Raw genomic sequence first — 247,259 nt, 5'->3', positions numbered from 1 at the left:
AGGGTTGGGGTGCAGGTTTGTTTGGGTGCAAATTGCTCTTGTACCCAGAACAGACAGGATACATTAGATGTTCCTAATTTGGTGTGTCAAAATAGGACACCTTGTTAGAAGTGTCACCAAAACAGTAGAAGCTCTGGAGCATTGACCATTATGGAGCAGGTTTTGGAAAGGGAATAAAAGTGGCAAAGTAAAGAGTTGATCAAAAGATATTAAATAACAAACTTTGGATTGAGGCCTGAATGTAAAAAATGATACTACTGTGTTCAACCCAGACAGGCTTAATTAAATAGCTGTTGTGCACAAATGAACGGAAACCCAAGGGAAGAGGAACTGTTCACACAAGGGAGCCCTGGAACGTTGGGAAAATGTGGATTGCACATGCCCCAAACCTGAAAAGACAGGGTTTCAGTTACAGGCACCACACAAACTGCTTTTACACAAAATATTTATGCCAGGGTTTTGCTAGGTGCAGGAGATGTTTCTGACTGAAATCTTTGTCCTGACCAGACCTATGGCTGCCCCTAACTCATAAAGCATTATTGAAAATTAGACAGTATGCTGGCAGACATTTTTAAGAGACGGTGAAAGGAGTTAATCAACCAACTATTTATCAAGCACCTCTTTGGAATCTGGAACCATGTTATATATGGTGGAGAATTAAAAATACACATAGGACCCCCTCCATGATCTCAAATTTACTACCTAATTGGTAAATTGAAACCAACTCAGGTTAGAACAACACCAAGAAGTTATTAAATGTTGACCTGAGGCTAAGGGCATGTGTAGTACTTTGAGGGTTAGGAGAGGAAGAATTCATTATGGGTTGAAGAAATTTGATTCTGGGGAATTTGAAGACAGGATTGAACAGATTGGAATCAGCCCTTACTTTTTTCAGGGCAAGAGGCTGGGAGTGAGGGAAAGAGATGTGAGGCAGCTGCTTTGTGTGGCTCCTTGAGGTTCCAGCAGGCATCTCAGGCCAGTGCAGAACCAAGCACACGTGGACATAAATGTTCCGATGACGGGTCCGTAAAGGTGTCTGGGACTTTTGAGGATTGCAGTTGCCTTCTTTAAGTACAAAGCAGGGATTTTCAGGGCATTCATCTCTCAACTGTAAAGAGTGTCATTCTCTTCTTAAGGATCCAAACTTTGGATCCTTAAGCACAGGAGAGTTTTAAAATTGACATATTATGCAGCACTGCCATCTGCTGGAATTAGCAAGAACACTTCCCAGGAGTAGGGGATCTCCAATTGTTCAACTCCCCAAGGCCTACCTTAAAGGCACAAACATTAAAGTTTGTTATTGTTTCCTCCTCTTCCAACTCCCCCTTGCTCGTTACCCATCCCACATTTATCCTGTTCCTCTTGCAAGTATAAACACGGGGATAAAGATGCTGTGTTGCAGTTTTCAGCTTTTGGTTACCTATATCAGTTCTGTAACATAGAGTATCAAAGTTAATATGAATGATGATTTTGACTGGCTTGACTAGGGATAGCCACTGGTAAAACATAACGTAAAAAAAATTTGAAGTCCTCTGCCTTTCTCTGGAACCCAGATTGTCAGCCTTCCATTCTTGTTCCCACTGTGACCCTTACTAATGTGTTAATTTATTTGATGTGAGTTGATGAAGGAGTTAAAGTGTGAGACACAGAATCTCAGTTATACCAGAAGCCAAATGTTAGAAAATGTTGAAACCAAATGATATAGAAGAATGGATTCCATGTCAATTTGAAAACATAAAATATCGGATTATACTGTACAGCAAACATGACAAAGTTAGTGATTAAATTTACTTTAAATGTGTAGTGCATGTGGAATCATGTGGGGATTCTATTTATTTATAACTGAAATTGCTTTCAAAGGAGAGTGGATCATGTTAAAATGAAAGTTCTTATGTAGAACTAAGAACTAAGCAACTCATAGTTGGGTTTGTGACTGAGTATGAGGATAAGAGTTAGAACTGAATTGCTCTGTTTAAGAAAAATGGAAGAACGGTTTTGAAGGGAGAAGAGACACAGGGAAACAGGCAAAGCTCAGAATCACAGAAAGAGGCAGGAATATCAATAAATGGTTGGGGATCTTTCCTTCTTTTCTTCTTTGCTCCCTCCATTCCTCTTTTTTGTTTCCTGTCTCCCCTCTCCCAATATCCCTCCCTCTTACTTCTCTCCCTTTTTCTTTCTGAAAAACAGAGATTACCTAATATTAACTTTAAAGTTGTAGATTCTTCTGTCTCCTAAGATCTTCTCAATAAAGGGTTTTTATATAGAAATGACCTGTAAGTGATTTTAGTTTTGGTGTTTTGGTTTTTATATTTGTTGTTGTTTGTTTGCTTTGGTGAGATTTGCTGGAGTTGATGTGGTATGGAAAGGAAAAGCATATGAAGAGAGATGAAGTTACTCTTGAACAAAATTAATATTTAATAGAATTAGGGACTCGCAGCCACATTCCAAAGTCCATGGCCTGGAGGCTCAAGGCAAACTCAGGGGATGTTAAAGCGCAGGTGACCCCAGCCCTAGTTGTTACATGTGTTCCAGCGCCCTCCACCCCTCCCCATCCCCTCCCCTCCCCTCCCCTTTCCTTTTTAAATTGACAAATAAAAATCATGTATATTTATCATGTACAACATGATGTTTTAAAATATGTATACATTGTGGAATGGCCATATCAAACTATCTCCTTGCCTTCTTATTTTGCTCTCCACACTGGGTGAGGGTCTGATGCTGGTTGGTGTGTGCACAAGGGATATATCCTTCCTTCCAAGGACAAAGGACTGGGTACGTGTTCTGGCTTCTAATTGTTTACTGGTTCTTCAGTCTTCCAAAATACGTGGCTTCCTTTTTTTGAGGAATTTATTCCAAATCTTTGAATTCCAAAATCCAATTCTGGAAACAAACCCTCACTTAGATGGAGTCCATCAGTTTCTTAGGTCATTCTCCCTGGGGTTTCAGAACAGCTTTTAATCCCAGCATCAAGAGGCAGCTAATGTACATAAATAGTTCCCTTTCCTAGTTCCTTCCAGGGAATTTCGGGGTTCTGTGTACAATAGTGTCTGGTGACCTATGATTGTAGAATGTGGGCTTGGTGTGATCCTCTAGAATCTCTCTCCTCTGGTCTGTAAAGATTTGGTCCTATCTTCCCATATCCTTCATTCCAAATTTTAAGACTATTTAGAAAGTATTATATAGTAGTTAAGTGCTAGATTCTAGAACCAGACACCCAGAGTTTGAATCCTTTTCCCACCTCTTATTAGGTATGCGACCTTGGGCTTGCTTAATATGTCTAAATCCTAATTACTCATGTGCGAAAGGAAAGAATAAAAATGCCTATTTTAGGGGGGTTTGTAAGGATTTTACAAGATTACTACATGCCCTGCACTTAGAACAGCACCCGGCAGATATTGTGTACTATGTAAGAGTTAGCTATAACTATCATTGCATCACCGGAGTCAAGAACACTAGTGTTCTATGTTAAGTGTTCAATCCAAGTGGCTTCAGTCTATGCTTGCCCTTCAGAGTTTGTTGTCTGTGAGGCACCTGTGTGCTCCCATTGAGGCATGGCTTTCCCAAAGCTTATTCATGTCACCTTCATTATTTCTTTAGTTACTCAGCTAGGTGCCATCATGAAAGGAGGTATTGAGAAATCCAGTTCATCACTTACAGAGGAACCCCTCAGTTCAGACAGTTTTGGGAATATATACATGGCATTTCTAGTACATTTCTAGTAATTAGATGCTGTTTTATTCCTCAAAGTGAAATACAAAATGTTGAATGAACAAATTCAACTTAGTAGATATGAAGTTTCCGAAGAAGGGGGTAGTTGTGGCTGGGGTGGGATCCAGTCTGTGTGGCTTGATCTTAGGAAAAGAGAAAGCTAAAGAAGAAGAAACCACATCCCAGTGAGGCAGGGAACTTTGGCTCAGAAGAGAAGTAGAGAGGAATGCGGAGGCTGGAGTCCTGGGAGAAAAGGGGATGTACAAGCAGAAAGAGAAGGGATGTATGAGCAGAAAGCTAAGTGATAAACTTGTTTTAAATATACACTTGCTATGTTGTTCTGAAGGGATAGAAAGAGGAAGAAAGTTAGTTTTGTGAGAAGGGGCTATCCCAATCTGTGATGGTATGTTTTATAATGTTATTTTTTGATCTGTTTAATATAGACTTTATCTATTGGTTTTCTGCTATGTTGTTAGGATTTAATTAACTGAATTTAAAGAACTCTTCTCATCCCACAACTCAATTTTTACTTAATTTGTTTTATAAGTTATACTAACATATTTAATTCTTACTCCATAAAACCTTAACTGTATCTTTTGAGTCTCTATTCTTCTGCTATGGTTTGAATGTTTTTGTCTCCTCCAAATTCATAGATTGGAAGCTTAATCTCCAATGCAACAGTATTGAGAGGTGAGGCCTAAGGAGAGATGTTCCTGAGGGCTCTGCCCACATGACTAGACTAATGGTCTTATGAAAAGGGCTTGCAGGAGTGAGTTCTTGCTCTCTTCTGCTCTTCTGCCATGTGAGGAACAGAGTTCCTCCCTTCCAGAGGGTGCAGCATTCAAGGTGACATCTTGGAAGCAGAGACCAGGCCCTCACCAGACACCAAACCTGCCAGCTCCTTGATCTTGAACTTCCGGTCTCCAGAACTGTGAGAAATAAATTTCTGCTTGTTAAAATTACTCAGTCTTAGGTATTCTATTATAGCAGCACACCAGAAACTAAGACAATTTCCCTTACCTATCTTCCCCATTCTCTTTTCCAAATCAAATATTATAACATTGGAAAGATTTATTTATTTATTTATTAGACAGAGTCTCACTCTTGTCGCCCAGGTTGGAGGAGTGCAATGATGTGATCTTGGCTCACTGCAACCTCTGCCTCTTGGGTTCAAGTGATTCATGTGCCTCAGCCTCCCAAGTAGCTGGGATTACAGGTATGTGCCACCATGCCTTCCTAAGTTTTGTAATTTTAGTAGAGATGGGGTTTTGCCATGTCGGCCAGACTGGTCTTGAACTCCTGCCTCAAGCAACCTGTCCGCCTTAGCCTCACAAAGTGCTGGGATTACAGGCATGAGTCACCACATCCAGCCATGTTTTGTTCTTTAATCATAATTACTCATCCAGAAAGTTGAAGAACAATAAATGACATTTATATTATGTAAACATTATTCACCTACTGCCAATTAGAGTCCTCTAATTAAATTTCTTTCACTAGATGTGTCAGTTTGATCCAAGATGGGATGTTGAACATGCAAGAAATGTAATGGAAACACCTCTGAGAAAAAACAGGAAGAGAGCAGACAGAGGCTGGGAGAGCCATCCAACTGTGACGCAGGTCTGACCCCATATGTAGGAGAGACAGAAGGAATAAAAGTTGGGTAAAAACATCTTAGATTACAGTATTGTTTTAAGGAATATTTGGCAAGGCTGGTGGGGAGTCCTTGAGTTTAAATTGCTCATCAGAGGAGTACTGCATCTCTCAGGAGAGGACATGACTTAGTAACCTTGCCACACTGGGAAGCATGGCCTCAGTGTAAATGTAGTGATAGATTTCAATGTGTAGAGATGGGACCTTCAGACAATTATAATCCTTGTAGCTAGAGATCTGAGAGGTGCTTCTCATTGCTACCACATTAGGGTTACAATGTTATTACACTTGAACTACTCAAAGGAGACTGTTCTAATTGTCAAGGCTAAATGGATTTTCATTTCTTGTAATTCACCAATTATATAAAAACATGCCACATTGTTTTATAGTTCTGTCATGTTCCTTAATCTCAGTAATGAACATATTCCATAAAAGGACTATCCTTGGGCCTGCCTGTGTTGTAGGTGATGTCACATAAGCATAGTCACATCATGGCCAGATAAACTCTGTCAATTGAGTTTGACAGACTCCAACAAATGGAGTCTGTTGCCTCCAACAAATGATTATCGGTAGAAACTGTAAAATGGGCATGAGTGCTACTGAACCAGCAGCCAGGAGAAAGAAATTATGGTCCACAAATTAGTTGTGAAACCTTAAGTCATATCACCAGTCCTGGTCTCAATCTTCATATCAATAAAGTTGGTTGGAGTAGGGATTTTCTCAAGGTCCTCCTGATTTTAAAGTTCTGTGTTGTCTACAAGGTTGTTCCTGAACTGAAGTAATCGGCATCGTTGACTCAATCTAGAAAGGAATAGTAACAGCTTATATTGCTTTTGAAACTGGCTGATAGCATGTGATCAACTGGTAAGACTATTTCTGCACCCAGAAAGGAAGCAAATATCTTTAAGAGCTCCATGACTGGGAAGCCAGTTTTTCTGCCAGCTGATTTATCATTTGTTGAAAGGGCTTTTCTCAGCTTTTGTGAGTCAGGGAGCGTACCTTTAGTGCTGAATGAAGTAGTTTCCAAGAGCACCTTCAAGATTTGGAGAGGCAGCACTTCTTTTCCGGAAGGGTCAAATTACCCTGAAGAGCAATCACAGCCACTTTTCTGGGCATATTTATGAGTTTGTCTAATAGGCAACAAAACAACTTGGGCCTGGCATCATAGGATTCTTATCAGGCTTGACAGGATGAGTTCATCTAACTAAGTACGATTTGGACCCATTTCAGAGACTTTGAGTCAGTTGGTAAGGGCAGTTTTCAGAGGTAGGTGCAGGACAATATACAATTCAACTCAGGCAGCTTTTATTAGAGTATTATATACCAAGTATATGATGAGGAGTCCAAATGCAAACTGGATATTCAAGGAACTTAGGATTTCCTGGGTTAAGCCTACTAGCCTAATTAATTTTATTCCATTTATACTTACTTTTCACATGTACATCAGTAGCTCCCAAACTTTGCTGCACAAGTTCCAACTGGGAAATCTAAAAATCATGATGCCTGGACTGCACCCCATGCCAATTAAGTCATTCTCTATGGGGCGGGACCCAGACATCCATGTTTTGTTTTAACTTTTTAGGTGATTCCAATATGTAGCCAAGTTTGAGGAACAATGCTGTAGACCTTACAACTCAAAATGTAATTAGAACAGCCACAGCATCCTCACCTAGGAGGAGCTTGTTTAAAGTGCAGAAATCTCAGGCCCCTTCTGTGTATGAACACAGCCCTGATTTATAAAAACAAGTTAACTGATGAAGCAAATAATCTTTTCTATGAACTGATGAAGCAAATAATCTTTTCTATGATTAACTGTCTGAGTAACCGCTTAATGTGAGTTTTTTAAATTATGTGGCAAGTGATAGAAGTTATGTACTTTCAGGTGGGAGAAATGGCCTGCTTTGCTAGAATATCCTAAAATATTTGAAAGGGACAAATGTGTCTACTGACAGGTCAGGACTTCAGTGCTGACTTTCTGAAATTCTTGAGTAAAGATCATTCCCTTCCTTGTTCTTCCTTAATAGATCAAACAAAATAATAATAATAATAAAAACAGAAGTAAAACAAAAGATTTTTAAAAATTAATACGTGAGATACACTGCAGTATATATGTATGTCTGATTACGTATAGAAAAAAGATCTGGAAGGATACATATCAAATTATAAGTTATAAGTTTACCTTGAGGGTGTGGAACTGTGGTAGGGTGAGGGGACTGCTCTCATTTTTAAATTCACATACTTTTGTAATTTTTTTTTGAAATTTACAGTGAGAATTCATTATTTTTATAATAATCAAACCATAATAGAAATTTTAAAGATGATAACAAAAAGTAAAACACACACACATACATAATAATTTTAAGAGTTACATTGGAGGAATGGAGAATTAAATCACATGGTACTTTTCCACTAATACTGTGATGGTACATAATTGTGTAGTCGGTAATCAAAGAAACAACATTAGAGAAGCCACATTAAGTAACATCCGAATTAAAAAGTCCCCTGGGATAAGAGCCCTCAAGCAGCGACCCCTCAAGGTGGATATTAAAACTGAAAGCAGTGCTTAACTCTTCCTGGAGTATCTACATGAAAAAAACAACATTCTGAAAATTTCACATTAAAAAAAAAGCTTCATAGAAGTCACTTTGAAATGCTAAAATAGCCAAAGGCCAGAAATTAAGGGTATAAAAACTCCATTCAGAACAGATTCAAAACTAGTACACTGAAACCTTGGTAATCTATGGGTGTAGGTTAGGGACATCTTCTTTTTCCATTTGTTTATCATTTCTCCCAATTTCCCAATGGCTGCTTTATATCTCAATAATTTTAACCTAAAAATATTGTAATTTTAGTTGGAAGGAATAAAATTAATTGCATCTAGATTCATTGCAGATTTGTTTTAGTTAAAAAAAAAAAGAGAACAATTTGAGACTCACTATTTTCCATTATTCATTTTTTTCCACATAATTATTTCTAGCTACTTAATAAACATCTGGAGATTGAATCCCTGAAGTTACATATTTAAAATTTGAGGAAATCCTTTTTCTCCTCTTCTAGTTTTTCTTTTATTGAAGTCACTAGAAATGACAAACTTTTTTATTATAAACTTTTTTCCAACAAAAAAGATATTTTAGGTGACTATTAGATTGATAGCTAAATATCCTCATCAAAGTCAAAACATCTGTAACTAAAAAGTGCTGTCTTTTGCAAGCTACACAATTAAGAGCTTAACTATCAATAATGTAATTTTGTACTCCTGGAAGAATATTCCTGATCTAGGTATCAAAGGTTTACGTAGGAATATATTTACTATATAATATGAGAAATTTAAAGAGCAGAGATAAAAAGCACAGATCTAATGGCCATACCATTTTTAGAAGTTACAATAGCTAGAATATTGCTATTTCTCAATGGATTATAGTATTTTAATTAAAAAGAAAAAAAGAAAGAAAACCGCACAAGATTCATCATAATGCATATAAAGTATTTAGCACAATGCTTGGTACACAATAACTATTCAATAAATATTAGCTCTATAATAAACAAGGGATTAAAACAATAAAAAAAAAAAAAACAGGAGAACCCAAAATGGAGGGAAAAACTTAGAGCTAATTTCCTAGAGTATGTATTTAAATGGAAAGTCGGAGCTCACAGAGAGCAGTCAGGAATTCTGCATTTTCTGGATCTATCTTTTGTGCCTTCTCATAGTACTCAGCAGCTTGCCTCTTTTCTCCTTCCAGCTTGTAAACAAACCCTAGGGCACTTAAACTCTGCACATCTAAAGCATTGTGACAAAGTCTCTTGGTAGACAATTTCTTCAGAGCACTTGTCAGTTTGGTGCGAAGGGGTGATCTGTCTTTGACCTTTAAGGCTTCTAAATAATGATGGATGGCAGTATTTTCTGATTTACGGTGAAATTCCTGAAAGCGGCCATAGTGGTAATGGATCTGATGTTTGTGATCATCGGTTATGTTCTCCAGACGAAGAGCTTTCCGGAAAATGTCCTCAGCATTGCTATACTGGCCTCCTTCAGCATACATGTTGGCCAGGTCTGTGTAGGCAAATGCAAACATAGAGTCTCGTTCCATGGCTGCTTTGAAATGAAATATAGCAGATGAAATCAGCTCATCAACCTTTAGTTTATCCTTTCCTTTAGGTCTGTTATGTGTGGCCTTCTTGATTTGGATCATTTGTGCCCTGTAGCAAAGTCCCATCTGGTGATGCAGGAAAGAAGAAGTTGGTGTCACCTCCAAGGCCTTTTTTAAAAGTTCGAGAGCTTTGTTCCAGGAATTTTTTCTCCTATAGAACTTGGCTGCATAACGAAGGACGTAAGGCTGGGATGATATTTGGTCCAGGATTTCTTCAATATACTTTTCCCCTTCAGCTTCTGCATGTACATCTTGAAGCTTCAGTGCCAGAAAAACCTTAATGTAGCTGTTATCTGGGTTCAGGGTAACAGCCTTTCTCAAAGGCCCCAGAGAAAAGCTCTTTACAGACCCTTCTCTATCAGAATCATCCAGCCGATACACTGTGATAGCATAGCCGATGTTAAATTCTGGATTGTCAGGCTCCACTTCCAGAGCCTTCTCAAAAGCCGCTTTAGCCTTTTGATAATACTTTCCTCCAAATTTCAAGAGTGCCCAGCCTTTCTCACAGTCAGTCTCAGGACACTCCAACTTGTAGTTAGAAGGACTGGACAATTTCTTACAGACATTCCCTATCTTACCTGTATATTTCTGAGCTTCTTCAAGCTGGTCCATGTGATAATACACCCAGGCATAGTTTCCCCAAGTGACCAGGCTTCGTACTTCTTCTTTGTCTGAGTGTTCTTGCTGGATTATTTCTTCTGCTTGTTCCAAGCACTCAAGGGCGTCTTTATTTTGGCCTTTTAGGTGTTTCACATAGGCCAATAGGTTATAAAGAGCAAGTCTAGATTTTGTGGTAAGAAATTCAAGCTGTTGCCCAATTGTATCTTCTACCTCAAACAGATCAATGTCTTCCTTAAGTAAATTCCACGTAAAATGACATTCTAACTCCAACAGAATGGCCTTCAAGGTGTCCTTAGGAATTTCACTGTCAAAAATAAAATACTTTTTAATTTTTGAAGAAATACAAGAAATAATTTTCTAAACCTTAAATATTGTTCTTTGCATAACAACTAATTTTATCCCTATTTGATCTTACAGTTAAAACATCAGGTTCCCATAACTTTATACTAGAGTTTCTTCTATATACAGTTATGTCCTAGAAATATTTCATTTAAATTCTCACTATTTATTGCAAAAACAGTTCTGGAGAGATGACAGAGCTTTCTGTATTACATGTATCTATTTCCTTTTGGCAATCACTAAACCATTGAAAATTAGGAATGAATATATACATATTCAATAATTAATATGAAAATTCCATTTTTGTATTATGAGTACTGATCCTGACTAGGAAACCTGGTAAAATTGCTCCTTGGTAATTGTTCCTTTCTCTAGTGTAATTGTACCAAAAATATGGGCAAGATATGCCATGTCCTTACAGCCTGCTTAAATCCACAACAACATGGCTTTACCAGCCCCCTGCCTAAAACAAACACCTGTTTTGAAGGTCTCTACCAGCCCAGCCCAAGGAGGATGAGGAGGGCTGCTCAGGTATTATGGATATGGTTGTAAGATCTCAAAGGGACATTCAATCAGGTACTGACGTGGTTTGTCCAGGCTCTGGAATTTATGCACAACTGGACACCATGAGAATTTTTATTGTTTAAACTTTGTCTACTTAATTTTGTAACTTTGTCTTTGGGAAGCTGATAAGAGAGAAGCTATTGCATCAGAAGAGGTAACACGTATCTTTCGGTAATTCTGTTCTTCTGCTAGGAAGAAGCAGTCTTTCATTGTCCTTGGGAGACAGTCCCCAATGGGGCTGAGCCCTTTTCCTCCCCATCCTGCATATATACGGTGCACGCCACCGTCTTTTTCTGTTTTTTTTTTGTTGTTGTTGTTGTTGTTTTTTATTGTTGTTGTTGTTTTCAAGCCCCTTCCTGATAGCACTCTCCTTTCTTACAAATGTTAGATGTGGCCAGGCGTTGTGGCTCACGCCTGTAATCCCAGCACTTTGGGAGGCTGAGGCGGGTGGACCACGAGGTCAGGAATTCGAGACCAGCCCGGTCAACATGGTGAAACCCGCGTCTCTACTAAAGATACAAAAAATTAGCCAGGCATGGTGGCACACGCCTGTAATCCCAGCTACACGGGAAGCTGAGGCAGGAGAATCGCTTGAACCCGGGAGGCGGAGGTTGCAGTGAGCCGAGATGGAGCCATTACACTACAGCCTGGGTGACAGGGCGAGACTCCGTATCAAAAATAAAGTTAGATGTGTGGGTGGCACTTAAACTTTTTTTTAAACTTATAATGGGAATAATTAACATTTATTGTGCAAGTATTATGTGCTAAGCAGTCAACTGATAGGATTTATTACTGTCCTTTTCCACAGTCCCAAGAGATGGCCACCATTAATTTTTACAAATAAGGAACAGACTCACAGAGTTTGAGAAACTTTGGGATCACTCAACTAGTAGGAGTTCAGTCAGGATTTAGAACAAGGGACTATCTGCTTTTAGAGCCCAAGACCTTAACATCTCATTCCTCAACTCATTAAATGCGGAAGGTTCACTAACCACGTGCAGGGCGGGGTGCTAGCCCCTGGGGATACAAAATGATCAAGAAAAGGACGCCATCATACTAAATCAGTAAAGGAGACAGATAAAGAAATCCTCATAAAACAGCGGATTGGGTGGGACGATAACAATCTGTGCTTGGTACAGAGGTAGCTCCCGGGAAGGGAAGAACTCAGACCCAGAAATCAGAAACGCAAACTGGCAGTGGCAGGCGAATGTGACGCCTGGAGGGCTGCGGCGAAACCGCGTATGCCACACCGAGGGAATGGCAGCTGGAAAGAGAGGCACGCGACAGGCCTAAGGAGACCCGTGGCACGTAGCAGCTGCCCCCGGAACAGCGCCTGGGGGCTCTGCAGGCGCTGACCAGTTTCCCGGAGGCGGCGGCCGCGGGCCCAGCACGGTCACCGTCGCCGCTGCCGAGAAGAGCCGTCGGGTCGCGATGGGTGGACAGGCCTCCCGGGGGAGCGTCGCCCGGCACATACCCTGACAGTCCCGACCGCAGACGCCAGGGATGGGACAGGCCCCCGAGGAGCATCTCCTGTTCCTCCTCCCTGACCGGCCTTCTTAGGCGCTCGGGAGGGACCGGACTCCGGAGAAGCGTCCACTCGGCCACCTTCCCCGACAGGCCCGACTCCAGACGCCGCGCGCCGGGACAGAGCGCCCGGGGAGGGTCCCCAACGCAGATGCCCGGTTGCTGGGCGCCAGGGGCTTGGCCCCTGAAAAGGCCGCAGAACTGCGCTGGAAATGAATAAAAGAAGCCCGGTTTGAAACAAAGGCCGACGCAGGGCTTGGGAGGAGAGGCAGAGGAAAACCCTTACCTCATGATGGCAGCGCTCTGCAGGCCGTCCGGACGGCGCAGTCCCTCCGCTCTCTCTCTCCTCAGCACGGGGGACCGCGGGAAGCCGCGCGGTGGGCGTGCGCGTGCGCGCGCGCGCGCCAGGCCTCTGCAGCCCTGGGACTGGGCCGCGCCGCGTGTCTTTGTTAAAAGAGAGACCCCAGCCCCAGCAAGAACAGGAAACTGGAAATTGAATCAGATGCCGAGCGCTCAGAAACCGAAACTTAAGAAATCGAAACTAAACGTAAGCTTCAGAAACCGAAACTTAATAGAAAAGCTCAAGAGCCGCGGCCAGACGTTTGCGGAGTCCAGGGTCTTTCGGAGTTGAATTTGCAGCTGTGCTCCCTCACTTTGGTCTCGGCTTTTATCTGCCTCTCTGAGTACGCTGAGTTCGCTTGCTGCCCGTTTAACTGTTTGTTTGTTTGTTTGTTTGAGATAGCGTCTCACTGTGTCACCCAGCCGTGATCTCAAGGGATGCGCCCGCCTCTGCCTCCCAAGGTGCTGGGATTACAGGCGGAAACTGAAGTCCCTGCTTCCACTCCAGTCTTTTGATTCAACAAGCAACACTGCAATGCTATACATCTATGCTGTTATTTCTGTTGGGTGTAAACTGAGAAATTTGGAGCTAAAATCTATATACATTTTAAGTTTTGACGGATATTGCCAAATAGCTTTAAAAATCCACTCTTACCCACAATTGTAGGAGACTGCTTCTCTTCCATACCTTCGCCAATGGTGCTTTGTGTAATAAAGACCCAATAAAGACAAGAGTGGTATTGGGGATCTAGGCAGAAAATGTCAAACACCCATACCTTAAACATTTTGTCCCCTTTGAATTCATTCAGCAAATATTAACAAACAACTGTAAGAGCCAGACTTTGTTCAAAGTACTGTCAATATAACAATAAAGAAAACAGACACGGGCCTTACCCTTATTGAGTTAATGTCTGTATTCAAAACCTCAATATCTGTCCATAATTCATCTTTTGCATTGATTTTGATTTTTTTTTTTTTTTTTTTTTTTTTTTGAGACAGGGTCTCACTCTGTCGCTCAGGTTGGAGTGCAGTGGTGAGATGACAGCTCACTGCAGCCTCAACCTTCAGGGCTCAAGCGATCCTCCCACCTCAGCCTCCTGAGTGGCTGGGACTATATGCATGCACCACCGTCGGGCTAATTAATTTTTTGTAGAGGCGGGGTTTTGCCATGTTGCCCAGGCTGGTCTCCAACACCTGGGCACAAATATTTTTCTAAACTTTAAATATTGTTCCGCCCATTGTGGCCTCCCAAAATGCTGGGATTACAGGCATGAGCCACTATGCTTGGCCTGATTTTGAATTTTTAAAAACATATTGCATTGAAATATTGTCTACCTTGATCACTGAGCTTCTGGCACCCCACCCCCCAAGACTTAGTGCCTGAAGCGAGTGTCTCATTTAAAGCAATCACTTCTAACAGTTGTACTGTCTTATACAGAAACTGCTGGTCACATGTGGCTATTAAGAACCTGATTTTTAATTTAATATAAATTTAAAAACTGATAATAGAAAACTTACATTTGGAAAAACTTAGGTATACGAATCTGCTTTTTTTAAGTTGCAAATTTTATGAAATCTAAATACAGAGCAAGTATTTCCAATGATTATCCTCAGCAAACTAATGCAGGAACAGAAACCAAACACTGCATGTTCTCACTTGTAAGTGGGAGCTGAATGATGAGAACACATGGACACAGTGGGGAACAACACACACTGGGGCTTGTTGGAGTTGGGGGTGGTGGGAGGGAGAGCATCAAGAAGTATAGCTAAGTGATGCTGAGCTTAATACCTAGGTGATGGTGTGTCCGGAATTGGTTCCTTCCAGTAGGTTCTTGGTCTTGCTGACTTCAAGAATGAAGCTGCGGACCCTCGCGGTGAGTGCTACAGTTCTTAAAAATGGCGTGTCCGGAGTTTGTTCCTTTCGATGTTCAGATGTGTCCGGAGTTTCTTCCTTCTGGTGAGTTTGTGGTCTTGCTGACTTCAGGAGTGCAGCCACAGACCTTCACAGTGAGTGTTACAGGTCTTCAAGGTGGCGCGTCCGGAGTTGTTCGTTCCTCCCGGTGGGTTCATGGTCTCACTGACTTCAGGAGTGTCTCACTGACTTCAGGAGTGAAGCCGTAGACCTTTGCGGTGAGTGTTACAGCTCATAAAGGCAGCATGGACCCAAAGAGTGAGCAGCAGCAAGATTTATTGCGAAGAGCGAAAGAACAAAACTTCCACAGCGTGGAAGGGGACCCGAGTGGGTTGCTGCTGCCAGCTGGGGTGGCCTGCTTTTATTCCCTTATTTGGCTCCACCCATATCCTGCTGATTGGTCCATTTTACAGAGAGCTGATTGGTCCACTTTACAAAGTGCTGATTGGTCCATTTTACAGAGTGCTGATTGGTCCATTTTACAGAGTGCTGATTGGTCCATTTTGACAGAGTGCTGATTGGTGCGTTTACAAACCTTTAGCTATACACAGAGTGCTGATTGGTGCATTTACAATCCTTTAGCTAGACAGAAAATTTCTCTAAGTCCCCACCTGACCCGGAAGCCCAGCCAGCTTCACCTCTCAATCCCCTCTCTAAACAGGACACCCCAATTGCTGATGGGAATTTGGCCAATGACTGCTCTAGCTACTTTCTGCTGGATAGGGGCGAAGAAGGGGCCCTGCAGGTGTATTGTCCTCCAGAGGGGAACTCTTTCGGCCAGTGGAAGGGCCAGCAGGTCAGTCCAGGGGTCCTCGGTAGAAGTTGTTAGTTGAACTCATTTGGGGTTCCATTTGTAAGACCATCTGTAGCTTGAGGGCCTCAATTCTAGAGGAAACAAATTTGACAAGAAGGTTAAAAACACAGGGCCCAAAGGCAAGTAACAGCAAGATGGCTGCCACAGGACTTAGAAAGGGGAGAAGCCATGTTGCCCAACTCTAGAGGTTGGTATAAGAGTTTGAAAGGTGTTGTCTGATTTCAGAAGCCTTTTCCTGTAAACACCAGGCGGCATCTCATGCTATCCCTGACTGGTTAGTGTAAAAACAACACTCTTCCCCTAAGAAGCTGCACAGTCCTCCTTTCTCAGCAGTGAGGAGATCTAGGCCTTGGCGATTTTGGAGAGTCACTGCTGCCAAAGAGTCTGTTTGGGATTGTAGAGTGAGGATAGATTTCGTTATTTCATGCGAACTGTCTGAGAAATCCTTTGAGAGTGTGTGGTGGTAGGATAATGCATGTTACACTGTTAACTTTTAGCAAACTTTACGTTAGTTGAAAACCTTGTAAGTTTGGGATTTCAATTATTCTTTGCTATTAATAAGACCTCGTTCAGTCCGTATTAACTTAGAATTGGTATAGATGGCTCCTTCCTCATTCTGTAAGTATTTTAAGGTTTGGCTGAGTGCAAACAGCTGGCACATTTGAGCAGACCAATTATTAGGCAATTTTCCTAACTCTGCTTCTACAAGAGTTTCCTTATTATTTACTGAATACCCATTGTTTTTTTTTTCCTTAATTGCCCAGGAGGAACCATCTATCCCTTCTGTCCTGAAGGGAGTTCCTCCTAGATCTGGTGGGACCTTTGTATGGGAATTAATTAAGATTTAGATCCCCTGTTAGGAAACCTGCTGGGTAAGGATTTTTGATAGGAAGGCTACTGGTTGTCAGTGGCCTCAGTGCTTTCGGGCTATGCCCTTGTTTACACTGACAGCAAGGTGGTATTGGAGTGTTATAGGGTTACTGAGAAGACCTTCAGTTATCAATTATAGGTTTTAAATTTACCCTGGCTTTTAAAGGAATAGGGTACACTGTTTTCTCTTTACTACTTCTATCTCTCTTTCTCTTTGACTTCTTCGTCTCTCTCTTCCTCTCTCTGTCTCTCTCTCTCTCTAACTTTCTGTCTCTTTCTCGCTTTCCTTTCTGCTGGTGTTTCCCTGCCTCTGCCAGTGGCTTATGCTGCTGTTCTCCCCTCTCCTTCACCTTTTGATGGCTTCGGCAGTGTAAGACTGCCACCTCCTTGGGTTTTTGCACTGCGTGCAATAACTCCATGGTTTCCTTGTGTTATTTAATGGGGGTTCCCCCAGAGGTTAGGAACTCCCTTTCTTTCCATATTGCAGCATGGGCATGTAGGATTAGATAAGCATGGTTGCTCTCTGTATACACATTTATTGCTTTTTCCTTTCCCAGTTCTAAGGCTTGGGTAAGTGCCACTAGTTCTCCTAACTGGGTGCTGGTCCCTGGGGGAAGAGGCTTACTTTCAAGTATGGTTACATCGCTAAATATGGCATAATCTGTCCTTTGTATCCCATTCTCCACAGATGAACTTCCATCGGTATATAGGTTAAGGTCAGGATTAGCTAAGGGGACTTCTAAGAGATCATCTCGGGCAGCATAAGTCTGGACTAATTTGTTGGCAGTCATGCTCAATTGGTTCCCCGTCCTCTGGGAGAAAAGTGGCAGGGTTGAGGGCCACACACATAGGTATTTGAAGCACCGGTCCCTCAAGGAGTAGCGCCTGGTATCTAAGTAGGCAGTTGTCTGATAGCCATAAACTTCCTTTGGCACTTAGTATGCCATTTACATCATGAGTATCCAGACAGTGAGACCCTTTCCTTATATTATTTTGATAGCCTCTGACACTAAGATGGCCACTGCCACAACTACCCTTAAACAGTGAGGCCAGCCTTTTGCTACTATATCAGTTTCCTTACTTAGGTATGCCACTGGTTGTGGGGTTGTCCCACGAGTCTGAGTAAGGACCCCAGGAGCTATTTCTGCTTTCTCTGTGATGTTTAAAGAAGAGTTTCATCCTTTGGGAAGGCTTAAGGCTAGAGCTTGAGTTTGTTTCTTCCAATGCCCAGATTTCAGGGTTGATTCCCCTCTCAAGTAGGGGACAACAAATGGGTAACTTATTCCTCATATTCATGTAGATAATAGCTCCAGCTTTGGCTAATATATCCCTCCCTAATAAGGGTGTGGGACTTTCAGGCATAACAAAAAAGACATGTGAAAAGAGCAAAGTCTCCCAATTACATCTGAGGAGGTGGGAGAAATACCTGGTTACAGGCTGTCCCAGGATTCCTTGGATGGTAATGGAACTTGAGGACAGCTGTCCAGGACAGGAGATTAACACTGAGAAACCTGCACCAGTGTCCAGGAGGAAGTCAATTTCCTGCCCCTCAATGGTTATACAAATACCTGGGGCTCAGTGAGAGTGATGACATGAGCTGGCGCTTGCCCCAGGCACCCTCAGTCCTGTTGTTGGATCATCTGGTTGGGGGCTTCTGTCCCAGAGAACCTTTGTCCTCTGGGGCAGTGTGCCTTCCAGTGATTGCTTTGGCGTAGTGGACATGGGTGAAGGGGCAGCTTGTTTCTCATAGGACAGTCTTTTTTAAAGCGTCCTTGTAAACCACACTGATAACAAGCCCTACTGGGTGATTGGCATGCTCCATTTTCTGTCCTCTCTGAACCACCAAGGTTTGTTTGTCTGAGGGCCATGACTAAGGCTGCGGTCTTTCTCTGATCTCACTTTTCCTTTTCGGCCTGTTCCTCTTGGTCCCTATTATAGAACACCAATGTTGCCAGGTTTAATAATGCCTCCAAATTTTGTTCAGGGCCCAGGGCTTGCTTATGGAGCTTTCTCCTGATATCTGTGGCTGATTGGGTAATAAACTTATATTTTAGAATCAATTGACCCTCTAGTGATTCAGATGACAGGGGAGCATATTTTCTTAAGGCCTCCCGTAGCCGCTCAAGGAAGGCAGAAGGATTTTCTTCCTTTCCCTTAGTTATGATGGACATCACTGAATAATTCGTGGGCTTTTTCCTAATTCTCCTTAGTCCTTCTAGAACACAGGTCAACAGATGTTTACGACTCCAGTCCCCATGATCTGAGTTGAGGTCCCAGTGGGGATCCATAATGGGGATGGCTTGCTGACCAGTAGGGAATTTGTCCCTTTCTTGGGCTGTCATTCTATCATTTACCTGACTAAGATACCAGGTATCTCCAAACTCTCAGGCTGCAGCTAAAGCCACATTCTTTTCATTAAAGGCCAGGGTTTGATCTACCACTAGCATGACATCTCTCTAAGCGAGATCGAAGGTTCCCCCTAGGCCCTATAGGACATCTGTGTACCTATCAGGATCATCTGAAAACTTCTCCAGGTCTGCCTTGATCTGCTTTAAATCAGAGAGGGAGCAGGGGACATGTACCCAGGTTGGGCCAAATTCCCCTCCCCCTACAGCTTGAAGGGTACCAAACCAATAGCCCTTGGGTTTTTGTGGTCCTTTGGAGATTTCTTTGCTTATTTCCTTCTGGGCAGGGAAGATTAGAGGAGGCTTATCATTAATAGGAAGGGGAGCTATAGGAAGGCTAGGATATGGGGATAAGCTGAAAGGTCCTCCTGTGGGATGTAAATTGCAAGCTTTGCATAGTTGTGTATTTTCCTTCAATGAAAAGAAAGCTTGGACATAAGGTATTTCACTCCATTTGCCTTCCCTCTTACAGAAAATGTCAAGCTGAAGGATAGAATTGTAATTTATACTTCCCTCAGGTGGCCATTTTTCCCCATCAGAGAGAGAATATTGGGGCCAGGCCATAGCGCAGAAAAAAATGAGCCACCTCTTTTTCAGGGTTTGCAGGTCAAATTGGTCCCAATGGCTTAGGATGCATTTCAAGGGTGAGCCTGTTGATACCTGAGTGTTTTCCATCTGAAAGACAAAACCGCCCATGGTTTTGGTTTGTTTGTTTCTCCCCCTGCCCAAGAACCCGCAATGGTCCCTGGACCCTGCTGATCAGAATAGTTGCACTCACTGATGCAGCAGCAGAAACACCTCTTGCCCAAGAACCCTCAATGGTCCCTGGACCCTGCTGATTGGAATAGTTGCACTCACCAATGCAGCATCAGAAACACTAGTTTTCCTCCTAGACCACAAGGAGGACTGAGGAAGTTTGGATTTAGTGGCCCTTACCTACACATTCTCGAAAACCTGCACCCTTGCCTGTCCTCCTAGACCACAAAGAGGACCAAGAAAAATCGGACTTAGCGGCCCTTACTGACGCATTCTCTAAAACCTGTTAGAGTCCTAAGCATTCTCTTGTTGGTATTGGGACCTTACCCGTGTCCTATAAAGATGTTATGCCCCAAAAATGAAGTAGAGGGCCATACCCTGAGGGAGGGAAGGGAGCTTCAGAGTTGGAAGCGTAATGCCTTTTGTCTTCATTTATATAAATAGGAAGGATACAATTTCTGAGGCTCCCCATATTCTAGCTTCAGGAATAGCTTTTGTTAGGCCTGCTTGTCTGAGGAGGCATCCTAAAATTCCAGATAGTCCCCCATACGATGGGGCTTTGGGCAAAAATTATGTCTTTCTCATTGGTGAGCCTAGGTGCCTAAAGATGGTAACAGAGTCCGGAAGTTTATACTAGAAATCATTCTTATAGGGGAAACTAGAAAAGCACCAGAGACAGGGAGTGGTTTTTAGAAGCGGGACTAGCCTCGGAGAAGAGAGGCAAAAGGAAGTTTGTCTGGCAGGCATTAGGACCCAGGAGGCAAGGGTTAGGGTAGATAGAATAGATGGGCGAGTCTCACTTGGGCGACATGACTTTGAGAGTTCCACTCATGGCCACAGGGTCAATGAACTTGTTGTCAGGACCCTGGAGCTGAATGGCTTTCCTCCCTGTCAACCCTTGGTTCAGCCTGGAAGTACAGGAATAATGGAAGCTGGTTCCAGGCAAACCAATGCTCCCAACTCCGAAGAGTCGGGGGTTGTTAGAGAGCCCTTTCCCAGAAAGCCTGACGCCCGTGTCTTTAGTCTGGCGGCCGCACTAGTCACTTTTAACTGGTCGACAGGTGCCCAGTATTTAGCCCCCAAATTCTAAGGAAAAATAGGATGAATAGCAAGTGAAAGGGGTCTGATGGTACTCACTGCTTGGCGATAGGCGATAGTCCCTTCGTGGTCACCAAAATTTGTCTGGAATTGGTTCCTTCCAGTGGGTTCTTGGTCTCGCTGACTTCAAGAATGAAGCTGCGGACCCTCACAGTGAGTGTTGCAGTTCTTAAAGATGGTGTGTCCAGAGTTTGTTCCTTTCAATGTTCAGATGCATCCAGAGTTTCTTCCTTCTGGTGGGTTCGTGGTCTTGCTGACTTCAGGAGCGAAACCGCAGACCTTTGCAGTGAGCGTTACAGGTCTTAAAGGTGGTGTGTCGGGGAGTTGTTTGTTCCTCCCGGTGGGTTTGTGGTCTCGCTGGCTTCAGGAGTGAAGCCATAGACCTTTGCGGTGAGTGTTACAGCTCATAAAAGCAGTGCGGACCCAAAGAGTGAGCAGCAGCAAGATTTATTGAAAGAGCGAAAGAACAAAACTTCCACAGCATGGAAGGGGACCCGAGCGGGTTGCCGCTGCCAGCTCGGGTGGCCTGCTTTTATTCCCTTACTTGGCCCCACCCACATCCTGCTGATTGGCCCATTTTACAGAGTGTTGATTGGTCCATTTTACAATCCTTTAGCTAGACAGAAAAGTTCTCCAAGTCCCCACCCAACCCAGAAGCCCAGCCAGCTTCACTTCTCAATGGGATGATCTGTTGGTGATGGGATGATCTGTTCAGCAAACCGCCACGGCACACGTTTACCTATGTAACAAACCTGAACATCCTGCACATGTACCCTTGAATTTAAAATAAAAGTTGAAGCAAAAAATGTATTTCCAATGAAAATATAGCATTTAATGTGAGAGGTGCCATAATCTCTGTCCTACCTTCTTAAGGGCAATGGATGAAATCAATATCTACTGGAAGGAGTAAAAATATTAAATAATTGAAGCAAAATGGATTGGAAGCCCAAAATTTGGAGATTTTTTGGGGTGCCCTGTGGTAAGAATAATGCCCCCCTCAATCGTATCCATGGCCAAGTCTCCAGAACCTGTGAACATGCTACTTTACATAGCAAAAGGGACTTTGCAGATGTTATTAAATTAAGGATTTGCGGATGGGGCAATTATTCTGGATTATGCAGGTGGACCTGGTGCGTCCTTAGAAGAAAGAGGCAAAAGAGTCAGAGGAGAGAAGGAGATGTGAAGAAGAAAGCAGAGAGAGAGATTTGAGGCTACTACACTGTTGGTTTTTAAGATGGATGAAAGAATTCAGGCAGCCTCTGGAAGCTGGAAAAGGCTATCTGCCTAGAGCCTCCGGAGGAGTGTAGCATCATCAATACCTTGACTTTGGCTCATTGAAACCCATTTCAGACTTCTGACCTCCAGAACTGTAAGAAAATAAATCTGTGAAATTTTAAGTCACCAAGTTTGTGGTAATTTGTTACAGCCACTAAAAGAAACTAGTATATTCTCCCCTAAAACATATACAAGAATGAAAGATCAATAACATTGCTTCTTTATTTTTTCCTTCTTATAATATTATTTGTTGTGCCTTGCCTTTCAATAAAATGTGATTATTCATAATCAAAGGTGATTGTTACCCATGATCTCTGATTTAGCAACATTTTCATGTAATATTTCTTGATTTAACTAGATTAATATCAGCAAATGACTTAGTAAGTAGTACTTCAAATAAAATGGCATAAAACAAGATAAACTCCTTGGAACCCTTTCACATTGAATTAAACTTAAAACATCTTCATGAAGAAAACTAACCTTTAATTGACTCCGTACTGCTATCTGTGTCTCTCACTAGATTGTAAACTGCATGAGGTTTGGGAAGAATATGTGCCTGTTTATTACAGTATTTTTGGTTTCTTGCGCTGAAAGCTATTTATTGATAGTGTTGACATAAAATCACAAGCTATATACAATTGGAGATAACTTTTTTTTTTTTGAGACGGGGTCTCGTTCTATCATCCAGAATGGAGTGCAGTGGCAAGATCTCGACACTGCAGCCTCGAACTCCCTGGCTCCAGCAGTCCACTCACCTCAGCCTCCTGAGTAACGAACTGAAGCTACAGGTGCATGCCACCACACCCAGCTAAGTTTTTGCATTTTTTGTAGAGACGGTTGGTTTTGCCATTGCCCAGGCTGCTCTTGAACTCCTGGGTTCAGGTGATCTGCCTGCCTCGTCCCATCGAAGTGCTGAGATTACAGGCGTGAGCCACTGCAGCCTCCTCTCCCGCAACCTGCAGCCTGGGAAGCAGAGCCTACCACAGCAACCAAAAGCAGGCTCTTGGAGGAAGGGAGGGTATTACAGAAGTTTTATGGTTGGTGGATTGGCTAGACACACATATTTAACAGGTTATGGGGGGCTATTAATATTCATGAGGGGCAGTCACACAATAGTGGTACGTAAACATGTATGTCACATGCATTCTGTGTTCACTTTGTGGTGGAGACTTAACATTAAAATACAGCAAAATTAGTCTTTCTATGTCAAAAGGTGAAACAAAGGACATAGAGGCACCCTGTGTGCAGCCTCCATGGACTGGCCAGAACCAGTCTGTGGGCAGTGGTCACTTATCAGGAGGGAAGGCTGATCAGTTGTCATGTGGAAACTGCAAGAGGGGAGGGGAGTCTGGCTGTGACGCTAGGTGGAGTGAGCTAGGTGAAGTCAGCCAAGGAGTGAGTCTTCTGTTCTTTGTTTTCCATGGGTTTCTGTTTAACTCAGTGGAAAAAGTCCAATGGCAGTTAGCAAGGGAGGGAATATAATGAGGTGTGAATGATCTCTCATCTTGTCATGGTTGGGAAACTTAGTTTTTAAGGTTTCTGGGGTCTCCTTGGCCTGTTCAGTTGGTGGAGGAGCTAAGGATTTTATTTTTATTTCACAATAAAATGAATGAATTAAACATTTAGTGTAAGTCCAATGTTTTATTTCCTACAAAGTTAACTAACATTTTTTCTCTACTACATAGCACTCATACAAATGATTTCTCTTTCTTACATGCACACGCACATTCTGTTTCACTAATTGTTGAACACAACTAATATTTTATCAGATTTGAGTAATTATTCAAGAATTACATCCTTACAGTGAATTATAATGTTTCTGAAAACAGTAAGCAGAAAAGATGATTAGTAAATGTTAGCATAAAATGAAATGAAATGTGAAAGTGGCTGATATCTGGGTGCCTAAGGACCTTGTCTCACAGAGTTCTTGAAGTCAGCAGCCAGTCTCAGGGCCCGCTCATAGTACTCCAGGGCTTCATTCATATTTCCTTCCAATTTGTAGACGAACCCAAGGAGGCTCAAGCTTTCCAGATCTAATGCCTTTCTCCGAAGTTTCCTTAAAACCAATTTCTTCAAAGAATTGATACTTTTATCCCTTGCTAATGATGCCTGTTCTATTTTTATAGCTTTTAAATAATGGATAATTGCATTGACGTCAGATTTCTTTTGAAATTCCTGAAACCGACCATAGTGGAAATGTATGTCTTGCATTGTTTCTTCTACCACTGGTTTCATGCATAACATTTTTTGAAAACTCTCTTCAGCTTTTCTGTGATTGCCTGCTTCTATATACATTCTTGCCAGGTCTAGATGAGCCACCTCAAATGTGGGCTTTTTTTCCACTGCAGATTCAAAATGAAATATGGCTGATCTTATCATTTTGTCTAGCTTTTCTCTGTTCTGCCCTCTAGGCTGCCCTTTTGTAGCCTCCTTGATTTGGATCATTTGTGCCTTGTAGCAAAGCCCTATCTGGTGATGCAGTAAGACAGAAGTGGGTGTTTCCTGCAAGGCCTTTTCTAATAACTCAAGAGCTTTATCCACAGAGCCTTTTCTTCGGTAAAACTTGGCTGCATATCGAAAGACATAGGTCTGTGAGGACATGTTGGCTAGAGCTTCTTCAATGTACTTTTCTCCTTCAGCTTCCTGTCCTTCATCCTGAAGCTTCAGGGCAAGGAGAACCTTCATATATCCATTGTCCGGATTTAAACGGACAGCCTGCCTTAGGGGAAGCAAAGAAAATGGTATGTGATTTTTTGTGGCTAATTTAAAGCCATCCAGGCGATAGGCAGAGATCGCATACCCAGCGCTGGATTCAGGGTTTTCAGGGTCCACTTCAAGCACCTTTTCAAAGCAGGCCTTGGCCCGTTCATAATTCTTTCCTCCACACTTCAGCAAGGCCCATCCTTCCTCACAGTCTATTTCTGGACACTCCATTCTATAGCGGAAGGGATTTGAAAGCTTCTTGCAAATGTTCTCCACCTTGTCCAGGTAAGTCTGGGCTTCTGCCAGTCTGCCCATGTGGTAATACATCCAGGCAAAGTTGCCCCAGGTCACCAGACTCCTCACATTTGCTTGGTTGTCATGTTCTTCCTGCATTAAGTTTTCAGCTTCTTTTAAGCTCTTCAGGGCTTCCTCATTCTGGCCTTTCAGGTGTTTCACATAGGCTAGTAGGTTGTGTATTCCCACATTGTATTTGGTGTCTAGGAATTCAATCTGATCCAAGACTCTGTTTTCTAAATCAGGCATTTCATCGTCATCAATGGATAACTCCCATGTAAAGTGACATCTCAATTGCTCCAGACTATCCTTGACCTGATGATCATCACCATTTGTACTGTAAAAACAAAAACAGATTTTCTTTGTTAGGTGAGGAACAGCTAAAAGAAAAAAGTCAGATAAAATACCTTGTATTTTAGTGCTTATCCTTGAAAGGATCAACTTACTTAGGTTTCATTAAAGTTAATGTATTTTTAAGTTATTCATGGACTGTTGATATTGTTTGCTTGGCTTCATATGCTGGCTAGAGCAATTTCCAGCCAAGTAACTATTCTGTACTTATGAGTCCTATTTGTAGAATGGAGATAATGATAGTATTTATCACACTGGGTTTGGTGAGGATTAATAAACTTATATGTGTCAAGCACTTAGAGCATATTATATGCTATATAAGAGTTTCTTATTTTAATATTAAGATAATTAGGACAGAGGTCAGTTAGAAATGCAGAACCTTAGGAAACATTGACTTTAGGACCTTACTCTGCATGTAATGCAACAAATTAAGACCACATGAAACAGATAATATTTGACCAGGGTTTTTTTTTTTTCATTTGTTTTTTACTTGGAAATAATTACAGATTCACGGAAAGTTGCAAAGACAGTACAGAGATCCAGTGTATCCTTCACCCACTTTCTCCAATGATTATATCTTACACAACTATAATACAGTAGTTCAAAACTAGAAAATTGACATTGGTACAACAATGCTTTTGTATAGTGCTATGTCATTTTTTTCACATGAGCCTATGAGACCACCACTTTGATAAAGAAACGAAACTCCTCTTCACTACCACATCTCCCTCATATTACCCCTTTATGGTCACATCTGTCACCTCCTCACCTGTACTCCCCTAACCCTTGGTAACCACTAATTTGTTCTTCATCTCTGTAATTTTGTCATTTCAAGAATGTCATATAGGCTGGGTGCGGTGGCTCACACCTGTAATCCCAGAACTTTGGGAGGCCGAGGCAGGTGGATCATTTGAGGTCAGGAGTTTGAGACCAGCTGACCAACATGGTGAAATCCTGTCTCTACTAAAAATACAAAAAAAAAAATTAGGTGGGCATGGTGGTGCATGCCTGTAGTCCCAGCTATTTGGGAGGCTGAGGCAGGAGAATCGCTTGAGTCTGAGAGGCAGAGGTTGCAGTGAGCTGAGATCGCACCACTGCACTCTGGCCTAGGTAGCAGAGAGAAACTCAGTCTCAAAAAAAAAAAAAAAGTCATCTAAATGGAGACCTTCATATAAAAGGATAGTTCAATATGCAAAAATTAATCAATGTAATATACCACATTAACAGAATGAAGGGAAAAAATACATGACCATCTCAATTGATGCAGGAAAAGCATTTGACAAAATTCAACACCCTTTATGAAAAAAACAACAGACTACAGACTACTAATACAGGGGAACTATCTCAGCACAATTAAAGCCATATATGAAAAACCTATAGCTAGTATCATATTCAATGGTGAAAAAGGGAAAGCTTTTCCTCCACGATCAGGAATGAGGTAAGATGCTCCTTTCACCAGTTCTATTCAACATGGTACTGGAAATTCTAGTCAGAGCAATTAGGAATGAAAAAGAAATACAAGACATCCAAGTTGGAAAGGAAGAAGTAAGATTATCTCTGTTCACAAATGGCATAATTTTATATGTAGAAAATTCTAAGGATTCTACACATTAACAAATACATTCAGCAAAATTGCAGGATACAAAATCTACATGAAAAATCAGTCATATTTCTATATAGTAACAATTTAAAAATCCCAAAAGGAAATTAAGAGAACAATCCCATTTACAATAGCATCAAAAAGAATATAATATTTAGCAATAAACTTAACCTAGGAGGCAAAAGACTTGTACACTGGAAACTGTAAGACTGCTGAAAGAAATTAAAGAAGCAATAAATAAATAGAAGGACATCCTTTGTTCGTGGATTAGAAGACATAATATTAAGATGTCAATACTACCCAAAGTGATCTACAAATTCAATGCAATCTTAATAAAAATCCCAATGACATTTTTTGCAGAAATAGAAAAATTCAACCTAAAATTCATATGAAATGTCAAGGGATCTCAAATAGCCAAAGCAATCTTGAAAAAGAAGAACAAAGTTGGATGTCTCACACTTTCTGATTTCAAAACTTACTACACAGCTACAGTAATCACAATATTACAGCATTGGTATAAAGACAGATGTATAGACCAGTGAAATAGAATAGAAAGCCCTGAAAAAAACCCTTACTTATCTGACTGTATTAGTTAGCTCAGACTGTCATAACTCAATATAACAGAGTGGGTGTCTTAAACAACAGAAATTTATTTTCTTACAGTTCTCGAGGCTAGAAGTCCTAGATGAAGGTGACAACCAATTTGGTTCCTGGCAAGGAATTTCTTCCAGGATTGCAGATGGCTCCTTCTTGCTGCATCCTTAAGTGGCCTTTCCTCAGTGGCACAGAGAGAGAGAGAGTGAGCTTTGGTGTCTAAGGACACCAGCTCTGTTGGATTAAGGCCTCACTCTTACGATTTTATTTAACCTTTATTACCTCTTTTTAGACTCTATCTCCAAACAACAGTTCACCATAAGAGGGTTAAGGCTTCAACTTAAGAATTTGGGGCAGGGGTGGGTGGGAAGTGCACAATTCAGTCCATAACAATGGTGGAATGATTTTCAATAAGAATGACAAGACCATCTAATGGGGAAAGGATGGTCTTTTCAACAAATGGTGTGGGAAAGCTGGATATATGATGAAAAAGGGTAAAGTTGGACCCTTATTTTATGCCATATACAAAAATTAACTCAAAATGGATGAAAGACCTAAATGTAAGACCTAAAATTATAAAACTCAGAAGAAAGGAAAAAGCTTTGTAACATTGGATTTGGCAATTGGCAGTGATTCATTAGATATGATACCAAAATCACAGGCAATAACAGTAAAAATAATTAAGCTGGACTCACCAAAATTAAAAACTTTTATGCATGGAAGGATACTATCAACAGAGTGATAAGACAAATCACAGAATGAAGGAAAATATTTGCAAATCTTGTACCTGATAGGGGATTAATATACAGAATAGATAAAGAACCTCTACAACTCAGCAATAAAAAACAAACAACTGATTAAGAAATGGGCAAAGGACTTAAATAGACATTTCCCAAAAGAAAATATACAAATGGCCAATAAACATATGCAAAGATGCTCAATATCACTAATCATTAGTGAAATGCAAATAAAAACCACAATGAGATACCACTTCATGTCTGTTAGGTTGGCTATTATTTTAAAAAAAAGCAGGATATAACAATTATTGGTGAGAATCTAGAGAAATGTGCACTGCTAGTAGGAATGTAAAAGGGGGCAAGTGCTGTGAAAAATGGTATGGTAATTCCTCAGAAAAATTAACCATAGAATTACCATTTGATCCAGCAATTCCACTGTTGGTTTTATACCCAAAAAGAAGTGAAAGCAGAGACTCAAGCAGATTATTTATTTGTCCATATTCATAGCAGCATTATTCACATAGCAAAAGGTAGGAGCAACTTAACTGTCCATTGATGGATGAATGGATAAACAAAATGTGGTATATACATACAATGGAATATTCAGCCTTAAAAAAGAAAAGACATTCTGATACATGTTACAACATGGATAAACTTTGAAGGTATTATGTTAAGTGAAATAAGCCAGTCACAAAAGGACAATATTGTATGATTCAATTTATATAAGCCACCTAGAGTAGGCACATTCATAAAGACAGAAAGTAAAATAGTGATTAACAGGGACTAGGGTGCCGGGTCTGTCCCACAGACCCTGGCTGATGGATAAAATGAGTACTCAGACACAGGTATGCAGTGTAAGAGCAGCTAGGTGACTGCCTGGCTCTAGCGGCCAGAGAACATCCCCGAGAAGCTGGAGCTGCTTACTTTTATTCAGTGCAGGCACAATGCCGAAAACCTGGAGCCAACACAACCTGTAGGGAATTAACATTTATTGTTCCCCTTCCAGGGAACATCACGCATGTGGATGATCAAAGGTCAGTTCCTGGTCAACATAAATAAACAAGCCTGTTTAAGATACATTCCCCCACACTCCCTTGTACCTACTCCTTGCCCTCTGCCTCAGAGTTATAGAACAGCTGCCTTCAGCTCTTCTCCCCCAGGGCTCTGCAGAACCTTCTGACCTTTCAGAAGGCTTGCATTCTTTCCCTATAGTTTTTCCCATCACTCTGACTGATCCTCCACACTGGGGGAGGAGGGAATAGGAAATTATTGTTTAATGAGTACAGAATTTCAGTTTAGGAAGATGAAAAATTTCTGGAGATGGATGGTGGTCATGGTTGCACAATAAAGTGAATGTATTTAATGTCATAGAACTGTACACTTAAAAATGGTTAAAATGGTGGATTTTATGTTATATATGTTTTACCATAATAAAACAATTTATGATTTATTTATGGCAAAGGTACTCCAAACAAAGTAAACAGAAAAATAACAAAAACGTGGAAAATGTTTGTAATACAGAGAAGATTCTCATCTGTAATATACAAAGTGTTTTTGTAAATTGGTATAGTTCAACAGACCACTGGAAATCTATGTGAATAGATAATTTGTAGAAGAGCAAATATAAATGGCCAATAAATATGAAAAAAAAATGCTCTGGATCAAGACAATGACTCATGCCTATAATCTTAGCACTTTGGGAGGCCAAGGCAGGAGATTTGCTTGAGGCCAGAAGTTTAAGATCAGTCTGGGCAACATAGTAAGACCCTGTCTCTATAAAAAGAAAAAAGATGCCCTAAGCCTCTAGCCATTAGAGAAATGCAAATTAAAGAAGCAATAATTTATAACTTTATTCCACTCAGATTGGCAAGAGTTTAAATGGATGAGGACACAATTTCTGAAGCCATGTATTATTATGGCCCAAGATCAATCTGATGACAGCCATGAAAATTGATAGTAATTAAAATTAAAATTTTAATTTTAAAATCGTAATTAAAATTAAAATTTTAATTTTAAAATCAAAATTAAAATTAATGGTAGTCATTAAAATTACATTTCCTTCAACAAAGTAATTCCACTCCTCAGAATCTATCTCCCAGAAAAAAATAGCCAGTACATAAGGATGTATACTCAAGAATATTCATTACCAACACTGTATATATTAGCAACAAACTGGAAATATTAATAGGGAATGGTTAAATAAAGGTAAATCTATACCATAGAATATTATGTAGCCACTAGACTACATGAATTAGATCAAAACTAGTTGAGTTTGATGGACTTTCATAATATGAGTTTGATGGACTTTCATATATATCAAGAAAAGTGAATTGTAAAGAAGTGTCCAAAACACGACCCTATTTTATAAAGAACCAAATCCTTATATATTTGTATGTATGTGATTACTCATGCATGGAGAAATATATGTAAGTATACTTACAGCTCATCAACAAAAAGATAAGCAACCCAATTTAAAAATGGGCAAAGGACTTGAGTAGACAATTCTCCAAAGAAGAATCACAAAGGACTAGCAAACAAATGAAAAGATGCTCAACATCATTAGCCACTAGAAAAATGCTAACCCAAACCATGAGCTATCACTTCTCACCCAGTAAGTTGGCTACAATAATAATTTTAGAAAAGGAGAATAGGTGAACAAGTATTGACAAGTGCTATGGTTTGGATACAGTTTGATTGTCCCCACCAAATCTCCTATGGAAATTTGATCTCTAGTGTCACAATTTTGGAGGTAGGGTCTAGTGGGATGTGTTTGCATCACAGAGGTAGGTCTCTCATGAATGACCTGGTGCCATTCTAGTAGTAGTGAGTGAATTCTCATTCTTGTGAGACTGGATTGGTTCTTGGGGGAATGGATTAATCCTTTGAGAATGGGTTGTTATAATGTGAGGATGCCCCCTGGGTTTAGACCCTCTTTGTATGTGCTTCCCCTTTGACCTTCTCCAGTGTGTTTTGACACAGCACCAAAGCCCTCACCAGAAGCTGAGAAGATGCCAGCACCATACTTCTTGTATGGGCTGCGGAACTGTGAGCTAAATAAACCTTTTTTCTTTAGAAATTGCCCAGCCTTAGAAATTGTTGCTTATTCTTCTATAGCAACACAAAAAGGACTAAGGCAATAAGGATGTGGAGAAATTGAAACCCTCATACATTGCTGGTGGGAATGTAAAATGATGCAGCTGCTGTGGAAAACAATGTGGTGGTTCCTCAATAAGTTAAACATAATATTACCATATGACACATTCCTGGGTATACATTCCTGGATGTTCCACATCTGGATATATACTTAAGATACTTAAAAACAGGTGTTCAAATAAAAACTTGCACACAGATGTTGATAGCAGCACTATTCATAATGGCCAAAAAATGGAAACAACCCAAATGTTCACCAACTGATAGATAAAAAAATGTAATATATCCATAAAGTGGAATATTATGTAGCCATAAAAAGGAATGAAGTACTGATACATGACACAACATGGATAAACCTTGACAACACTACACTAAATGAAAAAAACTGATCCAAAAGGTCACTGTTGTATTTTTTTTTTTTTCCTAATTTTGTCTTGAGGTCTCTCCTGTGAGAGTGGCTACAATCTACAGCCCTGCCTTGAAAGAGCTTCAGGGTATTTGGTCATGGATATTTACAATGTGCCTTTCTTGAGATACTTCTTTATTTTGATGAACAGCCTAATGCCTAAGCGTCTGATCTATGTCTAGGTGTCCCCTTTTATAGGAAACTTGTTTATATCGGGCAGATGCCCTTGTGGCTCTTGCCTGACCTGTGTTTAGTTTACTTCTACTGAGACAGCCACTCTCTCGGAAAGCCATGACCAGTAAAGAAGAGTTGGAGTGTGTTGGTCAGGTGAAATACAAAGGAGGCAATGAAAAAAATAGTATGTGAAATAACAGAAGCAGCTTATTACTTACAGATCCAGAGAGAAGAGGGTAATATGCCTTGCAGGGCCAATGGGAAAAGGGGAGCAATTGAGGACATGCCTGCTCAACCAGCGAGTGGGGAATGTGGGCCCAAGCCTTTATGGGAGGCCAGGGTGTTACCTAGGTGGGTTTCCTACAGAGAGTTCTATTTGGTGGGTTTAGAGCAAGCAGGTGCAAGTTTTGCCAAGGGGTCATGCTGTGACTGAGAGGTGGTCACTGCAGCACATCTGTCTGGTCCATGTGGGGTGGGGGTGGGGTCAGTGGGGGCAAGTCAAATAGGTCATACCCTGCTATGCTATAGGGAAGTGGTCACCAGGAGGTAGTTATATAAAGCAGATATCTGGATCAATCACATTGAGGAACTGGAAAAAGGTGGAGAACTAGAAATTGTCTCAAGGGTGACTGAGCCCTGCTTCTGGAATGAGAAAGTCCAACTTAATATTCAAAAAGGGATGCTTAGGAAATATAAAATTATAAAAATTCAATATAGCCACATAGTATGTGTTTCCATTTATATGAAATATCCACAATAGGCAAATCCATAGAGACAGAAAGCAGATTAACAGTTGCTGGGGCCTGGGGAAAGAGGCAAGTAGGGAGTGACTGCTTAATGGCTATGCAGTTTCTCCACATAGCGAGAAAAATGTTCTTGAACTAGATAGTGATGATGATTGCACAGTAGTATCATGAATATACTAAATACTACTAAATTGTATACTTTAATTAAAATGATAAATTTTATTTTACATGTATTTTATCACAATAAAAAATCACATTGCTAACCTGAATAAAATTCTACAAATTATATATGTATATATTTTTTTCCTGTAGTACATGTTGACATAAACATAAAAGCAGGAAAACATAAAAGCAAATGAGTTTGCCATCTGAAATAATCAGATGAGCCCCCACTGACACCCTTTGGGAAACATTGATTTAAAGGTTTAATGAAATATCATTGAATGTAGAGATCCTGATCCATATCTCAAAGCTACCACTTATTGTCTGTGTGATCTTAACATTTCTAAATCTAAGATTACTTATTGTAAAATCAGGATCATACAGCCATGCACTGCATAATGATATTTTAGTCTACAAAGGACCACTTATTTGGCGGTGGTCCTATAAGATTTTAATGCCACATTTTTGCTGTATTATTTCTATGTTTAAATATGTTTAGATAAACAAATACTTGCCATTGTATTGCAGTTGCCTACAGTATTCAGTACAGTAACATGCTGCACAGGTTTATAGCCTAGGTGTGTAGTAGGCTATACCGTCTAGGTTTGATGTTTGCATAATGATGAAATTGCCTAACAGCTACATTTCTCAGAGTGTATCCCCATTGTTACACGATGCATGACTGTGTAAGTACCTGCCTTATAAGTATCTTTTGAGAATTAAATGGAATAATTTACATAACACTTTTAGAAGCCAGGCTGTCACTTAATACGAATTCAGGAAGTGATAACTACCTTTATAACATTTAATATTATTATTATTTTAATTATCAGAACCAACTCCATCTGTTTACAGAGGAGGGTTCATCATAGGCCTGTAATGTGCATTTTCTGGAATTTTTCCCTCTTCAAAATTTTGCCAACTGGAGCACTGAGGGGAAAATTTACAAATCAGTATTAAGTAATGGATTTTTTGTTTGTTTGTTTGTTTGTTTTTGAGACGGAATCTCGCTCTGTTGCCCAGGCTGGAGTGCAGTGGTACAATCTCAGCTCACTGCAACTTACGCCTCCCAGGTTCAAGTGATTCTCCTGCCTCAGCCTCCCAAGTAGCTGGGACTACAGGCATGTGCCACCATGCCCAAATTTTTGTATTTTTAGTAGAGATGGGGTTTCACCATGTTGGCCAGGATGGTCTCCAACTCCTGACCTCAGGCGATCTGCTCACCTTGGCCTCCCAAAGTGCTGGGATTACAAGCATGAGCCCCCTTGCCCGGCCTAAGTAATGGTTTTTAAATCAGCTGAGAAATTCCCACATTAGGCCCTTTAGGTAAGGAAGACACGGATCTTCCCAAGCAGATGTGGATCATCTTCAGTCAAGGATGTACCAAGAGCCTGGATTTTCCAGGGAGGAGGCAATCTGTTTATCTTAAGCTCAGCCTGATTGCGAAAACCTGTTGTAAGAGGCCAGCAGTGCAGAAAGTGAGACCAGAAGCCTATGGAGGAAGGCTGTGAGCTTTTCCTACCACATCTCCACTGTATTACCCACAAGACATCAGAGAGGCTGCAAGACTGAGGCTTTCACATTCTTGTGGGTCCTGCTTTTTCTCTGTGGTAAAGAACCTGCAGAAAGCAATGCCTCTACTCAGACAAGCTGTCCATTCCTTCCCCAGATCAGACAGAAGTGAATCTGATGGGAAAGAATCTCTCAGATTGGGATCATTTTCTCCCTTCCTGCAAAACCCTTTTCCCATTTCCCTCCCCTTCTTTGGGCTATAGCATGAGGTAAGCTTCCTCAAGTTCATGCTAACAAACATAAAAATGCATTAAACAATTTATGTATGTGTGAACGTGCACACACATGCATGCACACATTCAGTCCATAAGCAGATACTCAAATTGAGGAATTAGAAAACCTGACCTCACTGAGATCTAACCTGTTGAAATAGTATTTAATTACCATTTTTTCAAAAACTTTAGACATTATGGCAGAGGAGCAAAGAAATCCTTACCTCATGGTTGCTGTAAATTAGGCAGCCGTTCTGCAGGGTTTTGCTTAGCCAGGCTCCTCTGAGATCTGGCTATTCTGTCTTGTGGATTTTCAGTTACGTTTAAACCCCAAGACAGTGTTATATAAGGGAGCTAAATAGCAGCCAATGGTGTAAGCTGTGGGTGTGTCCTTGCAAGTTGGAAACCTAGGGAAACCGAAAGGGGAAAGTGAAACTAAAGCTAGCTGAATTCCTGCTGACGGGGCGGGGCGGTGGGGGGGAAATGAAACTTTGTTTCTATTTTAAAACAGATAAACTGCAGACCTGCAACCATAGATGTTTCTAGTGCTGCAGAAACCCAATGACTGGCCAGCATTTGGAACGAGATTCGCGTCCTCCCTAAAGAACATCAGTCCATTGCTGCCTATTGTGGCAGTTGGTGGCTGGATTCTGGATGAATACACAGAAAACGGAGAATTGAAGGAGATAGCTCTATTTTCAGTTTCTATATTTAGAAGGAACCTACTATCAAATATAAAAATCTACTCTTAATTAATTAACAAGGCTTTTGTTTGCTTGTTGCTTTTTGGTTGCTTACTTTTGGTTTCAGCTTGACGGAAATAAGCAACCAATCTGGTTTAGGAATGAAGGAAAGAGGCCAATACCTAGAAAGCCTTCTAACCCCTGATGACTTAGGCAGGAGGTAAAAGCAAGGAGGTATGGTTTGAAATAGAGAGCCCTCTATTGCTCCATCATGGACACTGTCATTCTGAATCAAATTCCAGTACAACCTCCACTACAGTTCATGGAATTTGAGTTTAAATAGTTAGCAACTACCTGGCTCATAGAAGCATGCAAATAAGTGGTAACTATTATTATTATTATTTTCAGTCATCAAGTTAAAAATAATGATTCTTGGCTGGGTGCGGTGGCTCATGCCTGTAATCCCAGCACTTTGGGAGGCCAAGGTGGGCGGATGACAAGGTCAGGAGATGGAGACCATCGTGGCCAACGTGGTGAAACCCCCTCTCTACTAAAATACAAAAAATTAGCTGGGCGTGGTGGTGCGCACCTGTAGTCCCACCTACTCGAGAGGCTGAGGCAGGGGAATTGCTTGAACCTGGGAGGCAGAGGTTGCAGTGAGCCGAGATCGCACCACTGTACTCCAGTCTGGCGACAGAGCGAGACTCCGTCTAAAAAAATAAATAAATAAAAAATAAAAAATTGTTGTCCAGGTGCATTGGCTCAGGCCTGTAAGTCCCAGTATTTTGGAAGGCAAGGTGGGAGGATCACTTGAGCCCAGGAATTGTAGACCAGCCTGGACAACATAGGGAGACCCCAACTCTACAAAAAAAAACTGAAAAAAAAAAAAGCTGGGTGTGGTGGTGTATGCCTGTGGTCTCAGCTACTCAGGAGGCTGAGGTGGGAGGCTCACCTGAGCCCAGGAGGTAGAGGCTGCAGTGAGCCATGGTCACACCACTGCACTCCAGCCTGGGCAACAGAGTGAGCCCCTGTCTCAAATAATCATAACAATATATAAAAACAATACTTCCTTTAAAAAAAGCTACCTACTTTGTCTTTTAAAATAAGAAGCAGAAGAGGAGCAGGTGCAAGAGTATTTTCCTTTTGGAAACACTTAACTGGGCACACTGCCAGATCTAAACAGTTTCTGCTCAACTCCCTGCCAGACTCATCTCCCATGTCAGCTCTCACCAATACTATAAGCTTCCACAGAGAGTTCAACAACTAGTTAGAAAGTTCTACACAAATAAGAATTTCTGAATTAATAGGACAGGTTTTGTCTTGCACTAAGATACATGATCAGGCCATAAGCAAATGCTGAAACAGATGAGTTAGAAAACATCTCCTTTTGGGGAGCAAGATGTCTTTGGAATTCTTATGGGAAAAAAATGGGTTTTTAATTTGCCAATGCACTAGATAGCATGCAGAGATATGAACAAAAAGTTTATCTTGCCATTGCTGTGAATTTGGCAGCAGTTTTGGTTCTACGGGGCTATGGCCCAGGCTGATTAGGTATTCAGAATCTTGCTTAGTGTCTCTTTGGGATAAATGAACCCATGAGGGACACAGGATAGAACAGCATTAAGGAAAGAAAAGCCAATTGCGTGCGCGTGTGTGTGTGTTTACAGATAAAAAGAAAATGGGAACCAGAGAGGATCAAACATTTAGAAAATGAAATTTCAGCACTAGGTTGTGAGTTCATTCCCAGGAGTCTAAGCTGGGCTCTGCAAGGGACTGACCAGTTATGATAAACTGCTTCACCTCTATAAATCTCAATTTCCTCAGCTGAGAAGTCATTTGGAATAGGTTGGCAGATCTCAACCCTCACTGCACATTAGAATCAGCCAGGTAAATCTCAAAAATAATGCTAACTATGCCCATTCCAGAACAATTGAACATATCCTTAGGTACAGGCCTCTGGCTCAGTATTAAAAAGAAATCTTCAGCCTGGGCACAGTGGCTCACGCCTGTAATCCCAGCATTTTGGGAGGCCAAGACGGGCGGATCACCTGAGGTTGGGAGTTCGAGACCAGCCTGACTAACATGGAGAAACCCCGTCTCTACTAAAAATACATAATTAGCCGGGTGTGGTGGCACATGCCTGTAATCCCAGCTACTCGGGAGGCTGAGGCAGGAGAATCGCTTGAACCCGGGAGGCGGAGGTTGTGGTGAGCCGAGATCGTGCCATTTCATTGCACTCCAGCCTGGGCAACAAGAGTGAAACTCCATCTCAAAAAAAAAAAAAAGAAAAAAAGAAAGAAATCTTCAGGTGATTTTGATGTAGACCTGCGCCCTGCACCGGGAACCAGGGCCTCAATTATCCCTAATGTCTATTGTATGTCTGAAATTCTCTGACTGAGAGATATGGGACTCAATCCCTGGACCCACTTCCTGTTCTGTGAGGGCCAGATTCAGTATTTTACTACTCAGTGCCTTGTTTCCTCACCTACACAATGGGTAATGAATTCCTTAGTCTCTTCTTCATTCACAGGATGATATGGAAAAAGAATGTTATTCTGAGTGTATTTTTTAAAAATTATAATATGATAATATGGACAAATGCTAAGCCATTTCTGCTGAAGGGTCCCAAATATCCAATCACAACTTATTAAGGAATGGGCTCCATAGAAATTTCCCCTATCTTTTCCAGGGTCATCTCTTGTAGTCTAAAATCTCTTATCAGCTTGCTAATGGCCAGGTAGAATAGGATCTAGTGACCTGGTTACCTAATGAAAAGCTGATTTCTTGTTAGAAACAAATTCAGCCCCTAGGTGGTACTACTTCCTTGGGCTTCTCTGTCTCCTCAGCAGTCCTTTCCATCAGTTTGTACTGCAGAAGTTGCTACTGTACTTGTTTTTTGGTAATCATAGTTAAATGAAGGCATTGTAGTGACATGAAAGACACACAAGATGCTTTCATGCTAGAATCATAAAAACCAAAGGCTTAACTGAAGCGATCAATCCATTTCCATGTTCCTGCATCTTTGATTTTCCTCACGTTTTTCATTTAATTATAAAAGTCAGGTTTCTAGATATTTCTCTTTTTAATTTATAATTTAACATTTAACAATTGGAATATCTCTGCTAATTACATGTTATATACTCTTTCGAATGTATTCAATCACAAAGATATTTTTAGCTATAGCCTATTTTCTGAGGAATGTAATTCTCAGTGTTCTGACCACTGTATGAAAACTATTTTCTTGGCTTCTGAGATTTTTCCTAAACTACTTCCAGTCGCATCCATGGAGAGAGGACTTGGACTCCAGGAATTCTTCGTTGTAAATGATTTGGTGATTTACATATCTTCTCATGAAACTTCAAGAGACCTCTCAGCCCATGATATCACTCAGCCCACCTTGACCCACAGTTTGGTTTAGTGCAACCTATTCAAGTACTACTAGAATTTTTATTAGCTCATTTTTTTTTTTTTTTTTTTTTTTTTTTTTACATTTCAGGCATATTTTGAAACAACTATAGACACAAGAAATTTCAGAAAAGATCCTGTGTACTTTTCATCCAAATTCCCCAAATAGTGACATCTTATATAACTGTAGTACAATATTAAAACCAGGAAAATGACATGGATACTGTGTATATATTTTGAAGATAAAATATGACATGAATCTTACAAACCCAGGTACACTGGATTTTTTTACTTAACATAAAAAATCTTACGTACGTATTTTTCCTCCCAAACTAAACATTCCTTTTCTAAGTGATGCCAGTTTAATTATTCATGTGATCTATTATATAATACACCAACAACCGTCTCTGAATAACAAAATTAACAGAACACCTCCCGAATGGTGCTAAGTAGAGTTTAAGAATTTTTTTCGGCCAGGCGCGGTGATTCACACCTGTAATCCCAGCACTGGGAGGCCAAGATGGGCGGATCACCTGAGGTCAGGGGTTCGAGACCAGGCTGGCCAACATGGCAAAACCCTGTCTCTACTAAAAATACAAAAATTAGCTGGGTGTGGTGGCACCCACCTGTAATCCCAGCTACTCAGGAGGCGGAGGCAGGAGAATCACTTGAACCCAGGAGGCGGAGATTGCAGTGAGCTGAGATCATGCCACTGCACTCTAGCCTGGGTGACAGAGTGAGACACTGTCTCAAAAAAAAAAAAAAAAAAGATTTTTTTTCCATGTTAGTTTTGTTTATAAGCTATATCCTATTAAAAATGTAGAGTCAAATTACAGCGCATTTAAAAATCACTTGGAATCCTTCCTTCCTATGTGATTTTATCCACCATTCCCTACATATTTTGGATCATTTGTCTCAGTTTGCTGTACTTTTTAGATACTGCTATTTGCCCTTTTTATGCAAACATTTTATTATTATACATGGTCAAGCAGAGAGAAAAGTTGAGAGTATTTTACAATGAACACTTGTATAACTAGATTCTACAGTTAACATTTTACTATATTTACCTTATTACATATCTATTCATCCACTCATTTCTCTATCCACCCATCCATTTATTTTATATTTTCTTTTGCATAAAAGGGCCTTCAGTACAATTAATTGATAAAACATTTAGCATACATATGTGGATTACTTTTCTAAATATAAATTTGGTTTTATAATTAGGCAAAATATTGACATGGTTGCAAAAACAAACACAGAGAAGTCTGGCTCCTATTGCTGTCCCTTTCCTTTTTCCTCTCTTTCTTATTGGTAACCATTACAAAATTTCATTTATCCATCCACTGTTTTCATTTTAGTACAAGCAGGTAGATAAGTTTTATATACCCTCCAATTTTTTCTCTTTTCTTCGCTGGCCCATATTGCATGTAGAAGCCACTGATAAAAGCAGCACTTTAGATGATATTCAGCCAACGAATCCATAATTGTTTATTGATTCCCTCTTACATTCCCAGGGTATGGTGAATTGATGTTGTTAAAATAGATTTTTTTTTTTTTTTTTGAGACGGAGTCTTGCTCTGTCGCCCAGACTGGAGTACAGTGGCGGGATCTCTCGGCTCACTGCAAGCTCCACCTCCTGAGTTCACGCCATTGTCCTGCCTCAGCCTCCGGAGTAGCTGGGACTACAGGCGCCCGCCACCACGCCCGGCTAATTTTTTGTATTTTTAGTAGAGGCAGGGTTTCACTGTGTTAGCCAGGATGGTCTCGATCTCCTGACCTCATGATCTGCCCACCTCGGCCTCCCAAAGTGCTGGGATTACAGGCGTGAGCCACGGCGCCCAGCCTAAAATAGTTTTAAGACTTACTTGGTGCTCATCCAAACACATACACACACACACACACAAACACACACACACTCTCTCACACACACACACACACACACACACACACTCATATACCCACAGACTCATAAACTCTATTAAGTAGATGCAGTTGCAAAAGGTTTTGGTTCCAGTACCTGGAGTGGTGGGAAGGTTTCAATATTAATTAATGAGTGAATTTGATTCAATAAAACCTAATTTCCTGACAACTTACTAACTAGCTGAGTAATTTTATTTCATTTGTGATGAATTCAGCCAAGAGGACTGTAAATCTCTTGTTACTTCTTTTTGCCAAGAGTAACCAGTAGCTAAGGAGCAAATAGCTGTCAGTTTACTAACAATTATAGAACTGAGCCAAACCAAAAGCTTAGAGTTGTCCAGGTAGAAGAACATTGTCTCTGTGTTTTCTAATTAGTAGAGATATGTCCTCAGATGTCTCATTTAGATTAATTCCATGAATGGAGGCAAATCTCCCCTACAAGAAGCTCTGTGGCAGTTACAAGTAAGGAATTCGGAGGCCAGGTGAGCCTGAATCACACCTTGTTTACAGGGAAAAGTCAATAGTAGTTTCCTCTGGTTAAATTGAATAAGTACGTTCTTTGTTTAGTATCAACAAAGTTGAAAAAGGTGTTACTCCTGGGCTTTCCAGGTGTCATCTAAATGACTCCACCCCCCTGCCTCCCCACTCTCCCAAATCTCCATCACTGGTCACTCCCCGCTTTCAAGGATCCAAGTAACATAAGTCAATCTTAAAATTCCATGGCCTGTAGTAGTAAATGCCGCCCTAGTTTTTTGAAAAATTCTTGGTAGGAAGTGGTACATGGTGGCATGCACTTATGGTTTTGGCTACTCAGGTGGGTGAGGAGGGAAGATCTCTTGAGGCCAGGAGTTTAAGGCTACAGCGTGCTATGACTGTGCTTGTAAATAGCCACTGAACTCCAGCCTGAGCAACATCACAAGACCCTGCCTCTAATAAATAAATAAAAATTATAAAAATTCTTGGTCAGGTTTCTATTCCATCACTTCCTCTGCTTCAGGACTTCTAATGCTGTGTAAGTTGGTTCTACATTTTTCTATTTGAAATCAAACACAAAATACACTTGTTTTTGAATATCACTAATAAAATACACTCCAAGAATTTGTGATCTTAGCAAAGCTCTTAGGTGTAATCTTAGATGTGTGATTTTAGGTGTGATCTCAGGTGTGAATAAATGTCCAGCAGTGTGTTTGGGTCACGTAGATCCCTTGTGATTGCCAGCAGCTGGACACATGTAAACAAAAATTTGAATTTATTATAAGGTTATAGGCTTGGCTCACTGACCAGCAGGTCCCAGCTACAGTAGGGCCTTGGGAAATAGAACTCCAGCTAGAATGCTGTAGAACTCCTGAAATTCCCTCCTTTCTAACTCTTGTCTTTGCTCATTTATTTTACTCTTAGGTTTTGTTGCAGGTCAGTGACCCTGGCCACATGGAACAGAAACCTTCCCTGTTTAGGTCTCCTTTGTTTGGGAGACTGAGGATGAAAACTGTTCATTCCAAAGGCAAACTTTTAAGGAAAATGATTCTTATTGTCCCAGCAGATGTAGGTGCCTAAAACAGCATTAATAAGCCTTGGTCAATGAATGCAGGGATGTGTTGTGGAAGAATAGATGCTCCTGCCACAGCCACATGGATTGAAGAGGAAAAAATGAGGGGGGTGGCCAGGCAATAGAGTATGTGTTATACCAAAGTATTTTGTATTTCATCAGATTATACATTTTTGAAGGCAGCAATTGGGAAAGACTGTTGTCTCAATCTCAAATAATGGAATTCAGAAACTATGATTAAGTATAGAGTTTATTTGAGCACAAAGCTTGAGGGTAACCACTCAGGAAATACAGACACCTAATGATTGGAGTCAGCATTCCAAAATGGGGAAGTTAAGATTTCACTTACATAGGCAGTAAACAGGGTTGCAGCATTTTCCACATAAGGTCAGTACACACATTATAGCAATTTGATTGGTTACTACTTGCTATGTTCCAAGAAAGATTGCTTTACCATTCCATCAGGAGGGATGATACTTTCAGGGGGTCTTATGTCTGGTGCCACAAGGCCTTTCCTGATCACTTACAGGAAAAAGCAGAAGTTGCAGTTGCATGCTACATAACTCAGGCCACACAGCCACATTCCTCTCAAGGCTCAAAATAAGGTAAATTTCCAACAGCTTTAAGTTTGCATTATTTAATTTCATAGTCATTCTATTTAGTTATAAGACCATTAAATGGATAATGGTGACCTCTATGTTAAAATATAGGGTTCAGGTCAGCAGCCAGCCTCAGAGCCCTCTCATAGCACAGCAAAGCGTCACTTACTTCTCCTTTCAATTTGTGGATAAGCCCAAGAAGGCTGACACTTTCCACAACCCGTACATTCTGGTGAATACATCTTTTAGCCAATTTCTCTAAAGCATTGAGAAGTTTTTCCCTGGAATGGGACATTTTTTCTATTTTCAAACCTTTTAAATAATGGGTAATTGCTTTATCTTCAGATTTCCCATGATGTTCTTGGAAACAGCCGTAGCGGTAATGAATCTCTTGCTTTAGCTGATCTTCAAAGATCTTCATGCGTAACCCTTTCTGAAAATGTTCCTCAGCCTTTCTGTGGTGGCCTATTTCTGCATACGTTTCAGCCAGGTCAACATAGGCCATCTCAAATGTTTGCTTTAACATTATAGTCTTTTCAAATTTGCATATAGCCAATTGAACCAATCTGTCCACAGTTTCCCTATCTTGCCCTCTAGGCTGCCAGTTTGTAGCTTCCTTGATTTGGATCATTTGTGCCCTGTAGCAAAGCCCCATTTGGTGATGCAGGAAGGCAGAAGTGGGTGTTGTCTCCAAGGCCATTTTTAAGAGCTCAAGAGCTTTATCCACAGACCCTTTTCTTCGATAAAACTTGGCTGCATATTGAAAGACATAGGCCTGTGAAGATATACTGGTCAGAGCTTCTTCAATGTACTTTTCTCCTTCAGCTTCCTGTCCTTCATCCTGAAGCTTCAGGGCAAGGAGAACCCTAATATATACATCATCTGGATTTAGCCTGACAGCTCGTTTTAGGACGTGCAGAGAAAATGCCTTATTCCTCCCTGATGCTATGTTAAATTTATCCAGGCGATAGACGGTGATTGCGTACCCAGTATTGAATTCAGGGTTTTCAGGGTTCCCTTCCAGAGCCTTTTCAAAGCAGGTCTTGGCCCGTTCATAATTCTTTCCTCCACACTTCGCCAAGGCCCATCCTTCCTCACAGTCCACCTCTGGACACTCCATTCTATAGCGGGAAGGATTTGCAAACTTCTTGCAAGTGTTCTCCACCTTGTCCAGGTAAGTCTGGGCTTCTGCCAATCTGCCCATGTGGTAATACACCCAGGCAAAGTTGCCCCAGGTCACCAGACTTCTAATATCTGCTTGGTTGGCATGTTCTTTCTGAATTAAGTCTTCAGCCTTTTTCAAGCTGACCAGGGCTTCCTCATTCTGGCCTTTCAGGTGTTTCACATAGGCTAGTAGGTTGTGTATTCCCACATTGTATTTGGTGTCCAGGACTGAATCTCTTCCCAGATCCTGTTTTCTAAATCAGGAATTTCAGGAGCTTCAATTAACAACTTCCATGTAAAGTGACATCTCAGCTGAATCAGGCTGTCTTCAATAAGCTTTCCATCAGATTCTTCACTGTAAAAATAGGCAGCAATTAATTACATTTTGAGAAAGTATTCGGTCCACTGAAAATGAAGCCAGCACTTCAAATAGTCAAATATGCTCTATCCTAATTTCCCTGCCTCCATTATCTGGTGCCCCTCTGGGTTCTACAGTCATGTCATTAGGAAAGAGAACAGGTTGACATAAAAACCAAGGGGAAATGCTAATCATCTTGTAGTGCCAACAGATAGGTTACATGAAGTCTAAAAGTCAATTCAAAAGAGGTTAATTCTGCTAACATCAAAATAATCTCAGCACCACCCTCAACACTGCAAAACCTGTCTTCTTTCTGCTTCCTCCCGACTTTGCAGTCCATGACTAATGCTGTCAGAAGAAATGTGGAGAGAGGGTTCACAGGAAGGTGGGTTCCTTACTCATCTTTTTCATGTTCTCAACACGTAAACACATTTTGGTTTTCTCTCCTCCCATGAAGGGTTCTGAGTAAAATATGAGAGCCAAATACGGTTTCAAATGCAGGACTTCATGAATGCTCAAGCCAGGTTGGAGAATGTGGTAGGGTTTCTAACTCCTTTGCCTGTGTGAACTTACTCAACCAATCCTAAATGGAGGGGTTCCAAGTGGGTGGAACCACCTCACAAGGGCAGCCTTACTGATGGGGACAGAAGAAGAGGCATGAATGAACATTACATAGGTAAGATGTGTCTCTTTGAAGAAGTGGCAAGTCCCACTTTTGTAAGTCAGTGCTCCTGACATCAAGTAACCCTGAAGCCTAGTGGAGGACAGGCTATAAAATCTCAACAATTGTAGTAATCTCTCAGCCACTCATGAGGAAGAGAGAATAATATGAAGTCAGTGGGACCAGAAGGGTTTTTTTCCCCAATAGTTCACGCTCCTCTGAGGTGGAACTGAAGTCCTAGTCTCCCTATAAGAACATGAAGGAAGAAAAAGGAATTTGTCCTTAATAGTTGAAAAAGTGGTCCTCACATCCTATGTAAGTATATTTACCTCTGTGTTCTAAACTAATTACTTTACAGTCTATACTTGACATGTTTTCTATCCATTAGGCCCAAGGAATGATTTCAGAGAGGACCATTATGAAATTTTCTCTTACTCTCCATATGGCAATGTATAGCAAAAACAATTTTTATATAAATCCCGACTCAATATAACCATAATATAATATAATCATAATCTAATCACAAAAAATGGATGATGAAACATTCTTTTTTGAAAATAAAGGGAAAGAAAAAGTTCACGGCCAGGTGTGGTGGCTCACACCTGTAATCCTAGCATTTTGGGAGGCCGAGGTAGGCAGATTGCCTGAGCTCAGGAGTTCAAAACTAGCCTGGGCAACATGGTGAAACCCCATCTCTACTAAAAATACAAAAAATTAGCCAGCGTTGTCCCAGATACTCTGGAGGCTGAGGCACAAGAATCACTTGAGTCTGGAAAGTGGAGGTTGCCATGAGCCGAGATCATGCCACTGCACTCCAGGCTGGGCAACAGAGCCAGACTCTGTCTCAAAAAAATTAATAATAAAGAAAATAAAGGAAAGGAAAGAAAGGAAGAAAGGAAAGGATTCACAAGATAATGAATAGCACCACAAAGTTGGGCAGAGGATACTCAGGCTTATGACTGCTGCTTTGAGCACAGCTGGCAGCTCAACACAGCCCTCACTTTTCCCTCAGAGTCTCCATCTAAAAAACTCCCTACTATGCTTAGACCCTCCTTGAGTGCATTCCTGCCCACAATCCCAAGCCATATTCTCCATCCTTGAGTCTGTGGAATATGAGAGTCCTGGCATATTGCTTTAGGATAGGACTGTATAGTTGACTGCTGAGATGAGGAGTCCCAGAAATCTTCCTTCCAGCTGTGGCCCAGGAAGATTACCCAATGAAACCTGTGTGTGGGGGTGTGTGTGGGACATATGCTGGGTGGGTCAGGAGTAAGTAAAATCAATATTGTGCTGAAGAATGCTCACTGAAAATAGTCACCACCCCTACAGAAGATGGAATCAGGAAGAGTTTTTGACCCAAATCGTCCACTCATACCCAGTGGAGCTTGTGCTATGATGAGAACAGACACTACCCAGGGAAAATAATCCACACAGACTTCCATTACTCTAGAGCTGCTGGAATGTTTGAAGATAAGCCATTCCAAGCTTTCTAAATATGTACCCAATCTCAGCATCTCAGCTGCTAGCCCACCCAGCACATTTGTGAGCAGTAGAAAGAGATCAGTCTTCCTCTGAGTGATCTAATCATGGCCATGCATTGATAGGTGGAAAAAAGTATACTAGATTTTTGCTTTCACTGAGATTGTAGAATTTCAAGTGCACAATTTACACAATCTTACAAGGCTGCCCTGCCAAGTTCCAGAAGAGAATTATTGCTCTTTCTTATAGGTGGTTGTTCATCAACATGTATCTTCTTGACTTGGGCCCTGGGAAGACTACGGAGTAGAATATCACCCTAGAGGTGTCCTCACTCTCTAAAATGGAAATGCTGAGAGCCTATAGTCCTCCTTTTATCTGGTGAGCATACAGAAAGTGCTGTTATTAGTAGTATACATATTATCATTAAATTAGGCCCCAGCGTGGTGGCTAATGCCTGTAATCCCAACACTTTGAGAGTCCAAGGCAGGTGAATTGCTTGAGCCCAGGAGTTCACGACCAGCATGGGCAACATAGCGAAACCATGTCTCTCAAAAAATACAAAAATTAGCAGGGCCTGGTGATGCACACCAGTAGTCCCAGCGACTTGGGCTGAGGTGGGAGGATCACCTGAGCCCGGGCAGGTGGAGGCTGCAGTGAGCTGTGATCATGCCACTGCACTCCAGACTGGGTGACAGAGGGAGGCCCTGTCTGGAAAAAAAAAAAAAAAAGATGAGTTTGTGCATGTATGTAGTGACCTAATCCCTGTATGCCTGTGGCAGACAGGGACTCGTCACCATATTTTGTCAGGCATTTCCCTGGATCTTGTCCACTTAAGCTCCACTTAAGCTGTCTTGATCAATAAGCATGAATGGAAGGAGGAGCTCAATCTGCTCCTCTGTCCCTGAACCAGTGGGATCAGGAGGATTTTGATGTGGGCATTATTCAGTCTGGGATAGTCCAGATTCCCCTTAGGCCACCTCAGGTCAGTGGCTTCTAGAAACATACGCACAGGCCATTGCAAAACCTCTCACATAGACTAGCTACCAAGGCAGCAGGGAATGAAAGGCTTGCTTTCTGTCAACTCCACAGATGCAGACACAACTAATACCTTTTGTTTTTTGTTTTTTTTTTGAGATGGAGTCTCACTCTGTTGCCCAGGCTGGAGTGCAGTGGTGCAATCTCGGCTCACTTCAAGCTCCGCCTCCCAGGTTCACGCCATTCTCCTGCCTCAGCCTCCTGAGTAGCTAGGACTACAGGCGCCCGCCACCACTCCCGGCTAATTTTTTGTATTTTTTAGTAGAGGCGGGGTTTCACCTTGTTAGTCAGGATGGTCTTGATCCCCTGACCTCGTGATCTGCCCATCTCGGCCTCCCAAAGTGCTGGGATTACAGGCGTGAGCCACCATGCCCAGCCACAACTAACATCTTATGACCAGGAGCCCGTTATATTAAAAAGAAAGACTTGGGTACTCTCGTGGTGAATTTTTTTGCAATCCTTCATTTATAATTTCTTCTCAAGACAGGTCTACATGTTTGCTAGAAAGGGATCTCAAAAGAGCAGCCCTTTTTTCTGTAAAGTTCTTCCTCTCCCACTGACTGCAACATCAGATGGGAGAACTCTAGCAGGTCAGAATACTTTTGAGTGAAAGCATTTTCTGCAGGTCACCAGTTCTAACTACACCAGGAAAAAAAGAAATATATATTTTGTGGAACAAACATATCACAATGCCTACAAAATTTCTTATTTTCTAACATCTAGTATAGTGGTTTTTCAAATTTTAGCAGGCAACATGATCACCTGGAAAACTTATAGCACACAGATTGATGGGCCCCACCCTAGAGTTTCTGAGTCAGCAGGTTTAGGGTAGGGCCTGAGAATTTGCATTTCTGCTGCCTTCCCAAGTGATGCTGATGTTGCTAGTCAGGGGACCACACTTTGAGAACAGTTAATTCAGTGAAAAGCAAATTTCATAGTAATCACAATTTCATAGTTTCACAGTAATCGCAAAATTTGACTTGGTATCAAAAACAAACAAACAACAGAAAAACGGCCATCTCTGAAAGTAGCTTCTTTTTCCCACGTGAATTTAACCAAATTATCAAATAAAAATAGCTGCTTCTTCTCACCTGGATGCCTAAAAGAGTATTTTGTATATTAAAAGGATCTCAATGCTCTTGCCCTGACTGGTCCCCGTGCCAGTCTCCTGTCTAGGCTCAGGCCTCTGTTCCCTGGTGAACAGTCTTTAAGTGTTGCCTGGGTAATTGTCCCTCTATTAGAAAGTGCTACAGAAATGACATCTTTGGAAATAAGATTGCTTTCTCGTTTATTTCCTTAAGAGCATTGCTGCTTTTATTAAGCCAGCTACCCTTACTAAGCGAGCTCTGTAACAGGAGTTAGGAAACTTGCCTCTACATATATATCTCATCTTGCCCCTCTGGATCTACTTTCCTACATTCTTCACCATGCTCTGTGCTTGGAAGCTGACTCTATGGACTTTATTAACTCCAAAACTCTTTTATTTTTTACTTTCTTCTGGGGTTGGCCCACTGGGGAGCACCAGCCAGATATTAAATTGCAGGAGGAGGTGAAGGTCGTGGAATTAATTCCTAAGCTCCCACTGTGTTCTGCTTGAGGTTGTCAGTGATTTTTTCACCAAAGGCCTCTTGAGAAGCCCCTCCCCTACAGCTATAGCTTAGAGTCTCCTTGGGTCTGGTTCTCTCCTCTTGCTCCTGTAGGCCCAGGGTTATCATGTTACCACTGTTGTAAACCAACACGCCTCTTCCCGCTGCCCTGCAACCAACAAGCACCATTTCCTGTTGATTTCCCTAAACTTTGCCCATATCGTCTTAAATAGCCCCCTTATTAAACTCTTCTTGGTTATCATGTTGAGGGTGCCTATCAGGGTCAGAACCACCAGTGGGACAGCTCCCTTAGGAGAAGGCCTGTCAAAAAATTGGCCCTTAAGGAAAGTTTTAGAATTTCAAAGTGTGCAGAAATAAGGTCAGTGAAGCAGAGAAAGCCTTTACCTCATGGTGCTATGAAGATAGCAGGTGATCTGTAGGGCTTTGGTTCAGGCTTGGAGGCTCCTTCAAGGTTCGTCCACAGAGTTCTAGGGCTTCTCAGATAAGCATGGTGCTTATATATGGGAGGTATATCCAGGCAGTTTTTTACACCCTTGATGCCTAGTGAATTGGCAGGGTGAAAATGATACAGAGAAATAGGGCTGTCTCTGCTTTGATTACAAATACATGCTGAGTTTTGGCAGCTAAGAGGATGGGTGTGTGAGAGGCAGTTTTGATACGCAAATTCCCTTGCTGGAGTCAATGTGGTGTAGGAGATAGAGGATAACTGGACTTTATGATGACATTCAGTGTTGTGGAAAAACCAGTGGCAGACAGGAACGTATATTTTTGTGAATCATGTCAGACTCTGTTGTCAAACTTGTTACTATCACATGTATCCAGCCAGGTGGTTCCAGGGACGTCTACAGTGGAAGCTCCTTAGACCAGGGTCAGTGGTTTGTGCCTAAAAGAATACTGTAGAAAGTCATTGTCAATTTGTGGAAGAATGAGGTTGCAGATGGTTAGGTCTTCTTCTGTGGGGCTGTGTTAGGCAAAACAACTCCTCAATTTTGAGATATTGGTCTATAAGAAGGGTCCCATACTGGTTACATCCTCCAGCAGCATTTGCATTACTGCCAACCCTGGCTATAGTGGAGCCTATTCAAGCATATTGACTGTTTTGATGATCTTTACTGTTCACCATTAGTGGTTCAAACAACAATGTTTGAGCTGGTCAGTAGAGAAACATATGCAATGTAGTCAGAGAATGTGATGGGGTCATGGGGGTTAAAAATCTAAATCCAAATTCACATAGTTCTTCTGAGTTGTCCTTATGTTTCTTCTGTTTCTACTATTTTGAAGATTATCTGTTACAAAGCAACAACCATCAGAGAGTCAATCAAACAATGTTCACATATTTAATGAAAAATTTATATGATCCCAAGGCTGATGTAATTGCCCACACAATTAGCAGAGAAAAAGGAAAATTTGGAAAGCTGCTATTCTGAATTCCTCTTGTGAATTGTTACAATGTCATCCTGTACGTTTCTGGATCTTGGTTTTGTAGGGGTAGTGCACCAAGATAAGCAAAAGGGCAAAGACTGAGAGCGATTTCCCTCTGAGTGAGCATTTCAAGGTAGGGTTATTAACTTCATTACAGTCTTCTCATAATTACCAAATGAAACTGTAGCCTCGCTGTGCTATTTCTTCTTTGTCCTGGGCCTGTAACTAGACTATATTTCCCAGGCTCCCATGTGGTAAGGTGTGGTCATGGGCATGGGATGGGAGGCTGTCAGGAAGCAGAAATGATTCTATAATTGGGTATCTTAAATTGTGTCTGGAAAAAGAGAAGACTAGACCAAGGTGACAGATGTAATTTGAAAGGAAGCAGCAGTCATTCGTATTGGCCAGTTTAAGGGGCTGCTTGATTATTTTCGAATCCAGTTGGAAAATATTCGTATTTTTGTCTGCACTCAGACCTGATTACAGAGTGGCCTTGTATTTTGTCTTGACCCATCATGGTCACAGGTGTTAATGATGCTCTCAGATGTCTGGGGCAGCTCTTCTCTTTCTTTTCAGGGAACTTCTGAGTTACTGCTCCAGTTACTGCTCCTGACCTTTCTAAAGCCAAAAATTATATAGACAAGAAGGACTACCCAGAAAAGGAACGTCAAATAAGATCTTATGCATTCACAGTTGAAATGAGAGCAGATATCTTAGGAAAAGAATATGCTTAAGAAAGAGTATAGTATATAATCTCTCTCTCTATGTGAATTAAAAACCCATCTCCACGTCTATTCAAGGAAGGATTTAGGCAACTTGAGATAGACCACATCTCCCCATTCGCATGAGACAAGTTCCTAGAAGAATGTGCTGGACCTCTTGACTTCTTCTTTTTTTTTTTTTTAAGATAGAGTCTCGCTGTATCACCCAGGCTGGAGTACAGTGGCACTATCTCTGCTCACTGCAACCTCTGCCTCCCAGGTTCAAGTGATTCTCATGCCTCAGCCTCCAGAGTAGCTGGCACTACAGGTGTGCACCACCATACCCAGCTATTTTTTTGTATTTTTAGTAGAGATGGGGTTTCACCATGTTGGCCATCCTGGTTTCGAACTCCTGACCTCAGGTGATGCACCTGTGTTGGCCTCCTAAAGTGTGGGATTACAGGTGTGAGCCACTGCACCTGGCCCGTCTTGACATCTTACAAGCACAGGATATCATTTAGATCCATGTATTCTTCCATAAACCCACCAAATCTCAACATTACTTAAGTAATGAGAATCCCCATTTTATTCCTTGAGTATACTCTAATAATAAAAGTAGGCAGAAAAATTCTCTAAGCATAATGACAGCACAGAAATGGAGGTTAGAACCATTCAGGGGAATGAGGGAAAGGAAACTAGGCCCACGTAGCCCTGCTGTGGAAGACCAAGTTTGCTGAAAGGGAAGAATGATTGTTAGTCAAACATTGTTTCATCTGGGGTTGAGCAAACCAAGGCCATTAGAAAAAACCTTCTACACCTGTCAGGTGACAGAATCACCTGATGGAGGGGGTTCTGCACAGATATTTGCCATCTTGTTTATTTTGGGGCTGTGTACTCTGAGTATAAGACAATAGCACCCCATCATAGAACAACCATTATTCTATATTTGGGGCCAATGGGATGTTTTCTTCTGAGGTTTCCTTTCTTGCTCTGCAGCTTGGGCATAATGAGAACTATTAAAACCCTTTACCTTTACTTGTCTTTGTGCGCACAAGATGATGTTGCTCAGTAGTGAAGGCCACCTGGAATCAGACTACCTGGGGTCATTAATGGACTTTGCTGCTTACTGGACATGTGATCTTGGGATAGTTGGTTCACATTTCTAAGCCACATTTACTTACCCATGGAATCGGAATAGCACTAGGACGTTCGTCATGGGGTTATGTTGAGATGAAGTGGGATATTGCATGGAAAGCATGTCTCATTTAACAGCATTCAGTAATTGTGAGTGTTGCTTTCACAGTGTGGGACAAGTCCCCTTATCTGTGCAGTCTGTGCTGACCATTAGCTGGAGCCCTTCCCGACTACAATTTTTCCCAGTGGGCACTGAGAGAGAGGTGTTTCATGTCATATCTGACTGTGCAGCTGCTGAGATAGGGGTGTCCTGTTCTGAGCTTCAGGCCAGGGCAATCTACATATTCCCATCTCAGGCTCAGGTCAGGGAGCCCTGGCCATATCTACACATAGAGCCCAGCAGTACCTCTTGGGCAGCAGGCATTCAACCTCTCCCTAGTGAGGATGGACCTGTGTAGGGGGAGAAGAGATTTTGGAATGGGACTCATTTCCTCTCAGCTCTCTCTCTCCAGTTCTGTATCAGATGGGAAGCTTCTAGGAGACCAATTGTGTTTTCAGATACAAATATCTTCTGTAAGGCACTAGCCCTGACTCAACTCTAAAAGGGATAGAAACATAAGCAAATACTGAAATGAACATTAGGAGAGCTGCTTACACTAAGAGTAGTATGACTTTGGAATTTTCATGCATAAAATTATTGCTAGTAACAGCGTGTCAGAGAAACAGAGTGAGTGTTTGTCATGTGGTCACTGAATTTGGCAGCAGTCCTGGTTCTGTGAGGCTCTGGTTCAACTGATTAGATATTCAGGATCTGGCCCATTGTGTCCTTGGATAAATACAGCCATGAACCACACAGGACAGAGCAACAATAAGGAAACAGCCAACACATTGTGTAAGAGAGAGAGAGAGAGAGAGTGTGTGTGTGTGTGTGTGTGTGTGTGTGTCTACGAATAGGAAAAAAACAATGGAAACTAGAGAGGGAAACTCATTTCTAATGGGCAGGATGCCTACTTGTAGAAATGAAACTTAAGCATTGGAGAAATAAAACTTAACCACTATCAACATTCCAGAACCAGCTCTGTGTTCGACGAACTAGCAGAGTGAACTTGATTTCACTTAAACACTGAGTTTCCTCATCAGGTATAGAAAAAGGTTGGCCTTGAACAATGGTTTACAACCTTGGGCTGCAAGGTTGTAAAATTCCTTGGAAGTCTTTTAAAAATGCAGATGCCTGAGCCAATCTCCAGCCCAATCAATCAGAATCTCTGGAAGTGAAGCCCAGGCATGAGTATTATCAGTAAGTTTTCTGAAAAAAGTAATCCCAAAGCGACTTTTTTGTGCATGGTTTAAAACCACTAGACTAGATTTTTGCTACTCAGGATATGGTCTGTTACAGTGGCATCCTCATCTACTAAAAGCCCAGAAATTCAGAATATCAGGCCCCTCCACAGATCTCCTGAATGAGAACTTGCCTTTTAACATGTCCAGATGATTTGTTGGTACATTAAAGTTTCACAGATACTTTTCCAAATGATCCCTGGATCCCTTTCAGGTCCAAATGCTTTGGATCAGAGACTAATTCCTAATAAATACCTATCTTTCTATGAGGCTCTGAGTCTAGAACTTTATTTTTCTATGCTTTGGTTTCCCCTTGTGCACCTTAATAATCCATGCAATACCAGAAAGGATGTAGGTCAAAGTGCACTGATCTCTACAGAGAGTGTCTGATGTTTGCTTTTGAGACTACTCATGTTTGCAAACTCGCACCAATCATGTCCACAGAGAAAATACTCAGCTACTAGGAACTTCTCCGCTCTGAAAGTCCTGGTAATCTTCAGACCACCTCAGGGGGCCTTGATGGCTATCTTTGGGCTACTCTGATTTACTTTTCTGGCTGACTCCCACGTGTTCCAGTTTTTTGTTTTTTTGTTTTGTTTTGTTTTGTTTTTGAGAGGGAGTCTCGCTCTGTCGCCCAGGCTGGAGTGCAGTGGTGCAATCTTGGCTCACTGTAAGCTCTGCCTCCCGGGTTCACGCCATTCCCCTGCCTCAGCCTCCCGAGTAGCTGGGATTACAGGCACCCACCACCACGCCCGGCAAATGTTTTTTGTATTTTTAGTAGAGACGGGGTTTCACTGTGTTAGCCAGGATGGTCTCGATCTCCTGACCTCATGATCCGCCCACCTCTGCCTCCCAAAGTGCTGGGATTACAGGCGTGAGCCACCGCGTCCGGCCCCACGTGTTCCAATTCTAACTGAATTTCTGTGCTTTCATTGTTTTACATGTCAAATATTCATTCACCTGGAATTGTCTATATAAATTGTAGGAAACATTTACATCACTGAACTAGACTCAAGATATTTCATAGATCCTATAATGTCTATTGGAAAAGTCCTCAGGTTCCCGGAAACAAGTTGTTTTTAGACTGTCTGAAGTATCTTGGGACTTGAAAAGTCCATGTCTATAAAGGAAATGAGAAGAGGTGAAGATGTTTTCTAGATGCAATTGAAATTTAGGATTATAAATTGAGCTGAAAAAAGAAGTTCAATGCCATTCCCATGGTTCTGGGAAACCCACAGAGGTTTAAGGAACCTGCGATCCAAACATATTGTTAGCATGGCCAAGGCAGACTTCATTGCTCTAAGCTCCTTGTCCATTTCTATAATCAGCAAGCTATGAATTATCATTAGGTACAGGCCAGGTACTCTGTTGGGACACATAGGGCATGTTTCCTCTTCTCAAGTGACCTGTCATGTAGCAGGAGACAGATTGATAAGCGCTTAATTTGCTTTTAATAAAAACAGTACACATTGGTTGCTTTGAAATAACAGAGAATTGGATGTTTATCTCTTCCTGAGGTTCACGAAAAACTTCCTCAGTTAACTTTTGGTCTTTAACCTGAAGTGTTTGGCAAAATCATAATCCTGTTGTCTCCCCCACTGGAAGAATACTTCCAAGACTGTCTAGTCTGTGAGCAGGTCTGACCCCAAAGGGTCCCTGTGGCTACTCTTGCAGTGTGCAGTGATGCTGGCTGCACACACTAGGGGAAAGGCTTTGGTCTAGGACCATAAACCTGTTCTTGTATCTCAAGTCATGGTAATCCTGCAAAAGCAGATAAGACGGAATGTGCAACAGTGAAACTGCCAGCTGACTACCAAATTAGTACACCGGAGATGGGAAGTTTTCTGTGATAGGGGCCTCTATGAGGGGCTTCCTCCTACTCTCTACCCTCAAGTAGGTCCCATATTTGTGTTGTTCCCTTCTTTGTGTCCACATGTACTCAGTGTTTAGCTCCCACTGGTGAGTGAGAACATGCAGTATCTTGTTTTCTGTTTCCATGTTAGTTGACTTAGGATAATGGCCTCCAGCTCCATCCATGTTGCTGCAAAGGACACGATCTTGTCCTTTGGCTGCGTAGTATTCATGCAACCAAAATTTAGAATCTTAAATTAGATGGGCTAAAAAGAACATAGATCAACACCCATGTTATTCCTATAGCTCTGAGAATTCCAAGGATGTTTAAGGTTCCAACGGTAAAAATAACTGGTCAGATGGTAGGCGATCTTTACAAGTAGTACTCACAAGCTCCAAAGCAACATTCATTGTCAGGGGCTTCTCATCAGTTCAAACGTTCAGCAAACCAGTAATGCTTACCTGTGTTATGCCTGGCATTCTGAGAACACCAGTTGGTAAAACGATGGAGATGCCTCTTCTTCCCCTCCATCACTAGTGGTTTGCTGTCTCGTGGGAGACAGAGACAGATTAGAACATATTTGATTTTATTGTACTAAAACATGTACAGTTTAGATGCTGTGTAAGCACAGAGAAAAGAAATACTACTTTGTGAGGCTCATAGAAGACATTTTGGATCATGTTATTGATCTCCAGCCCTAAGATAAATAAAGAGTTGTAGTTCTGATGTGAACTAAAATGGAGAGTCATGGAATTATCAAGATTCCCCATCTGTAAGCAGGCCACAAGCTTAGCCTTGTTAACCCATATGTCTTAAGCCATATGCATTAAGATCATGAAGTGGCAATGGCACATGATGTAGGAGTGGCTGGTCTTTCATTAGATACTCTTACCCACCAACTTATCCAGGCTGTCTGTATGAGTTCTGTGATATCTCCTTTTGGTGGGATCTGGCCAGTGCCTACTTAGGCTGATTACTGCTTTAAACGAACAGTTCTCAAATGGGGGCAATTTTGCCCCTGGGGGCATCTGGCAATACTTGGAGAAAATTTTTTGTTTGTTTGTTTGTTTTTTTGAGACAGAGTCTCACTCTGTCACCCAGGCTGGAGTGCAGTGGTGCGATGTCGGGTCCCTGCAGTCTCTGCCTCCTGGGTTCAAGCAATTCTTCTGTCTCAGCCTCCCGAGTAGCTGGGAGTACAGGTGCCCACCAGCATGCCCAGCTAATTTTTGTACTTTTTCAGTAGAGATAGGGTTTTCCATGTTGGCCAGGCTGGTCTTGAACTCCTGACCTCAGGTGACCTGCCTGCCTCAGCCTCCCAAAGTGCTGGATTACAGGCATGAGCCACCACACTTGGCCCCTGGAGACACTTTGGATGATCACAACTGGAGATGTGGGTGCTACTGACATCCAGAGGTCATTGCTGATGCTAAACATCCTATAATGTACAGAACAGCCCCTCACAGCAAAGAGTTATCTGGCCCCAAATGGCAATAGTGCTTAGACTGAAAAACCCTACATTAGTTCCAAAAGGACTTTCTGCAATGTTCAAAATGTTCTAGGGTGGGTTGGGTGGCTCACACCTGTAATCCCAGCACTTTGCAAGGCCAATTGGGAAGATCACTTGAGCGTGGGAGTTTGAGACCAGCCTGGGCAACATGGAGAGACCCTGTCTCTACAAAAAATAAAATTAAAAAAAAAAACTTAGCCCGATGTGGTGGTGTGAGCCTCTAGTCCTAGTTAGTTGGAAGGCTGAGGCGGCAGGATTGCTTGAGCCCAGGTGTTTGAGGCTGCAGTAAGCCATGACTGTGTTGCAGCACTCCAGCCTGGGCAACAGAGACAGATCCTGTCTCAAAAACAAACAAACAAACAAACAAACAAAAAAAGAAAACATTCTAAATCTGTGCCACCGCTAGCTATATATTACTATTGAGCACTGCAAGTGTAACTAGTGCATCTGAAGAACTGAGTTTTAGATTGTATTTTAATTAATTTAAATATAAATTGAAATAGCTGCGTAGTGGCTTCATATCAGACCACTCAGCTCTACATAAAAGCCTGCAGTGTCAGATGCTGGGGGTTCCCCCACACACCTGATGGAAGTAGCACTTGCCTTCGGTAGCACATACCAGTTTCTTGAGCTGCAGCTTTTATAGCTTTAATATAGTTCATTAAGAAACTTCCTACATTTTCTGGGCACAGTGACCTTTGGCTGTATGTGGGGAATATAGTATGCATTCCTGCTCCAGAGGAGACTAGGAATGCCATTCTCTCTGCCTTTCCTTCCATCCATATATACTGATGAATCTCCTTTTTAAAAAACTCAAAAGATCTGTGTGCTAGTATCTAAGACTTTATATTCGGGGGATGATTTGCTGAGAAGTAGCAGCTGAAGGCAGTAGAGGGCGCAAATACCTCTATATAGGAAACACTTCTATTTAGGAAAAACTCATTAAAAAGCATTATCTGTTGTCCATAGAATATTCTTTTATGACTCTCTTCATTAATCTTCCTCCTTCAGCTATTTCATGAACTTTTTGAAGTTTCTTGATAAAGATAACTCCAACATACCGGTTTTCAGAACTTAGCTCAATGGCTTGGTTCCCAGGGTGGAGAGAGACCACTTCTTGGCTCCTCACTGCCATCCCCTCCCCAGCTGCCCGAAATGAAAGGGCACAGAGATAACTTTTAATCAGTGTCCAGTAGAATAGGCACAGTCCAGGAGCCCATCCTGGCAACTGAATCTAGAAGCTTGCAGAGGGAAGACGTGGCCTGTGGTCAGTGGTTTCCTCAGCCCAGTGTCTCATTTACCAAGCACTAGTTGGAAGGGCACTTAAGAGACATTCTGGGGCCCCAGAAAGGCAGGAGACTGAGTTTCTCTTCCCTGAGCTTGGAGTGAATGCTTCTTTTGTATGTACAAGAAGAATGTACAAGTAGAATGCTTCTGTTGTGTGTACAAGTCATTCTAAGGAGTTTTTCCTTTGCCGTAGACTGTGGAGAAGGCCGTGGAGTCAGCACTGCCCATGGAAAAAGATTGACATTGAGCTTAATGAATATAAATAATCCAATCCCTGTGGTAGACACCTGGCAGCTCCAAAGAGTTCCAGAGCCGGGGAGAGCAGATTCGGATGCCTTCTAACCATTTGTGTGTGTGTGTGTGTGTGTGAGTTTTGTGTTTGTGTTTGTGAGTGTGTGAGTTTGTGTGTGTAAGTTTATATGTTTGTGTGTAGTTAAAGTGATGCTCTGGGGGTATGTCTTTCTCTGTCTACTTTGGAATCCTCCAAATTTTTTTCTCCATCCTTAGTAACTTGAACCTGAGTTATAACTAGCACCAAGCCAGGGCCACAGCAGGAAAAGTGGACAACTTACCTGATGTGTTAGACCTGGCTATTCCTTTTTTCTCTCACCATCTTAATTTTAATTTGCTTTTTGTCACCATGTTTATATCTTACATACATTGAGAGCTCAATAAGTACATTTTAAAGCAAATATTAAATATGTATATATTTTCTATAACCCACTTAAGACAATGGTCCCAAGAGAGCAGTAAGCCCATGAAATCCATCAGCAGAAGAGAGAGCAGAGTTGGTGGGTGGAGAGGCTGGAGAGGAAGAAGGTGATGAATATCTGCTGAGCATGTTTGTGGAAGTCCTCTTTGGAATGCTTGAGACAGCTGGGGACCCTTTCTGGTATTCTGATCTGTTTGGGCTAAAGCTATCATAATTTAGGCCTAACACACAAATGTGATGTAGCCAAAGGCTTGTGAGGTGTGGTGCATATGGATTATACATAGAAGTGTAGCCAGAGTTTACAATAGGATCACTGGGGAAAATTCAATAGCTCTGTGCTAGTGGAATATGAATTCACAAGTTCACCACACTATTTTCATTCTTCCCTCCTTTCCTCCAGGTCGTGTGCCCCGTAGAAAGCACTCGTATGCAGCCCAATGTCAAGAGAGTCAATCGATGACATTTCAAAATGAACTTTGTTTAATAGTTTCTTCCCAGAGCTTTGACAGGCCAAAGCAGGAGGACTGCTTGAGGCCAGGAGTTTGAGACTAGCCTGGGCATAGTGAGACCTACCTCTACAAAAAATTAAAAAAAGAAAATCAGCCAGGCATGGTGGTGCACACCTGTAGTTCTAGCTAATTGGAAGGCTGGGGTGGAACGATTGCTTGAACCCAAGAGTTCGAGGCTGCATTGAGCTATGATCATGCTACTGCAGTCCAGCTTTGGTGACAGAGTGAGGCCCTGTCTCTGGAAAAAAAAAATAGTTTCTGTTTCTGGCACAAAAAAAGTTCATGCTGTACTGAAAACCTCAGTCAGCAGTAATTACCCAAATACACACACAAACGCTCAAAACTCACAGTCACAGTTCTCTCACACATAATAGGTGCTGGTTAGTAGGGAAACCAGCTTTGGTTTCCAGCACCAGGGGAAGGTGTGAAGGAGCACAAAGAGATTCAGACTCTCCCCATCAGATTTATGCGAATGAACTTGCCTGATAGCCAACCCCCGTAAACAATGCCATCTAACTTCTAGTAAATTTTCTATGTAACTTTTAACCAAGAAGGAACAATATGTCCTTTGGTTTCTATAGGCCTAGATGAGCCAGTAATGGGAAACTATAGCCATCTTGTTTACAAGAATAAGAAGTGGTTTAGAAACAATTGCAGGACAGAGCTAGAAGCCAGAAGCTAAGAGCTGTCTGATTGGAGAAGTGTTGTCTTTACAATCTCTAATCAGCAGATCTCTGTCTTTTTTTTTTAATTATTATACTTTAAGTTCTAGGGTACATGTGCACAACGTGCAGGTTTGTCACATATGTATTCATGTACCACGTTGGTGTGCTGCACCAATTAACTTGTCATTTACATTAGGTATATCTCCTAATGCTATCCCTGCCCCTCCCCCCACCCCACGACAGGCCCCGGTGTGTGATGTTCCCTTTCCTGTGTCCAAGTGTTCTCATTGTTCAATTCCCACCTATGAGTGAGAACAGGCGGTGTTTGGTTTTTTGTCCTTGAGATAGTTTGCTGAGAATGATGGCTTCCAGCTTCATCCATGTCCCTAAGAAGGACATGAGCTCATCCATTTTTATGGCTGCATAGTATTCCATGGTGTATATGTGCCACATTTTCTTAATCCAGTCTATCATTGATGGACATTTGGATTGGTTCCAAGTCTTTGCTATTGTGAATAGTGCTGCAATAAACATACGTGTGCATGTGTCTTTATAGCAGCATGATTTATAATCCTTTGGGTATATACCCAGTAATGGGATGGCTGGGTCAAATGGTATTTCTAGTTCTAGATCCTTGAGGAATGGCCACACTGACTTCCACAGTGGTTGAACTGGTTTACAGTCCCACCAATGGTGTAAAAGTGTTCCTATTTCTCTACATCCTCTCCAGCACCTGTTGTTTCCTGACTTTTTAATGATGGCCATTCTAACTGGTGTGAGATAGTATCTCACTGTGGTTTTGATTTGCATTTCTCTGATGGCCAGTGATGATGAGCATTTTTTCATGTGTCTGTTGGCTGCATAAATGTCTTCTTTTGAGAAGTGTCTGTTTTTTTCTTGTAAATTTGTAAAAAAATTTTTTCTTATAAATTTGTAAAAAGTTCTGGCCAGGGCAATCAGGCAGGAGAAAGAAATAAAGGATATTCAATTAGGAAAAGAGGAAATCAAATTGTCCCTGTTTGTAGATGACATGATTGTATATTTAGAAAACCCCATGGTCTCAGCCCAAAAGCTCCTTAAGCTGATAAGCAACTTCAGCAAAGTCTCAGGATACAAAATCAATGTGCAAAAATCACAAGCATTCCTATACACCAATAACAGACAGAGAGCCAAATCATGAGTGAACTCTCATTCACAACTGCTTCAAAGAGAATAAAATACCCAGGAATCCAACTTACAAGGGATGTGAAGGACCTCTTCAAGCAGAACTACAAACCACTGCTCAACGAAATAAAAGAGGACACAAACAAATGGAAGAACATTCCATGCTCATGGGTAGGAAGAATCAATATCATGAAAATGGCCATACTGCCCAAGGTAATTTATAGATTCAATGCCATCCCCATCAAGCTACCAATGACTTTCTTCACAGAATTGGAAGAAACTACTTTAAAGTTCATATGGAACCAAAAAAGAGCCCGCATTGCCAAGACAATCCTAAGCCAAAAGAACAAAGCTGGAGGCTTCATGCTACCTGACTTCAAACTATACTACAAGGCTACAGTAACCAAAACAGCATGGTACTTGTACCAAAACAGAGATATACACCAATGGAACAGAACAGACCCCTCAGAAATAATACCACACATCTACAACCATCTGATCTTTGACAAACCTGACAAAAACAAGCAATGGGGAAAGGATTTCCTATTTAATAAATGGTGCTGGGAAAACTGGCTAGCCATATGTAGAAAGCTGAAACTGGATCGCTTCCTTACACCTTATACAAAAATTAATTCAAGATGGATTAAAGGTTTAAATGTTAGACCTAAAACCATAAAAACCCTAGAAGAAAACCTAGGCAATACCATTCAGGACATACGCATGGGCAAGGATTTCATGTCTAAAACTCCAAAAACAATGGCAACAAAAGCCAAAATTGACAAATGGGATCTAATTAAACTAAAGAGCTTCTGCACAGCAAAATAAACTACCATCAGAGTGAACAGGCAACCTACATAATGGGAGAAAAGTTTTGCAAGTACTCATCTGACAAAGGGCTAATACCCAGAATCTACAAAGAACTCAAACAAATTTACAAGATCTCTGTCTTTAGATTTTATCTTTAGCTGTGTTCCAGAAGGAAAGTCAAATCTGCCCCTACACAGAGGTCTGTAGTGGTATTAGGTAAGGAATTCAAGGAGAGGCCAGGAGAGCTCCTTGGAAACCCCATGCACTGGTAATGTTCTTTTGAATAAAACTAATAAATCTCCTCACCAAAATTAGAAAGGAATTCTACACCCATGTCAGCTACATGAAGGGCTCCATATCCTTTCCCAGCCCTTAAATATCTGTGAAATTTGTCAACACTCTCCAATTCTGTGCAATTCATGGAAGGCTAAATGCTTCCTTGATGTGTCTTTTATTTGTAGGTAGATGTTATGGCTTCTTCTGCCTCTTATTTCTGCACAGACAGTTTTAGTTTTCTTGCTTCCCACTCAGACATGTAAATTCACAGCTTCTTAGAGTTTGCAACAATTTAAAACTCTACTCACAAATTTGTTATCTTGGTTAATTTTACTATAGATTTTTGGATACAGAGAAAGAGCAAAGAGTATATTACACACTACCTAGCACTACTTGTGCATCTCAAATAGGGGGACTTTTTTCACTTTCTCTTTTTGTGATGCAACTTAACTTCCCTTAGGTCAGAATGACTAATTATATATATAATATATATATACATATATATTATATGTATACATATATATGAATACTTTAGAACTATTTTGCTTTCAAGGACTGAGAACTATCTTAAACAAAGGATTGGATTTGTTATAAAGCTATAATAATTTATATTATAAGGTATCTCAATAGTCTGAAAGTATAGGAGAGAGATGGGCCTTAAGAAGTGAAAATGGAGCCGAGATACTGTGGTGCACACAAGAATCTTTTCTCTCTTTCTGCCCATGTGCTTTGTTTGTAGATCTTCTTGTGGGTCAACATCTTTGCCCATATGAAAAAGTTGACTTCCTGTACTCCCTGAATATAAATCTCCTTTGAACAGCTGACCTAGTAGACTGAAAATGGAAGTTGTCAGTTCCAATTGCAAATTCTCAGAAGTCTGATTGGTCTGGCAGGTGACAAGTACCTAACACAAGACATATCAAGAGCGACAAAGGGGTGCAGTGATAAAGGAGAAGTGCTGATATTGCTGCCACAACCACGTGGATAGGTGTTCATTAGCCAAAAAGTGGGAGTTGAGCTGATGATGCGATGTGTGCCACCAAACAGTTTTATGTTGCTTCCTGTCATGCCTTTTTGAAAGCAGCGATCAGGGAAGATTTATCTGATATTTAGATTTAGATATGATAACATTTAACATCTCAAAAGACAGGGTTCAGGCCAGTAGCCCGTCTCAGGCTATCTCATAGGACAGCACCGCTTCACTTTCTTTTCCCCTTTCAATGTGTGAAGGAGCACAGTGAGATTCAAACTCTCCCCATCAGATTTAAGCAAATGAACTTGCCTGTTAGCCAATTCAGTAAAGCACTAAAATTTTTTTCCTCTAGCACTTGACTGAATTTCTATATTTAGCTGCACCCCACCCCCTCGCTTTTTTTTTTTTTTTTGATGGAGTCTCACTCTGTTGCCCAGGCTGGAGTGCAGTGGCATGATCTTAGCTCACTGCAAGCTCCGCCTCTCGGGTTCACGCCATTCTCCTGCCTCAGCCTCCCGAGTAGCTGGGACTACAGGTGCCTGCCACCACACCTGGCTAATTTTTTGTATTTTTAGTAGAGACAGGGTTTCACTGTGTTAGCCAGGATGATCTCCATCTCCTGACCTTGTGATCCTCCCATCTTGGCCTCCCAAAGTGCTGGGATTACAGGCGAGAGCCACCGCGCCCAGCCCAGCTCTTTTTAATATTAGTCAATTGTGTTAGCTTCAGACTTCCCACGACATTCCTGAAAGGGGCCATAACGATAATAAATCTCTTGCAACAGCTTTTATTAATATCATGCAGGCTGAGTGCTTTCTGGTAAATGTCCTCAACTTTTTGGTGTTCACCTCCCTCTGCATACCTGTTGGCTAGGTCCACATAAACCATTGCAAATGTGGGCCTTTGCTCTACAGCAAATTCAACATGAGATATAACTAATCTTATTATTTTGTCTACAGTTTCTCTATCCTGCCTTTAGCTTTTTTTGTCTGTTTCCTGCAGCAAAGCCCTATCTGGTGATGCAGGAAGGCAGAAGTGGGTGTTCCCTGCAAGGCCATTTTTAAGAGCAGAAGAGCTTTATCTATATTGCCTTTTCTTTGATAAAACTGGGCTGCATATCGAAAAACATAGGTCTGTGAAGACATACTGATTAGAGCTTTTTCAATGTGCTTTTCTCCTTCAGCTTCCTGTCCTTCATCCTGAAGCTTCAGGGCAAGGATAACCTTAATGTGTGCATCTTTTGGATTTAGACTGACAGCCCATTTTAGGGGGTGCAGAGAAAATGTCTCATTACTGTCTGTTGTGTTAAAACCGTCCAGGCAATAGGCAGTGATGACATACCCAGTGCTGAATTCAGGATTTTCAGGGCCCACCTCTCGAGCCTTTTCAAAGCAGGCCTTGGCCTGTTCATAATTCTTTCCTCCACACTTCGCCAAGGCCCATCCTTCCTCACAGTTCATCTCAGGACACTCCATTCTATAGCGGGAAGCATTTGCAAACTTCTTGCAAATGTTCTCTACCTTATCTAGGTAAGTCTGGGCTTCTGCCAGTCTCCCTATGTGGTGATACGCCCAGGCAAATTTGCCCCAGCCCAGGCAAAGTTGCCCCAGGTCACCTGCCCATGTGATGATACTGGTCACTCATGTCTGCTTGGTTGGTGTGTTCTCATTGAACTTCTTTCTCTAGTGCTTTCTCATTCTGGCCCTTCCAGTGTTTCACATAAGCTAGTATGTTGTGCATTCCCACACTGTATTTTGTGTCCACGAACTAAATCTCTTCCAAGACCCTGTTTTCTAAATCAGAAATTTCAAGGGCTTCAATTAGCAACCCCCATGTAAAGTGACATCTCAACTGCTCAAGCCTATCTTTGACTCCATGATAATCAGCATTTTTACTGTGAAAATAAACAGGAAGTATTTGCGTGATTTTCTGATGGAAATGGAATGCTATCTAATGAAAAGATAGGTAGAAACATTGTTAAATAGTTGGGCACAGTGGCTCACACCTGCAATCCTAGTACTTTGGGAGGCCAAGGTGGGCAGATAGCTTAAGCTTAGGAGTTCAAGATCTGCCTGGGCAACATGGCAAAACTCTAGCTCTACAAAAAATGCAAAAAAAATTTATCTGGGCATGGTGGCACACACCTGTAGTCCCAGCTACTCAGGGAGGCTGAGGTAGGAGGATTGCTTGAGCCCAGGAGGTTGAGGCTGCAGTGAGCTGTGATCATACCACTGCCCTCCAGCCAGGGTGACACACACAATGAGATCCTGTCTCAAAAAAAAAAAAAAGGCGGGTGGAGGGTGGGGGGTGGATTTTTTTTTTCCCCATAGCTGTTTTCCAGGAGCATAAGGCTTAGGTAAAGCTTAACATTGTCAACGTCATTCCATATTGCCAAGTGTTTGGTGCTGTCCCTGCAATATCCTAAGGAGGAACCATACTAGGCTGTGAAGCCTTAGTTAAAAATTATCAACATCATGATATCAGCAAATGCATTTTGTCTGCTTGAATACTGGCTGAAAGGGATTAAATCTGCCAGTGACTTAGATTAGTTCGAAAACTAATGCAGTTAGATAGGTTTTGAACTCCTCAATGCTACATGACACTTTCGTTTCTCAGGATGCCATAGCAGATGACATGCATCAAAAAAGCAATAATGCTGTCAGGAGAAATGAACCTGGGGCAAGGAGAAGCTCTTTCTCACCTTTCTCTAGGTTTCCAACTTGGTCCATTAAGATTTGAAAACAACTACTTCTTTCCCCAAGGCAGAAACAGTGAAATAAACATTTCTAGTTTTATTCTTCCCCCTAAAACAAGACGGTGGGCAAAGTGACTTTTCTGAATAAACAGTGTCAGGCATGGTCTTCTCCTTTTTCTTACAAAGAATTATTTCTTAGAGTCATCAACATGCCAAAAGAGAATTGGTTAGGAGCAGCTTTTGAGCCAACTACTCCTTTATGCCCAGTCCTATCTATGACATATTGGAGGGTTGAATTGTGTCCACCAAAAAGATGCTCTGAAGTCCTAGCTCCCAGTACCTGTAAATGTGACCTTATTTAGAAATAGGGTCTTTGCAGATATAATCAAGTAAAGATGAGCACATTGGGAGGATGCTAACCCAATGTGACTGATGTCCTCATAAGGAGAGGAAATGAGACAGAGTCAGGCACACACGGAGGGAAGATATAAAAACACAAGGAAGGATGCCATGTGAAGAGAGAGCATGGCACCTAAGAGGAGGCAAGGAAGGATGCTGCGGGGAGTTTCAAAGGGAGCATGGCTCTGCTGATACCTTGATTTTAGGCTCTTGGGCTCCAAAACTGAGAGAGAACAAATTTCTGTGGTTTTAAGCCACCCAATTTGTGGTACTATGTTATGGCAGCCCTAGGAAATTAATACACAGAGAAAACATTGAAGCAGGAAAGATCATTGAGATTGACTGCTGTGACCTTAGGGAATCCCCATGTTTGTTGGGGAACGAGCCAGGTGCAGTGGCTCATGCCTGGCTCATGCCTTGGGAGGCCGAGGCGGGTGGATCACCTGAGGTTGGGAGTTCGAGACCAGCCTGACCAACATGGAGAAAACCCGTCTCTAGTAAAAATCCAATTCTTTTTAAACCATCACTCTTAGCCTCACATGCACCACTTCTAGTCTCTATGGTGCTTGTGTAAATTAGAAAAGAGTGCCCTTTTCTGTGAGTATATGTGTCCCTTGCCAGGACACTTATCTTGGTGAGCCAAATGTAGACTGCATTTCATTCTCTTCCCTTACCCCTTTGGCTAATGAATAATCTGAACAATAATGCCTGGCTGCCTTGGCAACAAGCAGGAGAGGTTTTTCTTTTGTGTTGATTATGGGTGTGTCCTCCCCAACATGGGCCATCTTTTCCTCTCTAGATTGTGAGCCACAGGTACATTCTGGGGTGAAATGTTATTAAACAGTAGTTGTTACTCTCTAAATAGATGCTAGGCACTTAAAATCCTCCAGGTTCCTATTTCTTTAAAAACTGAGCAAATAAAGGGCAGTAAGATAGTTCATTCTCATATGTTTTATGATTAGGAAGCAGAGAGTCAGGGAACCTGGTTAACAACCCAATTCTGCCCCACTTAGTACATGTGTGAGTTTAAGTAATTAACTTCAATTTCCAAATACTTCATTTGCAAAATGACCCAGTAAGAGTTATAATCATTCCTAGTTATAGAACTATAGTGAGAATGCTGAGGTAACGCGATAAGAGATCAAGGCAGAGTGAGCTAATTACCAAGCAGAACATAGAACTTAGTCATTAGCATTAGGGTTGGCATTATCATTGTGTATGTGTGTGTTTGTGTGTGTGTGTGTGAGAGAGAGAGAGAGAGATAGAGAGAGAGAGATCCAGGCCCTCAGTGGATGGGTCAGAGGAAGATGCCCATCAACCATTAGGTGACACGTGTTTTCCTATGTGAGCTCCCCTTTTGTCAAATTTTGGCATTTCTGGGAGGAGCAGCCCACCTTGCCATGGTCTTGAGCCTCTGGGAATAGGAGCAGCTTGATGAGGGCTTCAGTCCAGCATAATCTAGAGGTTCTCCTTGAGGCCCTTCAGGTCAGAGGGCTCTGGACACACCTGAGCATTTTGCTGAAAAGCCTCTTGGGCAGGCTGGCTGCTAAGGCCCTGGGCAGGTCAACCTGGTTTCCTGGTCAACCCCATGTGTAGCACTAGGATTAACATGATTTCGTGACCAGGAATGCAGTTAACAAAAATAGGAACCTCTTAGTAGTGAATCTCTCTCACCAATATCCTATTCCTCAAATACTGCCCTACAGGGCATTTATTTTTATTTTTAATTAACTAATTCATCAATTTATTTATTTTATTGAGACATAATAGTTATATATATATTGGGGTGCAACAATATAAAACATATGTGCCCCAAAATGTGTCCTCCCTCTCTAAAATATGCCTTAGGCAGACTTTCCAGATTAAGTTGGACTGAGGCCCACATCAAGCTTCCTCTATTCTCAGAGGCCCAAGATCACGGACGGGTTGGGCTGCTCCTCTCCAGCAGTGCCAAAAATGGACAAAAGGGCAGCTCACCTGAGAAAACCCCTGGCACCTGCTGGCTGATGGGCATCCTCCTTTGCTCCATTCACTGAAATAACTGATATTTTGATACATTTATACAGTGTGTAATCATCAAATCAGGGTAATTGGGATGTCCATCATCTCAATAATTTATTTTTTCTTTGTGTTGAGAGCATTCCAATTCTTCTAGCTATTTTGAAATATGCAATAACTTATAGCCACCCTACTGTACTATCGAACACTAGAAATTATTCCTTCTATTTAATGACATTTTTGTGCCCATTAACAAACCCCTCTTTATCTTCCCTCCCCTCTACCCGTCCCAGCCTTTGGTAACCAGCATTCCACTCTCTATGTCCATGAGGCCCACTTTGTTCTTAGTTCCCACATATGATTGAGAATGTGCAATATTTGTCTTTCTGTGCCTAGCTTATTTCACTTAACATAATGACCTCCAGTTCTATCCATGTTGTTGCAAATGACAGGATTTCATTCTTTTTTATAGTTGAATAATATTCCACTGTGTATATAAGCTACATTTTCTTTATTCATCCACTGATGGACACTTAGTTTGTTTTTATATCTTGGCTATTGTGAATGGTGCTCCAATGAACATGAGAATACAGATATCGCTTTGATAACTTGATGTCAATTTTTAAAAATATATATCCAGCAGTGGATCACATAATAAATCCATTTTCAGTTTTGGGGGGAAACGTCATACTGTTTTCCATAGTGGCTGTACTAATTTACATTCCCACCAACAGTATATGAGGTTCCCCATTCTCTGCATCCTCACCAGCATTCATTATTTTTGTTTTTTTGATAGTAGCCATTCTAACCAGGATGAGATGCTATCTCACTGTGGTTTTGATTCTGCAGGGCATTTAATGGCCTTCCTGGGACTGTGGCTTAGGCGGCCAGATTATCTTCTCACCACATGGAGGAGCTAATAGAAAGTGGTCTCTGTCCTTCCTGCAGACCTCTTCGCAGCAGGCAGTTACAGGTATTTAAATGGTGGAAAACGCATCTGAGAATAGGGTCCTCTGTTTTTTTTCTCAGTTCTCCTTCTCCTGACACTATATCAGATGAAAAGATTCTAGCAAGTCAGTCAGTATAATGTTGAGAAGAAAATACTTTCTGCAACTTACCAGCACAAAACCAAACAGGAAAAGAGGAATGTGTACCTTTTGAATAAGATATACCTTAATTTTGGTTAGGTTTTATATTTCCTAACATCTGTTGAAAAGATAAATCTTATTTTAATGGTTATCATCACAACAAAACCCCAAGCATTGATGCTTTCAAATAAAAATTGAACATAGCTACCTTTAAAATTCTTTTATTTTACTACCTACCTTTGAGGGATCCATCTTAGCCTGAATAGATTAAAACTCACTCCTCCCATCATCCTGTCTCATTCAGCTCCTCTCAAACCTCAGGTCAGTTTTGTCTGGTTTGCAATTCTATGAACATCGCTTGTGATGTTTTCATTCGGTTAGAATTATGACACAAATGCAATGACTTTTAGTGTTAACACAACTTTATTTTCTTTCTGGGTCTGTGTCTGTTAACTTAATAAGAAAGCATAATAGAAGAGTTAGAAAGTTTGCCTTTCTTAGGAGGAGTCTGCAGGGAAATTTGCATTCTAGAAAAATACAGGAATTTAAAAATATGCTAGAAACAAAAGTCCAGGAGCACCAAGAGGTTGACCTCATAGTTTCTTGAGAGACACAGTTGCTACATAGTGCTTGGTTCCAGCTGAGAGGCTCCTCAGGTTTGTCCTGTGTCCTCTGGTGCTTCTTAGGCAAGTGAGGGGTTTAGATTCAGGGAGGATTTCCTGGTGATCTTGTTTCCCATGTAAATAGCACTGCTATGGTATAATACGAAATATCTCCTTAGCCTTTGTCCCTGGTTCCTGTCACAGAGCTTCTAAATTCCTTGGAATTTCCAACAGTGATAGGAAGCATGTTTTCTTATTCATAACAGACCCCTTTCAACCATGCCTGAGTTTATGTTAATGAAGTCACACTACTGGGGGCCCCTAGATAGTTCATTATGGGGGCTGGTTGCCAAAAAGACCAAGGCATGATTAGAGGGTTGGAACTTTCAGCCCCATCCCTCAACCTCTGGGGAGGGAAGAAGGGCTAGAAAGTGAGTTCAGTCACCAGTGGCCAATGATTCAATCAGTCATCAAAATCTTACCTATATATTGTGAACCTCCATAAAAACCCCTCAAGCAGCAATCCCCAACCTTTTTGGCACCAGGGACTGGTTTTGTGGAAGTCAGTTTTTCCACAGACTGGGCAGGGATGGTTTCAGGATGATTCAAGCACATTACATTTATTGTGCACTTTATTTCTATTATTATTACATTGTAATATAAACGAAATAATTATACAACTCACTATAATGTAGAATCAGTGGGAGCCCTGAGCTTGTTTTCCTGCAACTAGACGGTCCCATCTGGGGGTGATGGGAGACAGTGGCAGATCAGCAGGCATTAGATTCTCATAAGGAATGTGCAACCTAGGTTCATCGGATGCAGAGTTCACAATAGGGTTCGTGCTCTTTTGAGAATCTAATGCCTCTGTTGATCTGACAGGAGGCGGAACTCAGACAGTAATGCGAGTGATGGGGAATGGCTGTTAATACAGAGGAAGCTGTGATTGCTCGCCTGCTGCTCACCTCCTGCTGTATAGCCCAGTTCCTAACAGGCCTCGGACCACTACCAGTCTGTAGCCCAGGGATTGGGGACACCTGCTTTAAAGGATGGGGTTCTGAGAGGTTTTGAGTTGGTGAACACATTGAGGTGCTGGAAGAGTAGCATCCCAAGCAAAAACATGGAAGATCCATGCCCACCCTTCCTCCCCCCTACTCACCCCATACCTTGCCCTATGCAACTCTTCCATTTGGTTGTTCCTTAGTTGTGTTACAGGAAAGGGGTCCCAATACAGACTCAAAAAGGGGGTTCTTGGAGCTCACACAAGAAAGAAATCAGGGCAAGTCCACAGAGTAAAGTGAAAGCAAGTTTATTAAGAAAGTAAAGGAATAAAAGAAAGCCTACTCCATAGGCAGAGCAGCAGCATGGGCTTTTCAACTGTGTATACTTAAAGTTATTTCTTGATTATATGCTAAACAGGGGATGGATTATTCATGAGTATTCTGGGAAAAAGGCAAGCAATTCCCAGAATTGAGGATTCCTCCCACTTTTAGACCATATAGGTTAACTTCTGAATGTTGCCATGGCATTTATAAACTGCCATGGCGCTGATGGGCGTGTCTTTTAGCATGCTAATGCTAAATTATAATGCTAAATTTAGCATTATAATTAGCATATAATGAGCAGTGAGGATGACCAGAGGTCATTTTCATCACCATCTTGGTTTTGGCTGGCTTCTTTACCGCATCCTGTTTCATCAGCTGGGCCTTTTTGACCTGTATCTTGTCCTGACCTCCTATGTCATCCTATGACTAAGAATGCCTAAGCTCTTGGGAGTGCAGCCCAGTAGGTCTCAGCCTTATTTCACCCAGCCCCTATTCAAGATGGAGTTTCTCTGGTTCAAATGTCTCTAATAGTTGTATCCTTTATAATTTCAACGGAAGAATAACAAACTTCATAAATTTTGAAAGGAGAGCTTTATTTCTCATAAGGGGATTGCAGCCTTCAGGCTGAAACCATCTTTGCAAAAATTGTATCAGTGAGAAAATTATGACAGGGAATGAGATCTGAGCTAACTCACCAACCCCCATCTTGCCTTTCCCATAATTATTTCTGGGCTATTGGGTTGAGCTAACTTTGGAAGACATTTAGATTATAGTTTAAATGGTAATAGGCTGTCCCCCAAACTCAACCACTTTTGTAAAGCTAATGAGAGTCCCTCAGGCTGTGGGGAGGAGCGGAGACTGAATCCTACTAGGGGGCAGACATAAAAGTTTGATAGCCGTTATTCCTGAGGTTAAACAATTCACAACTTCCCCAATTACTCCTGCAAATAACAACACTATTGTAGGACCCTAAAATTGGCCTTTTGACACATCTTTTCAGGTTTTTTGCATGTCTGATACCCATGGCTCCACCTGGACCCACCTGAATCCACCAATCCTCCTCCTGTGGCCCCATCCAGAAGCAATTCAGCATGCAGGAGGACAGCTTCAACTGCCTATGATTTTGTCTTTGCCCAACCAGTCAGCAGCAAGCCTAGCCACCTCCACACTTTGAAAACCTTCTAACATACACCGGGCATGGTGGTGCACACCTGTAATCCCAGCACTTTGGGAGGCCGAGGCGGGTGGATCACAAGGTCAGGAGTTCAAGACCAGCCTGGCCCAGATGGTGAAACCCCATGTCTACTAAAAATACAAAAATTAGCAGGGCGTGGTGGTGGGTGCCTGTAATTCCAGCTACTCGGGAGGCTGAAGCAGTAGAATTGCTTGAACCTGAGAGGCAGAGGTTGCATTGAGCCGAGATTGCACCACTGCACTCCAACTTGGGCGACACAGTCAGACTCTGTCTCAGAAAAAACAAAAACAAGAACAAAACTTCTAACTTATGAGCTTTGAAGGAGAATGACTTGAATACGAACTCCATCTCCTACATGGCATGACTAGTCTTGTGTCTGTCAATGAAAAGAGTCAAACTCTAAAATATTTGAAGAGATTTATTCTGAGCCAAATATGAGTGACCAATGGCCCATGACATTGCCCTTAGGAGATCCTGAGGACATGTGCCCAAGGTAGGGCACAGCTTGGTTTTATACATTTTAGGAAGACATGAGACATCAATCAATACATGTAAGATGTACGTTGATTTGGTTCAGAAAGGTGGCACAACTCAAAGTGGGAGCTTCCAGGTGATAGGCGGATAAGAGACAAAAGGTCGCATTCTTTTGGATCTTTGATCAGCCTTTCACTGAATACACAATTTATATATGGTGGTGGGGTAGAGGAATAGTCATTTGGTTAGCAGCAGCAAATCCATACAGTTCTGCAGCAACCTTAATTCTTGCCTCCTTAGAAGAAAGAATTCGACTGAGGGGAAAAGGCAAAGAGAGAGATTGAGGCAAGTTTCAGAGCAGGAGAGAAAGTTTATTAAAAAGTTTTAGAGCAGGAATAAGGGGAAGTGAAGTACTTGAATGCACTTTATATTTTTTTTTTTTTTTTTTTTGAGACGGAGTCTCATTCTGTCACCCAGGCTAGAGTGCAGTGGCGTGATCTCAGCTCACTGCAAGCTCTGCCTCCCTGGTTCACAACATTCTCCTGCCTCAGCCTCCCCAGCAGCTGGGACTACAGGTGCACGCCGCCACACCCAGCTAATTTTTTTGTGTTTTTAGTAGAGACAGGTTTTCACCATGTTAGCCAGGATGGTCTCGATCTTCTGACCTCGTGATCTGCCCGCCTCGGCCTCCCAGTGTGCTTTATATTCTTGACCTTGAAAGAGGGCCAAGTGGGTAACTTAAGAGATTCAAGTGCATGGTTTAACCTTTGACTTGGGGATTGCAAGTTGGCATGCTTCTGGGGTCTTTCGTTACTTCCTTCACAATTTGCCCACAAGGAAATTCTGGGGTCTTTCGTTATTTCATTTAACCTTTGACTTGGGGTTTGCAAGTTGGCATGCTTCTGGGGTCTTTCGTTATTTCTCCCCTGTTTCTTCCCTTGGGTTGGGCTGTCTACATGTGCAGGGATCTGCCAGCACTTGGGAGGGGCTGGGGCTGCATGCTCAGTGTGTTTACTGAAATTGTGCACATGCTCACTTGAGGCACTGTTTCCCTACCAGTCAAGTGTTCCTAGAAGAAGTTCATATACCAGTTAAACTCTACCATTTTGCCTCTTAGTGCACATGCTTGAGCCCACTTGTCCAACTCCTGAGATCTTACTTGGAAGGTGCTGATTACCAATTTCAGGTATTTCTATTGGGAGATGGCCCTTCCCCGGCATTGGCTTCAACCAATTATCATTTTAGGGACGGTTTAACAACTGCCTGACCATCACCTGATGGTTGCCTGGTAGGAGAGGAGGCCCTCTCCTGCCCTGTTCATGTCTAACTACCTACTCTCACAATTTATGCCTTAGTCTGTCTCAGTGAATTGGCAGTTTTACATGAACGATAGGGCAGAGGAAGCAACCAGATAGGCATTTGTCTCAGGCGAGCAGAGTTATGACTTTCTGTCCTGTACTGGTGAAGACAAGCTATCAGTTTATGTTGCTAGGGTAAAATTCAACAGAACTGTTTTTAGGGTAAAGATATTGAGGCCCACAAGGAATTTCCTTGTGGACAAATTGTGAAGGAAGTATGTAGCTTTTTTTTTTTTTTTTTTTTTTTTATCTTTGTAGTTATCTCATTTAGGAATAAAATGGGAGCAGGTTTGCCTGATGCAGTTCCCAGCTTGACTTTTCCCTTTGGCTTAGTGACTTGGGGGTCCCAAGATTTATTTTCCTTCCATGTGTCTATTAAAATTTTCTCTACCACAATGGCATGGTCTTTGTGCAGTGGGCAGGAAAAAACCCTTGGGCAGTTACAAAGCTAGCCATTCTGACAGGCTGGAAAGCATAGCCTCCAACCAGAAGCCACAGGCACTTTGTGGGAGGGAAGACTAAGACAAAAATTGTTGCTGAATGAGGTGTCCAAATACACATATTCGATAAGCTATAGGAGGAGTCATGAATATTCATGAAAGGGAAAATATGCACATGTGCAATTGAGCCTCGTGCCTTTCCATGAATCATATGTACAAAAAATGGTGGTGTTAGCGTGATCCATGGGTGGAGTTTTTGGCCTTCTTGTGTCAAAAGGTGAGGTAGAGGACATGAAAACCCGCACTGCCCTTCCTCTGTGATTGGGCCAAAACTGGACTGGAGATAGAGGTCAATTTTTAGAAAGGGTTGCCTTGTGAAACTGGCGAGCTGTCACATTGAAACTGCAAAGAGGGAGGGGGAGTCGAGCAGTGGCTTCAGATGATTGGCTAAAGGCAATAAAGGAATGTGTCCTCTATTTCTTGTTTTCCAGAGCTGGTTTCTGCTTACTCCTTAGGAAAGAATTCTGGTTAAAGATTAATAAGGAAGGGGTGTGTCTGACTTTACGTTCCATCATGGCCGGGCACTCAGTTTTTAAGGTTTCCCTGGGGTCCCCGTGGCCAAGAGGGGGTATATTATGTTCAGTTGCTTGTGGGGCTTAGGATTTTATTTTTATTTCTCAGACGTTGTCTCCAGATGGAGACACACTGAGTTTGAAAAATCAATTTTTAGTTGCTAGAGAGCCCTTGTGATGTCAGATGTCTGAATCTTTAAGGCTGATGATGTTCCAGGGTGATGCGCGTATTTTTTGAGTGGGCCAATTAAGACTCTAAGCCTGACAAAATAAAAAGGGCCTGGGAAAGCATTTCTTGTCCCTTGGACTTGGACCATGGCTCTCTGACTCTAAAGTATCTTGGTTTTGTTGCTGCAGGAAGAAAAGAAGCTGTCTCCTTTGAAATCCAGAATTCACATATTCTAATTGCCTGTTCTGACTCTAAACTGAAACCTGTGGCTGCCTGTTGTTAGGTGGTTTCAGCCTTAGTTTGTGTTGTGCTGAACTGAAAGCAGACATAGGCTCCGTGGACAGAACTCAGATTCTGGGATCCTTGCAAATCACTGCTCTGTGGAGCCCTAATTTATAAAATCGTCATGGATACTTTTTGGGCTTTTCTGGACTATTTGGATTTTTCTCTGATTAGGCCATCTGAAATCCAGTTGCTGATTACATATTTATGATTGTAGGAGAGGAAAAAAACCATTCTGTGCATTAAAGATTTTTACTGAGACAGGGTTTCTGCTCTGTTGCCCAGGCTGGAGTGCAGTGGCATGATTACAGCTGACTGTAGCCTCAACCTCCTGGGCTCAAGCCATCTTCCTACCTCAGCCTCCTGAGTAGCTGGGACTACAGGCATGTGCCACCACACCTCGCTGATTTTTGTATTTTTTATAGAGACATGGTTTTGTCATGTTGCCCAGGCTGATCTCAAACTCCTGGGCTCAAGTGATCCGCCCACTTCAGCCTCCCAAAGTTCTGGGATTACAGGCGTGAGCCACTGCGCCTGGCTCAGCAAACATTATTTCCTCTTCCCGTCTTAGGTTCATAGGCTGGGGCCCTACTGAAACAGAAATTAAAAGAAATGAAAGAGTGTGTAAGCAAAAACTCAGTTGTATGTAAGAAAACCCAACTCCCCCTGAGAAAGAGAAAGAACTGGAGTCCTTTAAAAAATTAACTGCCTGTTTTTCTGTGGCTAGTAAGCCTTATCTCTCCTCCCTTCCCAGGCATTGTGAAGACTCTGTTTCCCTAGCTATGCAACTGCAAGGTCACTAGACAGATAAACTCAAGTCGCAAAACATGCTTTTCCTTAAAAAGTAAGAAATGATGTAATGCATGTCTCAATTGAATAACTGCCTTTGTTTCTCTCTTCTGTAGTATGCTTCCCCCTGCACAGATCTCCCCCCAACCCCCTGCAAGAAATGCTTAAAAGGTAACTTCAGGCCAGGCACGGTGGCTCACACCTATAATCCCAGCAATTTGGGAGGCTGAGGTGGGCGGATCACGAGGTCTGGAGTTCGAGACCATCCTGGGCAACATGGTGAAACCCCTTCTCTACTAAAAATACAAAAAATGAGCTGGACCTGGTGGCATGCGCCTGTAGTCCCAGCTACTCGGGAGGCTGAGGCAGGAGAATCGCTTGAACCTGGGAGGCGGAGCTTGCAGTGAGCCGAGATTGCGCCATTGCCCTCCAGCCTGGCCACAGAGCAAGACTCTGTCTTAAAAAAAAAGGTAACTTCACTCTTTGTTCAGGGCTCAGTCCTTTAGATGTTAATCCGACTGGGCCGGTGCACCTAAACAATTAATAAATATCATATCCTCCTGAACCCCATCAGTCTCTTCACACCAGAGAACTCAGTGATGAGCAAGTGAAAGAAGTGGCTAGAACTTGAGACTTATTGAGCATCTTAACAAAAGAACAATACATTTGTAGAGAAGTGGCCAGACAAAAAAGAAAGAGCTTTGAACTTTGAGGGGTGTCAAATTGTGCAAAGACAAATATTTGGGGAAACTAATGGTAGATGAGGGCTAGTTACTAAGATTTGTTTGTGTAGACTTTGTCCAGTGATAAGGTTGTTATCCCCTTTCTTGAATGGAAGTAGGGGTTGGGGATACCATCACAAGAGACGTTTATATTCTGCTTTCAGGCAGACAGAAGTAGGGCAGACAGCTCATCCTGCGTCTGCTTTTTTTCAATTCCCTTTAACTCAAAATAATTCTTATGTCCAAATGGCATGTTTTGGGGTGGCATAGTCTGAGCCCCTTCATGATACAGAGGCTAATTGCATTACTGATTTATAATCCCTGTTGAAAGCTGTAAGTTGGAGGAGGACACATCACAGGGAGTGTGACCCCTCCAACCACTCCTGACAGACTGGACTCTCCTCGTCTTGAGACTATCTCATTGCTGTTGACTTGCTCTTTTCAACTTTCCCAATTAGTTTCAATCTGTGAAAATGGTCTGACAGCCTGAATCTACATCCCTCACTTTTGTCCTAACACACACACACACACCTTAGTAAGGTAGGGGGAGGACACATTTTCCCTATATCTTTTGAGGCCTTGATAATTGAATCTATGAAATAAACTGAAAACTGGCAGATTAACAGAACAAAAGGTATACAAACTTATTACGTGCATGGGGCATCATATGAAAGGAAAGTTTACGCCCCAAACCCAGTGAGATCAAGAAGCTTATATACCCTCTTTTTAAAGGAGAGGGGAGGGGAGATGTAGGCAACTTACTTAGGGGGAGTAAATTGTTTTGATGAAAAATGAATGGGCCCTCAGAAGAATACGTGACAGCCTGTGATGAAGCCTGTCTGGACACGGGGTCAACCTCCAGTGTTCTCTCCAGTGAACCAAGTTTAATCTTCCTGGTTGATAAGATTCCCTGGGAAGGGATTCATGACATCTGAGTTCCTTTTGGAGGGTCTATCTTTATGCAGATAAAGGGAGCTCAGAGAAAATCCTGTCTTGCATTTGCTATTTCTCAAGTGCCTTCAATTTGAAGTCCAAAGCCATATATTTTGGAGTGGCATTTCCTGACCTTAGAAGTTTGATTATTAAATGCAATTGACCCCAGAAAAGGATTACTAATTTCTAGGCTCACTGTATAATTTGGATGAAAGAGGTGGGAGTTTATGTTAGCCAATTTTGAAAGTTTTTGAAAATTGAGGATTTCATTCTGGACATAAGATGGAGCAGGGACTCCTTCTTAGTGGCCTGCCAGGACCCCCACGCAGGCATGGAAATAAAGGAAAATCTCAAGTTCCTTCAAGGGAAATTCCAGGCACTACCGGGCCCTGAGAAGTAAGTTTGCAAGCTGATAAGCAAGAAGGTAATAATAGCTTAAAACAACAGCCAAGGAAGTTAGAGTCAGGTGATGTTTGGTTCTCTATAGAAACCAAAAATAGGGTCTTAAGCGTGAGCTGCAGGATTCTCCTTGCATGACAACCCGCAAACAAATGCCCTCCTTTCTCTTGTTGCAAAACCCCACTGTGGGTGTTTGGCTTTACTGGGCTGGGCAAGTGGACCCCAGTTTTGTTCAGTAGCAGACAATGTGAGCATGATACCTCTTTATGCTTAAATTGCATGAAAATGTTTTTTTGGTGAAAGTCCTTTTGTCCTTTTTGTATACACTTTTTCCAGTTGAAAGATCTGCGTGAGAATGGGATATAACTGAACAAAAATATATGATTGCTGAGTAGGACTCTCTGACTTTGTTGCAATGAAAAAAAATAGAAACTCAGCCCCCAGGGAGGCATAAAGGAGAGGAAGTCATTAACAATCTTTTTGTTTTTCAGAACTGTTCCTGGAAGATTTCCCTTCTGTCTGACGGAAATCTTCCCACTCTGTCTTTCCAAACTCCTACTTAATGCTTTGAATTCAGACTGCTGAGCCTCTGAGCACAACAGACAGCACTGGGGTTGGAGGTGGGGATCCACTCTGGAACTTTCCATCCAGAAAACCTCAGATGTCTTCCTCACTCCTGTGTTTGGAACTGATAGCTTGAAGGCAGTTCCTCTGAAAGCAAGGACTTCAGTGTATTTTTTGGACTGGAATGGAAACCTTACGGTGGTAGGCCCCACCATGGAAGGCCACATGGTGGGGGTTATAAACCTGTACTGCCTAAGGCATGTCCCGCTTGGGCTGCCATGCATGTCCTCTGGGATTGTGCTTTGTGTCTGTGTGTACCTGACTATCATGACACTGTCTCAGCCCAGGAAGGTGATCAGGTCCACTTTACTTTCCTGGCCTGAGCTGTGATGTGCCACCAGGTTAAAAGTTTAATATAGACATGTACGGAGGAAGCTCTCTGGACTTCTAAGATAGACCTTTATAATTAATCAGATTTGTTTAAGCTAGCTAAATTCAGGATCCTTAAAAGAGGATAAATACTGAGTGTATTGGAAAAAACTGGGATCAATACTGACAGAGATCCTAGAAATAATAATTTTACTATAAAGTTGCCTTGCTAAGGACTAAGGGGATGGACCATGCAGAGTTAGCATGGCAAGTTTGAGACTGTTATCTTTAGAAAGACTTGCTTGCAAGGTTGGCCCTTGGCTAACATCAGGGAACTTGGATTTTTAAGTTTTCTAGCTATTCTATAAATGATATGGGTGGCTTACTATGCTAAGACTGTTTATGCAAATGATGGAGTTTATGCTAACACTTGCTTTCCTTCTCGAAGTCTGGAATTTTGGTACATGCTAGGCAGAGGGTGCATACATGATCAGTCCCCAGTAAAACCCTTGGGCACACAGTCTAACTGGCTTCACATGTGTTGTCACAATTTGATGCTGGAGGAATTAAGCACAACCTGATGCCTCTATCGGCCCTCTTGGAAACCTATACCTGATTTTCTTTGGACTTGGCCCCATGCACTTTTTGTCTGCGCTAATTTTGCTCTGTATACTTTTGTTATAATAAGGCTTAGCTGTGAGTATGACCATATGTTGAATCCTGCTCATCTTTCCGGTGAATCATCAAATCTAGGGGTAGTCTTGGAGACCCTGATGTCAATGTCCTAGAATTCTCTTTAGAAAAAAACAATGCAGCAGGCTATTAGAAGATAACAGCTCCCTCTGGGAGACCAAAGGAGAGAAAAGACAGGCTAAGCCTGACTGAGTGTGGCTCTTTCTCCAACCTACACAATTTCCTATGAGGATTTCCCTTTGTAAGACTTTCTTTCCACACAATAGCTGTCCCCAGATTCCTCAGCCATCATGCGCATGGCTGGGGATGTTGCATCATTCTTGGGCATACCTAGGACACCTGTCCATCCCCTGGTGGATCTTGGTTCAGGATTTTGTTGCTGGTATGTTCCACATAAATCAGAAGAAAAGAAGGTGCAGGGTCACCAAAAACTCTTCTGTTTATTGCGTCAGACTGGAGTCAATGTCTTTCCCTTTATAATCAAGAGGGAGCTCAGGAGGGTTGTGAAATGATATTTGGCAGGAAATCAAAGGAAGTGAATATTCTAACAGGAACCACCCTGACCTTTATGCTTTATGAGATATTCATATAAAGGGACAATGGCAAAGAGAAAATCATTTTATTCATCAAACTCTAGTTGAGCAGAGCTTGTGTTGCAGGGTGAATTATGACACTGTGAACAAAGGTCATTTTGGGGAAGATCCCAGGTTGGATGTTGAACTAGAAAAAGAATATTAGTGGGACAACTGGTAAAATTTGAACAAGACTTGTAGATTAGTTGATTATATGTTGTCACTGTTAGTTTCCCGTCTTAAAGATTATTCTATGTTTATGTAAGGTGTTAACATGATGGGAAGCTGTGTAAAGGGTATATGGGAATTCTGGGCACCATTTTTACAATTTTAAGTCTAAAATCATTTCAAATAAAAAGGGATAAAAAGTCAAATTATAGGCTGACAATTATTTTCTCTTGGCATTTTGAAACTATTTCCCACTGTGTTTTGGTTGCTATTGAGAAGTCTGAGCTTAACCTAATACCAATTCCTTCACAGATATTTCTTCTGTTTTTTGTCGTTTTAAAAATCTTTCTGCCACAAAGGCACTTAAAAGATACTACTATGTTTTTAGGTGACATCTGCTTGGGTGATCTTTTATGGAATTCATGTATTTGAGGATTAGCATTTTTCATTAATTCCGAAAATTTCGGTCATTGTCTCTTCAACTATTGCCTTTCCTCCATTCCCTTTTATTTGTTCTTCTGCAACTCTGATCACATGCATTTTAACTTCCTCACTTTGTTCTCCATGTCCCTGAATAGCTCTGCTGATTTTCCATCTCATTGTTTTTCTGTGCTGCATTCTGAGTAGTTTCTTCAAATCTGTCTTCTAAATCAATAAATGCTTTTCCCTGTGTATAAATTACTTTTCAACAAATCCTTTGAGTTTCTAATTTCTATTATTTTAGTTTTTATATTTCTAAGTTTTGTTTGGTTCTTGTGCAAATATGCCTAATCAAATTTAATACACTATTGTTCCTTTATTTATTTATTATTCATTTATTTTTTGAGATGGAGTCTCGACCTGTCACCCAGGCTAGAGTGTAGTGGCATGATCTCAGCTCACTGCAACCTCTGTCTCTTGGGTTCAAGAGATTCTCCTGCCTCAGCCTCCCGAGTAGCTGAGATTACAGGCACCCATCACCACACCTGGCTAATTTTTGTATTTTTAGTGGAGATGGGTTTTCACCATGTTGGCCAGGCTGGTCTTGAACTCCTGACCTCAGGCAATCTGCTCACCTCAGCCTTCCAAAGTGCTGGGATTACAGGCATGAGGCACCGCGCCCGGCCTATTCCTTTGTTAAAACTTAATTTTTTCTTTCTTTATCTTGAAATTTACTAAATACACTAATACATTCTTTTTTTTTTTATTGAGACAGAGTTACTCTGTTGCCCAGGCTGGAGTGCAGTGGTGCGATCTCGGCTCACTGCAACCTCTACCTCCCAGGTTGAAGCCATTCTCCTGCCTTAGACTCCCAAGTGGCTGGGATTACAGATGCCCGCCACCATGCCTGGCTAATTTTTGTATTTTTAGTAGAAACCGGGTTCTACCATGTTGGCCAGGCTGGTCTCTAACTCCTGTCCTCAGTGATACACCTGCCTCAGCCTCCCAAAGTGTACTAAATACATTCTTTTTTATTCTCTATTCAATTACAATATCTGCAGTTTTGTTGCTCTGGCTTATCATTTATTATCTGGCAACTTTTGCACATTGTGGCTTATTTATTTGTGTGTATTCTTTGATTTTGTATTATGACCTGATATTCCTTGGAACTTTATCAAACTTGGAAATTCTTTGAGAACTATGTAAAAAGTATTTCCTTTTGAGGGGTGTTTTTATTTGCTTTTGTTAGGTGCATGGGAGCACTACCAAGCCAGAATTGCTTAAAATGAAATTTTCTACTTGAGGTTTTTTTTTTTTCTTGCCACATGGATAGTGAGAATTTCAGCCCGAAACAATCATGCTTCTCCACTTAAGATTAGAAATTATCAATGACTTTTTTTCCTCCCTGCTTTACTTAGGGCCAAAGCCAAAAACAGGCATGTGTAGCCCCATCATTTAGGTCTGCAAGGAGTTTGTTCTCCAGTTTAACCTCTGAGTGGGTCCTGGTTTTATGTGAGTTCTATGATACAATGTACCACGTGCAGGCCCCAGACTTTGTCTTCCATCTCCTTCATAATGTAATGTAGTCCATGAGAAAGTGATGTAGATCACCAACACAAATGAACACATGCTTATTCTGGTGGATTTTCACTTTCCTGTCATTTCTGGACTTCAGGGAATTCCTTACTCTCTTTTAAATGCAGCTGTGCATTTAAAAAATATGTTTTGCAGATTATATAGCATTTTTCATTGTGATACACAGGCTTTTTGTTCTGTGTATATCTGGTCTACCATAATGCTTGTAAGGAAACACATTTAATCTTCTGTGAGGTATAATTTATTATTCCCAGGTTTTATGTAGGAATATCTTAGGGTCACAGAGGTTAGGCGATTTTTCCCAACACTGTAGAGATACTAAGTGGTGGAGGTGAGGTTGAAATAGGTCTAAACCCAAAGTCAAGGCACTTTCAAAAGATTAATAAAGTTTGTCGAATGATACTTGGACTAACTCCTGCCTGAATTAAGCTAGAAATTAATATAAGTTCTTTAATTCAGTTAGGAAGATCCCAAATCAGAAACAAATCATAATAAAAATTGAGATCAGGAAGCTTCCTGAGTGTAGCTCCTCATATCACTGTCCCACACATAAGTACTGCCCCATATGGCAATCGGGAAGCCCCAGGAATGCTTGCTAGGGTCAGGCCCTGCTCCCCTAAGTTAGTTGAAAGCTCCCTCCCTACTCAGTGACTGCTCTCATACTTCTTCATTGTAGCTGTTGGCTCTCAGAACATGATGCCCAAAGTATAGCGCCTCGGTGTGCTGAGTACTTTGAACTGAAAGACATTGGAAGGGCCTCTGAAGAAAGATCTCTTTGACCTTCTCCTGCCCTCTTGTCTTTCATGCTTCTTTCTCCCCTGGAGTGAACCATGGAAACTAGAATTCCTCTTCCGCAAGACAATGATAGAAACTAGAAGCCCTTTCCCCAAAGCAAGCCATAAAACTTAGGAAGGTCACTCTCTCCCTTCTCCCTTCTCATTTGAAGACCCTTAATCCAGAGGAATCCTGCCCCATACTTGCAAAGAAGAAATGCTACACAGAGAGTCCAAGAAGAATTTGAACCCAGTCTATTAGCATTAGATCATACTCTTGTCCAAACACATCTCTACAGAGCTGCCCATTCTTCATGGAACCTAAGCACAAAAACAGTTTTCCCTGGATCTTTGGGTCTTCATTTCTGAAGGCTCTCATATCACATAAAACGTTGATTAAGTAAATTTGTTATGCTTTTCTCTTGTTAACTTGTCTTTTGTTATAGGAGTGTCAGCCATGACTCTTACAATGAGTAAGGAGAGGTATTACCTACCTCCTTTTACCCCTACATGCTCTTGGAGCTGATTATCACAGTTTGTAATTTTTCCACCTTCCATTCCTGCTTCTGTGTATTTTGGTAAATTTTTGCAGGTCAGTAGACTTCCCATGGCAGAATATTTCCTGCTTCTCACCAGCCCTTAAGCTAATCCAAGGAAAACAAAAGAACATCATAGTGCTTTGTCATATGACAAGATTACAAAAGCAGCATCCAGTGGCAGAATGCCCAACTGCTCCGGGACACAGCCAATAGCTGACTTCAGTGCTCCCCATCCCTGCTTGTCAGTGATTAGTCTAAATTGTTATCACAAGCCCAGTCTGACCAATGAGTGTGAGTGAGGGGCCATTTTGATTGTCAGCTCCTGATTCTGCAGAAAACACGAAACTGAGCTGTACCAAGATGCTGATGAGGGGCTGCAGCATGCAATTCACTTCACCAGCAGTCACTAAGGTCTGATCTCTTTTCTAACCATACCTGGAAGATGGAATGCTGGACCCAGGGTATGCATAGAAAATGGGAGTTATTAGAAAAGCAGCTTTGCTTGCTTTAACCCAGGAATTGTATTTCTGGTATGTTGTTTCCTTTTAGACAATTGCTCTAAAGCTTCTCTTGTTTAAGGAGCAGGAGGATGGGGGAGATTATTTCTGCTCTCAGCAAAAGTCTTAGAACCAGGGCCTCCTCGTTTGTAAGGAAGCAAGTAGGTCCCTGGACCTGGGCTGGGATATGATTTGTGATCAGCCAGGTAAGAGTTAAGAGTGGAAGTCTGTGCTCTCTGCCCATCTTATAATATCTTAAGGGTGATCATCTGTGGTATTCTTGAGTGGTATGTCCCATTCCATCTAGCATTTCATTAGAATTATTGTATAAAGGATGACAGGCAGAGGACACTTGACATGGGAATGCTGGACCTATTGGATGTTTATTCATTAGCTGCAGTTACCCCCCATTAGCCATTTTTAACAAAAAGTAAAAATTTAGTTGACATGTAAAAATTATATATATTTATGGTGTATAGCATGTTTTAATATATGTATACATTGTGGAACGGCTAAATCAAATTATTTAACATATGCATTACCTCAGCTACTTACCTTTCTTTTTGTAGTGAGAACACAAAATCTACTCTCTCAGCAATTTTCACGTATGCAACATATCATTATTAACTATAGTCACCATGATGTACTATGTTAGCCTCTTAATATGGTATAATGCCTTGGCAAAACCCCAAATCCCTAGCAGGTCTGGATCTTTGAGTTTGGAAATGGTCCAAGGTGCATATACTATGTCTGTGAATACCAGAGGGCAACTGTCTATGGGTTCCTGGTGTAGGGTCTATATTCTAAATTCTGAGATGAACTCCTTTAGGGCCACAGTCTTTCTGCCACTTATGAACCTACAAGCAAGTTTCCAGGTGTTAAATCAGCTAGGGAATCATTTCAGAATTTATTTCAAATATTACATTAATTCCTAGGGGATAAGGAATTTAAAAGGAAAGTGTTCAAATGATCATCTTATACATTTATATACTTTTACCTTTCTGTTTACACCTTTGTGACTAGATATTACATTCATGAGTGAATTAAAAATGAACTGCAGAAGTTAATCTCAAGAGTCCATGGAGACTATTCCCCATGTGTTTAAGAGACCTTTGCTGTCCAGGTCTGACTTTAACCTGAACAAAATGGAGCTCACCATGTCAGATGCTGGCAGTTTGAAAGGGACTGCTGTAGACCTGGATGGATCTCTGCCCTTTTGACCAGCCTCACACTGGTGTCCCTCACACTCTGTCAGGGAGGCATTTGCCCAGATATTCCTGGGCTTACAGCAACCCTGTCAACAGCAGCAGCTGCTAACTGGGTATGGGGCTTAGTTGGGGCTCCTAGGCTGGAAAGACAGTCATAGTTCCTATAATGTAAGGATAGGCTGCCTTCAGGGGGAGGGTGTTCATTCTAAGGGAGGGGCGCAAATGAGCATGTCGAGAATAGTATGGTATGGCTTAGCAATTACCCACTGTTCCTAGTAGGAGAAATTTTGGGAATTAATATTACTGTTATAGTCCCATACACAAACCACACAATTACCTCTATTCTAGCAGAGTTGAAATGTTTGAATTTATTGTAGCATTACTATCAGGAATACACATTGATTATGGTATTGCTACCAAGAATACATATAAATACATGGCTGAAGCTATAAGTGAGATAAGAGATATTCCAGGGTTAGTCAAAAGTTAATCTTTGAGTTCCAGAAGTCTGGATGAAAATGAGATGAGACTGCAAATTTTGTTGTTAGGCAGTCACCATTTATGACCCTTGGCAGGAAGGGCAGGAATGGTGGTTATATTGTGAACTGAATGAAAACTGAGAACTAATCAGCATCATGTGGGCCTGAAGCATTTATTGCTACCAGTGATTAGTTGTAAGACCTTCGGACTATGTAACTGTAATGAACTATAATGAACATGAGAAAACAACTCTTTTTTTTTTTTTTTTTTTTTTTTTTTTTGAGATGGAGTCTTGCTCTGTTGCCCAGGCTGGAGTGCAGTGGCGCAATCTTGGCTCACTGCAACCTCTTCCTTCCAGGTTCACGCCATTCTCCTGCCTCAGCCTCCCAAGTAGCTAGGACTACAGGTGCCCGCCACCACGCCTGGCTAATTTTTTGTATTTTTAGTAGAGACGGGATTTCACTGTGTTAGCCAGGATGGTCTCAAACTCTAGACCTCGTGATCCGCCCACCTCAGCCTCCCAAAGTGCTGGGATTACAGGCATGAGCCACTGCGCCTGGCCAAAAAACAACTCTTTAAAAATGTACCTTAGAGCAACAGGCAAAGCTTCCCTGCTCAGCAATCCCAGGTTGGGTCCCCCTGTCTTCCTATCCTCCTACCCGTCACAACCACCACTGCAGGCTTCTGATGCTGTTTTCCTCCTCTGTCTCAGTTCAGTTGCTCTGAGTTAGAGAGGAGCTCTCTGGGACTGGAGCTGACTGCGCCCTGGCCCATTTCCTCACTACCATCCTCAAGCTCAGATGCTGACAGGAAAATACTGCCTATGCCTGAAGGGGCATCCCTTAGCAGGCGGCCCAGTTCCTTCTCATAACATTTGGCTGCTTGCAGCAGATCTCCATTCTGCTTATGAATTAATCCTTGAAGATACCAATAATTCGGTGCATTTTGTGGAAGCAGATTTTCAGATACATTCTGTGGTTGGTCTTTGATCTCTTCCTTGTCAGTTGATTTTTTGCTTATGGACAAACCCTCTAAACCATGTTGCACAGCAGTGTCTTCAGACTTCCCATTATATTTCTGAAGGTTGCAGTAGCGCTGATGGGATTGTTGCTTTTCAGCATCAGGGACTTCCTTATTGAATGGTGTCTGATAACATTCCGTCTCCAGGAACTCAGCGCAATCGGAGTATGCATTCAGAGGATTCAGTCCCTTCTCAAGAGCTTTATTCGAATAGTCCACAGCATATTGCTTTAGTGCTTCAATCATCTCTTTATTTCCACTAGCTTCAGATTCTCCTGTATTCTGCATTTGTCTTACTTTTGCCTTGTAGCAGCACCCAATCTGGTGATAGAGGTAGCCATTGTTTGGTGTGGATTCCAACACCCGTTGGAACAGTTCAATAGCTTTGTCTAGGTCACCTTTTCTTCTGTAAAATTTGGCTGCACTGCGGAGGACATCTGTTTGCCAAGGAGCCTTTTCCAAGGCTTCTTCAACAAACTGCTCTCCTTCAGCTTCTTTATTCATCTTCTGCAGTTTCAGGCCCAAGAGAACCTTGACGTATTGGTTATCAGGACTCAGCTCAATGGCCTGCTTCAAAACATCAGTAGAGAACTGTTTCTCTGGGTTATTATCCAGATGGTACATCGCAATTGCCAGTCCAGAGGAGAATTCTGGGTTGTTGGGCTTTTCTTCCAGAGCCTTCTCAAAACACACCTTTGCCCTTTCATTTCTTCCACACTTCAGTTGTGTCCACCCTTCCTCACAGTCAAGTTCAGAATACTCAATACTGTATGGATTTGAAAATTTCTTGCAGGTTTGTTTCACCTTATCTACATAAATCTGAGCATCTGAGAGTCTGCCCAAGTGATAGTAGACCCAGGCGTAGTTTCCCCAAGTGACTAGACTTCTGATTTCTGCTTGGTCAGCATGTTCTTGCTGGATTAACTCTTCAGCTTGCCGTAAGCATTCCAGGGCTGCCTCGTTGTTACCATCTAGGTGTTTTATGTAGGCCAACAAGTTGTACATTGTAGCTTTGAACTCAGTGTTTAAAAATTCAATCTGGTTACACACTCTATCTTCTAGATCCCTTGAGACACTTTCTTCCTTGAATAAGTTCCAGGTGAAATGGCATTTCAGCTGTGGAAGGATTTTCTCCAGGGAATTCTTGGTGACCTCACTGTGGAGAAAATAAACATGGTCACTGTGATGTACACTGCCAAGCACTGCACCCTGTGATCATTAATTTTATATGTCAATTGAACTGGGCCACAGGATGCCCAGATATTTGGTCCAACATTATTTCTGGGTGTGTATGTGAGGTTGTTTTTGGAAGACATGAACATGTGAATTGGTGGACTGAGTAGAGCAGATTGCTCTCCCCAGTATGGGTGGGCGTTATCTGTTCTGTTGAGGGCCTTAATAGAACAAAAAGGCAGAGGAAGGGAGAATTCTCCCTCTGCCCGACTGCTTGAGCTAGGACATTGGTCTTTTTCTGCCCTTAGACTAGACTTGGACTAGAACTTTCACCATTGGCTTACCTGGTTCTCAGACTTTTAGACTTGGACTGGGACTACACCATCAACTTTCCTTGGTCTCCAGCTTGCAGACAACAGATTATGGGACTTACCAGTCTCCATAATCAGGTGAGCCAATTCCTCATAATAAATCTCTTTATATATAGATGTTCCTTGACTTATGATGGGGTTATATCCTGATAAACCCATCATAAATTGAAAACATTGTAAATAAAAAGATGCATTTAATACATCTAACCTACCATAGCTTAGCCTAGCTTAAATGTGCTCAGAACCCTTACATTAGCCTACAGTGGGGCAAAGTCACCTAACACAAAGCCTATTTTATACTAAAGTGTTGAGTATCTCATGTAACTTATTGAATACTGTATTGTAAGTGAAAAACAAGAATGGAATTATCACTTTTGTACCACCACAAGGTTGGAAAAATTGTAAGTTGCTTCCTACATTCACTTTTCTTTAGCTACAGTCTGTGCAGACACCCACAAAGCACATCCCTTACACCGTGTAAGCAGATATGCAGGAGGTGAGGTAAGATGGGTAAGAGGAGGCAGCTTCAGTGACAGGAAATGAGATCTCTCTCATGCTGCTCAATTACCAAGTCAGGCCAGGAATGGTGACTCATGCCTGTAGTCCTAGCACTTTGGGAGGCCAAGGCGGGTGGATCACTTGAGCCCAGGATTCAAGACCAGCCTGGGCAACATGGCGAAAGCCTGCCTCTACTAAAAATACAAAAATTAGCCAGGGATGGTAGTACATGCCTGTAGTCCTCGCCATTCGGGAGGCTGAGACAGGAGGATCACTTGAGCCCAGGAGGCAAAAGTTGTAGTGAGCTGAGATCACACCATTACACTCCAGCCAGGGTGATAGAGTGGGACCCTGCCTCAAAAAAAATAAAAGTAAGAATAAAAATTAAAAAATACCAAGTCAGTTCTCATTCCTTGTACATTCTGGGTAAGGTTTGTTTAGCTATCCAATGACTCTTTATTGGGCTATCTCTTTTTGTCACTTTATTAGATATTATGGATACTAAGAAAAATAGAGATTATCCCAACTTTCTCTGCCCCCTAGGTGCTTTCAGTTTTGTCAGGAGACATGTAAAGAAATAAAAGCCCAGATATGTCTGCCAACATGTTATGTGATTTACGTATTTTTCCCTTCATCTTTTCCACCACTTACAAACAGACCCACGGAGGCTCAGCTTGAGTCTGATTGAAGTAGTCTCCCCACCACACAGGCCAGATTCCCAGACAGAATGAATTTGTTGCAACAAACAAACAAAATGGACACATTTTTGTTTTGTAGTTGGAAGATACTAAAGGAGATCACTTGCCTTATTTAGCTGGATAAATTGTAAGAGTTCTCTAAGTGTGTTCCCATTATCTACATTTGCCTGGGGCTTGGGCTGTATGTCCCTCACTCTTGAGTTTGTGCTTCTTCCTTCTTACCAGTAGAGTCACGGCACCATAAGATTGGAAAGAACCTCCAGAAATCATTAAACCAAGTGTCCTTATTTTTGGATTTCACAGACAAGCACAATTTCAGAAAAAAGTTATGAACCAAATAGGGCTGCTAATGTATCTGAAAAGATACCAACCATCTATTCTGACCAATATTTTATTTTAGAAGATAGAAAAGAAATAATTTTCCTTGCCACTGAAAAAGTAATCTCAGAATAAACAAAATTCTTTAAATTGAATGCATTTTGTTCTACAAGGAGCCATTGACTTTATTTGCAATTTACCATGGACCAGCACTGGCCCTCACACCGCTACTGCAAGTGTACTGATCTATATACTTCCTGTCTGTCTCTCCAGTAACGCTGATCTAAACCATTTTTGGCCCAATATGATTGCACATGAAATGCTTTATAGTGAGAGATGCAGAATCAACTCAAGGGCAATGGGAGTGAGGAGGGAAGTTGCCATCTACATCCGGCTAGCCTCTTAATGTGTGTGCTTTGATTTGGGGACAGTCCTTTTCCTTTTCTTGGTCCCTGTCTAGGATTCCAGTGTCAATATCTTCCCTGTCTATTATAGGGTCCTTCCTTCCTTCCTTCCTTCCTTCTTTCCCTCCCTCCCTCTCTTCCTCCCTATTTTCCTTCTTTCCTCCCTTCCTTCCTTCCTTCCCTCCCTCCCTCCCTTCCTCCCTCCCTATTTTCCTTCTTTCCTCCCTTCCTTCCTTTTTTTGCAGAGACAGGGTCTCACTATATTGCCCAGAGTGGTCTCAAACTCCTGGTCTCAAGCAATCCTTCTGCCTCGACATACCAAAGTGTTGGGATTACAGGTGTGAGCCACCACACCTGGCCCTAGGGATTTTCAATTTGGCTTTACCTGGGGATTCTAACTACCCTGTATGAAGGACTACAAGTCAAAAGTAAAGTTAGCAATTATTTAAAAAATGAATACCAAAAGTAAGTTATAACGATGATAATTGAACAACTCTGCTTATATCTGTTATGCCACTAAATCATAATAAAGTCATGGAAACATGAGTTAACTTTGCTGATGGGTGAATTAGGAAGGTTAAAAGGAGAAAGTGTGAGTCTCAGATCAATAGAATGTATCTGCAGATTTGTAGGTACATATGGGTGCCTGAAAAAAATAGCTGAACACTCTAGTAATTAATAGAGAGTATCCAGTGGACCTGCAGGATGACAGGTGACGTTGGATGTATTGTTGGATGTATTTGCCTCAACGAAACCAGAAACCACCTTGCAAGTCTGATGACACTATCTCTCTCTCTCTTTTTTTTTTTGGAGGGCAGAAGGCTTTGACATATCAATGCACCAGGGATCTTACCAAACTAAATTTTAAGCACTTATAGCTAAAGATTCTCCCTCTGAGATGAAACATACTTCCACCCTGTCATGTATCAGCTTCAGAAGATATCAATTGCTCAAGAAAGTGTTGGACAAGCAGAAAAGCACACTGAACATTTCTGGACTTGTGAAAGAGCTCTGAATATGGATCTCTCAGGGATATTCCATCCCCACCAATGCTTTACCAATGCCAGAGCTGGCCAGGCTGAGACATTTAATGATAACATGGAACAATTTATTCAGGAAGATAGTCAACTACTCATGTGGCTTTATGATTATAAAACCCACTGAAAATTGGGTCCCTTGATTCTCTTGATTTTTCCTAAGCCTTACTGCCTAAAGTCTCCAATTTGATGAGGTATTTGACACTTGATCTCTCCTTGAAGTAAAATTTGGAGCAAAATATATTGGACTGGAAGGCCTGAGACCTTGATAAGAAGAAACATGAACCCCAGAGCTAGAGGTCAGGAGTTTTCATTATAATACTATTGCCCTCTTAAAACAAATACTCCAATTGCCAAGGTTTCCTCACTTAATAATTTATCTCATATGCGTTTTTGAAAGTTACTCTGAATACTTCTTATATGTATAAATAAGTTAGTTAACAGTAATTAATGCAGATATTTAAAGAAATACAAGCAGGCAGGTGGGATGATGACTACAGTCACTTGATAAAGAACAGCTAGGTGGCCGGGCACGGTGGCTCACACCTGTAATCCCAGCATTTTGGGAGGCTGAGGCGGGTGGATCATGAGGTCAAGAGTTCGAGACTAGCCTGGCCAACATGATGAAACCCCGTCTGTACTAAAAATACAAAAATTAGCCGGGCGTGGTGGCAGGCGCCTGTAATCCCAGCTACTCGGGAAGCCGAGGCAGGAGAATTGCTTGAAACCGGAAGGCGGAGGTTGCAGTGAGCCAAGATCGGGCCACTACACTCCAGCCTGGGCGAAAGAGCAAAACTCCGTCTCAAAAAAAAAAAAAAAAAAAAAAAAAAAAGAATAAAAGAAAAAGAAGAAAAAAAAGAATAGCTAGGTTCAGGTGAAATGTGGGGAGTAGAATGCCAGTCCTACCTGGATCTGCATCTAGTAGAAGACCTTAGGGAGATAGGATTCCCTCAGGTCCAGAAAGAGATTTCCCATGACCTCAGATTGCAGACATAAGATTTCGCTTACTAAAGCAGTTAAAGCTAGTGCTGCTAGTCCTTAGGAAATCCCCAGAATCAACATAGTTATAGTCTCTCACCTAACCCAGATCATGACCACCTGTCTTGCCCACAGACTCCAGGGTAGATACCACATCTCCTTCCCAGTCAAAGCTATTACTAGAGTAGAATCTTGAAATTTTCAGAAAGTGGCCTTCTTGAAGTGGTAAGAGTGGGGATTTCCCCACTCTTGTCTGCACATGTGCAGCTTGTCCCCAACATGTGCTGGTTATGCTCCAACTGACTACGTGAAGGAACTGGCAGACCTGTGCTCAGTTGGTTGGTCAGAACAGGCCCAAACCAAGGAGTCCATCACTTCAGAAAGCAAGTTAAGGAACTCTCCAGAGCTGGACTTCTCAACCTTTAATGTACATATGGACACAAACATCTGGAGATCTTTTTAAAATGCAGATCTGGATTCAGATAAGCTGGGATGTTACCTTTCTTACAACCTCCCGGGGGATCTCTGCTTCAGACCACACTGTGAGCAGCAAGGCTCTGGGAAGACTTCCCTTTTTGGCAGTGATTTCCAATCAACAGTTTCTCATACTTAAATTACCCTTTAAACAGTCAAACTTTGCTTTATTTTTATTTTATTTTTGTTTTTTTGTAGGTCTCACTTTGTTGCCAATTCTGGTCTGGAGCCCCTGGGCTCAAGCAATCCTCCTGCCTCAGCCTCCCGAAGTGCTGGGATTACAGGCTTAGCCACTGTGCCCAGAAACAAGCTTTGCTTTATTTCAACATTCTTCCCACCCCTCCCCCCTCCTGCCTCTTGGGGTTTCCTCCTTCACATTTACACACATACAATGCAGGAAGCCTTGTATGCATTTAAGGAAGAGAGGATTTGGAGATGGACATTTCTTCTGTAAGCCATTCAGTATGCCTATGAAGTACTTGTGGTCCTCTTTAAATATATATTTGTTTCTGGACCTTATTTCTGTTTTACTCAATCAGGATTTCAGAATGCAGGACCTAGAAATTTGCATTCTATTAGAAGACTCAGGTTGATATGATTCAGGCCACTCGCAGAACACAGTTTGAGAGACTGCAAGCAACACCTTCTCCCTGTTCATTGATCACGTGGGAGGCTTAGCAGGTCACTAGACCTGCTAGAGGACAACTCAAGTAGACATATCCCCCAATTATGAAAAAGTGCATTTCAAGGTAAAAGTGACCTCAACATAAATTGGAATTTTGCAGTGCTGAATTAATTGTTGACACATTTGCTGAGAAGCAAGCATGGTTTAAAAATAACCACAGTCACAACAAAACCACAAACCTCTGACTTAGGCTTTCTAAATATAAGAAACAAAAGACGAACCAGGACCTCCAGTAACTTCCCTCCAGGCCCCAGCTTTCACTGGCCCGATTTTACCTGAAAGGATCTGAGCATGGGCTCTCTAGGATCTCTCAATATGCCCCGTCCCTTCCCAGCTCCCAGCTCCCATTTCCCTGTGTCCTTTGGCTGCCTAACTCTATACATCACAAAGAGCTACAGAAATAAAAATGCATGAATTGGTAAGGCAGATTTATGCTTGAATTAGATAAATGCATATTTCATCTCTAAGCAAACACTGAAATAGCATAAGTCAGGAAGTTGTACATAAGAAATTCTGTTTCCTATCAGAGAAGCAGGGACTATTTACCTCATGATGGCTGTTTCCCTGCAGTTCTGAAAAGCTGGGGTCCCGGTTGATTTTGTTTTTAGCTTACTGATTCCAAGCAAATGCTGAAGAGGTTTCCACCCAGGGTGCTGTTAGGTCTGTGCTTTTATGAAAGGGGAAAGGAAAGTGAAACTGATGGAACCCTATCAAGATCCCTCTTGAGGGGAAACTGAAACAGAATCTGTGAGAACTGAGCTCACTCACGCCAGGAACATGTTCCAGACAGATTTGGAAAACTGTGGTTTGAAAGTTGTAAAAAGGCACTGTAAAAAGAAAATAAAATTTTAGAAGCTTCCAAATGTGTTATGTCAAGAGGCAAAGTTAAGCCCTGAAAACTGACTCACGTAACGTGACTGTTTTTTTTCTCAGGTGCGTGACTGTTGCTCTTTGACCTGTGTGGTGAGGGGTTACATGTTAACCAGACTCCCTAGTCTCACTGCAATTTCTGCCTCTCGGGTTCAAGTGATTCTCCTGCCTCAGCCTCCTGAGTAGCTGGGATTATAGGCGTGCACCACCATGCCTGGATAATTTTTGTATTTTTAGTAGAGGCGGGGTTTCACCATGTTGGTCAGGCTGGTCTCGAACTCCTGACCTCATGATCTGCCCGCCTTGGCCTCCCAAAGTGCTGGGATTATAGCCGTGCACCACCGTGCCCGGCCTCAGACAACCTAGTCTTTATTAAAATGTAGACCTCATGTTATGGAAATAGAGACCCTTTTGATTGTTGCTTTTTTTTTTTTTGTTTTTTGAGACAGGATCTCACTCTGTCATCCAGGCTGGAGTGCAGTAGCACGATCTCAGCTTACTGCAACCTCTGCCTCCCAGGCTCAAGCGATCCTCCCATCTCAGCCTCTCCAGTCGATGAGACTATAGGCACATGCCACCACGCCTGGCTGATTTTTGTATTTTTAGTACAGACGGGGTCTCACTATGTTGCCCAGGCTGGTCTCCAACTCCTGAGCTCAAGCATCTGCCCTCCTCGGCCTCCCAAAGTGTTGGGCTTATGGGTGTGAGCCACTGCAGCCAGCCATGTTACCTCTTTACAAAAGAATATTAAGCAATTCCCTTGGACTGTAATCAATAGTAGCCAATCAAATTGTATATCTGTATATTCGCCTCTGTATGGAAAATGTTGGCCAGGCACGGTGGCTCACGCCTGTAATCTCAGCACTTTGGGAGGCCAAGGTGGGTGCATCACTTAAGGTCAGGAGTTCAAGACCAACCTGACCAACATGGCAAAACCCCATTGCTACTAAAATACAAAAAAATTGACCAGGCATAGTGGCGTGCTCCTATAGTCCCAGCTACTTGGGAGGCTGGGTGGGAGAATCCCTTGAGCCCAGGAGTCTGAGGCTGCAGTGAGCCATGATCGGGCCACTGCACTCCAGCCTGGGTGACAGAGTGAGACTCTGTCTCAAAAACAACAACAGCAACAACAAAAACAAAAACAACAAGAGAAGCTGTCATTCTATTGAACACCTCTGTCTTTGCCTATGTAAACAGTCCTCATTTTTCTCTACACTGGAAGTACTATTCACCATTCTTGGGTGCAGCTCTACTCCTGGGACTGCTGCCCTCAACTTTTTGCTTGAATAAACTCTTTTAACTGGATCCTGAGCCTTCTGATTATTGTATATTGACAGTACTGACTATGCGGTCCTACTCCCAGAGATTCTGGTGCAGTGAATCTGATGTGAGCTTAGAAACCTGTGTTTTCACAAGTGCCTTGGAAATTCAGTGCAGGAGTTCCTGTACCACATTTTGAGAAGTGCTGTCATAGAGGTATTTTAAAAAGCAGTTTTCCCCTTTATTTGTGGAGCTAATGTGGTGAATTAAGCAGCATTATCAGGCAATCTTGAGTGAAGGGAAGAAAACCACAGGACACCTGGATTTCAGTGACCTCTTTGCTTAGTTCTGGGATATTTCTTGAGTCATATCACTGAGCCTCATTCCCTTATCCTTAAAATGCCCTGGGATGAATTTCCTTTTCCCTTCATCCAAATGATAGAAAATTATGCCCTGGGGAGAACCACTTTCACCCTTCTCCAAGATCTGGGTTCAGTTCTTGTGGCTTTGGCCACTCTAAGGCGTGGGTAACCATCAAAGCCTGGCCCTTACTCTCCAGATAGGAAGCCCATCCCTGGCCCCCTCTCTAAAGTGAGCATAGTTGAAAGCATTAACATCTTTCACGTTTTGGCCATTGGGCATAGAGTCAGATGATCAGCAGTAGAGTTTGGTGCCTCCATTAATGACTCTGCTCTGATACCTGCTCTCTATCTGATGTCTTGGGCAAGTAATTTGCCCTTCTAAGCCCCATTTTGGTCATCTAGAAAATGAGGCTAATAATAGAAATAATAGCTCTTACTTCCTAGGGCTGTTGGAAGGGTGATATGAGGTCATGCGTAAAACATGTTTAACACAGTGCCCACTTGTCAGGCCTCTGAGCCCAAGCTAAGCCATCATATCCTGTGACCTGCACGTACACATCCAGATGGCCAGTTCCTGCCTTAACTGATGACATTCCACCACAAAAGAAGTGAAAATGGCCTGTTCCTGCCTTAACTGATGACATTATCTTGTGAAATTCCTTCTCCTGGCTCATCCTGGCTCAAAAGCTCCCCTACTGAGCACCTTGTGACCCCCACACCTGCCCACCAGAGAACAACCCCCCTTTGACAGTAATTTTCCTTTACCTACCCAAATCTTATAAAACGGCCCCACCCCTATCTCCCTTCCCTGACTTTCTTTTCGGACTCAGCCCGCCTGCACCCAGGTGAAATAAACAGCCTTGTTGCTCACACAAAGCCTGTTTGGTGGTCTCTTCACACGGACGTGCATGAAACCACTAACTACAGATCACAAAGAAATGTTACCACCATGATTGCTGGTACTAATATATTTGTGTTATAATTTTAAGTGAATTTGTGAGTGTGTAAAGGGAGCAACAGAGTTCCTCAGTGGATGGGGCAGAGGAGGATGCCCATCAGCTGGCACGTGCCAGTGAGTTCTCCAGGTGATTTTCCCATTTGGAAATTTTTAGCACAACTGGGGAGGAGCAGCCCAATCTCTTCCTGTTCCTATAGCCTCTGGAAATAGGAGCACCTTGATGTGAACCTGAGTCCAGCATAGTTCAGAGAGCCCCCCTCAGACCTCCTCAGGTCAGTGGCTATAGATACACCAAAAGACAGGACCCTATAAAACCTTTCCTGCAAGCTGGCTACTAAGATGCTGGGTAGTGCCTTGCTTTCTGGTCAATCCCACTCACACAGACACAATTAACATCACTCTTGACCAGGAACTTATTCTATATAAAAGGGTTAGCCTGAGGTATTTGGCAGTGAATTCCTCTTACCCATCTCATCCCCAAACATGACATTGCAGAGCATCTTCAAGTCCTTGGGGAAGAGTAAGGTAGGGAATCCAGTTTTCCTTTTCTGCCCCCCTGAATGGTCGATGGGGTCTTCCCTCCCTGGCAATCACCTCCTCACTCCTTCCCTAGAGATGCTTGGTGGGAAAGGCATCCTTTTCTCTTAGTTCTCCCTGACATGCTATCCCCTGAAGAACTCCAGGAGGTCAATATATAAATTTAAAAATCAAGTTTACTGAGATTATGCTTTATATACAATAAGATGCACCCATTTTCAGTGTATAGTCTGATGAGTTTTGGTAAATGTTTATGCTTATGTAGCCACCATCACTACCTCCCTATAGATTATTCCTGTGATTCTAAAAAGATTCTTTTGGGAGCCTTCCTACTCAATCCCCACCATCTCCAGGCAACCACTGATCTGCTTCCCACCATTAGAGATTAGACTAGTTTTAGATAATAGATTAGGTCATTACACTTTTGAGGAGAAATTCTTTTTTGCTGCTGACCAGCATTCACTACATCAATAAAAATAAATGCTAAGCTTTGGGTTTGTTTTTATATAAGAAATGACAAAAATGCCCATTTGTAAGAATTGTTTCTTCCATTTCCCACCTTAAAGTAATGCAACGTTTCAGGGCAAAATTGCCCTCTTCATGAGTGGGTTTGCAGTACTGATTGTATCTTTCACAATATCTGTTGAAAATAAATTCCTCCTTTTAAAATTACAAGAAAAAAAGCCTGTGACTTAATCTTTTCCAACAAAATGACAATAACAGAAAAGCCCAAAAGAGTAATTCCCTTAGGTCTACCCTTGAATCAGCCAAGTTTGTGGCTGAGTGAAATACACTGCTCCTGCCAAGCCTTCCTCTCATTGCAGGAAATAGCTGCACACAGGGAGGAAACATGAGCTGATGCATTCCCCACCCTGCCTCCCCGCTATGTAGTTCCGTAGGGAACCATTCCAGAAACTTAAGAAGCCTGCGTGTACACCAAAAAAAGCCACAGGGAAAAACCCCTCAAACATCTTATAAATGCTCAGACTGGTAAAGACATACTGAATCTATAAACATCAGGACAATTCAGGAACGTGCCTGCACAGTAAGAAACTCAACTTACAATTTGCACTCAAAAACAAGCATGATTATGCATTCTTATTTCACTGACCTCATGACTGCCCTCTGTGTCTCTGCTGTTCCGAAAAGCTGGTGACCAGGCTGATTTGTTCTTCAGAAGTCTTCCTGTCTGCCTCAAGTAAATACTGAAGGAACTATATAAAGGGGTGGGAGAGTAGGGCACGCATCAGCTGATGTTTTCTCCGTTTTTGAGTAATTGCTTTTAGGGGAAGGAAAAGGAAACTGGAAAGTGAAACTAATTTAAAATCGTTGGGAGGAGGAAAATGAAACCTAACGGCTTGAGACCTGCAATGGCTGAGCCAGAGTACGTTATTCAAAACTGTGACTAAAATTTGTTTGAGAGAATGTGGAAGCATTCCTAATGTGAACCAAAAAATTAAATTCTAAGGCCATGCTCACCAACCATGTGACTGGACCCCTGCTTTTGGCCAAGGGCATTCCACAGTTAACCTGAAAACTGATGTGAAGGGGAAGCTGGATATGCCTCATTACATCCTTTTTCCTTTTGGAATTACTAATAGAACACACTCTTTTTTTTTTTTTTTTTTTTGAGACAGAGTCTTACTCTGTTGCCCAGGCTGCAATGCAGTGGCATGATCGCGGCTCACTGCCACCTCTGCCTCCTGGGTTCAAGTGATTCTCTTGCCTCAGCCTCCCGAGTAGCTGGGATTACAGGCACCCACCACCATGCCCGGCTAATATTTGTATTTTTAGTAGAGACGAGGTTTCGCCATGTTGGTCAGGCTGGTCTTGAACTCCTGATAGCAGGTGATCCAACCACCTTGGCCTCCCAAAGTGCTGGGATTACAGGCATGAGCCACTGCACCCAGCCAGAACATGCTCTTTTTAAGTGTATTAAGAAACATTTACAACCTATTCTCTCTGAAGCCTGCTACTTGGAGGCTTCATCTGCATAATAAAACCTTGGTCTCCACAACCCAGACATTCCTTTCTATTGATTGTCTACTGAATTTCTATTGAATGTCGCCAAACATTCCTTTCTATTGATAATAACTCTTTCAACAAATTGTCAATCAGAAAAATCTTTGAATCTGCCTATGACTTGGAAGCTGCCCCGCTTCCCTGTTTCCAATTGTCCCACCTTTCTGGACCTAGCCAATGTACACCTTACATGTATTGATTGATGCCTTATGTCTCCCTAAAATGTATAAAACCAAGTTGTGGCCTGGCACATGTTCTCAGGATCTCCTGAGGGCTGTGTCACAGGCCATAGGTCATTCATATTTGGCTTAGAATAAATCTCTTCAAATGTTTTACAGAGTTTGACTTTTTTTTGTCAACATTAGGTATCTGACCATCAGTCTAGGGTGGGGCCCAGGAAACAGCATTTTTTAAGCCAATTCTTATTTTTAAAAATTGTTTGTGGACACATAGTAGATATATATATTTATGGGGTACATGAAATATTTGATGTGAGCATACAATGAGTAATAATCACATCAGGGTAAATGACTTCAAGCATTTATTCTTTGTATTACAAACAATCCAATTATACTCTTTTAGTTATTTTGAAATGCGTAATAAACTATTGTTGACTATAGTCATCCTCTTGTTCTAACAAACACTAGATCTTATTAATTCTAAGTATATTTTTGTACCCATTAACCATCCCCACTTCCCCCGCTACTACTCTTCCCAGCCTCTAGTAATCATCATTCTAATCTCTATCTCCATAAGTTCAATTGTCTTAATACTTTTAGCTTCCGCAAACAAGTGAGAATATGTAAAATTTGTCTTTCTGTGCCTGGCTTAATTCACTTATAATGACCTCCACTTCTATCCATGTTGTTGCAAATGACAGGATCTCATTCTTTTTATGGCTAAAGAGCACTCCATTGTGTAAATGTACCACATTTTCTTTATCCATTCTTCTGCTGATGAACACTTAGGTTGCTTCCAAATCTTGGCTATTGTGAATAGTGCTGCAATAAACATGGGAGTGCAGATATCTCTTTGATGTACTGATTTCCTTTCTTTTTGATATATTCCTGGCAGTGGGATTACTGGATCATATGGTAGTTCTATTTTTAGTTTTTTGAGGAACCTCCAAACTGTTATCCATAGTAGTTATAATAGTTTACATTCCCACCAACAGTGTACAAGAGTTTCCTTTTTTCCACATCCTTGCCAGCATTTGTTATTGCCTGTCTTTTGGATAAAAGCAGTTTTAACTAGGGTAAGATCATATCTCATTGTAGGTTTTTTTTTTAACTTATATTTTATGTTCAGGTATACACGTACAGGTTTGTTATTTAGGTAAATTGCATGTCATGAGGCTTTAGTGTACAGATTATTTAGTCACCCCACTCATAAGCATAGTACATGATAGGTAGTTTTTCAGTCCTCTCTCTTCACCCATTCTTTACCCTCAAGTAGGCCCCAGTGTCTGTTGTTCCCCTCTTTGTGTCCATAATGTTCAGTTCCCACTTATAAGTGAGAACATGCAGTATTTGGTTTTCTCTTCCTGCATTAGTTTACTTAGGATAATGGCCTCCAGTTCCATTCACATTACTGCAAAGGACATGATATTCTTTTTTTTGTGGCTGCATAGTAGTCCATGGTGTATATGTACCACATTTTCCTTATCCTGTCTTCTGTTGATGGGCATTTAGGTTGAGTCCATGTCTTTGCTATTGTGAATAGTGCTATGATGAACATACTTGAACATGTGTCTTTATGGCAGAATGATTTATATTCCTTTGGGTATGTACCCAATAATAGGATTGCTGGGTTGAATGGTACTTCTATTTTAAGTTCTTTGAGAAATTACCACATTGCTTTCCATAGTGACTGAACGAATTTACATTCTCACCAGCAGTTTATAAGTGTTCCCTTTTCTCTGTAACCTCACCAGCATCTGTTATTTTTGTTGACTTTTTAATAATAGTCATTCTGACTGGTATGACATGATATCTCATTGTGGTTTTGATTTGCATTTTTCTAATGATTAGTGATATTGAGTATTTTTTCATATTCTTTTTTTAGGGTATCTGAAGGCAGAAATTTATTTTCTTTTTTATTATTATACTTTAATTTCTTGGGTACATGTGCACAATGTGCAGGTTTGTTACATAGGTATACATGTGCCATGTTGGTTCGTATGTTTATTGCGGCACTATTTGCAATAGCAAAGACTTGGAACCAACCCAATAGACTGGGTAAAGAAAATGTGGCACATATACACCATGGAATACAATGCATCCATAAAAAAGGATGAGTTGTGTCCTTTGCAGGGACATGGATGAAGCTGGAAACCATCATTTTCAGCAAAATATCACAAAGGACAGAAAACCAAACACCACATATTTTTTCATATTCTTACTGGCCGCATGCATGTCTTCTTTTAAAAAGTGTCTGTTCATGTCCTTTGCCCACTTTTTAATGGAGCTGTTTGCTTTTTTGCTTGTTAATTTGCTTAAGTTTCTTATAGATTCTCAATATTAGACCTTTGGTTATGCATAGTTTGCAGATATTTTCTCCCATCTGTCAGTTGCTTGTTTACTCTGTTGATAGTTTCTTTTGCTATCAGAAGCTCTTTAGTTTAATTAGGTCCCGTTTGTCAATTTTTGGTTTTGTCGTAGTTGCTTTTGGTGTCTTCATCATGAAATCTTTGCTGGTTTCTATGTTGAGAATCATATTTCCTAGGTTATCTTCCAGGGTTTTAATATTTTTAGGTTTTACATTTCATCCATCTTGAGTTGATTTCCACATATGATGTAAGGAAGGGGTCCAATTTCAGTCTTCTATATATGGCTAGCCAGTTATCCCAGCACCCTTTGTTGAACAGGGAATCATTTCCCCATTGCTTGTTCTTGTCAGCTTTGTTGAAGATCAGATGGTTGTAGGTGTGTGCTCTTATGTTTGGGCTCTCTATTCTGTTCCATTGGTCTATGTGTCTGTTTTTGTACCAGTACCATGCATTTTGGTTACTGTAGCCTTGTAGTATAGTTCAAAGTCAGGTAACATGGGCTCTCTATTCTGTTCCATTGGTCTATGTGTCTGTTTTTGTACCAGTACCATGCTATTTTGGTTACTGTAGCCTTATAATATAGTTCAAAGTCAGGTAACATGATGCCTCCAGCTTTGTTCTTTTTGCTTAGGATTGCTTTGGGTATTTGAGCACTTTTTGTTCTATAGGAATTTTAAAATAGGTTTTTCTAATTCTATGAAGACTGTCATTGGTAGCTTGTTAGGAATAGCATTGAATTTGTAAATTGCTTTGGGTAGTATGGCTTTTAGCAATATTGATTCTTCCTCTCCATGAGCATTTCCATTTGTTTGTGTCATCTCTGATTTCTTTGAACAATGTTTTGTAATTCTCATTGTAGAGATCTTTCACCTCCTGCGTTAGCTGTATTTCTAGGTATTTTATTCTTTTTGTGGCTATTGTGAATGGGATTGCCTTCCTGATTTGGCTCTCGGCTTGGATTTTGTTAGTGTATAGGAATGCTACTCATTTTTGTATGTTGATTTTGTATCCTGGAACTTTGCTGAAGCTGTTTATTAGACCTACGAGCTTTTGGGTAGAGATGTGGGGGTTTTCTAGGTATGCAATCAAATTGTCTGCAAAGATAGATAGTTTGACTTCCTCTCTTCCTATCTAGGTGCCTTTTATTTCATTCTCTTGCCTGCTTGTTCATGCTAGCAGTACTCTGTTGAATAGGAGTGCTAAGAGTGGGCATCCCTGTATTTTTCCAGTTCTCAAGGGGAAATCTTTCAGCTTTCACCCATTCAGTATGATGTTGACCTTGGGTTTATCATAGATGGCTCTTATTATCTGGAGGTACGTTCCTTCAATATCTAGTTTGTTGAGGATTTTTAACATTAATGGATGTTGAATTTTATCAAAAGCCTTTTCTGTATCTATTGAGATGATCACGTGGTTTCAGTTTTAAGTGCTGCTTATGTGGTGAATCACATTTATTGATTTGTGTATGTTGAACCAACAGAAACAAGAATTTTATAAAGGAATGGGAAATGAGAATTTGGCTGTGGGACATAAATTGGAAGCTCTAGCAGGCATGGCTTGCCTGGCTACAAGAGGCCAGGGTAGGTGGGGTTGCCTACCTTGCCTGAATGTTTCCCAGGACAACAGGAGGCTGTGCTCTCTGGCTGAATTCAGACAGAAGTGGAACCACTGGGATGGAAGCTCTAGCAAGTGTTGCCTGCCTGGCAACCAGTGGCAGGGGTAGGTGTAGTCACCTGTCTTGCCCTCCAGGTGCTTCCTGGGAGAACAGGAGGCTATGGTCACTGGCTGAGTTCAGACAGAGAAGTAGGACCAGTAGGCTGGAAGCTGGCACCAAGCCGCATCCAGAAAGGGTTTGAGATGGGGCAATCTTACCGCTCCTAGGCACTGGGACTGCAGCCTTTATTGGGCTATAGCACCAGTGCTGGTCTTCTTGGGGGCACAAGGCTTGCAGAAGTCTCCTTGGACTAGAGAGTTGCCCTCCAAAATGTCTGGGGGGCTCTCTGCCTCAGTCTAGAAGCATGGTGGTGGGGTCGGGGGTGGGCAGGGGTTTCAGGGGCATTCTCCCATTTCCAGTCTTGCACAGGTCCCTGTCGAGAGTGTGAATCCCCTAGGGGGTTCTCACTCACTCACCCTTTCCAGTGTTGGAGAAATTCTCCTGGATCCACGCTGAGCCCAGACAGGCTGGTATCTAGCTTCACCCCTTTCTGCTCTCTGTAATCCCCTTACATCTTGAAGGATCCCGAATCCCTGACATGATTTCTCAGATGATTGGCCTGCAGGGTCAATGCTCACTAGCCCTTTTGTTTCCTTTCCGTGATAGCCTGGCACATGAGTTGCTTCTAGTTTACCATCTTAACCCCAAGCTCGAAACTGCATTTTTTTAAATTTTACTTTAAGTTCTAGGATACATGTGCACAACACGCAGATTTGTTACATATGTATACATGTGCCATGTTGGTGTGCTGCACCCATTAACTCATCATTTACATTAGGTATATCTCCTAATGCTAACCCTCCTCCCTCCCCCTACCCCATGACAGGCCCCAGTGTGTGATGCTCCCCATCCTGTGTCCAGTTGTTCTTATTGCTCAGTTCTGACTTATGAGTGAGAACATGCAGTGTTTGGTTTTCTGTCCTTGTGATAGTTTGCTCAGAATGATGGTTTCCAGCTTCATCCATGTCCCTACAAAGGACATGAACTCATCCTTTTTTATGGCTGCATGGTATTCCATGGTGTATATGTGCCACATTTTCTTAATCAAGTCTATCATTAATGGACATTTGGGTTGGTTTCAAGTCTTTGCTATTGTGAATAGTGCTGCAATAAACATACATGTACATTTGTCTTTATAGCAGCATGATTTATAATCCTTTGGGTATATACCCAGTAATGGGATGGCTGGGTCAAATGGTATTTCTAGTTCTAGATCCTTGAGGAATCACCACACTGTCTTCCACAATGGTTGAACTAGTTTACAGTCCTACCAACAGTGTAAAAGTGTTCCTATTTCTCCACATCCTCTCTAGCACCTGTTGTTACTGACTTTTTAATGATGGCCATTCTAACGGGTGTGAGATGGCATCTCATTGTGGTTTTGATTTGCATTTCTCTGATGGCCAGTGATAATGAGCTCTTTTTCATGTGTCTGTTGACTGCATAAATGTCTTCTTTTGAGAAGTGTCCATTCATAGCCTTTGCCCACTTTTTGATGGGGTTGTTTGATTTTTTTCTTGTAAATTTGTTTAAGTTTTTTGTAGATTCTGGATATTAGTCCTTTGTCAGATGGGTAGATAGTAAAAATTTTCTCCCACTCTGTAGGTTGCCTGTTCACTCTGATGGTAGTTTCTTTTGCTGTGCAGAAGCTCTTTAGTTTAATTAGATCCCATTTGTCAATTTTGGCTTTTGTTGCCATTGTTTTAGTCATGAAGTCCTTGCCCATGCCTATGTCCTGAATGGTATTGCCTAGGTTTTCTTCTAGGGTTTTTATGTTTTTAGGTCTAACATTTAAATCTTTAATCCATCTTGAATTAATTTTTGTATGAGGTGTAAGGAAGGGATCCAGTTTCAGCTTTCTACATATGGCTAGCCAGTTTTCCCAGCACCATTTATTAAATAGGGAATCCTTTCCCCATTTCTTGTTTTTGTCAGGTTTGTCAAAGATCAGATGGTTGTAGATGTGTGGTATTATTTCTGAGGGCTCTGTTCCGTTCCATTGGTGTATATCTCTGTTTTGGTACAAGTACCATGCTGTTTTGGTTACTGTAGCCTTGTAGTATAGTTTGAAGTCAGGTAGTGTGATGGCTCCAGCTTTGTTCTTTTGGCTTAGGATTGTCTTGGCAATGCAGGCTCTATTTTGGTTCCATATGAACTTTAAAGTAGTTTCTTCCAATTCTGTGAAGAAAGTCATTGGTAGTTTGATGGGGATGGCATGAATCTATAAATTACCTTGGGCAGTATGGCCATTTTCATGATATTGATTCTTCTTATCCATGAGCATGGAATGTTCTTCCATTTGTTTGTGTCCTCTTTTATTTCATTGAGCAGTGGTTTGTAGTTCTGCTTGAAGAGGTCCTTCACATCCCTTGTAAGTTGGATTCCTGGGTATTTTATTCTCTTTGAAGCAATTGTCAATGGGAGTTCACTCATGATTTGGCTCTCTGTTTGTCTGTTATTGGTGTATAGGAATGCTTGTGATTTTTGCACATTGATTTTGTATCCTGAGACTTTGCTGAAGTTGCTTATCAGCTTAAGGAGCTTTTGGGCTGAGACTATGGGGTTTTCTAAATATACAATCATGTCATCTGCACACAGGGACAATTTGACTTCCTATTTTCCTAATTGAATACCCTTTATTTCTTTCTCCTGCCTGATTGCCCTGGCCAGAACTTCCAACACTGTTTCGAATAGGAGTGGTGAGAGAGGGCATCCCTGTCTTGTGCCAGTTTTCAAAGGGAATACTTCCAGTTTTTGCCCATTCAGTATGATATTGGCTGTGGGTTTGTCATAAATAGCTCTTATTATTTTGAGATATGTCCCATCAATACCTAGTGTATTGAGAGTTTTTAGCATGAAGGGCTATTGAATTTTGTCAAAGGCCTTTTCTGCATCTATTGAGATAATCATGTGGTTTTTGTCTTTGGTTCTGTTTTTATGCTGGATTACATTTATTAATTTGCATATGTTGAACCAGCCTTGCATCCCAGTGATGAAGCTAACTTGATCATGGTGGATAAGCTTTTTGATGTGCTGCTGGATTCAGTTTGCCAGTATTTTATTAAGGATATTTGCATTGCATCGATGTTCATCAGGGGTATTGGCCTGAAATTCTCTTTTTTTGTTGTGTCTCTGCCAGGCTTTGGTATCAGGATGATGCTGGCCTCATCAAATGAGTTAGGGAGGATTCCCTCTTTTTCTATTGATTGGAATAGTTTCAGAAGGAATGGTACCAGCTCGTCTTTGTACCTCTGGTAGAATTCAGCTGTGAATCCATCTGGTCATGGACTTTTTTTGGTTGGTAGGCCATTAATTATTGCCTCAATTTCAGACCCTGTTATTGGTCTATTCAGGAATTCAACTTCTTCCTGGTTTAGTCTTGGGAGGGTGTATGTGTCCATGAATTTATCCATTTCTTCTAGATTTTCTAGTTTATTTGCGTCGAGATGTTTATAGTATTCTCTGATGGTAGTTTGTATTTCTGTGTGATTGGTGGTGATATCCCCTTTATCATTTTTTATTGTGTCTATTTGATTCTTCTCTCTTTTCTTCTTTATTAGTCTTGCTAGTGGTCTATCAATAATGTTGATCCTTTCAAAAAATCAGTTCCTGGATTCATTGATTTTTTGAAGGGTTTTTTGTCTCTATCTCCTTCAGTTCTGCTCTGATCTTAGTTATTTCTTGCCTTCTGCTAGCTTTTGAATGTGTTTGCTCTTGCTTCTCTAGTTCTTTTAATTGTGATATTAGGTGTCAATTTTAGATCTTTCCTGCTTTCTCTTGTGGGCGTTTAGTGCTATAAATTTCCCTCTATACACTGCTTTAAATATGTCCCGGAGATTCTGGTGTGTTGTATCTTTGTTCTCATTGGTTTCAAAGAACATCTTTATTTCTGCCTTCATTTTGTTATGTACCCAGTAGTCATTCAGGAGCACGTTGTTCAGTTTCCATGTAGTTGAGCAGTTTTGAGTGAGTTTCTTAATCCTGAGTTCTAGTTTGATTGCACTGTGGTCTGAGAGACAGTTTGTTATAATTTCTGTTCTTTTACATTTGCTGAGGAGTGCTTTACTTCCAACTATGTGGTCAGTTTTGGAATAAGTGCAATGTGGTGCTGAGAAGAATGTATATTCAGTTGATTTGGGGTGGAGAGTTCTGTAGATGTCTATTAGGTCTGCTTGGTGCAGAGCTGAGTTCAACTCCTGGATATCCTTGTTAACTTTCTGTCTCATTGATCTGTCTAATGTTGACAGTGGGGTGTTAAAGTCTCCCGTTATTATTGTTTAGGAGTCTACACCTTTTTGTAGGTCTCTAAGGACTTGCTTTATGAACCTGGGTGCTCCTGTGTTGGGTGCATATATATTTAGGATAGTTAGCTCTTCTTGTTGAATTGATCCCTTTACCATTATGTAATGGCCTTCTTTGTCTCTTTTGATCTTTGTTGGTTAAAGTCTGTTTTATCAGAGACTAGGATTGCAACCCTGCTTTTTTTATTTTCCATTTGCTTGGTAGATCTTCCTCTATCCCTTTATTTTTAGCCTATGTGTGTCTCTGCACATGAGATGGCTCTCCTGAATACAGCACACTGATGGTTCTTGACTCTTTAGCCAATTTGCCAGTCTGTGTCTTTTAATTGGGGCATTTAGCCCCTTTACATTTAAGGTTAATATTGTTATGTGTGAATATGATCCTGTCCTTATCATGTTAGCTGGTTATTTTGCTCGTTAGCTGATGCCGTTTCTTCCTAGCACCAATGGTCTTTACACTTTGGCATGTTTTGCAGTGGCTGGTATCGGTTGTTCCTTTCCATGTTTAGTGCTTCCTTCAGGAGCTCTTGTAAGGCAGGCCTGGTGGTGACAAAATCTCTCAGCCTTTGCTTGTCTGTAAAGGATTTTATTTCTCCTTCACTTATGAAGCTTAGTTTGGCTGGATATGAAATTCTGGGTTGAAAATTCTCTTCTTTAAGAATGTTGAATATTGGCCTCCACTCTCTTCTGGCTTGTAGAGTTTCTGCCGAGACATCTGCTGTTAGTCTGATGGGCTTCCCTTTGTGGGTAACCTGACCCTTCTCTCTGGCTGCCCTTAACATTTTTTCCTGCATTTCAACTTTGGTGAATCTGATAATTATGTGTCTTGGAATTGCTCTTCTCGAGGAATATCTTTGTGGCGTTCTCCATATTTCCTGAATTTGAATGTTAGCCTGCCTTGCTAGGTTGGGGAAGTTCTCCTGCATAATATCCTGCAGAGTGTTTTCCAACTTGGTTCCATTCTCCATGTCACTTTCAGGTACACCAGTCAGATGTATTTTGGTCTTTTCACATAGTCCCATATTTCTTGGAGGCTTTGTTCATTTCTTTTTACTCTTTTTTCTCTAAACTTCTCTTCTCACTTCATTTCATTCATTTGATCTTCAATCACTAATACCCTTTCTTCCAGTTGATGAATTGGCTACTGAAGGTTGTGCATGCGTCATATAGTTCTCATGCCATGGTTTTCAGCTCCATCACGTCATTTAAGGTCTTCTCTACGCTCTTTATTCTAGTTAGCCATTCGTCTAATCTTTTTTCAAGGTTATTAGCATCTTTGCCATGGGTTCAAACATCCTCCCTTAGCTCCAAGAAATTTGTTATTACCGATCGTCTGCAGCCGTCTTCTCTCAACTCATCAAAGTCATTCTCCGTCCAGCTTTGTTCCATTGCTGGCAAGCAGCTGCATTCCTTTGGAGGAGAAGAGGCACTCTGATTTTTTAGAATTTTCAGCTTTTCTGCTCTGGTTTCTCCCCATCTTTGTGATTTTATCTACCTTTGTTCTTTGATGATGGTGACATACAGATGGGGTTTTGGTGTGGATGTCCTTTCTGTTTTTAGTTTTCCTTCTAACAGTCAGGACCCTCAGCTGCAGGTCTGTTGGAGTTTGCTGGAAGTCCACTCCAGACCCTGTTTGCCTGGGTATCACCAGTGGAGGCTGCAGAAAGGCAAATGTTGCTGCCTGATCCTTCCTCTGGAAGCTTCATCGCAGAGGTGCACTCTGCCATATGAGGTGTCAGTCAGCCCCTACTGGGAGGTGCCTCCCAGTTAGGCTACTCAGGGAGGAGTAACAGACTAACTCCCACTTGAGGAGGCAGTCTGTCCATTCTCGGATCTCAAACTCCGTTCTGGGAGAACCACTACTCTCTTCAAAGCTGTCAGACAAGGATGTTTAAGTCTACAGAAGTTTCTGCTGCCTTTTGTTCAGCTATACCCTGCCCCAGAGGTGGAGTCTATAGAGGCAGGCAGGCCTCCTTGAGCTGTGGTGGGCTCCACCCAGTTTGAGCTTCCTAGCCACTTTGTTTACCTACTCAAGCCTCAGCAATGGTGGGCGCCCCTCCCCCAGACTCACTGCCACCTTGCAGTTCCATCTCAGACTGCTGTGCCAGCAGTGAGCAAGGCTCCCTGGGCATGGGACCCTCTGAGCCAGGAGCGGGATATAATCTCCTGGTGTTCTGTTTGCTAAGACCATTGGAAAAGCGCAGTATTAGGGTGGGAGTGTCCCAATATTCCAAGTACCATCTGTCATGGCTTCCCTTGGCTAGGAAAGGGAATTCCCTGACTCCTTGCACTTCCCGGGTGAGGCGATACCCCGCCCTGCTTTGGCCCACACTCTGTGGGCTGCACCCACTATCTGACAAGCCCCAGTGAGATGAACCCAGTACCTCAGTTGGAAATGCAGAAACTACCATCTTCTGCGTCACTCACGCTGGGAGCTATAGACTGGAGCTGTTCCTATTTGGCCATCTTGGAACCTCCTCTGAAACTGCATTTTTAATAATGTCTCTAGGAGATTCTGATGTAGGGGTTTCTGGGAGCCGGTTATATGAAAGATTTCCAAAATGTTTTGTAAAAAAAATAGTTTTGTCCAGTAAATTGTCCCCCAGAAGTAAATTTAGACCTAGAGACCTAGATTTAATTATCTCTGTTTACTTTACTAGTTCTCGAATTTTCCAGGGGCCATATCATTGAGCCAGAATTTCCTTTTTGCCTCACACTAAACATACGAAGCCAGGCCCTGGAGGGATCTGTGAGCTGTTTATCTCTCCAAGCTCTGGATAATAATTTAGTTTACCCAGCTGTAAAATGGGCAAAAGTAATACACATATTATTGTTTAATGGATGGATTATATATTTATGCTTTGAGCTCTGAAGGAGTTGACACTACCCTGAGAGGTTTTTTTTTTCTTTTCATTTTTATAATACTTCCCAACCATGATGTAAATATTCATAAAAACCTAGGGAGTATAGTTGTCATGACTAATTTGATGATGAAGGAATTGTTAGCTAGAAGCGTTTCCTCCATCCTGTAGCTGCACAAAGCAGAGGATCTTGTGTAGCAAAATTAACATGACATATGGTGTTTCCAACAACAGAGTCTCATGAGATACTTCAAGTTCAGAGGTTGTTATAGTCTAAGAAAGTAACCTGCAACTTGGAAAAGTCTAATTCTGATTGGTTGTTTAACTTAACAATTTGTTATCTTGGTGATAATAAAGTGACATATCTTTATAAAAGGTACATATATTTGTGATATCATAAATGGTATAAATACCATCCTTATACCCAGTTAGAAGGTGCCTTTGGCCCCATGCTTTAGAGGGTCCCATATATCACAGATACAAACATGTAAAATTTTAAAAGAACAAATAGCACCTCTGTTACTCAGAATCCAGTGCATAATTCTGGTAGAATTGGACTTGAAACCCTAAACATCCAGCCCAGGGAAAGGTTGCCTATCTTCCCTTCTTTGCTCACAATGAATGGAGATTATATCATGCATGTTTGTGCATTGTGAGGGAGCTGATTTTTAGAGACAGATTCTGCTTTGGAGTTCAGAGAGGATTGTAGCAATAAAGATCAGAGAAAAGGCAAATTCAGCAAACTGCTCAAAGACTGTCTTTCACCAGAATGCAATAGATTCTTATGTAATGAATAATTATTTTTCCAGTACAGTAGGACCTATTGTCCATTTTCTTGCTTTTCTTTTTGTTCTAATTCCTGGCTCAAAAAGTACTCATGAATTAGCAGTATTTGCAACAGTTGCACATGGTGACTGAATAACATTCTGCATCATTAAGAAATTCATACTATTCTTTTTTTTCTTCTTGACAGAGTCTCGCTCTGTAGCCAGGCTGGAGTGCAGTGGCACAATCTCGGCTCACTGCAACCTTCACCTCCTGGGTTCAAGAAATTCACCTGCCTCAGCCTCCTGAATAGTTGGGACTGCAAGTACCCACCACCATACCCACCTAATTTTTGTATTTTTAGTAGAGATGGGGTTTCACCATGTTGGCCAGGATGGTCTCGATCTCTAAACCTCTTGATCCGCCCGCCTTGGCCTCCCAAAGTGTTGGGATTAGAAGCGTAAGCCACTGCGCTCGGGCATAAATTCACATTATTCTTAAATTTGTACACATGCAGATTTGAACTTACATATGGAGTCAAATTCTCTTCTGTATTTGGACTCTTTCTTTGTGCCAATTTGCCAATCAGTAAGGTTCCTGTGTATGAGTATTTAAATATAAAATCAGATGGGACCAGATTTTCATAGCACACCCAACTCAGAAAATAGAATACATAACTTATCTAACATATCTACCGAATGTGAAAGCAATGACAGTATTCAAAATGCTACTAATAAGGATACAACACAATGAAAACAAACTTAGAAGTAAAAATAGATAACAAAAGAAAAATTTTCTTTATTATATTTGGAATAAGAGTGCCCATTTTTAACAGCTATAATAAAATATAATTCACATATCATATAATCCACCCATTTAAATTATACAATTCAATAGCTTTCATTATATTCACAGTTATACAACCAGCACCACAATCAATTATAGAACATTCTCAAGCTGTCATCTCCCATCGTCACAACCCCCTCCCCTAGCCTTAGGCAATTGCTGATCTATTTTCTATGTCTATAAATTTGCCTCCATTCCACATTTCATATAAACAGAATCATACAATATGTGACTTTTTAAATTGCCTTTTGTCACTTTGCATGTTTTCAAGGTTCATCTGTGTTGTATCATGTATCAGTAAGTACTTCACTTATTTTTGTTTCCATATAATATTCCATTATGTGGCTCTACCATATTTAATTTATCAATTCATCAGTTGATGGGTCCACTTTTTGGCCATCATGAATAATACAGCTATGAACATTCATGCACAAGTTTTGTGTGAACATATGTTTTCATGTTTTCCTTTTTCTTACATATGTATCTAGGAATGGAATTGCTGGGTCATATGGTAACTATGTTTAACCATTTGAAGAACTGTCCAACTATTTTCCAAAGTGGCTGCACCATTTTACATTAAACATACTTATTTTTGAGGTAATACAGATTTTCTTATCTGAGATCTCAAGAGATGAGTTACTGAAAGAGAGAGAAGGCTGTAGGAAGGAAAATGTGCTGGTATGATCTTCATTTCTGACTAAAGGATAAACTGAAAAATGGAACCAGATTGAATTGGTTGCAGTTCAATCTATACCTCTGCTATTCAAGGTGTAGTTTACAGACTACTGGCCTTGATTTGACCTGAGAACTTGTGAGAAATACAGAGTCTCAGGCTCCACCCAGATCTACTGAATCATAGTCTACATTTTAACAAGATCCTCAGGTGATTGTGCACATGAAAGTAGGCACTGCACATTAAAGTTTGAGAAATACTGGTCTAGTTAGAACTCTAGATATTCTACAGGTAATAACATGTAAGACAGTGCTGGACTACACACAAAAGTGTGTGCTCGTGTGATTGAAAGCTAGAGTGTATTCTAGGTATGCAAGCCATGTCCTCTGCCAGTCATTTTCTCCCTCCTCCCATGTCTCCTTCTTGGATAATTTGCACTCATTCCTGCAGAAAGCATGCACTCTAAGCCCCTGCTTTCTCTGGCATATGATCTCATTCTCTTGGTCAACTGGATTATTATTATTATTATTATTATTTTTTTTTTTTGAGAGAGAGTCTTGCTGTGTCACCCAGCCTGGAGAGCAGTGGTGCAATCTCGGCTCACTGCAAGCTCCACCTCCCAGGTTCATGCCATTCTCCTGCCTCAGCCTCCTGAGTAGCTGGGACTACAGGTGCCCGCCACCATGCCTGTCTAATTTTTTGTATTTTTTAGTAGAGATGGGGTTTCACCGTGTTAGCCAGGAGGGTCTCGATCTCCTGACCTCGTGATCCGCCCGCCTCAGTCAACTGGATTCTATTGGTAATGGATATTGACTTGAAATGAGACAAACAGATATTTCTTTGGAATTTTGATCAGAAGAAAGTGATTCTAGAAAGTCTTTATTGAATTATTATTATTATTTATTTTTTGAGACAGGGTCTCATCTCACTGTGTTGCCCAGGCTGTAGTGCAGTGGCACGATCTCAGCTCACTGAAGCCCCCACCTCCTGGGCTCAAGTGTTCCTCCTACCTCAGCATCCCAAGTAGATGGGACTACAGGTGCATGCCACCAAGCCCAGCTAAGTTTTGTATTTTTTGTAGAGATAGGGTTTCACCATGCTGTCCAGGCTGGTCTCAAACTCCTGGGCTCAAACAATCCGCTCACCTCAGTCTCCCAAAGTGTGGCGATTACAGGTGTGAGCCACTGCACCTGGCCTTTGTTGAATTATTAGGAGAAGAGATAAGTAACCTGGTAGGGATGTTTTCCACTTCATGCACAGAGACACAAAGTCATCTCTAGAAAGAGAAACTTGAAGGAAGAAGACATAAAGGGAAGATAAAAGTGAGAAAGAAGGAGAGAAAAAGGAAGAGAGAGGTGGTGGGGAGAGACAGAGAGAGAGGAGAGAAAACTGGCATTCTGGGTGTGGAGAGGATTTCCGTCATACAGATTCCACACTTGAACATTTTATTTATCTGTGATCTATATGCCAGTGCCTTTTTTGGAAATATATGCATGCACTCATCAGATTGACAAAAATTAAAGACTGGTAATATTCAGTATTGGTGAAGATGCTGAAAACAGTATTTCTCATACATTGCTAGTGGAAATAATAATTTCCTTTTTAACACCTAGACAAATCAACTCTTTTCCATAACCTAAAAGCCTTAATCATTATTTAAAATGTTTCTATTTAAATATTCTAGTAAACTCTAGTTTTCCTTAATCAACAATTAGAAGATATATTACAAAGTTTTATACGTATGTTTTAAAGCTCCACCTTATGTAGGTTTTTCACTAAATGCAAAAAACGTACAAGTAGGTTTGAGGGTTTTTTTTTTTTTTTTTTTGAGACAGGGTCTACCTCTGTCACCCAGGCTGGAGTGCAGTGGTACCATCTCACTGCAACTACCACCTCCCAGGTTCATGAGATTCTCCTGCCTCAACCTCCTGAGTAGCTGGGATTACAGGCACACACCGCCATGCCTGGTTAATTTTTTTTTGTATTTTTTTTGGTAGAGATGGGGTTTCACCATATTGGTCAGGCTGGTCTGGAACTCCTGACCTCAGGTGATCCACCCTCCTCGGCCTCCCAAAGTGCTGGGATTTTAGGCTTGAGCCACCACGCCCAGCCAGGTTTGAGTTTTTAAATGTAGTGCTTGATGACAAATTAGTAAGTTTAATTTAAAAATGAGAAAGGAAAATGTGTGCTCAGTGGTTTTATATCACAGTGCCTTTGCTCTATAATATCTGTAAATCAAAAGCAGAACATAAATAGGCTCATTTACTTGGGATATCCAGGATTCTGGAAAGGTAAAGAAAGACTTTTCAAATATTTTAATTAGATTATATCTGTATAAACACACTGGGGCCAATTTCCAGGTCTCTAGAAGGGTTTCAGGAATTTCTAGGTTCAGGGCAGAATTTACTACATATTTTTACATTTTACTCAATTCAGAAATAACACAAACTATGACTCATTATGTTTCCAAAACAAGTGAGACGTAAACCAAGGCTCTGGGGTCTATTTGTATCGTTTACCTGTTTGGTAGCCTCCTTTTCAACAGCAGCCTACAGAGAACCAGAGGAGAAGCAGAACTGTTTGGGATTTGTTTCCACAGGCTTCCAACAAATCCTGCCTCTGGTCTCTTCTCTAGTCTTAAGTCCTGTATGTAAAGCAGCTGAAGGGAGGCCCCATGTAGAGCTGAGAATGCCTCTCTTACAAGTGCATGCACCTAGGTACATCTAAGGATTTTAGTGGGTTTCCCTCTTTGCAGCCTCCCTAGAAGGTGTAGATAATCAGCAATGAGGTAGCTGCACTATTAATCATGGGGAAAATTTCTTACATATTAGTCTAAGTTAGTCCCTTTTCCAAAAAGGGCAATAGGGCAAATGTAGGTTGCAAACTGCAACCCTCAGATTGGCATCCAAGGTTGATTGCACGTATGGTAGGGATCCTAACACAAGGCCTATCTGTGTTGTAATCAGAATTCTAATGCTTCCAGTCTTCCAGTTGCACTGGATCCAGTTGTATTGGATATGTCAATTGACATAGGGTATGAAGGAAGGTGAAAGTGCAGCATGACTCAAGGTCAGCTGTCCCCAGGGACTGTGTCTGAGCTCTATGGAGAAAGACAAGCAGAAGTGATGAATCTTTTTCACTGAGGACTCTGAGGCAGAGAAATAAATAAGAACTACTTGGAACCAACACAGAGATAAGAGGAATTCTTCTCACTCTTTCACTGGCACTAACACACTTGAAAACACTGTTGGCAGAGATATTAGTACTCTCAAGGTGGCAATCAAATACAGAGAATGTGAAAAGTATTGAAGGCAGTTTTAGGGGCAATGGTCATTGATGGATATGGGTGCTGAAGCTACATAAGTAGCAGATGTGGTCCGATAACTCTGATAAACGGGTTCATGAGCACATAGGAGACATCTACTAGGGGCTTGCCGTGTTGGATGAATATATGAAGGGAGTCAAATGTCCTGCCCCGGGAAATGTGGTTAAAAGGCTGGGAATTACAAGTCAAGCCCAATTAATGTGACTTCATTTGTTATTCCTGGATAGTGAAATTTCAGGAAACTGGAGCTATGTACATAATTTTCATTGTTTTCCAATCATTTGTTAACTTTAAGCCCTCATATTAAGTGTAATATGTTATGTTTCCCTTTTCTACCCTTCTTGCTGTTTTCCCACTAAGGGTCCTGTTCCAGCAAGGTACTGGAGGCATGACATGCAAGGACAAGATTACATACATCCATCTTTAGCACACACAGGTACCAAGGGTCCTCTCTCAAGGTCGGCATACCTGTCCATTTTAACCTTCCACTCAGAATACGTGTGGTGTTCCTTCCCAGGCACCAGATGTAGTCCTAATTTACTCAGATCAAGGTGAGCTAGATCTTCCCCTGAAACATACACTTGTCCATTTTGATCCAATGAAATGAGTTTACCTTTGCAGTTGGTGTGATTTGTGTTTTCCATTAGAGGCCTCTTGAAAAATAATAGAGATTTTGGGCCTTCTTGTCTCTTCCTATTTTTTACTTAATAGGGAAGACTCTCTAACATGCATTTGGATTGCGTCCAGGATGGGGCATAAAATGGAATCAGTGACTTTTATTTCTCATAACAGAGGTCAGAATAGAGAAAATGTGATGAAAGCACAAAATTTAACAAAGAAAAGGGGAGCAGCCCACCCACCATCAAGGTGGAGACAGAATGTCTGTGTTCGTGTAGGTCAATGGTAGCAGGTGGCAGATGGCAGCTGTTATCCGAAGCCCTGGACTCTTAAAGCTGAGGAAAAAGTTTTGTTCTGTTCAGGTGATTATGATAGTAGACCAGTCGAGGTTATTTGGATTTGGTTCACACCTGTGTAACGTTTCATTTATCAGTAGCTGAGTCTGAAAGATTTAAAGTACAGCAAAATTCCAGATGAACCAGAACACTGCTTTATGTTTTATCATATTTAGGTTATTTATTAATGAAAATATATGACATTTTCAGGAATACAAATTTTGCACCCTGATGACCTCAAATGCATGCAACAAGATTTTTAATACAGAAAATAACACAAAAACTGTTGTTACAGTGGTTAGAATTTTTAACTTTAAAAAACCATGAATTTTTATTGTTCTAATTGCACAATAAAATAATGTTGATATATACTTAAGCTTAAATTAATTCCAACAGGCAAACATTTTCCAACCCAGAGTGTGGCTGATGCTGGGTCAGCTGACTCTATTTTGGTTCACACCAACTTTGATGTCTAGGCTATTCAGCATCTACCTAGAAAATCTCAATCGTTCCAAGCATACCATGAATTTTGTGATTTCTCAGAAGATTTTCGGAGTTAAAAGAAGTGTTTATATCACTTAATATCCAACATTTCGAAAGGGGGGAAAACCCCACCATCTATTATCAATGACATTTCCCAAGTCCTTGCACCAGGCCCTTAGTCACCAGGTTCCCACATTTTGTTGCTTTCCTACCATCTCAAACCGGGTTCATGAAAGCATTTGAACAGAGTTCAGTCTTCATTTTACAAAAAAAAAAAATTCCTAATAGTGGCTAAAATACTGCAAATTTCTCCATTCGATTACAATCTACAAAGATAAACCAGCATTCCTTTCTCTTTCTCTCTTTTGGTTACTTTTCCCCTATCCCTACTGGTGGAACATTTATTTTTTCACACAGGTTTTAAAGAAATACATTATGTTGGTTTCTAGTGTATTGTACAGAATCCATTCTCATTCTTTACTTGCTACATTATGACTATGAGGAGGGCAGAGTAGAGGTGAACTCTCTGTATACTTGCTGAAAGTCTTCTTGTACACATTGCTTTTTGTACCCATCGCTTCTAGCTATGTATCTTCCTGTTCTCTGCTCTCGTCTCAAACTATGTTGCCACCTCAATTAATCAGGCACTTGAATTCACATTGTGTAGAATACTCAAGGTTGATGATAGACTGGGAAGGAGGAGGAAGGAGGCAGAGGTAAGTGATGGGGGATACTGAGCCCTATTTAGACTTTGGTCCCCCAGCTTTTGGATGAACTTAGCACATTACTGGCTATGCAGGACTAACCTCTATGGGATGCAAAATGACTCCAAGTATGGAACAACATTGCAAAAATGGACTTCAATATTACATGAAGGATTTGGCTGCTTTATATAAATATAGAAACAAGCCCAGTGGATTACTCCACTAAAGGTGACTAAGCAAATGTTACAGTTCAAATTGTACTCAAGAAGTCAATTGAGAAATAATTCTATCACCAAGCCCTTGGACCTACCCCCCAATCTGGTCCCTCTCCCAGAACTCCTTGGGCTTTCTCAAGACCCAGCAATTCAGGTGTTAACATAACCCTGTCCAGTGGTATGGCCAGTGTCTTAGTCCAATCTTTTGCCATACCAGTCATTACATATTTTGAATACCAACTTGGTGGAGGAATTTCAGCTCCCTTTCAGCAGTAGCCTAGTGGGCACCACATCTCTATTCTTCATTCCCCATTCCAGCTTGATGCTGAAGGGATGAGGCTTCCAGACTCCAAACCCCTCTCAGAGTCTTCATCTGCTTGTTGCATTTTTTCATTCAGCTCCTGAAGGAATGCCAAGACATGCAAAGCCTCAGAATCTGCTCCATTTTTAGAAAGTCGCATTTTGGCAATTTTTTGCAGTTTGTCTTTCATCTTTTCTTTCTCCCTTGATTTCTGGTTTATTTTTACACCCTCTATAAAGTGGTGGATGGCCTTGTCTTCACACTTCATTTGGTACAGCTGAAAGTTGCCATACCGCAGATGGAGCAGTTGTTTCGCTACAGGAGTAAGCTCTTTACTGAATTCCTTTTGGAAGTAATACTCTGCTTCTTCATACTGATCTGCTAGAGCATGGAGGCTGGCAAGAATGGAACAGACACGGAAGAGATTATCATTGGCCTCATCAGCTTTCTTCAGATGAGCCACAGCGTGTCCTATTAGTTCCAGTAACTTTCTTTTCCCATACATTCCATTCTCTCTTAGATTCATTACTTGGAGGACTTTTGCCCTATAGCAGCACCCAATTTGGCAATGCAGGTAGGCATTGTTTGGTATGTATTCTAAAGCCTTTTTAAGCAGTTCAATCGCTTTGTCTGGCTCATCTTTTCTTCGATAAAACTTGGCTGCACTGCGAAGTACATCTGTTACACCTGGGGCTTTCTCCAAGGCTTCTTCAACTAACTTCTCTCCTTCACCTTCCTCTTCACCTTCTTCACGCATCTTATGAAGCTTCAGAGCCAGGAGGACTTTAAGGTACTGGTTGTCAGGATTCAGCCGAATGGCTTGCCTCAGAGGGTCAATGGCGTTCTGAGATGGCGGCCAGTTGTCCAGACGGTAGCTTGCTATTGCCAGTCCAGAGGTGAATTCTGGGTTCTTTGGCTTCTTTTCCAGAGCCTTCTCAAAGCACACCTTCGCTCTTTCATTTTGGTTTCCTCCACACTTTAACCGTGTCCACCCTTCCTCACAGTCAAGCTCTGGACTCTCAATTCTATAGGGACTGGAAAACTTCTCACAGACATGTTTCACCTTGTCTACATAAATCTGAGCGTCTGAGAGTCGGCCCATGTGATAGTAGACCCAGGCATAGTTTCCCCAGGTGACCAGACTTCTGATTTCTGCTTGGTCAGCATGCTCTTGCTGGATTAACTCTTCAGCTTTACATAAGCATTCCAGGGCTGCCTCGTTTTGCCCTTTGAGGTGCTTTAGATAGGCCAGTAGGTTGCACATTGTGGCTTTGAATTCACGATTCTGAAACTCAGTCCGGTAAAATACTTTGTCTTCAAAATCATCCAAGGAGTTTTCTCCCTCCATCAAGTTCCAGGTGAAATGGCATTTTAGTTGCCGTAGGCTGCTCTCCAAGGAATTCTTATTGTTCTCACTGTAGGGAAAAACACAAAGATGGACTTTGAGACACAGATTTATATGTCAAGAAATGGGAGCATGGCAAATAAAATTCTCCTCCTCCTAAAGGCTGTTAACACAAATCAAAGAAACTCCCCTTCTTTTCTTTCTACAATATGTTTTTCCTTATTGTTAATTCCTGCATGTGGTAGCAGGAGTTTAGGGACTGTGGGCAGCAGAAGAATTAGGGCGAGGGCAGTGGGTTGTTCTCTGAGTCTGTGGCTAGGTTTTCATGAATAAGACAGTTTTTGTTAAATAGCTCTGCCCTCTCTGCTTTCGAGGGCCTCTGTGGAGGCTTGGTTTTATTTATGTAGTTTTAAAGAAATAAGTCTTTTTCATTGCTGTTTCTGTTCTTCATTCTTCCCTAGCTTTACTTTTGTACTTTGAAAATTTCAGCTTTATAATTTTTTATTCTTTTAATGTTTTGCCATGGTGATTTTAATTTCTCATCCCTCTGAAATGCAGCTTCATTTTATCTTTGATATTCTTAATTCCTTAGTTCTCCTTCATTTGCCTTTAAAGAAATCTTGATCACTTTCAATTTTCTGTCTATTTCAGCTTTTAATATATCCTTCATTTATTTTGTCTATTCAAACTTTCTGAGCTTTTATCAGATTGGTTTTATTTTGTATTGGTTTATTACTTTAACATGCTACATTCTCATTTTTTTCTGTGAATTTTTCCATTTTAACCATTTGAATCTTATTTTCAACCATTCTTAATTTTTACTCATTTTATCTGCTTTTGTATTATTCTCTCATTTAATTTCAAGTATTATTTATGTTAGCAATGTCTTAAACATTTATTTTGGAATAAAATGTAATTTTTTTTCCTCCCCCCGCCCCCATACCTCTACTTCTTAAACTGGTGATTTCTGTTCTTAACACATCTCATTGAGTTGCTCTATTAATAATTTTGTACTTGATTGTTTTAATTTTTTTTTTGAAATTTTATTTTTCTCTTCTGGGTTTTGCTTTTATAATAAGGGGCAAGAAGTGCAGCTACAGGGAAGGCTCACAAGGCCACTAGCTCCTTTTCTTATAGAAAGAGCTCTTTTTTCTTGAGGGTACCCTTATGACTCTCCTGGAAAGATCTTCCATTCCCTTTAGTGTTGGTCCTCAAAATAAATAAATAAACCAAAATCAACCAAACCAAAAAACAAAACAAAACAACAACAAAAAAACCCCGAAAAAACCCAGAGAACAGACAAATGAGCAAAAGCCTGTATTTCGAATTACTTTGGAGATAAATAGTATTCTATGCCCCAAATTATTTCTCAACACTGTCTGTGTATTGGAGTCTCTGTAATGTTGCCTTTTCTTACTTAAATTTTTTTTTTCGTGGTATCTATACAGCAACCCTTGTATCAGGAGCTGTATTTCTAAATAGTATGGCTTCTTATACAACCAATAGATATCTGGAATATCATGCAATGTGGCAGGATCACTTTTGAAACATATGTCTAGATAGAAGATTATGTGACCCCTCTTTCTAACTGCCCCTCTCTCTCCCACTTTTTATACCACTGCTTCCCACTCCCATTTTGATTGGGAATCTTCCTGTAACCTCACTAAGAATAAAAACAGATCTGTTTGGACATGAGCTTTTCAACGGGAATGCAGCTGCCAGTAGGATGCCTGATACCAAGCCAAGCACTCTCCGGGGCTCCCGCGCCTGGGGTTAGTTACATCAAGAGACTTAGACAACCTGGCTCTTTGCTAAGACCTATTTGGAGCTTTGAATGGAAGGTGGGTCCTTCCTATAAACTCCTGCCTATTTTCCATCCTATTTTTGTTTGTTTGTTTGTTTATTCTGCTTGGGATAGTTAAGTCTCCACTTGTTCCAAGAAACAGAGGTGAGCAGGAACTGATTTAAAGTTACTAGAGTGCTTCACAGGACCACGGGTAGGACCGTAGTGACCCCAGGAGGATCAGAACAGGACACTGGGGAGCTTGGAGGGCTCAGACCCTGTGTTTTCTCCATGTGCATCTCAGTCACACTCTCTACTGCATTCATTACAGAATATGGTGAGTCCTACAGAATATGACCACTCTCAGACCCCAAGCATGTGCAGCACGCATCCTAACACCTGAAGACTCACTATAGCTTCCTTGCTCCCTCTCAATTCCATTTCCAACTTCCAGTTGAGTTTGGGAGCTCATTCCGTTAACACATAAACTCCTTAGCTCCTTTCTCATTTTACAAAAGAAACAGAGAGAGTAAATAGAATTGAGGTTATCTCCACCATATAAAACATAAAGTCTGTTGTGCATTTGCAGGATAGAGATATTTAATATACACACTTAGGTAAAAGCTCTTTGAGCAGCCATTTAAAAGGCATCCAACTTCACTGCTTGATTTTGGGTTTTTATTTCCACTGGTAAGTTAGAGAAGCCGATGCCAGACACTTGCTTCCTGGGCTCTGGCTTGTGAGGACCTATTCTCCCGATTCCTATAGAAGTTCCAGTTGTATACACAACAACAACAATTTCTTCCTTTGCCTCTTATCTGGATGAAAGCCACAGTGACATTATCAACCAGGCTCAGAACTAATGCTACCACCGCAGTCTCAGAATCACTGAGGAGCCTTTTAGAAACACACATCCTCAGACTCCAACCCAGACCCACTTAATGAGAATCTCTGGGGAGTCAACCCTAGGACTCTGTCCTTAATAAGCTGTCCAGGCAATTTTTATGCATGCTCAATTTTGAGAACCACTGTCTTAGGGCACAAGGGCAATGCCCAGTGAAAGTCACAATAGATAAAGAATTAAGGAAAGCAAGGACAGATGGGTCTGTATTGTAATGGGAAAAATTCTAAGATAAGACCATGCTAAAATTCTAAGAAATAAGAAAAGGGTTCTATAGATTCTGGGTGACTACAAAAAAAGAAATCTGTAAATATCTCAAATCTTTTTTTTTTTTTTTTTGAAATCAGGCAGAACATTTAGACTAGCAGGAAATAATATCGTTTCAAGAAGAGAAATCAGGAACCTCACAGACAGAGGGCAAGGTGTCTCATAGGAAGTAAGCACAGGGGTTGGTAACACGGGATTCCAGAGCTCCCAGGATGAGGGTTAGGCAACCAGGTCCGGGCACCCCACCTTCAAACTGGAGAAAATATTTCCCTTCCTACTCAATGAGCTAACACTTCCTCTCCAGGGCAATCTCATGTTTTGGGGATAGAAGGGAATGTTAGAGGTGAGAACAGAACTATTTTCTCCAAGCACTCCATCTCTAATTCGTACTCAGGAGGCATTTTGGGGTGAAAATATTTAAGTTTACCATCCCTTGTGCAAATCTGAGATGAAGAACTACATTAAAAGTAAAATTCACCTTTGCAGGAAGTGGGGTTTGCTATTCTGTGTATATCTTTAACAGTATCTGCTGAAAAGAACCCTTTTGTTAAATAATTGTATTACAAGTCCCCAACTTAATCCTTTCAAATATGAAATAAGACAGGGTCAGTGCACAAGAGCAATGCCCCCAGACCCATCTTTAAGTGAAGCACCAGGCCGATGAAACATCATCCCTCTCTGCTGCCTTCTTTCTCTGATCGCAACTCAACTCCCCAGGCGTGCAGTTCTGGAGATGAATTTAGGAAGCTTGCCAGTGTGAAGGAGAAAATTGTTCAGGAGGGAACAAACCACCATTGGTAAGACAGATTTACAACCAACAGAGGTAGAGGCATAGTAAGGCTATAAACAAACACTAAAATGGAGCTGGCCCTCTTTGGGAACATAGCTTCTCAGGATTTGCATTGGACAAGATGACTCAACAGCACTACCGAATACGAAGGGAAAATATTTACCTCATGGCTGCAGTGCAATTCTCAGCTGTTCGGCAGGGCTGCGGTTCAGGCAGCTGCACTCTTCAGAAATCTTCCTCTTCTGCCACCAATAAATGCTGAAGAGACCTATATATACAAGTGGCCTCTGGTTCCTTTTTGTTTGTTTCCCTTCAGCTGACGTTACAAAAGGGAAAGTGAAACTAGAAAGTGAAATTGGCAGGACTCTTTTTCTTTTTTTCTTTTTATTATACTTTAGAGGACTCTTTTTCCTCCGGAGCTGAGTTGTGATCAGAGAAAGAAGGCAGCAGAGAGGGATGTTTCATCGGCCTGGTGCTTCACTTAAAGATGGGTCTGGGGACATTGCTCTTGTGCACTGTCCCTCTCTTATTTCATATTCGAAAAGATTAAGTTGGGGACTTGTAATACAATTATTTAACAAAAGGGTTCTTTTCAGCAGATACTGTTAAAGATATACACAGAATAGCAAACCCCACTTCCTGCTAAGGTGAATTTTACTTTTAATGTAGTTCTTCATCTCAGATTTGCACAAGGGCTGGTAAACTTAGATATTTTCACCCCAAAATGCTCTTGAGTAAGAGCCAAGCCCAGCTGCGTAGTGAGTTAGAAGAACTTCCTCTTTGTGGAATGTACTGATGGCATCAAGGGAGCACAACTCCTAGGAGGACACATTTACAAAGCGCCCTGCCTTGTGATTATCATATTAACCCATCTTTGCTCTGCCTTATACCAATATGATCCACAGGCCACTGTAAGGAGCAGTTATTTAGCCTCGACAGGGCAGGGGATTTTAGTCTGAATCATTGCTGAATCTCCAGTCCCTGCAAAACAACCTGCACATTGCATGGTATGGCAAGCATTCCAAAAGTAGTTGTTGACTAAATGAATACATGATTAGAAGCATGGGCAGTGATGTCTGTCTATCTGGATTTGAAATCAGCCTCCACTTTTATGCTATGAAACTCTGGGGAAAATTATTGAATGTCTCTGCTTCGGTTTTGTAAATTGGGAATAATACCACTACTGGTTTATTGTGGTGTTGGGAGGATGAAATGAGAGAATACGTGAAATGTCCTTAGAATAATGCCTGGCAGTAATAAGTAAATGCTAGTTTCTATTATAATTATTAACTAAAATCGTTAACCAAAGTGATCAGAGGGGAAACTCTTTTTTTCAGGCTGGAGTGCAGTGGAAAGATCCCGGCTTACTGCAACCTCCACCTCCCTGGTTCAAGTGATTCACCTCAGCCTCTCGAGTAGCTGGGATTACAGGCACGCACCACCATGCCTGGCTAATTTTTGTATTTTTAGTAGAGATGGGGTTCCACCATGTTGGCCAGGCTGGTCTCGAACTCCTGATCTCAGGTGATCTGCCCGCCTTGGCCTGCCAAAGTTCTGGGATTACAGGCATGAGCCACCACGCCCGGCCAGGGGAAATTTCAATGTTTGCTTTTTCCAGAACTTTATCTCCTCTGACATTCAACAATCCATCACAATTACTGACCTAAGCCAAACAATTCCTAACATCTCCTTATGTTCTTGGCTTCCCCAAGCCCCACAATATTTTCCCCCTTTTTATTGATGTATAATAATTTACATATTTATGAGTTGCATGTGAGTGTTTGTTACGTGCAAAGAATGTTTAATGATCAAGTCAGGGTAATTGGGGTATGTATCACCTTCAGTGTTTATCATTTTTATGTGTTGGTATCATTTGAAGTCCTCTCTTCTAGTTACTTTAAAATATACATAATATTGTTGCTAAGTATAGTCACCCTAGTCGGCTATCAAACATTAGAACTTTTTTTTTTTTATTTAACGGTATGTTTGTACCCATAACCTAACTCTCATCTTCCCACCACCCCCCTTCCCAGTCTCTGGTGTCTATTATTCTATTCTCAATGTCCATGAGATAAAGTTTTTTAGCTCCCACATTTCAGTAAGAACATGCAGTATTTGTCATTCTGTGCCTGGCTTATTGCATTTAACATAATGGTCTCCAGTTCCAACTACATTGCTGCAAATTACATGATTTCATTCCTCTTTAATGGCTGAATAATATCCCATTGTGTATATATACAATATTTTCTTTATCCATTTGTTCACTGATGAGCACCTGTGTTGATTTCATATCTTTGCTATTATGAATAGTGGTGCGATGAACATGTGAGTGCAGGTATCCTTTTGACTTACTGATTTATTTTCCTTTGGATAGACACCCAGTAGTGTGATTGCTGGGTCTTATGAAAATTCTATTTTTAGTTTTTTGAGAGCTTTCCATACTGTTTTCCATAATGACTGTACTAATTTACATTCCTACCAACAGTGTATAAGAGTTCCCTTTCCCCTGCATCCTTGCCAGCATTTGTTATTTTTTTTTTTTAATAATAGCCATACTAACTGGGGTGAGATGATATCTCATTGTGATTTTTATTTGCATTTCCTTGGGGTTGAGTGATGTTGAGTATTTTTTCATATGCCTGTTGGTCACATATACCAGAGCTCCTTTATAGGTGATGAGATGCTTTTCCTTTGCTGTCTTTAAAATTTTCTTTTTGTCACTGACTTTAGATAGTTTGACTATAATGCGCCATGGAGAAGAACGTTTTGTACTGTATCTGATTGGGGATTGCTGGGCCTCCTGTATCTGGATGTCTAAATCTCTTACTAGACTTGGGAAGTTCTCATCTATTATTTCATTACATAGGTTTTCAAACCCTTTCAGTTTCCCTTCGCCTTTGGGGATACTGATAATTCGTATATTTGGTCACCTTATGGTGTCCCATAGATCATGAAGACTTTGTTCATACTTTTTAATTCTTTTTTTTTCTTTATTTTTGTCTTATTGGATTATTTCAAAAGACCTGTCTTCAAGTTCTGATGTTTTCTCTTCTGCTTGGTCTAGTCTACTGTTGAAGCTTTTTGTATATTTTGTATTTCATTCAAGGAATTCTTCAGTTCCAGAATTTCAGTTTGGTTATTTTTATGATACCTATTTCTTTGGCAAATTTCTCATTCATATCCTGAGTTGTTTCTCCGATTTCTGTGTATTGTTTGAATTGTATTGGATTTGGAAATCTCTTGTATCTTGCTGAGCTTCTTTAGGATTTTTTATATATACATATATATATTTTTTTATTTTTTATTTTTTTGAGATGGAGTCTCACTCTGTTGCCTAGGCTGGAGTGCAGTGGTGCGATCTCTGCTCACTGCAACCTCTGCCTCCCTGGTTCAAGTGATTCTCCTTCCTCAGCCTCTCGAGCTGGGATTACAGGCATGTACCACCATGCCTAGCTAATTTTTGTATTTTTAGTAGAGATGGGTTTTCAGTATGTTGGCCAGGCTGGTCTGGAACTCCTGACCTCAGGTGATCCACCCTCCTCGTCCTCCCTAAGTGCTGGGATTACAGGTGTGAGGCACTGTGCTTAGTATAATTTTGAATAGTTTTTCCTGGATTTCTTTTTGATTGGGATCTGTTGCTGGGGAATTGTATTCCTTTGAAGGTATCATATTTCCTTGCTTTTACATGCTTCCTGTGTCCTTTCACTGATATCTGAGCATCTAATATAATAGTCACTTCTTTCAATTTTTGAATTTGCTTTTGTAGGGGAGGACTTTTTCCTGAAGACATATCAACCATATTGGTTGAGTAAGGCACTTCAACTTTGATTCTGAGTGTGCATGGTACTGTAGCCAAATACAATTTATTTGGCTGTGATCAGTGATATATATGATTTCCTTGATGGTTTAGGGTGGGGTTATTCTTGGAGGCTATCGTGACATTTTACTGGGAACAGGGTTGCCATGTGGGCCGGTCTTCAGGCCCCAGTGGTGGCAGCAGTGGGTTGAGGATGTCTGATCTTCGGCCCCAGAACAACATACACTGGCACTGGTGTTAGTGGGACCAGGTAGGCTAATTCCTGGGCCCCCAGATAGCTTGCTCAGATGCTGATATTGGCAGCAGTGGGCCAGGTGGGTGAGTGGGTTCTCAAGTCCCTGGGCAGCTGATGTGATCTGGGCAATGGCAGTAGCCAACAGTGGGACAAACCCTTGGGTTCTGATAAGTGTACACTGATGTTGGCAGTGGCTGTGGTGCAGGGTTGCCACCTATACCACAGACACACAGCTCTCAGGCTCTTTCATTCTCTGTAATAGCAACCCCGCAGCACTGTGCAGAGAGAGGAGAGACGCTGTTCTTTAGGTGTGAGCCTAGGCACAGAGGCCATGCGTCCAGTGGGGGTGCAGTCACCACTCACAGCACCAGACAGGCGGCCATCTGGTTTCCCTGCCCCAACCTCTGGTAGTAGCATCAGTGGCTTTGCCTGCAGCAGTGTGTAGAGGACAAGAAGGGGCTCTGCTCTCTACACGTAAGCCCAAGCACACAGCCTGCTTCACTAGTGGAAGAGTATCTCACTATCCACTTGTGAGGCCGAGTACAGAGTTTGTGGTGCTGCTAAGGGTAGGGTCACTTCTCACAGCCCCAAACAGGGGGCTCTGGAAAGGACATGTTTTAGTTTCCTTTGTATCAGGGGCTGTCTTTTTGGCACATTGCACCATTCTTTCCCTGGGGAGTAGTACTCCCTGTGGGCTGGGGTGCTGCGGACACTGTATTACCTTTGGGTCTAGCCAGTGCTGTGTCACTGTAGCCCACTGGGTGGATACTGGGAAATATCACTGGGGGCTCCTGGGAAATGGAGATATGGGAGCTACGGTTCCCAGGATAGGATGTAATTCCATGACTATAGTCTCACAATGGTGCCGCTTAGGTCTTGGGGGAGCTGAGAGACCCAGCATGAGTTCCCTATCTCATGAAATACCTTTGTGGGGTCTCCAAATCACCACCCATACTGGTGTCAGAGTTTGTATGGGTAGAGAAACTCTCTCATGTTTCAGATTGCAGCAGTTTGCAGGAGGGATGTGGACTGCTGAAGTTCTCTCATTTGCCCTTTCCCTGAAATGCCAAGGCCCTCTGTTATCCTGGCCAATCTCAGCCAAGCTGGCCACTTGATACCTTCTTCTTCTGCACCTTGGGTGTTTCCCATGACTTCTCTGTTGAATTCTAGTGTTGTCTCCTAGATGTTCTATTCGAGGTATAATTATCTATTCATAATTTTGGTTCTTCTTTCTAGAGAGGGTGAGTGTCTGATGTCTCTAGTCAGCCATCCTGAACCAGAATCTCCACCATATTTTAAATCCCTGCTTGTTGCCCTGGTATTTGACATCCCCAAATCACAATGTACAGCCATAGTATTTTGTAATGATAGAAGAAATGTATTTTCCTTATTCATACCCTTAGTCACAAAGGGGGTAATCATGTGTATAGGCCCAAAAGAAAATAATAGTACCTCAAAGATTGAGGTCAGAAAATTACACAAAGCACAGATAGAACACATTCTCCAGCAAAACTGAGGTTGTTAAGGTAGGTTATTCAGTCTTGGGAAAAGTTATTTACCATAATTTTTTTTCTGCCTAGGGCAGGGAGGAAAAAGAAACTATCCTTCCTAAAAAGTCTCCACCCTTTGATTAGGATGCACAGCTAAGCCTGTCCCAGTTGGAAACCCTTACTTTTGTGTCTTACGCAAGAGTTTCAAGTTCCTTTTCTGTTTACAAGTTCTTCTTCTTCTTCTTCTTTTTTTTTTTTTTTTGAGACAGTCTCGCTCTGTTGCCAAAGCTAGACTACAGTGGTGAGATCTTGGCTCTCTGCAACCTCTGCCTACCGGGCTCAAGCAGTTCTCGTGCCTCACCCTCCCAAGTAGCTGGCTACTTGGCCCAGCTACCAGGCCCAGCTGATTTTTGTATTTTTAGTAGAGATGGGGTATTGCCATGTTGGCCAGTCTGGTCATGAACTCCTGGCCTTAAGGGATCTGCCCGCCTTGGGAAGCACTCCCAAAGTGCTAGGATTACAGGCATGAGCCACAGTGCCTGGCTTCTATTTACAAGTTCTATTAGGTACTTACAGAAATGTATGTTAGGTTTTTAAGAAACGCTGAAATAGGAAAGTGGAAATGCTGTGGGTTTGGTTTGATTTATTTTTTGAACTCAGTATTCAAGAAAACTATTGGATAGGAATTTTAAAATCTTATGAATAAAGGCACTGGTTGGGGAGAAGCATAGAGAAAGGTTTTGCCATGGTCACTGTGCTTTGAAATGGTTGAGATACTGATTTACACTTCAGAAATTTGTATGGCTAGTGCCTGTATATAATGTTACCACAGCAGGTATGCATCAGCTGATTTAGTAGCTGGGTTAGTGTGAGACTATGCATGCAATGTGATTGCAAAATAGCAACTGAAAAGGAAAACCAACTTTCTCCTGGTGTTATTTCTATTTTGAGAAAATGAAACTTATTAGAAAGAGTTCTGATTACCCTCATTGCTACAAATATATATGTGTCTTTTTCCTGGAATATAGGCCCTGTTCATATTTCCTAGAACAATAGATTTCATTTATATAGAATATAGATTTGCTTCCTGTTCCTGGAATGGGTTACATCAACTACAGATGGTATAATGCAATAATTCTCATATTGCTACCTGCCACCAGCAATATCAGCATCACCTGGAAGTGCAAATTCTTAGGCCCCATTCTAGACTGATAGAATCAGAAATTCCAGTGTGGGACCCAGAAATCTAGGTGTTGATAAGCCTTCCAGATAATTATAATGGATGCTAAAGTCTGAGAACCAAATAATATATTGAATGTAAGCAAAAATACTTTTACTTCTATAAAATGAAACTCTATGCTTTTTCCTTGAGATTTTTTAAAAAATTTGACCCTCTTTTTTGTTTTGAGTCTATTTTTAACTGAAGTTTTGTCCACCTAGAAGAGCAGGTGACTGTTCAATAGTATTCGCACTTGTTAGAGGAATACTTAGGTAGCCCAGTGGGTTCTTTTGATCCCCACAGTGGGCTGTAATTTGGAAACAATGTGTTCCCACCTATACGAGATTCCCTTCTGTACTCATTCACAAATACACATTTAAAATGGTCTTCCACATGAACTTCAAAAATATTGATATAGTTAATAAAATAGCTCCCCATTCTTTTTTCCTTTCCATTCCTTTCCTTTCCTTTCCTTTCCTTTCCTTTCCTTTCCTTTCCTTTCTTCCTTTTTTCTTTTTTCTTTTCAGAGTCTTGCTCTGTCACCCAGGCTGGAGTGCAGTGGCACAATCAGAGCTCACTGTCGCCTTAACCTCCCTCCCAGGCTCAAGTGATCTTCCCACCTCAGTCTCCTGAGTAGCTGGGATCACAGATGAGTGCCACTACACCCAGCTAATTTTTTATTTCTTGTAGAGAGAGGGTCTTACTATGTTTCCCAGGCTGCTCTCAAACTCCTGGGATCAACTGATCTTCCTGCTTCAGCATCCCAAAGTGCTGGGATTACAGGCATAAGCCACAGCACTTGGCCAGCTCCCCATTCTTATTCTTTTTTCAAAAATTAATTAAACACCATTTCTTCTTGCTGTGGTTTGAATATGTCCTCCAAAGTTCATGTGTTGGAAACTTGATCCCCAATGTGGCAGTGTTGGGAGGTGGGACCTAATGGGAGGTATTTGGGTTATGGGGGCATTGTCCTCTTGAATAGATTAATGCCATTATTGAGGGACGGAGTTCCATATAAAAGGATGACTTCAACCTTCTCTTGCTCACCCTCACCCCCTATTTACCCTTCCATCATGGGATGACCCAGTAAGAAGGCCCTGGCCAGATGTGGCCCCTTGATCTTGGACTTTCCAGCCTCCAGAACCATGTGTCCATAAATGTCTGTTCATTATAAATTACCCAATCTCCCAATCTGCCAATCTGTGGTATTCTGTTATAGCAGAACAAAATGGACTAAGACATTTTTCAGCATTAATTTTTTAGACTGCAGTTGGGCAGTCTTTGAGTGGAAACTCGATGTGGGTAAATAACTTTATCTTTCCATAGTCCTATTCAGAAATAAGACCGTGCTAAATAAACTTCTGCTGGGACAATTTGTACCCTTATCCCTGTTAGAACACTAGGAGTATTTGTTTCATTCATTCATTCACCATTCATTCATCAAATCAATACTTACTGAGAATCTACTATGTGCCAGGCACCATTCTAGGCTCTTAAGATACATCAGTACACAAAGATCTCTGTCTTCATGGAGCTTATATTCTATCAGGAAGAGATGGCAATAAACAACTGCTTTGGACTGAATTGAGTTCCCAACTCCTTTCCCAAAATTCATCATTGAAGCCCTAACCCTCAACGTAACTTTGTTTGGAGATAGGGCCTGTGAGGAGGTATTTAAGGTTAAATGAGGTCTTAAGGGTGGGGCCCCTAATCTGGTAACACTGACGTCTTCATACAAACAAGAAGAAAAAGAAGAGACCTCAGATCTCTCTCTCTCTCTCTCTCTCTCTCTCTCTCTCATCTCACACAGAGGAAAGGCCATGTGAAGATAGAGAAAAGGCTGCCATCTCCAGGTCAGGAAGAGAGGCCTCACCAGAAACCAACTGGGACTTCTAGCATCTAGAACTGTGAGAAAATAGATTTCTGTTGCTTAAGCCACCTAGTCTGTGATTTTTCATTATGGCAGCCAATGTAGACTAATACAATAATAAATAAATTAGACAATATGGGACAAGTACTTGGGAAAAAAAAAGAGTAAGTGGAGACCGTAAGAGGAATTACATATGGGTGGAGAAAAGGGGGCCGGGATCTGACTGCTGCTGTTAAGTAATAGAGATGGAAACTGTGTTAGTCTGTTCTCATACTCTAGAAAGATACTACCTGAGACTGGGAAAGAGGTTTAACTGAATCACAGTTCCATGGGGAGGGCTCAGGAAACTTGCAATCATGGCAGAAGGCAAAGGGGAAGCAAGGCACCTTCTTCACAAGGCGGAAGGAGGGAGTGAATGTAAGCAGAGGAAATGTCAGATGCTTATAAAACCATCAGCTCTCATGAGAACTCACTCATTATCATGAGAATAATATGGGGGAAACCACCCCCATGATCCAATCCTCCCATCAGGTCCTGCCCTTGACACATGAGGATTATGGGGATTATAATTTGAGATGAGATTTGGGTGGGGACACAAAGCCAAACCATATTAGAAACCTTTCTGTGCCTCAATTTCTTCATTTTTAAAATGAGAATTGTGCCCAGGTACAGTGGCTCATGTCTGTAATCTCAGCACTTTGAGGGGCAGAGGCAGGAGAATTGCTTGAGGCCAGGAGTTTGAAACAAGTCTGGGCAACATAGCAAGACCCTATCTCTACAATTAAAAAAAAAAAATAGCCAGGCATGGTGGCATGAGCCTGTCCTCCTAGCTACCCAGGAGGATTGCTTTAGCCCAGGAGTTTGAGGCTGCAGTGAACCAAGATTGCACCATTGTACTCCAGCCTGTGTGACAGAACGTGACTAGGTCTCTAGAAAAAGGAATTATGTTAGTATTTACCACATAGGGTTTTGTGGAGATTGAGTGGACTACTATGTATAAAGCTCTGAGAACAGTGCTTGGCACATGGTAAATGCCCAATAAGGGTTAGTTATTACTACCTTCTACTGCCACCCATACCATTTACCATCTTTGAATACCACTTACTTCTAGGGCCAGGGGCCACTCACCTGAAAGTGGTCTGTTCTCTTATGTGGAGCTTTGACTATAGTATTATCAGGTATTGGTGGCTGCCGCTGGGTTGCTATTTCAGATCCTTTTTTTCTTTTTATTCTCTTTGTTGGCCACAGTGAGAAACTGGGATGCTACTCCAGAAGAAGAAAAATCAGTGCCTCTGTACAAAGGGATCTTTGTGCTGCCAAAAGAGTAGAAAAGTTTATCCCAGAACCAAAATATTTCAGAATTGTGGAAAATCAAGTTTTGGAAACCTACTCAAAAGAAGAAGAAATATTGCTATCACAGAATCCCTGAATTAGTATACACCTAGCTGCTGTAACAAAGACGCTCAAAAACATAAATGACACTGTAAAAGAAGTTTATTTCTTGTTCACATAACTGTCCAAGGCTGGTGTTCCTGGGCAACTTCCAGTTCTCTTCCATGCAATGATTCAAGGACACAGAGTTCTTCCATCCTGTGACTCTACCATCCCCTAGAGCCTGGAAATTGAGAGTAAAGAGGGTACACCTGATTCCTAACCATCTTTACTTGGAAATGACATACATCACATTCACTCACATTCTATTAGGAAGCACTAGTTCATGGCCCACCTGGGGAGAAGTGAAGGTTGGTTCATGTAGCTGCAGAGTAGGAAGCCCCCTTCCTGGTGACTGTAGGGGTGGGTTGCCCCTACACACCTGTGGGTGTTTCTCGTAAGGTGGAACGAGAGACTTGGGAAAGAAAAAGACACAGAGACAAAGTATAGAGAAAGAAATAAGGGGACCCGGGGAACCAGCGTTCAGCAGATGGAGGATCCCATATGGAGGATCCCGTATGGAGGATCCCACCAGCCTCTGAGTTCCCTTAGTATTTATTGATCATTCGTGGGTGTTTCTCAAAGAGGGGGATGTGTCAGGGTCACAAGACAATTGTGGGGAGAGGGTCAGCAGACAAACACGTGAACAAAGGTCTTTGCATCATAGACAATGTAAAGGATTAAGTGCTGTGCTTTTAGATGTGCATCCACATAAACATCTCAATGCTTTACAAAGCAGTATTGCTGCCCGCATGTCCCACCTCCAGCCCTAAGGCGGTTTTTCCCTATCTCAGTAGATGGAGCATACAATCGGGTTTTATACCGAGACATTCCATTGCCCAGGGACAGGCAGGAGACAGATGCCTTCCTCTTGTCTCAACTGCAAGAGGCATTCCTTCCTCTTTTACTAATCCTCCTCAGCACAGACCCTTTACGGGTGTCGGGCTGGGGGACGGTCAGGTCTTTCCCTTCCCACGAGGCCATATTTCAGACTATCACATGGGGAGAAACCTTGGACAATACCTGGCTTTCCTAGGCAGAGGTCCCTGCGGCCTTCTGCAGTTTTTGTGTCCCTGGGTACTTGAGATTAGGGAGTGGTGATGACTCTTAAGGAGCATGCTGCATTCAAGCATTTGTTTAACGAAGCACATCTTGCACCGCCCTTAATCCATTTAACTCTGAGTTGACACAGCACATGTTTCAGAGAGCACGGGGTTGGGGGTAAGGTTATAGATTAACAGAATCTCAAGGCAGAAGAATTTTTCTTAGTACAGAACAAAATGGAGTCTCCTATGTCTACTTCTTTCTACATAGACACAGTAACAATCTGATCTCTCTTGCTTTTCCCCACAGGTGACGACTTCATATTATGAAGGGGAAACACTAATTTGGAAGGATCATGAGTTGTTTCCACAACAGTATCCTGCTCTGGCCCTAAATAACCATGTATACACTTCTTCCCAAACATAGAACATAATGGGACCTTTCCCAGGGGAGCCAACCCACAGTCAAGGAATCATTGCACTCAGCTCATGGTCAGGGATTTCTGAGTAAAGCACTGTCCTGCCTAAAGGTCAGTATGTGACTCCTTGTGGTCTCATGCTTAAAAGAAAAAAAAATCAAAAGGCTAGTTAAGACTATATAACTCATGTGTATCATGGTATCATGTATTGTGGTAGGTTAACTATAATAAATACTTTAAACTGAAAAAAGACAGCATGGAAGAATCTCAGGGTGTGGCAACAAATCACAAAATAGGCACCAAAAGAGTTATATGTGGTTACCTCTGGAGACTGGGAAATAGGGTGGAATGGGGAAGGGGGTTGCTATGTCTCCTACCTTGTAGATCACGTTGACTATTTAAATGATGTGAATGTATACATTTAATTAAGCTAAAAAGGAAGGAATCTGGAAGGCAGGGAGGAAGGGAAAAAATGAGGAAGAAGAGAATGGAGGGAAGGAACAAAGGAAGGAAGTAAGAGGAAGGATTGGAGAGAAGGAAGGAAAAAAGGAATGAAGGAGGAAAGGAAGGAAGGATGGAAGAAAGGAAATGAAAAAAAGAACAAAGAAAGGAGACCGAGAAGTCATCCTACATCCTACATCCATATTTTGTAATATTATTATGAAGCTCTCAATACCCATGTCATTGAAAAATTGTAATAATATCAGAAAACACTCACAATATAATGTTAAGTGAAAGGATAAGATGAAACCAACTGTAACATACACCCTTAACTTTGAAATATTTTCCAAAGAAATCTATTTTATATAGTTTCACTCTTTTCCATGTGAAGAGACCACCAAACAGGCTTTGTGTGAGCAATAAAGCTTTTTAATCACCTGGGTGCAGGCAGGCTGAGTCTGAAAAGAGAGTCAGTGAAGGGAGATAGGGCCGGGGCCGTTTTATAAGATTTGGGTAGATAGTGGAAAATTACGTCAAAGGGGGTTGTTCTCTGGCTGGCAGAGGCGGGGGTCACCAGGTGCTCAGTGTGGGAGCTTTTGAGCTAGGATGAGCCAGGAAAAGGAATTTCACAAGGTAATGTCATCAGTTAAGGCAGGGACAGGACGTTTTCACTTTTTTTGTGATTCTTCAGTTACTTCAGGCCATCTGGATTTATATGTGCAGGTCACAGGGGATATGTTGGCTTAGCTTGGGCTCAGAGGCCTGACATTCCTGTCTTCTTATATTAATAAGAAAAATAGCATAAAATAGTATTGAAGTGTTGGCAGCAAAAATTTTGGGGGTGGCATGGAGAGATAATGGGCGATGTTTCTCAGGGCTGCTTCTAGAGTGGGAGAGATTAAGCTGAAGAAAGATTTTGTGGTAAGGGGTGATACTGTGGGGTTGTTAGAAGGAGCATTTTTTGTATAGGATGATTGGTGATGGCCTGGATACGGTTTTGGATGAATTGAGAAACTAAATGGAAGACATAAGGTCCAAATAAGAGAAGGAGAAAAACAGATAATAAAGGACTAAGAATTGGGAGGACCCAGGACATCTAATTAGAGAGTGTCCAAGGGGGTCCAAGAGGGTTTAGTGTAATTACTTGCTTGGTTGGCAAGTTTTTAGGCTCTATCTTTGAGTTTTTTTTATTGCTGTCATATACCAGGCCAGATTGATTTAGGTAAAAACAGCACTCTTCATGTGAAAATATACAGAGTCCCCCCGCCCTTTTTTTTTAGCAGTGAGTAAGTCAAGGCCTCAGCGATTTTGTAGGAAAGAGAAATGCAAAGCCAGCAATTGTTTGTTAAAGAGGATTAGAAATGGCTAGGAGAGAGTGACTGAGATTGATAGTGTGGTGGAGATAGCTGGGGAGAGGTAGAGGGTGGCGTAAGAATGGGAACGAGAATAAGAGTAAGTGTAAAAGTAAAGAATAGGACTTCATCGGGGTGAAAGTATTAGAGTATACTTTGTCACCAAAGATCTTCTATCCATTCAAAGAGAGACTTAAGGGTGGCAGTTTGAGGTAAAACCAGGCGCCACTGAATACCAAGAGCCTGAGAAACTGCTTGGGTGATTTGACTAATAAAGGCTGGTTCGTTATTAGACTGTATAGAGGTGGAAAGGCCAAACAGAAGAATTTTGTCTTACAGAAGGGAAGAAATGACCATGGTGGCCTTTTCAGACCCTGTGGGAAAGGCCTCTACCCATCCAGTGAAAGTGTCTACCCAGACCAAAAGGGATTTTAGTTTCCTGACTTGAAGCATGTGAGTAAAGTCAATTTGCCAGCCCTGGGAAAAGGCAAATCCCCGAGCTTAGTGTGTAAGGAAGGGAGCGGGCCTGAACATTCCCTGAGGAGCAATAGAATAGCAGATGGAACACTGAGAAGTGATTTCCTTAAGGATAGATTTCCATGATGGAAAGGAAATGAGAGGTTCTAAGAGGTGGGCTAGTGGCTTGTAACCTACATGGAAGAGGTTATGAAATGACGATAGAATAGAATGGGCCCGTGAGGCTGGAAGGAGATATTTTCCTTGGTCCAAGAACCATTTGCCTTGTGTGGGAAGAGATTGATAGGTGGAAGTTTCAGTGGGAGAGTAGGTGGAAATGACCATTGAGAAGGAGAAAAACTGGCCATGAGGGACAGAAGTTGGAATGCTAGCTGCTTCTTTAGCTAGCTTATCAGCATAAGCATTGCCCTGAGCAATGGGATCTGATGCCTTTTGATAGCCCTTGCAGTGAATTACTCCAACTTCCTTTGGAAGTAAAGCAGCCTTGAGAAGAGTTTTTATTAAAGAGGAATTAATGATGGAGGACCCTTGCGTAGTGAGGAAACCTCTTTTTGCCCATGTAACAGCATAGTGGTGCAGGATATGGAAGGCATATTTAGAGTCAGTATAAATATTGATGTGTAGTACTTTTGCAAGAGTGAGGGCCCGAGTTAAGGCAATGAGTTTGGCTTGCTGAGAGATAATGGAGGGGGCAGAGCGGTAGCCTCAATGATAGGTGTGGAAGATACTATAGTATAGCCTGCCTTTGCTGGTGAGTGGCGATTAGGCCTGGTGGAACTGCCATCAATAAACCAAGTGTGATCAGGGTGAGGAACAGGAAAGAAGGAAATATGGGGAAATGGAGTGAATGTCAGGTAGATCAGAGAGATACAGTCATGGGGGTGGGGGCCAGCCTAAAACAATAAGGTCAAGTTGTTTGGACAGAAAGGCTACAGGATGCAGTCCTGGCTCTTGTGTAAGAATTTTGACTGCACAGCCCTGTACTTTCGCTGTGTGTAATGAAAAGGGTTGGGATGAGTTAGGGAGAGCTAGCATGGGGGCAGCTTCTAGGGCTGTTTTTAAGGAATGGAAAGAGGAGTGGCAAAAGGATTTAGGATCTATGGGGTCAGCTAGGTTTGCTTTTGTCAGTTTACATAATGGTTTAGTCAGGGTGGTAAAACTAGGTATCCAAAGGTGGAAATACCTAACCATGCCTAGGAAGGAAAGCAGTTGTTGTTTTGTAGAAGGAGTTGGGGTTTGGGAGATTAGTCAGACATGATCAGCAGGGAGAGCACATGTGTTTTCATGGAGAATTATGCCAAGATAGGTAACAGATGAAGAAGAAATGTGGACTTGACTGAAGTAATGGGGGCTGTCCGCAAAGCCTTGCAGCAGTACAGCCCAGGTAATTTGCTGAGCCTGATGGGTGTCGGGGTCAGTCCAAGTGAAAGTGAAAACAGGCTGGGATGAAGGGTTTAAAGGAATAGCAAAGAAAGCATGTTTGAGATCCAGAACAGAATACTGGGTTGTGGAGAGGTTGTGGAGGGAGGTATTGAGGACAAAAGAGTGTACGGGTTGGGCACTACAGGGTGGATAGGCAAAACAATTTGGTTGATAAGGTGCGGATCCTGAACTAACCTGTAAGACTTGTCTGGTTTTTGGACAGGTAAAGTGTGGGAATTGTAAGGAGAGTTTATAGGCTTTAAAAGGCCATGCTGTAACAGGCGAGTGATAACAAGCTTTAATCCTTTTTAAAGCATGCTGTGGGATGGGATATTGGCATTGAGTGGTGTAAGGGTGATTAGGTTTTAATGGGATGGTAAGGGGTGCATGATTGGTCACCAAGGAGGGAGTAGAGGTATCTTATACTTGTGGGTTAAGGTGGGGGGATATGAAAGGAAGACATGAAGGAGGCTTTGGGTTGGGAAGAAGGGTGGCAATGAGATGTGGCTGTAGTTCAGGAATAGTCAGGGAAGCAGATAATTTGGTTAAAATGTCTCAGCCTAATAAGGGAACTGGGCAGGTGGGGATAACTAAAAAAGAGTGCATAAAAGAATGTTGTCCAAGTTGGCATCAGAGTTGGGGAGTTTTAAGAGGTTTAGAAGCCTGGCTGTCAATGCCCACAACAGTTATGGAGACAAGGGAAACAGGACCTTGAAAAGAAGGTAATGTGGAGTGGGTAGCCTCTGTATTGATTAAGAAGGGGATGGACTTACCCTCTACTGTAATAGTTACCTAAAGCATCTGTGATGGTCCAGGAGGCTTCTGAGGTGATCGGGCAGTGTCAGTCTTCAGCCACTAAGCCCAGAAGATCTGGGAAGAAGTCAGTCAGAGAGCCTGGGGCCAGAGTTCCAGGAGCTCTGGGAGTGGCTGCCAGGTGAGCTGACAGTCTGATTTTCAGTGAGATCCCACACAGATGGGACACAGCTTAGGAGGAATCCCGGGCTGTGGGCATTCCTTGCCCCAGTGGCCAGATTTCTGGCACTTGAAGCAAGATCCTGATGGAGAAGTTCCTCTAGGAATGCTTGACTGCTGCGGCTTAGGCATTTTGAAGTTCTTGTGTGCTGGAGATGTGGCTGGGGTTTCTCTCACAGTGGAGGCAAGGAATTGCAACTCAGAAATACATTGTTACTTGGCTGACTCTATTCTATTATTGTACACCGTGAAGGCGAGGTTAATTAAATCCTATTGTGGGGTTTGAGGGCCGGAATTTAATTTTTGGAGTTTTATTTAATGTTGGGAGCAGATTGGGTAATAAAACGTATATTGAGAATAAGACGGCCTTTTGACCTTTTAGGGTCTAGGGCTGTAAAGCGTCTCAGGGTTGATGCCAAACAAGCCATGAACTGGGCTGGGTTTTATATTTGATGAAAAAGAGCCTAAATGCTAACTGATTTGGGAGAGGTTGGATAAAGAAAAAGGAGCATTAACCTTGACTATGCCTTTAGCTCCAGCCACCTTTTTAAGAGGAAATTGCTGGGCAGGTCCGGGAGGGCTAGTCGCGGAATGAAACTGGAAGCTGGACTGGGTGTGAGGAGGGGAGGTGATAGAAGGATTATAGGGTGGGGGAGCGGAGGCTAAAGGAGAATTGGAACCGGCTCAGCCTGGCTAGGAGCAGCCTGGGGAGGAGGGGAGAGGTCAGATGGGTCCGTAGAAAAGGAAGATTGGAAAGACTTAGTGACACTTGCGGTTGGGACTGAGGGGACAGGCAGGAGGGAAAGAAGGAAGATTTGGGATGAGTTGCATTGGGAACAGAGATTAGGGAGGGACGAGGGACTGATGTGTAAAAGAATGCCTGGACATCAGGCACCTCAGACCATTTGCCCATTTTTCGACAAAAATTATCTAGGTGTTGTAGGATGGAGAAATCAAAAGTGCCATTTTATGGCTCTTTGGAACCACTGTCGAGTTTGTATTGGGGTTAAGTGGCATTGCAGAAGAAAATAAGGCATTTGGGTTTTAAGTCAGGTGTGAGTTGAAGAGGTTTTAAGTTCTTGAGAACACAGGCTAAGGGAGAAGAAGGAGGAATGGAGGGTGGAAGTTTGCCTATAGTGAAGAAGGCAAGTCCAGAGAAAAGAGAGGGTAGAGACACAGAGAGAAGGGGTGGGGGGTTCTTGCCCCCCAGGAACATGGGGAAGGGGTGGGGTGTTTGTCCCCCAGGGAAGTGGAGAGAAAAGAGAGGGTAGAGACACGGAGAGAAGGAGTGGGGGGTGCTTGCCCCCCAGGAAAGTGGAGAAGGGGTAGGGGGTCCTTGCCCCCCAGGAAAGTGGAGAGAAAAGAGAGGGTAGAGACATGGAGAGAAGGGGTTGGGTGAGCAGCCCTGGGCTGCAAATGTGGGTGAGCAGCCAAAGCAGGTGTCCCCACAATTGCCTTGCCACTAAGGGAATGTGGGTGAATGACCAAGGCAGGCATCCCCACGGTGATCAGACACCAATGAAATGTGGGTGAATAATCAGGCAGGCATCTCCGCAGTGATTAAACACCTAGGGAAGACTGTCTTCCCGAATCTGTGACCAGCACTGGAGTTTTGAGTCCACAGATAAAACACATCTCCTGTATCTCTACCAAAAAAGGAAAGGAATTGAAATTAAGAGAAGGGAAAGATTGAAGTGTGGCGCCGAGATTGAAAGGAGAAAGAGGTTGAGGGATAGTGAGAGAGATTGGAGAAGAGAGTAAAGAGAGGCCACTTACCCGATTTAAAATTGGTGAGATGTTCCTTGGGCTGGTTGGTCTGAGGAGCAGAGGTCGTAGGTGGATCTTTCTCATGGAACAAAGAGCAGGAGGACAGGGGATTGATCTCCCAAGGGAGGTTCCCCGATCTGAGTCACAGCACCAAATGTCACTCGCGTCCATGTGAAGAGACCACCAAACAGGCTTTGTGTGAGCAATAAAGCTTTTTAATCACCTGGGTGCAGGTGGGCTGAGTCCGAAAAGAGAGTCAGCGAAGGGAGATGGGGTGGGCTGTTTTATAAGATTTGGGTAGATAGTGGAAAATTACAGTCAAAGGCGGATGTTCTCTGGCTGGCAGGGGTGGGGGGCACAAGGTGCTCAGTGGGGGAGCTTTTGAGCCAGGAAGAGCCAGGAGAAGGAATTTCACAAGGTAATGTCATCAGTTAAGGCAGGGACAGGCCATTTTCACTTCTTTTGTGATTCTTCAGTTACTTCAGGTCATCCGGATTTATACGTGCAGGTCACAGGGGATATGATGGCTTAGCTTGGGCTCAGAGGCCTGACATATAGTGTATATAGGTGTACACAGAAGCATAATGTTTAAATATTTTAATTTCAGTGGGCGATATAAGGGGCAGTATGATTTTTTTTCGCTTATACTTGCTGGCATTTTTCCAAAGTTTCTTTAGTGTGCCTATAGTATTCATATCCTGAGAAAAATCTTTCATGATTCTAATCTTTTTATTATTATTATTTTTTAAAGATCACTGAGAACTAAGAGCAAAACGCAAAGGGAGATCTTTTTGAGGTCTGATCAAGCCCAGCTTCACTGGAGGCTTTTAGGGGCCTCAGAGGTGTAGATGCTGGTTTAGTGCCTGACTGTGGCTCCTTAGAAAAGAACCAGCTAAATGCAGCCTGTCCTTTGCTACAGCTGCCAATGCTGAGCTCTGACACAGAGAAACCCTGCCTCTATGATGAATATAGCCTCATGCTCCTGACTTTCAAATGAAAAACAGAAACACACATGCTTGTTAAGAACGTTTCAGCCTGGTTTGCATCATTAACTGATGAAAATGTGCCTGCAAGGACAGAATGAAATAGATTTGCCCCTCCCCCTCCAGCAACCCCTCCTACGAGGGACGTTCGTCTCTGGCTCCAGGCTCTGGCCACTTCCTGGTTAGGATTGCTAAAGGCTTCCATCAGGGAATGTTGATATGAGTCTGGAAGTGCCACAAATTTTAAAATGCCTGAATTAACAAGAAACAAGTATTCTCTAAGGTATGTTAAATATTTAAGCAGATGCCCAAATCCAGCACCTAAGAAAATCTACCTTGAGGTTTTCAAAGGCACACGACATAATTTCAAGGGATAAATGCAAGAAAAAATCCTTTACCTCATGGTCGCAGGCTGGGCGCTGCACTGGTGTCCTGCAGTGTTCTGGCAAAGGCTGATTTGCTGCTTAGAAATCTGCCTGAGCTGACGGCAGATTCGGAGGAAAGGAAGCACTGTGCTGTTGATGAAGGATACCTTTATGTGTACTTGCAAATATGAAATGGAAGTGTATCCTGGCAAGTACAAACAACATAACTACACTGGTTTCCTGCTGGAGGGAAAGGAGATTTCAGCAGGGAGAGCTTTAATCTTTCTGGCTGGGCACTCAACTGGAACAATGTTTAGGGGGAATAGTGTGTAAGGAAGTTCAAGGTAGATGAAAATTTACTAGAAGGAGGATTAGCAATGTAGTGGTCAGAGAACCAGAAATCTAAAAATGACCACAGGACTAGGGTGGATTCCAGAGAACTGTTGTCATCACTAGCTAATATTAATAGTAACATCAGTAGCTAATGTTAAAAGAAAAACCTTAGACAAATTAAATTTAGTAGAGTTTAATTGAGCAAAGAATTATTCACCAATCAGGCAGACTTCCGAGCCAGAGTGGCCTCAGAGAGACTCCGGTGCAGCTGCCTGGTAGAAGATTTATGGACAGAAAAAGGAAAATGACCTATAAAAAACAGAAGTGAGGTACAGAAATGGAAGTGTTGGTTACAGCCCAGCATTTGCCTTATTTTAACATGGTTTGAATGGTTGGCCACCTTTGATTGGCCAAAACTGTGAGTGGCACAGGAGTAGGTTACAGTCTGTTTACACATCCAGTTAGGTTATAGTTTACTATGTACAGAGAAACTGTCAGGGTGAACTTAAAATATGCAAGGAGGCAGCTTTAAGTGAAACTTAACACTAATATTGATTGAGAATTTTTGCTCAGGGCTTTATAGGACTTACCTAATTTACTCCATTTTACACTCATGTGAAATATGGCCATTTAACAGATGAGTAAGAGAAGATTCAGAGAACTTAAGTGATATGCCCAAGGAGAGAAGTCCAGGTCTGCCCAATTCTAGAACTTCCCTTGTTCAGTGTGTTCCTTAAGTGCAGCAACTCTCTGGATCTAAACTATATAGTTTCTGATTTCAACTCTGAAATGCACTGCTTGTGTGAACTTGCATCAGTTCTTCATCTGTAAAGAGTGGTAGCACCTATTTCATAGGCTTGTTGTGAAGCTCTTAGAATAGTGCCTGGCACATAATGGATTCGATGAAAGTATCTGTTTTCTTTCTTTCTTTTTTTTATTTTTTTGGGACGGAGTTTCGCTCTTGTTACCCAGGCTGGAGTGCAATGGCGCGATCTCGGCTCACCGCAACCTCTGCCTCCTGGGTTCAAGCGATTCTCCTGCCTCAGCCTCCTGAGTAGCTGGGATTATAGGCATGCACCACCATGCCCGGCTAATTTTTTTGTATTTTTAGTAGAGACGGGGTTTCTCCATGTTGGTCAGGCTGGTCTCAAACTCCCAATCTCAGGTAATCTGCCCGCCTCAGCCTCCCAAAGTGCTGAGATTACAGGCATGAGCCACCATGCCCGGCCAAAAGTATCTGTTTTCATTTGCTGTTCAGAATGAGTTTTGGCCTCAGCTGTATTTCCTACTTCTGTCACCAACTGTTTGTGATATTAGATAAATCATAAAACAGGTCTCAGTTTTATGCTCAGAGAAATAAAAATCGTTGGTTTGGATGATCCTTCCAGGACCTTTCTCAGTATGAAATATGATGACTAACATTTCATGAATCCATATCCTGGAATCAAGTTCAAGGTGCAAACCAGTCTAGGTCTGAGGTTCTGGGAAAGTCACAGTAGTTCTGTGCCTTGGTTTCCATCTCTGTGGAATGAGAAGAGTAAAGTTGATTAACTCTTGCCTTATCAACAGCAACAATGTAGACCCTGCATGTGAATGCACATGGAACACTAAAGGGAAAACTCTAATAGTACCATAACTGTTTATTCTGATGGAGAACCAAGAGCCAGGGTTGAATATCTCAGCCAGGAACACTAAGTAGGGATAGTATGTATAGTTCTCAGTAGCTGGCCCTATGATGTTCATGCCAGAGGACTGGATTTCATACCCCAATAGTGTGGCTTATTGCCAAATACCATCATCATACATCCTGCCTAATACTTTCCCTAAAACTGGCATTTATGACCTAAACTGGTTCCAAACTGAGATGTTTTCACAAACTATTGAGCTGAGAAAGTCAGACAAAAAGTGCAGTAGCGAAGTGTTTGTTTGGTTTCTGGAATATCAATGCTTGAGTTCAAATCTGTTCCTACCACTTACCAGTGGTTTGACCTTGGATAATTACTTGATCTATTGGAGCCTTAGTTTCCACATCTGTAAAGTATTAAGTATTGATAGCAACCTTGTGGAGTTAAAGATAAATTTTGCAGTGGGCACCTGTTAAAATGGCAAGGGAGATTTTATTTTTTTTCAAGACTATTACAATGAGAGAGACAGACTATTGCAATATGGGAGAAAGACTAAACTCAACACTGAATACAACAAGTGTGGATTTGTAGTCAATAGGCAGGATGAAGGATCGGATGGAAAATTACTAAAAGGAACTTGCTTAGATATCAAGGCCTGGGAAAGAAGTACTTAATTGTATATCAGGGTGGGGGGGCATTCTTGATAAAGTGGCTCAGCAGGATTCTTTGCTAAAACTGGTCTCTGAAGGAGAAGGATGAGAGCCATGTTGAGGCCTAGTCAAGAAAGAGGGCTCTGACTAAAAAGGAACCTGCCTAAAGTTTGGTCAAGGAGGGAATCCTTCTCAAGAGTTGCAAATACTTAACAGACAAATATTTGCCTTCTTTTTAAAATCATAAATAGCCACTGTTTTTAAAACCAAATTTATTTATTATTTCCTCTGTGGCATGACCATAGTTGGAAATATATTAATGTGCTTTTCCTTTTTGTACTTCTTTGTTTAAGACTTTTCACCTATAATATCTGAGGCAAGAGTTTCTTTAGGGTAAATTGGGATTATAATAGCTGGAATGCAAAGAGGTAAACAGAATTAATATTCAGCCATGAATTCCAAAATTGGCCATTGAAACCAACTTCAGAAATGATACCATTAAAAAACACTGGAGCAGCTTAGTCAGAAATTTCTACTCTGGAATAATAACGAGGAAGAAGGCATCAGATAAAACATCCTCACACATTCTATCTTTAGAGAAACCAGATGGTGAAGAAAACTTCAGAATTCCAACCGACACATAAATATGGGCTACGGTCAAAAGTAGCAGAAATCAGCAGAACCAACATGAGAAACTCTGACTGGAGATGAATGGGTGAAGCTGGGACCAACTTAGAATGGGGACAGTGTTTGGAGATGGCAGATCACAAAATTAGAATTGAGGGTCCCCTCCTAGGAGAGACCATCACTCTGAGTGCAAACTTCTGAAAGCAGAAATGTAATCCAGCTGTGTTTAATGCCAGGCGAGGCAGTGGGAGGCAAAGGGAGAATGTACCCAGGAGACCCCTCCCCTGCCTTCTAGTGTCTCAAGGAACCTCTTCCTGCTTCATTTCCTGTTTGCCTGAGAGCACGTTCACTTTTTACCTGACTATGGAGGGAGATTCTTCCTTTTGTTTTTTTCTTTGCTACACATTGATACCCTTAAATTTTTTGCATATGTTTTCTAATTATAAAAATAAAAATCTATATATTATAAATTAATCAGTATAAACAAAATAAAAGTCTGAAGTTAAACTTGGATCATAATATACTTTAATCACTCCCCATCCATGTTGTTTTGTAGCTGTGGTTTTCAATTCAATGATAAATCTTGGGTATCTCTCCATGTCAGTACTTATAATCTTGCTATTTTTTTTCAAGGACAACATTTAATAGGCATATTTTAATGTTTAATTAATGTATTTTTGCTGGACATTTAAGTCATTTTCAGATTATCACTATTACAAACAATGTTGAAGTGAATATCACTGTATGTCCGTCTTTGTACAATTGTGTGGGTTTTTCAATACGATGCATTCCAGAAATTAGAATTTCCAGGTCAAAGAAATTGACCAGGTGCTTCACACCATGTCTTAAATCCTGGCCCCATTTTTTGTCCAAAATGGTGTTGAGTTGCTTTTTAATTCACACTTGGCTACCATTTCCCACTTCCTTACCTAAGTACAGTGTGTATAGGCCAGATTTAGGCTGGAAAATCCCTCCTTCCACTGTCAATTCTGTTACCCCTCTGGGAGCATGGGAAGGTCACTTTTTGTTTGTGGGTTTATATTTTCCTATTACTTTCTCAGGAAATGAATGAATTTTTCTATCAATTGTTCTCTATCATCCCTTGTGGTTTGGCTCGAAGCCCTGGTCTCCAATCAAGGGTCATGACAGGAACTTGGCTCCTGCCAATACATTTAGAAATCTGGAATCCTTCCATAAATGCAAACCCCTTACACTCCCATCTTTCCCTATATTCTGCCACCTGGTAGAAAGCAAATCCCTGAATGCTTCTCCAAAACTCTCTTCCAACCCTAGGACCACCCAAGGCCTCCCTCACACTCTTCATTTATCTGCTAATTCATTCTCTCTCTCCTTTTCTAGAAAATAGTCCTCTTTGGCTTAACTGGTTGGAAATTACACTCTCAGTAAGCTAAGAGGGAAGGAATAAGAGGATATACCATACTATGGGCAGGGAGGGTGGTGAAAGGCCAGGGTTCATTTCAGCTTTAAAGCACTGGAGCTCCAAATGGACACAAATCATCACATAGAAACTCATGATCAGTGCACTTTAGAATGCTTCTCATCTCCCTTTGGGGGTTATTCTCTTTCTATTAATGTAGTCAAGAATGGTGGCTATTTTTCTGGGCCAGATTATTTTGGTACTAACTGGTCTTTCACAGAAGCCATTTTCTCAAGTATGTTCTACATTAGCTACAAGCAATTGTTGGTAAAAACCTGTTACCATTCTGTATGTTTCCATTATATATATGTCTCTGTGTGTGTGTGCATATGAAAGAAGACTATATATTATTTTTATCAAAATATATTTAGGCCATGTACATTCTTTTAATTATACTATATATAAAAGTAATTTTATATTATATATTTTAAAATACAAACATATGTAAATAATATTACTATAACACATATGTAAGTAATATATATTTTGTGTTCTTCCATAATTACTTTTTTTAACCTAGACTGAAGATTTTACATTTTTCACAATTCAATTATATTTTGAGACTTCTTACTTTTCCAAAGCATAAAGAACTATTTGGAGCCTGTCTTTGTAATTTTATATTTTTGGTTAATATTCCAAACTAAGATAACATTGCCAGGTCTTCCAGGTCTGAAGCAAAATAGAGCAGCATTTTAGTTGTGTGGCCCTGGGGAAATTGCTTAAACTCTCTTTCCCTCTGCTTCCTATCACAGATGTTTATTGTAAGGATTAAATCAGCTAAACCAAGAAAAGCCTCAGGGATGGTGCCTGGCAAACTGCACGCTGTTAATACATGTTAGTGGACCGTTCTCCACACCTTCCTGCTACACTAAAGCAGAGAGAATTACCTCCTGAATCATGTTTGCAGAACTTCTGGGCACAGTGACTCAACTCCCAGCTATTCTTGTCATGGATTTTTTCTCTTGGAGCCAATCCAGCCATGGAGATCACTGGTCTTGTGACATATTTTTTCTCTTTCAGTATGAAATCATTAGAACTGAGAAAATGAAAACATTCCTGTTATTACTTCCTGAGAGAAAGAAACTTAGTAACATGCTTTGGTAGGAATTGTTCTTCTTTCTCCTGCTGTGTCCCTCTTGCTGGTCCCACCAGGGCTCTTGGTCCTGAGCCTGATTTACACCAGGAGCATAATCTGATCAAAAAGAGGGAAACTAAAGAAAAAAGGCAGGATTGTATGAGGGGTTCTCACAATGGCAGTACATAATCCCTTATACCTCGTATTAAGTAGCCCCGTGTTTCCAGGTTACCTTTGTAATTTAGGTAAGTGAGCACGAAACACTTAAAAAAACACAAATGAAAACAAGAGAAAGGAAAGAGTGGGGAGGGGTTTGTTTATTTTTGAAAACAACGACAACAACATAGAGTAAAAGTTACCAGGTAAGTTCAAATATAGTAGTACTTTGTTTTCTTGGAAGATGAATGAAAGAAGTCACCTTACTGCCTCCAATCCAGTCATATCCCTGAACCCAATCATGACCAGCAGAGGTTGTTCTAAATTGTTTCCTCCAATATAGAGATAATTGCCAATAATTTTTCAGTGGCTGTTCTCTGTATTCTCTGTATTTTTTAGGGAAGCTGAACTCAGAAAACATACTTTGTCCATCTAGCCATCCATTTATCTTTATGGATCCATCTTTATTCATTCATTAATTCACTCAGTCAACATATATTGAATTTCAACCATGTGTCAGACACTGTTCCATGCCTCTAATGTTCTGCGTATAATGCAAGTAAAACTAAAGATAGCTAACATTTATTGATCCCTACCGATGTGCCAGTAACCCTCTTAGGTGTTTTACTTAAAATATGTGTTTAACCTCTGAAACAGCTTTATGATATATATTGTGATTATCTCCTTTTTAAATACGAGAAAGCAGTCTCAAAAGGATTACATAACTTGTATAAGATTGCACACTTGTAAGTAAAAATGCAGTAATGCAGAAATGCAGTAACGCTATTTCCTCTCGTATTGCAGCCACTCCACTCCCAGCGAACCTTCCTACTGCATGCAGGCTTTATTCTTCCATCACTTTCCTCCTCTGTTTCTAAATGACATTTTCACCCCCATTTCCTGGATACTTCCTTGTTTTAATACACAGTAAGTTTATGTGACTGGTTTTGGCATTCATCTAATAAAAACAGCCATTAGGTATATATTCAATAAACATTTAGTGAAGCCAACTGATGAGCTCTGGGATGAGTACTAGGGATTCAGCAGTGAATGAGACGGAGGGTCGAGACAGGGCTCTGGGGGCTAGGCTGCCTTCGTTCGACCTCAGACCTGCCACTCGCTAGCTCCTCTAGCCATTATTTAGTATTTCTGTTGCAGTTTCCTCATCTATCAAATGGGAATAATAATGGTAATTATTAATTAATTGATAATCTAATTTTCAATTAAAAATCTAATGGAGTTGTCAGGATTAAATGACTTTATACATGCAAACCACTTAGAATAACACTTTGCAGCCACTAAATATTAAATAACTGGCATATGTTATTATTATTAGATGGATCCTACCCTCAAATGCCTTACAGTTTGGTAGACAGAAAAATAAGTCTCTTCCAACGATACTGTTAAACTAATCAGAAACTTGGTTAAGGTCATTTGATCATCTAAGGCTCTACAACAGTACAGTTTTACAGCTCTTATTTTAAAATGTTCCTCTCTAATCCATAAAGATATCTCAAGATAGGGCAATGCCATTACTTGGCGTATTATAGTTAACCAATACTGTATGTGGAACATAATGTGGTGTGATGCTTTTGAATTTGTGTCTATCTGCTGTTAAAGAGCCTGGCTGCTAATTGAGTTTCTGGAAAAAGTTGAGAAATGTCTTAGCTCAGGCTGGTATAACAAAATAACAGAGGCTGTAACTACAATCACACTTGCAAGTAGAAGATCTTTGCTTCAAACCTAGCAGTCTGGCTCTAGAAATCAGGACTTGGATGAGAGTGAAGTGAGTGAGGGCCTAGGGCATAAAATTTAAGGAGATACTTACTCTGCAGGTAATGCAAGTGCTGACCACACATTTGCAAGACATGAGAGTGAGTGTCTTCTTAATGTGCATTAAGTGCCTTGCTTACCTTACCTATCTAGTCCCAGCCCTATCCAGAGCCTACCTTTTACAACTCTACCTTTTAAAGCTTAACATCCTCTACAAAATTATACTATGGAGTAGAAAGGTCATACTGTGAACTGAGCTGGCATGGTTCTCACACAAGCTATGTACTTGAGCATCAAAGATAGTATTAAAATAGATGCAATCATAACATAATCTCCATACACTGCACTTAGAAAGTTATTTATGAAGCATCTGGTATATCTGGACATACAATCATCAAGTCACCTGATAGCCCTAGAGCTGGAATGAAATTTAAGAGGATCATTTGGTAAAAGGCATATACTTTAAAAAAACTGAGGCTTAGAAAAGTAAAATAATTTTCACAAAACGACAGAGCCAGAATTGGCAGAAATGAAAGTAGATCACTGGTTTTCTAATCCCAGTTTCACTCGATATCTCTGACTGTGTATTAGTCAGGATCCAGCAACAGAAGCAGAGCCACTGGAAGGGATATACACATGTTTCTTTTGGGTATTTGATCTTACGCAATTGTGGAAGCTGGCCAAGCAGGTTCTGTAAGGCTCTTGATTTCATGTCTGGTACTGAAGCTTCAAGTACATGAGGCAGGTGGCAAAAATGGGAAGATGGATGAATGTCCAGTGGGCAGGACAAGGACAGGCTGGAACCACAATCACGAGCTGCAGTTCCACAAATACGGACTAGAACCCAAGTCAGCTCTCACTGCCTCTAACCCCTCCTGCAGGAGAAGCAGGAGCCCTTCATCATGGAGCTAACTACACACCTGGCCCAGGATTCAGAGATGCTGAAGGAGGATTCAGGGGAAGCTGGAGTAGTTGCAGGTCTGGTACACCAAGGAGTTAACCCAGGAGATGGGCCATAGTATTCTGTGGTTCACAAACACACCTGCTTGAACGTTCCAAGCATAAAAAGGCTAAATAGTTGCTTCTTTTCCACCCTCTAAATCACATGCAAAAATGTCTACTGACTCATCCTGACTGGAAACACAAGGAAATTCTGGGAAACACAGTTCAGCCTAGCTGAGTTGAGACATGATTTATTATAAAGCCCCGACAGTTTCAACTCTACTTCTTTGCCTAGCTCAGACACTGTCATGTGAGCCTTTTGGCAGTGTCTCTTAAGATAGAATGCCTTTTCATTTTAAGAAAACATTAAAGAATAAAATGCATTCTTGACTTCTCCAATGATGGCAGAAGTCATAGCACCAGAAGCCTCTTCTAATAATGCAGCAGCACCAACAAATTCATTCATTCTGCATCTTTGTGTGTTCTAGGAGGAAGAAAACTCCAATAAAGTCTGTCTCAACAGAGGTCACCTCCCACCCATAAGACACGGAAATTCCAGTTCCTGCTGGGAGTTCTGGTGGCCATCCTTATCCCTAGTCTCTTGTCATTGTTCAAGGATTAGGGAAAATACCTCTCAACCTGCTAGATTTAAGCAGCAATAAACGGGATTGTTTATAGGGTCAGTGGGCCCAGGATACTAAGGGACAGACATCAGTCAAAAGCATTTTCCAAAAAAATCCTTTATATTTTAATCAAGTCACTATAAAGACATGATGTGTCCTAGTTTCTCAGATGTTCAACCCAACAGTCTCTTTCTTTAACTTCTGGGCTGCCTTTCAGAACTGATCAGAGTAGAGATTTGAAGATCCCCTGTTGGAGTATCCAACACAAAAGACTGTCTGGACCCAGGCACCGTACACATACCCTGTCACTGCTCCTCTCCATTGAGGTAATCTGTTTTTTCTCTAATCATCTCCAAATGATTGATAATGTTGATACCCCATATAAGTTTTTCTTTATCATTTGGACATTAAAAGGTGAGTTTCCTGTGTTCTCTAAAAGAGACAATAGAAAGCAATCCTTTGCTCTACTTTAGACCTTTATTATTACTTAATTAAATTATATCTCACAGGAAATGTTAAATCATTTCAAATAACCAAAAAATCCCCCAGTGAGCTTCTGCGCTTTTGTCCAAGTGTCACTGGCACACAAACTCCAGTAGTTCCTACAGTTTTATGTGTCTCATGGATCCCAGGAATGTGACTTATGTCTATAATGCTGTTCTATAGTGGGAGTGGCAAACTTTTTCTGTTAAGAGCTAAATAGTAAATATTTTCTTCGGCTTTGTGGGCAGTATGGTCTATGTATCAACTACTCAACCGTGCTGTAATAGTAGTGTAAAAGCAGTCATAGACAATACAAATTCCAATAAAACTTTATTTACAAAAACAGGTGGCAGACTGGTTTCAGCCCATGAGCTGTAGTGTGTTAACCTTTGCTCTCTGGCCCTGTGAATTCTTCATGTTCACACAGCATCTTGAAGAAATGAGGCCCAATAAAATATCTGGTTTTATTTCAAATCCGCCTTCTTGCTGTAAATGACCTACAGCTCAGGAATATCTCAATGAATACCCACACATGCTATCTGTCTTTACATTGGCTAAATCCTTTGACTAGATTATGAGTACTGTCCTGTCAGTTGTGACTCTTCTTTCCCTAGCAGGCTCCTCACAGCTCCCCAATTCACAATATTTTTCTCAGCACAACACTTTCCAGGGTGTCAAAATGTTCTTAACCATCAGCTCTGTTTTCTCAGAGCCTTTGTTGATGCTTTACAGAAGCCTAGGTAAATTGGGTTCCAGTGCTCCTGGTCTCCTGAGCTCCTGCTACATTGACACTGTGTTTATGCCGCTTGTGTTGATCCAGATGTGATATTAACTTCCCAGTACCCCCAAAACAGTCACACATAGTGCCACAAATGCTTCCTCTGTCTCATCCAGCAACCCCTACCTCAGAGGACACTCAGCCCCTCCTCTCATCTTCCTCCTATAATGAGGGACAATATGTTCTACTCTGACTCTAGAAAATGTATCAAGTTAATTTCTTTTATAAAAAAAAAAAGAGGAAAATAGAAAGGAATTCCTTATGCTTCCCTCCCCTCCACCAAAAGAGGAATTCTGATGTTAACTGTTTAGTCTTCATTTCTATGACAGGGAACGAGGTTGTAGCTAGTGTTTATAACTTCTTTCTTTTACCTATCTTCAGAGTGACCAGACAACCTACAGAATGGGAGAAACTTTTTGCAATCTATGCAGCTGACAAAGGTCTAATATCCAGCATCTGTAAGGAACAAATTTATAAGAAAAAAACAACTCCATTAAAAAGTGGGCAAAGGACATGAACAAACACTTCTCAAAAGAAGACATACATGCAGACAACAATCAAGTGCAAAAAGCTCAACATTACTGTTCATTAGAGAAATGCAAATTAAAACCACAATGAAATATCATCTCACGCCAGTCATAATGGCTGTTAATAAAACGTCCAAAAATAATAGATGCTGGCGAGGTTGTAGAGAGAAAGGAACACTTTTACACTGTTGGTGGGCGTGTAAATTAGTTCAGCCATTGTGGAAGACAGTGTGGTGATTCCCCAAAGACCTAGAGGCAGAAATACCATTCAACCCAATAATCCCATTACCGGGTATGTACCCAGAGGAGTATAAATCATTCTATTATAAAGACACATGCACGTATATGTTCATTGCAGCACTATTCACAATAGAAAAGACATGGAATCAACCTAAATGCCCCTATGATAGATTAGATAAAGAAAATGTTGTACACATACACTATGGAATACTACGCAGCAATAAAAAGGAATGTGATCATGTCTTTTGCAGGGACAAGGATGGAGCTGGAGGCCATTATCCTTAGCAAACTAACACAGGAACAGAAAACCAAATACCGCATGTTCTCACTTATAAGAGGGAGCTAAATGATGAGAACACATGGACACATAGAGGGGAACAATGCACATTGGAGCTTACTGGAGGGCAGGGGGTGGGAGGAGGGAGAGGATCAGGAGAAATAACTAATGGGTACTAGGCTTAATACCTGGATGGTGAAAGAATCTGTACAATCAACCCCCATAACACACATTTACCTATGTAACAAACCTGAACATTGTGCACATGTGCCCCTGAACTTAACAAAAGTTTTTTTTTTTTAATTTTTTTTTAAGACAGAGTCTCACTCTGTGTGCCCAGGCTGGAGTGCAGTGGTGCAATCTTGGCTCACTGCAGCCTCAGCCTACCAGGCACAAGTGATCCTCCCACTCCAGCCTCCTGAGTAGCTGAGACTACAGGTGCATGACGATGTATCTGGTTAGTTTTTGTGGGTTTTATTTTGTAGAGATGGGGCTTTGATATGTTGTCCAGGCTGGTCTCAAACCCTTGAGGCTCAAATGATCTGCTGGCTTTGGCCTCCCAAACTGTTGGGATTACACGCGTAAGCCACTGAGCCCAGCCTATGACTTCCTTCTTTTACCACCTGTTCCATATTACACTTGCCCTTGGCAAACACCGGTTCTTGTCATGACTCCTTATCTGGTGAGCTGTCCCATACCTTCATTATTAAAGGGTCACTACCATTAGCAGTCCTCACTGCATTGAATTGTTTTCATTTTAATATTGATTTCAGGATATGGAAATACAAAGAGGCACCCCAGAAGACCTCCTGCAAGCCACCATACTCCTTCTTACCCACACTGTGTGGTAGCAACCCCATTTTCCCTTCATAGCCAGGATAAACCACCCATCAGAACAATAATCACATTTTTTAAGCCTGCTGGTTAATTGGCATAAGGAGTACAAAGTGGCTGGGGACAGTTTTACTTTCCAGGTTAATGGAGCTACAAATCAATGTAAATCCATCACTCTGGTCATCTCTCCTTCTAGGAACAATGAACATCCAGGTGAACCGTTCAAAGCTCTTTCCACTGGGGGAATGTCCCATAACCACTGTCCTTCAGAATCATCCCTAAATGTGACAGGAGTACTGCACTGGCCATTTTTGGGTGATGCCAGTGTATTGTGCAGAACCATCTATAAAGTAGACCAAATAGTCTCTTCCTCAGTCAACTGGTCACATGGAACTCCCCATGAGAAGACAGATGAGAGAGAAGGGGCAATGTAGTATGAGTAGGGGTCACAGGAATCTTGCTCATGTGACTTGTGCCTTCAGGACCTACATAAGTCTAATTTCATTTACCACTTCCATGTGATGGAATACTGCTGTGCACACTCAACTTTAAGGTTTGATGGGTCAGATAACATCCAATTCATAGCTCAGGTCTTGGGCCATCGTTAAACATTCAGTCTCTACTAGAGCCCCAAAGTAAGCCAGCCACTGTTCATCAAAAGAATAGTTATCTGCAGGGGATGACATAGCTGTGCTCCAAGATCCTAAGGGTATCTTCTGTGATTTACCTGCTAAAGGTGCCATAGAGCCTTCCTATCTGTCACAGACACTTTGAGCACCATCAGATCTGTTGGGTCGTATAACATGAGTAGCAGAGCAGCTTGCCTTTAGCTTAGAGCTGTTGCATTCTCTTGTTCTGGGCCCTACTCAAAGCTGGCAGCCTTTATGGTTATTCAGGAAGTGGGCTAGAGAAGCAGGCCCAAATGAGGTATATGTTGACCTCCAAAGAGGTCCACTAAGATCAGTTCCTCTTTTTCAGTGGTAGAAGAAAACAGATACAGAAATGTATCCTTCATATTGGAAAGGATATATCAACATGCTCCAGAAAATGGACTTCTGGAAATTGCAATAAGGTGGCAGTCCTCTGAATTTATAAGGGGTTTATTTCCCACCCACTTGTGTCTTGCTAAGGTGTCTAGAATGCTTGCTATTTCCTGCTTACTTGGTCTAAATCAGCAAATACTGTCAGTATCACATTGGACCACATGATGTATTGTGAAATGGAGAAGTGACAAGTTTTGGCAGGTAAAAATCTTTGCAGTTCTGGAGAATTACATATCCCTAAAATAGGACAATGAAGGTGGATTTCTGGCCCTGACTGGTAGAAGCAAACTGCTTCAGCTGATCTTTACCAACACAAATAGACAATATAACATTTGTCAAATATATTGTGGCACACCACATGCTAGGGAATGTGTCAACTTTCTCCAAGAAAAAGACATTTAGAATAGTAGCTAATTTGGAGTGACCACCTGGTTAAGTTGATAATAATCCACAGCTATTCACCAAGATTCATCTGCACTTTGCACAGACATAATTGAGCAATCCTTCAAAGAGGAAGAAATTGGAGTAAAGGTCACACAACTTATGTCTGACCAGAATTCAAAGCTGTGTGTCTCCAAAGTCTAGGCCCACATACCCACAACTGAAGACCTTAGTGGCTCTGTAAACTCATCAGGTTGCTACCTACAAATCTGTACCTGCAGATTCATTACTAAAAATTAGTCTCACATTTTAGTAAAGAATAAAGTTTTAAAAAACCTCATCCTCCCCCAAATTTTAAATACAGCAAAGTATGGAGGGTCAGTTATAGGACATTAACCTTTGGTAAGGAAATTAATATTTTTGAAGCTACAATTGCATTGCTGTATTGCCAACGCATCGCTTTAAATTTCCCCAAAAGAGGAACATATAAGCTTCAGAAACTCCAGTCTCTCATGTACAAACTTTCATGTCATCTTAAAGTATTATATGGTTGACTTCAGAGAAAATTAATGATTATGTCATCAAAGTTTTATTTGTCGAATATGTTGAAGCCTTTGCACAATGTTGAAGAGAAGAATAAAATATTAATTACAGCAAAAAAAAAAAATCCTTAAAGATATACCTACATTAGACCTAAAAGTTTTGTTTCTAGGGCATGATCCTAGTGAAATTACCATGGATATTGAGCTTATCCTGGCTTAAAAAATAGAAATAAACTAAACTTCTTAAAGTATTATTATTATTTTTTTGACTCTGTCACCAGGATGGAGTGCAGTGGTGAGATCTTGGCTCACTGCAACCTCTGCCTCCTGGGTTCAAGTGATTCTCCTGCCTCAGCCTCCCAAGTAGCTGGGACTACAGGCATGCGCCACCACGCCCAGCTAATTTTTTTTGTATTTTTTAGTAGAGACGGGGTTTCACTGTGTTGGCCATGATGGTCTCGATCTTTTGACCTCAGGTGGTCCACCTGCCTCAGCCTCCCAAAGTGCTGGGATTAGAGGTGTGAGCCACCGTGCCTGGCCCTAAGTATTTTTAAATAAAGTAAATCATTTAAAGTATTTTTATACTTTTTTTTTTTTTTTTTTTTTTTTTTGAGACAGAGTCTGTCTCTGTCGCCCAGACTGGAGTGCAGTGGTGCTATCTTGGCTCACTGCAAGCTCCGCCTCCCAGGTTCACACCATTCTCCTGCCTCAGCCTCCCGAGTAGCTGGGACTACAGGTGCCCGTCACCATGCCCGGCTAACTTTTTGTATTTTTAGTAGAGACAGGGTTTCACCGTGTTAGTCAGGATGGTCTCAATCTCCTGGCCTCGTGATCCACCCGCCTCGGCATCCCAAAGTGCTGGGAAGCATTTTAAAATAAAGTACATCATTCAAATGATTTAAAGTAAATCATTGTAACTCCAAATGACAAAATAATACATGCAACCATTAAAAATGATTTCAAAAAATACTGAATGACATATTTAGATTTCTACTATTGAGTGGGAATAAAAGTAGATAACTAAATAATATATATAGCTTGAGCCTATTTTTGTGAAATTATGTATCAGAGGAAAATAAGTTTGAAAGTACATACCAAAATGGTAACTATATTGAACCTACATAGTAACTAGAATCCATTAATAATCAGCAAATAAATTGGATTTATAAAAAAAATTACTGTCAGGAAAAATATTTAAAAAACACAATCAACTAACATCTATTAAGTGAAAGGCACTATTCTAAGGACTTAACACATATTATCTTATCCATACTTTGAGATATCACTAGACAATATTAATTCTATTTTACAGAAGAGAACTCTAACTCAAGAAGAAGTTAAAAATCTTACACTAGTTTGCACAGCCAGCAAATTGTAGATTTTGCCTTGAATGTGGGCAGCCTGACCCCTGAGTCTGCACTCCTAACTACAATCCTGGACCTTCTATTTTCCTCTTCCAAAGGAGAGTGGATAAAGATCATATGAAGGATATCTCCCATGTAGTATTGAGTATTGGGGCACACATTACATGAACAGGAGGGTTCATGTAAGATAATTTAAAAATAGATAATTTGTGGGAGTAAACTTGATGTTCATAAACAAAGATATTTTAAGTTTCATACTCATAGCCACCCACAGCTTATTCCCCATTCCTTAACTCCCCTGAGTTCCACTTTCCATCATTCTCCACCCTGCCCTGTAAAGTGGGAGGTTTACAGCAGAGACTATACTTGCCAGTTCCAGTGTCCTCCGGCTACTGGTTGGGTTTTGTTGACAGGCGGCACCTGCAGGAGATTGAAAGGATGGAGAAAGTGATGGTAGAGTAATTATTTCTTTGGTTCTCTCCCTGCTGGGACTGCCTGGAGCAGGCTGTGTCAGTCTACTAAGGAATAATTTTCCTTTCAGGGAAGCTTCTGTGAGACTTTCTCCTTCCATTTTCCAGTAACAATCTCATCTCTCTGAGCCTAAGGGTGGTTAACAGCTGAACTGCTACTACCTGGGGCTACTGCACTATCTTATGCTTCCCCTGCCCAACAACTGTTAAATAGTCTGTTTGCAAATCAGCTCTCTTTGAATCATTCCATTTTGAATGCCCTTGTTAGGATCCTGACATACAAGTTGTGATTCCTGTGTTCACAAAGCTGACACTGAGTATTTTGGAAACACATCACATGAACAGGAGGGTTGAAGATAATATAAAAATAGAGAATGTGTGGGAGTAAACTTGATGGTTATAAACAAAGATATTTTGACATTCATAGCCACCCACACCTTATTCCCCAGTCCTTATTTCTCTGTCCTGGATAGACTAGATCCACTTCAGGAATATTTGTAAAGCATGTTGCATGGTAATCTTGATGCACTCTGCAGTTTTACAGATGCTGCTATCTCAGAATAATTACACAAAAGCAATTCTCTCTGCAGTTCTCAGGGCAATGTACAGAGCTTCTGGCAAACACAGACATTAAGTCACAGAGCACTTTATAGACCACTCTTGCTCTGGAACAGATTTATGAGGTTACTTGGTAAACCCTCTTTAATTAGAAACTGGGAAATGGAAAATAGTCAGACATGAGTAAAACATTTTTTTATAAAGCCCCCTTATTTTCCACTCAAGATAACACAAAGTACAGATTGAGTATCCCTTATCCAAAATGCTTGGGACTAGAAGTGTTTCAGATTTTGGAATATTTGCATATACATAATATTTCAGGCACTGGATCCAAGTCTAAACATGAAATTAATATGTGTTTCATATACATCTTATACACATAGCCCGAAGGTAATTTTATATAATATTTTAGATAATTTTGTGCATAAAATAATGTTTGTGTACACTGAACCATCATCAGAAAGTAAAGGTGTCACTATCTCAGCCACACATGTGGACAGTCTGTGGTTGTTTGGCATTACCATCATTCTTGACTCTGAATTTATATGCTACCAATACACAGTCATTTTCTTACATTAATTCACACATAAGAATTTTACAGTAAAAAAAGACATATCATTAATACAGTAAGAAAGAATGTGTTTAGTGTAACTAAACAGCACCGTAGCATCACTGGAATATCTGCGTCAGCTGTTAAATGACAGCAACAACAAACAACAGCAGGCTTTCAGTCTCCACCTACGATGCTGTGTTTTGATTAAAAAGTTACTGTACAAGGTATTTTTTATGTGAGAATCTGAGGATAGAAAACATATATCATATGTAGAAAACATATATCATATGTAGAAAACATATATCACAGCTGAAGGGGGCTGGGAGGTTCTTTCTTAGGGACGCTGAATAAACTGTGTGTTGTACACATGCATTTTGATTGCAACTTGTCACATGAGGTCAGAATGGAATTTTTCATGTTGGCCCAAAAATGCTTTGAATCCCGGAGCATTTTGGATTTCGGATTTTTGGATAATGGATGCTCCACCTGTAATAATAACATAGCATCTTCTTTGGTTTTTAGTTCTCTAATGTTGAGGTCTCTCTCATTAACTAGTGAGCTATTTTACAAGTCTGAACACGGCAAAGATTGGAGAACTTGCAATTTAGGAGGAGCCAATGGAAAATGTTTGTCTATAGTCAAGCACCATGGACAACATCTTTTATGAGTTTCCAATCTTTCCCAGTGTTAGAAACTAGACTGCATATTATCAATACTCACTAGATATTAATTGACCCTATGAACAACGTTTTAAAAATGTAAAAGGAAAGTAAAATAATTCCAATTCAAGTCCCAAAGAACAAAAGCATCTTTTCTGTATCACTTGGTTTATGTAGTTGAAAGCTACTTATACACTGTTCAAAAATGATTTTCCACAAAAGGATATGTTTACTGATTCCGATGGCAGCAGCGGCCCATCTGGAGTGGCCTCTGTGAAGACGCCAGCTGCACCAGGGGAGGTGTGACCAGGACTGTGTACTCCATGGAGATGGTGGGAGCCCTGTCCCCTTCCGAGTTGGCAGGTCAGGAGCCCCACCCTCCCAGGCACAGTTACAGCTGCCCAGCTGTAGCTGCAGACCTAGGCATCCCTGCAGTTTGGGGGCCCAGGACCCCATGGCCCCCACTCCCCAACCCCCTGCACCCCACTCCTTTCCCCTCACCCCTGCAAGCTCAGAAGTGCCTGCTCCTACTGCCTGGCCTCTCCCTGCTCCTGGCACCCACTCCAGAACAAAGTTGTGGCCAAGCCTAGGTGCTGCTGTGACCTGGTTAGGTGTGGATGTGCTCAGGGTGGCACCAACATGCCAGCCCCCTGCTGCCTGGGCCTCCTCCAGACTTTGGGGGCCAATGAGCATGGGAGGGAGGCTGAAGAGGATGGTGCTGAGGGTTGCTTAGCATGGGCCTGCGGGTTCCCCTCAGCACAAACAGCCCAGGGGCCGTGGATGACATGCAGATGGCAGCAGGAAGCAGATAGGCCCCTGGGCAGAAAGGGGCAGTCCCAGTGAAGCACCACCTTGAAGCCAGGGAGGGCCTGAAGCCTGGGGGCCAACCTGTCAGTTCCAGGTGGTGTCCACAGCCCAGAGTGAGAACTTATGGTGCTTTTTCTGGGCCCACCCATGGCCACCCATGGACCAATCAGCATGCACTTCCTCCCTTATGAGCCCATAAAAACCCAGGACTCAGCCAGACTGGGACAGATGTCAGGATGACCTGCCTACGGATAGGAGCTACCCACTCTGGGTGTCCTCTCTGCTGAGGGCTGCACACTTGTCAGGACAACCTGCCTGTGAATAGAAGCTACCCACTCCAGGTTTCCTCCCTGCTGAGGGCTGCACACTTGGGATTACCTGCTTGTGGATAGGAGCTACCCACTCCAGGTCTGCTCTCCACTGAGCTGCACACTCATTGGGACAAAAGCTACCCACTGGGGGTCTCCTCTCCACTGAGAGCTGATCACTTGTTGGGACAACCTGCCTGTGGAAAGGAGCTACCCACTTTGGGTCTCCTGAGAGCTGTACTGTTGCTCAATAAAGGACTTCTTCACCTTGCTCACCCTCCAGTTGTCTGCATATTTCATTCTTCCTGGATGTGGGACAAGAACTCAGGACCCCCTGAATGGTGGGACTGAAAGAGCTGTAACACAAATAGGGCTGAAACATGCCCCCACCACCCCGCCTGCTTGCCATGTTGCCAGCAATGAGAAGGAGAGAAGGGCAGCAGAGAAGAGCAGAGGCCCTTCCAGGAGCCCAAACCTAGAGGCTCCCCAAGCCAGGGCTGTGCCACCCTCTTTGGGGCACTGTGGTTTCTGGCATCTCCAAGTTTCTGGATGCCAGCACATTCCCCTTATCCAGACTTGGGTGCCCATAGGAGAAGCTGCCTGTGGTGCATCTGATCCAGCAGTAGGCTTGCATAGAACTGGCATCTGTACTGGTGCCTGCAGCTGCCCACCCCACCAGAGCAGCTGGCTTGCTGACTCTCCACAGTGGCTGGACCCCACACTCACTTGCTCATGCACCTCTCACCACTCTACACCTGGCTTGCCCTTGGAGGCGTGGGATCTGGTTGGTTAGCATGAGCCAAGCACAGCCTGCCAGGCCAAGTGGGCAAAACAAGCCCAGCAGGCCTGAGTAAAGCTCAGGCAAAGGTGCCAACAGCCACACAGGCTTCTGGCTGGAAAAGTGACACCCTAAGGATCTTATGACAGTTCCATATGCTATCAGTACTTCTTTGAACTAAATCTATGCTTCTCAAGCAACTTTTGATTAATCATAACTTTCTGTGTAGGTTTTGTATTGCTTTTGCCTGATATGTTTGGTAGGGTTAGAGGACAGGAGAGTTTTTACCATGGCAAATAGAAAGGATCACAGAGATGAAGTTGTTTTCCTGAACATAAAACCAACCAAAGATGCAAGCATGTTAAAAGTGACATTTGTAGTTTTTGGTAGCAATCCACCAAAAGGTCTCTGGTAATTTCCCACAAAATGGAGCACTTAGTAAGTAAAGTCCAATACCACTAACACAACCTTCTCTTGTTTTTATAATCTTTCTAAAGTCAGAATAAGGTCACCATCCCTGCAGCAAAACCAAACCTGTTGTCATCCAGCAGAAATTCAGGATCTATTCATGGACCAATAGGCTTGCAGTTCATTTAAGAAAGTTCACTGAGGGAGTCTTGGAGGTGGTGAAGGGCAATTAGGAGGAAGAGAAGTGAAAGTCAAAGCCAAATTGGCCCTGATAGCCTGATATCTATTTTGTATGTGAAGAGAAGTTCTAGGAAGAAAGAGGTAAGGAATTCACGAAGACTTGATGGAATCTCTAGTTGCCTCTCCCCTTTGTTCTGCCTCAGCTGCCAACAGCAACATGTTAGTATGTTTTAAAGTAACTCCAACAACTGCACATGTAATTGGGCTTGGCAGTTTTTACTGTTCCCTTCACAAAAAGTGATTGTCAACTGAGAGGAATCCTAGACAAGAGCCCACTGAGATTTCTGAGGAAATGTGAGGAAAGAGTTTGGAATTGTTTTGATGAAATTTACTGCAAATATGAAAAATACATTTAATATATAGAATTAGAATCTTGTAAGGAGTGCTTCTCAAACATTCCTCATGTGAGTCACCCTGCGATCTGATAAATTTGCACTCTGATTCAGTAGTTTGGAGGTGAGGCCGGAATTTTGGCATTTCTTACATACTCCCAGATGATCTCAAGGTGCTGGGCCAGGGACCATTCTTTGCATAGCAAGGTTGTAAAAAGGCTGGGGTACTCTGATGATATCTGCAGAATGAAGATATAAAAATGTCAAGGTTTGCTTAGCAAAGCTGTGATTCAGACAGGAAGAAAGATATTGAGTTTCCATGACCCTTTGCTCATTGTGCTGTCATTTAGGAGCCTTAGGCTGTAGGTACAGAGAGACAAAGAAAAGAGAGACTCCAACAAGTGCTGAATGGAGAATGCAGAGGCAAAGAGAACAGCTTGAGAGCAGACTTCAGGGATGACTTGAAGCCACTGAGGGAAGACTTACTAGATACTCAATGCTGTTTAATTCATGCCTCATTGCCTGCATAGTAGCTTGCCACTGTCAGATGGTATATTCTGATTTTTTGTTTTGGAAAGTTCAGTCCATTTGTGTGTGCTAAATGAGAGAGCTAGCAATCGTATGCTTTCCCATAGGGAATACCAGGAGTTTACAAGTCCTTAGCACTAGTCAGGTAACAATAAAAATCTTGTTTTCTATTATCTCATCTTTCCCTGATTCTAGCTTGAAGAAGCCAGCAGTAAGCATTGGGTAGGTGGGTAAGGAAAGACCTGGGAAAAGGGAAAAAACAGATCACATACCCCTTCCCATGGCTGGACTTCATCTTAAGCAGGCCTGAAGTAAAAGAGGGAGAGAAACTTTTAATTGAAAAGCGAGATTGGAATTGGATTGGTTACGGCAAAAAAATCAACCGGGCTGTTCAGGGATAGGGAGGGGAGCTCAGGAATAGCACATTGCAGGGCAGCAATAGAGAGAATTTCTTAATGAATCTGAGCAAGTTCAGCCCATTCAACATAAACTAGTGTTAGATGCACAGGTCTGAACAAGGAAGAATAAGAATAAACCACAGAAGGTACAGAATGAGACTAGAGTTCCATTCTCCTCTGCACTGAGAGGGGGCTGGACTTGACCTATGCCAATGAGTTTTCCCACATTTCTAAGACATTTATTTCATCTTGTAATCAAGAGCCAGCATTCTCTCTGTTTTTCAAGAGAAGCCAGGATTATATATTTTTATGTGAGCTCTTCTGATTTTTTAAATTTTAATTTTAATTAATTAATTTATTTTTTTGAGACAGAGTCTCGCTCTGTCACCCCGGCTGGAGTGCAATGGCACGATCTGGGCTCACTGCAACCTCCTCCTCCTGGGTTCAAGCGATTCTCCTGCCTCAGCCTCCCAAGTAGCTGGGATTACAGGCGTCCGCCACCAAACCCAGCTAATTTTTGCATTTTTAGTAGAGATGGAGTTTTGCCATGTTGGCCAGTCTGGTCTTGAGCTCTTCTGATTTTTAACTGTTGACTACTAATTCAAATTTCTAGAACACCCAGAGGGTCCAGCTATTTTGGCAAAGGATGCATATCTGAGGGCCTCTGGCTATGACTTCTGGACTAGACATCACATCCAATTACTCACATTTATGTAGGAGGGCACTGAAAGCTTGGACTTAGTCATTTCTGTGTCCTCAGCTCCAGGCTAGTTCTTTAGTAGGTGTCCATACATGTCGTTAATAGGAATCAAAGGCAACTATGGGCTGGAAATTAAAGACCCTTAGACAATAATTTCTAGAAATTCTTCTGGTGCTAGAATGTGTCACTACTAGCTACCTTTCACCTTTTGTGATGAAACTGACTGAGAAGCCCAGCATAGGAAAAGGAAGAGGAACCCTTGCTCACCATCGCGGGTCAAAGCCTGGAGCGTCCTGGATATCTGAACTCCATCTTCAAGTGCATGCTAGTAAACCTTTTATCAGCGCTTCCAACCGATACAAAACAGAATGGGACATGTTTAAATTGCCTCCCTTTGGGAGGCAGAGCAGTCTGCCCTATATGTGCTCTGTAAAGCCTCCTTCCCTTTACTGAGCACACGGAGATGGAGGGCCTTGAACTGTTAAGCACTGTAATGTGTGTGGAGGTGGGGAAAACACAGCCAAAGGCCTGTGAGACTCTGAGGCCCCATGTACCAGAATGTGTCGGCACCTCTAAGTAGGAGGCCCAAGCGTGCATAGGCCCAGACACGGTCTTCCTGGGGAACTGCTGCCCCCTGCTGGCAATGAAGGGTGAGACAACATTCGGTTCTAATCAGCTCAGCCAATCTTCTCCACAGCTACCCAACCTCTCATCCATAAGCCAGGTGAGTTGGGCCTTCCTGTTTTGAGCCTCAGGTTCCCCAGCTTCTCGCTTCCTCCATTATGCACTGAGGGCAGGAGCCAGGTATCCTTGTTCAGCTCGGAATCTGCAACCCTTAGGAGAGTGGCCTATCACACAAAGAACTGCTGAATGAAAATGGGTTAAATTCTCGTTAGTGAAGAAGAGCTGGATCTTTGGCATTAGGCTACTTGAGTTTAAATATCATCTTCATGGCTTGAGTCTCTATATCATCTTCTGAAGAAAGGGAAAACACCTCTGTTGGGTGGTTACTGATTCAACACGATAATGAATGTAAAGTATTAGGATTGTATCTGTCATATAGCAAGGGTTCAATAAATAGTAACTATTAGTATTTTTTTAAATAGGCTTATCGAAGTATGACAGATGAAGATTAAACTGCACATATTTAAATTGTACATTTTGATGAGTTTTCACATGTGTATATACCTGTGAAACCATCACTACAGTGAAGATAACAAATATATTTATTCCCTCCAAGTTTCCCCATGCCTCTCTGTCATCCAGCCTCCTCTCCTCCCCAAAGAAAAATGTCCCCTCTCCAGGAAACCACTAATTTTCTGTGACTGTAGATTAATTTACAATTTCTATATTTTTATGAAAATGAAATGAGACATGTACTGTTTTTGTTTGTCCTCTTTCTCTCAGAATAATTATTTTAAGAGTCATTCATGTTGCTGTGTGCATCAGAAGATCATTATTCTTTTATTGCAGAGTAATATTCCATTGTATAGATACACCACAATTTGTTTATCCATTTACCTGTTGATGGGCATTTGTGTTGTTTCCAGTTTATGGCTATTACAAATAAAACTGCTATGATCATTTGTGGACAAACACTTTCATTTCTCTTGAGTAAATACTTAAGAGTAGAATAGCTGGGCCATGTGGTAGATATACTTATAATCTTTTATCTAAAGTGATTGTACCATTTTACATTCCCATCAGCGATGAAAGAGTTTCCCAGCTGCTTCACATCCTTGCCAACACTTTTTAATTTTAGCCATCCTGGTGGGTAGAATAGTGTTATCTCATTGTGGTTTTCATTTGCATTTTCCTAATGATTAATGGTGTTGAACATCTTTTCACATGTTTATTCATCATCCATATATCTTCTTTAGGGAAATGTCTGTCCAAATATTTTGCTCATTTTTGATTGGGTTTTTAGTTTTTAAGGAGCAGACCAAATCATTTTATAAAGTTAAAAAAAACTTACTGAGATACAATCTGCATACCATTCAATTCACCATTTAAAGGGAACAATGGCATTCAGTATATTTGCAGAGCTGTGCAACTATCATCGCAATTAATTTTAGAACATTTTCATCACCCTAACTTCCTCTTCTTCCCCATCCTTTAGCCATCAACCCACCATCATCCCTAGGCAACTACTAATCTACTTGCTGTCTGCAGAGATTTGCCTATTCTGGACATTTCATGCAAGTGGAAGGGTCTTTTGTGAGTGGCTTTTTAAATTTGGCATAATGTTTTCAAGATTCATCCATGTTGTAGTTTGTATCAGTGCTTCATTTTTAAATTATAGAAGAATATTCCATTGTATGAACATATCAAATTTTAGGTACTCATGTATTCATCAGTTGATGAACATACGGTTGTTTCCACTTTTTGGCTATATTGAGTGATGCTCCTATGAACATTCATGTACAAGTTTTTATGTAAACATCAGGTCTTATTTCTATTGGGTATATACTTGAAAGTGCAGTTGATGGGTCATATGATAACTCTATGTTTACCTTTTTGAGGAACTTCCAGACAGACTGTTTTCCAAAGTGGCCACACCATTTCACATTTCCAGCAGCAGTGTGCAAGGGTTCACATTTCTCTACATCCTCATCAACACTTGTTATTACCTGTATTTTTTATTATAGCTATCCTAGTGGGTATGAAGTGGTATCTCATCATGGTTATAAAACGTCTTTTTTTAGAAAAAAAAGTTATTTTACTTTGAAGGGGTCCAATTTGTTGATATTTTTTCTTTTATAGGTTGTGCTTTTTGTGTTGTATTTAAACAATCTTTGACAAAACTCAAATTCCTTAAGATTTTCTCCAATTTTTTTCCAGGAACTCCTATATTTTTAACTTTCAAATGTATGTGTATGGTCCATTTTGAGTTAATTTTTCTATGACTTAAGGGTCTAGGTTCATTGTTTTGCATATAGCTATTCAAGTGTTCTAGCACCATTGTTAGAAAGATTATTCTTTCCCCATTGAATTGTCATGCAACCTTGGTAAAAATCAATTGGGGGTCTACTTCCCAGTATTCAGTATTCTTATTCTTATTCAGTATTCTTATTTTTAAAAGGCAGCCTTAACTTAGGGCTGATCTTGCTCCAATACTGAGACAATAGTCTTATGAATCTTTTATTGAGTGCCTTGTGTGTTACAATGTTTTCCCACTCTGGCTGGTTGTAACTTAAACCATTCCAAGTTTTGTGTGAGCCTTGGGGATCTTACCGTTTGCAGGTGGTTCTTTCCACTAAACTATGGTCTAGCATAGTTTCTTCACATGCAAACTGTTAGTTAAAGACTTGAAGGAACCCATCTGCAGCTCGCCACAGCCTCTCTCTCTTCAGCTCTCTCTGCTCCAGCATTCTGCCCTGCAACTCTGCTGCCTTAAGAGAATTCCTACTGCCAGATGAGAATGCTTTTTTAATTCTCATTTTTCTCCTCTATTTAGATAAACTGCTGGATTTTGCTTGGATTTGGCCTCCCTAAACTACAGCCTGGAAAATCTGTCCAGGCAATTATCTGAGGCATTGCAGGGATCATTTCATTTGTTTTCCTTTTCTCAAGGATCGCTCTTTCTTTTGCGCTATTTGTTGTCCAATGTCTGAAATTATCGTTTCATACTTTTTCCAACTTAGCTGTTTAAAGTAGGAGAGTAAACCAGGTCACTGTTACTCTATCTTTGCTGGAAGCAGAACTGCTATTAGTATTGTTTCTGTCTTTAATTCACCAGTCTGGCTTATGATATAAAGTGACCATCCCAAACACACATGTTCATATATGCACACACACACACACACCACTGCTACCTCCTGTTTTCTATAAAACTTTCTTTTTATAGTTGTGAAAGTTGTCAAAATCAAAATGAAGTCCTTTATATTAAAGTCCTGGCAAATGGACCCATGGAAGGCCATAAAGGGAGTGTTCTCACACATATGCCTGAAATTCAGAACTATCACAAAAGACTGCCAAAAATGCAGTCTTGCACAGAAAATACTTCTGCAAGGATGTCTATTCAGCAACTGTCAGACCTTGGACCAATGCCACCCTTGTTATTGATCCTCGTAGCCAAGGACAATTAATTCAAAACAACTTATTTATTCTTTCTCATTTTGCCTTTAAAAACTTCCCCTTGTCTTAACTTCTTTAAATATGCACATAGTATAATATGGCACACTTATTCACATTGCAAACCTGAATAAATATCATTTTCTTATGTAGAGTCTCCTTTTCTCTTTTTATTAAGTTTAACTTGGAAAAGGTATGGGTCATCCACCAGTCACTGTGGATCACAATGGCCCAAAGCAGGAAGTAGGAGAAATCTTCCCCTACCTGAGTGAAGGAACTTCGTGGTTATATTTTCATTCATTCACTCACGGATGACAACCTGGATTTAGTTTGCCTGGGTTGCATTTTGGGCTACATCACTTTTTACTTTTGTGAAATTGTGCTAAGCCCTCTACATACAGTGTCTCACTTAATCCTCAAAACTACCTTCATACACCCATTTTACAAGTGAAGACACTGAGGATTAGAAAGGGTAACTATATTGCCCAATGTCTGACACACAGAAATGCTGCTCAATCTGTTGCTCGTTTCTCAGTACTCACTTCACTTAAGCTGTCATTGGCACTTGCCTGGGCTGATCATTTCCTCTTTCATGAAATTTCTTTCTTCAGTTCATGTCAAGTACAACACACTCGTTTCTCCTCCAACCTCATTGTCTTCTCAGCTTTTATATCTTCTGAATCTCTACGTGTGTTCTTTGCTACTTATGCTTACTTTACAGGGGATCTCCTCCAGCCTCATGTCTTTAAATACTGTGTCTAATCTGATTAGTCACAAATCATATCTCTAGCCTGGAGCTTGAATACATCTATATATCCTAGTCCCTACTCAACATCTCCATGTGGATGTTTTTGCAATCTTCTCCTTTTTGTTCCAAATCCATTCCCTGTCCTACCTCTGCTCTGCTCTGTCTTGTGGAGGGTGGAGTGGTCTGACCTCTGCAGGCTCTTGTGTCAGCCACCTTTAGCCTGCCTAGGATCCTCAGAAGGGACTTGTGGAAGACTGAAGGAAGAAAGAAGAAAGAAGGGGAGGTCCAGCTATTTCTAGCGCCTCTCTTTCTTGGCCATGAGTAGTGTCTGACAGAGACTGTTGCTCAACTTCTGGTCTATGGTGTGACACTTCCTTCATCCAATAATGCCCCAGCTCTTTCCACTGTTGCTAATAATTTCTGTGGTGCCACCCAAACCCTGTTTGTCTTCTCAGCAATGTCATTACCTGTGTAACCATGTCCTCTGTTTGCAATGCCTAGAGTGGCTTCTATTTCCTGACATGGCCTGAGTTGACACAGGTCTCTAAAAGGCATCTCAAAACCAACACATCTAGAACAAACTCCTAATTTCCCTCTCAAGTTGTTCTTCCTGGTAGTTTGTCCATTCAAATTCATGGCAACTCCATTAGTGCCATCCTTGATGCTACTGTCCCTCTCATACCTGTATTCAATCCACCAGCAAGTCCTATTGGTTCAACTTTATAAACATACCTAGAGCTGCCTATTTTTCTCCACTTTCACTGCTATCACCATCCTGGTCCAAGTCATTATTAACTCTCACTTGGACTACTGTGGTAGCCTTCTGATATGGTATGGCTGTGTCCCCACCCAAATCGTTATCTTGAATTGTAGTTCCCATCATGCCCACATGTTGTGGGAGGGACCCAGTGGGAGATAATTAAATCATGGGGGCAGTTTTCTCCATACCTTTCTCGTGGTAGTGACTAGGTCTCATGAGATCTGATGGGTTTATAAGGTGAAACCCCTTTCACTTGGTTCTCATATCCTCTCATGTCTGCTGCCATGTAAGACATGCCTTTTGCCTTCTGCCATGATTGTGAGGCCTCCCTAGCCAGGTGGAACTGTGAGTCAATTAAACCTCTTTCCTTTACAAATTACCTAGTTTTGGGTATGTCTTTATTAGCAGCATAAGAACTGACACAGTAAATTGGCACCAGTAGAGTGGGGTGCTATTTAAAGATACCCAAAAATGTGGAAGTGGCTTTGGAACTGGGTAACAGGCAGAGGTTGGAACAGTTTGGAGGGCTCAGAAGAAGACAGGAAGACATGGGAAAGTTTGGAACTTCTTAGAGAACTGTTGAATGGCTTTGACCAAAATGCTGATAATGATATGGACAATGAAATCCAGGCTGAGGTGGTCTCAGATGGAGATGAGGAACTTGTTGTGAACTGTAGTAAAGGTGGCTCTTGCTATGTTTTAGCAAAGATACTGGGGGCATTTTGTCCCTGCCCTAGAGATTTGTGAAACTTTGAACTTGAGGGAGATGCTTTAGGGTATCTGGGGGAAGAAATTTCTAAGCAGTAAAACATTGAAATGGTGACTTGGGTGCTGTTAAAAGAATTCAGTTTTAAAAGGGAAACAAAACATAAAAGTTCAGAAAATTTGCAGCCTGACAATACGATAGAAAAGAAAAACCCATTTTCTGAGCAGAAATTCAAGCTGGCTGCAGAAATTTGCATAAGTAATGAGGAGCCAAATGTTAATTACCAAGACAATGGGGAAAATGTCTGACAGGGCATGTCAGAGACCTTTGAGGCAGCCCCTCCCATCACAGGCCCAGAGGCCTAGGAGGAAAAAATACTTTTGTGGGCTGGCTCAGGTCCTCCCTGCTGTGTGCAGCCTAGGGACTTGTGTCCCAGCCTGTGTCCCAGTCACTCTAGCCATGGCAAAAAGGGGTTAAAGTACAGCTCAGGCCATGGCTTCACAGGGTACAGTCCCTAAGCCTTGGCAGTTTCCATGTGGTGTTGAGCCTGTGGGTGCACAGAAGTCAAGAATTGAGGTTTGGGAACCTCCACCTGTATTTCAGAGGATGTGTGGAAAAGCCTGAATGTCCAGGCAGAAGTTTGCTGCAGGGGTGGGGCCCTCAAGGAGAACCTGGGCTAGGTCAGTGCAGAAGGGAAATGTGGGATTGGAGGCCTCACACAGAGTCCCCAATGGGGCACTGCCTAGTGCAGCTGTGAGAAGAGGGCTACTGTCCTCCAGACCCCAGAATGGTAGATCCACCGATAGCTTGCACTGTGCACCTGGGAAAGCTACAGACACTCAACACCAGCCTGTGAAAGGAGCCAGGAGGAAGGGTCCCCCTGCAAAGCCACAGAGGCAGAGCTGCCCAAGACCATGGGAACCCACCTCCTGCATCAGTGTGACCTGGATGTGAGACATGGAGTCAAAGGAGATCATTTTGGAGCTTTAAGAAATGACTGCCTTGATGGATCTGGACTTGCATGGGGCTTTTAGCTCCTTCATTTTGGCCAGTTTCTCCCATTTGAAACAGGTATATTTATCCAATGCCTGTACCCCCATTGTATCTAAGAAGCAACTAACTTGCTTTTGATTTTACCAGCTAATAGGTGGAAGGGACTTGCCTTGTCTCAGATGAGACTTTGGACTGTGGACTTTTGAGTTAATGCTGAAATGAGTTAAGACTTTGGGGGACTACTGGGAAGGCATGATTGGTTTTGAAATGTGAGGACATGAGATTTGGGAGTGGCCAAGGGCAGAATGATATGGTTTGGCTGTGTCCCCACCCAAATCTCATCTTGAATTATAGCTCCTGTAATTCCCACATGTTGTGGGAGGGACCCAGTGGGAGATAATTGAATCATGGGGGCAGTCTACCCCATACTGTTCTTGTGGTGGTAAATAAGTCTCACAAGGTCTGATGGTTTTATAAGAGGAAAATCCTTTTACTTGGTTCTTTCTCTCACATGTGCCGCCATGTAAGACAAGCCTTTTGCCTTCTGCCATGATTGTGAGGCCTCCCCAGTCCTGTGAAACTGTGAGTCAGTTAAACTTTTTTCCTTCATAAATTACCCAGTCTTGGGTATGTCTTTATTAGCAGCATGAGAACAGGCTAATACACCTTCTAATTAGTCTCCCTGCTTCTGTAGTTCAGAATGATCTTTCTAAACTAGATTATGCTGCCCTTCTATTGAAAATATTACACTGGCTTCTCATCTTACTCAGAAGACACGGTAAGATCTTGACAAGTGGCTCCCAAGGCACCAGACTTCTAGGACTTCATGTTCTATTACTTTCTACTATGTACATTCTGTTTTAGCCTCAAAGACCTCACCACTCTGGCTAGGACCCACCAGGAATATTCCTACCACAGGGCCTTTGTACCTGCTATTTTCACCCAGAATGTGCTTTCTCCAGTATCTAAGGCTGTTAACTACCTCCTTGCCTGTGCTCAGGTGTCACTTCATAAGAGTCCTTTCCTGATTACCATATACATATCATCCTCCTTATCCCTGTTTTTTTTTTTTTTTGAGATGGAGTCTCACTCTATTGTCCAGGCTGGAGTGCAGTGGCATGATCGCCGCTCACTGCAACCTCCACCTACCTGGTTCAAGCCATTTTCCTGCCTCAGCCTCCCAAGGAGCTGGGATTAGAGGCACACACCACCACGCCCGCTAATTTTGTATTTTTAGTAGAGACCGGGTTTCACCAAGTTGGTCAGGCTGGTCCTGAACTCCTGTCCTCAGGTGATCCGCCCTCCTCAGCTTCCCAAACTGCTGGGATTACAGGCGTGAGCCACTGTGCCCAGCCCCTTGTTGTTTGTTGTTGTTGTTGTTTGTTTGTTTTTGTTGTTATTTATAGCACTTATCACCACCTCATGTATTATATAGTTATTCATGATGTGTCTCTTCCCATCAGAATATATACAAGAGAACAGGAACCTTGTTTGGTTGGTTTCTATACCTCCACTGTCTTACTAATGCCTGGCATTTAGTAGGTGCTCAATAAAATCTTTGTTTTAGAAAATGATTAATAAATAATATGTGCATATTGAATATTGTTTCCTCTTTTAACAAATATTTAATAATAATAAAAAATTTAAAGCAGCAAGATTGCTTTGCATCAGGCACAATGATAAGCGCTTTAAATGGAGCCCATGATTCACTTTCATTTATAGAGCCCACATGCTCTCTGTCAGGCGCAGAAGGTGCCAGCCAGCCCTGCAGGAGCTTCGGGGGCGGAGCAGAAGGCCGCCTAAAACAGCCTTTGCTAAGAGAGCATGCGTAGGCGACGCGCTGGTAGAGCTGTGGACCTGCCAGCCTGCGAGGCGGAGGACGGGCTCCATCTCTTAGAAACGCCTACGGCGCATGCTCTATGGGGTCAACTGGGGGGCTGGCAAGCAGCCGCGCTGGTCTGGGGCGGAGTCTCCGAGGCACTTCCCGGTGGCTGGCTGCTCTGATTGGCTGAACAAATAGTCCGAGGGTGGTGGGCACCCGCCCTCCCGACAAGGCAGACCGGGCCCCCTGCAGGTCCCCTATCCGCACCCCGGCCCCTGAGAGCTGGCACTGCGACTCGAGACAGCGGCCCGGCAGGACAGCTCCAGGTGAGAGTGCCGGCGCCGCGGCGCTGCCAGGTGCGGGTGCGGCGTGGAAGCTGGTGCCTCCAGCAAGGGGAGGGTCGCGCCCCGAGGCTCTGCCGGCCGGCAAGACCCTCTGCGTTTGGACCCAGCGAGTCTTGCCTGGGGTGCCTGCGGGTGCTTTTTCTGCGGGCGTTGGCTCAAGGCATCTGCCAATCAACCAGGGCAACTTCAGAGAGCAACTTCAGAGAGAAGCCCACTCTTCCCTGGGCGCTGTCCACTTTCCTGGACAGGCGCGGTCTCCGGTCAGTGAAGCTGCCCAGTGCTCCTGGACCGCGAGGACAGCAGGGATGTCTGATTCCTCTCTCTGCATCCTCGTGCTCTCCCCTTAGCTCCTCCAGGCATCCCATCCTACCTCTCTTGTTAGCCAACGGCGTGGTCGAAAGCACACTTGGGCATCAATCCTGGTTAAAGTCCCAGCGATACTGCTTTTTAAACAGCTGACACTTTGCTTCCAGTACTTCAGCTGGGTGAACCTCAGATTCCTGAAAAATGGAATTAATGGTACTGCCATAGGGTCGGTGGAGGAGTAATTGACATAGTAGATCAGAAGCGCTGCCTGCGGTGGCTGGCGCCTCGCAAGAGCTTAAATGGGAGTCGTAATAATTGTTGTTATTAGAAAGTTAAATAGCATGCTGCGTTGGGGCCTTTTCTTCTGCCACTGAACTGTTGGACTGCTCTTATCTTTTTTCAGAATCTGTACTATGCATCTAATATATACGTGGCACTTTGCTTGGTCCTGGGGGTACAAAGCTGAGTCAGATTGTTACAAAGTCTAAAGAACTGAGATAAAGGTGTTAATACATCCCAGAAAAGCACACTTAATTCAGCCTGGAAGGTTTTTTTTTCCCCCCTCCTTCGAGATTTTCACAGTATCTCCTTCTTAGTAAGAATTGCTTGGCTTAGTATGTTGAGAAAAACATACTAAGTATGTAGTGTTGTGTTGGAAGGAAAACTTAACTGGGTGAGATTTTCAGCTGAGAGTAGCTTTAGCTGTTACTCTCATGGACCTTCCTCTGGGCAGTTGATACAGGTTCTGTAGGAAAACCGCTGAATGAAAGCAGCTCCTGCAGATGCTACTCTGTTTTCAATTGTGGTAATTCCTTTAATTTTTTCCCTTTCAATTTACTCCTTATTCTCTAGTAATAATAGACTTTTGGGAGGTTGCATTTATGATAAAAAATAGCCTGGGGCTGTACAATCCTTCCTATCATGAAGAAGTACAAAGTTGTAAGTAGAAGCAGTGGCCTTGCTTTGCCAATGCACACTGAAGGGGATAACTTTGCTCCTGTTTAGAATTTCAGAGTTCACGGCCGGGCGCGGTGGCTCATGCCTGTAATCCTAGCACTTTTGGAGGCCAAGGCCGGCGGATCACGAGGTCAGGAGATCGAGACCATCCTGGCTAACACGGTGAAACCCTGTTTCTACTAAAAATACAAAAACAAAATTAGCCAGGCGTGGTGGTGGGCGCCTGTAGTCCCAGCTACTTGGGAGGTTGAGGCGGGAGAATGGCCTGAACCCAGGAGGTGGAGCTTGCAGTGAGCCGAGATCTCGCCACTGTACTCCAGCCTGGGGGACAGAGCAAGACTGTCTCAAAAAAAAAAAAAAAAAAGAAAAGAAAAGAAAAGAAAAAAAAGAATTTCAGAGTTCACTACTTCTTGGAAAAAAATAATCCCAGGAGGAATTCCATCAACAGAAGGGAGTCAGTTCACTTTTGCAATCTCCTGAGAATCAGTTTCTTAAGACTTGTGGAATATTCAGTTTAAACACAAAACTAAAAACAAACAGCTGTATTGGAGTATTATTGACATACAATAGCATGGCATATTTCAATTGTACAATTGTATAAGTTTTTGCATGTGTACACACCTGTGAAACCATCAGTACATTCAATATTATGAACCTGTACATCAACTCCAAAATATTATTTGTGCATACCCCTTTGTGATCCTTTCTTACTGCCCCTTCTCTCCAGGAAACCACTGATCTGCTTTCTGTGAATATAGATTAGACTGCATTTTGTGGAGTTTTATATGAATGGGATCAGACAGTACTTTTTTTCCCCCTTATTTTGATCTGGCTTCTTTTGGCATAATTATTTTGAGATTAATCTATATTTTTTTGTGTTCCTTCCATTTTATAGCTGAGTAGTAGGTATATACCATAATTTATCCAATCATTCATTTAAAGCATTTGGGTTTTTCCAGTTTTTGTCTATTACACCCAAAGCTGTTATAAACATTTATGTACAAGTCTTTGTATGGGCATACATGCCTGCATCGTTTTAAGTGATTCTATTTATTTTTTAAAAATGTAGAAGTTCTGGGATCTAGTCCTAGGTTTTTCTCTGACCACTTGCGTGTTCTTAGGAGAGGATTTAACTTTACCTTCAGCATCCTCAAGGTCTTTGCTGTGATTTTGAGTCATCACTGCCAGAAACCAAGATGGTCTTTGTTGATTTGATGGTTAGAGAATTTCAGAAGGAGAGAGACGGGTCAAATTTTTCCTTTCTGTTTCTTTTGAAAGCTCTATTTTCTTTCATTTCACTTTTTTCCCATGAATGACAAATTTAAATGCTGACGTATAATTTGGGGCAAGAACAGAAGTGGTTAGATAAGTAGGAGGAAGAGCTAATAGTGGCTGAACTTAAACATGTCTAAATCATAGGTGGAAGGCAAGAGGTGGGAAATAAGCAAGCTCAGAAAATTTGTGTCTGTTTCTTTTTCTCAAACTATCCTCTTCTAAGTCTTGCCTTTTGTTATTTCTCCATGACCAATTTGTTTTTAACTTTGGGGTTAGGAGGTGAATGGGTATGCTGGACTCCAAAGGTCATATATTAACGGGAGGTGGTGGGTGGGAGGTTTCTTAGTTAAAAGTAATTCCTTTGGGCCGGGCGCGGTGGCTCACGCCTGTCATCCCAGCACTTTGGGAGGCCGAGGCGGGCGGATCACTCGGTCAGGAGATCGAGACCATCCTGGCTAACACAGTGAAACCCCGTCTCTACTAAAAAAAAAAAAAATACAAAAAAATTTGCCCGGCGTGGTCGCGGGCGCCTGTAGTCCCAGCTACCTGGGAGTCTGAGGCAGGAGAATGGCCTGAACCTGGGAGGCGGAGCTTGCAGTGAGTCAAGATTGCGCCACTGCACTCCAGCCTGGGCGACAGAGCAAGACTCAGCCTCAAAATAAATAAATAAAATAAAATAATAATAATAATAATAATTCCTTTGGGAGGCGGAGGCGGGCAGGTCACGAAGTCATCTGAGACCAGCCTTGCCAATACAGTGAAACCCCGTCTCTACTAAAAATACAAAAATTAGCCCTGCATGGTGGCCTGCACCTGTAGTCCCAGCTACTCTGGAGGCTGAGGCAGGAGAACCGCTTGAACCTGGGAGGCGGAGGTTGTGGTGAGCCGAGATTGTGCCACTGCACTCCAGCCTGGGCAACAGAGCGAGACTCCGAAAAAAAAACAATTCTTGGGCAGGCGCGGTGGCTCACGCCTGTAATCCCAGCACTTTGAGAAGCCGAGGTGGGCAAATCACGAAGCCTGGAGTTCGAGACCAGCCTGGCCAATATGGTGAAACCCCATCTCTACAAAAATACAAAAATTAGCCAGGCGTGGTGGTGCGTGCCTGTTGTCCCAGCTACTCGGGAGGCTGAGGCAGAAGAATTGCTTGAACCAGGAGGCAGAGGTTGCAGTGAGCTGAGATTGCACCACTGCACTCCAGCCTGGGTGACAGAGCAAGACTCCATCTCAACATAAATAAATAAATAAATAAATAAAATAAAAATAAATAAATAAAATTTAAAAATTCCTTATTCTCCTTTCAGATATGGCTGGAGTCATTTGTTTCATATTTTCCTTTCACCTTTTACTTGCCCTAAATCTGGTTCAGAACTTTTTGTGGGAGCATTAATTTACCAGAATATTTTTGTGTAGTAAAATTCAAGCAAATAATAATAGACTGTTTTATTATACAGAATGAAAATGCGGTTCTTGGGGTTGGTGGTCTGTTTGGTTCTCTGGACCCTGCATTCTGAGGGGTCTGGAGGGAAACTGACAGCTGTGGATCCTGAAACAAACATGAATGTGGTAAGTTTCTCAAAGTTATGTAATGTACTTTTAAAATGCATCTATTTCCCCGATCCAGTTATGTGAGCTACATGAAGCCATACCCATACATTCATCTCTTTATAACTTCTTTGCTTTTCAATTTCTCTGAATTTTTTTTTTTTTTTTTTTTTTTTTTTGAGGCAGAGTCTCACTCTGTCACCTGCCCGCCCAGGCTGGAGTGCAGTGGTGCGATCTCGGCTCATTGCGACCTCTGCCTCAGGGGCTCAAGTGATTCTCGAGCCTCAGCCTCCCAAGTAGCTGGGACTATAGGCATGTGCCACCATGCCTGGCTAATTTTTTTTGTATTTAGTAGATATAGGGTTTCACGATGTTGCCCAGGGTGGTCTTGAACTCCTGAGCTCAGGTGATCTGTCCACCTCAGCCTCCCAAAGTCCTGGGATTACAGGCGTGAGCCACCGTGCCCAGCCCAATTTCTCTGAATCTTAGATTCAATTTGCTAGGCTTTTCTCACCAGGTAATATGTAGCTAACAAACCTCAGTTTAATGTTATATATACTTCTTAATAAGATAAATTATGATTTTTTATTAATTCATTTCATTTTTAAGTCTCACTAAGTTTGTTTAAACTATAAAAAAGTATTTAAACTTTGCAAGAACATTACCGCTATTGAGGGCTGGTTTTAGAATACATTGAACAAAGGTTGTGATTAAGAATGTCCAGGGAACATATTTCTATACAGAAGTCAAAGTATCTGAGCAAAATTTTGTTAGAAAAAATATGCAAAAATAACCACTCGACTAATTAAAACATCTGAAAGTTATTAATCGTAAGTAAACAATAAAATCTGGAAATACCTCATTTAGGCACAAAATATCAGTAAAGTACAAATTATTAAAGAAAACAGCAACTTTAAAATAGATGTTGCAGTGACCCAGCTGAAGAATCAGGCAAGCTTAGGGACTCGGAGAGAAATTCACAGTGAGCCAGGAGAGTATGACCTGATAACAGGGTCTTAAAGTTAAGTTTTACTTCTTAGCTCAAAGCTTTTCTTTTGCCTCCCAATTTTTCCAACTTTTAAAATAATTTTTTAAATAAGAATGATAAAATTAAATTCTTTCAAGTACTTATGGTAGAGAGGGTATGTGCACTTATTTACATTAAATCCCCTGGATAATTGAATTATCCATATCCCACTGAGCTCCTGATTAACAATTGTCCCATGAATCCTTCCTTATAGAGAAGTGAATGTGACCATAATTCCCTATTTTGTTCAACTTTTCTTCCATCCCACCTTGACATTCTATGTAATTATTTTAGTCCATTGATAAAAACAAGTTAATATTTTTTATACTTTATTGGCCAGCAGGGGATCTCTAAAAACAAAGAAAGTGTTTTATACATTGACAGTTCTAGCTGGGATATTTAGAAAAGAAAGAAATGAGCATTTATTTGTGCCCGGTAGGCAGGATGGAAACAAAGAGGCCCAAGATGTGGTGAAGTTAGGCAAATTTGGTATAAAACATGCTAGAATGATGAAACTGAAGTTTAACCAGACACCTGTAGGTGGAACACAAGCGTGAAACAAGGGAGGATTTACTCTTGTGATGGGAAATTGGCTACTAGATTTAGCAGACTAAAATTTCAATGACAAATGCTTTCTTAAAGCCTGGAGAACATAGTTTATCTGCTCCTTTGCTTGTTAATGTGGGAGACTGTTTCAGATTCTGTCCACCCAATTTCCATCGTCCTTTTTCTCTACAGAGTGAAATTATCTCTTACTGGGGATTCCCTAGTGAGGAATACCTAGTTGAGACAGAAGATGGATATATTCTGTGCCTTAACCGAATTCCTCATGGGAGGAAGAACCATTCTGACAAAGGTATGGGAAGGCCCTTAAAAGTAAAAACCAGAATTCGTCTGGGTTTTGTGTTAGTAACCAAGTTCAGATTTAACTTAAAAACATTGAAATGGGATTATTTTTAAACGAAAGCACTAACTGTGTTGAGGTTTGCAAGGCAAAGAAAAATAAGTTTCTTTTAAAGAAGTAAGGACAAGAGTCATCTAATTTTTTGTTCAAAGGCCAGATTCATTTGAGGATATGCTAAAATCTCTGAGGCTTTGTTTTTTTAAGGAAGTGTATTTAATGAAATGTTTTGAGCATTAAATAGATGGCTTTTGCTATTTAAAAATTATTTAATTTTTTTGAATTCACATAATCTAAAAATCAGAGAATTAGAAGACATACAGTGAAATGCCTCCCTTCTCTCTCACTCCCTACTTCCTGCTTTTTTGTGTATCTTTTTAAAATAACTTCATTTTAAAATCTTTTGATTTCCAAAAATCTCATTAGAAACAAATACACACACAGATTCTTATTTTTCCCTTGCCTCCATTTTAATGCAAAAGATGGCACTATTTTGTTCTTTGAATTTTTTACTTAATATCTTGGAGATCTTTCCATACAATACATAAAGCACATCTTCCAGAAGTGCATGATATTTCACTATATGACTGTATCATTATTTATTTACCAAGTGTCCTATTAATGCATATTTGTGCTATTTCAGTCTTCTGTTAACAAATATTGCTGCTGTAAATAAGCTTTTGTGTGTGCAAGTTTATTTACATGATACATGTCCAGAAATAGATTTTTTGGATCACAGGATATATGCATTTGTGATTTTGATATATATTGCCAAGCTGATTTTCATGTGCACTTGTCCTGATAATTACTATCACTATGAATATATGAAAGTTCTTGTAGCTTTGGCTTAAAAAGTATATATATACATATATATGTATATCTTTTTTCTCTCTCTCATTTTATAACTCAAGCAAAACTGCAGTTTCCAGTGCAGATAAAGGAATTTCTAGACAGACTGATTGAAATTATTAAGCAGTTATCAGAAGAAGGATCTAATCTTTATTCAATTATCTCTCCAGATGTAGCTTATTTATTTATTTTTTTTGAGACAGATTTTCGGTCTTGTTGCCCAGGCTGGAATGCAATGGTGCAATCTTGGCTCACTGCAACCTCCGCCTCCCAGGTTCAAGTAAGATGTAGCTTATTCTCTAACATTTTTTTGTTTCTGGAGACTTTTCTTGGGGAAATTAAGGTTTAGATTAAGGTAGTTAGATAGCTATTTATTCTTCAATTTAAGTGTTATACGGGCAAAAGAGCCACCTTTGCCTCAATTCCTGCCCAAATTGTTATTCAAAACAAACTTAAACACCCTTTGTGTTAATGTGAGCATTGTATTATTATTTGCTTTGTTTTTTCTTAATTTATCCTAGTTTAACTTTTTTCTTCCATGTGTTCTAGCCGTAATAAGATTTTAATAATGTTTAGGTGGCCACGACAACCATTTTTTTTGAAATTTGATTTCTAACTCTTGAGATTTTTATGGTTTACAGATATATGCCATTAAGCTTCCTTTTTATAAATATGTTATAAAATGAGTGATGAGTTATAGTGAGAGCTTTTAGTTTTTCCTGTGCTCAAAACACTCAAAACATATATTTTATGCTAGAGCGAGCATATGATCTTGGTTTCCTTCCTTTTTTTTCCCCCAAAGAATAACCCCTGTATACTGATTTCAGACACTGTATAAAGAAAAATGCTTTATATTATTTTTCTTAAAATTATAGTTGATTAATTAGTAACGTGAATCACTGTTAAATGATGGTTAGAATCTCAGTAAAACTTGCTGAGAGCTCTCCTCCTATATCCAGCTTCAGACTTCTCTCTCCATACAGTGGTTAAAACACTCAGAGTCACATGCCCTACCTGTGTGTATCACACTGTTGCAGGGGAAGGTGCAGTGCCCTGGAATATGAAGAAAGTGAGCATGAGTCTTGATATGCTCCCAGGCAATAGAAAGGAGACTTAGGGGACCTTGGTGCTACACCTGGGTTTGCCCCTGACTTCTTGTGTGCTTTGTTTTTTCTTTTTTTTTTTAACCTCTGTGGGATATATTATATATACTTTATTTTATTTTTGGCAAGAGGGTTGGGGATTGGGAGAGTGGAGAGTCTAGGTCTTTAGAATGGAGGAATATAGACTGAAAGTATTTACTCTAAGCTAAATCTGTTCATAGCATTTGGTCCTCATGTTCTTTCTCTATTCTGAGAGGCCCTCCCTGTAGGGGATCACTGATGTGTATGTCATACCTGCTATGAGCTAACCTCAGTGGGGAGTCTTCAAGGAAGTCTACAGTGAACAACTCAGTTCTCTAAAGGAATTGTGATTTTCCTAAGAACTGCATAGGCGCTTTCCTGATGGTTTGCATTTCCACATTCTAAAACAGAGCATGGACAGAGGCTCTTTACTGTCCTTCACTCCTATTCAAGAGCAAGGTTGTTGCCACTGGTGTTATTTCCGGTGTTTAAAGGCAAATAGATAAAAAGAATGGAGAAGGCCTTTCACACCCAAAGTGAAACGCGTCCTCTTCTCATGCATCCCACTTCCCCTCCTGACTTCCTCCTCTATTATTAATAGCACCAGCATCCTCCTAATGACCTAGCCTGGAATCTGCAGAATCATTCTTGACCACGGGTCCTCTCTAGGCCACCCACGTTAAATTGCTTCAGTTCATCTTTTTCTTCTGTTTCCCTGACCACCAGCCTACATTAGGCTCTTGTTACCACTTAACTGGGCGCCTGAAATAAGCTCAGCAGCTGAGAGAGTCTTGAGCCATTTCCATTTTCAAGGCTCCTCGTATACTAACAGAAAGAAAGAATTTCAAGACAGGATTATGGAAATTCAGTTTGCTTATATAGTTTAAGAAATTAATGCTTTTAATACACACAAAAATACTGCTATACATTCATACTATTTACAAGTAATTACAAAATGTATTAAAACATTATTCATTTTTTGGTACCACATTCATTGTGGAACCTGAGTCTACAGCTGAATGGTGAGCATCTTTCAGTCCTGTTGCCATGGGCCTCTTTGACTGACTGTGTAGCCTCACTTGGAGATCAGGTTTTTTTTATGAACACAGGGCTTGGCCACATGGCTTCTCTGCTCATGTTTGCTTAAAAGCTTTACCTAACTGCTCTTTTCTCTGCCAGGCTTCCTGTTCTCATTCATCCTATGTGGTTTTGCAGGATTAAGTTTCTTAAAGCTCAGCTATAATGATGTGAAATTGCCATTCAGCAATCTTTAGGGGTCTCAGAAATGAAGATACACACTGTTCCTTAAATATTCTGTCCAGCTGGTATTTGTACCTTTCACCTCCATTCTGCACAGTAGTAGCCCTTGGCTACTCGTGCAGTATGTGCATGCTGTTTCCCACCATTAAGCAACCTTCTTAGGAAGTGTTGAGCAACGCTTTGCTCCTGAAGGGAATTGAAATTCAGAAATTACACTTCATAGGGAAGTGGCTCTGTTTTCATCTGCTCAGCCTTATTTCAGAAAGTCATGGGGAGTTAGCACTGGAGGGATCTCAGATTCCTGCCTGGGCTAGGGATTTTTGTTTTTTTTTTTAACACACTTCACTGGTGGATTCCAAGGTAGAATTCTTGGTTTTGGCAACCTGTGTTCTAGACTAACATCCTCATTTTGTTGGATAAGACAGCCAGGTTCAAATAGGGAAATGAATTTGTCTCAGGTTGGAGGGTCATGTCCTGACCTGTCTGACTACAGATTCAGTGATCTTTGAACTGGAGAATGTGGCCTTACATAATAAATATTAACCAAGTTGATCCCATGATAGGCACAATATATATTTTATATATATATACACACACCAAGAGTGGCACATTTGTATCTGAAAGTTATGCATCTGATTGCCGAGTGGGTGAAGTGGCACTCTAGACTGTGAAAGCCTGGAATGACTGCCTTCAGCGTGCAGAAACAGGCTTTTCAACTGTGGCCTCAGCAAAGATTCCCCAGGGGTTGTCCATTGAGCTATTAGAGTCATAGCTGAAAATTCACAGCATGGCTTGTGAGTTAAGTCTTTAGAAGGAGACCATCAGCTTGTATTTTGCTTTGATTGTTTATTTTAGAATTCTGGTTGATTTCTAGATTTTTCTTTCCTTATAGAAAAATCCTTCACTTCTAAAGAAACTATTTTTTGAATCACTGCAGTGCTCTAACGGGCTACACACAGGCCTTGGTAATCTGGGATGTAATTCCTCACCCCTGGTGGTGCCGAACAGACATGGGTTCATTAATCAATGCCTGAGCTTGGTGACTTGGGCTGAGCTCAGGCTCATGTAGCACTCTGATGGCGCATTGGGTAGGGGATTGCATTCAGAACCTTTGCCTAATGGAGCAGCATAAGTGAGGTCAGTTGTAAAGCTTATCTCATAGACCCAGGTTGGGATCAGAGCAGAAAGCCAAGTGGAAAGGAAGATAGTGCTCTGCCCTGTCCCCTTCCCTCCTCTTCCTCCTGGTTAACCGCTGTGACCTGTCCTCTGTTCTCAACCTAATTTTCACATCTTCAGGGAGGATTTCCTCAGCCTCTCACACCAGGTCAGGCCCCTGGCTACATATTCTTATAGTCCTCTGTGTTTTTCTCCAGCGGAATTAAGACAATCAACAATATATTATTATGTAGGTGATGATGTGTGTGACCTCTGTCATCCCCACCAGACTCTGCGGGGATGAAGACTTTTCTGATTCTCTTTACTTGGTAAATTGCTTTAGCTCCAGGCTGCAGTCTACCCAAGCATGCTCCTGCAGCCCTCCTGTGACATTGCGATTTAATAGTGTCCCCTGCTCAAGGCCACACTGCATTAAGGATTTCCTACTCCTGGGCTCCTAGGAGTCCACAAACACAACTTAAATGCTTCCTGTGGTGGGTAAAACTTGAAGCTGTATTACCTCATGATTAAGCTGAGCATGTGAAGAGCCACCAGTCATGGGTGTAAGTTCTGGCTCTACTGTTTAACTAGCTGTGTGACCTTGGCAATTTTCTTTACCTCTCGAAGTTTTGACTTATTCAGTTATTAAACAGGAAGAATAATACTGGCTACTTCGTAGGCTGTTGTGAAAATTTGATAAGGCCTGTGAAATATATGCAGTATAGTAAGTGCAGGTGATACAATTTCTTTTACAACATTTATTTATTTAAAATATTAATGAATAAATACATAAATATTTTAAAAGTCTCACCGTGTCTCCCAGGCTAGAATGCAGTGGTATAATCATAGCTTACTACAGCTTCAAATGATCCTCCCTCAGCCTCCCAAAGGGCTGGGATAACAGGCATGAACCATGGTGCCCAGCCTGTGTTTTTAATTTTGAAATGTCAACATGGATTTGATGGTGGTCTTTGATATTGACTTCTTCAGGATTAAGCCCTCCATGACAGGGATGTATTCTAAACTGTATGGACAGGAGGAAGATGCATTTGTTTACAATGGACAGAAGTAAGAAAAGTAAGAAATGTCATAGAACTATGTCTGGGGGTCAGGTGACAAGCACTGTGTCATTTCTAGCCCTGTGTCCCCTGCAGGTGCTTTCTTCTGTGGACCCTCTGCTCCTTCTGTTGAGGGAGAATTTTGGATGAGAGCTGGATAATTTCCCAAAATTCGCTCAACTGTGAAGCTCTGGAACTCAAGTTGCTGTGCTGCAAAGCTGTCTGAGGACAGGCCGTGGTGGCAGAGAGGGGCAGGGAAGACAGGCAATTTGGCATGGAGATGATGGGCACATTTGTCACATGACCTGGGTTTGATTCCCAGCTGCATCATATACTGATTGTGTGTCCTAGGGCAAATGATTTAGTCTCTCTAAGCCTCAGAGGCCCCAAAGGAGGAAGAATGATGTAAATGGCCCAGCACCATCCTGGGTGCGTGGAAAACTCTAATTATGATAATGTCCTGGAATGTTCTGCAGTGAAAAAGACAGACCACATTACTGCCTTCGTGTTGCCTGGTGATCAGAGTGATTATTGCTGGTTTTGGGGAAAACAGCATTCTGAGGCATGGAACGGTTTTCTTCCCTGCTCTGTGATGCAGGGCGCTCTTGTTGTGTTCACTCCTGCAGGTCACCTGCTCCCCAGCAGGGTGACAGTGAAGTGTGAGTACAGTGGACTGCACAGTGGCAAAGGCCACATGACTCCCTGAATGCGTCCTGTGGACAGGCCAAGCACTGTGCCCTGTGTGAATCATCAGGTGAACTCTCATACAATTCTAGGGTGTAAGAACTCCTATTACCTCCTGTTTTACAGATGAGGAAACCAAGGTTTATAGGGGTTAATTAACTTGCCCAAGATAAAGCAGCTGATGGGTAGTGAAGGCAGGAGTCACACAGCCCGTGACTGTCTCTGCCCACTTGGCCCTCTTCTCAGGCTAGAGAACAGCTATGATGTCCCTGAGAAAGTCACACTGTGGAAAGTGGAAAGTATCTGACTTAGATGTCCTACATCTGCTAGATGTCCTGCTTGTGCCTACTACAGCAACTCAGAGAGCTGTTAGGTGACTTATCTGAGATAATGCGTGTAAAGTGCTTAAGTGCTTAGCATGGTGCCTGACACATTGTGATCACTTAGTATGCGCTTGCTGTTACTATGATTATATTACCTGGGCCAAAGAATGCCACTTCACTCTATCCTTCTTCATAGTGGTTATGTTCTAATAATATTTTATTACATTTACAGTTAACTCTTTAACAACATGGGGGTTAGGGGTGCTGTCCCCCAGAGTTATTGAAAACTGCATATACCTTTTGCATTCCCCAAAATTTAACTAATAGCCTACTGTTGACCAGAGGGCTTACCTGTAATGTACATAGCCAATTAACAAATATTTTATATGTTATATGTATTATATTCCATATATACAATAAGTATATATATTCCATATATATACTTATTGTATATATATACTTATGGAATATATATGTATATATTCCATATATACAATAAGTAAGCTAGAGAAAAGAAAATGTTACAAGGAAATCATAAGGAAAAGAAAATGTATTTACTATTCATTAAGTGGAAGTGGATCATTATAAAGGTCTTCATTCTTATGTTGGAACAGGCTAAGGAAGAGGAGGAAGAGGAGAAGTTGGTCTTGCTGTTGTAGGAGTAGCAGAGGTGGAAGAGGGGGAGGAAGTGGAAGAGGAGACAGGAGAAGTGGGCACATTCAGGGTAACTTTATGAAAATACATTGTAATTTCTATCCTTTTTTCATTTCCCTAGAAATGTTTCTATAGAATAGCAATTCTTCCATCATTTGCTTTAGTTTCAGTGCCTGTGTCATAGAAGCATCAGTGTTGTAAAGGAAGTCTTGAATAATTGCAATTGCCACCCTTCTCCTGAATTGTCTAATATCAGTTTGTTTTCTAGCACTGCGTCTCCCATGTCTTCTTTCCCATCGTCTGGTGCTGTTTTAGAAGCACTCGTCTCCATCAAATCATCTTCTGTTAATTCCTCTGGTGTGTCTATTAGCTCTTGACTTTATTTAAGATGCATATCTTGAAACTCTTTACCTGCTCCCACCCTCCACCTTTTTGCCGTATCCACAATCTTTTTCTTGATTTCCTTGATTGGCTAAGTCATGGATATGGATACTGTGAAGTCATGCACAACATCTGGATATACTTTTCTCCAGCAGGAATTTATTGTTTCAGGCTTATAACTTTCACAGCTTTTTCTGTAACAACAATGGCATCTTCAGTGGTGTAATTCTTCCAGACCTTCATGATGTTCTCTCTGTTGGGGTTCTCTTCCAATTCAATCCTTTCCATAGTGTATGTGTGTAATGAGCCTTAAAGGTCCTTATGACCTCCTGATTTAGAGACTGAATTAAAGATGTGTTTGGGGGCAAGTAGACCACTTCGATGCCTTTGGTATTGAATTCATGGGGTTCTGGGTGGCCAGAGGCATTGTCCTATATCAAAAGAACTTTGAAAGGCAGTCCCTTACTGGCAAAGTACTTCCTGACTTCAGGAAAAAAGCATCAATGGAATCAATCTGGAAAAATAGTTCTCATTGTCCAGTCCTTCTTATTGTACAGCCAAAAGACTGACAGCTGATGTCTATATTTTCCCTTTAAGGCTCAGGGATTAGCAGATTTATAGGTAAGGGCAGACCTGACCATCAACCCTACTGCATTTGCACAGAACAGTAGAGTTAGCCTATCCCTTCTTGCCTTAAATCCTGGTGCTTGTTTCTCTTCCTTACTAATAAATGTCCTTTGTGGGATATATATATATATATATATTTTTTGTTGTTGTTGTTGTTAGAATGGAACACTTTCATCTGCATTAAAAACCTGTTCAGGCAGATACATTTTCCTCTAGGAATTTATATGCAGCCTCTTGGTTGGCAGGAGCTGCTTCTTTTGTTATCTTGACATATTTTTAAAGTTTTTTAAATTTTTAATTCTTAAAATTAATTAAGTTTTGGTTTTTTAGAGACAGCATCTTGCTCTGTCACCAAGCTGGAGTACAGTGGCACCATTATAGCTCACTGTAACCTCAAACTCCTTGGCTCAACCAGTCTTCTCACCTCAGCCTTCTAAGTAGCTAGGACTACAGACATGTGCCAACCATACTTGGCTAATTTTTAAAACAATTTTTGATAGAGATGGGGATCTCACTGTGTTTTTCAGACTGGTTTCGAACTCCTGGCCTCAAGAGGTCCTCCCACTTTGGCCTCCCAAAATGCTGGGATTACAAACATAAGCCACCGTGCCTGGTCTATATTGGCATTTTAAAAGCCAAACCTCTTTGTAAAATTATCAAAGCATCTTTTATTGGCATTAAATTCTCCAACTTTAGATTCTTCACCTTCTTTTTTCTTTAAGTTGTCATATAATGACTTTGCTTTTTCTTGAATCTTAGAGTCTAGAATCTATTCTTGCTTTATCTTGAATATTAGAGTCTAGAATCATATTAGAGCAATCCTGCACCCACATAAAAGCTGCATTTTCAATATGAGATAAAAGGTATTTCAGAAAAAGTGCAAGGTTTTGGCACTTGCTGTCGTAGCTGCAATGACAAATGGCTTCACAAATTTTTTTTCCCTTTTTTTTAACAATCGTCTTTGTGTGTCATTTATCTTGAAATGAAGATAATTGAAGCTGCAGACCTCAATCTATGACACATATCAAGCAATTCAACTTTTTCTTGTCTGGACTTTTCTCTGCTTTTTGGGAGCACTCCCAGATCACTATTAGTTCTTTGTATGGGTCCAATGGTGTTATTCAAGGTTTATGATATCGTGCTAAACATGATGAAAAACATATGAGAACTGCAAGAGATCACTTTTTACTGCAATGTGCAATTTACTGGAGAAACTGCTCACGTGAAGATGATTAGTGTCATGGGAAATTTAAGCAGATATTTATAATACTTGAGCAACAGGAGGCGGCTACAAAATTATTACAGTAGTACACAATATACTCTAGTTAATTTTATGCAGTTATGATTTAATACCGCATCTTTACATTTGTTTACATTTCTCTTAACTGTCAATGGCACCATGTTTGGTCTGTAAGTGTGTGTCTAAGTTTTGAAAATGTTAACTTTTTATACTTTGTGTATATTTATGGTAATAAATAAAAAAACGCCAATATCTAAATATATTTTATGCGTTCATGACATACCTAACCTTTTAGTAACTTTTTATTATTTCTAGACTACAGAGTTGGTCTGTTAGTTTTTCTCAAATTGTTGCAAATCTCCAACAAATTTTCAATGTTTATTGAAAAAAAATCCATGTATGAGTGGACCTGTGCAGTTTAAACCTTTGTTAAGGACCAACTGTATAGATTCATTATTGTTACTATCAGGGACCATTATTTATTCAGCTTTACTATGTATTAACTACTTCGTCATTCTCACTTTAGAAAAGGACACCTATACTTCAGAGAGAGTTGAGCAAATCCTACAAAGTTTTGTAGCCAGTAAGAACTGAGGTCTGCTTCATGCTAACGCCCTGGTGTCTGACCTCCTCCTTGTTCTCTGTTTTGGTTCTGCCCTGGCCCTCAGCTGCTTTCTCACATGTGTTTTGGAGTGTGACGGAGTCCTGTCTGGACTCAGCATCCTGGCAGAGAAGGCCAGTGCCTTGGGAGGCAGGAGGAACTTCCCCACCTACCCAGTCATCTTCCTCCTGCGGGACTGTGGGCTCAGCACATTCAGTTTCAGGGCTTGAGTAATCGCCTCCTGGCTTCCACCCACACTGGGAAGGCAGCATTGTGGTGGACTGCCACTGGGCTGCTTCTTTGTCAGCTTTGTCCTATTTAGGGCCATAATGAAATCACTTGCCATCTCCAGGCTGAGAAATGGTCCTTTAGTCTTTTCCCTTAATCCCCAGCCCTCCTAGAGGCTTCTTTTTTTTCAAGTTGCATTTGCACAGAACTCCCAGAGCCACCCGTAGGGCATAGCTGGGGAAGGCAGCCCTTGACCTGTCATGCTGGTTTGTCACTCTGACAAACAGGGCTTCAGGGTGCCTGAGTGCATTGAGCAGGCTGGGCCTTGGAGGAGCTGCCTGACCAGGCAAGGCTGAGTGGGTGCCCCTCCTTTCATTCCCTATCCCCTCCATCTACTAGAGATTACTTTCTTCAAGCACTTTGTCCACATCCTTTCAAAAATAGCTTCCTGCCTTCAGCCGGAAGGCCTCAGTGTGTTCTAGAGACTTCTCTCTTGTTAACCTTCTTTCCCTAGCAAAGCACTGAAAAGCATGGCCTGTGGTGTCAGACACACCTGGTTAGACTCCAACCCTCACGCTTCCTAGCTCTTGTTCAGCCTTGGGCAAGTTACTTGACTTCTTTACCACAATTCCCTGTTCTGTTAAATGGCAGTAGTGCCAACTTCAAAGGATTTTCAATACAGTACCTACAGCATACAAGCGTGCAATCGGCGCTAGCTATCATTTCAATCAGCTGTTCTCAGCAAGGTGAAGTGAAATCTGAAATAGTTCACTGGAAGATGTGAACAGCAATAGGTTTTACCTTCCCAGAGAGAAACATCCTTTGCCAGTCAATCCTTAAATCCTTCTTTGGTGGTGGGATGGGAAAGAACCACATTGTACCTTCCTTTCTTCCCCCTGGTGGGAGCAGGTGAGAGAAGCTGGCAACAGTTGGCTGGGCCTGCTTCCAGCGTCCAGTCTTTTCCATTCCCTTTTGTATTCACCCAATGCCAGAGGGAAGGGGCAAGAGGTTTGGAAGCCATTTTTAAAGGTTTTTCACCCGAGGATTCGATACTATTTTCTTTGCTGAGGATCCGTCATGCCTAATGGAACTGCCATCTCTAGAGGTTCAGTAAGTTATATCCTCTGCATCTCCCTCCTCAGAAGAGACTTTTTTGTTCTGGGATGAAAGGAAACTGGCCCAGCCTGGAAAGATGTGCACCCCATGAAGTCCTTCCTATTCCCTCTGTCCCCAGGTCAGACAAGGCACCGGACTTTTCCTAGTGGTTCCCCAGCCTGGCTGCGCATCAGAATCAGGCAGGGAGGCTTTCATGTGCGCACTGGTCCCATCTGGCCAAGGCCTGGGTGCAGTGTCAGCTCTCTATTCATCTGGCTCCTATGTTTTCTCCAGAACCCTTTGTGGAAACATCTGTCTCTTACTTAGAATCCAGGTCAAATGTTTGTCCCACTGACCAAGTAACTTTCTCCTTCTTCTGGGCCTTCCTGAATGGTGTTCTAGCCTTCTTGCTGGGTTAGACAGTCATTGTGTGTCTGTCTCCCTCGAGGATGGAGCTCCCTGTGGGAGGGAGTGTGGGTTACCCATCTTTGCATTCCTAGCATCTATTAGTTTGGGGCAAAAGTAATTGTGGTTTTTGCCATTGCTTTTATATTTTGTGGGGGGTGGGGGTAAATGGAATCCCTCTCTGTCACCCAGGCTAGAGTCCAGTTGTGTGATCTTGGCTGACCACAACTTCTACCTCTTGGGTTCAAACAATTCTCCTGCCTCAGCCTCCTGAGTAACTGGGATTACAGGCACCCACCACAAGGGTTTCACCATGCTGGCCAGGCTGGCCTCAAACTCTTGACCTCAGGTGATCCGCCCGCCTTGGCCTCCCAAAATGCTGGGATTACAGGCGTGAGCCACCGTGCCTGGCCTGCCATTGCTTTTTAAGGGCAAAAACCACAATGACTTTTGCAACAACCTAATAGCAGTGGCTGGTACTCAGTAGGCACCACTAAAGGTTTGCACGAAACGTAATGTATGTTTTCAAATCACTTCTTGATATTTTACCTTCTAGTGCACTGCTTAAGATACAGCAGATTTCCATTAAAAACTTTTCACCTGAATGTGGAGGACACAGCTGAGTGGCCTCCATTGCTCTAAAGCCATGCCATTTGTCAGATGTTTACCTTTCTTCATCAGCCCTTTTCCTCATCTGCCAGCATTTCCCATGAGAAAACAGTGTGGTCTGCAGTACCCTTTGCAGTGCTTGGCCCAGATTCTCCAGATTTGAAAACATTTAGCTTGTAAAGAATAGATTCACTGTTTCCTTCCCATCTGGTGCATCTTTTGTGCCTGTTGTTCATTGAGCTTTTGTATTCAGCTTGAAGTAGGGGATGGAAGAACCCTAACAAACAAAAAAGGACAATTAGAAAAATAGTGTCTTTGACTTATTCTCTAGAAGCCTCCTTCAAAGGATAAAGTAATTCCCTGAGAAAAGCGTTGTGCAGGTGTGAATTCGGTCTGGGTGGAACAAGGGTATTTACCGATGTTCTTAGAAGCTGCACAGCCACCTTAGGCATGGTCTCCTGGGTAGCACATGCTCCAGCTGTCCACATGCCATTCCTTTCTTCACACTCATCTCCCAGGAAAGCTGCAGCAGCTCCTCATTGCCCTTGGGAATCCAGGAGTTATTTACTGGGGATGTTTAAAGACTTTCCTGATATATCTTCAACTTGTCAGCTTCCACATTTCCCCATTCAAAGCTCTGGAGGTTACAGAGGGAAGTACAGAGACTTTAGGGAAATTTTAAACATTCTCCATCGAGAGAAGGTGGGGAGCTGAGTCCTGGTCCCATGTGCTGGCCAACATCTCCCCTTCCAGCCTCTGTCCTGGCCTGGCTGCCACATATCACCCTCCTCCTCCTCTCTCAATTATCCTTGCCCCAGGGCCCTCTCTGGTTTCAAACCATTGCTGCCTTTCTCTGGACACTCTCCCCTGAGGAGTAGACTAGGCAGTCCCGTGTTTTCCGTGTTAACTACAGAGGCACAGATTGGAACAAGTGCCAAGGAATTAGGCCACCTACTGAGCCTTCCTCTTGCCTCACTCTGACTCTCCATCCAGAGGGAAGATGATTGCAGTCGTTTTTGTTGGAAATGACCTGACCTGTGGGAGCAGCCCGTTCCTGGCCTTTCAAAGTCAAGTCGCCTTACTCATGGCCTAGCTCCCAATCACTCCTGGTGGGTGAAAAGTGCCTCAACATACCTAAAGAGCTGTGACATGAGCAGGAAAGCCCCTCTTTCTAGAAAGTGTTGGGCACCATCAGTACAGCAGAGCCACTGCATCGTACAGCGCCCGGTCACCATTCTCACGTACAGTTACCATGAGGTGATGGTGGTGCCTGTAGTTACACATTTTTCAACTATAATTTAATGATAAATTAATTTTGGTAATTATAATTGTCACTTACACTGCAGTTTATAATTTTGGATTTTTAATGATCAATTTTCATATTTTCCCAGCTGGATTATCATCTTCTTCACTGAAGCCAAGAAGCCTGTGCATAAGACGCTGTATCTACCACAATGCCTTCCACTTACATTTTTCGTAGTAAATTTAATCTTGTTAATATTGCATTAAAATGAACCTTTGAAGGCAAAGATGAGCACATAAAGCAGCCCTAATCTTGTCCTATTTGCTTTCTATTTTCTCCCCATGGGTAGAAGTTCACCTGCATGGCCCTGGCATTTCTATTTTGTGATTAGAAAATCACAGCAGCCATACATGATGTTTCACTTCTGTAATCCCCGCACTTTGAGAGGCCAAGGCGAGAGAATCACTTGAGGCCAGGAGTTTGAGACCAGCCTGGGCAACATAGTAAGACCTCATCTCTATGAAAAGTTTTTTTAAAAATTGGCTGGATGTTGTGGTACACACCTGTAATCCCAGTTCTTCAGGGGCCTGAGGTGGGAGGATCACTTGAGTCCAGGAGTTTGAGGCTGCAGTGAGCAGTCATGCCACTGCACTCCAGTCTAGGTGATAGAATGAGACCTTTTCTCTCTTAAAAAAAAAAAAGTTATAGGAATCATTTTATACTCTTGGCCTGGGGTCCTGCTATTTTAACAACACAAGGGTACAGCAACCCCAGGTTGTACAACTCCAGGGAATACCATGTATATTTTCATGTATGTGAGCAGTGCCTTCCGGAGTTGTCTACGGAAGCTACCTTGCAGCAGAACTGTCATTTAAAAACAATTTGCTAGTTATCAAATCTATATTAGGACATTAGCAGAAATGAACATTTGTCAATTCACTTATAGTCTTATCATCTGGACAAATCATTCTTCTCATTTTTCCTTGGTATTTTACACTCCTCTTTGGTGTACATTAATTTTGCATAGCTGTAATTTAGAGTAGTCTATAATTTTGTATTTTGCTTTTTTTTCCTTTGCAAGGTATGTTATAAGCTTTTCTATGCTGTCACTGTCCTTGTCATGGTTGATGGATAATTATTATACCAAGTGGATTTCAATGAATTATTTGACCACTTGACAATTAGCTTATTTCCAGTTTTTCACTATTATAAAGAATGAGCAGAGGGCAAAGGAAGCTCTCATTTGTTCACTGTGACCCGTGTGTCAGTCACTATACTGGATACTTACCTCACTTATTCCTCTTAACAATTATTTTTGGAACTGAGACGCAGACTGGTTAAGCAACTTAATAGTATGAGTTGATATATAGTGAACTCTTACTGTGTGTCAGACTCTTTGCTACCTACTTTTCATATAATATCTCATATCTCACTGTGTCCTATAAAATGTGTATTATCATTTCTACTCTTCAGGGAATTATATTAATTTTAGGAGATGTTTCCCCAAGGTGTCATGTTAGAACTTGGAGAGGACAGAGTTGAGCCTAGGTTTGTTTGAGCTGTCTAAAACTCATGATCAGGCTGGGTGTGGTGGCTCACACCTGTAAACCCCGCACTTTGGGAAGCCGAGGTGGGCGGATCGCTTGAGTCCAGGAGTTTGAGACCAGCTTGGGAACATGGTGAAACACTGTCTCTACAAAAAACACAAAAATTAGCTGGGTGTGGTGGTGCACGCCTGAAATCCCAACTACTCAGGAGGTTGAGATGGAAGGATCACTTGAGCCCAGAAGGTGGAGGTTGCTGTGAGCAGAGATCACGCCACTGCACTCCATCCTGGGTCACAGAGCAACATCCTATCTCAATCAATCAATCAATCAAATAAGTGGATAAAACTCATGGTCAGTATAATGTCAGCTCCATGGAGGTACTTTTTTTCCTCTTGTTTTTGTTCTCTGCTGTGTTCTCAGTGCTGAGAAGAAGGCCTGGCACATAGTTGGTACTCAATAAAGGCTTGTTTCATGAGTAACTGAATGGTCTCAGCGTTAGGTAAGCAGCTTGAGGTCAGGTTTCTTTGGCTCCCACATCTTTGTTTTTTCTGCTATATCACTGTCTCGGGTACAGGTGAGTAGAAAATAAATTCTCACAGGCAGACACAGACACATATATTTATGAATTTGTGTGTGTGAGCCTTTTTATCTATTTAACTTTTATTCAGCTTTAAAAATTTTTATTAAATTTTATTTTTTAAAGCAGTTTTAAGTTCATAGCAAAATTGAGTGGAAGGTACAGAGATTTCCCATACACCCTCTGCCCCCACACTCCCCTGTTATGAACATCCCTCACAGAGTGGAATTGTAATTGTTACAGCTGATGAACCTACATTCACACAAAGTCCGTAGTTTACATTAGGGTTCCCTTTTTTTTTTTTTTTTGAGACTGAGTCTCCCTCTGTCCCCTAGGCTGGAGTGCAGCAGTGCAATCTCGGCTCACTGCAACCTCTGCCTCCCGGGTTCAAGCAATTCTTCTGCCTCAGCTTCCTGAATAGCTGGGATTACAGGTGTGGGGCACCACACCCAGCTACCTTTTTTGTATTTTTAGTAGAGACAGGGTTTCGCCATGTTGGCCAGGCTAGTCTCAAACTACTGACCTCAAGTGATCCACTCGCCTCAGCCTCCCAAAGTGCTGCTGGGATTGCAGGCATGAACCACCACACCCGGCCACTACAGTTCACTCTTGATGTTGTATATTCTATAGTTTTGGACAAATGTATGATGGCATGTGTCTACCTCTATAGTATCATACGGAGTAGTCTTACTGCCCTGAAAAATCCTCTTTGCTCTGTCTATGAATTCCTTCCTCCCTCCTAACCCCTGGCAACCAGGATCTTTTTTACTCTCTCTATAGTTTTGTCTTTTCCAGCATGTCATATAGAATGCAGCCTTTACAGATCTTAGTAATATGTATTTAAGGTTCCTCTACATCTTTTCGTGGCTTGATAGCTCATTTCCTTTTAGGGCTGAGTAATACTCCATTGTCTTGATGTAGCACAGTTTAGTTACGCATTCATTTACTGGAGCACATCTTGGTTGCTTCTAAATTTTGGCAATTATGAGTAAAACTACTATAGACATCTGTATGCAGGTTTTTGTGTAGATGTAAGTTTTCAACTCCTTTGGGTAAAATACCAAGGAATGTGATTGCTGGATTATATGGTAAGAGTATGTTTAGTTTTGTAAGAAACTGCCAAACTTTTCCAGTGTGGTGCTACCAGTTTGCATTTCCACCAGCAATGAATGAGAGTTCCTGTTCCTCCACATCCTCTTCAGCAGTTGGTGTTTTCAGCGTTTTTGGATGTTGCTCATTCTGATACGTGTATAGTGATGTCTCATTATGTGTGATCTTTTTCTTTCCTTTGGTTTATTTTGTTAGGAATTATTGTGAGAAATGCAATTATGAAAGCAAATTGTAAAAACATTTTATAAGAAAGAAAATTGTAAAAACATTTTATAATTTCTTAAAAATATATTGATTTTTGTTTTTGCTGCTTACATAAGTGTGTCTTGTTAGTGGACATGCAAAAAATGGTCCAGTTTCACTGCTACCTTGCCAGTGCTGTTTTAAAAAAATTCTTTACTAACATTATATGTGAGTACATCACTATGTCAATCTTTCAATTTATTTCTAGTTCATTATTTGCTTATGGATCTTTTACGAATGTTCTATTTAGCAAGATATCATATCATATTTGTTTTGAAGCTTGGTGCTACTGCCTCCTAAACAATGAATGTTTTTCAGGTCCCAAACCAGTTGTCTTCCTGCAACATGGCTTGCTGGCAGATTCTAGTAACTGGGTCACAAACCTTGCCAACAGCAGCCTGGGCTTCATTCTTGCTGATGCTGGTTTTGACGTGTGGATGGGCAACAGCAGAGGAAATACCTGGTCTCGGAAACATAAGACACTCTCAGTTTCTCAGGATGAATTCTGGGCTTTCAGGTATATATGAATTGATAATGGCATGGATGTATTTCCTTAGTACTCTTAAAGCAGACAACAGGCTTCCAGCAGAAGAGGCAGATAGGTGGTAACTCTGAAGTTGTATGAGAGGGGAAGTTAGTGTCTTTTGAAAGGTTTTAAATGTTGCTAGGAATTTAATGACTAGCAGTAAGGTAAATTATGAGTAAATGATTACATTAAGATTTACATTTAGTTAGGAATTCTTAAGTTATTTTGGCATTTCTGGTGGTGTGGGTGCTGCTGGGTAAATGTTATTCCATAACTTTCCTCCTTTCTCCATAAATATGTAATCCAGATGTTCACTTTTCTTCTTTCCAGAAATTATCCTTTCCTCCCTCTTCCTTCTGGCTCCACCAGTTAATTGCTGTATGACATTGGACATCTTACATAAGCCTCCTGTGTCTCGGTTTCCTTATTTGTAAAATGGAGCATAATAAACACCTACCTCATAAGGTCACTGGGGGCTTAAAGGAGAGGATGCAGAGAAGGAGGCTCCACAGAACCTGGCACCTTGTATGAACTTGCTAGGGGTTGGCTCTTCTCCTGCCAGTGGCAACATGCGCATGCATGTACCCATATGCACACTTGGGTTTTGGTCTATGTTTTGGTACCAGGTATTAGAGAAAGTCAGCAGCACTATAGCAGCCTCCGGGCTTGCTTCCCATTTTTAAAACCAGAGGCACCTCTAAGGACATGAAACACAAGAATGAGAGCTTTTAACAAAAGGCATATACAAGAATTGGTTTATTGTCACGCTATTTGTAACAACGGAAAACAGGAAACTACCCAAATGCATGTCAGCAGTGAATGGATAAAGTGTTGTATATTTATATAGTAGAATAAGAATGAACAACTTACAATTATATGCAGCAAAAAATGGATTAAGCCAGATACAGGAGAATACACATTGTATAATTCTACTTACAGAAATATTTAAAAACAGGTGAAACTAATTTCTGGTGTGAAAAATGAGGACAATAGTTACTTTTGGGAGACACAACTGGAAGAGAGCCCAAGGGGGCTTCTGCAGTCCTGCTGGTGTTGTTTCCTGGACTCACTGCTGGTTTTCCCAGCTGTGTTTAGTTTGTGATAACTCATCAAACTGCATACTCAGTATGTGTGTGCTATTCTATTTTATGTACTATTTCAATGAAAGAGTTCCTTTCTTGGATTACAGTTACGATGAGATGGCAAAATATGACCTACCAGCTTCCATTAACTTCATTCTGAATAAAACTGGCCAAGAACAAGTGTATTATGTGGGTCATTCTCAAGGCACCACTATAGGTATGTATGTAAATAAGATCAGAAGTTGATATAAATTCTTCATTACAGAGTTTGTACTTTTCTTAAAAGTGAAATATAAAAAGATGTTAGTTCAAATTCCATTTATTTTTAAATGCCAAACAGAAATAATGAATAAGATAAGGAATGTTGGTAACATTTAGTCTTCTATGAAAATTCATGTATATGGTTGAAATTGAAGAAATTAATGTAAGCCACAATATATTACATGTTTTCCTAGATAAAGCAAGATAGGGATGTGAGAGGATAGAAAACAAGTAGTTTCTAAGTTCAGAGACTTACATAAAGAAAACAAGAAAATATACTGCCTTCTGAAGTTAAGTGGAATATAACTAACTACAGGTACATTTGGTTTACAAAAAATTTTGAAAAGTTATATGCATTTTAATTTATGCTGATTATATAAGTAATGCATGTTCACTGTAGAAAAATAGAAGAACAGAAGATTTAGCAAAATTAAAGAAAATAAAAATTGCCCATAATTCTAGTCAGCAAGAGTTTTTGTAATTAGGGGCTAGGAACCTGTCCTATAATTTATTTAATTCTCCCTTTTAATGTTTACTATGACTAACACCTTAGTGTTCCTGTCACATGTTTTCCTTACAATATATTCCTAGAAGGAGCCTTACTATATGAAAGGTATGAATGTTTTGAAGCGTCTCAAAACATGTAGTTATATTGCCAGAAAAAAAAATGGAGTTAGGCATTTTTCTTTATTTATATTTCTTCTTTCATGACTTGCCTGCTTGGGACCTTTGCCCCACTGCTTCCTAAAGTGATATTCTGGGGCCAGGTGGCAAGACGTCAGAGAGGGTTGTATTAATTCGTTTTCATGCCGCTACTAAAGACATACCCGAGACTGGGCAATTTATAAAGAAAAAGAGGTTTAATGGACTCACAGTTTAATGGACTGTGAGCTAGGGAGGCCTTACAATAATGACGGAAGAGCAAGGAACATCTTACATGGTGGCAGACAAGAGAGAGTGAGAGCCAAGTGAGGGAGTTTCCCCTTATAAAACCATCAAATCTCAAGAGACTTACTCACTACCACAAGAACAGTATGGGGGGAACCGCCTCCGTGATTCAATTATCTCCCACCAGGTCCCTCCCACAACGCATGGGAATTATGGGAACTACAATTAAAGATGAGATTTGGGTGGGAACACACCCAAACCATATCAAGGGTTAAAATATATTTTAAAGCTAGGGGATTCTAAATGTGTGAGTTCCTTTGAAATCATTGGTGGTTTATTTCAACGTGGTGTCTGTAAATTGTTCTTTGGGGGAGGGGCATGGGGGGGATAAAGGTGATGGGGTGAGGCTCTTGGAAATAGTCTGTTATTTACATTGTAAAAGGAACTGGGAAGATTTTCTGATTCTCCCAGACTGGATTTCTTCCAGTGCTTATCTAGGTTGAGATTTGGAACAAGCATTAACAAATGCTTGATTTACTAGTTTAACCAAATTCAGTGTTAGGGCACACGGAAGTTCAGAGTGCCCCATGTCAAGTGTTTTGGCTCCTGCTGGTGGTATTGTTTGCGTGGGTCTCAGGCCTCCGCGAGAGGGCGTCGCGAGTGACGGCCTTTGTGTTTTCTGAGAAGGAAATCCCAGATGATGGAATTCCTGTTTTCTTTCCTTTGTTCTCACAGGTTTTATAGCATTTTCACAGATCCCTGAGCTGGCTAAAAGGATTAAAATGTTTTTTGCCCTGGGTCCTGTGGCTTCCGTCGCCTTCTGTACTAGCCCTATGGCCAAATTAGGACGATTACCAGATCATCTCATTAAGGTACTTGGACCCCTCCCATCCCTCTCCTCTCCCCGCAGATTTCCTCCTCAGATCTGAAGAACTGGCAAGGGGAGGGATAATCTGTGCCTTCCTCCCCTGCGTTTTGATATCAGTGGAGCAGTGGGCTTTTCTTTTTCCGTTTACCCCTCCTTCCAGACCCAGGGGTGGCCGGGGACGCCTGTCGTTTCCTGCACACTGGTGCCACGTGTACTCATGGTTAGCATGTGTCAGTACAGCTCTGCCCACCTCACAGGGAGAGCAAGGAGAGTCTGGGAGAAAATAATTTAAGCATTTGTGGAGTTGCCCTTTATCCCATGAGGTGAGCCTGTGAACAGGGGATGTAGGAGATGGGAGATAGGAAATGTTCCCAAAAGCCCATCCCTAGCTACACTGAGGGTGACCTAACAACACTATCATTATTGTATTTTATAATATGGCTCCTAAACACAGCCAGTAGCTTCATCAGGGCTCTGCCCTAAAGCTGTGGCACCCGAACCTCTGTTCAAGGAGGAAATAGATTTCATGAAAAAGAGTTTTAAGCTAGGTAAGACCAGATGTTCTATTATGCATGCATTATATGTCTTTTATGAAATATATGTTTACACACACACACATATGAAATCCTGTATAGAAATATATACATGAAATGAGGTATAACGTCTCTCATGGGCCATTTAGAAGACTTAAATAGGAAAGATGGAAACTCCTAGGCTTAGGCAGTCCTTCTGCCTTGGCCTCTCAAAGTGCTGGGATTACAGGCATGAGCTACCATGCCTGGCCAATAAAAAAAAATTTTTAAAACAAAATAAAAAAGCAAGCGATGGGCTGGATTTGGCCTGCTGGCCAGTAGCATTGAATTAGATGGGCACACCTCTGGCAGACATTACTGATCAATCACAGTCTTGACTGTTTCTTGGAAGTAACCACCGATCCATCAGAGTCAGATGAAAATTACTTGGGGATGGCCCTGGGAGGGGTGATCATTAAGGCCCTTTCCCACTGTAGAAGTCTGCTGTAAACTTATTTGATTTTCTGCCTCCTTCTCTTCATTTGGAGAATTTAAATACACCTCTGTAGTGTGTGATTTTTGCTTTGGTAAACTTGTGCAAAAGCATCCTGGTTTGATGTCCACTGGTTGCCGTTCTCTCCTGAGGCCATTCATGGAGACATTGGGTACTTGTCTCTGTTTCTGAGGTGAGTCATGGAGACTTATGCACCAGAATGAAATGCTGAGATGTTCTTGGGTTTCTTTTTATTTTGTAGGACTTATTTGGAGACAAAGAATTTCTTCCCCAGAGTGCGTTTTTGAAGTGGCTGGGTACCCACGTTTGCACTCATGTCATACTGAAGGAGCTCTGTGGAAATCTCTGTTTTCTTCTGTGTGGATTTAATGAGAGAAATTTAAATATGGTATGCATGATTATAGTAAGATTTGATTTTTTTTTTAATCTGTGAATGTGCTTATTTGTGTTGAATGATATGGGAGAGGCGGGAATGACCTCATCAGAACTCTAAAGAGTCTTTCATTTGAGAGGCACAATCATGAACTTTGGCCAATGCCTAGAATATGGTACCACCTGCTGCTATCCTCAGGCTGACTGTGGTCACCTTCTTATGTTGTACCTAGATGGAGACTATTGAATGAGGAGATCTGTCACAAATTAAGTTGTAATATTTATAATTACTCTAGTGATTTGTTTCTTTTAGAAATTATTATAAGTAGTAAACATAAAGATGGGAACAATAGACAGTGGGGACTCCAAAAGGAAGGAGGGAGAGGGACAAGGGCTGAAGAACTTCCTACTGAGTACTATAGCCAATATTGAGTACTGTAGTTATGGGATCAATAGAAGCCCGCATCTCAGCATCATGCAATCCACCCTTGTAACAAACCTGCACATGTACCCCCTGAATCTAAAATACACAAATTTTCAAAAATTACTATAAGTATTTAAATTTGGAATGGCCATTTACATACACATATGTGTATGCTTGCAGTGTGTGTGTATTCATAAAAGTACATTTTATAAAATGTAAACCCATTTTATTTTATAAAATATAAACCCTTGGCCAATACTATGCCCGTGTTTCTAAATATGTTTGTTAGTTTGTCATGTGGCATTTTGAAAAAAAGGGTTAAAATCCTGGAATAAAGGCCCTAAGGAATTTCAGTGCCATTTTTCTTTTGTCTGATAATTAAAGCAAGGTGTGATGGTTATATGAAATTTGGGAAATTCAGGAAAGCATGAAGAAGAAAATGAAAATGCCCTGTAAACGAAACCCACACAGTCCCATGCTTACCATGTTGTTGCACCTCCTTCATATGGACTTTGTATGTGGTTGTATGTATTTTTATAGGACAGATTTTTAGTCAAATAATTTTTTTCTACCTCTCATCTCATATACTTGAGATTATGGCTCTAGTTTTTAGTGCTTTGAAGGGCAAAATACAATGTTTATTATCAATGCCACCTTAATGCTGTTTTCATTCTTCATTTCAATGTATTTATTTTGCAGTCTAGAGTGGATGTATATACAACACATTCTCCTGCTGGAACTTCTGTGCAAAACATGTTACACTGGAGCCAGGTAGGCATTCCAGGAGTGCATTTGGGGTTCATGTAAAATCAACCTCAGAAAGGTCTGGGCATGCAAACCCTTTCCAAATAGAAAGACAACCTGCTTACAAATCTGATCTGGTTTTCTTCCCCAGAGTCCTGGGTTTTTGTCATCGTGCTTGTGTTGCTTTTGATACCTGTGGTGGGGCACACTGTGTTATACGTGGGTTCGCAAACAGCTACTGGGGTTGACATTTTTCTTTTCCCTCCTCTCCCTTCCTCAAGTCTCAGGTTAATACATTCTCTCCCTTTCCTTCTCCCCCAGCTTTCTTTTCCTCCTCCTGTTTCCTCCCCTCCATCTGCTTCTCATTGAGTCCTAGATTCTTTTTATTTCTGTGTTGCTTCATAAAGAGTGATTTTAAATCCGTTTTGGAGATAGAAACCGCTGTTTCAACACTAACCCCTGATCACAATATGCTTGGAATAGCAGTGAATAAACTGCAGCTAAACCAATGATAGATGTGAATGGGGGCCCCTGACTTTTGAAATACAGTTTTGATTATTTTATCATGTAAATAAGTCATGTTCATTCTAGAAAATTTAGAAACTACATCTAGAAAAAAATTATCTTAAAATGAAAATAAAATCATTCTATAACCCTAGACAGAGAGGAAATGCATATCCATAGATATTGAATGTCTCTGCATTCTATTCTATACCTCTTCAAAAAGATGTTGTTAAAGACATGGATAGAAATAGTAGATGTAGAAATAGATTGATTTTTCTCCTGCTTACTGTTTTACAGCTTGCTTTTCTTTTTTCACCTGACAATATGTCAGGGACTTCTTTCTACCTCAGGACATAATTTTGTGCCATTTATTTTTCAGCTAACTTCATTTTTAATATGAAACAACTCACCATTTAAGCCCTAAACCAAGACACTGTAGGTGTCTTGAATAGTAATTTCCAAACACCTGGCAGTCACTGCTTGCATCAGAATCACCAAATTGCTTTAAAAAGTACACTATTTAATAAATCATTGCATTAAAAAAGTAATGAGAGTTGGAATTATAGTGGAATTCTTGGATTGGCTACCATCCAGGCTTATAAAACAAATACTCCTGTGTCCCAATCATTTGGACTAGAGAATCTGTACTTTTATTTTTTTGTTTTATTTTATTTTTTTGAGACGGACTCTCACTCTGTTGCCAGGCTGGAGTGTAGTGGTGCGATCTTGGCTCACTGCAACCTCCGCCTCCCAGCTTCCTGTGATTCTCCTGCCTCAGCCTCCCGAGTTGTTTTATTATTTTTAAAAAATTTTTTATTGAGGTATAAGTGACATAGAATATTTAAAGTGTACAATTTGATATATTTCAGTGTTTGTATACACCTGTGAAACCATCACCATAATCGACACAGCAAATATATCATCATCCTAAAAGGTCCCTGCTGCCCCTTTGTGATACCTCCCCCCATCCCTCCCCTCAATCCCACTGATCTGCTTCCTGTCATTGTAGCTTAGTTTGCATTTTCTAGAGCTTGCATGAGAACAGTCATGCAGTTTATACTTGTTTTTGTCTGGCTTCTTCCACTCAGAATACTTGTTTTGAAATTTTCCTATGTTGTATATGTCAGTAGTTCATTCCTTTTTATTTCTGAGGATCTGCATTTTTAAAAAATCTGCCTGGTAGATTCTTTTGCTCCACCAGGTTTGGGAGCAAACCTGGTCGAGACATCCTGATACTTTCATCTCCTTCTTCAGTTGCCCCAGGAACTCTAACAGTGCTATAGTTCTCCTTTCCCTGGGGCTCGTCTCTAAGGAACTAGGAAGAGCCTGGCCTCAGGCTCCTGGTCCTTTATAGTAACTAGAAGGCTGAGGGTTAAATGTCAGTTCCTCAGGGGCAGAGTTTGTTGTGGCCTAAAAGAGGGGCATCTGGAATGCAAATAGTTCATGACGTGCTGAACAGCACATGCTTACCACTTAAGGAAATCCCCCAAACCTTCAAAAATCCTCAAATTCACAAAGATTGAGGATTTTGGTTCTTGGTTCAGGTCTCTGCTTTTCTCCTTGGTCACATTTATGCTTATAGTCACTTGTTTTCTTCATATACCCTGTCACTAGAATTCCCCTACATTTTTGAGGATGCCTAGGACCTCTTACCTAATGGACATTTTCCTAAAAGGCCCAATGTCTGTCACCTCAGCAGTTATTGCACCCCCAGAGATGATGGAGGGTGACTGAGCTGGCTGGAGGCAGATCCTGAGCTTTCCCACCAGCTTAGTGACTGCCAGCAGCCCACGCACAGTACACGCCAGGCCTCAGCAAAGTACAAATGGCCACCAGACCTGGGATGTCAGAGGCCCTTGGGAATGTTGAAACCAAGGCTGTCCTAGGCCAACTCTATTTTATATTACAGACCTGTGTTGCTTCACCCTTCTGTGTCTTGGGCCTCCACTGGGCATGGGGTTTGCAGTAGAGACATTGGATCGGCTATCATCTAGGCTACTGGTCTTGTTCCAGCCCTCTTATCCAGCAGCTCGCCAGGGTCAAAGGCTGCAGGGTGAGGGCCAGAGCACTGCTCTGTGCCCCATTTGTGACCTGGTGACTTTAGATTCTAACTACCCTGGAATATATCTCCAGAATATTTGCAAAGCCCAGATTTGCTGTACAAGGCAGCCTGGGCCTTTGCTCTTCTACCTGCTGTACCATCTTTTGTCAGTAAAATGGTTGGTTGCTTTGTGCAGGCATTGTATCGGATCTTCCCTTTGGCTTTCCCTCCTCTGGGCTGTTGGCCAGGGGCTGCCACTGGTGCAGGCTGCAGGCTCCAAGAGGCAGTGCAGGAAAAGGCTTCTGTGGAAGGTGGGCAGGCCTGGATGCCGGGCAGGCTGGGGCTAGAATTCAGGTGTGGCATTAGAGGGCTCTTATGGTATGAGTTTGGGGTTGACCTTAAAGGCCATTTTGTTTACAGTACATTCAGAAGTTTACTTTTTGTTTAAATAATTAGGATTAACTTGTTAATAAATTCCATACCTTGTTCTTTAGTGGGATTTTAAATATAGCATACTCATCTTTCCATTCTCCTTATAAACCTGATGAATTTCGGAGCTCCCCAGAGCCAAGACTTGATATTACTTCTCACTTTCTCACTGGCCCTGCCCAGAGCCCAGGTACTCTCACCTGTTTGAAGAAGGCCATCCCAATGTAGTTTTCCAGTGTTGTTCTGAACTACCTAAGGTGCTATTAAAAATACTGGTTCTTGGGCCTGTCTGAGACCTGTGGAGACTCTGAATTCCTAGGGCTGTGACCCTGGGATCTATGTTTGAGTTAAGTGCCTTAGATGATTACGATGTGCTCTTTTTTTTTTTCTTTAAAGGAAAAAAACATACTTTTGGTAGGCTTTTAAAGAACACTGTAAAAAGGATATTCAGTACAATTTTTGTTAAACATGTAATATGTTTTATGAAATTTTAGAAAATACATGAGTGAAAGAAAAATGACTTGTATGTCTAGTGCCCAGCAATAGCCACTATTAATATTTTGGTATAATCTTACAGTTTTGTAATATAATCATTTCCATTACAAAAGTCAGATCATACTACATCTGCTTTTATGTAAATTTTCATTTAATGAAATGCCATTATATTTGTTAGATACAAGTTAAGCTGTTGTATTAGAGACCCCAAAATACAGCTGCTAAATAAAGAGTTTATTTCTTTCTCATAATAAAGTTCAGAGAGAGGTGGCCCAGACTGATGATAGAGGGGGTTTTGGCTGTGTTCCATGAGGCCATGCAGGGACCCAGTTCCCTCCATACTATAGCTCTGCCATCCTCGGGGTGTTGTCCTCTTCTGCCTGGTTGCAGCCGGGTCACCTCCATGTCTCTTCCAACTCACAGGAAGGCAGGGGAGAGGGAGCTCAGGGCAAGTGACTTTGTGCGAAGGAGATAGCTTAGAAGTGAGCGGTATGGCCACAGCCTGGCTGCTCGCAGGAGGATGAGGATGTGGTTTCTATCTTGGCAGCCATGTGCTTAGGGAAAGCTTTAGGGATTCTGTTACTGAAAGGAAGAAGGCAAGAATGGGAATGGGTGGCAGTCTCTGACATAATTTAAAATGCCTTTCCGGGTCAGTAACTAAAGTTTTAAAATATTTGTCATAAAGGGCAGTTTCTGTTGCTTGAATTTTATTATCATTTTGTTTTTTGCAGTGATAGTTGTTTTGCAGTCATAAATCATCTGTCCTTATATGTTAGAGTGTTTTCTTAGGATGATACATTCATAGCACTAGACTTAGTAAGGGAGAGGGTAGGCATAGCTTTAAGACTTCTAATACATATTGTACTTTAGAAAAGTTGAACCCGTTTACATTTTTATTACCATTCAAGACCTAAATATAATTTTTAAATGTCATCTTAAAACGGTTTATCCTAATACTATAGGCATTTCCTCCTGATCATTATCTACATATACTCTGTGATATGATTATCACAGAAGTATAACCTTAGTGTATATTTGGTTTCATTTTTTTCCACTTAGTATTATTTATGAGATTATCTGTAAGCCATTTTCTGTTTCTATTTTATTTATATTTATGACAGTGGCATACTCCTTGTGTATAATTATGTAACATATTTACCCAAATATCTATTATTTGAAATGGTAAGTTTTGGCCACAAGGTGGCGCCCGGTAAAAAGAAATGCCCAGACATTCTCTTCAAAACTGCTTTTGGTTTATGTGAAGTCTGTTCTTATCAACTGCATACAATTCTACTGTTTGATGTAATAAAACACAGAGCGAGATGATATACTACAAGGGATTGTTACTTATTAAAATTGGGCTTTAGCTTATTTCCAGGTTTTTGTTACTGGAAATCATCTTAATACTTTTCTTTTGAAATATCCTTTCAAGTGGATAGCTTGAAGTCCTAAGTGACTTAGCACAAAGTCAAATTTAGAACTTCAGTCTGAGCTATAGGCAAGTTTCACCTTTGTATTCTGTGCTCACGCTGGTGCTTCATATGAATGCTGAAGGACATGTGACAAAGTGATGAACTGCTGTCTGTGTTCAGTGGCAGAATAGTTTGCATCAATATATTTTCACTGACAAAGATGGGGAACAGATGTACCGACAGGTGCTGTGAATCCAAATTTTGTTTTGCTTGTTAAATATGCCACAGGTATTTAATATCAGTCATTTGCAACGGCAAAAACAGATGCCGAATATTTCTCCTGTAACAATCCCCTATAGTATATCATCTCACTCTGTCTTTTATTACATCAAACAGTAGAATTGTATGCAGTTGATTAGAACAGACTTCACATAAATCAAAAGCAGTTTTGACAAAGAATGTCTGAGCATTTCTTTTTATCAGGCGCCACCTTGTGGCCAAAACTTACCATTTCAAATTCATTTGGCTTGCCAATTTTGTGTTTAATTTTTGACATACATTTAATTTGAGAGTGTAGAGGAAATATGGATTTGCACTATTTTGAATTTTAAAAATAAGTGACATTTTGCTAATATTTTATATTATACTATTTTAAATATGAATAAATGTAAATTTCAATGCAATTTCAATTTCATGGCTCTAGTATCCCTAACTAGTTAGAATTGTGCTGGCATGCAGTACTACTTGGTGATTATACTGATACCAATACTGAAGAAAAAGTGTTTAATCAATACCATCATTAAAATTTGACTAATACAACTAGACAAGTAGAATGGGTAAATAGAAAATATACAGTCATCCCTCAAGTATCTTTGGGGACTGGCTGCAGACATCACCCCCAAACCAAAATTCACAGATACTCAAGTCCCTTATATAAAATGATGTAGTATTTGCATATAGCCTATGCACATCCTTTCATATGCTTTAAATCATCCCTAGATTACTTATGATGCTTAATACAATGTAAACGCTATGTAAGTAGCTGTTACACTGTTTTAAAATTTGTATTTTTTATTGTTTTATTATCTTTTATTTTTTCCAAATATTTTCAATCTGCAAAATATCACTTGGCTGAATCCACAGATACAAAACTGGATATGGAGGGCCAATTGTATATTATAATTATTTTATCTATATATATCCATCTCTCTGTCTCTCTCTCTCTCTATATATATATGTATATATATATGTAGCTATCTATCTGTCTACCTTTATTTCCCAAGTAAAATGACTAGCTCTTTGAAAAAGCTTAGGATGCAAATTTCAGCAGAAAATGTCAGCATAAAGTTCTGCTAGCAGGAGCAACTGTTGATCTAGTATAATTGACAGCATATGTGCATAGCTGCTTTCTTGTGTCAGGTGGTAGCTGCTTAACAATCATACAATGAGAAATTGAGTCATTCAGTAAAGCAGGACAAAACCATGCCATTTCACTTAAAATAATGCCTTGGAAATGAAGAGTAAATCTGGATATTGGTATGAAGTTGATTTCCGAGGTCGTGGCTAGCTCCAGCAACCTATGATGTTATCTCTAACTTCGGTATCAGATAACTCTTTTCCAAATTATCTTCTTTTTAGGCTGTTAAATTCCAAAAGTTTCAAGCCTTTGACTGGGGAAGCAGTGCCAAGAATTATTTTCATTACAACCAGGTAAACTTTTTAGTCTTTTCATTAAAGGGGGCCCTGAAAACTCATCAAGAAAGCCAGCCTGGCCTATCAGGATTCTGGCCAGGCTCAGGTGCTGTGGGAAATGTTTGCAGGAGTTGACTAGTGTTTGTTTTCCATCAGTCCATTCAGAACCATCCAAGCTTTGTAGCTGGTGTTGTGGACTGGGCCTCCTCTCTTTGTCCTTTCCCCAGCTCTAAATAAGAATCATCACTGTTATGCATTACTCAGAGTAATCACGAACATAGCCTGTAGAGTCAGACAGTCCTATGTCTGTTATCTGGTAGCTATGGGGCCTTGGCCAGATTACATTGCTTAAGCCTCTTCCCTGCACTAATAAAATTAGCATTTTTGAGCATGCTAAATGCACTGAAGTGTGAGGCACTTTGCTCTGTTTTTTAAATTTAATTCCCAGAGCATCTCTGTGATGTAAACGTGATTATCTCTGACTTAAACATGAGGACAGTGAGGCTTAGAGAATTTCTGTGACTTGTCTTACACCCAAAGGGAAGAAGTAGGAGGGCATGATCCCAAACTCTTTCCAGCCACTATTGCCTTGAGTCTACTACCTATGGAATACAACACCTTCCTTGCCGGGGATTAAACATTCATTTTGGTGCCCAGCCTACGGCAGCAGCTCCACAGCTAGTGGCGATTATAATTAGCATTCTTTCATTTGGGGTTAGATTTCTTTTTTTGTGCCGGTAATGGCAACTTGAAAAGATACTCAAAGGGATTTTAAAAATTTAGTCTGTTAGTCAAACTTACTAGACAATGTTTAATGGAGATTGCGCTTATTGTGATTTTGAAAATTAAAACAACAACAACGAGGCTTTCTCTGGTTCCTTTTCATTGTAGAGTTATCCTCCCACATACAATGTGAAGGACATGCTTGTGCCGACTGCAGTCTGGAGCGGGGGTCACGACTGGCTTGCAGATGTCTACGACGTCAATATCTTACTGACTCAGATCACCAACTTGGTGTTCCATGAGAGCATTCCGGAGTGGGAGCATCTTGACTTCATTTGGGGCCTGGATGCCCCTTGGAGGCTTTATAATAAAATTATTAATCTAATGAGGAAATATCAGTGAAAGCTGGACTTGAGCTGTGTACTACCAAGTCAATGATTATGTCATGTGAAAATGTGTTTGCTTCATTTCTGTAAAACACTTGTTTTTCTTTCCCAGGTCTTTTGTGTTTTTATATCCAAGAAAATGATAACTTTGAAGATGCCCAGTTCACTCTAGTTTCAATTAGAAACATACTAGCTATTTTTTCTTTAATTAGGGCTGGAATAGGAAGCCAGTGTCTCAACCATAGTATTGTCTCTTTAAGTCTTTTAAATATCACTGATGTGTAAAAAGGTCATTATATCCATTCTGTTTTTAAAATTTAAAATATATTGACTTTTTGCCCTTCATAGGACAAAGTAATATATGTGTTGGAATTTTAAAATTGTGTTGTCATTGGTAAATCTGTCACTGACTTAAGCGAGGTATAAAAGTACGCAGTTTTCATGTCCTTGCCCTAAAGAGCTCTCTAGTCTAACGGTCTTGTAGTTAGAGATCTAAATGACATTTTATCATGTTTTCCTGCAGCAGGTGCATAGTCAAATCCAGAAATATCACAGCTGTGCCAGTAATAAGGATGCTACAATTAATTTTATCAAACCTAACTGTGACAGCTGTGATTTGACACATGTTTTAATTGCTCAGGTTAAATGAAATAGTTTTCTGGAGTCTTCAAAAACAAATTGCACTGATAAAACAAAAACAAAAGTATGTTTTAAATGCTTTGAAGACTGATACACTCAACCATCTATATTCATGAGCTCTCAATTTCATGGCAGGCCATAATTCTACTTATCTGAGAAGCAAATCCCTGTGGAGACTATACCACTATTTTTTCTGAGATTAATGTACTCTTGGAGCCAGCTACTGTCATTATTGATCACATCTGTGTGAAGCCAAAGCCCCGTGGTTGCCCATGAGAAGTGTCCTAGTTCATTTTCACCCAAATGAAGTGTGAACGTGATGTTTTCGGATGCAAACTCAGCTCAGGGATTCATTTTGTGTCTTAGTTTTATATGCGTCCTTATTTTTAATACACCTGCTTCACGTCCCTATGTTGGGAAGTCCATATTTGTCTGCTTTTCTTGCAGCATCATTTCCTTACAATACTGTCCGGTGGACAAAATGACAATTGATATGTTTTTCTGATATAATTACTTTAGCTGCACTAACAGTACAATGCTTGTTAATGGTTAATATAGGCAGGGCGAATACTACTTTGTAACTTTTAAAGTCTTAAACTTTTCAATAAAATTGAGTGAGACTTATAGGCCCAAAGAATTGTGTGTATGTTTTTTCTCTTTTATTTAATAGTCATCCGGTTCTTCCCTTTCTCTCTTGGCAGTACTTGGAACTCTTCTCAAGGTTAATGTGTTTACTCCGGGAAATGAAGGGCTACCAAGTAACGAGTGATTTTTAAAAATCATTTTTTTGTTTGCCACAAGAGGGCACTCTTGGCTTTGCTTGCAAATCTTCCCACGCTCTCTTCCCTCACTACTTTTTTTCTTTTCTTTTCTTTTCTTTTATTATTATTATACTTTAAGTTTTAGGGTACATGTACACAATGTGCAGGTTAGTTACATATGTATACATGTGCCATGCTGGTGTGCTGCACCCACTAACTCGTCATTTAGCATTAGGTATATCTCCCAATGCTATCCCTCCTACCTCCCCCCACCCCACAACAGTCCCCAGAGTGTGATGTTCCCCTTCCTGTGTCCATGTGTTCTCATTGTTCAATTCCCACCTATGAGTGAGAATATGCGGTGTTTGGTTTTTTTTTCTTGCGATAGTTTGCTCAGAATGATGGTTTCCAGTTTCATCCATGTCCCTACAAAGGACATGAACTCATCATTTTTTATGGCTGCATAGCATTCCATGGTGTATATGTGCCACATTTTCTTAATCCAGTCTATCATTGTTGGACATTTGGGTTGGTTCCAAGTCTTTGCTATTGTGAATAGTGCCGCAATAAACATACGTGTGCATGTGTCTTTATAGCAGCATGATTTATAGTCCTTTGGGTATATACCCAGTAATGGGATGGCTGGGTCAAATGGTATTTCTAGTTCTAGATCCCTGAGGAATCGCCACACTGACTTCCACAATAGTTGAACTAGTTTACAGTCCCACCAACAGTGTAAAAGTGTTCCTATTTCTCCACATCCTCTCCAGCACCTGTTGTTTCCTGACTTTTTAATGATGGCCATTCTAACTGGTGTGAGATGGTATCTCATTGTGGTTTTGATTTTCATTCCTCTGATGGCCAGTGATGGTGAGCATTTTTTCATGTGTTTTTTGGCTGCATAAATGTCTTCTTTTGAGAAGTATCTGTTCATGTCCTCACTACTTTTTCCAAGATTTTCTCCAGCATCTTCCTCTAGGGAAGGTAGAGAACATTGTTGCTTTCTGAGCCAGTTGGAATTTGATGGCCAGCCATGGTAGTATTATTTCTGTTCAGGAGTATAATTAATTCTTGCCTAGTGGATAACATCTGGAAAACGTTCTTAAGGAATACCTGCCCCTCAAATGTAAGCTGAAAATAAAAATTTGCCTAATAGGTAAATGAGTGATCAGAACTTCAGATGTGGTTGGGGGATGGGTGGCAGGAGGAAAAGGTTTTAACTCAGGCCTCACACATATATAGGACTGAAATTTAGACTAGTGACATCCCCAAATAATGATTATTTTGTGTTTGTGGGTATTAAAGGTGTTAAATTATTAAATATAAACATTAAAAATACACTGTAATGTGATTTCTTGTCATTAATTTTTTAATGTATTAAGAGATTTTCAAAAGATAAGTCACTCTGATCTGTTGTGACACTGAAAGGCAACTTTGAATAGTAATTATTCTGATTTTTAAAAAGTTAATCAGTATTTCATTATGTTGTGCTAGGTGCAGATTTGAACTTCAATTCCAAATTAAGCAAGCAAAACTCTTTGTCAAATTGTCTTAGCATTACTGAAAATAATACTTCACATTTTGTATTGTGCCTTACGGGGTTTCAAAGCCTTTTCATAAGGCTTTAATATTTGCAATAACCCCTTTGACAGGTGAGGTGAGTATTTGTTTCTCTACAGGCAAGGGAATGCCTTTTTAATGGGGATGATTTTATATGCCTTTAAAGTTTCAGAGAGGTTGATGAGAGTTTCAACAGTATAAGTGAGTAGAAGCGCCCACTTAAATGCGACATGTAAGTGGATCAGAATAGAAAGTGTTTAAAACCAAATATGCACCAGTATTTGGACTAATAGGAGCATCAGGAGAGTGTCTGGAGGAAGCTAACATCCCCATGTTCTTCATCAGCATCTCCTACTGTTTTTGGCATGGCTAATTAATGTTTTCTGAGTCTTTTGTAAAGTGTCACATAAAAGCAGCTTCAATGACCCCTTCCAATATCAAACTCCTCCTGAAGAGATACTTACCTTGGAACCAACCCTGGCCCTTTTCTGCTCAGTTTGGCTGTAACTTGCTTTTTATCCCTAGCTAGCCTTGTCTTGACTTTTCTGAGACTGCATTTTTAATCTTTAGTCTTTAAAATGGAGGATTAGATTTTGATATTCGAGATCATTCCACCTCTACGAGTCTTCCCTGTTACACAACACTACACATCTCTAATAGCCAGGAACAGTTTTGATTAAACAGATGCCCAAATGGCCTTACCTAATTTGAGAAAGAAAAAGAAATTCATAAAGGTCATTTAAAAAAGATTATGTGATTGATGGCAGGCTTTGCTAATTACATGTTCTATTTGCTGGGGGAAGGGGAGCAGCATCCACAGTCTTTTGGTAAGTTGGTGCCATATAACTTTGAGATTGTGATGAGTGTGCACAAACTTGATTGTTGTACTCTCAGAAAAGTGATTTGACCCCTGTGATAAGCAGAAAATAAAAGATTCCTGTCCTCCAACCCCGCCAGAAAAACCATACTAAGATAAAAACGATATGCAGGAAGCCATGATCAACTGGAGAAGAGATGGCATGGCCAAAGTTCTAATGCTAGCGGTCAGAAAACACCCCCTTTTGCGGAAAACCATCAATTGGACAAGAAATGGTGTGGCCAAAGTTCTAATCAGAAAACACCCCGTTTTAGGGAAAACCATCTTTACAGGTGGGTAGATCCAAACTACATCAAGCAGTACTCCAGAAAAAAAAAAAAAAAGATCTGTTTTTTAGCCTCAATTTAGAGCTAATATCCTTTAAAATGAATCTTGAGTCCACAAATATCTTTTGAACACTCATTACATACAAGATGCAATGCTTGGCACTGTGAGAAGAAGTCCTAGAAGATACACCCTGTGCTCTAAAAAGACCTAATCATCTGGCAAGCTATTACATTTTTGTGCAAATAAAAACTGTTTCAAGGTGCGCATGTGCCAAATTCAAGAAATGATACCACCCTAGTCAGCACTTGATAGTGTTCAATTTTATTTTGGTCCATTAAGTGATACTGTTTTTGGTTACCTGACATATTGTTCAGCATTCCACATGATATAGAGTGGAGAACTAATACGACTGTAATTCATCAATTTCCCTGGGACGGTTGCATTTGTATGTTACACAAAAACTTCTGTCCTGGTCAGCTGCAAGTGCAGAGATGGCAGAGAAGCTAGTTGCTATCCTTCAAAGTGCCACAAAGTCACGGGGGAGAGTACGGACAAAGCAGGCTGAAGCCAGCGCTCTCAAGTTTTGCTGCCCACGGCTTTCTGTAATCGGCACATGGACATTATTCTAACAGCGATAGACGGTGGATACACCAAAGCAGAAAATGAATGGGTTGGTTGGGGCTGGGGACTCAAAGGAGACAGTCTTGACAGCAAATCTAGCAGCTAAATCCAAATTAAGCAAACCTGCTAATGCCACTCACTTAAAAAAAAAATCTTTCTTGCTCTCGCAACCAGAGCACCCAAGCATGATAACTGAGACCACAAGAAAAGGACAATGTGTGCTGAAAGGAAATTTGAGGGCTAACTTCTGTTGAGGGTAAATTTGAGTGATATTTTACTTATGAGCGGAAATCCAATTTTAATGTTGAGAAAGTGAGCTCTAATGGTCCGTTTGGAGCAGTGAGAAGGACGCTCTTCTCTGAAACACTGCATCAAGGACAAGACCACGTCTAGCCGGAATGAGAAGAAAAGTTTCTGGTTTACCCTAAAAGTGAAGTGAAAACAACACTGGGGAAGGGAGGAGATGTTGTTGGGGGGGGGGGCGAGTGGGCGGTAGAGGTGGACAGCTTTGGAAGGACAGGTTGTTTAACTGGAAGCAACTAGGGGCCTACATTATACCTATTTTCTGCTATCATCTAGAAATCAAAGCAGCAGCATTAGAAAAATTCACCCTTGTTCCCTTTTTGTATTGGCTGTCAAGAAACTCAACACTGCTTCTGAACCTTTATCTCATCAACAGCAAATATGTCAGCAGAATATAATAATGTTTTCATAGTACACTGGGTTAAATAAAAAGGCTGCTGTAGGGCTAGAGGCTACTGCTGAGGGCTCCTGGGAATGAGCATCTAAGGAATGTCAGTATTCCATCAGTGGCAGTTAGTGGACACACACCAGTTAGGAGATTCTGAATTACAAATTGGCCTATTATATGTATCTATATCTTATATATTACATATTATGAATTGGCGTATTATATATATCATATGTATGCATATATACCATATATGATCTTAGTTTTAGGCCCATATATTGGTCCATATTTTTGTATACTTGTTCTTTCCTCATAATAGATGGCTTTATATCTTTTATTTCTCTTTACATAATCTTACTTGATTTTAATTTCAAATTTCTCAGTTATTCTTTAGGTAACGTGTGGAGTACAAATTTAAAATACCATGCATATTACTTGGTGTGTTTGCTGTGTGCTAGGACCTATGATTTTACTGCTGTAAACCCACAGCAATAATAATAATCCTACTTCTTGGCAGGGTGAGGAAGCCAGCTTTTATGAGGATTGGATAAAATCAATTCAAATAAAACATTTAGCCAATGCGTGGCACCTAGTAGGTGGGCTTTACACGGTAGACTTATTATTTTTCCATTTAATACTCCAATTTCCCTTTGTGGGGAATCGGTGGGATAAGAAAATGCAAGCTTCAAGGAGTAAAGGGCTGGACACAACCACATAGATACAAGACACTAAGCAAGAATTAGGAGTACTCCCTGGCTTCAAAGCTGGTGTCTAAAACGTCTATCCCCTAAGGGACCCTTGTATCGTGTCATGTGTCAGACCCGGGGTTGAACTCGAGGATTTTTGTGCTGTTCCCAGGGTCTCTCAAGAGCTCTCCTAGTACCGACCTCCTTGTGCTCGGTGGCCCCTGGCCCGAGGACCCCAGCTGGGTGGCGGAGGAACGCAGGGGATAGAGACTAGCCCCCTAGCCGGGCTCCGTGGGCCCGGAGTGGATTCAAGGACCGGTGGCAGAGGGCGACTGCAAGTTGGCCCCGCAAAGCCAACAAGGGGAAGGGCAGGGTAGTGACGACATCACCTGGTCCTTCAACAGCCTCCCGGGAGGCTTCAGGAACTCACATCTCTTTCCCTTGACGAACAACGCAGGTGGTTTGCTGAATTAAGTGTTCCCGCCCCAAATTGAGATACAACGGGCTTTTTAGCCAGATTGGCGCAGACTGGGCGTTAAATCCAGCATTTTCCCGGCAAAGCTGAGCCTGGCCGCCGCGGAGCCCTCTTTCCGCTGTGCGGTGCCTCCGGCTCCGATCGCGGGCCCGGCGCCCCGGGACGCGCCGCCGAGGGTAGCTACGCGGCCGGGCTGCGGCCTCTCCCGGAGAGCCTGCGTGCGTGGTCTCTCTAGCTTGCTGCCCGCCGGCCAGGAAAACTCTGGGGACAAGCTGGAGCTGGCGGAGGTTCCCATCCGGCCACCCTTCCCGTCCGATTTCCTGAGCTGACGGTCACCGCCGGCGTTCGGGGACCAGCGGTTCCCTGGGCAAAGGGCTCGTTTCTCGATCGCCGCTGGATAGACCGCAACCGGGTTCTCAGAAAACACCCGAGCTACAGACCGCATGTAGCTTTAAACAGTTTTTAAAATGTGATTATGCTTGCGTCTTTATGAAAGCACATGGATGCAGTTATACGTATGCATTAAAAAACACAAACAATTCTGCATTGATTGCAAAGGAGCGCTTTCTGGTGGCAATGTAAACGGTCTAGTTTGAGACCCGTGATGACACACGTGAACTGAGTTGCCAAACTCATAGAAACTCCACACGGTAGATCTGTACATTGTATCACGTGTTAATTGTACGCCAACTGAAAAATCAGAACTTACATGAAAAGTACGAAGTGCCACTGCATACACGCATATCTAAAAGCCGGTAAGATGCGGCTATAGATGAGCACATTTACAGCAATCAAGGGCCCCTCTGCCGGGTTGCTAACTTATTCAAGCTTCGCATCGCCGGGAAAGGGATGGAAAGGCAGCTGACATCACTCGGGGCGGGGCCGTGAGTCCTGTGAAAAGTCGGTGGGACTCGAGCAGCAGCCTCAGCTGCCTTGCACAGCCTCGCAATGAGCTGCCACAACTGCTCCGACCCCCAGGTCCTTTGCAGCTCCGGGCAGCTGTTCCTGCAGCCCCTCTGGGACCACCTGAGGAGCTGGGAGGCCCTCCTACAGTCGCCCTTCTTCCCGGTCATCTTCTCCATCACCACATACGTGGGCTTTTGCCTGCCCTTCGTGGTCCTGGATATCCTGTGCTCCTGGGTGCCCGCCCTGCGGCGCTACAAGATCCACCCTGACTTCTCGCCGTCCGCGCGGCAGCTGCTACCTTGCCTGGGGCAGACCCTCTACCAGCATGTGATGTTTGTGTTCCCCGTGACGCTGCTGCATTGGGCCCGCAGCCCGGCCCTCCTGCCCCACGAAGCTCCCGAGCTGCTCCTGCTGCTGCACCACATCCTGTTCTGCCTGCTACTCTTCGACATGGAGTTCTTCGTGTGGCACCTGCTGCACCACAAGGTGCCCTGGCTGTACCGCACCTTCCACAAGGTGCACCACCAGAACTCGTCCTCGTTCGCGCTGGCAACGCAGTATATGAGCGTCTGGGAACTGTTTTCTTTGGGCTTCTTCGACATGATGAACGTCACACTGCTCGGGTGCCACCCGCTCACCACCCTGACCTTCCACGTGGTCAACATCTGGCTTTCCGTGGAGGACCACTCCGGCTACAACTTCCCTTGGTCCACTCACAGACTGGTGCCCTTCGGGTGGTACGGGGGTGTGGTGCACCACGACCTGCATCACTCTCACTTTAACTGCAACTTCGCTCCGTACTTTACACACTGGGACAAAATACTGGGAACGCTGCGGACTGCATCTGTCCCAGCGCGGTGATGTGGCTGCGGTGGGTGCCCCTAAGACTCGGGACTGCTGTGCCTTTCACACTTGAATGAAGAGAAACACCTGAGCTATATATTTTTTTAAAGCAACTAACTTATTAACCGATGAAAACCATAGATAAAACCTGATGCATTTTTGTAATCTGACAAAGTAATTTACATACTGTTTGTGTATCAATACAATTTTGTGTTCTTGGTATTCTTAGTCTAGCTCACCTCAATAGCCTTGAATCCTGCATATGAATTAGACATTCATCACTGGCATATTTAGAATATCTCTAAAAGGACTTGTTTGTAGAATAAGGAATTTTCTATGTTTCAAAGTGTTCTAAAACCTGGCTAAAAGAATGTATTTTTGTGGATGGTGTTGACTTCTGACTCTAAAAGCAATCAAACATGTTTCTGCTGGACAGTGACCAAGAATTATAGTACCTTCTTATATTTTTTTATAGAACTGTATATTTATTTAGAAAGAAATGTTATTCGTGCTTTAAAAAAGAAAAAAAAACATGAATCAAATAAGTATTGACTCCCGTTTCACTGGTATTTTGACTGATAAAAAAGGGAAGAGGGAGCGGGCATACCGAGTGTCCTTCTAAGCCTCCATCAGCCTCACCATGGAAAGAGAGGAATCTGGGTGTAGGGTGTTCTGTTGGGGGTTGTTAGAGAAAAGGAGGCAGGAGAAGGGGCTCTGTTTGTTTTGCTGTAGCAATTTCATGGAGGAAAAACACGCTAATATTCTTAATGCTTTTCAGCTGATTTCTGTATAACAGGCAAATGATAGGATTACTCTGTAAAGTTTCATAGAAAGATTAACGCTGAGCAGTCAATCATTTTATTATTTGTGGGAATGGATTAGGGGAAGAACAGAATTGGAGGCGTGCCTTGCTTTGCAAAACTGGTGAGTCAATAGTATACACTAGAGTGGCTGATAGATGTGCAAGGGGATTCTGAGGAAGCCCCTGTTTTCATGAATCCATCCATAGCTACTGCAAATGAACATCAAAGCATTTCTTCTGAAATCTGGAATTTCTGTATATTCAGTTTTCTTAATTAAAACATACATGCAGCAGGTACAGCCCTTTCTAAAAGAAAGATAAAGTGAAATTTGGCCCTGGATCCCTGATTCCTCATGTGGAAAAGGAGGAGGTTTCCCAGATGTTCTTGCAGATGACAGTAAATATTCCTATTATTAACCACACACCTATCACCCATCACTCACCACTCACCCCATCTAACTCCTGCCTATTCATTTTAGTTTTGTTTTTGGAATATAATTTATATAGTGTAGAGTTAAAAATCAAGACAATTTAGACAAAATATAAAGAATGGCAGCTTTGTGTGTAATTCTTGGCTCATTATATTTGAACCAAACTGTCATGTTTAAAGGTAAAACATCCATTTAGAGACCTGGTCTCCACGGTCTGCCAAATGAGACTCCCAAGAAATATGGTTAGGCCCTCCAAATGTTTGGCAGAATGCCCCAGAATGTGGAACCTCACAGCCAGTTTTCCCATGTTCCCTTCAACGTGTGTGTTCCTTTAGCTTCTTGACTGAAGTTACCTCCTCCTCTGTCTGTATCAGGACCAGGCTGGGATTTAAAGATGATATTGATTTATAAAAGTGAAATCCATGAAAAGAGGAAGTGAGATGTGAGGAGAAAATGCTACACTGACGGTAGTATATTATTATCATGATGCACGTGGCACCTGGAGTAAGAAGAGAATGATAAACAGGCAGGTGTGGAATCTATGGTGCAACTATGAGTTGTAAGCAGCTGTAGGCACTCCAAAGCTGCCCTGTAAATCATGGATAATAACAATTTATCACAGCTTATCCTCAGAGAATTGTAAAAATGTATCATGTTGCATCACTGCATAAGGTAATTTTAGATTTTGGGCAAATTATACACATGGAAAGTGCACAATTTTGATTTAGAAACACTTTCTTACAATCGAATGTCTTAACAGTTTTTAATGCCTTGGGAGGTAGAACCGCGAAAGTGGAAAGGATGAGCAATTTTTCCGATAGCTTGAGAACCTGTTAATAAAAATAGTAAAGAAAAAGTTCATATGCGCATGCGCTGTCACACAATTTCTCACTTGCTCCTTACAACACCACCATAGGGATGTAGAATAGTTATTATTATCATCATCACCTCTGTTATGGATAGAGGATTGGTACCCACACAGGTTAAGTACCTTTTTCCAGATTACAAAATACGAGGAGTGGCAGCCAGTTCTACTAAACTTAGGTCTGGTGGTGTATACTGTGCTTCTCTTCTGATAACTGCCAGAGAGCTGCAAACCCTGCAACACCAACAAATGGCCTCCCTCTGTTGTTCCTCCTTTGTTACTACCCCTAAAACAGTGTTACCCTGGCCCACTACTTCACTTCCACATGGCTGCCAAAGCGTCTGCCTGGGTAGGGGAGAAAGCCAGGGGAGGTAGAGCAAGGCCAGTCTAAGCAGGCCCTGGGAGAGCAGGAGGCAGGTCAAGGACTGTTTTCTGCATCCTTCATTGCACCTGTGCTACAAACGCAACTATTGCAGCCAGATTACCTGAGTGGGAATCTGGGTTCTGGGACTTACTAGCTGAGTGGCTTTGGATAAGGTAATTAACCTCTCTGCCTTAGCTTCCTTATCTGTTGATCACAGACTGTTCCTTGCTGAGTTGTTGTGAGGGATTTTTGAGTTACTAGATGCAAAGTGCTAGATGAATCCGAAATCCTGGCTGTAGTCGTGTTTGCTGTGACTGATGCTTCCCAGTGTGAGTGCTAGGACTGCAGTTCAGAATGGTCAAAGCTTTTTGTTCACAAACATGCTTGTGCTCGCTCATATTCTGGGGAATCAAATAAAGCCAAGTTGTTGGTTCTGCTTCCATCACAAGCTACTTCTCCCACCATCCTTCCAAGGCAAAAGTTTTATAAAGAGAAAGAAGTCTATGTTTGTTTGATTCTACTTCTTTACCTCTGAGTCATTCTACTCCCACTCCTCTGGAAACTTTTGCTTTGGGTTGCCTGCTAATTTCCTAATTCTCAAATCCAGTGACTTTTCCCCGTCTTCTTCTTCTTCTTCTTTTTTTTTTTTTTTTAGAAGAATTTGATTTTCAAACCAGCTCATCTTGGAATGTGGTTCTTGCTTTGCTTTAGTGAGGTTTCTCTCAACTCCTTTCCGTCCTCATTCTCCAGCTGTTCCTTCTCTCTTCAATGGCTCTTCTTTCACCACAATAGGGAGGCAAGCCTCAAGGTGCTTCTCATTTTACTAAAAAATACCTGTATTGTTTATAATTAATATCCTCCCTACCATCTCCTAATGTAGTCTATAAATGTCCTACTGCACTGCATTCTAGTAAATATGCACAATGTGTATACGCATGTATATTCACATACACCATGCATATGTGCATATGCATGTAACATGTAGACACACTATATATGTACACACTATACACACAAACTCTATGACTATATGCTATTATATGTACACATAGATGTGTTTATACACTATATACATATGCTGTATATATGCACACATGTATAAGCACACTGTATAGTATATATGTGTACACATTATATGTACACACATTATATATGTAAACATGTACAAACCTGCTATGTTTGTACTAGATGTGTATACACACACTATGCCTCCTCTTCTCTCTCTCTTCACATACATAAACATAAACACACAACTATTTTTGTCCTATCTACCATTTATTTCTGCCTGTAGTACTATGCCTAGTTCTTAATAAACATTGGTTCAGTGTTGCATGAATCCTGGAAGAACTAGAAACACACCTTAGCCATTAATCATGCATTTCTCAAACATTTCTTCTTGTTCTTCTCCATCTTCCATCACTAGTCAATTCCAGATTTCTAACTCAGGCCATGATCACCACTCATAAATCTCTGTTCTAGAGGAAGTCACACTCTACTGGGAAAGAGAGTCAGGCAAGCAAATGCATTTAATTTAATGTGGCCAGTGCTGTAATGGAGGATGTTAACAGGTTGTTAAGGGAGTCCAAAAAGAGATGGGACATTTGAGCTAAATCATGAAGGATTTGTGTCTTCACTAAGCAGGGTACAGGGCATACCTGGCAGAAGAAACAGCAGTTGCAAAATTAGAGAGGGATGAAAGAACTTGACATTCCTGAAACATGGCAGGAAGCTCTGAGCACTGAATAAGCAAGGAAGAAATGTGTCCGACACTCAAGGTATTCAAGGTATATGTCTAACAAGGCAGTTACAGCCTGGAATTGGGTCCCAGCAACAAACATTTGCTGTCTTGCCTCTTCACAAGCCATTGAAACTTTTTAGAACTGTTGACTCACCTGCTTATGTCCCAGGGTTTTTGAGAGATTGTATGTAAAATTGCTTTGAAACAAATGTTAGAGCTTCTTGTTATTTGTCGATTTATAATGAATAGATGGATAAATGCATTGAAACCTGGACTTGGGCTGTTGAGGGAGTGGGGAGGGTGGTCCACAGATTTCAAGCAAGGGAGTGATATTAGATCTGGTTCAAGAAGGTAACTGGCAGCAGTGAACAGTGACAGTGATTCCAGTTAGGCGACCGTGGCAAGTTCTGCCTGGATTCCAATCCTGGCTCCACTGCTTATAAACTCTGTGACCCTGAACAAGTTACTTACTGTCTCTTGCTGAGTATCAAGAAGGCAGTTATGGGACACTACTTAGAAATTGCTGCAATCAATATTCTTTGCTAATCATTTGCCTAAACCCAACATAAATAGCTTCGCCGACTTGTAGCAACTTGAGTGAAGTGTTTATTTCAAATTTTGCTAAGATCCACCCTGCCACATACTTTTGTGGGTACATAGTGTGAACATTTTTTTTTTTTATTTCTGTGAACTCTGAAAAGCTTTGTTTAAAAAATGTTTAAAAAAGCCTTCACACAATGGACTATGACTCAGCAATAAACAGGAAAAGATTATTAATACATGCAGCAATAAGGTTGTGTCCTAATTATGCTAAGTAAAAGAAGCCAGACAAAAAAGATTATTTACTATATAGTTCAATATAGTTCAATCCTATAAAACTCCAGAAAATGCAAATGAATTCATGGGGACAGAAAGTAGATCAGTAGTTTGATGAAGGGAGGGGCAGCAAACATAAATTACCAAACGGGTATGAGAAAACATTTAGTAATGAGGGATATGTTCACTATCTTGATTGTGGGGATGGTTTCATAGGTGTATACAAATGCCAACAATTATCAAATTGTATACTTTAAATATGTGTAGTATATAGTATGTCAATTAGACCAAATGTTGATGGTGATGATAAATTAATCTAGGACCTCATGTTCTGAGTTTTAGCTTTGAAGCCAATTTACCATGAAAACACACACACACACACACACACACACACACACATACACACACCAGTCTATAATCCATCCTTTGCTCATCCATTCTCCTGACCTACCAGAGAAAGCCTCTCAGGAGGAAGAAGGCATGTCTGGGAGCCTGCAAAACCCAGACCCCTTTCTTTAAGAACTTCCTCAACTCCCACCATATACACACACAAACACAGATTGGGTCCCTGTATCTATTGTTATACTGTATGATCCCTATATCATGGCCACAGCTTTCTGTACCAAAGTTGGAAATCTGATCCACCTGGGAAGAATTAGGCTATTTTCCAGGAATTTAGGATATGTAAACCAGCAGATCCAGGTGACCATTTTGGGGCTGCCATTCGTACTGTGTGAATAATGATGCCAAGAAAGCCCATCTGTACATAGAATGAAAGGAGGATGAGCAGATTTTCAGGGAGTGGGAAATGAGAGACACATAACCCTAGAAGGAGTGAAAAGGGCAATGGCAGTTCTGGGAGCAGACCACTGACCTGGTTTCTGGAAGCTCTATAGGCCCAGGTTCTCAATCCTAAACCTGCTACACTTTTTGCCTTTGGGTTCCATGACTTTCTAATAGATTCCTCTTCTTGGGCTGGTTAAATACCTTTCTGGTTCTTGTATGTAAAGAGGACATTGGTTAAAACCTGAGGGTTCCGTGGTGTCCTTTTGCCTTTAGGTTGTAGGAGGAAGCCCCTTAGCGCAAACCTCTATAGGAGGTTTTTTGTGGTTGTCATCAGTGGGCAATGAATAGCCACATCCTAATTGACAGCCAGAGGCTGTGGTGCCCCACAGGCCAGGAAGGCAAACTGACTATGTGTGGTTGTTAGGGGCCAATGTGGAGAACAAAATGAGCGTTCTGACATTATTTAGTACCAGCCAACCCCATCTTGACCTCCTATTACCCAAGGTGAGCAAGTGCTGTTTTATAGCAATTCAAATACAGACTTTATTCCAAATGTTTGCTAAAGACATCTCAAGTCTCATAAAAAAGACTTTGAACCAAAGCCTAATTGGAAGCCCAAACTTTATCTCAATCCCATCCTTCCCATGGAGGGCATATCCTTATTTCCTAACAGACCTCTTATGTGTAATGGGTCCTATAGTGCCACATTGTGTTCTCCATGGGTTTGAGGTCCCGGCGGATGCTAGCAGCTTTCTAATACACACCTTGACTTCCTCTGTTGGGCTAACTTTCCATTTGACACATCTTGACACCTCTTAGTATTTTTCCTGTCTCAGTGTGTTTGTTTCCAGCTGTGTCTCTTTTGCTGCCTTGTTCTTTTGTTTTGTTCTTGGCTGACATTTATCAAGTGCTCACTAGGTACAAGATTCTCTCAACTCATTTTACATCCAGTAACTCATTTAATTCCTAACAGCAACCCATGAATGACACAGAGACATTCAGAAACTCATCTCATATCTTTTAGCTAGTAAGTGGCAGAGCCATGGTACACACCAGGCACACCCTTTTGGAACCTGCCCTTATCAGTTGTCATCACTGGACTCTGCCATCCCCTCAGGAGCTCAGTTTTTCTTTGTCACATCTTCTTCTCATGATCTCATAGAAAAATGAATCAAAGTTTGCTTAGAAGAGTTTTGTCTTTGAGAACTTGTTCCTTTTTCTGCAAGGAAAAGGTGAGTTGCTACAAGCACAGATTATATTTTCATAACAAGAAGCTAGACTGTGAATCAACCCATTCAAAGGGATATGACCATAGGCAGCTTTTTCCATATAACCCACTACTGGACTTGCTCACGGGGATGGTATGAGATTGGATAGAAGGACTAGTATTCATCGATGAAAGAAAAAAGTGGACCATAAATGAAAAAAGTTTGCAAAAAAAAAATTTGTGTACAGTGCAGGTATAACATACATTATTCTGGTCAGATGGGGTGGAGACCTCCTGAAGGGCAATGAAGAGGGATGGGAAAGGGACTGCAGAGGTGGGTTTCAGACCTGGTAGCTGTGCAGCCAGCCAGCTGTGCATCTAGCCAGGAGCTGTGGTCTGGTTGTCCAAGGTTGGGACTTCTTTCTGGTTTGACCCTCCTAGTGGGCTGCTCTGGTTGAGGGCTTTGACAGTGTTACCAGCACAGAGCCCAGCACATCAGGCCATTCAAAACTACTCTATGTTGCCTCCCTGGCCTAATGCTCAGCACTTCAATTCAACCAACACCTTAATGAGCACCTACAGTGTGATAATAAATAATCATGATAACAGTGACAAGAATAATGATAATAATGGCTATTATAGAACAATTACTGACTATAGCTCATAGGTATTGTGCTAAATGCTTTGCACATATGATTCCTTTTCATCCTTAAAATAACCTTCTTTTCTTTTCTTTCTTTTTTTTTTTTTTTGAGATGGAGTCTTACTCCGTCAACCAGGCTGGAGTGCAGTGTCGCGATCTTGGCTCACTGCAACCTCTGCCTTCTGGGTTCAAGCAGTTCTCCTGCCTAGCCTCCCAAGTAGCTGGGATTACAGACATGGACCACCATGCCCTACTAATTTCTGTATTTTTAGTAAAGATGGGGTTTCACCATGTTGGCCAGGGTGGTCTTGAACTCCTGATCTCAGGTGATCTGCCTGCCTTGGCCTCCCAAAGTGCTGGGATTACAGGCGTGAGCCACTGCACCCGGCCAAAACAATCTTATTTTCAAAGCCAACAATCTGCTTGGTTAAGTAATACCTTTATTAACTCACCTCAAAGATCCACCCCAGATGATAAACAAATACATAAACAAATTAATTTCAGATTATGTTAATGCTATGAAAAACAGTGAACTGATTTGATATGATGGAGAGGACCTGAGAGGTGGGGAGGGTTCCTGCAGAAGGGGGATGAGGGAAGGCCTCTTTGAGAAAGTGATGTTTAAGAGGAGACCTGAATGACAAGAGGGAGCCAGCCAGGTGAAGTAGGTTGTGTGTTCATTCCTATTTCTCAGACAAGAAGGAAAGTTTAAAGTAATTGCCTAAGATCAAATAGCTCTATGGTAAAAGCCAGAGCTGGGGCCCAGGGTGGTCCTATCATTTTGCTCCAGTCTCTTCCAATGTGTTCACTCAGCATGTCGTGCCCTCTTTCAGCTGCCATTGCTTCACCTGTCCAAGGGTTCTTCCTTGTTTCCGGCTATTGCCATTCAAATTCCTTTCCTGTTATCCATTTCTCTCTTACCTCTGATTTTCCAGGTTCAAGCTCATTAGCCAGTTGTTAAGGATAACAGGTTTTATCCTTAGTTAAAGATTATCTTCTAAAGCGGTATCCGGCCTCCGTAGTAACTGTGGACTAGGGTTGTACATGCCTTGTGCAGAGGCACTGTGTCTGTAGGATGCCCTTGGGGCTGAAGAGCTTCCATTCCATCCCAGATCCCAGCCTGCAGAATAAAGATAACTAAACTCTGACAGGTTGGGATATGGAATGGAATGGAAGTATGCAAATAAATTATGTATGCAAATAATGACATTCTACCTCTTCCTTTTCTATCTAGGTGCCTTTTTTTTTTTTTTTTTCCTTTTTCTAGCTTTCTTGCTCTGGCTAGAAGGCTATAACCTCCAGTAAAAATGGACTAGAAGTAATATAAGAGAGGATATCTTTGCCTTGTTCTTAATCTTAGAGAAAAAACACTCATTGTTTCACTGTTATGTCTGAAATTATCTCTAAATGTTTTGTACATGACCTCCATCAGATTGAAGAATTCCCTTTTATTCCTAGCTTTCTGAGAGTTTTAAATAAAAAATGGATATAATGTTAAAAATGAAATTTTCTTATTATCCTCGTAGTATCTGTAGAATGTGTATTTATCTCACCTACCCATACCTAACATAGATAAGTTGTGTCTTTTTTCCTTCATCACTTTAAATAGAGGTTTATCAATTTTACTGGTCTTCTGAAAGAATGTGCTTTTGCTTTCATTTATATTTTATATTGTTTTCTTTTTATATTTCACTTATTTCTATTTTCATCTATATTAATTCTTGTAGTCAGCTTACTTTGATTTGAATTTGCTCTTCTTTCTGTAGGTTCTTAAAACATGAACTGGGTTGATGTATGGAGAAGAACTGGAGGTGAGGGAGAGTTCCTGCCCAAAGGGTATAAGGGGAGGCCTCTTCCAGGAAGTGCTATTTAAGAGGAGAGAGTTGATGTCATTGCTTTAATATTTTCTTTTCTAATGATATAGATATTTTGACACTATAAAGTTCCCTACAAGCACTGCTTTGGCTGTAACCTAAAAATTTTGTTATGTTGTGTTTTCATTTTAATATAATTCAAAATAATTTCCAATTTCACTTTTGATTTATTTTTTGTCCCATAACCATGTCAAGTATGTTATTTAGTTTCAAACATTTGGAGAGCTTCCAAATATCTCTCTGTTAGAAATTAAATTAGAATTAAATTTCTAATTTAATTCCATTTTGTTCAGAGACCATAGTTTGTATGTTTTTTTAAAAAATTGAGATAAAATTTACATAACATAAAATTCACCATTTAAATTACTTTAAAGTGCCCAACTCAGTAGATGTCAGTATATTCACAAAGTTGTCTGTCACCACTATCAAATTCCAGAGGATTTTCATCACTCCCACCCAAAAATCCATACTCCTTACCAGTTACTCCTCATTCACTGCTCCTGCTAGTTTCAAGTAGGGAACATTAATCTTTCTACCTCTATGGCTTTATTTATTCTGCCATTTTATTAAAAATAGTATAATTTAAATATTATAGCTATTTTGATGGGACAATAGTATCTCATTGTGATTTTGATTTGCATTTTCTAATGACTAATGATGTTGAGCATCTATTTATTTATTTATTTATTTTTTTTGAGACGGAGTCTGTCTCTGTCGCCCAGACTGGAGTGCAATGGTGCGATTTTGGCTCACTGCAACCTCTGCCTCACAGGTTCAAGTGAGTCTCATGCCTCAGCCTCCCAAGTATTGGGATTACAGGTGCCCGAAACCATGCTTGGCTAATTTTTGTATTTTTAGTAAAGACAGGGTTTCACCAGGTTGGCCAGCCTGATATCAATCTCCTGACCTCAGATGATCCACCTGCCTAGGCCTTCCAAAGTGCTGAGATTACAGGCATGAACCATTGCACCCGGCCTATTTATGTTCTTACTGATAAAATAGTGTGGAACTTCAAATATAATGTTGAATAGAAGTGATGAGATTAGACCTCCTTGTCTCATTATTAGGGAGAGCACTTACCGTCTTTCACCATGAAGTGTGATGTTATCTGTGGGGTTTTTATGCTCCTTATCATGGTCCCTCTGTTCCTAATTTGTTGTGTGTTTTTGACAAGAAAGGGTGTTTGATTTTTGTCAAATGCTTTCTCTGTATATATTGAGATGATCGTGTAGGATTTTCCCCCTTTATTCTATTAATTTAATCTGATTGACGTTGAAGCACACTGGAATAAATCCACTTTGTTATGATGCATAATCATCCTTTTAATATGCTGCTGGATTTGGTTACTTAGTATTTTGTTGTGTATGTTTACATCTATGCTTATAAGGGATTTTGACTTGCAGTTTTCTTTTCTGTATTGACTTTGGCATCAGGGTAATTATGCTGCCTTTCTAGATTGAGTTAGAACATGTTCTCTCCTCATCTATGTTTTGGAATAGTTTGAGAAGGTTTGGTGTTAATTATTCTCTGAATGTTTGATAGAATTCACAAGTGAAGCAATTCGAACCTGGACTTTTCTTTATTGGAATATTTTGATTACTAACTCATTATCTTTACTTGTTAAAGTTTTATTCAGATTTTCTATTTCTTCCTGAGTTAGTTTTGGTAGTTTGTATGATTCTAGAAATTTGTTCATTTCATCTAGGTCATCTAATTTGTTGTCATAAAATTGTTCATTGTATTCTCTTATAATCATTTTTATTTCTGTAAAGTTGGCTGTAATATCTTCATTTTTATTTCTTATTTTACTTATTTTAGTCTTCTCGTTTTTATTGATCAACGTAGCTCAAGATTTTTCAATTTCATTAATATTTTCAAAGAATCATGTTTTGGCTTCATCAGTTTCCTTTTTTTGTTCTTTTTTAATTCTCTATTTCATTTATCTCTATTCTAATTTTTATTACTTCTTGTCTTCTGCTGGCTTTGGCTTTTGTTTGCTCCTCTTTTTCCTGTTCTTGAAGGTGTAAAGTTCTTGATTTGAAGTCTTTCTCCTTTTATTTTTTATTTTTTTATTTTTGGAGATGGAGTCTTGTTCTGTCACCCAGGCTGGAGTGCAGGGGCGCGATCTCGGCTCACTGCAACCTCCGCCTCCTGGGTTCAAGCAATTCTCCTGCCTTAGCCTCCCAAGTAGCTGGGACTACAGGTGCATACCGCCATGCCCGGCTATTCTTTTTCCTTTTAAAATGTAGAAACTTACAGGTATAATTTTCCTTATGAGCACTCTTGCTGCATGTGATAACTTTGGCATGTCATGCTTCCATTTTTTTTCACCTCAAATAATTTTCTGGTTCCCATGTGGTTTCTTCTTTGACCTATTTGTAATTTATAAACATTATTTAATTTCCACATATTTGTGAATTTTTAAATTTTTTTGTTATTGGTTTCTAATTTAATTCTTTTGTGGGCAGAAAATATATTTCACGTAACTTTAATCTTTGGAAGGTAAACGGAGGGAAAAAGACATTCTATGTGAATGGACACCAAAAGCGAGCAGGAGTAGCTATTCTTATATCAGACATAACAAACTTTAAAGCAACAGCAGTTAAAAAAGACAAACAGAGACATTATATAATGATAGAAGGCCTTGTCCAACACGAAAATGTCACAATCCTAAATTCCTAAATATATATGCACCTAACACTGGAGTTCCCAAATTTATAAAACAGTTACTACTAGACCTAAGAAATGAGATAGACAGCAACCTAATAATAGTGGGGGACTTTAATACTCTACTTACAGCACTAGACAGGTCATCAATACAAAAAGTCAACAAAGAAACAATGGATTTAAACTACACCCTGAAACAAATGGACTTAACAGATATTTACAGAACATTCTACCCAACAACTGAAGAATATACATTCTATTCATCAGTGCATAGAACTTTCTCCAAGATAGACCATATGATAGGCCACAAAACAAGTCTCAATAAATTTAAGAAAATTGAAATTACATCAAATACTCTCTCAGACCACAGTGGAATAAAACTGAAAATCAACTCCAAAAGGAACCTCCAAAACCATGCTGATACATGGAAATTAAATAACCTGTTCCTGAATGATCATTGGGTCAACAATGAAATCAAGATGGAAATTAAAAAATTATTCCAACTGAACAATAATAGTGACAAAACCTATCAAAACCTCTGGGATACAGCAAAGCAGTGCTAAGACGAATGTTCATAGCCTTAAATGCCTACATCAAAAAGTCTGAAAGGGCACAAATAGACAATCTAAGGTCACACCACAAGGAACTAGAGAAACAAGAACAAAACAAACTGAAACCCAGCAGAAGAAAGGAAATAACCAACATCAGAACAGAACTAAATGAAACTGAAGCAAACAAAAATATACAAAAGATAAATGAAACAAAAAGCTGGTTCTTTGAAAAGATAAATAAAATTGATATACCATTAGCAAGATTAACCAAGAAAAGAAGAGAGAAGATCCAAATAAGCTCAATTAGAAATGAAACGGGAGATATTACAATTGACACCACAGAAATACAAAAGATCATTTAAGGCTACTATGAACAACTTTATGCACATAAACTAAAAAACTTAGAGGTGATGGATAAATTCTTGGAAAGATACAATCCTCCTAGCTTAAATCAGGAAGAGTTAGAAACCCTGAACATACCAACAACTCGCAGCGAGATTGAAATGGTAATAAAAAAATTACCAACAAAAAAATTCAGGACCAGACAGATTCACAGCTAAATTCTACCAGACATTCAAAGATGAATCGTTACCAATCCTATCGACACTATTCCACAGGATAAAGAAAGAGGGAATTCTCCCTAAATTATTCTATGAAGCCAGTATCACCCTAATACCAAAACCAGGAAAGGACATAACAAAAAAAGAAAACTACAGACCAATATCCCTGATGAACAAACATGCAAAAATTCTTAACAAAATACTAGCTAACTGAATCCAACAGCATATCAAAAAGATAATCCACCATGATCAAGTGGGTTTCATACCAGAGATGCAGGGATGGTTTAACGTACACAAGTCAATCATTGTGATATACCACATAAAAAGAATTAAAAACAAAAATCACATGATCATCTTAATGGATGCAGAAAAAGCATTAGACAAAATCTAGCATCACTTTATGTATCAGGGTTCTCTAGAGGGACACAACTAATATATATATCAGTTTATATATAAACTCCCCTTTATATATATATATGAACACAGTAATATATATATGTACACTACATATATATAATATACCCCTTCATGTATATATACACAAACTAATATATATATTAGTTTATATATATTAGTTTATATATAAACTCCCCTTTATATATATACACACATATATACATACACACATATATGTACTTTATATACATATATATATAAATAAATAAAATGGATAGACCATTAGCAAGATTAACCAAGAAAAGAAGACAGAAGATCCAAATAAGCTCAATTAGAAATGAAACAGGAGACATTACAAGGTATTACAATGGGAGAAAGATGTAGGCTGAGAGGCTAAGCCAGTCTCGTCTTTCCACGTTCTTCTGCCTGCTTTTTATTCTGGCTGTGCTGGCAGCTGATTAGATTTCGCCCACCCAGATTAAGGGTGAATCTGCTTTTCCCAGCCCACTGACTCAAATGTTAATCTCCTGTGGCAACACCCTCAAAGACACACCCAGGATCAATACTTTGCATCCTTCAATCCAATCAAGTTGACACTCAGTATTAACCATCACAGTTTATGACTAAAATCCTCAGCAATATCAGCATACAAGGGACATCCCTCAATGTAATAAATGCCATCTATGACAAACCAACAGCCAACATAATACTGAATGTGAAAAAGTTAAAATCATTCCTTCTGAGAACTGGAACAAGACAAGGATGCCCACTGTCACCACTTCTATTCAACATCACGCTGGAAGTCCTAGCCAGAGCAATCAGACAAGAGAAAGAAATCAGGGGTATCCAAATCAGTAAAGAGGAAGTCAAACTGTAGCTGTTTGCTGATTATATGATCATACACCTAGAAAACCCTGAAGACTCCTCCAAAAAGCTCCTTGAACCAATAAATTCAGTAAAGTTTCAGGATACAAAATTAATATACAAATCAGTACAAATCAGTAGCTCTGCTATACACCAACAGCAATCAAGCTGAGAATCAAATCAAGAACTCAACCCCTTTTACAATAGCTACAAAAAAATAAAGTACTTAGAAATATACCTAACCAAGGAGGTGGAAGACCTCTGCAAGGAAAACTACAAAACACTGCTTAAAGAAATCATAGATGACACAAACAAATGGAAACACATCCCATACTCATGGATGGGTAGAATCAATATTGCGAAAATGATCATGCTGCCAAAAGCAAGCTACAAATTCAAGGCAATTCCCACCAAAATTCCACTACCATTCTTCACAGAACTAGAAAAAACAATCCTAAAATTCATATGGAAGAAATAAAGATCTCTCGCGTAGCCAAAGTGAGATTTAGCAAAAAGAACAAATCTGGAGGCATCATATTACCCAACTTCAAATTACACTATAAGGCCATAGTCACCAAATACCTTGGTACTGGCATAAAAATGGGCACATAGGTGAATGGAACAAAATAGAGAACCCAGAAATAGACCCAGATATTACAGCCAACAAATCTTCGACAAAGCAAGCAAAAACATAAAGTGGGGAAAGGACACCCTATTCAACAAATAGTGCTGAGATAATTGGTCAGCCACATGTAGGGAATGAAACTGGATCTTCATCTCTCATCTTAAAAAAAAAAATCAACTCAAGATGGATCAAGGACTTAAATCTGAGGCCTGAAACTATAAACATTCTAGAAGATAACATGGAAAAACCGTTTTAGATATTGGCTTAGGCAAAGATTTCATGACGAAGAATCCAAAAACAAATGCAATAAAAACAAAGATAAATAGGTGCAACTTAATTAAACTAAAGAGCTTCTGCATGGCCAAAGGAACAGTCATCAGAGTCAATAGACAACCCACAAAGTGGGAGAAAATATTCATAATCTATACATCTGACAAAGGACTAATATCCAGAATCTACAAGGAGTTCAAACTAATTAGCAAGAAAAAAACAAACAATCCCATCAAAAAGTGGGCTAAGGGCATAAATAGATAATTCTCAAAAGAAGATATACAAATGGCCAACAAACATATGAAAACATGCTCAACATCAGGAGTGATGAGGGAAAAGCAAGTCAAAACCATAATGCAATACCACCTTACTCCTGCAAGGATAGCCATAATCAAAAAATAAAAAAAAAATAGATGCTGGCGTGGATAGGGTGAAAAGGGAACACTTCTACATTGTTGGTGGTAATGTAGACTAGTACAACAAAGAACTAAAAGTAGAACTACCATTTGTTTCAGCAATCCCACTACTGGGTATCTGCCCAGAGGACAAGAAGTCATACAGAAAAGATACTTGCACACGCAAGTTTATAGCAGCACAATTCGTAATTGCAAAAATGTGGAACAAACCCAAATGCCCATCAATCAATTAGTGGATAAAGAAACTGTGGTATATACATATATGATGGAACACTACTCTGCCAGAAAAAGGAATGAGTTAATGACATTCACAGCAACTTGAATGGAATTGGAGACTATTATTCTAAGTGAAGTAACTCAGGAATGGAAAACCCAACATTGCATGTTCTCACTCATAAGTGGGTGCTAAGCTATGAGGATGCAGAGGCATAAGAATGATAAAATGGACTTTGGGGACTCTAGAGGTGGGGGGGAGGGGGTGGGAAGGGGGTGAGGGATAAAAGACTACAAATTGGGTTCAGTGTATACTGTTCAGGTGATGGGTGCACCAAAATCTCATAAATCACCACTAAATAACTTAGTCATGTAACCAAATACCACCTTTTCCTCAAAAAACATATGGAAATAATTTTTTTAAAAGGAAAAAAGTCTTGTATTTCCCTGCTGATCTTCCATCTAATTATTCTGTCCATTATTTAAAGTGGGGTTTTGAAGTTATTGTTAAACTCTTTCTCCCTTCAATTCTGTCAGTTTTTGCTTCACACGTTTTGGGGATCTGTGCTAGGTGCATATGTGTGTTGAATAGCTATATCTTCTTGAAGAATTGAATCTTTTATCATAATACAATCATTTTTGTCTCTTATAAAAATATTTGTCTTTTTTTTTTTGAGACAGCTTCTCCTAAGCTTTTCCTTTCAAGTCTTTCCTCCCAAGGTTTTGGTTAGTTAATTGCTTGCCCAATTGCTATCTATTGCCCAAGCAGCAGCACTGGGTGAATCCAAATTAGGTTAGATAAAGGCAGGTTTTTTGGGCTTATCCTCCAAGCAGACACCAAACTGGTCATAACAAATGACCAAAGTTCTTTGGGAACAAAGTGCATTCTGCTCCTGCCATTACCAGTACCTGTAATAGGAATGCAGAATGTTATCTTTAAGGCAACTGTTGAGATGGGAAATGGGGCATGAAGCCAGGGTAAATTAAAAGGACAAAAAGTTATCTGTTCTTATTGAGAGTCAGCCAATTTTTATTCATTAAGCATTTTCCTGGTTCTTGAAAGCTTTTGTTTAGTTCCCAAAGTTCCAATAAAAGTTGATTCTGATAGTTTTTGATAGTTTTTCTGTTACCTTTAAGAAGGGATAATTTTTTGAGTTTCTTACCCTCCATTTCAACTCCTACTTTGTATGTTTTGAATAATTTAAAATTTCTGAAGTCTGTTTGTGGTTGAGAATATGATCTATCTTGGAAAATGTTTCACGTGTGCCTGTATGAGTCAGCTTGGGCTGCTATAACAAAATACTATAGATTGGCTGGCTTAAACAATAGATATTTATTTCTCATAGTTCTGGAGGCTATGAGGTGCTGGCCAATTCAGTTTCTGGTGAGGGTCCCCTTCCTGGCTTGCAGACAACCACCTTCTCACATGATGCTTAGAGGGCAAGCGATGGTCACTCTTCCTCTTCTTAGAAGAACACAAATTCCATCATGGGAGCCCCACTCTCATGACCTCATCTAAACTTAATTGTCTCCCAAAGGCTCCACCTCCAAATACTATCACATTGGGGGTTAGAGCTTCAATACTTAGGGCTCCAAAATAAATTTTTTTTTGTTTTTGGAGTGGAAACAAACATTCAGTCTATAACAATACTTGCAAAGAGTATGTATTCTCTTCTTGGATGAAGTATTCTGTAGTTGTTTAGTACATCAAGTTGATTGAAGTGTATTCCATGTTTCTTATATCCATATTTTCTTTCTACTTGTTCTCTCAATTATTGAAAGTGGGTTTTGGAAATCTCCGATTATAATTGTAGATGTGTCTGTTTCTTCTTTTAGTTTTATCAATTTTTGCTTCATTTATTTTGAACTCTGTGAGGTATATTTTTACATGAGGTATACAAAAATTTAGGATCATAATGCACTCCTGATTTACCAAGCAACTACTGTGTGACAACCATTCTTCTACTTGCTTTTTACATGTAAACTCCTTCACTGTTAAAAGCTTATTCAGTAAATGCCATCTTATTTTTAAAGAGGAGAAAAAAATGGAGGCACAAAGTGGTGAAGAACCCCACACAAAGTTTTATATAGCAGAATAAAAACCCAAACATGAGGCTGCAGTGCTCTCAATTTTAACTAGTATGTTATTTTAGGTGTGGAGGGGGGATTTGAACTTAGAGTAAGGTCACACAGAGGAATATGATTAAATTGCAAGCTCCCTTGGAAACTGAGCCTTTGTTGTAGCAGTTGTTGAACTGGTTCAAATCATAGCATATCAAGTATATCTATTATTAGACGAAAGCACAAAACATATTTTCTTGCAAAACAAAAGTAATTTAGCTTGGAGGCATCATTTAAATTTCATATGTTTCTGTTTCCGTCTTGGTAGTCATGTGTGGTCTTAGAGCTGATTTCTCTTTTCCTATCCCTGGATTATACAAAAGCAGTCCCAAGGTGGCTGATGAGAAGAAAGGATATATCTTAAAAAGATTTTAGTTAGTCCTGTAAAAGCCATTGCCAAGGAAGCTCAGTAGTCAACCCCAGTTTGCCAACAGAGCTTTATTCAAATGCCTTCTGCAACCTCCTCTGTTTCTTGCTAAATCATTTAGAGATAGAACACTGGACTTCTAACGAAAAGAAGGGATTTGAGTTTTAGCTTTTTCACCTACTAACCTTGTGACTATGAAAAAGTGACATAACTAATCTGCACCATCAAACTACTATAGTACCTACTAAAAAGGTTATTTTGAGGGTAATACATAAAGCACTATTTAAATAAGGGGTATTTTCCTTATTCTTATTTTTCTTCTTTTAAATAAAGGATGCCTGCTTCCTCCACTATCTGCTTGGCAGCCTGTAAGTCATTACAAATAAATATTATTTAATAAGTTCCTTCCATTTATCAGGCACTTTTGTCTACACCATCTCATTTAGCCCTCATTAACCCAGCAACCTTATAGAATCTTTTTCACAATTGCCAAAGGAGGAAATTGAGGTTCAGAGAGATTACATGACTTACCCATAACTACCCAGAGTGTATGTGGAAAACCAGGGTACAAATTCAGTTTGTAAGTAAAACCTTTTTTCCCCACCCATCACCTCCTCTCTCCTCTCTCCAATAATATGCTCTCTAAGTCAGCCATGTACAGCCATACAGGTTGTACATTGAACAACTCCAGGGAGTGTCATTTTTATAGGCGGTAATGTGAATGGCACCCCCTAGAGATGTGGAGTGCTCAACTTGCAGAGCTATATGAGGAGGCCCTGGAGCCTGTAATGTGTTTTGTTCAGAGTCAAGAAGATTTTACTGATAACCATATCCTCACCTCAGCCTTCTTTCAATCATTCTGGAGTTGCTTTCAATGCTTTTATAAATCTGAGTAAATGACCTAAAGGAATCTATCTGATCACACCACCTCTCACAATGTGGTGGGACTTTCTCAATGTTGTGGTAATTCATATGCCTCCATTTGTTCTATTATTTGAGTATTTGCTTTCCACATGCTTCTACCTGCCTGCCAGCTTCCAAAAATTACCGTGAAAGAAATTGGCTGGATTTGGCAGGAAGAGGCCAAAACAGGCAAAAAGTGAACTACTGCCTTTGAGTTTGTCTTGACAAATTGCCTTAATGCACTTGTGAGTGTTTAAACCATTTAAAGACTTAGAGGCAGTGTTCAAAGAAAGAAGCCCTTTCATGTCTTATTTTCCAGAAAATGCATATTAGCACCACTCTGTGCTTTTGGCTGTGAGATATGACTTCATCCATATATGGGAGGAAGTAAAATTAAGAGATAAATTAGAGAACATGAATACTTTTCATTTAGGCTTATTTCTTTCTTCGCTAGGACAGCTCCCTAAATGCTGTGGTATAGAGACCCTTCCTACCAGCTAGGTTTTAATAAAGGTGTTTGTATTCAAGGGAGTGCAAGCAGTAGAAACACTTTTGGTGCAACTGAGAAGGTCTAGGGTCTGGGTTGGGCCCAGCTAATGATTTGATTTAGTTACCTCAGTTTTATAGAATGCTTTCCAGTCAGGAATGTTTATATATGTTATAACCTTGTGAGTTTGGATTGAGAGACAATTTTTCATCTAGCAAACAAGTCATCTGGAGCCTGAAGCTGAAAATGTCAAACAAGATGTCCAAGTTCACAAAACATTTTCACTTTCAATTCAGGATCCCCATAGCAACTGCTGTATCCATTTGGAGGTCATGGAGATTTAAATCCTTTGCTTTCTCTAGTCCTAAACCCAAAGATGGATAACATTTAAAACCTCTCCAAATTATTATAGTGATTCTAGACTAATTATAGTTGAGTGACCATTCCAGTAGAGTAAATCCATAACAGTGTAAGCAGCCTTATCCAGAAACAGCCCTTTCTATATTAACAGCCCTTTATCTCAACTGCAAGTGCCAACATAAACAGTAAGTGGGAGGAACTTCAATCATTGTCTATTAAGAATTGCTTCAACAAGGACTACTTCAAGACCAAGCAGATATTCACACCCCAATGTAAACATGGGGTGTTTACATTGTTACCCTGGGATATAAATAGAAATGTGATAGGAGCCTAATGTAAACTTTACATTGCACTCCTGTAAACTTTACATTGGCCTTCTATTGACCTATGGAGTTATAGGTGGCTAGAGTGAAGACAGCCCAGCCTATTGGTTGTCATGCAGCCAGATTATGATGCTATTTTCATCCACTGGGATTTGGAAATAACCATCCTCACCAGAAAACCTGTGTTTACAACCCCTATTGGTCTCCTTTCCTACTCCTATCTTAAAATGTGGTCTCCCAGGAAGCACGGGTCTTCTGTGTCTAAATGTGTATGTTGATAGAAGCATACATATTTATACATGATTCACTGATGCCAAAGAGTCTCTTGTTCTTTTTCAACATCTAGGTTCCTGTGAACAATTGAACGAACTTGAAGCTAGGCTCTTGATGTGAAAGGCAAACATTATTTTGGAAAATGGAAGTTGGTGTTGATTCACAGTTCAACACAGAGTTAAGCAAAGAGATTGGCCTAGACCAAGAAAAATTGGAGCACGTTGGAAGGAGAGGGATAATTCAGGACATCAGAAAATTAACGTTGGTAGCTTCAAATATCACCTGTGTGGCTTGACACGGTCCCAAAAACTTCTTCTTCCAAGTAATATAATAGGGCAGTTTTTTCCCTGAAAGTTAAGATTTCTATTGCTTCCAGCTCACTTGAGGGCAAATACCTTTATAAAGCTTAGCTGGTGGGGAAAGAGGTTTTGCACGTAAGCACCAATTTGAGGCATATTTTCTCTGATTTGCCAGAAACACTGAAAGAAGTCAAGAAGAGGAGAGTTGAATATAGAGTTGGAAACTTTGTTGGAGATAAATATTTGGAAATGTGTCAATTCTACACTGTTGTTTTATAAACTTTTTATCTTGTCTTAGCTGAAATCTTGTGTGGAAATATAATAAAAATAAATATAGAAAAACGGAGCTGTTATGGTTGAATGGGAAGTAGTTGTACAGAGCCAACTTGACCTGCCACCCACACATCCCCAGGGGAACATTGAGGCACCTCAGAACTCTAAGAAACACAGTGTAAAACCAGTGGACTAGGAGATTTCTAGAATTTCTTTGTTTGGAATAAGGTGTTTGTTCTCCAGCCATTGCTGGGGGGCAACAGGAAGAAAGGATTCGATTCTAAACTCTTTGATGTGAAGCATCCAATTTCATTAATCTCCATGCTGTTGTTGAGAAGCACGAGATCCAGGTCTTGCCAGGGGCTGATTAATAGTTGTCGAATAAATGAATTCATCTTTAAAACTATGCATTTGAGTGACAAAAGGTATCTAGAACCAAGGGAACACAGGAAAGTGAGTATATTAAGAAGAAAGAATGTGGGTTTGATGTTGCCTTGATGTCCTCATGATCTCCTTCCTACTTGATCCTAATGAAGAATGAAACACATGACATAAATGCACCTTCCAGCTCAACGCAACTTTACATTGACAAATTATCAGGTCTAGTTCCTATGGTGCCCTAGAAGTCAGGCTTAAAGAATCCATCATACTATGATTCTCCAATTTTAGAATGCATAAGAATCACTAGGAGAAACTGCAAAAACAAAAACAAAACCAAAACAGCACACATACAATAACATTTATGGTCTATAATTCCAGAGATTCTGATGTAGTGGGTCTAAAGTAAGGACAAAGAGTTCTTATGTAAATGGTTCATGGGCCACAATTCAAGAAACCTTGACTGCACTCAATGAAACATGCAGGAGATGAAAAGTAACCGCTTGTTCTTTGAGGTGACAACTGTATTTCCACATTGTGTGAATTCTCAGCAAACCAAAAACCCCAACATTAATCGTGAAGGCAGCCCTAGAAGTATCCCCATCCCCCAAGAGTTTCTCAGAATGGTAGCTTCCACCTTGCAGGTTCCCAGCTCACATGATGTGGTAGGGCTTGCAAGGATGGAGGCCTGGGAAGATGACTCCAATTGTAGCTGAAGCCTAGAGTCGACACATTTCTTTCCAAAGCTTGGAACAGCCTCCAAAAATATCAGGTAGTAGTCAGAATGAAACCAAAATAATGTGGAAAGAGTATCAGAGCAATTTTCTCTGTAACCACATTCTTACAGAGAAAGCCATTCTTACAGAGAGTATATTCAAATCCATAAGTAGGACAGAATGGCAAAATGAAATTCCTTTGTGATTACAGTATTTTCTGGTTTCTAAATATTATGACTGTAAAGGCATACATGGTAAAAAAACAACCTACATTTGTATACAGTGTGTTAACAAAGGACTATTTAAATCAGTCTACAAAGAAGCCTTGAGAAGGGAGGTAAAGGCAGATTTGACTTTAGATTATCAAGTATATTTTTAAACAAAGAAATCTCATTTTAAATGATTTTGGTTTTATAGTCAGTTCCAATGTCAAAAAGTTTTTTAATACTTTGGAAAATGGTTAAAACACTATATAGCAGACAAAATCCTCTGAAGGTACTTTCAAGAGAAAGAGGGAGAGAGAGATCTCTCTCAGAATATTCTGAGCAACAGTGGCATCAGTATAGGAGGTGTAAATTAGTCCCTTGAATTAGTCTTTGAAATGGATCAGTTATGGTATGCTTGTTTGAACAAAATAGGGAATAATCAGCTTGTTAGCCAAAATATTTGTAGATTATTGCTGAAGTCTATCATCTCATCTATCCCTCAATACTGTCAGTTTGTACTCAGAGATAGCTGCATGTGAAACTGGCACATAGGTTGTAGCAGGTTGCCACAGTACTCTTCGCAGGCGGTGGGGATGTGAGTGTGTGCACACTCTGATGAGGCCTGAGTGATTTTTGCCCTTTTGGAAATGCTGACCAGACTGTCATCCTGCAGCTGAGTATGAGCCTCCTGATATGATGAAATCAACTAACGAATAGGCTGATAGATCCACGGGAACTGGAAAATGGCAGGGAAGAGTCACAGGAGAAGTTCTTTCTAAACAATTCTTGGTGTTTGTATGAAATTTGGCCTTTACCGACACCTCTCTTCCAATTCTTATAATAAATATGCTACAGATGAACAGCACATTGAACAAATCATTACGTTAAGGAGTCAGTAGGAAATCAATAATTTTTCTCATCAAAGAATTGCATTATATGCTTTGCCCATTAAAATTACATTCAAATGCTTACAACATTTGTAGATACTTAAAAAAAGTAAAGAGTTGTAATATAGTCTAAAAAATATACACCAAAATTTTAAAAGAGGTAGTCTCTGGATAATAAAGTTATAATGGTTTCTTTATATGTTCTTTCCTTATATTTTCAATTTTTCAAAAAACACAAGCATATATTACTTATATATTAAAGGAAATATAAATGTTGCATAAAAACAATTTAATAATAACTGCTAATAATTGTCAACTTTATCTGCGTCAAGCTCTGTGCTCAGTACTCTACACATTGTCTATTTTTAACCCCCTCCAAAGACCCTTTGAGAGTAGAACTTGGTTTGTCCACATTTAACCAATTAAGGAACAGGTTTATCTAGGTTCAGTGACTTACCTAAGTTTGAATATGTGAAATATATGGCAAAGCTGAGATTTAAACTGTGAGACAAAGCAGCAAACGTATGTTTGCTCATTTCTGCTCTCCAGCATAATTTCACACAGCCCCTGACTCTATGAGCAGCTCTATGGAGGAATGCTCTGAAGACAAAACAGGATAGAGCACCTGGCCCCTCATGTCTCTTTCCCAAGTCACTACATCCTTAAAAGATATATAACCCTAGTCCTTGCCTTTTCCTACTCATAAGATAAAGTCTGACAGAGTTAGTGACTATGCCTCTGTAATCTATAACCAGATGTACTCTTGCACCTAAACTTTAGGTGATTCTCCTTTAATGTAACTTCTGAACAAATTTGATGTAACTTCTGAACACATACTGAACTTCCACTACCTTTGTGTAAGCTGTGAGCTGGAATACTGTGTCAGAGCCGTCCGACAGAACCTCTCTGATGGGCGCTTCCAGGGCTGTAGTTCTCAACTGATAGCCCTCAAGGCTTCTGAAAACAAGCTTTAATGAATAAACACATTAATTAATTAATTAATAAAACGTATGTTAATTTTTAAAAACATTGCTATTTTCTTTAGTCAACAGAATTCAGGTGTCTTGTGACCCTAGGGCTTTTGTCCTTGATTCTATTAATAGAATCAGAACACTTCTTCAACTCTTATTGTTGTCAAATCCTAATACCCTTTATGGGATAACTCTAAAATATCTCTCCAACATGGCAAATTCTGAATTATTTCAAGCATCAGATATTTCCTTCACATTTTACCATCTTACTCCTCTTTTTTTTAAACCTAGAATATCAGGAAATTAATCTTTTGAGCAAATGACAAGAAAAATGATTCTCAGGTTCATTCTCATTTGTCAGGACTTTTTAGATAGCCTAAGAAGCCGGTGAGAATTAGTGAATGTCAGAAAATTAGGTATTTTCACAAATATTTTATTTTGATTTTTCTTGTGAGTTACGTCTCCCTTTCTAAAAGGAGAGAACTCACATACTTTTGATTGAATAACAGTTCTTTTGACAAGTTCTGTTTAATGGAAGACTTATTATGTTCCCTATGGGAGAGAAGTCAATGAGATATTTATACACAAAGGTGATATTAAAAATATCTAACATCAAACACAGCACAGGTACTAAGCAATCAGAATGGTGGTCTTCCACATTTTAGAGGCCGCTCCTAGACCTTCAGCTGATAGACAATGGAGAATTCTAGGAGGGTGCGTGGCTAGAGGCAGAGGACAGGGCAGCCAAGGCAATGGGAAGACACTCATCGTGGGTAGGACTAGTAGTTACTTACTAAGGAGTGTGGAAGTACATTTGATTCTTGTTATTCATAATGGTATGTTCTATAAAGTTGCTATAAGCACTGAATTAGTAAATCCTAAACCATTGCTTCT

The 247,259-nt window shown here is 41.1% G+C and overlaps 7 protein-coding genes, 2 long non-coding RNA genes and 1 pseudogene across 34 annotated transcripts; 4 read left to right on the top strand and 6 right to left on the bottom strand.

The window, feature by feature from the left end:
* Window positions 1–7,711: 7,711 nt before the first annotated feature.
* On the bottom strand, window positions 7,712–13,766 carry IFIT5 (interferon induced protein with tetratricopeptide repeats 5). The gene is made up of 2 exons (XM_003825343.7): window positions 12,841–13,766; window positions 7,712–10,431 (listed from the first exon to the last, which is right to left on the bottom strand). The coding sequence occupies exons 1-2, from the start codon at window positions 12,843–12,845 to the stop codon at window positions 8,988–8,990; spliced, it is 1,449 nt and encodes a 482-aa protein (XP_003825391.1). The 5' UTR covers window positions 12,846–13,766; the 3' UTR covers window positions 7,712–8,987.
* LOC134731141 (uncharacterized) lies at window positions 12,975–22,316 on the top strand. Its single transcript, XR_010113264.1, has 2 exons — window positions 12,975–13,101; window positions 13,297–22,316. It is a non-coding gene; the product is annotated as an uncharacterized LOC134731141 (long non-coding RNA).
* A 1,328-nt stretch (window positions 22,317–23,644) lies between these two features.
* LOC100976728 (interferon-induced protein with tetratricopeptide repeats 1) lies at window positions 23,645–35,103 on the bottom strand. Of its 3 annotated transcripts, XM_008950672.6 has the most exons (3): window positions 34,949–35,037; window positions 27,633–27,741; window positions 23,645–25,357 (listed from the first exon to the last, which is right to left on the bottom strand). In XM_008950672.6, the coding sequence occupies exon 3, from the start codon at window positions 25,267–25,269 to the stop codon at window positions 23,926–23,928; it is 1,344 nt and encodes a 447-aa protein (XP_008948920.1). In that variant the 5' UTR covers window positions 25,270–25,357; window positions 27,633–27,741; window positions 34,949–35,037; the 3' UTR covers window positions 23,645–23,925. The 3 variants fall into 3 exon arrangements, with proteins under 3 accessions (XP_008948920.1, XP_003825392.1, XP_063463870.1); XM_003825344.6 differs by lacking the exon at window positions 27,633–27,741 and having other exon boundaries at window positions 34,949–35,103; XM_063607800.1 differs by lacking the exon at window positions 34,949–35,037 and having other exon boundaries at window positions 27,633–27,743.
* A 7,877-nt stretch (window positions 35,104–42,980) lies between these two features.
* On the bottom strand, window positions 42,981–52,523 carry LOC100977291 (interferon-induced protein with tetratricopeptide repeats 1B). The gene is given in 3 exon segments (XM_055092269.1): window positions 42,981–44,272; window positions 44,275–44,399; window positions 52,489–52,523. Coding segments are annotated over 3 exon segments (1,452 nt in total).
* An 11,961-nt stretch (window positions 52,524–64,484) lies between these two features.
* Window positions 64,485–68,639, bottom strand: LOC100985614 (interferon-induced protein with tetratricopeptide repeats 1B-like; annotated as a pseudogene).
* Window positions 68,640–84,413: 15,774 nt separating this feature from the next.
* Window positions 84,414–162,757, top strand: LOC129393230 (uncharacterized). 20 transcript variants are annotated; one of them, XR_010113262.1, is made up of 8 exons: window positions 84,431–85,126; window positions 112,913–113,164; window positions 123,218–123,390; window positions 133,862–133,958; window positions 135,170–135,558; window positions 136,706–136,925; window positions 150,019–154,161; window positions 155,478–162,757. It is a non-coding gene; the product is annotated as an uncharacterized LOC129393230 (long non-coding RNA). The 20 variants fall into 20 exon arrangements; XR_008619991.2 differs by lacking the exon at window positions 155,478–162,757 and adding an exon at window positions 154,665–154,792; XR_008619989.2 differs by lacking the exon at window positions 155,478–162,757 and having other exon boundaries at window positions 84,433–85,126; window positions 150,019–151,424; window positions 153,701–154,661.
* IFIT3 (interferon induced protein with tetratricopeptide repeats 3) lies at window positions 86,713–100,011 on the bottom strand. 2 transcript variants are annotated; one of them, XM_003825340.6, is made up of 2 exons: window positions 99,605–100,011; window positions 86,713–89,026 (listed from the first exon to the last, which is right to left on the bottom strand). In XM_003825340.6, exons 1-2 carry the CDS (start codon window positions 99,607–99,609, stop codon window positions 87,559–87,561), a joined length of 1,473 nt encoding a protein of 490 aa, XP_003825388.3. In that variant the 5' UTR covers window positions 99,610–100,011; the 3' UTR covers window positions 86,713–87,558. The 2 variants fall into 2 exon arrangements, with proteins under 2 accessions (XP_003825388.3, XP_003825390.3); XM_003825342.7 differs by lacking the exon at window positions 99,605–100,011 and adding an exon at window positions 95,053–99,006.
* IFIT2 (interferon induced protein with tetratricopeptide repeats 2) lies at window positions 118,657–125,987 on the bottom strand. Its single transcript, XM_003825339.6, has 2 exons — window positions 125,454–125,987; window positions 118,657–121,619 (listed from the first exon to the last, which is right to left on the bottom strand). Exons 1-2 carry the CDS (start codon window positions 125,456–125,458, stop codon window positions 120,206–120,208), a joined length of 1,419 nt encoding a protein of 472 aa, XP_003825387.1. The 5' UTR covers window positions 125,459–125,987; the 3' UTR covers window positions 118,657–120,205.
* A 13,378-nt stretch (window positions 162,758–176,135) lies between the features above and the next one.
* On the top strand, window positions 176,136–214,660 carry LIPA (lipase A, lysosomal acid type). Of its 4 annotated transcripts, none has more exons than XM_055093115.2 (11): window positions 176,158–176,472; window positions 177,802–177,883; window positions 180,483–180,594; window positions 182,339–182,456; window positions 199,833–200,031; window positions 201,230–201,339; window positions 203,007–203,143; window positions 204,407–204,553; window positions 205,661–205,732; window positions 212,225–212,296; window positions 213,170–214,660. In XM_055093115.2, the coding sequence occupies exons 3-11, from the start codon at window positions 180,484–180,486 to the stop codon at window positions 213,401–213,403; spliced, it is 1,200 nt and encodes a 399-aa protein (XP_054949090.1). In that variant the 5' UTR covers window positions 176,158–176,472; window positions 177,802–177,883; window position 180,483; the 3' UTR covers window positions 213,404–214,660. The 4 variants fall into 4 exon arrangements, with proteins under 4 accessions (XP_003825385.1, XP_054949090.1, XP_003825386.1 ...); XM_055093116.2 differs by having other exon boundaries at window positions 176,295–176,472; window positions 177,802–177,915; XM_003825337.4 differs by lacking the exon at window positions 177,802–177,883 and having other exon boundaries at window positions 176,136–176,472.
* Window positions 214,661–220,912: 6,252 nt separating this feature from the next.
* On the top strand, window positions 220,913–222,265 carry CH25H (cholesterol 25-hydroxylase). The gene has a single exon (XM_003825336.4). It carries the CDS (start codon window positions 220,913–220,915, stop codon window positions 221,729–221,731), a length of 819 nt encoding a protein of 272 aa, XP_003825384.2. The 3' UTR covers window positions 221,732–222,265.
* Window positions 222,266–247,259: the final 24,994 nt, after the last annotated feature.

This window comes from Pan paniscus, chromosome 8 (assembly GCF_029289425.2).
Source record: "Pan paniscus chromosome 8, NHGRI_mPanPan1-v2.0_pri, whole genome shotgun sequence".
Classification (NCBI taxonomy): Eukaryota; Metazoa; Chordata; class Mammalia; order Primates; family Hominidae; genus Pan; species Pan paniscus.
Note: the sequence above shows the minus strand (reverse complement) of the source record. Positions and strands in the feature narration are given on the sequence as shown.

Coding starts and splice junctions, on each gene's coding strand:
- LIPA (XM_003825337.4), top strand. CDS start 180,484: ATGAAAATGCGGTTCTTGGGGTTGGTGGTCTGTTTGGTTCTCTGGACC. Junction 180,595..182,338: donor CTGAAACAAACATGAATGTG/GTAAGTTTCTCA, acceptor TTTTCTCTACAG/AGTGAAATTATCTCTTACTG. Junction 182,457..199,832: donor GAAGAACCATTCTGACAAAG/GTATGGGAAGGC, acceptor AATGTTTTTCAG/GTCCCAAACCAGTTGTCTTC.
- CH25H (XM_003825336.4), top strand. CDS start 220,913: ATGAGCTGCCACAACTGCTCCGACCCCCAGGTCCTTTGCAGCTCCGGG.